General features: G+C 48.3%; 5 protein-coding genes across 9 annotated transcripts; 4 read left to right on the top strand and 1 right to left on the bottom strand.

Annotated features, from left to right (window-relative positions):
• Positions 1–25220: 25220 nt before the first annotated feature.
• On the top strand, positions 25221–40265 carry TCN2 (transcobalamin 2). Of its 5 annotated transcripts, none has more exons than XM_080822056.1 (10): positions 25221–25262; positions 25561–25757; positions 29640–29832; positions 30533–30702; positions 31727–31888; positions 32993–33165; positions 33298–33484; positions 34329–34494; positions 36851–36966; positions 39662–40265. In XM_080822056.1, exons 2-10 carry the CDS (start codon positions 25694–25696, stop codon positions 39721–39723), a joined length of 1293 nt encoding a protein of 430 aa, XP_080678182.1. In that variant the 5' UTR covers positions 25221–25262; positions 25561–25693; the 3' UTR covers positions 39724–40265. The 5 variants fall into 5 exon arrangements, 4 of the variants coding, with proteins under 4 accessions (XP_080678182.1, XP_080678181.1, XP_080678180.1 ...); XM_080822055.1 differs by having other exon boundaries at positions 25244–25262; positions 25558–25757; XR_013967873.1 differs by lacking the exon at positions 25221–25262 and having other exon boundaries at positions 25549–25757; positions 39662–40063; positions 40161–40265.
• Positions 40266–44427: 4162 nt separating this feature from the next.
• SLC35E4 (solute carrier family 35 member E4) lies at positions 44428–50968 on the top strand. Its single transcript, XM_080822063.1, has 2 exons — positions 44428–45738; positions 49987–50968. Exons 1-2 carry the CDS (start codon positions 45120–45122, stop codon positions 50418–50420), a joined length of 1053 nt encoding a protein of 350 aa, XP_080678189.1. The 5' UTR covers positions 44428–45119; the 3' UTR covers positions 50421–50968.
• A 15448-nt stretch (positions 50969–66416) lies between these two features.
• Positions 66417–72214, bottom strand: DUSP18 (dual specificity phosphatase 18). The gene is made up of 2 exons (XM_080822064.1): positions 71878–72214; positions 66417–69212 (listed from the first exon to the last, which is right to left on the bottom strand). The coding sequence occupies exon 2, from the start codon at positions 69141–69143 to the stop codon at positions 68577–68579; it is 567 nt and encodes a 188-aa protein (XP_080678190.1). The 5' UTR covers positions 69144–69212; positions 71878–72214; the 3' UTR covers positions 66417–68576.
• Positions 72215–72345: 131 nt separating this feature from the next.
• Positions 72346–78254, top strand: LOC308354556 (uncharacterized protein C5orf52). The gene is made up of 3 exons (XM_080822065.1): positions 72346–72676; positions 74716–74824; positions 77940–78254. The coding sequence occupies exons 1-3, from the start codon at positions 72456–72458 to the stop codon at positions 78135–78137; spliced, it is 528 nt and encodes a 175-aa protein (XP_080678191.1). The 5' UTR covers positions 72346–72455; the 3' UTR covers positions 78138–78254.
• A 13814-nt stretch (positions 78255–92068) lies between these two features.
• OSBP2 (oxysterol binding protein 2) lies at positions 92069–251741 on the top strand (the record flags this gene model as incomplete). Its single annotated transcript, XM_080821621.1, has 14 exons — positions 92069–92745; positions 123911–124119; positions 220315–220571; positions 234420–234612; positions 235257–235374; positions 237550–237601; positions 237852–237998; positions 239096–239341; positions 241904–242024; positions 242310–242413; positions 242486–242581; positions 242663–242847; positions 251081–251307; positions 251544–251741. The coding sequence occupies 14 exons, from the start codon at positions 92069–92071 to the stop codon at positions 251684–251686; spliced, it is 2775 nt and encodes a 924-aa protein (XP_080677747.1). The 3' UTR covers positions 251687–251741.
• Positions 251742–264979: the final 13238 nt, after the last annotated feature.

Raw genomic sequence — 264979 nt, 5'->3', positions numbered from 1 at the left:
ACTCACTTTTATCAAAGATAGTCAAATCAAGGCTAATTCATTTGAAAAACAAGTCAAATTTTAACAAACGTGGCCTAATTATTTACATAAACTCAGCAAGAATAAGTGATTGATGATACTGATCTTTTAAAACCTGCTTTGCTAGAACTTTTATAAGGAATCTCAACTGAACTTTTAGTAGCCTCTCTGGCCCAGAAGCCAAGCCAAGTGCTTGCCATCAGACATGCCTGCAATACATGTAGTTCAGTGAATTCCTCTTGAGAAGAGGCCCCCCAAATAATCTGAGGTTCCTTTATCTGCCAGGAAGTGACATTCTTTACCTATGTGGTAAGGCTGCTGGGAACTCTGTAAACAAGATCCGGTTAACATTTCCAAGGCGTTCTATTGACTTCATAAAGTCAGCCTTAAAGCTGCATGGTTATGGGGTGCCTAGGTGGCTCAGTCAGTTAGGGGTCTGACTCTTGGTTTTGGCTCAGGGTCCTGAGATCCAGCCCCGCATCACGCTTTGCCCAAGATTCTTTCCCCTCCCTCTCCCACCCTCTCTTCTCCTCCCTCTGCCCTCCCTCTCTCTTTCTCTAAAAATAAATAAAATCCTAATTTTAAAAAAGCTGTATAGTTTTATCTGAGTCTATGCATGTCTCTCAAATATGACATTCCAGTCAAAGCCTTGGTAAAATAACCAATGTTTCCAGTGATGTCCTATTACAAGAACAGAATCTTACTGTACTTACTCAAACAGTTGTAGTTGCTATGGATAAAAGAATATTCATTAAAGGTTTCCTGGATTGTGGAGGGTTCAGGTAGAGAGAAAAGTTAAACATTTTTAATTGTTCATGTTATACCCCAATAATGGGTCCATGATTAAAGGAGCGAGACTGATATAAAGCAAAGGTCAAGCAAAGCTCTATTTCGAACCCAGCATCAAGAATCTAACTGAACGTTCGGGAACGCACCTCTTACAAGAGAGGGCGACCCTTCTCTGTTTCACAGACTAGCTTTTAAAGACAAAGGCCATGTGGCTGGGCCTGGCCATGCACAGGTGGCCAATGAGATTGTAACACACACAGGAAACTCCACAGTTTCCACATTGACTAGGTGACCAATTGAATTACAATTTACCCTAGTAGACATTTGAACCAGCCTATTACACCTTGATTAGGATTGGTGCCAAAAAGGCTCCCAAAGGGCAGGGGCCCATACTCCTTGGTAGCTAGGGAGACAGTATGCAACCCCCCACTGATCGGATGTCTCCACCTGGCCTGACCCACCCTTGTATCTGGGCTTTTTTACCTGGAGCTGGTTTCCAGGACTTGTTTTTAAGTAAATCCCCTGGGGGAAGGGGAGCAGGGACAGTTGAACTTTAATGAAAGCCTCTTTGCTAAATAGGTCCTTACAGTTCACAAAGGAATATTTTATACTTCTATGAGTCATAGTTATCTTGAAAAGTTTCCTTAATCTATAAGACCAAACTCTAGAGAACCAGCAATGTTTCAAACAAGAGTCACAAAAACTATAATATCTTCTTCAGTTAATTTAGTTCCATGTTACTAATTCTTGTTCAGTGTGATTGCAGCTTTTAAAATTTAGTTCTGAGGGCACCTGGGTAGCTCGGTGGGTTAAAGCCTCTGCCTTCAGCTCAGGTCATGATCCCAGTGTCCTGGGATCGAGACCCACATCGGGCTCTCTGCTCAGCGGGGGGGCCTGCTCCCCCCCCCCCCCCGCTGGTCTCTCTGCCTGCTTGTGATCTCTGTCTGTCAAATAAATAAATAAAACCTTTTAAAAAAATAAATAAAATTTAGTTCTGGAAATTCTTACCCATTTTAGTTTTATGATTTTATTTTATTTTTTAAAAATATTTTATTTATTTATTTGACAGATCACAGGTAGGCAGAAAGGCGGGGGCGGGGGGTGGGTGGGGGAAGAGGAGTTTCCCCGCTGAGCAGAGAACCAGATGTGGGGCTGGATCCCAGGACCCTGAGACCACCACCCAAGCCAAAGGCAGAGGCTCAACCCACTGAGCCACCCAGGTGCCCCTAGTTTTATGATTTTAAAGATCTCAAAAACTTGTCTTTGTCAGAAGCCCTTTTCATGAATCTCCTTGAAGATACTTGTTTCACAAGAGATTAGAACAATAACTGTAAGTGACAAAAGACTAAAAAATGGACCTAGTTAATGATCTGAGAATTCATTATAATGTAGCGACAAGGAGGTCCAGTTATTCGTGACACATAACACTTCAATAATCAGAATATCAAGTGGTGGCCTTATACAAAAATGTATTATAAATTTTAGGAACTGCATATAATCTCCACAGTAGTTACAGCATTTATCCAAGCACTAACCTAAGGTTTATCATTTGAAAAACAAAACAAAACAAAACAAAAACTTCATTTACAATTTAAATCTTGAGGGTGTTTGTTTAAAACCCTCAGAAAAATTTTTTTTTTTTTTAAAGATTTTATTTATTTATTTGACAGAGATCACAAGTAGGCAGAGAGGCAGGCAGAGAGAGGAGGAAGCAGGCTCCCTGCAGAGCAGAGAGCCCGATGCGGGGCTCGATCCCAGGACCCTGAGATCATGACCCGAGCTGAAGGCAGAGGCCTTAACCCACTGAGCCACCCAGGCGCCCTAAAACCCTCAGAAAATTTAAAGCACATGCCTAAATAGTATTAGGGATCATTACAGAACTTAGAATTTAATTTATTTAACCAAGGTGTCAGTGAGAAATTCCCAAGGGCAAATAGGTAGGGTTATATAGTTACCAAAAATTAGTTCCTTTAATATTGAGAAGTCTTAACTATCTTAAGTAATCAAAGACCTGAAAAAGGCCAAACATAGAAACTTTGGTTTTCCCGGCAGACAAAAGAGAAAAAAAAAAAAACAACTTTTATTCGCATTTTCTTATCAAGATCAGATTGGCAGAGTTGCCTGGGTGGCTCAGTGGGTTAAGCCTCTGCCTTCCGCTCAGGTCATGATCTTAGGGTCCTGGGATTGAGCCCCACCTTGGGCTCTCTGCTCAGCGGGGAGCCTGCTTCCCTCCCTCTCTGCTACTCTGCCTACTTATGATAGCGCTGTCAAATAAATAAATAAAATAAAAAGCAGATCAACAATCCAAGACTTAGTCTCTTTAACAAAAAGAAAAGCAGAGTTGTAATCTTATACCTGTGTACTTTAAAAATCCATTCATTTCAAACTTAGTCCCAACCACTTACAAAATTCCTTTCCAGTGATTTCCCTTTGTAAACCTTTACAACCTATTCATTCAAAATTTTTAATTAATTTTTTATTTTTTATTAATGTAAGGACCTATTTAGCCAGAGCACTTCCATCCGTTAAACAATAACCTTGTTGTTTAACCCTTAAACTCCCTGCTCCCCTTCCCCCAGGGGACTTACTTAAAAACAAGTCCCTGAAACCAGCCCCAGGTAACAAAGCCCAAATACGAGGGTGGGTCAGGCCAGCTGGAGACATCCGATCAGTGGGGGGGTGCATACTGTCTCCCTAGTTACCAAGGAGTATGGGTCCCGCCCTTTGGGAGCCTTTTGGGCGCCAGTTCTGACCAAGGTGATAGGCTAATTCAAATATCTACTAGGGTAAATTGTAATTCAATTGGTCACTTATGTATGACCTAACATGACTGTGCAGCTTTCTCCGTGTGTTATAATTTCATTGGCCACCTGTGCGTGGCCAGGCCCAACCACATGGCCTTTGCTCTTAAAAGCTAGTCTGTGAAGCAGAGAAAGGTTGCCCTTTCTGTAAGAGGCGCGGCCCTGAACATTTGTTTTGATTCTTGTTGCTTGGCGTGAAATAAAGCTTTGCTTGACCTTCGCTTTGTATCAGTCTCGCTCCTTTAATCACAGACCCATTATTGGGGGGACCTAACAATTAACATATAATGCATTATTAGCCCCAGGGGTACAGGTCTGTGAATCGCCAGGTTTACACGCTTCACAACACTCACCATAGCACATACCCTCCCCAATGTCCATAATCCAACAAGGAGAGGGAGAACCAGGTTCTCTGCTGAGCAAGGAGCCTGATGCAAGGCTCAATCCCAGGACCTCCCTCCCCCCAGCAACCCTCAGTTTGTTTTGTGAGATTAAGAGTCTCTCATGGTTGGTCTCCCTCCAGATCCCATCTTATTTAATTTTACTAATTCAAATTTTGACTGAAGACTTTTTCCTTCCATCAGTCTTAATTACATTTAGCAGAAGAATTTTGACTCTTAGAAACCATAATCTCCAGTGAAAACTAAACAGTAACCTAAACAGCAGTTCACCAATTGTGAACTGCTACAACCAGAATTCTTTGAGATCTGAAATTTATGGAATTTATTTCTGATCTTTTAGATCTGAATTCTTTTTTTTTTTTAACTTTTGTCTTTTTTTTTTTTTAAGATTTTATTTATTTATTTGCCAGAGAGAGAGAGCGCGCGAGCGAGAGCACAGGCAGACAGAGTGGCAGAGGGAGAAGCAGGCTCCCTGCGGAGCAAGGAGCCCGATGTGGGACTCGATCCCAGGACGCTGGGATCATGACCTGAGCCGAAGGCAGCCGCTTAACCAACTGAGCCACCCAGGCGTCCCTGAATTCTTTTTTTTTTTTTTTTTATCTGATGAATACAGTTTACACTTTTTAAAAACATATTTTTCCACAGTACAATCTTTTTTAAAAAAGATTTTAGGGCACCTGGGTGGCTCAGTGGGTTAAAGCCTCTGCCTTGGGCTCAGGTCATGATCCCAGGGTCCTGGGATGGAGCTCCACATCAGGCTCTCTGCTCAGCAGGGAGCCTGCTTCCCTTCCTCTCTCTCTGCCTGCCTCTCTGCCTACTTGTGATCTCTGACAAATAAACAAAATCTTTAAAAAATAAATAAATAAATAAAAAGATTTTATTTATTTATTTGACAGAGAGAGAGATCACAAGTAGGCAGAGAGGCAGACAGAGAGGGGGAAGCAGGCTCCCTGCTGAGCAGAGAGCTCGACACAGGGCTCTATCCCAGGACCCTGAGATCAGGACCCTGAGATCATGACCCGAGCTGAAGGCAGAGACTTAACCCAGTGGGCCACCCAGGCGCCCCATATTACAATCTTTTAATAAAGCACAAAGCATGTTTACCAACAGACTCAAGTATCTTTAGTTTCTTTGCAGTAAGAAGTCAAAAGCAGATAAACCTTATGTTTGGTCATCAATCCTTCAGTACCCTATTTTATCTGGGAAAGATTTAGATGTCCAGTTGTTTGGAGTGGTGAAGTCTGGAGCCAACGACCAAGAAAGAATTCTTGGGACGTCTTTGGTCAAAACAGTGGTTTTAGGGCGTCTGGGTGGCTCAGTTGGTTGAGCGACTGCCTTCGGCTCAGGTCATGATCCCAGAGTCCTGGGATTGAGTCCTGCATCAGGCTTCCAACTCCATGGGGGGGTCTGCTTCTCCCTCTAACCTTCTCCCCTCTCATGCTCTGTCTCACTCTCTCAAATAAATAAATAAAATCTAAAAAAAAAAAAAAAAACTTACTTAAGAAACAAAACAAAAAAACCCCAGTGGTTTTATTAAAGCGTGGGAGAGGACCCAATGGGCAGAAAGAGCTGCTGCATGGGGTTGTGAGGGGTGGCTGTTATATACTTGGGAGTTGGGGGAAGTAAAGAAAAGCAAGGTTTCAAAAAAGGATCGTCCTATGTTAAAGAAGACCCACAGGATATCGGAGGCCTTGCCATTGTAAAGTTAAGGTTGTTTTTCCCTCTAGCAAGTCATTAACATGAAGACAGGAGCTTCCTGGAAGAATATCACCCGTGTCCCACCTGGGAAGGGGTGGGGGGAGGTTGCAGGGTGTCAGTTTGGGATTTGTCCTCAGCTAGCCTTCTGCTCCCTCATCAAGATCAGGAGCTTATTTGACCTTAGTAAACCTAGGTAGAATAAAAGTTTCGTATTTAATTTTGGTAGTTCTAAAGACATGTCTCTCTTAAACCCTACCAACTTAAATTAAATTAGGTATCTTCCACCTGAGTCCACTTAGAAGTTAATCACTTTGTTCCCCATTGTCATTTTTACCCACGACACTGGTAGGGAAAACCGAAGCGAGTGATGTAGGTCCAATTGGGTGCTCTTTGCTCCTGGATGGCGAGGGGAGGAGCTAGTTATGCCGGCGGCACCCAAGGCGGTGCAGAAACAGGAGGAGGGGGAGGGGAAGGCCGAAGAGGGGCGGGGCCTCCAGCCAAGGCTAGAGGTGGATGGATAAAAACCGCAAAGACAGAGAACTAGTTCTAAAGCTCGCTGATGAAAGGGGCAGGTTTTCTTACCACTAAAGTAGAAACAGGCAGTCCATGAAGGGGCCACAAAAGACAGAGAACTTCCGCAAAGCAAAGGGAGTTTGACAGCTGTGTGGGAATATTCCTTAAAGTCCCTTTCTTGAAATAGTCTAACCAGAGACCATTGGTTCCAGTTATCATGCCGTTAACCCAGGAGATGAATGAGGGAAGAGCTCCCACATACAAGAGAAGTAACCTGGGTCTATTAGGGGCAACAGTGAGAGAGTCAGCATCCCCTGAGTGTTTCCTCCAGCAACCTGGGTTTGTTTGGAGAAGGACTGTTTAATCAATTCTCATCCCATATAGCAGGAGGGTGTTTACTAGCCTGGTCAGGGGCCAAACACTGGACTAATAAACACGTTCTGCAAGAGGACCTTGTGTTGGGGGTCCTGATTGAGGGCCCTGAAGGCCTGGATCTAGGGTATCTCCTGTCCATTTGTCCTGTTCTCTACAGAAGAGATCTAGCTGCATTGCAGTTTAATGTCCCATTAATGAGCCGTTTTTCCTTGTCTCTGAAGGAGTACTGAGCCCATGCAGTGATTCAGAAGACTAGTCTGTCTTTCTTTTTTTTTAAGATTTTGAAATCCAAATTGTTTCCAGTGGGTTAAAAGTGATCCCAAGGGAGAGTCCTTGGAAACTGAAGATCCTATACTCCTAGAAAAGTAGCGAAGGTCCATTACCATGAAACTACCCCCAGATGCTGCCTAACTCCCTAGTGGCATCCCTACACAGGATATTTCCGAGGTTTCTGGTGTCAAAGCAACCAGAGAAGTCCCTCAAATGAAATCAATATGATCACCATCCTGCCCTGTAGGAGGGATGCTGGCGACCCCTTCTTCCACAATGCATTCTAAATTACAAATGCGTGCCTGTGGATGAACCAAAATACTGTGCCAGGCTGTGAAGGCCTGCCATTTTTAACCCATGGGAAACACTAGAAAAGTTTTACAAGGGGAAGTCACCGAATTTTATAAATTTAGGTAGTTAGTATGGGGCACCAATAGAAAACAGTTGCATCACGTGCTGGTTTCGGCCAGCTCCCCATGGAGGTCCTATAGCCAGAAGTGGCTAGACCAGGGATATGAAGGGGATTGCGTTAGATCAATCAGGAGGAAACCTCACACGGGGGTCTTAAAATTGGCAGCCGTCCTGGTGACTTCGGTGGCAGTCCTGTGCCCAAGACAGACAACTTTGCATAAGGACAGGAATAAAGGGAGGGCATCAAGTTTCCGGGTCTTATTACCATTCCGTCCAATGATGAGGGAGCAGGAGGCTGGCGGAGGACAAAGCAAAAGCTGGCACTTTGCACCCCCTCTCCACCCGCTCCGCTCCCCTCGGTAATATGTGTGACATTCCTCAGGCACCCCTGGTTGCCCTAAAAGAAGAACATAGTTAACTTGCAGAGATCACAATCCTGCAAGGCAGGAGTCTCCCTTGGTTTACACATGTCCTTGAGATTTACAACAAAGAAGTTACCTTATCAATAATCCAATTTCCAGAGACACATAACTCAGTTCCTCAAGCCCTAACATCACCCTCCCCTCCATAAAAACTGAAGGAGGCTGAGGTAGAAGGAAAAGTAAATAAAGTTAAATTTCTTCTAAACCTAAATCTTGGGGCGCCTGGGTGGCTCAGTGGGTTAAAGCCTCTGCCTTCGGCTCAGGTCATGACCCCAGAGTCCTGGGATTGAGCCCCGCATTGGGCTCTCTGCTCAGCGGGGAGCCTGCTTCCCTTCCTCTCTCTCTGCCTGCCTCTCTGCCTACTTGTGATCTCTGTCAAATAAATAAAAGCAGGCTTTCTCCTTCCTGTAGAGTAGCCACGAACTAGAGGATTGCAGCCTGAGCAATTGTCATGAAAGTGGTCTGATAAGACTACTCCTTGAAAAGGCCCTGAAATGAAAGTAAATGGAAGTAAAGGAAAAGACGAAAAAGTACTTACCAAGTCTCTACCAAGGATGGGAGTCCGGCCCCGGAGAAGACTCTGGCTGCACTTTGGGACACCGAAATGATATGAGATATTGGGGTCCAGAAGCAAACGATCAAGAAAGAATTCTTGAGACGTCTTCAGTGCAAAAAAGGTAGTTTTATTAAAGCACAGGGACGGAACCTGTGGGTAGAACAAGCTGCACCGGGGTCGTGATGAGCAATTGATTCTGTACTTTTAAGTTGGGAGGGGCAGAGAGAAAAGAAGTTTCCAAAGGGATTTTCATATGTGAAAGACATACAGGATCCTGGAGGTCTGGCTGTTGTCAAGTTAAGGTCGCTTTTTGCCGGTAGGCCATAGGATGTCACAGCATAAAGACTGAATCTTAATGTGTGCAAAGTAACAACAACAAGAAAATAATCTTCTAGGCATCTGGGGAATCCCAGGATGGAATGCAGAATGCGACAAACCAATCTTAACAGTTTTACAAATGTATGAAATAACCTTGCTAAAGAGGATGGGAGGAAAAGGTGATGAGGCAGGTAACATGTCAAAAATCAGGGGTGTCTGGGCGGGTCAGTGGGTTAAAGCTTCTGCCTTCGGCTCGGGTCATGATCCCCAAGTCATAGGATTGAGTCCCGTGTCGGGCCCTCTGCTCAGCGAGGAGCCTGCTTCCTCCTCTCTCTCTCTGCCTGCCTCTCTGGCTACTTGTGATCTCTGTCAAATAAATAAATAAAAATCTTAGGAAAAAAAAATCAATTGACCATACATGTGAGAGTTTTTTTGTGGTTTCTCGGTTCTGTCCCACTGGTCTGTATGTATAATCTTTATGCCAATTATGCCAAACTGATGAGAGAGCTGAAGGCAAGCTGAGGACAAAGCACAAGCTGACACCCAGCACACACCACACACACACACACACACACACACACACAGCCCCAGGCGGTATCTGTGTGATGTTCCTCTGGCATTCCTGGCTGCCCTTAAACTAAGAGAAGGATAAACAAATGGTTAACCTATATAGATCACAATCCCGCAAGACATTTGTAAACCGAGGGAGTCTCCCTCGGTTTACAAATGTCATAGTGATTTATAAGGTAAAAGCATCAATAACCTAACTTCCAGAGGGGAACTCCCAACTATCTATTAATATAGTTAGTGCTTTACTAGAGGGAAAAACAATCCTAACTTGACAACGGCCAGGCCTCCAGTATCTTATAGGTCCTCTTTAGCATGGGAAAGTTCTTTTGAAGACCTTCCTTTCTCCTTACCTCCCCCAACTCCCAAGGATATAATCAGTCACTCCTCACCGACTGGATGCAGCAGCTCTTTCTACCCATGGGTCCTGTCCCTGTGCTTTAATTATCATCTTTTTGCACCAAAGACGTCTCAAGAATTCTTTCTTGGTCATTGGCTCTGGACCTCACCTACATTCCAAAAACTACATTAAAACGATTTTTTAAAAACAATTCTCTATGGGGGCACCTGGGTGGCTCAGTGGGTTAAGCCTCTGCCTTTGGTGCAGGTCATGGTCTTAGGGTCCTGGCATGGAGCCCCGCATCACATCGGGCTCACTCCTCCTCGGGGAGCCTGCTTCCTCCTCTCTCTCTGCCTGCCTCTCTGCCTACTTGTGATCTCTGTCAAATAAATAAATAAAATCTTTTTTTTTTAATTTTTTTTGGAGATTTTTATTATTTATTTATTTGACAGACAGAGATCACAAGTAGGCAGAGGCAGGCAGAGAGAGAGAGAGGAGGAAGCAGGCTCCCTGCCGAGCAGAGAGCCCGATGCGGGACTCGATCCCAGGATCCCGGGATCGTGACCTGAGCCGAAGGCAGAGGCTTCAACCCACTGAGCCACCCAGGCGCCCAAATAAATAAAATCTTAAAAAAATAAAAAAGAAAGGAAAAAGCAAAATCTTTGCTTATTGGAGATTGAATGGAAAGGATCCTAGGTACTTACCCTAATCTGATGGAATGTAAATACATCCTTGCAAGAACTGGATAAACCCCAGCCCATGATGTAGAGATGTTTGGGATGTCTAGGCATTATCCCTTTTGAAATACATGGGGAGATAGTACTCTAGTTTTCCTAGAACCTTGGGAGCTTAAACCAGGGGCCTAGTTGGACTGTACCCATTTGGCCCTCTCAAGGAAATAAGAGTTTTATTTTGCTTTTGGATAAGACCAATTAACTAGACAAATGGCTACAGACTGGAGTCTTCTGGAGTCTGAAAGTTATATGTTTTTAGGGGAAGTGAAAGCAAGCATTGCCTATCTTTATATCATATACATTTCCACATCTCGGGAGACTAGGGTTTTTTCTTTCTTTCTTTTCCTTCCTTTATCCTTCCCTCCCTTCCTCCCTCCCTTCCTTCCTTTTTATTTTGTTTTTTTTTTCTTTCTTTCTCTTTTCTCTCTTTCTCTTTCTCACTTTCTTTTTTTAAAGATTTTATTTATTTGACAGGGAGAGACACAGCAAGGGAAGGAACACAAGCAGAGGGAGAGAGAAAGAGGGAGAAGCAGATTTCCCAACAAGCAGGGAGCCTGATACGGGACTTGATCCCAGGACGGTGGGATCGTGACCCCAGCCAAAGGCTGACGCTAAACCGAGTGAGCCACCCAGGAGCCCCTTTCTTTCTTTATCTTTCGGAGAGAGAGAGCTCATGGTGGGGTCTGCGAGACAGACCCCACATATCTTAAGCAGGCTCCACCCCCTGCACAGAGCCCAACATGGGGCTCAATCCCACGGTCCTGAGATGACTACCTGAGCTGAAATCAACAGTCAGATGCTTAACCAACTAAGCCACTCAGGTGCCCAAGACTAGGGTTTTCTACAGAAGCACCAAGACATCCATGGGAGTTTTATTTTCTTAAACAATGTCTTCTTTTTCTTCTGGCTTCTTTCATTCAACATTATGTTTATGAAATTCATCTTTATTTTTGTGCAAATATCCATTCTCATTGCTGTACAGAATATGCCATACTTTATCCATTTTATTTTTGGTGGAGATTAGATAGTCCAAAAAAGTTCACCAACTGTGAAGATAGGGAAGAGTGCACACTTCTGACACCAGTGACAAATTCATGGGTTGCTAAGTTCATCCTCAGGCTTAATAATTCACTAGAAGGACTTTAAGAACTCAGTGAAAGCTGTTATAACTTTTACAATTTATTAAAGATGCAGATTAAAATCAACCAAGGGAAGAAATACATAGGGCAGAGCCTGGGAAAGTACCAACTGGGGAGTTTCCAATCATCCTCTCTCTGTAGACTCAAGAGACTGTTAGTACATGGATTGTGATGGCTGGATTAAATTCTCTCCCATACTAATTCTCTTTTACTCTCTACTAGATTATATACTCTGTTTCTGTTCTTTTAATGATCACCCCCAAATTTTAGTTTACACACTTAGCAGATGCTAAAGTTAATCATTATTTTGTTTTCCTCAGGAACAACACAAGGATCTTAGTATACTCTAACTCCAATCTGAATCCTCTAGACTTATGCACAATTGTTGGACTTCATTTTTATCTTGATTTTATGCCCTTTATATTAGACATAATTGGTATTGTTCTATGCAGCCAGTACTTGTTTACATTTATCCTCAAGCTTGACATTTTCTTGGTTCCCATTCTTTCTTAGATCTTAGACTTTCCTTCTGGAATCATTTCCCTTCTTCCGGAGGTATATTAGTAAGGTTCTGTTGCAGGTAAGCTCTTGGTATTTGGTTGTCTCTCTCTCTTTTTTTTTTTTTTAAGATTTTTTTTTTTTAATTTATTTGACAGAGAGAGAGCCATCAAGAACAGGAACACAAGCAGGGGGAGTGGGAGAGGGAGACACAGGCTTCCCGCCCAGCAGGGAGCCTGATGATCCCAGGACCTTGGGATCATAACCTGAGCCTAAGGCAAACACTTAATGACTGAGCCACCCAGGCACCCCGGTTTTTGGTTGTCTTAAAATGTCTTCGTTTTACATAATTTTTGAGTGATAGATTCACTGGGTATAGAATTCTAGGTGGCTAGTATAGTCTCTTACCACAATGAGATATTAATCTAATGTGTTCTGGCTTCCATTGTTACTATTGAGAAGTTATCTGATGGTAGAATTATTGTTTCTTTGTAGAAAATGTGTCTTTTTCTAGCTTCTTTTAGGATACTCTTTTTATCTTTGATGTTTTTCTTTTTCTTTTTCTTTATCTTTGATGTTTTTCATTTCATGATAATGTATCTAAGTTTGGGCTTGTTTTTATTTATCTGGCTTGAGATTCAAGCCAGAATATATTCCTCATTCTGAGGATTTGTATCTTTCCTCAATTCTGAAAAATTCTCAGCCATTATCTTTCCAAACATTGCTTCTTCTTTATTCTCACCATTTCCTTCTCATGTAGTTTCCATTAGACTTATGTTGACCATCTTACTCTATTATCCATGTCTTTTAATTGCTCAGATTTTTTGAAACATTTTAATTTACTTAACGTGAAAAGAGAAGCATAAAATTAATATGGATGGACTCACTGAGACAATATTGAAGTCAACTAACTATAATATTTGATAAACTATCAAAAATTATACTAAAATTTTTTTAAATTTTTATTTATTTATTTGTGGAGAGAGCACAGCAGAGGGAGAACCAGACTCATTGCTGAGCAAGAAGCCCAATACAGGACTTGATCCCAGAATCCTGGGATCATGACCTGAGTCGAAAGCAGATGCTTAACCGACTGACCCACCCAGGTGTTCAAATTTTATTTTATTTTTTATTATTTTTAAAAAAGATTTTATTTATTTATTTGACAGAGAAAGAGATCACAAGTAGGCAGAGAGGCAGGTGGGGGGTGGGGGAAGGAGGCTCCCCACTGAGCAGAGAGCCTGATGTGGGGCTCAATCCCAGGACCCTGAGATCATGACCTGAGCCAAAGGCAGAGGCTTAACCCACTGAGCCACCCAGGCGCCCCCAGACGCTCAAATTTAGTTTCTAAGGACAGTTGGAGCACCTGGGTAGCTCAGTCAAATGTCTGCTTTTGGCTCAGGTCATGATCCCAGGGTCCTGGGATTGAGCCCCACATGGGGCTCCCTGCTCAGTGGGGAGTCTGTTTCTCCCTCTCCACCTCCCTCCATCCCTCCCTCCTGCTCATTTTCTCTCTCTCTCTCTCAAATAAATAAATAGAATCTTTTTTTCTTAAAAGGCTTTTATTTATTTATTTGTCAAAGAGAGAGCAGAAGCACGGAGAGCCGCAGGCAGAACAGGCAGAACAGGCAGAGGGAGAAGCAGTCTTCCTGCTGAGCAAGAAGCCCTATGTGGGACTCGTGGGACTCCTTGCCAGGACCTTGGGATCATGACCTGAGCCAAAGGCAGACATGCAACCAACTGAGCCACCCAGGCATCCCTAAATAAATAAATCTTTTCTTTTCTAAGATTTTATCTATTTATTTGACAGACAGAGATCACAAGTAGGCAGAGAGGCTGGCAGAGAGAGAGAGGGAGAAGCAGGCTCCCCACCAAGCAGAGAGCCTGATGCAGGGCTGGATCCCAGGACCCTGAGATCATGACACTGAGCCACCCAGGTGCCCCCCTAAATAAATAAATAAATTCTTAAATAAAAATAAGGCCAGTTAGGGGTTCCTGGGTGGCTCGGTGGGTTAAGGCCGCTGCCTTTGGCTCGGGTCATGATCTTGGGGTCCTGGGATCCAGCCCCGCATTGGGCTCTCTGCTGGGCAGGGAGCCTGCTTACCCCAGGGCCTCCCCCCCCCCCGCCTCTCTGCCTACTTGTGATCTCTGTCAAATAAATGAAAATCTTAAAGAAAAAAAAATACGGACAATTAAAATCACTGAGTCCTTGCTAAATTGGTCAAAATATGGATCTCCTACAACATCACTCTTTTTTTTTTTTACCCAGTCTCCCAAAAGATCCCCACCCTCCATAAGTTGCATAAAATCAGCAGACCCTCCAGAGCACAGAATTTTTGGGGACACTTGCAAAAGTACCTTCAAAGTTCACAAGAATGATGAGGTGATCATTTTAAGGAAACTCCTCCCTTTTAAAAAATATTTTTTTAGAAAGTTTTAATTTTACATAAAAATTGAGTAGATAGGGGCACCTGTGTGGCACAGTAGGTTAAGTGACCTGCTCTTGGTTCTGGCTCAGGTCATGATCTCAGGGTAGTGAGATCAAGCCCCATATTGGGCTCTGTGTTGAGTGTGGAGTCTGCTGGGGATTCTTTTTTCCTCTCTCTCTGCCACTCCTGCTGTACCTTCTCTCATTCTCTCTCTAAAATAAATAAATACATCTTTTTTAAAAAATTGAGTATCTAGGGTGCCTGGGTGGCTCAGTGGGTTAAGCCTCTGCCTTCAGCTCAGTTCGTGATCTCAGAGTCCTGGGATCGAGCCCCACATTGGGCTCTCTGCTCAGCAGACAGCCTGCTTCCCCTTCTCTCTCTCTGCCTGCCTCTCTGCCTACTTGTGATGTCTCTCTCTCTCTCGTCAAATAAATAAATAAAATCTTTGGGGCACCTGGGTGGTTCAGTGGATTAAGCCTCTGCCTTCAGCTCAGTTCGTGATCTCAGAGTCCTGGGATCGAGCCCCACATCGGGCTCTCTACTCAGCAGGGAGCCTGCTTCCCCCCCTTTCTCTCTGCCTGCCTCTCTGCCTACTTGTGATCGCTCTCTCTCTCTGTCAAATAAATAAATAAAATCTTAAAAACTAACTAACTAAATAAATAAATAAAATCTTTTAAAAAATGAGTATTTAGCACAGATACTTCCCAAATACTCCATGGTCAATTTCTCTTATCATTAACATCTAACATTAATATGGTGCATGTATGACAAGTAATGAGCCAATATCAATACTTTATTGTTAACTAAAGTCCATATATTACTCGGATTTTCTTAGTTTTTAACCTAATCTTCTTCTTCTTCCTCCTCTTCTTTCCCTTTCCCCTCACCTTCACCCCTTACCCCTCCTCCTTTTTCTTGTTCCAGGATACCCTGTTACTTGTAGTTGTCTTGTCTCCTAAGACTCCTCTCAGCTGTGGTAGTTTCTCAGACCTTCCTTGTTTTTGAAGACCTTGGCAGTGTTGAGGAGTGATGGTCAGGTATTTTATAGAATATGCCTACTTTGGAGTTTGGAATTTTTTTCATGGTTAAATTGGGGTTGTTGGGGGGAAGACCACAGAGGAAAAGAGCCATTTTTATCACATCATTTCAAGGGTATGTGCTACCAATATGATCTATCACTGTTAATGTTGACTTTGACCATTTGGCTGAGGCGGTTTTGGCTGAGGAGGTTGCTCTTCCTCCCACCCCCTTTCCATGTTGTACTCTTTGGAAGGAAGTCCCATACTTAGGGAGTGGGAAGTTATGCTTCCCCTCCATGAGGACAGAGTATCTACACACATTATTTGGAATTCTTCTGCAAAGAATATTTGACTATTTATCTTGGTCTGTTCAGGCAACTATCACAAAATAGTATAGACTAGGTGGCTTGTAAACAAGAGAAATTTATTTCCCACAATTTTGGAAGCTGAAAGGTCCCTGATCAAAGTACCAGCAGATTTGGTATCTGGTGAGGACCTGCTTTCTGGTTTATAGACAGTTGTCTTTTCACTGTGTTTTCACATGGCTGAAGGAGTAAGGGGCTCCCTGGCACCTTTTTCATAAGGGGACTAATCCCATTTATGAGGGCTGCTAATCACCCCTCAAAGGACCCACTTCCAAATACCATTTGGGGATTAAGTCTCAATACAGAATTTTGAGGAGACATAAACATTCAGTCTATGTCACCACTTTTTTTCTTATTCAATCATTTATTTACGTCAGTATGAACTTAGTAATACTGTTTTTCTTTGGGTTATATTCCTTTAAAAAAAAAGATTTTATTTATTTGACAGAGATCACAAGTAGGCAGAGAGGCAGGCAGAGAGAGGGGGGAAGTAGGCTCCCCACCCAGCAAAGAGCCCCATGCTGGGCTCAATCCCAGGACCCTGGGATCATGACCTGAGCCAAAGGCAGAGGCTCTAACCCACTGAGCTACCCAGGCGCCCCTCTTTGGGTTATATTCTAATACTTCTTTATTTTATTGCTCAAATTGTTTTAGCTTTGGCCATTGTTGGGTCGGTGGCTCCGGGAATGCAGGAGGAACAATAAAAATGGCCACCGGGTGGTCATCTTCCAGGCCGCCCTCTTCCTTAACCCATGACTCTCCCACCCGAAGGACGAAGGAGGTATGCCGAGGACACCTCACCATAAATAAACCCATACCTATGCAGGAAACAGGAACATCAGGACTGAATACCTTACCTTATATGGCTGTGAACCTATGCCCTATCTTAACCCAAATAAAAGACCCACTCGACCCCCACCCCAGCTTGACTTCCCCGACTCTCCTCTCTGGAGTCGTGGAACCTCGCCCGAGGGCACCTTTAATAAACTTTGCCTTGCACCTATCTCGCCTGGTGTCGTGTGTATCTCGCCTGTAAAACCTTACAGCCAGTAGGGGGTTCTTTTCGTTGGCTTCCATATCCCTTTGGCATACACATCAGTGTGCATGCATGTGTGTGTGTGTGTGTGTGTGTGTGTGTTTATGTGCACTCATATACACACTTTTTACTTTCTGGCACTATCAAGATGTTCCAGGCTCACCCTGTATATTTCTTGCCCCAGTCCTAGAATCAGTCATTTTTCTAGGGGGCCCTAGTCTCTCTTGCGGAGGATGGTATAAACCAAAATCTGGGCACTAGGTAATCTTATTGCTACTGTGGTGTCTTTGCTTCTAGCTGACATCAAAAAATGTGTGTACACTGTTTACCTTCAAAGTGCCTATTATCTTACTAGCAAAGGATGGGTTTATTTGATGGGGCACCTGGGTGGCTCATTAAGTTGAGCATCTGCCTTCAGCTTAGGTCTTGATCCCCAGGTCCTGGGATGAAGTCCCACATCCTGTCCTTGCTCAGCGGGGAGCCTGTTTCTCCCTCTGCCTGCCACTCCCCCGACTTGTGCGCTCTCCCTAATTCTCTCTCTGACAAATACATAAACAAAATCTTAAAAAAAAAAAAAAAGGAAAAGAAAAGAAAAGATGGTTTATTTGGGAATAGCTTAGATCTGCAATGCAGGAAAGGTAAACTACAGCAAGCCCACAGGGGAGCCGGGAGAACAAATGAGAGGGGTACTTTTTTTTAAAAAAGATTTTATTTATGTATTAGAGAGAGATCACAAGTAGGCAGAGAGGCGGGGAGAAGCAGGTTCCCTGCTGAGCAGAGAGCCCGATGCAGGGCTTGATCCCTGGGCTTGATCCTAGGGATCATGCCCATGCCCATGACCTGAGGCTAAGGCAGAAGCCTAACCCACTGAACCACCCAGGGGCCCCAAGAGCGGGATACTTTTTTTTATAAAGAAAAGGGGGCTTTGGAAGGGCTGTTGTAAACAAATAGTTCATTCAGGACGCCTGGGTGGCTCAGTTGGTTAAGCAGCTGCCTTCGGCTCAGGTCATGATCCCAGAGTCATGGAATCGAGTCCCGCATCGGGCTCCTTGCTCAGCGGGGAGCCTGCTTCTCCCTCTGCCTCTGCCTGCCTCTCTGTCTGCCTGTGCTCACTCTCTCTGACAAATAAATAAATAAAATCTTAAAAAAAAAAACAAAACAAAAAAACCACAAATAGTTCATTGGAGTAGACTGGGAGTGCTAAGTATAGTGGCTTCTCATTGGCTGAGCTGTGACTGTTTCTCATTGGCTAGGTGGTTGCCAGGGCAGGAGGAAATCTTCCTTCCAGCTGGTGGGAGAGTATAGTATCCACAGACAAGCTCTTCTTGTTGGGTCTGCAACTGAGGACAAGTGGTAGGCATGAGAGCTCCCCCTGCTGGCCTCTACACGCCATTGTAAATAAGGTTTCCTTCTACTAATTTTTACAATACTGTTCTGTTGTATACACACATTATCTGTGAATCATTCAATCATTTATTTATATCACTATGTCACCACCTTTGTCTACATTAAGCTAAACATGAGTTCATAGTGATGTCTCCAGCTCTAATCCATTATCAATGGATTATTCTAGCTTCCCCTTGCTTATCTGTAAATTCCCATTTCAGCTGTGAGAAACTTGCCTTCCATAATCTACCATCCATTTACTTAATTGTTCAATTCCAGTACACATGTCTAGTAGTATCAGTATTAACTCATACCTTCACGATATACAATTTTGAGAACAGTGTTTACGTGCAAATCCTTTTGCCATTATTCTTTTCTTTCTTTTTTTAAAGGTTTTATTTATTCGACAGAGAGAGCACACACAGGGGGAGCAGCAGGCAGAGGGAGAAGCAGGCTCCTCAGTGAGCAAGGAGCCCAACATGGGGCTCGATCCCAGGACTATGGTATTGTGACCTGAGCCGAAGGCAGATGGTTAACTGACAGCCACCCAGGCATCCTCTTTTGCCATTATTCTTCCAGATCCCACTCATTTTCAAATTTTTTAAGGTAAGCATCCTTTCCCCCACCCCTTCAGTTGTTTTATATATTAGTAATACATATTAGGTTGCTTGTCACATTCTGGATTCTATCCTGGGATTTCATCAATGATTTTTTAAAAATTTGCATGCATTAAATTCACTCTGTGTATTGTAAAGTTCTATAAGTCTCAACAAATACATAGTATTATGTATCCACCATGTAACTATAATACAGAGTAGTTTTACTATGCTAAAAAATGTCCCCTATTGGGGCACCTGGTTGGCGCAGTTGTTAAGCAACTGCCTTTGGCTCAGGTCATGATCCTGGGGTCCTGGGATTGAGCCCCACATCGGGCTCCCTGCTCTGTGGGGAGCCTAGTTCTCCCTCTCCCACTCCCACTGCTTGTGTTCCCTGTCTCATTGTATCTCTTTGTTGAATAAATAAATAAATAAAACTTAAAAAAAAATGTTCTCTGTTCTTGCTCTACTTATTCAACACTCTTACCCCAGCCACTTCCCCCCCATCTCTGGCAACTACTGATCTTACTATCTCTATCATTTTGTCTTTTCCAGAATATTGTATAATTACAATCATATAGAGGCACCTGGGTGGCTTAGTCGGTTAAGTGTCTGCCTTTGGCTCAGGTCATGATCCCGGGTCCTGGATCAAGTCCCACATCAGGCTCCCTGCTCAGTGGGAGGCCTGCTTCTCCCTCTCCCCCTCCCCCTGCTTATGTTCCCTCTCTAGCTGTGTCTGTTTCTGTCGAACAAATAAATAAAATCTTTTTTAAAAAGGACAATAGTATAGTAAGTATACTTTTCAGACTCACTTCTTTCTTCACTCATCAATATGCATTTAAGTTTCATTCATGTCTCTTTGTGGCTTGATTTCCCTTTTTTTTTTTTAAGATCTTACTTAGTTAAGAGACAGAGAGAGAGACGGAGTGGGAGAGGGAGGAGGGCAGAAGGAGAGGGAGAAGCAGACTCCCTGATAAGCAGGTAGTCACCATGGGGCTTGATCCTAGGACCCCAAAATCATGACCTGAGCTGAAGGCAGATGCTTAATTGACTGAGCCACTCAGGCACCCCATTTTCCCATTTCTTTTGATTGTTATTTTTTTTTAAAGATTTTATTTATTCATTTGTCAGAGAGAGAGAGAGGAGTGAGAGTGAGCACAAGCAGACAGAGTGGCAGGCAGAGGCAGAGGGAGAAGCAGGCTCCCTGCAGAGCAAGGAACCCGATGTGGGACTCGATCCCAGGACACTGGGATCATGACCTGAGCCGAAGGCAGCCGCCTAACCAACTGAGCCACCCAGGCGTCCCTTGATTGTTATTTTTATTTATACCACATTTCATTATATATATATATGTATCAGAATTTGTTTATCCATTCACCCATTGAAGAATATCTTGGTTACTTCCAGTTTCTGGTAATTATGAAGAATGTTGTTATAAACTTTTACATGTACGTTTTTGTGTGGACCTCCAGTTGGGTAAATAGCTAGGAGTATGACTGTGGAATCTGATAGGAAGACTATGTTTTGCTTTGTAAGAAACTGCCCAACTGTCTTCCCAAGTGACTGTCCTATATTGATTCCCACAAACAATGAATGGTCGTTGCTATTGACCCTCATATTTACCAACATTTGGTGTTGTCAGTGTTTTGAATTTTGACCATTCTTTCATTCATTTTTTGTTTATATTTTATTTATCATTATTTTCTTCGAGAGGGAGAGTGTGCACATGTGGTGGGGGGAGGAGCAGAGGGAGAGGGAGAGAGAGAATCCCAAGCAGGCTTCATGCCCAGCATAGAGCCCAGCACGGGGCTCAATCTCACAATCCTGAGATCATGACCTGAGCCAAAATCAAGAGTCTAACGCTTAACCTATTAAGCCACCCAATCACTCCTTTTTAAAATCTTCTAAAATTTTATTTATTTATTTATTCATTTATTTATTAAAGTAGGCTCCACGCTCAGTGTCGACCCAACAACACTTGAATTCACAACCCTGAGATCAAGACCTGAGCTGAGATCAAGAGTTGGGACCCCCAACCAACTGAGCCACCCACTACTCTGATTTTGACTATTCTAATAAGTGTGTAGTGGTATCATCATTGTTTTACTTTGTGATTTCCTAATGACATATGTGGAGCATCTTTTCATTATGCTTATTTACCATTTATATATCATCTTTGATCAAGTGTCTGCTGCCCATTTTTAAAATTGGGTTGGTTGTTTTCTTGTTGTTGAGTTTTAAGAGTTCTTTGTGTATTTTGGATAAGTTTTTATCATGTCTCTTGCAAATATTTTCTCCCAGTCAGTGGCTTGTCTTCTCATTTTTTTTTAAAGATTTATTTATTTATTTGACAGAGAGAGAAAGATGGAGAAAGGGAGCACACAAGCAGAGGGAGTGGCAGCAGAGGGTGAGAGAGAAGCAGGCTTCCTGCTGAGTGGGGAGCCCAATGTGGGGCTGGATCCCAGGGTCTGGAATCATGAGCTGAGCCAAAGGCGGATGCTTAGCCAACTAAGCCACCCAGGTGCCCCTTGTCTTCTCATTTATTTTATTTTATTTATTTGTCCTCTCATTTTTGACTGTGTCCTCAGCAGAGCAGAAGTTTTTAATTTTAATGAAGTACAGCTTATCAATTATTTCTTTCACAGACTATGACTTTGATGTTGTTTCTAAAAAGTCATAACCTGGGGCACCTGGGTGGCTCAGTGGGAAAGCCTCTGCCTTCGGCTCAGGTCATGATCCCAGGCTCCTGGGATAGAGCCCCACATTGGGCTCTCTGCTCGGCAGGGAGTCTGCTTCTTCCTCTCTCTCTGACTGCCTCTCTGCCTACTTGTGATCTCCGTCTATCAAATAAATAAATAAAATCTTTAAAAATTTTTAAAAATAAATAAATAAAAAGTCATAACCTCTTCCAGAAGTTTTAAATTTTATAGCTTGGTATGTTATGTTCAGTTCTCAATTTTTTATGAGAAGTATAAGGTATATGTCTAAATAGACTTTTTTTTTTTTTTTTTACATATGGATATCCAATTGTTCCAGCACATTTGCTGAAATGACTATCTTTTCTCCCTTGTCAATTTCCTTTGCTCCTTTGTCAAGATATCAGTGGACAATTTTTGTGTGGGTCTATTTCTCTTCCTATTTCTATTCTGTTCCATTGGTCCACCCGTTGATTCTTTCACTACCTCTACACCATCCTGATTACTGTAGCTTTATGTAAATCTTGAAATTAGGTAGTGTCAGTCCTCCAACTTTGTTCGTTTTCAGTATTTTGTTGATTATTCTAGGTCTTTTGCCTCTCCACAGAAGCTTTAGAATCATTTTATCAACACAAAATAGCTTACTGGGATTTTGACTGGGGTCATTTAAATCTCTAGATCATGTTGACATCTGTGTCACTGTGACATCTTAACAATACTGAGTCTTCCAGTTGATGGACACAGAATATCTTTCCATTTGTTTAGATCTTCCTTGATTTCTTTTATTTTTTAAAAGATTTTATTTATTTATTTGATAGAGAGGGAACACAAGCAGGGGGAGTGGGAGAGGGAGAAGCAGGTTCCTGCCGAGCACGGAGCCTGATGCGGGGCTCAATCCCAGGACCCTGGGATCATAACCTGATCTGAAGGCAGACGCTTAACGACTGAGCCACTCAGCCACCCCTTCCTTGATTTCTTTTATATTTTAGAGTTTTCTGCATATTGATCATACACATTTTTTTTTTTAAGTAGGCTCCACACCCAACGTGGGGCTTGATCTCACAACCCTGAGATGAGGAACTGCATGCTCCACTGACTGAGCCAGTCAGGCGCCCCAATCTTATACATGTTTTGTTCAATTTACTGCTCACATTGTTTTATTTCTCTGCCTTTTGGAATTCTTTGAGGCCTAGGTTTGAAATAGATTCTTAAAGAGCTATGGTTTCCTTCTGCCACATACCGAGATGGTTTTCCAAGCCTGTTTCTTATAAAATGGGACTGGAATACCATACTCATAGGTTTCTTATTAGGATCACATGAGGATGCTTATGAAATGCTTAGAAGTGTGGCTGTCATATGGTTCAAACTCATTCCATTTTAGCACTTGTTAATGACTAACTATCAAAATCCAGGAAAGAGGGCGCTTGGGTGGCTCAGTGGATTAGGCATCTGCCTTCAACTCAGGTCATGATCCCAGGGTTCTGGGATCAAGTCCCACATTGGGCTCCCTGCTCAGCAGGGAGTCTGCTTCTCTCTCTGACCCTACCCCTTCTGGTGTTCTCTCTTTCTCTCTCTGAAATAAATAAAATCTTAAAAAAAAAAAAAAGTAGCACATTAAAAAAAAAAATCCAGGAAAGAATGCTACAGGGAAGAGTTAAATGTCCACTTGGTGAGTTTCCAATTTCTAAAAGTCTGGATTCCAGTTTAGTAAGAGAAAAGAGCCTTGCACATGACACAAGACTATTACGCTATCTTAATCTATGCAGTGCAGGGACACCACGGACAGTCTGAGTAATCCTGTCCTGGGACAGCCTTTCCTTCTTTCCCCTGAACCTTCCTCCCTCCTCAAAGGCTGGTTGTCCTGACCAGGACCCCTGGAGGGAACACACTGGATTTCTGCTGGCGGGTCTCAAGAGAACTTCTGTGACAGATCCTTGGAGCTGTTTTGAATCTGTTTTGAATCTGCTCCTCTGTGGAGCAGAGCAACTGTGGAGCTCAGACCACACAAATGGAAAGGTTATTAAAGTATTTGGCTAGAAACTGGGGTTAGGTGAAATGTAAACCAAGGAGTGCATTGCTGTGCTCAGCACATTACAGCACTGAGTGAGAGGGGTTGACTTCAGATCTGGACAGCAAAGTGGACCCAGAGTCCTGTTCCCTTGGGAACTACAGAGACAGGTGTATAATGTTGAGTCCAGAAACTCCTGACCTCAGGCGGCTTCTCTGTGTCCAAGTGACTTAGGTCCTCTAGATGTGTTTCTTTCTTACAAGTATGATTTCCAACAGCAAATTTATGATTTTAGGGGGAAAAAAGAAATCTCAGTAAAAAAGTAATAGTCACTCAAAGAACCTGATTATCGGGACACTTACAGCTGTAACATGACCTTGGGAAAAGTAGTCTCCTGTGAACGTTGCAGCTGATTTCATCAGTACCTTTCCTGATGCATGGACCGGCAGACTTTCACTTGCTTATTCCAAGCTAATTTTCACTTTCTTGGTATAGACCCCTAAATAGAAATCCTGAACCAAACTTTTAGTCATTTTTCCTTTTTACTTTTCCTGACAATATTACCTAAAACAACCCAGCGTTGCCCCCAGTTGTTCTGTTCCTGATAGCTATGGGAAATGCACCTCTTCCCTGGTGGGTCACCACAGTACCTTTGAGTCCACGGGAATCAGAGGTGACCCTCCTGAAGGAAGCTGCTTCTCCCAGAGGCTGGGGGATAGGGAACCCCTCCACCATGGTCACCTCCTCCAGACTGCCCTCCCGGAGGCGGCAGGAACCACAATCACCACCACCTGCCACAGACAGGGTTGCAGGAGCGAAAGCAGTCCTGTCCCAGATCAAGACAGTTCCATTGCCCACAAATTGCTGGGGCTCCCCTGGAGGTCTGAACCTGAGATTCTGCAGAAATTGGGCCTCCAGCTGGCCTCCCTCATTCCCCAAAACCTCACCCTGATGGGCCACACCTTGCCTTCTCGAGCCAGACAATCTAATTGTATCTTGTAAAGTACTTCTGTAAACAGATGCGTCTATCTGTATTTGTCAGTGTGAGGAGCTTGACTTGTGGTAAGTCAGGCGCAAAACCAGATTATCTTGAAAGAATAAATCTTGGCAATTAGCCACAATATGACTGCCATAAAAGTCTCATTAGAGGAAATGATTAGGGGTGTTTTCAGATGATAACATTTTCACAGGTTGACCTGGAAGAGCGCTTAGTTAAAATGATCTTGTCCAACCCTCCCATCTCACGCAGGAGAACTATTTCAAACTCAAGAGAGTTTGGACAAGGTCACACAGACCGCCAGGCTTAACTCTTGCACATTGATTTTCCTGTGAGGTTACGCAGAGGAGGAATCCTTCCTTCTCTCTTCTGTTTACAGAAATTTTTTAAAAAACGATTTTATTTATTTATTTATTTATTTATTTGACAGAGATAGCGAGATCAGGAACACAAGCAGGGGGAGTGGGAGACTGGGGAGAAGCTGGGGAGCAGGGAGCTCGATCCTGGGATCATGACCCAAGGGGAAGGCAGATGCTTAATGACTGAGCTACCCAGGCGCCTCTCCTGAGATTTTTGTTTTGTTTTGTTTTTGTTAAGATGACTTTCCTAGTCCTAACAAGGAGCCCTGCTACCCAGGGTTTTGGTGTCTCAAATGATTAAATCCCGTTCCTCGTTTTGTTTTGTCTTTCTGGTTGGTTGAGAAAACCGGCTGATCTGGTTCGGGTCCCGCCATTCCCACCCCTAACTCAGAGGCAGGCGGGCCGAGAACCGCTGACGCCAGCAGTCGCTCACGTGACCGCCACAGCGCTCAGTTCCGCTCCCTGCCCCAGACCCGGTTGGGCCCTGCCAGGGATTCCTTTTGGGCGGGGTTGGGCACCAGGTAGGCACCCCAGCCCTGCCTGTCGGCCGCTGGAACAGTGAGGGGGGCTACCGCGCCGGCGCAGGTGGACAGACTTGGGTCGATCACATGTTAGGCCCTCTGTGCCTGCCCAGTGCTCTTAGGCAGCGGGGACAGAATGTGGGTGGCCTCAGGATGCCTCACACCATTCCTATTTGTCTGCCCCCACCCCCACTCCTTACCTCCAGGAAAACGACACTGCCCTTCCTTCCTCTGTTCTTTGGCCTTGCTTTCAGTTTAGCTACAGATCGTTTCCCCTTTCTCTCTGCTGATTTAGCAGCGTCCTGCTGGGGGCGTGAAGGGATTAATCAGTGACAGGAAGCCGCCTCTTTCTGAGCAGTGACCAGCTGTGCAAGACCAGCTCCAGGAGTCTGTGGCGCTTCCCGTCCGCTGTTCACTTATCCGCTCCTGCCATGAGGCACCTTGGGGCCCTCCTCTTCCTACTTGGGGGCCTGGGGGCTCTCGCTGATGTCTGCGGTGAGTAACCAGATCTACCCTGTGCCTCTTTCCTCCTGGGGCCTTAGGAGGGAGGACCGCCTTGTCCAAACCCCTCAGTATGTAGCTGGAGAAACTGAGGCTTGGATGTGTGGGAGGGTACAGTTTGTCTGCCCCTTTGGGCTTCCACAGCAGTTGGGACTTAGCTGGACCTCAGTGTTTGACACCCTGTATTGAGAGTAATTATGGTTGACCCTCGAACAAGGCGGGTTAGGGCTGCCGACCCTCCATGCAGCCCAAAATCCGTGTGTGTCTTTTGACTCCCCAGAAACTTAACTACTAATACCCTACTGTTGACTCGAAGCCTTACTAATAAGATAAACAACACATATTTTGTATGTTATTTGTATTATATCCTGTATTCTTGTGATAAAGTCAGCTTAAAAAAAAAAGGAAAATGTTGTTGAGGAAATCACCAGGAAAAGAGTAGATCTGGGACACCTGGGAGGCTCCGTCGGTTCAGCATCTGCCTTCTGCTCGGGTCTCGATCCCAGCATCCTGGGATGAGGCCCAGAGCCCCACGTCCAGGCTCCCTGCTCAGCAGGGTGTCTGCTTCTCCCTCTACCCCTTGCCTTGCTTCTGCTGTCTCTCTCCCTCTCTCTCAAATAAATAAAGAAAATCTTCAAAAAATACATTTAAAGTTCTGTACTATATCAAAAAAATTCACGTATGGACCCACATAGTTCAAACACACATTGTTCGAGGGTCAACTCTGTATGTCTCACAGCCCACCAGACAAAACTGCTCCCATTAACCCAGTCATTAGTTTATTTACTCATTCAACATGCATTGACTGAGACTTCTCCTAGCGAGTGCAGCGCTGGGCTTTGGGGAAAGAACAGAGCGAGACCAGTCCCATCCCTGTCCTCCTGGTGCATCTGTTCTAGTAAAGGGGATAGTTAAAAGAAGTCAAGAAGCAAATCTGTGCTGTGTTTGGGGCTGCAGGGAGTGCGAAAGGAAGTGAACCAGGCATGGAGGTGGAGAGCTGGGGGCCACTGATTCAGGAAGAGAGTTGAGGGAAGGCTCTCCAGGGACCAGGCACAACAGGGGTATTGAGACCCAGAGGAGGAAAGGAGCTGAAAAGAAAGAGTGGGGGGCATCCCAGGCAGAGGGAAGTGAGTATGCAGGCACCCTTAATGGAGACGAGTCTGAAAGAGGCATAGGGGGCAGGTCATGGCAAGGCATTTGTGTTACATTGCACACACAGGAGCCTGACTGCTTCGGCTCTGTGTCCCAGTGTACCCAAGGGCCTGTTGGGATCTGTCTAGGAGTCTGAACGCAGGCCTGGGGCTATTCGTGCACTGGAGACAGGGAGAAAGCAGAAGGTAGGCAGGGAAGCCTCTGTGCTCTGGAGCTACCCACCTCGCTTCCCTCCTTGTATCCTGCCCCCAGCCTTATGTGCAATGTGCTTTCACTCCCCGGGTCTAGGTTTCTTTGGAGAAACTGAGAGGCAGTTTCAGATGACAGATGAGTCAGTCAAAGGTCGGAGGAACCAGGTGACCTGCCAAAGGCATTCCAGCTTTCCAGGGCTTTGCTGGACTCCGTTCTCAGAACTCCAGGTCACGGTCTTCTCTGGGCACCAGAAACTTCCAACCTGTGTTCCATAAGTGCAAACAGACATCTCAGCCCTTGGCTCTTGGTTCCCGTCCAGACAGTCCCCAGGGGAGACCTGGGACCCAGACCTCACTGGGCATGAGCCACTGAAGTAGTTGGCCCATAGACCTGACAGAAGCCCTGGACCCTGGTCCTTGCACAGGTGTAGCCCCCTACAGCTGAGCCACTTAGCTGCCCAGGCCTCATTCCCTCTCCTGCAAAATGGGCAAGAATGCTTCCCTGTCTTCCTCCTTGGTGTGGTGTGGAGGATCTCACAGCTCAAACTTTACTGTTCAAAGCTCTGCCGTTGTGAAATTGACAAGAAAGCTGCACTAATGCTTGCCCAGGGTGGGCTCCTCTGCTTCGGAATGTCAAGGCTAGTCAGCTGGCAGAGCTGCATGGCCTGGTGTGCAAGAGGCTCCGTGGGAGGGAGATCGCCCTGGGCCACTTTAATGACAGACGTGAATTTTCCTTTAAGGAGGGTGAATTGTGGTTATGAGCCTCTTTTTATAGCTCTGGTTCTGCTTCTTATCACTTCTAATCCCAGGGCTGACTCACTTGCTGGAGGGCAGAGCTTGGGTTAGGGTGAGGCTCTTCTACCAGTTTGAAGAAAAGGGAGAGGGAAAGAGAGGGACAGATGACCAGAAGGACAGGCTGAAAGAGGTAGAGAATGAGACAGATCCAGACAGAGAGGGAAAAATGCCTACAGAAATGGGAGGCAGCCCCAGAAAGGTACTGAGAAAGAGAAAGGAAAGAAAAGCAACCCTTGTCTCTGACCTCTACTCCCTCTAGCCCCTTCATAGGTAGCAGCAGATACCTGTGACTTTTGGGAAAACAGGCATAAGATGGTGAGACCTGTAGGGGCGCCTGGCTGGCTCTGTCCACAGAGTATGCCGACCCTAGATCTCAGGGTCATAAGTTCGAGCCCCACATTGGACATAGAGATTACTTACAAAAAGAAAAAAAAATGATGGTGGGACCCAAGCCAAGAGGGATGGGCCAGTTATGAGAAGAACCCTGGTCCTTGCACAGGTGAAGAGCTCTGGTGGCAGTTCCAGGGCTCAGTCCCCTGGGAGGGGCAGTCTGGCCGGCATCCTGGGACACAGCACAGCACATCGGAGGCAACTGGATCTTTGCAGATAACTGGGAGGCAGTAAATGGGGAAAAGTCCAAAGTGCCTCCCAGGCTACCCACGGTGCTCAGGTTCCTTCCTGAAGGGAGGCATGCAGGGTCAGCTGGGGCTGGGAGATGCCCCTGAAGCTTCTGCTTCCCCGCGTTTTCGTGATTCAGTTTCAGGCAAACCCCAAAGCACACAGAGAAATGGTTGGCTTTCTACCGACTCACTCTTCACACTCAGGTCCTCTGCACGTACAGACATGGCAGGAAAAGCATTTTGAGATCTGCGCAGAGGAAGCTCACCAGACAGCCCCGGTTAGCCATGGGCAGCATAGAATGGATTTTTTGTTTGTTTGTTTTTTAAAGATTTATTTATTTTAGAGGGTGGGGTGAGGAGAAGAAAAGGGGGGGAGAATCCTCAAGCAGACTCCCCACTGAGTGGGGACGCCCCCCTGCCCTTGCAGGGCTCAGTCCCTGGATCCTGAGATCATGACCTGAGCTGAGATCAAGAGAACAACGCTTAACTGACTGAGCCACCCATGCGCCCCAGTCTGCGGTGTTTTGAAATTGGGTGTGTAATGTGTTCTGTGTGTGGGTTGCAGTTTTTGTAAATGGATTTGGCAGAGCACCGAAGAACAGGCTTTGCAGGAAGGTTCATCCTTGGCTCTGCAGCCTGTGTAAGACACAACATGACTCTGAATGGCTTTTTCCTCTTTTGTGCAAAGCGATGATGACAGTACGGATGCCACAGGGCTGGCATGAGGAGGACCAAGTGAGGTCGGGTGCAGGGCTTGGGACACATCACGAGGCGGATGCCACAGGGCTGGCATGAGGAGGACCAAGTGAGGTCGGGTGCAGGGCTTGGGACACATCACGAGGCTTGGGCCCCACTCTCTGTTACTCCTGGTGGCAGAGTGGTTGCCTGGTACCAGCTTTCTCTGCCCTCAGCCCACCACCTCTCCCTGGCCCATTTCAACTGCTCTTTTGGGATACCTGCTTTCCCCTATTTACCTGCCACCTTTTCCCATACAAGTAGAATGTGTGCCAGATGGAGTAGAGATGTTTATTCCCTAGAGAAGGCTCTGGTAAGGTAAAAGCAGTTCCTTCCTGGAGGCCTGGTCCTACAACCTCACTTGGCCTGTTCTCTTTCCTAAGAAGTACCAGAGGTGGACAGCAAGCTGGTGGAGAGGCTGGGCCAGCGCCTCTTGCCCTGGATGGACTGGCTCTCCCTGGAGCACCTCAACCCCAGTATCTACGTGGGCCTACGCCTCTCCAGCCTGCAGGCAGGGGCCAGGGAGGCCTTCTATCTGCACATTCTCAAGCTCAACTACCAGCAGAGGCTCCTGGGGTATCGCTGTTCACTTTCTTCTCCTTTCCCCATGCTTTGCTCTACCTACTAAGGGAGATCTGCATTCTGGTTTGGGCTCCCACTGCTTTGTTGGGAGACTTTGGGCAACTTTTGTCTCCTTTGGCCCTTTCTCCATCTGTAGAATGGGGTTGGCTTGACTAGATTGGAGACAGACATCACTGATCCATGACCACAGTCCATGCCCTCACCTCCAACCCCCACCCAAGCCCAGAAGCAGGACCTAGCAGCATCTAACTCTGTGCTCCCTTTCCAGGGAGCACTAAGGGGAGGCCTGTTCTGAGGCTCAGTGTGGGTGTTTAAACGAGAGATGAAGGATTGGGAACACCACGAAGCAGCTCCTGCTTGGACTCCCTCTCAGACAGTGTACACAGGGCAGGGAGGGGGAAGAGAGGGAAGACTGTATGGGCAAAGTGTGATCAAAACAGTGGGGGCAACCATAGGTCATTTGGACGTCAGAGCCCTCGGGGCTGGTCCTTGAGTCTAATATTTTATCTTTACGAAATATGTATGGCATGCACCTTACGACATGCAGAGCTGACTCAGCCTACTTTTGGTAGTTCTAGCAAAGCTCCTAATTGTTAGGATTCTTTTCACCTTGTGATGTTGCTGGGGTGCTCCAACCCAGGCTTACCACGGTGGCATTTTCTTACAGAAGTTTTGTTTACTGGCTTTGTCCTAGGCTTGCCGTCGATGATGACAACAGTAACAACCAGGCCAAGCCCTCCATGGGCCAGCTGGCCCTCTACCTGCTGGCTCTCAGGGCTAACTGTGAGTTCGTTGGAGGCCGCAAGGGGGACAGGCTGGTCTCCCAGCTGAAGCGGTTCCTGGAGGACGAGAAGAGGGCCATTGGTGAGAGGACATGGCCTGCCAAGTGTGGAGGGGAGCCCTCATCAGATCACATTCTCTGGGGAAGCATCTAAGTCAGAACTTTGGGTTTTTTTTCCCCCAGACCTCTTTCCTACCTTCTGCTCTGCCTGTCTCACCATCCACCTAGAGGCTTGGGCCTGCTGCAGTCGCCATCCTTGATCAAGCCTTTCCTGTACCCCACATGCACTCTGTTGGCAAGTTCTGCTCAGCCACCACGACTGGACTGACTGACTGCCTCTGGGACGACTGCGCGGCCTCCATCCTGCTTGCTCCTCAGCCTCTCTCTGCTAACTGTTCTGCCACCTAATTCAACTCAGCACGCAACAGCCAGGGCAAGCATTTGAAATATAAATTTGATCTCGTTAGCCCTGCTCAAACCCTGCACAGGCAGCTCACTGCTGTGTCCACAGCCCTTTGGGCCCATCCGCCTGCCCTTTTCTCCTCTTTAGGACCTGCCGCGGGCCCACTTCCTGACTCACCCACACACCTGCCTTTCTGGCTTTAGTCATGCTGATTTCTCAGCTTGCAGATCAGGGTCTTCGTATATGTTCTCTCTTTCCAGAATATTTCCTTCTGCTTCTAGCTTCCTGCTCCACCTTAGCTCCTCCTCCCCACCCCCAACTGGCCAGCATCATTGCCTCTTAGAGAACCCTGCCCTGATGCCCCAGCTCCTCAAAGACCTCTACTGTGTGGCCCCAGAGACCTTGGTCCACATTTCAGTTCTAATCATGCTGCCCTGGGTGCAGGTTGTTACGGTTGGAGGCCTGCCTGGTCACCGCTGACTTGGTGACCTGTCTGAGCAGCACTGCCCCGATGCAGAGTGGACCCTTAGCAGGAATGGGTTGAGGAAATGAAGAATGAAGGGTCCCGTGACCCAGAGGAGGGTGTTGGGAAGTGTGGGCAGTGGGGTCCTTTGTGCTGACTGGGCTGGTTGCTGGGAGGGGGCAGAGTGGCCACCCTTCAGGCCTGGCATGAAGCCCCTGCCCCATGGTCTCCATTCTCCCAGGGTCCAATCACAAGGGCCACCCCCACACCAGCTACTACCAGTATGGCCTGGGCATCCTGGCCCTGTGTGTCCACCAGAAGCGGCTCCATGACAGCGTGGTGGGCAAGCTCCTTTATGCCGTGGAACATGACCAGCACCTCCAACAGGACCGCCTGTCTGTGGGTGAGTGGGCGAGGCCCAGCTAAAGCCGGGCTGGCACTCTGCCATCCCCCAGCCCCGACTGAGGGCCGCCTCCCCCTGCCCTATGCTCACCTTTCCTTGGGACAAGTTGTTATGAGTCCTTTATGAGGGAGGGCTCGTGTGTGTGGTATGGTGGTCATGAGCCAGTGTTGGAACAGGCCTGGGACCCTGACCCCAGCTCTGTCACACACTTATTGTAGGCCACCCTGGGCAAGTCAGCTGGCCTTTCTGTTTGAGCTTCTCCTGTAAATAACCTCCCAGCAGTATCCTAATAGAAGATGCCTTATAGGTCAAGGGGTTGTCATGGTGCCCGGCATGGAGAAAGTTCTGGATACATAGCTATGATCTTGTCCTCATATGAGCTGGGAAGCCTGAGACCTGGATTGTGGAACTGCTACCTCAGTGTGTTACCTGGGGCCTCCAGTGCCCTTTCTTGTCATTGTGATTCAGCGTCTCTTGTAGGTCAGGCATTCTGTGAGTGTGTGTGCCTCATATAGGCTGGGGTTCGTTGGAGTAGGTGGAAAGGGTGAGGCGGTGCCACAAAGAGAAGGCCACAGAGGGCTTGCTCTGCTTCAGGCTTATTGAAAAACCACTGTGGACCCAGTAAATCACCTTGGGGTGGGGGCAGGAGTTTTGTGGCGGTGGTGTGCTTCAAACCCTCCAGGGCCCAGGCAGGTCCCTGGACCTATGAAATCAGATCACCTGGGTGTGGACCTAGCCACCAATCTGTTCCAAACTTCCCTGATGATTCCAAAGTGCAGGTAGGTTTGGGAATGAGTGGTGTAGGATAAAGTCCTCTTGAGCCTCTCTTCTCTGGGCTCTCTTCCTAACCTCTAACCCCCAAACAGTAGATGGGGGTAGGGTGAGCAACCATTCTTGTTTTCCTGGAACTAAGGGGCATCCCAGGACACTGAACTTAACAGTGGCCAAACTGGGAAAGTTCTGGACAAACTGGGCTCCGTTGGTCCCCCTCGCTGGTGAAAATTTTCTAAAACGCTGATCTGACCATGCCCCTTCTTCAGGCCTCTGATGGCAGCCCATTGCCCCAGGGCCTTGCCTAGACTGACCCCTATTGGCCCGTTGCAGACACAGTGGCCATGGCGGGCTTGGCCTTCACCTGTCTGGAGCAATCTAACCTCAATCCCAATCAGAGACACCGGATCACCCAGGCCATTAGTACAGTACGACAGAAGATCCTCAAGGCACAGACCTCTAAAGGCCACTTTGGGAATGTCTACAGTACCCCTCTGGCGCTGCAGGTAGGAAAGAGAGCTTGGGGCCAGAGTCCAGCCTGGTGTTCGGTGGGCGGTGGCGTGGTCAGGGACTGGGAGACCTGGCTCCTCCGTGCCACCTGACCTGCCTCCTCCTTCTCTTCCCCATTCTGTCACCAGTTACTGATGAACTCCTCCATGCCTGGAGAGAAACTGGGCAGGGCATGCCTCAAGGCAAGGGCTGCTCTGTTGGCCAGTATGCAGGATGGGGACTTCAAGAATGTTCTCATAATTTCCCAACTGCTGCCTGTCCTGAACGGCAAGAGCTATGTGGATCTCATCTCCCCAGACTGCGAGGCACCGAGAGGTAGCTGGGCCTTCCAACGGGAGCCCTGTTCTTTGCAGTGTGCCCGAGTGTTCCCCGAAGTGTGCAGGTCCCAGGGAAGGGAGGTTGCCTAGTCCTGGTTTGCTGAGTCAGCAGGGGTTTGATGGTCCACGTGGGACACACTTGCAGCGAAGGTGCAGTCAGAGCTTCCAGAAAGCCACAGTGTGGGGGAGAGATACCAAAGAGAGAGCTCTGGGTGGGTCATGAATCCGCAGCCCCCTGTGTGATCCCCAGGCCAGAAATGTTTGAGTGGATGAATGGGGAAAGACACATTTGGGGTAGCCCTGGTACATCCTAATGAGTCACAATTTGCAGCTGGAATCAGGGTTTCATCTGGGAGAAGGACTTGAGTTGGTGAGTGGGATTTTCCAGTGGAGAAGAGCAGTAGCAAGGGCAGGGCAGAGAGGGGACAGCAGGGACAAATGTGCCAAGGTGTAAAAGGCTGAAATTTGGGGGAAGGGTCCTACTAGTGAGTGGGCTCTGGGAGAATGAGCCGGAGTTGCAGGCAGGAGAATGAAGAGGAAGGGAGACCCTCAGAGGTAGCAGGGACAGAGGTGATAGGAACAGATGCATGTTCTAGAAAGAGCCCTCTGGGGTGCTGTGTGGCAGATAGGTGGGAAGGGGGTACTGGAGGCAAAAATACCAGTAAGGGGCCCAACCTTGGGCAGCCGGGGGACATGGAGGTTAAAGACAGGGGAGACTTGGGATGGGAACTAGCGGTGATGCTGCCTGAAATGGGCCACAGTGTCTTTGAGGGAAGAAAGGAGGACTAACACCTGGCCCCCTGCCCTCACACCAGCTACCCCTTCCTCTCTCCCTGGCATAGTCCCATTGCAGCCAGCTGTGGAGACCCCTTCACAGACCCAAGAGCTCATCAGTGTCATGCTGAAGGTCCCCCATGCCTTGCAACCATACAGTCACCGCATCTCTGTCCCTGCTGGGGCCTCCTTGGAAGATGTCCTTAAGAAGGCCCAGGAGCTCACAGGATTCACGTGAGACACCCCCCCCCCCCCCCAGTCCTCACCCCATCTGACCCCCACATCCCTGAAACAGGACGCGGATGGGATGGGGATGGAAGAGGAGGTTCCCTGGGAGAGGGGCTGGGCCAGGCTCTGCTTTCCCCTTCTCCACTCCTGAGTGGCCTGGGCTGTAGTGGAAACTGGCAGCTGTGGGCCAGCATTGTCAATGGCTTTGAGAACATTCTCTGGGGGCAGAGCATCCACACTGGAATCCCAGCTCCATCACTCTCCCACTCGGGACCTGGAACTAGTTTGTTATTGACCTGTCACCCAGTGAGAACACCAGCCATGCCTTGCTCCTCGCAGGGCCATGCGAGGAGTCTGGGAATTAGTGCACATAGAGGACGTGGCTCCCTGTGCTTAGTAAGCTCAACACAAGTTGGCTTTTGAAAAAATCAGAATTTTTCTCATCAGAGGATCTTGGCCTCATCCCTGTGATGAAGTACCCTGGGCAAGTCCTCTAATGTGTGGAGGTTGGGCAACATCCTTAAACTTGCCTCTCTCACCCTGACAAGATATGACAAGTCTGGGGCTAAGCAGTTCTGGAGTGCTGCTCTCTGCCCAGCCATGTCCGTGCCTGAATAACATGGATGGGATTCTTGTGTTACCAATGGGGAATCTGAACTAGAGGAGTTGAGTGCCTTCTACCAGATCACCCAGACTCCAGAGTTCTCTTCTAGAAAGATATGCCTAAGTTTCTGTGGGCCCCAATTTCTGTGCCCACGTGGAGTTCCCAAAGGACAACATGCTGAAGTTAGGGAGGGCCCACAGCTGGTGCCTGGTGATTGTCCGGGCCAGGGAATTTCAGGCCTGAGATATACAAAGAGCCCCCCCCCCCCGCCTTTTAAAGAACAAATATTCTTCCAGACCCTGGGTTATTTCTGTTATACTATGACTTAGATGCGTACTATCATGTTTGCTGTTAAAAGTCCCTTCTCTTTCTGGCTCCAGACATCTATAAACCGTAAATGGCTTTGCAAATTAGATATAAAGTGTACAAAGAATAACATTCAAATAAGGACTGTTCGCTGAGGAGCAGGGGTACAAAGCCAGGCATGGGAGGAGCCTGATGCTCTCAGCTGCTTGGACCCAAGTTACTGTCAAGCCTGAATTTGACCAGGCAGCTGTGACTTCATAGGCCCTTCCCTGGCCCCGAACACTCCATTCACTACTAAGCCCGCCTCAGTTCTCTTCCCAGTAACCTGCAGCACATACCACAGCCCTTATGGGGGCCCATACAGCCCCAGACGGCCGCACATACAGCACCTTGGCAGGCTGCCGTCCAGCAGACCTTGAGACAACAAGGATACCAATCAGGGACACAGTTCTGTCAGTGGAGGTGGGTGCCTTTACTGGGTGCAGAGGCCAGGCAGGAAGGTTATGTCTGGAGGCACACGAATGCCTGGCCGAGAGAGCTGGATTGCAGAAAGAGAGATCCAGGGAGAAAGAGAGGAGAGAGAGAGAAACAGACATGCTCCAAGCAGCCAGGTGGACCCACAGAGTTAGGGAATGACGCCGACGGGGACTGCTTGGCGACACCCCCTCAAACAATACTTTCCCTTGGACGAAGTCACCCTGAGTGGTTTTCTGTCTCTTAAGAATATAAAAACCCTCCATCTCTAAGACAGAACCATTGATAAGCCTTTTGGGGAGAGGAAGAACATGACCCACGGGCTTTTAAGAGGACCCCTCTGTTAGCTGTGTCCACATGGTTTGGAGAAACGCACAGCTGGAGACAAGGAGCTCAGAGGGCAGGTGGTGTGAATAAGGAGTCTCTTAGTTGCCAAGGCCAGAAACCTAACTCCAGTCCTCTCTGGTAACGGGGAGCATGAGGTGTGTGGAATTGGAGAGAAGACTGAGCCCCGCAGCCACAGGAAGAGAGGAGTGCTGCTGAGCCACAGAACCTTCCAGAAGCAGAGACCCACTGCAACCACCAGGTGTCTCCGCCCCACACCTCCCTTCTTCTCTTTGCACGCTGGCTTTGCCCTCTCTCATTGGCATTGACATATTGTATGTGGTGCCGATGGCTTCTGCTCCCTGCAATGCCATCTTCCAGAGAGGGGGCAGCTGCCGAGCCAGTCACGTAGCAGGTGTCCCTTCCTGGAGGCCATGGTCCTGGTCAGTGTGCAGGGGCGAAGTCCCCTGAGCGGGCAGTGTCAGGGGGCAGCAGAAGAGGGGCAGAGGTGAGGCCTGTGCCCCGGAAAGGATTTGGCTAGCGCCAGCCCTGAAGGAAAGACCAGGACCTCCCTGGTGGGGGTAGTTCCGCTTCTGCCCTTGGGTCAGTGGAAGCAAAAGTCACCTCTTCTCCCTCTGCCTCTCCCTTTGGTAGGTATGAAACACGGAACTCCTTGTCAGGCCCCTACCTGACCTCCGTGATGGGGAAAGAAGCTGGGGAACGCGAGTTCTGGCAGCTCCTCCGAGCCCCTGACACCCCACTGCTAGAAGGTGAGTCTGGTGGCCGGCCACCTCTGGACATTTCCCCCCATTGGCCTTGTTGCCACGAGGCTTCCCTGGCTCACCTTGGCTTTCCCCTAAGCCTTTCTGGGCCTCCGCCTCAGAGAATAACTGATGTGCGAAGTGGTTTCTAAGTCACTGAACTGAATGCTTAAGAATTTTTATGTAAGTTATTGTGGCAACTCTAGGAAACCAGGCAAAAAAGAGGAAAATTGAAACCACCTATCATTTGCTCCCCAGAAATCGCTTCTTTTAACTGTTGATATGTTTTCTTTCAGCTAATTTTTTAAATATGTAAGTTTTGGGGCACCTGGGTGGCTCAGTTGTTAAGTGTCTGTCTTCAGCTCGGGTCCTAATCCCTGGGTCCTGGAATTGAGTCCCGCACCAGGCTTCCTGCTCAGTGGGGAGTCTGCTCCCTCACCTACTCCCCCTGCTTGTGTTCCCTCTCTCGCTCTCTCTCTCTCTCTCTCAAATAAATAAATAAATAAATATTTTTTTAAAAAGTAAGTTTTTTCAGAAAAATGGAGCCACGCTCTGTAGCAATGCCATCCGACAGAAACTAAATGTGAGGCATGTGTGTAATTCCAGATTTTCTGGGTGGTGACACTAATATTAATGATACATCTCATTTAAGCAAATTATACAAGATACTATTATTCCAAGATATATAATAATGTAAAGTTATGAATGGTATTTTGCGTGCTTTTTTTGTTCTAAGACTTCAAATGCACAATAGTCATGTGCAGCTAATGTGAGCATACTGGGTTGGCAGCTCTGTATACTGTTTTGCAACTTAAAATTTTTTTTCCTGTTTTTAAACAAATAATTTATTTACTTTTTATTTTTTTTAAAGATTTTATTTATTTATTTGAGAGAGAGAAACAGAGATGGCAAGAGAGAGCAGGAGCTGGGAAGAGAGGGAGAAGCACGCTCCCCGCTGAGCAAGGACGCTTAATCCCAGAACCCTGGGATCACGACCTGACCCGAGCTGAAGGCAGATGCTTAATAACAGCCACCCAGTAGCCCCTATTTATTTATTTTTTAAAGAAAGCTCTAGGGCAACCCTGTTGGGACCCCTCTCTGTCTTAAGAGCTTTTTCTTTATTTTCACTTAATAAACTTAATAAACTTCTATCGCTTTAGTAAAAAAAAATGTAATAATAAGGTAAATTCTGTGCCCAGTGTGGGACTTGAACTCATGACCGTGAGATCAAGAGTCACCTGCTCTACTGACTGAGCTGGCCAGGTGCCTTGCAACTTATTTTTCTCATTCTTAATGTATTGTAGACATCTATGTTGTTACATGTAGATCTTCCCCGTCCTTTGGAATAGCCATGTAGAATGTATCACTCACAAGGGTGTCTGGAGCTGCGGGTAACAGGAAACCATGCAAACTAACTTCCACTCTATGATATCCGTTAGCTCAAGTGTCCGGAGTCAAGAGGGAATGAAGACTTCGGGGCTGGTGTAAACTGGGCTCCAGCCCTGTTCCCTGGGACTCCGTGCTCCTCTTTTTGTTGGCTTCCTCACCCTTCTTGCGTCTTCCCAGGGCAGCTCCCTTTTAAAACTTTGCCCCAAGCAGACAAAGGTGGAATTGGGACACGGGCACATTCCTGGACCCATCCCTGTTGTTAGGAGATGGCCCGGGCTCTGCGCTTGCCGTCAGCTGGAGAACAAGGATTGCCACATGACTGGTGTGGGCCAGGCAGGGCCTGCCTCAGCACTGGGTTCTGCAGTGGGGCGTGGAGTGAGATGGGGAGGCTGCGGCTTCTCCATTCCTGCTGGATATTTAGGGTTTTAATTCCTACAGTTCAAGCAGTCATGAGCATCCTTGTGCATTAGCCCGGTCACCAGATTCTGAAGGGTCGTCTGTCCTTGCTCTTGCTACCCGGAGCTTCTGTTGGGCACCTCCTGAGTGCCAGGCATTGGGCCAAGTGCCTTCCAGAATGTGGGCCTTTCTGAGGGAGCCCAAGAAAAGCCATTCTTTCCCTGCCTGCTTCTAAACAGATTGAGAAGTGAAGAGGGGGCAGATGGAGACCCCAGATCTGGCCTCTATTACTGATAAAGCCTGGGCTGGAGGGTGTAGCCTGGGGCAAGCCCATTTCTGAAATGACGACAGTAATGGGAATGCCAGCACTCCCAAAGGTGAAATAACTTGCCCAAAGTCACACCGCTGATGAAAGCAGAGTTGGGGCTTGTCCCCAGATGCTGGGGACAAGATCCCCTTGTCCCCAAGGCTGGGGCCTTGACTGTCTCTAGTGGGCAGAGGCTGGCTCCAGCAGACTTCACTCGTGGTCTTGGTTCTCCCTCCAGACCACTGAGCAAGTCCCCCTTCCTGATGGCCCCTCAAGGGTCCCTGAAGACAGCGACCCTGTCCATCAGGTGTTGTCAGGGTTCTTTGGTTCCTTTGGCCCCATGCTGGTTATCCAGAATGCTGTCCCAGCCCCTCTGCCTGGAGGGCTCCCCCACAGTAAAATGAACCTGGGGGCCTCAGGAGCCCTGAGGTCACAGCTGTTTTCAGTTTCCAGACTGGCTCTGGACAGCTCCCACTTTCCCACCACCACGCCCTCAGTAGATCTCATACACCCTGGCCGCAGGGCGCTTGTCCATAAAAAGAGGTGGTGGTAGGGGGTGGGATTCTCTGTCCTGTTAACCCTACCCCCCCAATGCTCAACCTGTTTCTGCAGGCATTGCTGACTATACCCCCAAGGATGGACAAACCATCGAGCTGAGGTTGGTCAGCTGGTAGTCCCTGGGCTCACCCACCCCAGCAGCCTGGCCCACCTCCCAGGGCCTCCGCCTGCCCTCCAGACGTCGCAGTAACAGGCACACGCCCAGTCCTGCTGCTACCTCACGTGTACTTGGAACAGTGTCCCCTGGATTACTCAGCCACCACCCTTGCCAAGGTCCTCAGCCACCCCCCACCCTGAATCAGGGAACCACGCACCTTCCCTGGGGGAGCTGTCTGCTGGCGTCTGGCCCCACCTGGCCCCACCGGCATCCCCCGAAGGCCTGCTCCTGGTTGGAAGGGGTCTAAAGCAGCTCAGCCTCCTCAACACAAGGAGGAGAAGTCACCGGCCACTGGTGTCGTGAGTACTGCCCCCTCTGGGACTGGGGTCCTGAGAGGAGGCCTCTCTGGCCCTGGGGGCTGCGGCCCTGATCCCGGCTCTGTACTCTGACTTTCAGGACGGTGGCTCCGGTGCTTGCCGCGGCAGAGTGGCCGCTGGGGGGCGCTGCAGAGCTGCTCAAAGCCTGCCTCTGGAATGATTAAAGTGTTGATTGTGCACCTGCCCTGGTGTCCGGATGCCTCAAGCTCACGACTGAGTATCGGGGGCTGGAGCACAGAAAGAGGGGCCCCCTTGGGGCAGCAGAGGAAGGCGGGGGAGGGGGCGCATTCTCCAGGGGGCTGGGAGGGAGCCCTGCTGGCGGTGCCAACACTGATTACTGTTGAGGGAATATCTCTTTGCTAGAAGCTTCCTCGAACAACTCTGAGGTTGTGAGTATTTTTGTTTTCATCTCTGCTTTGCGGATAAGTAAATTGGTACTCAACAAGGGCGTGTGACTCACCCACAATGTCAGGCGGGGGACATGGCTGAAGAGACGCAGGCCTGGCCTGGGGTGACTTCCTGGCTCTTGCACTCAAACACTGAAAATTGGGGGGCTTTCATGGTTTTTTTTAATTACATGGCAGAACCCAGGAGCCTAGAGCATTTTTTTCCCCCAACACAGGGTACCTCCCCAGGCCTCAGCGGCCTGGGGCCAGGGACCTTGCCTGTTAGTGGGAGGGCCCTGAACTCTGGGCTGACCTCTGGGAAGTAGGGTTCAGGCCAGGAAGACACCCCACATGCCCCACCTCACTGAGGTTAGGAAGGGGGGCCTGCCTTCATGGGGGCTCTCTGATAAGAGTGTTACATAGATACCTCTTCCTAGAGCTCCAGTTTCAAATATTTGGGGTCTGGGGAGGGAGGGGAAGTAGGTGATTTTAAAAATTCTTATGTCGAAACAATCATCAGAATATCCGAAAGCCACACGGAGATGCAGCCTGTTTTCAAGATGAAATATCTGGGCCCAGGACCCCAGAGGGCTTGTTCACTGTCCCTTCTTGATCACCATCAGGGGCGCTTCTCAGAGGATTCAGAACCTGCTCCGGGCTCTGTGGTTCTTCTACGGTCCTGTCAAAGACTGGTGGAGACTTGGAGAGGGCTGAGTGATCTTGTCCAGGTTGTGTGACCTGGAGGTGGCAGAGCCCAGATCCTCTCCCATTGACCACAGGCCCTAGGTACTTGCCACTGCAGTATCTGGCTCCCTCCTCACTGGACAAGACACCAGGTGAGGAAGCCACAGGCCCCTCCCACAGAGAGGATACTGGCAGTGGCAGGTCTCAGGCCAGGTTAGAGAGAGGGTGGACAGGAATGATAGGGACCCCCTGCACTGGGCATTTGAGGATGCATGAACAGGGTGTGATCTACCCTCCAAAGGGATTATTTTAGTTGGAGTGTGTTTGGCTCTGAGGAGCAGGAAACTGCTGAGTCCTACTCAGAGCAAAGGATATTGGCTGAAAAAACCCAGCCTACCAACTCAGGGGCAGTCAGGGGTGGTAGGGAAACAGAAGTTGGAGCTCAAATTCCATCACCTCCACTATGCTCACTAGTCTCTGTGTCTTTCCCTCATCAGCTTCTTCTGAGTGTGGCCCCAGCAGTAACTCTGTCACCTTCCAGTTCAATTCCCCAGCCCCCTCTCGCTTCTTCAGCCTATGTCCCAAAGCCTAGAGAGGGGGTCTGTCCAGCCCAGCCTGCCTACGGATTCTGGGCCCGGTGTCTAGCCTGGCACAATCTGCTGGACCCTGAGAAGGGGTGTGGGTGAGAGCACAAGCATGTCTGGTGCGGGGCCCCATAGTGAGAGTCTGATAAACAGAGGCCCTCCCTGGGGATTGAGGACCAGGTTTGTGTCTCACCGGCATTTAGATCTGTAGACCTCCAGACAGACCACTTCCCCTCACTCACAACCCTGGGATGGCACCTGGGTTTGCCTAGCATGTTCATGCCTGTGAGCGCATGTCACAGGTGGGGAAAGTGAGGCCCTAGCAGTGAAATGATTTATCTAGGGACATGCAATGATGAGAGAGATCTGTCCCACAGCCTCTGCAGCCCAGTTGCTAGAAATGGGTTCTTCTCCTGGTGCCCCCCAGAGTCCCTTCCTGAATCACCTGCTTCCAGGTGGGGGTCCAAAGGGCAGCAGTCGGATGTGAGGGATTTGGGAGTCTGTGGGCAAGAGCAGCCTGCTCTGGGGGACTCTGGGCTTTTGGATGGACCCCAAGGACCATGAAACAGCCCCATTTTTGCATAGGGGAAAATCCTATGGAGAGTCTTGGGGTCTACAAGTCAAAGCAGGTTAAAAACTGGGGCTTTAGAGGACGTCTCAGTGGCATAGTCAGTAAAGTGTCTGCCTTCCGCTCAGGATCTCAGGGTCCTGGGATTAAGCCTTGCCTCAGGCTCCCTGCTCAGTGGGGAGTCTGCTTCTCCCTGTCCCTCTGCCTCCTCCCCCTGCTCATGCTCTGTCTCTGTCTCTCTCTCAAATAAAGAGAATCTTAGAAAAACAAAAAAACAAAAAACCTGGGGCTCTGGACCCAGGCAGACCTAGTCTGAATCCCCCACCTGCACTCAGGCTGCACAGTCCCTGCTTTGAGCTGTGCCCTCAGCCTCTCCCTTGCCCCCCACCACAATGTGGGCAGCTCTGTCCAGATGCCACCATGGCCCAATCAGGCCTCATCTTGAATAATCCTCTAGCCCACCCCTTATCAGGCATGGCAGGTAGGAGCTGCTTGGAAGAGTTGTAAACACTGTGTATCACTCTCTGCTCTGAGAAGGTCAGGGTGTTTAATAGTTTTTAAAATACTATAATTTTAATTAAAGGAAACTTCCTGGAAAACTGACAAAATCTGAAAAAGAATATAACCCTTAGGGGGCACTGATTACTCTTCTTCAGGAAGTGGGGGTGGGGGGAGGTTGCCTCTTGACTCGCTCAGTTCTCTCCCACAACCCCTCCAGGAGAAACCCTGTCTAAATACCCCTTTATTTGAGTCCTTGACCTGGAAATCCCTTGTCCTAGAATGTGGGCCATTAACCAGCTATTTGCAGGCTCCAGCAGGCATCGGAATCACCAGAGGCAAATGTAAAAATGCAGATTCCTGGGCCCACCAGAGAGCGTTTCATTCACCAGGTCTCCGGTGAAAATGAGGGCGGGTGCCCGGGGTACCGGGTAGGGGAGGCGGAGGACATAGGCTGTGCAAATCCTTGTCCAGTGATTATGATGGAGCTTGGGGGACACTTGTCGTTCCGCTGTCTGACCACGAGGCGGCGCAGCGGACCGAGCTAAGTGGTTCCCCTTTGAGGTCTTGCACCTCCGGACAGACTGGTGTCCTCAGGACTTGCTGGTCAGACAATAGGACAAGGGTGAGCCGTGTTCCGGTGGGCAACTTCTGCAGGGAAGGAAGCCTGGCGTCAGAAAAGAGGCTCGCAGCTGGCAGTGGGCACCTACCTGCACCAGGCATTCCACCTTGGTTTCTGCGCCCTTGGACTCCAGAACTCAGAGTCCAGGGTCCAGCCTGGAATGCGAATCAGCTTGTTCTGCTCTGGGATGCGCGGTTTATCCAACCCTGAGCAAAGAGAGCATCCGTCGTTCAGATGGGAAAGGAGAGACCCAAACAGGGGCAAGGGCTTAGTGGCAGCTGCTCTGGCTCCCAGCCGGCCCAGGGCTCTTTGTCCTGCTAGGACTTGGGGCAGAGGGTGGACCCCAGGAAGTTTAGCTGTGAGTCAGTTCTGAGTGCCCAGGGGATGGGACAGGGCTGCTGGCAAGGGATAGATGCTGGCTGGTACCCCTCTTCCACAAATGTGGGTGGCCTTGGTGATTCAGTTTCCCTGTGCCTGCCTAGGAGGGCCGGCCCTGGACTGGGAGAGGGAGGAAGTGCTGGGAATAGGGAGGGGCTATGGAGGGGCCTTAAGGGGCCCGGTGGTCCAACTCTTCTGGATGCTGAGGTCCCACGGAATAACTGTGGCCAGAGATCGGGTGGCCCCGAGACTGGTCCTGGAATGAGGGTCCCTGGGTGGGGGTCCTTGAAGATGCAGTCCCTTGTAAGGCTGGGGGTTTTATCCGGCTCCCTCAGAAAGGCACCTCAATGTCCCCGCCCTGTGTTGGTCTCTATCCGGGGCTTGCCTTTGCGCTGGGTGTGGAGGGTCCTGATCCCTCGCTGGTAGGGGAGGGGGGGACAGGCAACCTGGCCACTCCAGCTGGGGGACTCTGCAGATGGAGGGACTACGAGGAGGATGGAGGAGGGGCTGTGAGCGGGCGGCTTGGGGGAGGAGCGAGATATCGCTCCCGGCTCCGGGGGCGGGGCCTTGCCAGGGGCGGTGCTGGGGGCTCAGCTCAACTTTCCGGGTGGGGCGCGGGCGGCGGCGGTGGAGGCGGGGCCTAGGAGCGCGGGGCCTCGCCCGCCGGGGCGGCGGGGACTGAAGCCTGGCCGGAGCTGCCGCGGGAACCGCAGCCCGAGCCTCCGGGAGCCGGAGCTGGAGCGCAGGCCCTGCCGGAACCTAGCCGAGCCGAGCGAGCTCGTCGCCTGGCACCGGCCTGAGCGCGGGCCGGTGTGTCAGCTAGCCCCTGGGCCTGGTCGCACTGTCGGAGGAAGCGAGCCGCGACCACCGGGCAGCACCGGGAGCCGGTGCCCGGATCGCCCCTGCCGGGCCTGGGCCCGGCCTGAATAAGCCGTAGGTCGCGGAGTCTGGACCGAAGAGAAAAAGGAACGAGGATTACATCTAATCGTGGAGTGGGCTTAAAAGCGCGAAGAGTGGGGGGGACTTCACCTGGGACTGGGCAGAGGTGCCTGCAGCGTACTAGGCCAGGCTTGAGCACCGGAGAGCCTGGCATGCCAGCCGCTCGGCCTGAGTTCGGCCCTGCTGGACCCAGGAGCACAGCATAGCTCCCAGACCTTAGCTGGCACAGGCCTGGGACAAGAAGCAGTGCCCTCACCTGTCTGAGACTGGGCCCAGGATCTGAGGAACCGGGATCTGGCCTGGCCCAGAGTGGGACTCTCTGGTGGCCCAGAGCTGGTCATTGGGGAGCTGTCCTCCTGCCCCATACCCACTGGTACGGATGTGTCGCTGCCTGCTGGAGCACCATGATGGCAGGATGACCTCAGCGGAGCCAGTGGCAGCAACTAGTGGTGCACGGGTGGCTGGGTCCCCCGAGTGGCCCCCCAACACCCCCCAGGCCCTTGGGCAGCCTGGCCGGGCCCGGGTGGCAGTGGCAGCGCTGGTGTGGCTGCTGGCAGGGGCCAGCATGTCGAGCCTCAACAAGTGGATCTTCACTGTGCACGGCTTCGGGCGGCCCCTGCTGCTGTCCGCACTGCACATGCTGGCAGCAGCACTGGTGTGCCGCTGGGGGGCACAGCGTCCCATGCCCCGCCGCACCCGCCGTCAAGTGCTGCTGCTCAGCCTCACCTTTGGTACCTCGATGGCCTGTGGCAACGTGGGCCTGAGCGCCGTGCCCCTGGACCTGGCACAGCTGGCCACCACCACCACACCGCTGATCACGCTGGCCCTGTCGGCACTGCTGCTGGGCCGGCGCCACCACCCGCTGCAATTTGCCGCCATGGGCCCCCTCTGCCTGGGGGCCGCCTGCAGCCTGGCTGGTGAGCTCCGGACCCCACCCGCAGGCTGTGGCTTCCTGCTGGCTGCTACCTGCCTCCGGGGCCTCAAGTCCATCCAGCAGAGTGAGTGCCTGGGCCACCAGCTGAGAAGGTGGGGCTTGGGGTGGGAGTGTGGCCTGGATGGCCCTGCGAGGGGTATGGCTATTATCCCTTTTTCCAGATGGAGAAACTGAGGTTCATGCCTTTGGAAAAGGCAGACACTGAGGCTTGGAAAGGACCGACAGCTCAGAGAATCCCAATCCCCCAACTTAGGGTCTAGACTGCAGCCGATATTTGATAACAGTTGCTGTTGATCTGTCTCATATTTTGTCAAGTCCTTTATCTCATTGGATCGCCATACTGCCCTGATGAAGGAAGTCACTATATTGTCCATTGACGGGTAGAGAATTGCCCTGGGTGTTCAAGTGCTGTCCAAGTGATGTGGTGTGAGGCCTTGGACCCTGAAGGAGATCTGACAGTGGGGACCCAGGAGAGAGAAAGAGGGCAAGACCTTGAGCTGGGATTTGGAAGTCAAGGAGTTTGGCTAAAGTCTGGAAAGGGCTATGTTTACTGGGAGCTGCAATGTAACAGGCCCCATGCCGGGTGTTGACCTTGAATTGCCATGGCAACTACTACCTTAATTCTCATTTGCTAGGCCAGGGACCAAGACCTAGAGGTTCATGATTTGTCCCAGGTCACCTCACCCCCGAAGAAAGGAGATGGGGGGCTCTGGGCAAAAGGCGAGGTGGAGGCTCCAGGCCTAGACCCTGTTAAATCCCGGTGTGTGAGGGTAATGCCTTCCTGTCTGTCTTACCAAGGGACATCTGAGTCTCAGTCCCCACAGTCTCTCTGCCTCAACCTAAGGGAGATGTGGGGGAGGGCAGGATGCCCACTCGGGGTGGGGAGGCCTGGGATCCAGCCACACCTTTGCTCATACTTGCTGGTCAACTTTGAGCAGATCTGGGTCTTATCCGGGCCTCAGTCTCCCTATCTGTTTGGAGGAAGAGGATTGGAGTTGATGGAGTCCCATGGGCGTCTTGCTGTGTCCCCCTTTCAGCCCTGAGATCTGTGACCCAGGCCTGGGAGAAGAAGGAATAGGCTTCAAGGGAGCCCTAGGCTGGGGTTGGGGGCAGCCTGCAGGCAAGAGAAGGTGGAAGCCAGAGCTCAGCCGTTCCCTGGCATCTTCAGAGTCAGAACTCGGAGGCCCTGTCCCCATCCTCTTGGGCCCTGAGGCAGGGCCAAAACTCCCTTCTATTTTTGCCTTCGGGTTACATGAGAACTGGTGACTGAGCTTGGGCCTGAGTTCTGTGCATGAGTCGGCAGCGGGAAACCTGACCTCTTGCCCTCCCACCCCCACCCCCACCCCACCCCGGGCATGGTCACAAGGCTGGGAAGGCCCCAGCCTTCAGGCCCATAGCACGCCTGCTTCTCACCTAGGCCTCAGGCGTGAAAGAGCAGGTGCCTGGCATTGGTCTGTTTCTTGGCTTCTGCCAGCTCCCTCCTTCTCTCCCGAGTGTCAATCGCCTGGCCCTCAAGGTGGGTGGGATGCTTCCTCCAGGCTCCCACAGCATCCTCTGTTTCCCTTGTCACAACTGTGATGTCCCGTATTGTAGCCACTTGGCTACCTGATTGCATCCCACCAGACAGGAGCGCTGAGAGGGCATGGACTGGCTTTGGACATCTCCATGTCCCCCAGTACCTGGCCTTGAGGTCTGGCACAGCCACGTACTCCTTCAATGGTTAGGTTATTAATGGTTCTGATAGCAGAATTGGCAGGCTGGTTAGGGTATATGGCTCAGGGTGCTAAGGAGGGTAGCTTAGGAGGCTGGAGGGCACCCCCCCAACTGAGCTGGGAGCCTGGCAGAGATGGGGGAACAGACTGGAGCCAGGAAGTGAGATGGGTTTTGGACAAGAGGAGGTTTCTACTTCCAGGGGCTTCAGATTCAGACTAGAGTACAAATGGCAGGCTGAGAGCAGACTCCGTGGAGTAGGGGTGAGAGGCCAGAAGAGGAGCACCCAGGCGGCCATGGGCAGGGCTAGACACTTCCTTCCAATCTGGGCCACTTGCAGGCCCAGGGTGGGGCTACGCTCCTAGAAAGGCTGGGAAGTGGGGTGCCAGCTTGCTGAACTTGCTTTCCGCTGTACCCACCTGCAGCAGAGAGCAGTTTGACTTGGTCCATGCTTGAGCTCTCAGGCCGGTGGGGAGATGCACTCAAGAGGCAGAGACTTCAAGGACAAGAGTTCTAGAGCCAAGGTGGGCACAGGTGTGGTCAGGGGTGGTTTCTTCTACCTGAGGAGACAAGAGGAGAGAGCATTCTGGGAGTGAGAAGCACGCCTTGCCAGGGGCCCGGGTGGCAGCCAGCAGGGGCAGTGTGGGGATCATGACAGCTCTTGTGGAGAGCAGTCGCCACTGGGCACCAGGTCCTGAGCTCAGCGCCTCGCACGCTCCCGTGAGCAGGGGTTTGTCACACACAAGGAGATGAGGCCTAGAGTGACTTGTGTGATGTCACACAGCTAGTGATGGAGCAAAGTTGGGCTAAGCCAGCAGCCAGCGGAACAGAGGGTCTAAAGAACATTTGTCTGTCTGTGGCAGAAGCCTGGGTGTGTTCAGATACTGAAACAAAATTGCCTTTAGAGAAGGAGAGGTCGAAATAGAGGGTTTGATGGGGCTAGGCGGGGAGGGGTCATCAGAAGGCAGGACCATAGGCTGGCATTTGGGGGCCCTGGGTGGGGCGAGTGGCCTGTGGCAGAGGACCACTGTTCTTTCCCTTGGCTGCAGGGAGGGCAGACAGAGGCTGGGTGGGATGCAGAATGGGCACAAGGCACTGGAGGTGGTGGGAGGTTAGGACCTTCTTGCCTGGCTACATCACGGAGGCTGAACTTCAAGGTGAAGTTCACCTCAACACCTTCCAATGATGGGACCTTTACATACAAGCCACGTGCTGCTTGCTTGTAATAGTGCTAAATTTGGAGTGAATGAGCAGGAGGCATTCCAATTATCTGTTCATTTCTAGAAATGCTTGAGCCGGAGGGACTGTTGCCTAGAGAACAAAGCCAAAACATCAAAATGAAATCAAGAGAGAAATACGGTTTTCCTCTTCTAGCCTATGAGTAAGCGCCCCTATGGCTCTTTGGAAAGTGTGTGTCAAAAAATGCACAGGAGGCTCCAAGAGCGCCAGGAGGGGGCCTCAATCAATTACTCATCTCTCTCCACTCAAGCTGGGAGAAGGCCCCAGAACATCATCGCTGGTGCGCAAATACTGTCATTTCACCCGAGCGGTGTCTGACTTTGATGATGGGCACTGCTTCCTTTGTGAACAGCTGAGTATTAACATGTATAAGCGTACACACACACACACACACACACGTGCACACTCGGGCACACATTCGCCCATATGCAAGCTGGTACGATCCTCTCTTTGCTTGCAAAACCAAAAGGTTTCCTCTTAGTCCTGGATTCACCTTGACAAGACTTAGTGTTGGTAGTAGCAAAAGATGCTGATTATGAGTTATAAACAGGGAGGGACAGCCAAGGGCAAACAATGACTTTCTTCTTGTTTGCCTGTCATCCCAGGGGTCATAAGTGAATGAAGCAATGAATGAACCCACCATCTGACTCCAATTTATTATTGCAAAACTTTTTTTTTTTGCTAGGAAGTGGCAGAGCTGGGACCTTCTGCTGGCTTGTCTGCTGCTGTGGTGGTGGGCGCTGCGGTGTGGGGTGGCGGGTGGGTGGGTAAGGACGGAGATCAAGAAAGGTGGGTCAGGGTCACTTGGTACAGGGCCTTCGGAGCTGGTTAAGAACCTAGGCTATTAAAAAAAAAAAAATAGAACCTAGGCTATTTTTCTCCAGGGTCTGGGAAGCCCCCGAAGTTTTTTTTTTTTGGAGCCACAGTTCATGTTCTTTTATCTTTTGGCTATCACAAGCGGATTATCCTTTCAGGCTGTGGAAGGCAGTTGGAAGTGGATGAAAACAGGCTTATTTATTTACCTTTTTACATTGAGTGAGCACTAAACCTACAAAGGCTTTGTGTCCTCTCTTTTAATCTTTACAACAACACCATGTGTGAGGTGTTGTCGCCTACCTTTGCAAGTGACACAGAGGTTAAGTGCCAGGTCCCAGCCGGTAAGGAGTGGGTACAGGTCACAGCAAAGGGAACGTGGGTGGATTCTTGACCGTCGTGGGAAGGAGCAGGAGCTACTACTTCTGCCTGAGGGATTGGTGCAGGCTTCCGGGGTGATGGGCCCCGGAGCCCCTGCCGGGTCATCCAGGTTGTGGGTTGAGGGGAGCTGTCTACCTCTGGGTGCTGATGGCTGTTGTCCTGGTTGCAGGTGCCCTGTTGCAGGAGGAGAGGCTGGACGCGGTGACCCTGCTGTATGCCACCTCGGTGCCCAGCTTCTGCCTGCTGGCGGGTGCGGCCCTGGTGTTGGAAGCCGGTGTGGCCCTGCCACCTGCTCCCACCAGCTCCCACCTCTGGGCCTGCGTCCTGCTCAGCTGCGCGCTGTCCGTGCTCTACAACTTGGCCAGCTTCTCCCTGCTGGCTCTCACCTCCGCCCTCACCGTCCATGTCCTGGGCAACCTCACTGTCGTGGGCAATCTCGTCCTGTCCCGACTCCTGTTTGGCAGCCGCCTCAGTGCCCTCAGCTACGTGGGCATTGCACTCACCCTTTCAGGAATGTTCCTTTACCACAACTGCGAGTTCGTGGCCTCCTGGGCTGCCCGCCGGGCCTTCTGGCAGAGGGACCGGACTGGCAAAGGTCTTTGAGACCAAGGGACCAGCTGGGCTCCCTGGGACAGCCCCAGCCTGAATCCGACCTTGGCCAATGGCCATGGGAAAAGCAGAGAGCAGGCAGCCACTGGGGCCTTGGGAGAGAGGTGGTAGGGGAGCCTTCTGAAAGGACCATCTTAGAGGCTGGAATGGGGATTCCCAGAGAGAAACCACCTCCTATCCCTTGCCTGCCTCTCATCACGGACCTCACTCACCACTGGATGGTGGGTCCAGACCTGGCACAGTCACTGTGCTTGAGGGACTGATTATCATAATGAGCACCAACTACTACTACAAAAATTGCTGGCCAAACTTTGAAAACCTCACCGTGTTCTGATGACGACGATGATGATTCTTGGCGATTGCACAATCCTTCCTCCAGGAAGTGGGGGAGGCAGCTAGGGGGCCCAGGGAAGGGCTTCTTTGTTGCCGGGATCCCCTGGGGATTGGGGTCATCTATGCCAACTCCAGGCAGCTGCTGTAGCCTCACCCCTAGGCCTCCCAATTTTGGGTCTTCCATCCTCAAATAAACTATTTTTGCTTGTAGAACTGTGTCATTCCTCAGGGTGACAGCCAAGGAAATACAGGGAGAGCTCTGGGCCTGCTGGCTGCTAGGTCCCCTACCCAGAAACGAAGACATCCCCCTTTACCCATCAGGGCCTGTCTGGGTTCCCTTCTCTTACTGGCCAGGCTGCCATTGCTCACATTCTGCATGGTGACAATGGTTTCCTCCCTGCTCTGCTCTAGCTTCTCTACTTCACCTTCTACATAGCCCCAGAAGGTTCTTCCTAAAACACACCTTCTGGGGCTCTATACTGCTCCTGGGCTAAAGTCAGAACTTCCTGCCCCAGACCACAAGACCATTAGGATCTGGCCCCCGCGGCCTCACCAGGTTCCTGTCTCACTTCCTTTCCTCAGGCTCCACCTTCCATCCTTACCAACAGGCACCTGGCCTGGGAAGGACAGGCTCAGGGTTTCCTGGCCCTGGTCTCCACCCAGGCTGGCCTTTTGGAGGGGAAGTGGGCCCAGGCTGAGTCACTCACTACCCACCCTGCCTGTGACTCAGAGATGCCGCTGGCCCAGCCCTGTCCCTGTGCAGCCTGGGCATTTCCAGCCTCCCCTCTGAGGCTTGGCCAGACAGGATGGATCAGATGTCTCTGCATGAGCAGAGCCTCACTAGTACTCTGGACCCTCTCTCTTTCCAGGGAGCTCCCTGACCAAGTAGGAGCACCTCCCTGCAGCACCCTCACCCTGGCTCCCGGACACCCATGGAATGCTTGGTGGAAGGGTGAGCCTGCCCCAGCCCCCAAACCCCATCAGATCGGAGCCAGCCCTTGGTGGCTGTGGGCGCAGGGCCAAGGTGAATTGGAGCCCTGCTTGACCTGGCAGCGGGCTCGTCACCACACTCAGGACTATCCAGCATTAAGGAGATTCCCTCAAGGTCATATTTAAAGCCCTCCCTGGGCTTTGTATCAGAAAACCTGGGCTTGTATCTTGGCCCCCTTTCTCGCTGTCTGGACCCTCTCATTTGGTCTCTCAGTGTCATTGGGAGTGGGCAGTGAGGATTGCTGGAATTATAGGTGGGAAGGGCTTAATGGGTGATTTGCATCACAGGCCACTGCCCCTCTGGGCTTGGCCTCTTACTAGTGATTGCCTCAGGCAAGTCACTCCACCTCTCCAAGCCTCAGTCTGTACGCAGTCCCTGCTGGGAGAACAGAGGTCACGTTCCTTGGGAAGCCCTTTCCTACCCCTACTGCTGTCCTGCCCCGTGCCAAGCTGAGTCAAGAGCTGCAGCTAAAGGTCACCCCAGCTCCTTGCACTCAAGTGGGGCATTGAGCCCATCCCACTGTCGAAACTAGTTTGTCACTTCTCTTCTCCACCAGACTGGGCTCTGGAAAGGCCAAGACAGCTGTCCTGCTCACCACTGTCTCCCCAGCACCAGCACAGTGCCTGGAATGGCTAGAGTAGGTGAAAGAGAATACTAGCCAAGAACAGGGGTCAGACCTGGGTCCAAACGCCAGCTCTGGTGTGTCTAAGCTGTGTGACCCCGGGCAAGGGCCTTTGCCTCTTGTGCCTCTGTGTGTTTAAGGGGGGCAGCAGTAGAACTGAACCCTGGCTAGCTGGGGGGTTGGGAGGGTTCAGAGGGGCCTGCAGTGGGCTAATGTGTAGCAAGTGTTTAGCAGTAGTGCCTGAAACTCAATAGGGCCTTAAGAAATGTTAGCAGACTGACTCACAACAGAACTAACAGAACTCCTAGTTCCTCCCCAAGGCTTTTCATAGGAGCCACTTCCCTCCGGCCCAGTCTTCCATTGCACATTGAGAGTCGCCCCCCCCCCCCCCCCCCCCCCCCCCGGTTTGCTCTTAGAGCACAGTGGGAGGGATGCCCCAGCTCCCACCCCCTTGCCCTGCTTTGGAGGAAGCCGGGGATCTGGGTCTGTGCTGGGCGTCCTGCCATTGTGGATTCAGAACAAAGCTGATGCCTTGTCTTAGCCCCAGCTGCCAGGGGGCCCCTCCCTGCCTCCCCAAGGGGCCCTGGGATTGTCATTCCAGAGGCCGGAGCAAACAAGGGCTCTTCTTGCTCTCTGGTCTGTTCCCACATCAGCTCAGGGAAGCCAGAAACTCCACCATCGCACTGCCCCTGCTACTTCCTGGAAAGAACACCCGATACATTGGAGAGCCATGGGAGAGGCCGTGAGCAGGCGAGAGCCATGATGTTCAATTTCTTGAGAGCGGCCCTTTAGTTTCCTCTGGATCCTATGCGGAGGGGAAATGGAAGGGGAAATGACAGGTTGTAGAGAGATCTGGGAAGAGGTGCTGTGGTCCAGAGGACAGTGGGGACAGTGTCCTGGGCATAGCATAGAGTACCATCAGCTGTGTAGATTTGGGGTAACAAATCATCCCCAAACATTGTGGCTTAAAGCAACACATGTGAATTATCTGACAGTTTCTGGGGCTCAGGTATTTGGGACTGGCTTAGTGGAATAGCTCTGGAAGTCGCCCAGGGCTGTGGCTCATATGAACGCTTGACTGGACCTGGAGGGTCCACTTCCAAGATGGGTCATCCACACGTCTGTTGGCAGGTGGCCTCGGTTCCTTGCCACGTGGGCCTCTCCACAGGGCATCTTGAGTGTCCTCATGACATGGTGGTTGGCTTCTCTCAGAGTGAGTGATAAAGAGAGCCAAAAGCCACAATGTCCTTTGTGACCTAATTTCAAAAGTCACACTCCTTTCTCTAGTATCTTCAATTATTATTTAACTTGAATACTGTCATTTCTCTGATATCTTAGGTCAACCCTACACAGTAGGGGCCCTCCTACCTTGGCTACCCTAAGGGCACGAATACCAAGAAGGGCTCTGTGAGGTCAGCTCAGGCTGGCTGCCATATCAGCAAATGTTCTAATGTTCATTGAGTGAGAGACCGAGAAGGACACAGCTTGGGGCCACAGGGAACGAGGCTCCAGGTGGGATTTTGTTGGCCACACCTCCATGTCCTCCCAGATATAGCACATTATGATCCTGCCCACAGTGAACATTTTGGCAAATGTCTGCTCAGTGAGGGCCGGAGGCTGCTTTCTGTGCTCCCCACTCGCAGCCGAGAGAAGGTCTGGGCTCCTTCGTCTGGTATTTGAAGCCCTGGATGCTTTGTTATCTCCAAGCCCACTCCTTGTGATTCTTCCGGCCAGATGAAGCCACCCCCTGCTGCCTGGGGCTGATGGAACCTTCCAGAATCTAGGCCTCCTTCTGCCCCCTAATCATGTGCGCTTTCCCCTTCTCCCAGCCCTGCCAGCAACCCAGCTGGGTAGATTCTTATGCAGCACTACCTGCTGCCTAGACTGGGCATTTCTCTTGGTACGTGAACTTTCTCTGGTGTTCAAACCCTGCCCGTGTGCCTTATGCCGGAGCCCAATATCAAGGAAGCCAAAGCTGAGGCTCCTTAGCTGAATGAGGAAGCCCCTCACCCCGGAAGCCCCACTGCCAAACTTCCCACAAATCTAGTCCAATCCTTGTCATATGTATGAGGAAACTGAGGAGGAGGAAGAGCCACGATGATGAGCTACGTCTGCTCAGGCTGCTGTTGACAGGTGCCCCAGGCTGGGTGGCTTATAAACGACAGGAAATTATTTCTCACAGCTCTGGAGGCTGCAAGTCTGAGGTCAGGGTGCCAACATGGCTGGGGGGCGGGACTTCTTCTGGGTCACAGTTTTGTATCCTTACACGGCAGAGGGGCTACTCGCTCTCTGGGGCCTCTTTTGTAAGGATACGGAGCCCATTCATGATGGGTACGCTCTCACGCCCTCATCACCTCCCAAAGTCCCTACCGCCTGATACCATCATCTTGGGCATTAGGTTTTGAACATGTAAATTTCAAATATTCAGACCATAGCACAAATCTGATGCAAAGGGGGAAGAGCAGGGCTTGGGCCTTATCCCCTAATTTAGGAGGATTCTGCCATTTTCCTGCTATTTTCCCTGCCATTTCTACTCAGAGCCAGTGTGTGAAGCTGGGGAGGTCTGTAGGGTCTGGCCCAGGTTCACAGGGAGTGTCTCCCACAGAAGTTCCCAGCCGGTATCCCCCAGCTGAGGCAGCAAAACATTTTTTTTTTCTTCAGGGAAAGCATTACAGATGTTTTGCCAAGGGGAATTCTAGAAACACTTGTGGAAAAAGGCTTTTACATGTGTTGAAAGCTTCCTGCTTTGGGGTGTCTTTAGGCACCTCTGAGAGGTGGGCAGGATGGTGATTTATTCTGGATCCTCTGAGAAGCAGACACCAAGATGGAGTGAAAGTGCAAGGGTATTATGAGGGCAAACATCTGCCAGAGAACATGGGAAGGGAGCTGGGAAGGCTGGGAGAGATGTCAGACCATAATGTAAGATTCTGAGTGGAGGAGAGAGTGAGGTTGGGTGGAAGTGTTCCTGACCACCCTGTGGTCTAAGGAAGGTTCAGCAAGGCCATCAGAGCCCTTGAGCCAAGGAAGGCAACCAGAAGAGCCCCACGTCTCCCAGGAATGGGTCTGCCTCAGTTATTCCTGCTGTGCTCAGGAACTGTCTAGAAGGAGCCTGAGGGAAGTCTAGCCTGAGCAAAAACATGGTGATAGATTTCACACTGGTTAGTTTTACTTGCTGTCATTGGAGGCCTGTGGGACACATCCTCAGGGCCACTACAGACGCCATTGTGACTCCCATTTTTATGGAGTCGGCAGAATTCCAGAAAAATTCCAGGGTCTGCCTGAAGTCGCAAAGCAGGATGAAAATTCACTTTTCAACTCTCTTCCAGCTTCTTAAGTGATATAGATTCTAAATCCCGATGTGAGATTGATGGGTTCTTAGTGCATTTGGATGTAACATCCCAGGATATAGGTAAGGTGGGTTTGTGTGCTGTAGGGTCAAGAGCTACGTGTCCTTGGAGTTTGTAATGAGATCGTCATCTTTTTTTTTTTTTAAAGATTTTATTTATTTATTTGTCAGAGGGAGAGAGAGAGTGAGCACAGGCAGACAGAGTGGCAGAGGGAGAAGCAGGCTCCCTGCGGAGCAAGGAGCCCGGTGTGGGACTCGATCCCAGGACGCTGGGATCATGACCTGAGCCGAAGGCAGCCGCTTAACCAACTGAGCCACCCAGGCGTCCCGAGATCGCCATCTTAACAGATGTTGTTCAGGGAAATTTCCAGGACCACGAGCATGTCACTATTTCTCTGACAGGGTATTATGAACTTCACAGAAACTTCTTCTTCTTTTTTTTTTTTTTAAAGATTTTTATTTTATTTATTTGACAGACAGAGATCACAAGTAGGCAGAGAGGCAGGCAGAGAGACAGAGGAGGAAGCAGGCTCCCTGCTGAGCAGAGAGCCTGATGCGGGGCTCGATCCCATGACCCTGAGACCATGACCTGAGCCTGTAAGGACCTATTTTATGTTTATATTTTGTCAAGAGGCTTTCATTGAGGTTAAACAAAACCTTGTTGTTTAGCCCTTGAACTGTCCTTGCTCCCCTTCCCCCAGGGGATTCACTTAAAGGCGGGTCCCGGAAACCAGCTCCGGGTAAAAAAGCCCAGATACAAGGGTGGGTCAGGCCAGGTGGAGACATCCGATCAGTAGGGGGTTGCATACTGTCTCCCTAGCTACCAAGGAGTATGGGCCCCCGCCCTTTGGGTACCCTTTTGGCGCCAATCCTAATCGAGGTGTAATAGGCTGATTCAAATGTCTACTAGGGTAAATTATAATTCAATTGGTCACCTAACATCACTGTGGAGTTTCCTGTGTGTGTTACAATTTCATTGGCCACTTGTGCGTGGCCAGGCCCGACCGCATGGTCTTTGCCCTTAAAAGCTAGACTGTGAACCAGACAAGGGTCGCCCTCTCTTGTAAGAGGTGCGGCCCTGAACGTTCGGTTAGATTCTCGATGCTTGGCGCGAAATAAAGCTTTGCTTGACCTTCGCTTTGTATCAGTCTCGCTCCTTTAATCACGGACCCGTTATTGGGGCATAATAAGCCGAAGGCAGAGGCTTTAACCCACTGAACCACCCAGGTGCCCCAGATGTGAACTCTTTTGATCCTACCACAACCAATTCAGAAAATTAAAAAGAATAATTTAGAAAGGAGGATCCAAAACTATATTTCCTCAACTATGAAAAAAAAATGCATGGAAGGAAATATACCACGATACCAAAATGTTGACTTGGTTATTGCTTCAATATAGTCTTATAGATAGACTGTATTTGTTTTTCTTTTTCCACAAATGGGCATATATCTTTAAAAATAAATTTCTTAGGGTTCCAGTTCTGAGTAAGATAGAGTAAGCATCATCTGTCCTTCCCCCAAACGCAACCAAAAACATGGGACTGAATGGAGCAGCTTTCTGAGGACTCGGAAAATGAAATGGTAGCAGGTGGTTTGGGGAAGGGAATCAGAACTTGAAGTATAAACAATCTGGCAGTGAGCTTCCTGTTTTGTTTTTTGTTCCTGTATTTCCTGGCCTGGTCTCAAAGGCAGCATGACTCCTGGAACTGTGCACTGGGCATGGAAGAAAAAACTTCAAGAAGCCCTATCTTCCTGGTCTGAGGAGTAGAAAGAAGGGCCCCTTTAGGACAAAGTAAGAGAAATCCCCCCTTTTTTTCTTTTCCCCTTTACTATTCTTTTGCCCTGCTCTCAGGCAAGCCTTGGTACTTAAGTTAAAATTCAGGGCAAGGGTGCTTGGGTGGCTCAGTGGTTAAGCGTCTGCCTTTGGCTCAGGTCATGATCCCAGGGTCCTGGGATTGAGTCCCACCACTACCCATTGCCCCCCCCCCAACTCCCCCATCCAGCTTCCTGCTCCACCGGAAGCCTATTCTCCCTCTCCCTCTCCCACTCCTGCTTGTGTTCCCTCTCTTGCTGTGTGTCAAAAAAAATTAATAAAATAAATAAACAAACAAACAAACAAACAAACTCAGGGCAGCAGCAAGGGCAGGAGCAGCTGGGAAAGCACCTAAAATCCTGAGGGGAATCCTTCCCTCGGACCAAAAGAGCCTTGGCCTGAAACGTGTGTATGGAGGGAGGGAGCGTGGGGCAGGGGAAGGAATTCCCATTGCCTTTTCTGTCTTCACCTGGCTCCAGAACAGACCCAGTCACAGAATGTCTGCAGCAGAGCAGGGAAACCAAAGGCTCTGATTCCCAGATGGAGGACCTGGGGATGGGTAGCCTTGAAGACCCCAAAATGTGGGGAAGATCCTGGAGAGGAGGGAGCTGGGGAAATGGAGCCTATAAAGCTGCATATGAACTGCCAAGCTCTAGGCATGGTTCTGAGTCTAAACAGTATTCCAATGACTTTCAGAACTAAACTAGGGAGAGCACCCAGACTGGCCCCCGGGTGGTACAGAATTAGGATAGATCTGAAGTACATTGCCTAAGTTTTGAAAATTGAACTGACACTGGAACTATGGCCCTTTGAAAGACATTTTTTTCTTTAAGATTTTATTTATTTCTTCAGGAGAGACAGAGACAGAGAGAGAGTGAGAGGCAGAGGGAGAAGCAGGGGAGTCTGATGTGGGACTTGATCCCAGGACCCCAGGATCACAACCAGAGCCGAAGGCAGATACTTAACTGACTGAGCCACCCAGGTGCCAGGAACCATGGTCTTTTTAAAACAGAAAATTCAACTGTGTAGATTTTATTTTATTTATTTTATTTTTTAAAGATGTTATTTGTTTATTTATGTGAGAGAAAGTTCAAGAGAGCACAAGCAGGGGGAGTAGCAGATGGAGAGGGAGAAGCAGGCTCCCTCCTGAACAGGGAGCTGGACACAGGGCTCAGTTCCAGGACCCTGTGATCATGACCTGAGCAGAAGGCAGATGCTTAACCGACTGAGCCACCCAGGTGCACCAGCTGTGTAGATTTGAAAGATCTTACTGGCTTTATTCAATGATTCATGGATCCGGCAGCATTCAAACTACCAGAAAGAAAGAAGCTCCAAGGGGCTGTACAAAATGAAAGACTTTTTTAGGCAGAATGGATTAGGTATGATGAGGGAGCAGGAGGCTGGTTGAGGACAAAGCAAAAGCTGGCATCTTGCACCCCCTCTCCATCCGCTCCCCTCGGTGATGTGTGTGGCATTCCTCAGGTACCCCTGACTGCCAAAACAAATAGTTAACTCACAATCCTGCAAGACAGGAGTCTCCCTTGGTTTACAAATGTCCTAGAGATCTATGAACAAAGAAGTTACATTATCAATAGCACAAATTCCAGAGGCAAATGACTCAGTTCCTCAAGCCTTAATGTCACCCTCCCCTCCATAAACAAAACTGAAGGAGGCTGGGGTAGAAGGAAATGTAAGCGAAGATAAGTTTCTCACTAACAGAGACAGCTTGATAGCAGGATTGTGACATTTCACCAGGAATCTCCCAACCCTCTTGATGTTAATGGCTCACCAAGAGACAGCATTGATCAAGCCTCCGGTATCCCTGCACCTCGGAGGCCTCCTTTAGCATATGAAAGCTCCGTTCAAACCTCCATTTCCCTCACCTTCCCCCAACCGCAGGGTACATAACCTGCCATCCCTCACAACCCGGGGCAGCAGCTCTTCCTGCCCACGGGTCCTGTCCCCGTGCTTTAATAAACCACCATTTTGCACCAAAGATGTCTCAAGAATTCTTTCTTGGTCATCGGCTCCGGACCTCAGCCCACCGAACCTCACCCAGGTTCTAGAACTTCATCAGGTATAAGGAAGTTATTTTAGGCAAAAAAGTGGGTAGATTACTGCAAGGTTATTTTTCTTTAGGGGATGGCAAGGATCTATCAGGCAGATTATCTAACTAGTGCTAATCAAGCAACTCCTTTTTTTTTTTTTTTTACGATTTTATTTATTTCTGGGCACCTGGGTGGTTCAGTCATTGAGCATCTGCCTTTGGCTCAGGTCAGGATCCCAGGGTCCCGGGTTTGAGCCCCACGTCAGGCTCCCTGCTCAGCAAGAAGACTGCTTCTCCCTCTGCCACTCTCCTTGCTTGTGTTCCCTCTCACAGTGTCTCTCTGTCTCTGTCAAATAAATAAATAAAATCTTAAAAAAAAAAACACCCTGTTTCATCTTAAAAAAAAAAAAAAGATTTTATTTTTGAGAGAGAAAAAGCACACAGGAGAGGGGGGAGGGGCAGAGGGAGAAGGAGACTCCCTGCTGAGCAGGGAGCCCAATGTGGAGCTTGATCCCAGGACCCTGGGATCATGACCTGAGCCTAATGCAGATGCTTAACTGACTGAGCCACCCAGGCATCCTGATCAGGCAACTCCTGATAGACTGGTTTGAGATTCTATTTCTGGTAGGGCCAAAACTGTAATTAATTTAAGACTCAGTTTGGTGGCATGAGGCTTAGCATAAATGACTCCATTTTGTGCTCATAGTCTTTGTAAGGACCTATTTAGCCAGAGGGCTTCCATCCGTTAAACAATAACCTTGTTGTTTAACCCTTAAACTGTCCCTGCTCCCCTTTCCCCAGGGCACTTACTTAAAAAACAAGTCCCAGAAACCAGCCCCAGGTAACAAAGCCCAAATACAAGGGTGGGTCAGGCCAGGTGGAGACATCTGATCAGTGGGGGGGTGCATACTGTCTCCCTAGTTACCAAGGAGTATGGGCCCTGCCCTCTGAGCATCTTTTGGGCGCCAATTCTGACCAAGGTGATAGGTTAATTCAAATATCTACTAGGGTAAATTGTAATTCAATTGGTCACCTAGCATGACTGTGCAGCTTTCTCTGTGTGTTACAATTTCATTGGCCACCTGTGTGTGGCCAGGCCCAACCACATGGCCTTTGCCCTTAAAAGCTAGTCTGTGAAGCAGAGAGAGGTCTCCCTCTCTTGTAAGAGGTGCGGCTCCGAACTATCGGTCTGATTCTTGATGCTTGGCGCGGAATAAAGCTTTGCTTGACCTTCCCTTTATATCAGTCTTGCTCCTTTAATCACGGACCCATTATTGGGGGACCTAACAGTCTTGTTTTTAACAGTCCACAGGAGGCAGATCAGAACTGAACCTCAGTGGGTCAACTGCCTCCTAAAACAAAACTCATCATTTTCCATAGGATTTAACTAACCTAGAGTCTCAAAACATAATATTCAAAATGTTTAGGATATAATCCAAAATTACTCTCCATACAAAGAACCAGATAAGTCTGAACACTGAGATGACCTAGATGGAATTATTGGAAAAAGACTTTACAAATGAAAAGATAAAATGATTTAGCAGAAAAATAGAAGATACAGAAAATAACGAAATAGAAAATTTAAAACTAAGAAATTATATTCATCAAAATTTGAAAATATCAGGGCACCTGGGTGGCTCAGTGGATTAAAGCCTCTGCCTTCGGCTCAGGTCATGATCCTGGGGTCCTGGAATAGAGCCCTGCATCGGGCTCTCTGCTCAGCAGGGAGCCTGCTTCCTCCTCTCTCTCTGCCTGCCTCTCTGCCTGCTTGTGATCTGTCTGTCAAATAAATAAATAAAATCCTTAAAAAAGAATTGTTTTGAAAATGTCCTGAATGGTCTTAGTAGCAGAATGGAGATAATAGAGGGAAGTCTGTGAACTTGAAGACAGATCAATAGAAATTAACTGTGACAGTCAGAATGCCTATTCCTTTCAAAGATGTCCCTGCCATATTTCCTGGAAACAGCGAGTGTTACTCTATATAACTTTGTAGATCTAATTGAGGTTATGGACTTTAAAATAAGTATTATCTGGATTATTGGGCAGGCCTAACCTAATCACACAAATCCTTAAAACCAGAGAATTTTCTCTGGCTAGATTCAGAGAGATACAACAGAAAGAAAAGTCAAAGGTATTCAAAGTGTGAGAGGGACTCAACCCCCTTGATAGCATTTGAAGGAATGTGGGCAGCTTCTAGGAGAAAAGATCAACCTCCAGCTGGTAGTAAGGAAATTGGGTCCGTTATCCTACAACTAAAAGGAACTGAATTCACTCAACAACCTCAAAAAGCTTGGAAACAGAATCCTTCCCAGAGCCTCCAGTAAGAAAAAACACACGTGATTTCAGCCTTATGAAACATCTTGACTTTGGCCTGTGAGACCCTAAGCAAAAGATTTAGTCAAGCCCAACCAGACTTCTGACTGACAGAAATTGTGAAATATTAATAGGTATTGCTTTAAGCTGCTAAGTTTATAGTAATTTGTAATAGCAGGTAGATAAAACTAATACATTATCCATTGAACATCAGAGGAAAGTGGTTAAGATATTAATTCTAAATAGATTCTAAAAAGTTAAGTATGTATATTATCTAGTGTCACTTCTAAAAAAACTATATAAAATTAAAATGGAATACTTAAAAAATATTAAATAATCCAAAAAAAAGGCAACTAAAAGGAAAGCAAAGGACAAGCAGAAAACAAAATGGCAGACCTAAATCCAAATATTGATAATTTTGGTCTAAATGCACCAATTAAAAGACAGATTAGATATGTAAAAAAAAGCCCCAACTATATGGTATCTACAAGAAAACCATTTTTTTTTAAGATTTTATTTATTTATTTGACAGATCACAAGTAGGCAGAGAGGCAAGCAGAGAGAGAAGGGAGGAAGCAGGCTCCCTGCTGAGCAGAGAGCCCGACTCGGGGCTCGATCCCAGGACACCGGAATCATGACCCGAGCCGAAGGCAGAGGCTTTAACCCACTGAGCCACCCAGGCGCCCCAAGAAAACCATTTTTAAAAAAAAGATTTATTTATTTATTTATTTGAAAGAGAGAGTATGAGAGTGAGCAATCACAAGCAGGGGGGAGGAGCAGAGAGAGAAGTAGGTTCCCTACTGAGCAGGAAGCCCCATGTGGGGCTCAATCCCAGGTCCCCCAGATCATGATCTGAGCTGAAGGCAGGTGCTCAACCAACGGAGCCACCCAGGCACCCCTCTTTTTTTTTAATTTTAATTTTTAATTAATTAATTAATTTGTTTATTTGAGAGAGAGAAAGAGAAAGAGACAGATGAGAGAGCACACAAGCAGGGGGAGTGGCAGAGGGAGAGGGAAAAGCAGGCTCTCCGCTGAGCAAGGAGCCTGATGTGGGGCTTGATCCCAGGGCCCCGGGATCACGACCCAGACCAAAGGCAGATGCTTAACTGACTGAGCCACCCAAGTGCTCCAAGAAACCCATTTTCAATCTAACAATACAGTAGATTCAAAGAAAAAGGATGTAAAAAGATGTATCATGCAAATACTACTTAAAAGAAAGCTGGAGTGGCTATAGTCATATCAGGCAAAGTAGACTTCAAAAAATTAAGAAGGGTAAAGGGACACTGCATGTTGAAAAAAGGTCAATTTACCATAAAGACATAACAGTCCTCAATACGTATGTACCTAACTACAAAACTTCAAAATACATGAAACAAAAAATTAAGAGAATTGAAAGGAGGTATAGGCAAATCCATACTTTTAAGTATTTCCAACACTCTTCTCTCAGTAATCAATAGAACAAGTAAACAGAAAAACAAAGTATAAAAGAAATGAAACCACCATCAATCATCATCAATCAATAAACTGACATTTATTGACCACGCTATCCAAAATGATGTTTTTTTCCTCAAGTGCACATGAAATGTTCACCAAGATAGACCACGTCTTACATGGTAAAGTTAACATTAACAAATTTAAAAGAAATAAAATCATACAACATATGTCCTCTGATCATGATGTAATTAAATAGAAACCAGTAACAGAGAACTGGTGGTAAAATTTACAATACTTAGAAATTAAACTATACACTTCTAAGTAATACATGGGTAAAGGAGAACATTTCAAGAGAAATTAGAAAACATTCTGAAATGAACAAAAATGAAAATGCAGGATAAAAAAATTTGTGGGAGGCAGGTCTGAAATCAATAATCTAAGTTTCTACCTTATGAAATTAGAAAAGAGAACAAGATACATTTGAAACAAGCAGAACTGTGAAAAAAATAAAAAACAGAAATCAATGAAGTAGGGAAGGGAAGAACAATAGAGAAAATTAAAAACATGGTAGGTAGTTGTTTATAAAGATTTTAAAAATTGATAAACCTGTAGACAGACTAACAAAGAAATAGAGAAGACAAATTATCATCATTAAGAATGAAAAGGTGATATTTCTGTGGACCCTGCAGATAATAAAGATAATAAGGAATACTACAAATAACTCTATCTGTATATATTTGACAACCTGGATGAAATGGTGCTATTCCTGAAAAATCACAAAGTACCAAAACTCATCCAAGATAAAATAGATAACTTAGTCATTTTAACTATCAAAAGAATTGAATTCATTGTTAAATCCTTCTGAAAAAGAAGTGTCCAGGTCCCAATGGCTTCACTGGTGAATTCTACCAAACATTTAAGGGAGAAATAACACCAATTCACACATCTCTTTCAGTAAATAGAAGGGGAGAAAATACTTTCTTACTCTTCCCTAACTGCCTTAATAAAGGGCTTCCTTAACTACAAAAAGCCTATAGTTAACCTCACAATTAATGGTAAAAGATGGAACACTTTCTAAGATCACGAATAAAGCAAGAATGTCCATTTTCATCATTCATATTCATCATCATACTGGAAGTCATAGCCAGTGTAATAAAATAATAAATCAAAGACATTCCGATTGGAAAGGAAGAAATAAAACTATTTCTATTTGCACACGACAAGATTGACTATATGTAGATTGCCAAGGATTCTACAAAAATGCTCTTAGCATGGTCACAGGATACAAAGTCAATACACAAAAATCAATTATATTTTATATAGTACCAACAACGAACAATTGGAAACCAATATTAAAATTTTTTTTCACAGTGCTCTCCCTCAACTGAAACACTTAGGAATAAATGCAGTATAATACATTAAGATTTATATGCTGAAAACCACAAAACACTGATGAAAGACATCAAAGACCTAACTCAATGAGGAGATATACTATATTCATGGATTGAAAGATTCAACAGAGTAAAGGTGGCAGTTCTCCCCCAAACTGGCCAAAAGACTTAATACACTTTGAATTGAAATCCCAGTAGGAGTTTATATTTGTTGTTGTTGTTACAGACAAGTTGGTTCTAAAATTTATATGAAAGACAAAGAAAGTAGAATAACCCAAACAATCTTTTTAAAAAGAAAATTGGAGGACTCACTATCTGACTTTAAAACTTACTATAATGGTAAGGTAATCAAGATAGTGTGGGATTGGTGAAGAGAAAGACATAATATATCACACAGAATAAAGAGTCCAAAACAGTCCTACAGAAAGAAGCAAGGCAGCTCAAAAAAGGACACTCTTCAACAAATGTAGTTGAAACCATTAGACATCTATATGAAAAAATATGAGTCTCAAACTAATATTCACACCTTATACCAAAGGATCATAAAAATAAGTGAAAAATTTAGACCCTCAAATCTTAACATTGGAGAGAATCTTTGTGATCCGGGGTTAGGCAAAGAGTTCTTAGATTATGAAGTAGAGTCCATAGATACTGTTGGGTCGGCGGTTCGCAGAATGCAGTTAGGAACAACAGAAATAACCACGGGGGCCGCCATCTCCCAGCCCCCTCCTCTCCCCTTCCTTAACCCTTGACTCTCCCACCAAAAGGGTATATGTCCAGGTCACGTCCAGGTCACATCCAGGTCACGTCTCCATAGGTAACCCGATACCTATACAGGAAAAAGGAGTATCAGGAGCCCTCACCCCATACCCTCCGATCACCAAATACCTTACCATATATGGATGTGAGCCCATGCCCTGCCTTGGCCGGTAAAAGACCCCCGCCGATTCCCTCCCAGTGCGACTTCCTCGACTTCCCCTTTCCAAGTTTCAGAACCTCATCTGAGAGTGCGACTTCCTGGCCCCCCTTCTCCTTCTCCTGAGCCCTGAAACGTCCCTGGAAAGTGCCTTTAATAAACCTTGCCTTGCGCCTACCTCGCCTGGTGTTGTGTTTATCTCACCCGCAAAACTTTACAGATATGAAGAACAGTCCATAAGAGGAAAAACTGGCAAGTAGCTCTTCATCAAAATTAAAAACTTTGCTCAGTAAAAGATAATTCTAAGAGAAATGAAAAGACAAGCTAGACTGGGAAAAAATATTTACAAATCTGTATCTGACAAAGGACTTGTATCCAGAATATATAAAGTGTTCTTAACACTCAAGAGTAAGAAAACAGCCCCATTTTAAAATGGACAGAAGAGTTGAACAGACACTTCGCCAAAGAGGGTATGTGGAAGGCAATGAACCACACAAAAGGATGCTCAACATCATTAACCATTAGGAAAATGCAAATTAAAACCACAACGAGCTGATACCACATACCTATCAGAATGGCTAAAATAAAAAATATTGGCAGTACCAAATACCAGTGAGGAAGTGGATCTTTCATAGTGGGATACAAAACATACAGGCACTCTGGAAGTCTGGTAGTTTTTCATAAAGTTAAACAGAACCTTTACCAGATAACCCACAGATCAATCCCACTTTTTAGGCATATACCCTAAATGAAAACTTATGTTCACATAAAAACCTACGTACAAATGTTTGTAGCAGTTTTATTTAAAAATTTTCCCAAACTGGACACCACCCAAATATCCTTCAATGGGTGAATATTAAAATGAACTGTGGTCATCCATACAATGGAACACTGCTTAGCTATAAAAAGAAACACGTATGATTCTCAAAGACATAGTGAAAGCCGCCAATTATATCCAGAAGTTACATCCTCTATGATGCTATGTATGTGACATTCTGGAAAAGGCAAATTTATAGGAATGGAGATCAGGTTGGTATGTGCCAGAGGCCTGGGGCAGGACAGACGTTTGAATACAAAGGGGTGGCATAAGAGCATTTTGTGGGCGATGGAACTGCCCTGTGTCCTGATTGTAGAGGTAGTTACACAAATGTGTTAAAACAGAATTGTACATACAAAAAAGTTAATTTCATGGTATGTTAATTCAAAATTTTAAAAAAATGAAGATAAAATATGTCCCAACCAATTTCTCTTTAAAAAGGCTATGAAAGAAATTTTCCATCTGGGTTTCTTCCAGAAAGGCTGCTTTGCACCAGCCCTGGTGTTTGTGGGTCTGTTTATCCACCTGTAAAACAAGAAGTCAGTCTAAAGCAGGGATTTTCCTTCTCCCCTGCACCCTAAAATTACACCCCTGGGCATGCGCTTTATGGAAGTGGGGTTGGGATAGGTTTGGAGGGAGGAGGCATTTGGCTTCCACTGGGCTCTGGACTCCCAGAGCTGTTGTGCTTTTGTCTGTCTCATATATTGTTGGTCTGTAAACCTCTGGATTAGATTAGTTGGTCTTGAGTCAGATCCTCAGGCCCCTGGGGGGTTTGAAAAATCCTGGATTTCTGCGCTTATAGGTGGGGCCCATTCATTTGTTCCCATGGACCCCAGTGGTTAGCCAGCACTGGCATTAATGGTCAGCAGTCTAAACAAGGCCTTTCGGGGGAAGCTGGAAGTGTGCTCCTCGCTTTAGGACCCCCAGTCACTCGTGGATTAAACACAATATAAACTCTGAAAACGCTAAAAAGTCCAGGCCTCTTCTAAGGTAGAGTCTGAAAAGCCTTCAAACCACATTTTTTCCCCACAGGATGACTTTTTGGAAGAGCACTTTGTAAACAAGTGAAGGGCTGTGCACAGATGGGGGAAATGCCATTGCGAGGATGACTGCGCTGACCCAGGCCAGCAGGGCCAAAGCATCATTCGTGATGAAAGTTGCTACCCTAAGCACCTACTCTGTGCCAGGCCCCATGTTAAGGGAACGTTGAACCTCCATGACAATGCTGTGATTTCCAGAAAGGGCTGTCATTGCTTGGACAGATGAGAAAGCTGAGGCACCAAGAAGTCTGAATCCCATGGGAAGGAGGTGACAAGGCCAGGTTCTGGTCCGAAGCTCCAGCCTTGCAAATCAGTACCTGGGAGAGGAATGCCTGAAGCCTGACGTCAGGCCTGCTCTCCACATGTGCCCCCCAGAAGGAAGCTAATGCCACCTTCCGTCAAGGGCTGGCAGGGGGCTGCCAAGGTACTTTGAGACCTTGCCATGTACAACAGCACTCAAAATAGAAAATATTTTTTAAAAAATTTTTATACTGTGGAATGCTTTCTTTGCAAACTATGTCATGTGTAAATCCCATCCAGAAAACCAGAGTTGGGGCCCTGTGGGTCGAAGGTGAAAGCAGGGTTGGCCTGGGCCCCCAAGACTCCTGGAGCACCACCCAAAGGCCACTTACCTAGTGGGTTGGCCCACTTACTGTGACGCCACGATGCTTAAGGCTCTGGCTTTGGGTTTAAAAGAATTTAGTGGAACTGTGGCTGACTCATTCCTGGGTTAGTCGGTCTGGGTGAGGGCAGCAGGATTCCAGGCTTGCCAAATGCTTTAGGCGCTAGTCTATCTGACCTGGGCACTTGCCTCACTCTTCCCCTCTGGCCGGCAGCCATGACCTGTCACTCACAAGGGTAGGAAACTTCTCTGCACCCCTGTATGGTTAGTGGAGTTAATCTTTGAAGATAGGGATAATAAGATTAAAAGCTACAGCACCTTTCCTTTTTTTCCTGGCCCTTATAAAAGGCCTCATCTGTTTTTTTTCTGTGTCAGCAGAAGTGAAATGTTTACGATCAGGTCTGGGTTGGAGGGTCCACAGCAGATCTGCACCCCTGACCTGAGTGTGGGGGGCTGGCAGGATGGCTCACAGGGGAATCATCAAACAGACCTCCTTCTCGTAGATGTCAGGGATCACTCCCATCGGGGAGCTGACCATGTGCACGGTGTTCTTGCCGAACAGCTGGAACTCGTATTGGACGAGCTGCTCCCAGAAGCCGTGGTTGGGCCGGATGATGGGCCGGCATGACCTGGTCCATGTGTGGGCGTCCCGCAGGGACATGGCGTGGTACTTCATGAGGTAGGCCAGGCAGAGTGCGGCGGAGCGGCTCACTCCCGCGGCACAATGCAGCAGTGTGCGGCCCTGCTTCACCTCCACGCTGTGGATGTGGTCAGCAATGGGGTCAAAGAAGTCACAAAGACGCGAGGCGGGGGTGTCTGCCACAGGCACCTGTACGTACTGGATGTCCTCGTATAAGGTATTTACCACTTCGACTGAGACGTTGATGACCGTGGTGATCTGGCTGCTGGCGAGCAGGAGCTTGTTGTTGGCAGCTGCCCCGTTGCTGATGTACAGGCTGCTGGTGATCTGGGAGAGGCCGCTGACCGAGGGCTGCCGGAACTGAACCGGAAAGGGACACGGGGGTGCTGTCATCGGGCCAGGGGGTCAGCGGCCAGAGAGGCACAAAGGCTACATCTTTCTGTTGGGCTGTGCCATGGAAAACTGCAAGGAGGGAGAGAGAATGGTTGGAGAGCAGGAGCCCAGCTGGGCTGGAGAGCCAACACCAGGGGATTTCTGGGATATGGGTGGTTGGGTCTATAACAGGATCCCCAAGGCGGTCCCCTGACCATCACAGCAGAGCTACCCCAAGAACTGATCTCCAAGTCTGGAAGTCAAGGCCGCCCTTGAGGGGCTACCCATCTCCAGCTGGGCAGGCTGACTTGTGTCAATCAGACACAAAGGCCCTGGCCTCTCTGTCTAGGTTCACACAGCCCTCTTCTCCCTTTAAGTGGGAGCCCCTTGTACAGTCTTGTTTCTGTTCTGACTTTATGCTCACATCATAAGACTCTGAAGCAGTGATATGAGGAGTCACTCGTAGTATAAGAGAGAGGAGGGTCTCAGCTTCCCAGCTCCAAGAACCCTCTGAAGAGACAGGATGTCACTTTCCCTGTGAAAGTGACCTCAAATTACAGAGTCCTATATCATTAACCAAGCTCCTGCACCTTGCCTCTAAGGAGAGTGCCTAGGGAGGAAGGCAACTGACAGCTTCCTGGAGGCCAGCATGAGGGGCACTATAGCAGCTCCCAGAGCAGCAGAGGGGTCTCAGGTAGACGAGCTGTACCAGCATGATGCTGTGTGCTGCAGGGCTGTGGCAATGCACCCCAGGGAGGGGGCACACCCCTGCTTTCTCCTAAGAAATCCCAGGCCCTTCACTCTCCCAGTCTTAAGCAAAGCTGCAAAAATAGCACAGTTTCCCCTACTCCACTGAAACAGGAGTATTCGGACTTAGAGCACAATTCTCAAGGCCAAATGGCAGTCTTCATCAGGCAGAGACAAACAAGGAGCAGAATTCTGTTCCTCTGCTTAATATATTTCAGTGGCTGTCCACAGTCAGGATGAGATAGAGCCCCTTAGCTTTATTGTCAAGGCCATTTGTGGTCTGGCTCCTGCCCATCTCTAGCCTCTTTTCCTCCATCCTAAAGGGCCTTGGCTATGCTGAGCCATTTGCAGTGCCATTTGGATACCTGGTCCTCCCTGGCCCAGGGCCTTTGCCTTTGCTGCTCTCTTGGCCCAGAACCCTCTTTCCCTATAAGCCTAGCAGACTCTGATCTGTTTCATTCAGCAGAGGACTTGGGATCCTAGCTAAGGGTCACTTTCTAAGGGAAACCTTCTGGATCCATACCCCTCCCCGAGGTTTAATCAAGTCCTTGCTCCAGGCTTTCTAAGTCCTACGTGCTCTTCTTCCTACCACTTCCTAAAGACGTAGTTTTGTCTTGATTTGGGATTCACTGGGAATTTGGGATTCTACTAGGATTTGCTATAACTATCTTTACTCCTAGTGTAACACCAATGCTAAGTTTGGTGCTTGATAAATATGTGTTGAGTGAGGAATGACTTCAATAGCCACGACTCTGCCATCTCAGGGATCTTCTGGGGAGGATGAGTTTCCTGGCCTTGTTTGTCTAGAATTTGGGGGAAGAGCTTGGTGGAGGTGAGGGTGGTTCCTTAGCTGCTGGAGAGGAAGGCCAAAGCTACAGAGGAAATCCTACCAGCCAATGCCCCGGAGTCAAATGCATCAGGCTCACCCCAGGAAGGCCAGATGGGGCTGTTTGTCTAAAGTCACGTGGGGGCAGAGAAAAGCTCCCCAAAACTCAGCTGAAAGCCTAAATACTAAGGGATGTCCCATCACCTAAAATAATGGATCCTTGCCACCCAAAAAACCCAGAGAGTAGACCGAGGGTCCCCCAAAATAGTGCCCAGTGGGCAACAGGAATAGAGGAAACTGCTATTCAACACAGTGACAACAAGTGTGCAGAGACACTTCTCTTGAAGGTGAGGGTAGTGATGTGAGAAGAGACTTTTTCATGCTAGTCAAGAGATATTTATCAGGCTCTGTATTAGGTGCTGGGGATACTGAAATGTACAAGACAGTCACAGCCCTTCTCTCACAGAGCTCAAAGTCTAGTGGGAGAGACAGACATTAAATAGGCAATTATAGGCACAACAGAGCTGGAAAATAGGGTTAACAGTGCCTGTCTCATAAGGATCGTCTGAGGATGGAAAGAAGTAACCCGAGGTAAAGTGTGTGACACAGGACCTGACACAGAATAAGCCCTCATAAACATCTAACTATTCTTGCTGGTGTTAGGGACATTGAAATGTAGGGCTTTATGGGAGTGAAGAATAAAGGGATTTTTTTCAGGCTCCGGGCGAGGGAGTTGCAAGGATTGCCTCAAGAAATGAAACAAAGATCTGAAGAACATTTAGTGTGAGGGGGAGGGTGGTGGTGATTAGTTTCACCATTTTATAGCTTACAAAGCCTTTGGCTTCCTTCATCTGGTTCGATCTTCAAGCCGACATAATAGATGTCTATGGTTAATATCTCCATTTTACACACGGGAAAGTGAAGTAGAGAAGAGACAAGGAGCTGTCTAGGGTCACAAGCAAGGTCCGAAAGCTGGTCTTTCTGGTCTCACTACGTGTGGGAAAAGTCGGCAAAGACCGCGGGGCGTTCATTAATCCCAGGTTATAAGCGTGGAACGAAGTCCACGGCTTGACAAGAGCAAAGAGCCACTCCCACGGGTGAGCCTGCCGGGTTTCCTGGGGAGTTGACGCAGGAATGGGCTCCCTCGCCTGCTGGATGTCAAGACCACCCCCACAGTCTTACCTCTCTCCCGTGGGCGGGAGGGCAGATTCGTTCAGAAATCAATCGCACCCGAAGCCTCGGGTGAGGGTCTTGGGGAGACAGAAGATCGGTCACCATCTGGGAGCCACAATCCCCCGCTGCCCCACGCACTGGTTTCCATAGCAATGGTCCCTTCTCGCGGGGAGGAATCCGCCGTGCCGGGTCTTCTGGAAACCCCGGTCTCTTCTCGGTTCCCTGGAGCTGCCCCGCCTGGTTTTACCCCGTTACCCGCCCCGCGATCACGCGGGGGCCACATGAGTCCTGGCGGAGAGGTAGAGTCAGCTCAGCGCGCGGCAGCCAGCTCCACCTCTGCCAGCCCGTCTCCACGGCAACGCGCCGGGCTGCACCACGGCGGCCGCCGAGGGACAATCCTGCCGCGTTCTCAGCCTCCTAGACTCCGCGCATATGTACCGCCCCAAGGTCCCACCTTCCGTTACGCGTCTCTCCGGCAACGCGTCTTGCTCTGCGCGCCGCGTGGGCCCAGGGATTCACTCCGCGTCCGCGCTCGCCCTCCGAGCTTGGCTCAGGCTCTGGCTCGCTTGGCCGAGTCGTTCTCTAGCATGGTAGACTCGGCTGCCCAGCAGTCCAGGCCCTCGGTCACATGGAACCTGGGCTCGCCATCAGTTTTATCGGCCTCCCTGGCGACCACCAGTTCCGGCACCATCCCGACCTGGGCCTCCCGGCACGTTAGATTCATCAGCCAACCCGAAATCCACGTAGCGACCCACCCGCAGATCTGCTTCCTGCGGCCGCGGACCGCGCAGCAGCCGGTGCTCTTCAGGTTCGGCCCGGGTGCCCAGGGCTTTACCAGACCCCCGTTCCTCCAGCGGCCCTTGGGACCTCGTCCTTGGTTCCCCCAGAGCCCCTAGCACTTCCGAGCCGGGTACTCTCTTAAACCCCGAGCGAGCCAGGCTCCTTCCCTGTCCAGCTCCTCGCATCCTCAGGAGCCTGGGAACCCAAACGCCCTCAGCTCCGACTCCCGGGAGAAGCTGGAATTCCCATCTCGTACCTGCATATCTTCGGAATCTCCCTGGAGCTTCAGTCTCCCAGGATGGACGTCGCATAGCCCGGGGGTCCCCAGTGCCCTTTGGGCCAGCCTTGAACTTCCTTAGATCCTAGCGAGGCCCAGGTCCCCTCAGGCCTGACATCTCCTCAGCTTCTATGTTACCCAGTAGTCCTGGGACAGAGCCCCTCAGCTTAGCCCGAGTCCTCATAGACCGCAACTTCCCCTCCCTCCCTTCCATTCCACAACACTGGCAGCATCCTCTAGGCTCCCACAGAGGCCTTGCGTTGGAAAACAATTTGGTTCAAAATGACCGTTTATTACTTGAAAGGGGGTATTTACAGTCACTGTCCCCCCCCCCTTTTAAACTTTTCCAGGAAGTATTGATAAACTTGGTGCATCGCTGAGTAGGTGATGAGGATTTTATGTGTCTTTAAATATTTTACATTTCTTTCTTTCTTTTTTTAAAACAGGGTATGGGAAACGTTTTTATGTGAGCATCTCCTTTTTTGTATGTCAGCCTTTTTATTTTCATGCCTTTGTTGTCAGAAAAAATGTAAATGAGAGACCGAGGATATTTGTTTATACTAGTCTATAAACATAAAAATATTCGTAAAACCATAGTTCCAAATGGGCTGAAAATGAATTAGAAAAAGATTTTTTTAATCCTTCAAAATAGTTTAACCTTTAAAAATTGTCTATTTTTTCCTATCAAAGTAGTATACACTTAATATAGGAAAATCAGACAGGGCAAGTAGGCAAAACGAATGGCCACAGACAAACACTGTTAACATTTTGGTGTATATTCTTCCAGGTCCATTCATATATATGTACTACAACATGGTGATACATCTCTTGGGGGAAAAATCTGTCACAAGAAATTTCACTGTTGTGTTACCTACTCCCCTGCCCCTCCCCCTTCTGCCCCCAACACATGGATATCTGTTCTATTCATGACTGCACAGTATTTTATTGTACGGCCTAATTATAATTTATTCCATTGCTTCCCTATTGCACATTTAATTTACAAATTTTAGGAAGAGAATATGAACAATTATTTTGAAATGGGCAAAAACATTTAAAGGTACATATTTGCGGAACCGCTTCATGGTGTAACTAAATTATCAAAAAGCAAAAACCTGGCATTATCTGTTCTTGCCCAATTCTTCATTTTGGCCAAATTTTTACCTCTCGTTTCACCTAGGGCACCTGGCTCCAGTCCATGCCTCCCCCAACCCCTCCTATCCCATCTTAGGAAGTGTCCTCAAACCTCTTTCCACCACAAACTTCCCTCACTTTTCTAGACTTCTTCCAAACCCTCTTCCCTTAGAATTCCTTCTTCCCTTAGGATTCCCCTATTAACCAGCCTAACCTCCAGCCCGCTTTTGCCCTGCTTCCTCTGATCCCTCCCCCTGCCAAGTGCCAAGCACATGCTCCCCACTTAACCCCCATCAAATTCGTCCCTCTGCACCCTACCATACAGTTTTGCTCTTCTTTGAGACCCCCACCTCCCATTTCATCATATTTTTTCTTCTTAAGCTGGCTGCTTCTGAGGACAGTTATTTTTTGTGGACTGCTGTGGGCCTTTCAGGATGACTTTTCCTCTCAGCATCCAGAAAATACCCATTTAGTGCATATTTTCTGCAAGAAGAAGCCTAGGTCTACTCCCTGCTCCTCTGACAATTATGTCAACTGTGCTTCTCCTAAGAATCCTAGGGAAGCCTCAGTCACTCCCCTCGGACCCCATCAAATCAGTCCCTGTCCTAGCTGAGGCCCTAGCCATCTCACCCTGTGCCGCTTTTCCCTCCCACTTCCAGCCTAATGAATTCTAGTGAAGCAGCGGTGAAAAAGTTTTTACCCAAGAGTAACTTATCTCGGGTGATTATTCGTGACAACCTCAGTGCACAACGAATCTATGAGATGGAGGTAAGGTCATCAAAGGTTTTGCATTAGGGGGTGTTAGTGACTTGACCCATGTTCACTTTACTCTCCCCAGTAGCCTGGGCAGGGGTGATGGGGAATCACAGATTTTAGAGGCGATAGGCAGCTATCACGGTTCTCTAAAGCAAGTCCCATTTTACAGAGGAGGCAACTGAGATTTGAGGTTACTGCTCTGCCCCAGGTGTCACAGCTATTCCTGGGCTAAGGGAGCCAGGAAGAAGGATTCCATCTTTCTTGGCACTTGTGGCATTCCCCCCCACCCCCACCCCAGCCAACCACGCTCCAGTCATGTTATTTCTTTAGGGGGTCCATGAATGGATTCCTACTATCTCCTGTAGAAAGAGATCTTGGGTCTTGGAGTTTGAAGTGGCATCAACACTCTCTGGTCTGTTTTTTCCTTCAGGGATTCCCCCCATTACCTGGAGGAGCACTGAGGCCCTTCCCCTTTCTGCTTATGGACAAGTAGGATTGGACATAAAAGCCTGTAGAAGAAGGGATGGGAAACAGTGTTGTCAGCATACAGACTCAGTTTAATTTATTAAATGCATCATTAGAGGCTGCTTAGGATAGGCACCGTGTTGGGCACTAGGAAGAGGCTGGGGAACACGATGGACTGTGAGAATGAACTCATTTCTTCAAGTGGAGCAGGAAGCCCAGATTTGAGTTGCTGCCCCCTTCTTGACTCTGTTGACCTCCCTCCATGTTCCAGGGCCAAATCTAGATGGGACTGTGAGATTCTGACATTAAAAAGAGTAGAAGAGGCTCAAGAGATGGTGCTAAATCCTCTTAAACGTCAAAGAGACCAAAAGAAGAGCAGGGGTCTGGGTGTTTCTCCCTCTGCTAAACTTCAGTGGCATGGTGTTGTGGAAGGAGAATGGACTTGGCAATGGATAAGAGAGCTTTGTGTGACCTCAGGGGATGACATTTCCTCCAGGACTCCCTTTTCTCTTTTGTAAAGTAGGATCTATTAGGATCCTCTCAGTTGTAGGTGACTCAAACTGAACTCGAACTAGTACAAGCAGAATAGAGGACAATGTGTTTACATCATCAGGGTGGGTAGGGCAAGGTCACCAACATTTGGGATGAGAGGATCCAGGGACTCCAGTACCATTGGAGGTGTCTTCCACTTTCCCTTTGCATCTTTTTTCTGTGTCTTTGTGCATGTTGGCATCATCATCAGGCTGGCTCTCCCCGGTGCGCATGGCCACAGGAAACCCTGGCCTATAGCCTAGAAAGGAAATGGAGTTCTTCCACTCTTGGCTCACACTGGACAGATCCTGGAGAAACTCCAGTTGGCCCAGGGTGTGTCACTGGCCCATCCTTGCCCCAGTCAGTGTGGCCCAGGTGGTGTGGGCTCTTCTGATTGGCCCAGGAGGGATTGGAGGCCAGTTTCTATCACCAGCAGGAGAGGGGATGTTCTATACCTGGCAAGTGGGGTGAGGATCTGTGAGATGCTATAACTGGAGACTCTCCGGAGGTGCTTTATATGAACCAGAGGGCTGTGCCCCCCTCCAGGCATCCAGACGTTCTCCTTTTTTTCTTTTTTTAAATATTTATTTATTTATTTGACAGAGAGATTATAAGTAGGCAGAGAGGCAGGCAGGGGGGTGGGGAAGCAGGCTCCCCGCTGAGCAGAGAGACCGACGCGGGGCTTGATCCCAGGACCCTGAGATCACGACCCGAGCTGAAGGCAGAGGCTCAACCCACTGAGCCACCCAGCCGCCCCCAGAAGTTCTCCTTTTAAAGCTGTATTGAGCCCTCATGTGTTTTAGTTATTTAACATCCATATGTACTATGTACTATGTATTATGTATTATTAATAGTTCAGGAAATTGAGGCTCCGAGAGACGGAGTAACTTCACTAAGGTCACACAATGCATCACTGTAGATTTGCAAACCTGGGTCTGACTGACATCTTCCCTGAAGGGTAAAGACTGTCTTCTCCTTATTTGTAGACCTGGTGACTTGCTAAGGGCCCAGCCTGTAGGAGCTCAGTGGGCGGGAGGCCTGAGTGGCAGCATGGCGGTGTTTCTGTCTCCCTCCCGAAAGTGCTCACGTGAGGAGAAGAGGCAGCTGTAGCTAGCCACTGGTTTCTCAGGACCTTGACAAGAACGCCTAAGACCCTGTGTCTTGGGAATCATCCAAGCACACTCTGAGAACACACCCACCCTCTCCCTTCACTCCTTGTTCCCAAGATCCACTTAGGTTCTTGGCTCAGGCTTTGTTCTGTTTCTCAGATAATCATGGCAACCCTGACTGACCTTCATGGAGCTCTCCTTTGTTTACATAGTGCTGGGTTTTGAGACACCGTCTGGGCTTAGAATCCCTAGGAGAGTTTATGAAAATGTCTGCTCCCAGGATCACCTCTCGCCTGGTTCTGTTTTCACATGCCCATCCTTCGAAACCCAATCCCAATTTATAAGTCAACCCTCCACGAGGCTTTTCTCCGTATCTCCCTTCTTGGAGCTCTGTACTTCCTGTCGGGATGTGTCACTCTCTGCCTCACTTAGAAGTGTTTGGCAAGTGCCCGACCTTCCTGACTATGTTGTAATTGCTCTGAAGACCCACTGCTGATTTTTTTCATGTCCATTTCACAGCTAGCTGTTTGGAATAAGCAAATGAGTGAGCAAGATGAAGGATGTGCCTTCCTAGCGCTTACAGTCTTGGAGACAGGACAGAAATTATATGCTAGACAAAATAAATGAGGTCCGTGTGATGTAGGGAATGTCAGAGACAATGCGTGGGAAGCATTAAGTGAGTCATAGGGACATGTGATAGGATCTAAGGATCCTTCCCCACCCCACAGCTCTTTCTGACCAGTTTTCCAATAGAGATGTTGAGGTCCAATGCAGGCTCCTGGGCTGCAGCCTGTCAGAGGTACCGAAAGGATTATGCAGTTCCGTGCCCACATTTTACAAAACAGGGAAGCTGAGGCTCACTAGGAGTCAATCTATTTAGGGAATATTGAGTCCACCCAGCCCATTTTCCACTGCCCCTCCCCCATCGGCAGCACAGGTGTCTCGCTTTCTGTGAAGTAGCCTCTTCATCCTCACATCAGCTCTGTTTTGTTTTGTTTTGTTTTGTTTTGTTTTGTTTTAAGATAAGAGCCTCAGACAAGACCAAGAGAAAGATGAGCCACTTGTATGACCACCTGAAGAAAAAGTTCATGACAGACCAACTCAGGAAGCTGGGGCGCTGGAGACGGGAATCCATGATCATCCAGCAGTACCTGGATAGCATCCGCCTGTACAAGGTCCACTTCAAACTCCAGCGTAACAGGAAAAGCCAGCCACCCTAGTCAAGGCGGAATGATCTGCCCCCCAGTTTCACGACGAGGAGAGGTGGTGGGCGGTGGAGGCAGAAATCGCCCGCCTACACCACCGTAGAACGACAATAAAACGAGACCGTGGAGCACAAAAGCCCCCAGCAAGTGTAATACTCTTTGCCCTGCCCCACCACTCCATTCGTTCTGGTGAAGGCGATGCTGACGGTCCTGTAGCTGCCTGATTGGGAAGAGGCTGAATGGAACCTGGGCTTCCAAGGTTAAGGCCAAGATCGACCTTTGGTACCCATGTGTCTGAAGTGAAATGCCAGGCCAACTGTCATGGAACAGGGCGTGGTACCTTAGATGGGAAGGATTCAGTAGTGCGACTGGCTAGTGGCGAGGGGTCAAGGTGAGGCATCGTACAGACCTAGGTTCAGTGCTCTATCTGCCACCCACCAGCTGTGTGACTTTGTAACCTCTCTGAGCCTCTGGTTCCTTATCTAAAAACATAGGGTGGTAGTGAGGGAACCTGCCTCCTGGAACCGGTGTGAGGATGTGGAGTGCTTGGGCCAGGGCCCGTCATTGCTGATGGCTCTCACCCTGATGGCTCCCGATGGCTTCCGGCCTTGCCAGTCCCCACTTCCTGGCCTGCCTGCTATCCCGACTACACCCCGACAGTTCCCACGTTGTCCCTTTACATGCACAGACCCCTCATCCAGCATACCCCTTCAGCCCCCCAGGGCTCTCAGGAAACTCTTCATTCTTCAAAGTTTATCTCAATGCCATTTTCTGCACAACTTTTTTTTTTTTTAAACCCTGTTATCCAGTTCTCTCTTCTCATAGTACTTTCTTCATAGACACAGTATCTTCCCTCTTTGAATTTTAAGAATAATTATATCTCCCCCCCTGCCCTGAGGTTTTCAAAAACCTCCCTACTTTCTCATTGTTTCCTTGATTTCGGTTTTTTTTTTTTTTTAAAGATTTTATTTATTTATTTAACAGACAGAGACCACAAGTAGGCAGAGAGGCAGGCAGAGAGAGAGGAGGAAGCAGGCTCCCCGCTGAGCAGAGAGCCCGATGCAGGACTCGATCCCAGGACCCTGAGACCATGATCTGAGCTGAAGGCAGAGGCTTAACCCACTGAGCCACCCAGGCGCCCCTTCTGCACAATTTTTTGGATCTCCTTCTGCTTCCTGCCTGCCCTTCCCCCCACCTCCGCTGCCTTTGTCACAGGGGTTTCCTCTCCCCTCTGAACTTGGATTTCCCAGGGTGGCTTCGTTCTGCCTTATGTGGTACCCATTTGGGCCTTTGTCCTAGCCCCTGATTAGATGGTACAGTCTTTGAGAGCAGGGACCAAGGATCCTCCAAGATCCAGTCCAGGCCTCTCCCGGGACACTTCAACCACCAGGCCTCAGTAGAAAAGGCCACTCCTTGCTGTGCCCACACTTCTGTCTGCACCGAGTTTGTGGTTCGCCATTTCTTGTTTGCTCACTGTCTCCCTGACAATGTGAATGTCTTAATGACGAGGATGCCGACTTACTCATCTGTAACCACAATGCCTAGTAAATGGAGTTGACACTGAGTGTTTTCTGAATAAATGACTATTTCCCTTTGTATTACAGCTTTAGCACAGTGCACAGAGCAAGAGCCTAGTATATATGTTTTTTAAGTGAATCACGTCCCCTCATTTTACAGATGAGGAAACTGAGGCCCGGAGAGGTGACTGGATTGGCCTAGGGTCCTGCCGCAAGTCAGTGGCAGAGAACTAGAAGCAGGCTTCCTGACTGCCATGGAGCAGTCATTTTGCATCACAGCACCTGTTAGGTAAGGACCTCTGTCCTCTTGGTGGCTTTTGGAAGGCTTCCCCACGAAGTCCTCACTCTACCTGCTCCGCATCTTGCCCCTCTCCAGGCTTGCTGACCAGCAGCAGGCCTTCCCCTAAACAGAATAGCAAGAGTCTGATCTGGTTCATGATGATTTTCTTTCCCTCCTCTATGGTCTCCGTTTGAGAACTGGAGTGTGCTACTTTTCAGTGGGGGTGAAAATAGTCTTTTTCTAAGCTCTTGTCTGTTTTCTTGGCTGATCACAGCTAAATCAATTAGATTAAATCAATTAGAATAATTGATTTTAAAGATTTACGGTTTATCATACAAGCAACGTGACCACATCTGTCAAAAACCTCTTCTGGTAGATCAACCACTGCTAGCACTTTGGTGTCTTTCCCATCTTGGTGTGTTTGTTTCCTTTCAACAGGTATTTTTCCTTGGCCATCAGCCAGTGTGCCAGGAAAGGGGAAAGGCTGTGGGGATCTTGGGAGTCTTCAGAGGGCCCGCAGAGCAGTCCCAGCTCCACTTTCTCTAAACTGTCCCTGGGAGATCTGCCCTATCTCCAGGATCTCGCTTCATGCGGCTTCCCTGAGCCTGACTCCAGTCTAGCCTCCAGCCGCATATACCCTCCTGAATGGCTGGCCTTGGTGGCAGGTCTTGGTGTCCTCATGCTGTGGCCCAAAGGACTGGGGGATCCCCTGGGAGTGAGATGTTAACCTAATGGGGAGTCACTTTTATAAGTCACCAACTCACCTCTGATTGTGCGGACTCTGTCTTCCCATTTTTGCATTAAAAACTGTGGGATGTTGCATTTAAGCAGGGGGCAAGCAGCGATGGAATTCTGGATAGGGCGCCTAATTTGTTGGGGAGGAATAAGAAGACTAATGGGAAGAAAAATCAGCAAGGGAAGAATGGAGGGGTGAAGGATGGGAAGATATTATTCGAGAAATAGAATCTTGAAGCTAAGGAGAGGTTTAGAGAGTCTTTAGTTCAGTGGCTGCTCTGACATACATGCGCATGTGCAAAACTCTCGGTTCAGATGAAGTCTCACCCGGAAGCCCATTCCAGTAGTCAAGACTATCACTGTATTAACATTTATTCAGCACTCCTGTGCCAGGCACAAGGTTCAGCTCTTTTCAAACATGATTCTTTGAACCCTCCCAACAACAAAGTAGGTAACTCTATTAGCCTAATAGGTAAGAAATTGAGACCCAGAGAGTAAGAATCCCACTTAAGGTTGGGCAGCTAGTAAATGGCAAAGGCCACCATATGCCTGTCTCGTTCTGGAGACCATCTCCTAACCCACCATGTGTTAAGTTCCCCATCTTTATTACTCTCGTTGGAAGTGGAGGGCCTGGGACCTAGAGCCTTCTGGAGTGTGATTTCACGGGTGGTGTTGCAAAGGCCTCTGCTGTAATGTCAGCTGGACAAAACCCCAAGTCTCCCTTCTACCAAGTGGCTTAGAAGACCTTGCCAGTGATCCTGGGTTGGAGATAGGCTGTTTAGGGAGAGTTAGGCTGGGTTAGGGAGATCTAGATGAGGGGGATGGAGTAAGGCACAGGAGTCCCTCCTACTGCCCATTAGCTGTGAGAAGATGTTTTCAGTTTCACCCTTGGGAAATCCCATGGAATATCCTTTGTGTCTGAAGAACATGCCAAGGGCTGGGACAGATGAATGATACTCTTAAAATTTCTTAAATTTTAAAAATTTCTTAAAATTCTTAAAATTTTTTTTAAGAATTCAATTAATTAACATATAGTGTATTGTTTGTTTCAGTGGTTGAGGTCAGTGACTCATCAGTCTTATATAACACCCAGTGCTCATTATATCACGAGCCCTCCTTAATGTCTATCACCCAATTACCCCATCCTCCCACCCACCTGCTCTCCGGCAACCTTCAGTTTGTTTCCTATGATTAAGAGTCTCTTTGGTTTGTCTCCCTCCCTGACATCGTCTGGCATTATTTTTTCCTCTCTTTTCCCATGATCCTCTGTTTTGCTTCTTAAATTCCACATATGAGTGAGATCATCTGATAATTGTCGTTCTCTGATTGACTTGCTTCGCTTGCCATAATATCCTCTAGTTCCATCTACGTCTTTTCGAACGGCAAGATTTTGTTTCTTTTGATGGTTGAGTTGTTTCCATTGTATACATATACCGTATCTTCTTTACCCATTAGATGAGTGCTACTCCCTTTTAAACGGCTCAAGTCCATTTGAGCACACCTTCAATTCTTGCTGAAAATACATTTCCACCCCTCCTGCCCTATCACCACTATCCCCTATCACACACCCCCGTCACTATTTTAGTGTACTTGGAAAAACTTCCCAGTTTAGAAGACTTGCCAGGGACACAGTGGACCGTGTTTACCTTCCCTCTCCAGAATTTCTCCATGCCCTGGAACAAAAGGAGGGAAGTTCTATTTACTGAGCACCTGTTAGATGCAAGGCACTTCATACCTTACTTCATTCAGTCCTCATGACCCTTGTCAAGTAGTGTGCCCATCCTACAGGTGAGACAACCAAGGCACAGAGGGGCTAAGGAATTTGCTCAGAGTCAGTAGGTTTGAACAGGCTGCGAGAGGCATAGGGCACTCTCTTTCCATATCATCCGGTCACTCTGGTGATCCTCAGCCCCAGTGTGAGCACCAAACTCAATTCCAGCCATTTTTGGTGGCAGAAACAGCTCTGTGAGGGATTCCCGTGTTGTGGACCTGTTCATGGCCCTGGCCCCTGACTCTCCTCCACAGAGGTCAGTGACACGGCAGGAGTCCTGGATGAGGAATCGTTCCCCTCATGGCAGGTCAGGGGCAGTGATTTCGAAACCCCAGCAGGTGAGCGTGGAGCAGGCTGCCAAGGGGCTAGGCAGCTAGAACTCTAGCCATAGCTTGTCAGGGAGCGGGGGAGGCAGCTAGCTTCTCCAGCTGCAGTGAGGAGGAAACACAGAGTTCTTACATATCCATCCCATTAGTCTATCCATCCATCCATCCATCCCTCCGTCCATCCACTCAACTCTCCATGTGGCCCTTCAGCACACAGTCCGAACACAAAGGAGGAGGAACTAGTTTTCTTGTTGCCGTGATCCTCAGTTTTCCTGATCAGTGTGGGGACATGGGGTGACCTGCTCACTGGGACTGCCTCTGCCTGGATTCACTCTGACCTTGGGCAAGTCACTTCTCCACTTGGAGAGTTTGTGGGGCTGAAAAAACCTGAGAGCTGCCTGCCTTGTTGTGCAGGTCACTTGGGCAGGTAAGGAATTCATGATGGATTGGGACTGGATCTCAGGACGATGCCACTCATTTGTAAAGTGGGAGTAGGAATCCTGTCTCTCCTTGCCTCCTGGGATCGTAGGGAGGAGCCCACAGGGTAAAAGCGGTGGGAAAGCTCTCAGAGGTGAGAATGTCCCAGAGGAGCAACCAGAGGCCCTGGCTGCTGGGCCCAGACAGATCCCACAGTGACCACAAGGGGTCAGCAGACACTTGTGTGTTCAGCTACGATCTGCAGGAAGGTACAGGCTTGTGCTCTGGGGTCTGGGAGGGTGGCCAAGTCATTTCATTCCTGGGGACCCATAACACAAAGAGGTGGGGACATAGCCCAGTCCGGCTCCTTGTGGAATCCAGAAGTGTTACTCCAGGTGTTACAGTACAGAGCCTGGTCCGGCTGCTGACTTTGGAACTCTGCCGGGCTCTGAGAGCTGAGGGGGCAGAGCCAGGAGCTGGCCTGGGACTCCCTACACCCCCAAGTAAACTTCCTTTGGGCTTTAGCTTTCCCACCTGCAATCTGGTAGCTGATATGGGCACTTACTTCCAGTTCTCAGATCCTGAGATGTGGCAAAGGGCTTGGCACGCAATAGTGCACCCTAAACACCAGCATTTGAATGGATGGGAGAGACTCCCGCTCTGAGCAAAGCCAGCCTTACACAAAATGATAATTTAGGGTGAGTTTTGCTTTACTCATGTATTTATCACTTGGCAGAATGATTCCTGATGAGATCATTTCAGCCAGTGTGCTCCTCTTGGGAGCACTTTCAAGGTTCCACCGCTGGAGTGACCCCCAGTGAGAAGCTTTGTGTGACGGTCTTTCTCAGTTCTTCCTGTGGCTCACCAGCATTCACCTTCTGCTTCGTTCAGCATGTGTTTCTTGAGCTCCTTGTGTGGCACTCTTGAAAGTGCTAGAACAAAACTGACTCAAATTCCCCGCCCTCATGGAGCTTACATTTGAACGTCTCTGGGAGGGGGGAAATGAATCAGATGAAAACCTGGTTGTGGCTGGTGCCTCCTTTGGCTCTACAGAGAGAATTATATGGGCTGTATCTGCCCTGTTCAACCCCTCGGCTACTGGAAATGCTGCCCACAAGCCTGGAAGGCTGCCTGTGTCTTCATTCCTCACTGCCGCAGAAAGGTCTCGTTCATCTGATGGATGTGTGCTCTGTAGCTGGATGACTCTGAGTCAGAATCTTAGCTCTGTCTCTCAGGAGAAAGTTATTTTACCCTCCCCCTGACCTTGGAGCTTTACTTTCTCATCTGAAAATGGGAATAATTGTGGTACCTACCTTCGTAGTGAGTTCACTGAGCTCACACTCAGTGAGCGAATGCTCATTATCAGCAACCTGGCACGAGGCCTGGCCCCTTGCTGGGTAAATGTAAAGGGGGTTGGGGTGTAATTGTAACTGTTGTGATGTACTTGGAGTTGACATGTAAACCTCGAGAGGCAGCCAGGTACAGGGGAGTGAGCCCCCCTCCTTTTGCTCTGAGACCTTGGGTGGCATACATCCTGTCTCTGGGTTTTGGCGGACTTCTCTCTTCCCTCGGATTTCAGTTGATCCCTCAGGAGGAAGAGGTTGGACTGAGATATACCCATAACCCTTTAGTCAGTGAGTGCCTGGTGGGAACGTGGTCACGGAGCAGTGGTCAGTCATTGGGGCCCCAATCAGGCCTCCTTCTGGTAGTTCTACTGGGCGAGTACACAGGCTCTGCAGGATAAAATGGTCACAGGGAAAGATGGTTCCTTGGCTTTGTTTAAAAAGCAAATTAGAGGGCCAGGAGCATCTGAGCCTGTGGAACCTAGCTTTCCAAACTTATTTCCTGTACTTCTTCCCAAGAGCCAAACCTCATGAATTCTCTCTCTTCTCCAAAGAAGCCTCTTGATTTTCTAGCTGGAACCTCTGCTCCTACTGTTTACCCTGTGAGGGATACAGCCCTCCCTCCTCTACACTTGAAATTCAGCTCAGACGCTTTAAGGGCCGGGTTTCCGGTCCACCCTCATGAAGCCCGCCCTGGTGTGAGCTTTCCCTTCCTGGATGAGATGCGCCCCGCCCGTCTCTCATACCTGGTGTTACCGTCCTTTACCATATTCCCTTCATTCTCTAATGGGACCCGGAGCTCCCACTGGGAGGGCCTGCACAAAGGGAGGCTTGGCTGCCCCTTTCTTTGTGAAATTTGCATTATGTACCACTGACCATATTCTTTGGAACTCCCGGCGCATTTCCAAGATGTTTTCTGTTTTCTTTTTCCTTCTACTGCCTCAGAGATTCATGTGCTATGTCACTGAAGAATCAGAAAGATTTTCTTTTTTTTTTCCAAAGATTTTATTTATTTATCTGACAGAGATCACAAGCAGGCAGAGAGGCAGGCAGAGAGAGAGAGGAGGAAGCAGGCTCCCCACTAGGCAGAGAGTTGACTCGGGGCTCGATCCCAAGACCCTGAGATCATGACCTGAGCCCAAGGCAGATGCCCAACGACTGAGCCACCCAGGCGTTCCCCAGAAAGATTTTCAAACACAGCCTATGATTTCTATCACTCTAGGCAGAGGGCAAATCAGAGGTTGCTCACCAATAGTCCTCTTGGGGCTGACAGTGTGGGTGTTGAATTTGGTCTATGTTTTCCACTCTTGAGGTTAAGCACTTTGGGTGCAGTATTCAAGCTCTGATTAGCAACAGCTCCTACCGTGATTTTTGACCTAAAGCAAAGTGCACTTACTCCCTGGCCCCTGAAGACAAGCGAGTTTGTGATCACCCCAGAGTGCGAGAACATGGGTTCCTTTAAAAATATTTAACTAGTTTCTACAACTTTAAACTTGCTCCTTATACAAAAATGAAATGTACAGTCTATATTAACGAAATGGGAACTGCCCTCTTGCTCCTCTCTGGGACCACCAAGTTAACAGTTTTCTCTGCATCTTTCCGGAAATGTTCTAAGATCACAGGTCCTTAAGATGACGTTCATGATCTTCATAAACTGTACGTAAAATATTAGATGTAAATGCTGATTTGCATATTTTCTAGGTTCCATCATCTTATGGGCGTCCATGATCCCCTCCCACTTCCCCACCGACATTAAGACCACTGACTTTGAGACTTCTAGTTCAGTATGTGTGACTAGCACCCATGTTGACCTCTCCTCTTTCTTGAGACCCCACTGAAATAGAAGTATAGAAAATTCAAAAAGTACTAAACACTCAACAGCAAAGAGAACTAGGAAGAAGACCTCACTCCACAAATATTCCTTGAATTCCTATTATATGCCAAGTCTGCTTCTAGGCCCTGATGGTAGAGCAATGAAAGAAAAAATTCCTGCCATCCTGGAGCTTACATCCTAATAAGAGGAGACAAATAAACCAAATAAATCGTTTAGAAGGTGACAAATTCTGTGGGAGAAAGAGAAAATAACCATGGGGGCTTGGGAAGGCCATGTTGGGGGGTGTTTCCATTTCAAAGAAAGGTGGATCATTGGTGCATGAGAGATTTCAACAAGTGCTTGGAATATGGAAGAAGAGGAGAGCTCTTTATGAATGAAACAGGTGAAAGTAGCAGCCAAGAACATTCTCTTAGCCAACTAAGGAGGAGATGGGAGTCAGCTGGCTTGAAAGAACCCAGGGAGGCTTTGGACTCAAAGTCAACAGGTTATAGAAGAAGGGAGGAAGGAGGAAAGAGAATGAAAATAGGAGATTTTATTCCTTAAGCTAGTTGTAAGAGTCACCTCTATTGTCACCTCTGTTGTTATTTGTAGGCCTTAAACATATTTTTACGATATTCTTTTGTATCTACTTAGTATAAAATAAACTCACACACAGCCTGGGGAGATGGGCCTGTGGGGTGGTTGATACCTGCCCCTAACCACTGTCCTACCCTTCTCTACACTCAAGTTTCCAAGGTGCAGGTAACATTTCTCCCAGGCAGAAAACAGGATGGCTTTTCTCTAAAGAAATTGAATTCAGTTTGTCAGGTCAGCTAGAACTTGCAGTGTGGATGTTGGTACCATAGTCAGGCCTCCTGACTCTGCTATTTATGATTCTGCCACATGGGGCTTCTAGCTGGGTATTCTCATTTAGCGAAAGGACCAGAGGGAAACCAGACCTAATTGTATAAAAGCAGAAGAAACCTACATCAACTCATTTTACAAGGTATTTATTAAGGGGCATACAACCAGAAAGTGGCCAGCCTGGGATTTGAACAGAGGCCTTCCCTCCATACTTGTGCTCTTAGCTCATATATATCCTATCCTGGGTAAAAAAATTAAAAAGACATGAACTACTATGAATATTTCTATCTGTGCCCACAAGCTGGTAAGGGAATCTGTCTGAATTTCAAAGGAAGACCAATGGGAAGAGAAAGGCCTGGGTTTGTTGTGATTGATTGATTGATTGAAATAGGTTCCACATCCAACCTGGGACTTGAACTCACAACCCTGAGATCAAGAGTTGCATGATTTACCAACTTAGCCAGCCAGGTGCCCTGAAAGGGCTGCGTTGTTACCCAGTTAGCAAGGTGACGTTGGGCTTGACCGCAGGTGTAAGTGGTGGCTGTGACCAGCTCTGTGGCATGAGGTTGGATCCAGCTACCCTGGAGTCTTCCCACCCACAAGGGCCTTCTCTGATTGTCCCTCTTTAGCTTTTCCTACTCCTAAGGTCCTCAGGGGCAGCCTGGCAAGGCTTCTTTTGGGGATAGGAGGCAGGTTTCTGGGGGCAGGTATGTCTGGTGTCTCTATTCTCTTATGACACAGGTGGACAGGCTTTGGGGCTAGAGAAACTTCTGTTTGAACCTGGCTCCCCATTTGTCCTTGGTGTGACTCCGGGCAGGCCTTTAGCTCTGTGAACCTTGATTCCCTCTTATAGAAACATGGGGGAACTTACAGGTTGTTGGAAAGGTAGGAGGTGAGGTTTGAAAAAGGCCCAACATTTGTAAAACAAAGGCATTTCCTGGTAATTTTCAAATGTACACAAAAGCAAAAGCCAAGGAAACAATATAATGTATGCATGTGTACCCATCACCTGGCTGGGACACTGTCAACCCCTGACCATTCGTTTCTCATCTGCTCCCCACCCACCTCATTTTTTTTTTTTTTTTTTAAGATTTTATTTATTTGCCAGAGAGAGAGAGAGAGTACACACAAGCAGGCAGAGAGGCAGGCAGAGGCAGTGAGAGAAGCAGGCTCCCCGCCAAGCAAGGAGCCCGATGCGGGACTCGATCCCAGGACCCCGGGACCACGACCCGAGCCGAAGGCAGCGGCTCAACCAACTGAGCCACCCAGGTGTCCCCACCCACCTCATTTTTTAAAAAGCTGTATTATTTGAAAGCAAATCCAAGTATCATATAATTTCACCCAGAGGGAAATCAGAATGTATCTCTATAGATAAATCCTTTAGAAAACACAATACCATTCTAACACATAACAAAATAAACAATTTCTTAATATTTCCTAAAACCCAGTCTTGGTTCAATATTACCCAATTGTCCCTGATACACATTTTTTGCAACAGGTTTGAATCAGGATCTAAAGAAGGTTCACATACTGCATCGGTTGATACGTCTCTTAAGTCTTTTTAAAATGGATAACATTTTCCTTTTCCCACCTTTTTTTTTCATAGGCCATGTATTTATTGAATACATGGTCATTTGGATATGGGTGTTCCTATTTTATGAATTTGATTGACTTACTTCTTGGGTCACTCAGCATGTTCCTCTGTCTCTTCCATTTCTTTTATACCGATCAGGCTACAAGCCGGATACAATTCAGGTTTAGGGTTTTTTTCAGAGGTAAGAGGAGGGGAAAAGTACAAATGCTTCGTATGTGTTTCCTATTGGGTTACATCCAGAGACACATAATGTCTTGTCATTGCATTTTTGGCGGTGGAAGATTCATCTGTAGATTCAGCTGACATCAGTCTGCTAAGTCCTTTTTGAAGTTCCCCATTGACCCCATCACTTAGAAGCTTTGATGATCATTGTCTGGACCCATTATTTCATTTGGGGTTGCCAAAAGATGACATTTCCTTCTAATTTTGTTATTCCTTCTCATTTATTAGCCAATTCTTTTATAAAAAATTTCTCCCTCATAAACTCCTTAGTTATAGAGGGTTTGTATAAGAAAGGAAGGATACAGACTTAATATCAGTTTTCAGAATAATGAATTGGTGTTGGTCATCAAAGGCAACCAATGAAGTTTCGTTTCTCTTTATGTAACTTTAAGAATTTGTGGGTCTAACTTATGGATCTTCATATATTTGATGTTTAGCCCGTTGTAATAATTCTTTTGGATGCTCGTTGGCCTGTCCTCGGCCTGTGGGAGTCCCTTTCAAGTTGGCTTCTAAGTCCTTAATGGCCTCTTTACTTTCTGGGGGTGACAAGATGTCTCAGGCAGGCTCATCTTGCATATTTTCTGCCCCAGACTTGGAGATAGCCATTTCTCCAGCAGGTGGAATCTGGCACTTAAAATTTAAAAAATCTCCCAGGAGATCCCAGTGCCCAGGAGACCCACTTTCTGTAGGTTATAGGGTATTCTTGATTGTGTGGTGTCCACCTAGCTCCCTGTTTCATCTCCTGCTCTGGTCTTTCAGATATGCTGAGCTCTTTGTTGTTTCTCCTGTTTGAGGCTTTGTGCATGTTGATTTCTTTGCCTTGAATGTCCCTCCACTCCCTGCCCTCTGACTCAGTGCAAACCTTGCCCTTTCTGTGATACCTTCTTCACTCGCTCTGGCAGCTGCCTTAGAGCCTATTATCCATTTATTGCAGAAGTCAAAACATATAATTAAACTTTTAATAGTTGGCTTCCTTCCTTGGGGTTGCACACACATCTGGCACATACTGAGCCAGCGCTGAGCTTTTCCACTGCTGTGGCTGTTTTCCAAGCCTATTAACCTTGGTCTCATCTCTCTGCTCTGGCCTCTGTTTAATTCATTTCATGAAACATTTCACAGAGCACCCCTCTAGTTAGATAACTAGAGAATACTTACTGAGCATTTACTATGCCAAATGTGCTTTACATACATGATTTTATTACTCTCAACTGGTGAGGTAGGGATTATTATCCTCATTTTACAGATGAGCAAGAGGAAGCTCAATGAGGTGGCTGAAGGTTCTATAGGTAGGGAGTGGCTGGGCTGGGATTTCCGTAGTGGATCTGATGCCCAGAGCCCAGGATTTTCTCTTTACATCACCATCCATCAAAGTGCGGTCAATGATCCACCCACATCAGAAACCCCTGGGGAGCTCATTAAAATGCATGCTCCGGGATTCCACCCCAGACCTACTGACTTAGAATCCCAGGAAGATGCAGATGGAAAACTAAATTTCCAATAAGCTTTCTTGGGACGAACCGAAACATTATTTTTTGAATAGGTGAAGCACACAGTTAAAACATTCAAAAGGTTCAAAGGGTAGAAGTGAAAAGCGAACACTCCAACTCCATCCCCTAGTTGTCCAGTTCTCAGAGGTAACCACTTTTCCTTGACTCAAACCAAGACCATCTTTGTATTTACATGATATACCAAGATAGGTAGGTTTCTGCATTCCCAAGCTCACAAAAATCTGCAGGTAGGACCGCTATTCAGGGCTAAGTGTCCCAGTAAGGGGTCCCAGAGTCACCAGAAAAGATAGCAAGAAATTCTGTTTGGGGAGTGTCTGCACCACCTGCACCTTCCAGCCTGCTTAGCTCAGGCTATCACTTTGTGTAGGAGTCTGGTCCCTGCATAGGCAGTCTTGTCACAAGTAAAGAGCAGGAAAGAACAGTGGGCAAAAGGAGAGTAAGACACATTAGGATGGGTAGAGGGCAGCCGGCACAGAATTCTAGAAAAGGAAGGATCTGGGTGGGAGGACCAAAGTCAACATTTCCACTTGTATACCCCCGTTATTTGTGGTAATCATCGACCTTTCCCTTTAGGACAGTCTTTAAAACATTTAACCTTTCTGGGATCACAGACTTCTTTGGGAATCTCATGAAAACCGTGGACTTTCTCCCTAGAAAAATGCACAGACACATAAAACTCTGCAGGCGACTGCAGAAGCCTCATAGACTGCCAGGCAGGATTACCCAGGGATATCAGGAGGTCCAAGAGGTCCAGGAGGTCCAAGAACTCCGCTTTTAGATGTCCTTGTTACACCTAAAAAGCCCAGTTTACAAAAATTCTTTCTGTATTTGTTTAGAGAGCCTGACTATGCCGCGACTTGCAGCCAAGTGCCAGGGCATGAACTCGAGGCCAGCTTGCTCAGGAGATGGAGGCGTTGGTGACTTCAGCCATTGCACCTCCTCTTCGGGGTAAGGACCCACAGACCCCCATGGGGGGCGGTGGGCGTCCTCCACAGCTTTTAGCGTCATCCGCCTGGGCCCCCGTGCTTCGGACGCATTTCGTGGTTTCTGAGCGCGGCACCTGCTCCCCCACACCGCGATCTCCCGGGTTTCGGGGAACGAACCCACCCCGGACGGGGGAGCGCCGGCACCGAGCCCGGCAGGCAGAGTCGCGCTGGGAGCCGGCGGGCTCCGCATTCATCATTGTTCCCCCAGCGCCTGGCACGGGTTGGAGCGCAGGCGGCGAGGGTGGCCTAAAGCGCGCCGTCCCTTCCGCGTCGCCGGCCCGCGAAGCTCTAGCGCCACAGGTGTTTCCAGGGCGCCTTCCAAGGGCCAGACCTGAGCCCAGCACTGGCGACGCAAGAGAGGGACAACTGGACCAACTCCGGCCCGCTGCGCGCGGGGAGGACAACAGTCGGCCGGCGCTGGCTGCTCGGGGCGCACGGGGCCGCGAGGGGACCTGCGCGCGCCCCCGCCCCGCGCCACGCGCTCGTGACGGCGCCCCCGGCCCCGCCCCCGGCCCCCGCCTCCCGCTTCCCCCTCCCCGCGACTCGGCCGCGCTCCGGTCGGCGGGCTCTATGGGGAAAGCGGCCGCTCTGTGCCGAGGCAGCGGCTGTGGCGGCCGCTCCCGCGGACTCTCGTCGCTGTTCACGGTTGTCCCCTGCCTGTCCTGCCACACGGCGGCGCCGACCATGAGCGTTTCCACGCCTGGCCCCGGGCCGGAGCCCAAGCCTCAGCCCAAGCCTCCGCCCCAGCCTGTGCCGAAGCCCGAGCGGCCGCCGGGGTCAGAACAGGCGCCGGAGCCACTTTCTGAGCCGGTGCCAAGATTGGAGCCTGTGTCTGAGAAGACATCTGAGCCAAGGCCAGAGTCCAGACAGGGAACGGAACTGCTGCTGGGTTTGGGGCGGGGGTCAGGGCCCCGGCAAGAGTTGGGCTCAAGTGTAAGGGCTGGGACCTGCCCCAAGGCCTTATCAGAGCAGCTGCCCGCACTGGGGCCAGTAGTGGGGAGCGCGCCCTGGACCAAACCCGAGCTGGGGTCGCAGGCGGTGTCAAAGCCCCCGCCCCTGCTGCGACCCGGACAGGCCAAGGCGTCTCTTGGGGTTCCAATGTCAGGGACTGGCACGACCTCCACGGCACCCAAGGTCTTACTGCCTCTGGACAGCTTCAAGGGCTGGCTGCTGAAATGGACCAACTACCTGAAAGGGTACCAGCGCCGTTGGTTCGTGCTCAGCAATGGTCTGCTGTCTTACTACAGGTACGCGGGTGCCACTTTGGGGCATCTGAGGTTGGAGGGTGGTGATGCTGCCCTGATGGTGACAGAGGTTGTCTAGGGGTGGAGGACACTGCCACTAGCCGAGGGATGTTTGGGAACATGGACTCTAGCAGGATAAATAATATCTCTGACCAGCCTCCGAGGGCTGGGGGTGCTGACCACCACCCCTCCCCCACCAGCTTGGGTTTAAGGAGTGAGTGGGGAGGTGGAGTGAGAGTGACCTGGGGCCTCAGGGCCCCTCTGGTCTTGGTGGTAGTGGAGCCTCAGGCAGCCAAACGGTGTCAGTTCCCCAAAATCTTTGATTCTGGTTCAGGATCTAAGGTCATTGTGTTAGGGATTGAGGGGAACAATCACCTTGTTCGGTCCTTGGGACCCACTGTGGAAGGATCCTACAACAAGCCTTCCAGGGAATTCTAATGCTGGCTCAGGTTTGAACAAATGGCATTAGAATTCCCTGGAAGGCTTGTTGAAACACTGAGTACTTGCCTCTCTGCCGAGTTTCTGATGCAGTCTAAGGGTCTAGGAGGATCCAAACTTTGGCACTTCTCATAAGTTCCCAGATGCTGCTGCTCCAGACCACAGTCTGAGAAGGACTGCTCCATTGTCTTTGCAAACAGGAGGGCCCTGCCTTGATGTCTGGTGCAACCCAGGTCACTTCCGTGACTTCACTTGGTCAGGCCGTATCCCTTCAGGTCACTCACTATAGGGTTTGTAGGATCCTTACTAGCCCTTTTGGAACATAGCTTCTGGAGGATTGTTGAGTCTATGATGCCCTTGATAATTGGGGAGCTCCACTGAATTTAAGCGATGGTTCCCACTCCAAAACAGGGATCACTGTCATTAATTCCTGGCAGGGGAGAAAAGCGACAAATATTTCTCCTTTGCCTTTCTCATGTGGTATCTTGGTGCCCCTCAGCTGCTCCCTCCAGATCACACAGAACATAGCGTTCTTATAGTTAGGCAACCAAACAAGAAATGATTCTTTTCCAAAGGGTGTTTTTATCCCACTTACCATTCTCTGTTAGATGTGTAAACATTTCACCAAGACATGCAGTGGTAGGGATCATCAGTGATTTGCTATAAATGTGTCACTGTCAGTTGTGGACTGGCCACACTAGCAATGGAGAGAGAGTCTGACCTGGGCCTGTTGTACTCCAGGCTCTGTGCCTGTCCCAGATCTGTGTCCTAATGCCCACTCACGCTTGAGTTCGCATTGTTGAGTTATCTGTGTTTACCAGGTACTACTAACCTAGAGGGGTCAAGGTAATGTTTATAAGGGTCCTACATTTCTAGTGGAAGTAAAATCTGACCCCATGCAATTTTGTTTTGTTTTATTCTAATTGAAAGAGCAAAGAGATCCCATTTTCTTTTCTCTAAAATAACTGTGTAGACAGTTGGCATTTCAAGGTTATCTCAAAGGTGCAGATTCTCTGGGCAACAAGAAAAATTCTTACTGCTTGCTGATAAGGTTGTGGGGACAGATACTGGTTTGGGGGGGCGGAGGTGGGTGAGAGTAAGTTTCTGGTGTGTGTGCTTGCACAGTCCAGCTCTATAGCTTTGTTTTTGGACATTTCTAGACTCCAGGGCGGGCAGAACTGTGGCTTTACTTGTCTGGGTAAAATGAATGATTCCCGACATTAGGACAGCCCTGTGCCATCATAGTCCTACGTGTGTCTTTCCACAAAAATGTCTTCATTCCCATTTTAGAGGAAAGGAAACCGAGGTCGAAGGAACAAACCTTCTGTGGCTTGTCCAGAAGGGCCTCCCTCGTGGGAGGTGCCCAAATGCCCAGGGAGATGAGTGAGTCTCCAAGTGCAGAAGAAGCCCTTCCAAGGTGGAGCCCAAACTTCTGCTTCTTCCTTGCACTCTTGTTGCACCTTCTGGAAAACCCTCTTTGCTGCCCTCTGTGCTGGGGACAGAGCACCCTCCAGGCCTGTGGCTCATAGCCCTGATGGCAGCAATGTGGGTTATGTGGGCTCTGTCTGTGCACGGTGCTGTATATGTGTGTTCTCTTCTTACCCTGCCTGGAATCCCAGCTCTCAGTGGTTCTTTTTTTTTTTTTTTTAAGATTTCTTTTTTATTTATTTGACAGAGAGTGAGTGAGCACAAGTAGGGAGAGTGGCAGGCAGAAGGAGAGGGAGAAGCAGGCTCTCCACTGAGCAGGGAGCCTGATGCTGGGCTTGATTCCAGACCCCGGGATCATGATCTGAGCCAAAGGCAGACCTTAACCAACTGAGTCACCCAGGGGTCCCTGGGTGGTTCTCCAAATGTGTGTGGCTAGAAGAGAGGCAAGATTGAAGTGCTTGTGAGCTGAAGACAGAGTGAATTTTTATTCGTGAGCTCTCTCCCGTAGGGGCAGGGAGAGCCGGGTTTAACCTGTGAGGGTGATGAGCCTGGTGGAGAAGGAATCAGAGCCATTTCCCTTGCAAGCTTCCCTTTTGGAAAGACCACTCTAATTTTGTTTTATTACTCTTTTTTTTTTTTTCCTAACTACGCAAAGCCTGGTGTTCAGAGAAATATCTTCAGAGAAAATGTGGACCCCTATATCTTGTGCTCCCTACCCTCTTCCATCCTCCAGCCTGTCCCACTCCGGGGTAACCACCACCCCAAATTTGCATCACTGTCCTCTTTCTTTCCTTTTTGTTCAGTTTTATCTCATCTATATGCAGTTCTAAAAGCCTCATACTTTTCATTTCAGCCATTTTTACTTTATAAAATAGGGTATTGCACAATATGTGATTTGGGGGGACTTATTCTGACAGCTTTGTAACAATCCAGGACGTGAGTGTGTCACTTTTTATTTCTCTATTTAGTTCTCTTCTTGATGGCTGACCACGACAGTTCTTTTTTTTTTTTTTTTTAAGATTTTATTTATTTATTTGACAGAGGAGAGAGAGAGAGAATAAGCAGGGGAGCAGCAGGCAGACGGAGAGGGAGAAGCAAGCTCCCTGCTGAGCAGGGGGCCTGATGCAGGGCTTGACCCCAGGACTCCGGGATCATGACCCGAGCCACCCAGGGGCCCCGACCGTGACAGTTCTTGTACATGTCCAGGAGTTTCTCTTGGGTGAAATCGCTGGGTTGTAGGAACGTGAAGGCTCACCTTACATAATGCCAAACTATTTTCCAAAGCAGTCGTTCCAATGTTTATACTCCCACTGGAAGTTAGGAGGTTTTGTGGACCTGTATCCTTTGCAACACTTGGTATTGTCTGCATTGATTTTACCAATCAAGTGGGTATACTATGGTATCTCATAATCTTGACCCGAGTTTCTGTCCCCACTATTTGTACCTTAGTGGAAAATCAGTGGAGTTTTGGATTAGAATTTCTCTGTGAAGTGTGGCTTTTTCAGGTACTTCTGCCCCAGATTTTGCTTGAGAAACTCATTTGATCACTTAAGCTTATTCTAAGGGAGGAAGTACCTCGTGCCAACAGCTGGACTTGGTTACAGTACTATAATCAGGATTAAAAGACCCTCTTCATAAATATTGTCACATATAGAAACAATTTCCAGGAAGTATCAGCAATTGTTGGCAGGTTTTTACTTCTTTCCAGCAATGTGCTAGGAATCTCAATAACTGAAGATGAGGTTCTTATTCTATCGCTGGCACGATTAAGGCACGATTGATCACATATCTGTTTGGACACAAAGAGAATATGGTCTTTGGGTTATTAGTTCCCATTTAACAAATTTTATCCCCAGTTCTCCTCTCAGAGAGAACACGTTATTACATGAAGTTAGGGAAGAATTCACAAGTGCTGTGGAATTTTCCAAGGTATCAGTTAAGCAAGTCCTTAGGGCAAGAGTGTTCCACGCATGAACTTTCTCCATATTAATGACAAAATTGATTGGGTTAAGCAAAATTCTGGTTTGTTTATACCAGTTGCCTCTGTGGTAGCACTATAAATGACATTTGTTTCCTAGGAAACGATTTCAAACAGAAGCGTTTGTTTTGATTTATTTGTTGTTTTGACTGATCTGCATGGGTAGGCATGGCTAGGCCAGTCAGCAAGGAAGACCTCAAAGAAATAGCCTGGGTCTGTACGAAAGAAGGCTGCGGTCAAGTAAGAATAAATTTTGAGTCTTCTGGCTGGGGAAGACTGTTGAGTGTTTGCTGAGCTGGGCCCACTGTAGGTCAGGTAAGGTAAGAGAAGGTCAGGTAAGAGAAGACCAAGACATCTTTGACTCTAGGAGGGATCATGTACTCATTCTTCCAGTGAGACCATCTCTGAAAGGCAAACCCTCATGGAGACGGGGTGCCAGGAAATAGTAGTGTTCTCAACGTCACTCTAGGGAATCCTTGAAGGACGGGGATGGGAAAGACTCTGCAGCCACAAAGTGGCCCCGAGAGGGCAAATCTGCAGGTTAAGCCACTGGGGTCTCTGCACTAGAAGATGGTGGCCTTATCATTTTGGATTCAGCTTTCCTTTAAAATATCATCCAGTATTTCATACTGTAAGACCACTGGGAGGCTGAAAAGGAAAGCACAGGCTGATAACACGTCCACATTTGCTTGAAGTGTATTTTCTTAACATTTAGCCAAGAGGTCATGAGCGGACTGGCAGCATATTTTGAAAGAGCACTGTACACACCAATGTTCTTAGCAAAGTCTAGTGACATGAATTGTAATTTTCCCCACCAAGCCTGCTCCTCCTGCTAACTTTTCTCTTTCTATGAATAGCTGAAAACCTCTGAGTCATGCTTGCTGCCTCCTCCTCCTCTATTCTGACATCAGATGGAATCGCGAGCCCTGCCTTTCTCCTCTAGTCCCTCTGCTCCATTCCTAGGGCCAAATTGTGGGTCAGGTCTGCCTTCTGCTGCACTAATGGCCCAGCTTCCAGCCTCTGCCCTGGACAGCGCCCCGCCACTGTGGTGCTAACTCCCCATCCAACAGGGCCCCGGACTTGCCTTGTCTTCTCTAATCTTCGTTTTCAACAGTTAAACCCCTTATGTTCATACATCCCTGCATGGGTTTTCTCCTGTTTGAAATACCCACAGTGGCCCATGACTGATCCAAGGGCCATGTCTTCCTTCTCTGGGAGACACACACACACACACACACACACACACACACACACTGTGTGAGCATCTCTGCAGACAGCTTTTGTGCCAAAGGAACACCATGGCCAAGTTCGACATCTTCTTTGTCCTCCCCACAGAGCCTCGCAGGTGCTTTGCCGCGGATATGTTCTCAGTGGTTTGGCTAATTTGAATGGAAGCATGAGTGAATGAATGAGAATTGCCTGCAGTTTTATGAGATTTCAGAAAGCCAAGGATGTTAGTGACAAACTTGGGTTTTTCTTAATTTGTTTTCAGTTTCAAAAAGTTGTTTGCTGGAAAGAGATTGGGAGGATAAGTGGGAGATTGCCGGCTGAAGCCCGGACTGCCAGATACAGTTATGAAATGCAGATTATCTGGATATATTATGTTGACAGATTCAACTGTGTTGAAAGAGGCTCTTCAGTGAAACAGTAGCCTCTTTCTGTGGTCCCAGTTCTATTTCCATAGGGTTGCAAGTGTCTATGTACATGATCTGTGTATACCTAGGATGACTTGTCACTTTGTAAAGTGTGGCAGTGGTTGGAGGAACAGGGAGCAAAGGTGAAGCTATTAAAAGGGCTTGTGTCAACCTTATAGCGCCTTCAACTAGTTTCCTGCGCACCGGAAGGTTTGCTTTGCACGCCCTCCATGTGCAAGACCCTGTGGGAAGCAGGTCATGGGTCAGAGGTGACGCCTCCACCCTAAATCCGATCGAATAACAGGCCCTCACATCTGTGGGGTTCTCTGAGGTGTCAGAGCGATGTCTAGTTCACGGTTTCAGGGAGGAGCGCAGGCCAGGAGCATGGTTCGGATATATGGAGGGAGAAGTGGGAGTTCACGGATGGCCCCAGGGGATAGCTCACAGACTCCACCCATCTCATGGGGCAGAGCCTCTGGCGGGGGCCCTGTGTTGGGATCTCCAAGACGAACCCTCCAGGTTCCCTAAAGAGCCAGGAGGACTACTAGGACTCGGCATCTATTTGTGTTTATAGCTGTGCTTTATTACAGTGAAAGGGGGCAAAGCCCCATCAGCAAAAGGGGGAAGGACATAGGGGTGAAGTCTGGGGAGACCATGGGCGAGCCTCTGAGGGTCCTCACCCCTTGGAGTCACACAGGTCACGCTTGATCTCTCTAGCAATGAGTTGCGACAACACGCAGGAAAGGTTGGCAGCCAGAGAAGCTCATCAGAGACTCAGTGGCCATGGTTTTTGCTGCAGGGGGTGGAGGGGGCTGACCACGTGGGCACCGTCTGCCTGGCTCACACCCACCGTCCAGACTGCCAGAATGAAAGCAGGTATTCCGCATAGACCGCTAGTTTGTGCAAGTAGTTTAGGCACAGTGAGCCACCGGTAGCAGTGAGTGAGTGGGGGGGCCCTCCCCAAATCCAGACTCTCAGATGCCAGCCCAGGGCAAATCTCTCAAAGGATAAGTGGTCTCAGGCCAGCTGTGTTCATTCTTTTCTGCATAGCTCTGACCTCTTCTTCCTTGCAGACTTCAGTAACACCAGGCCTGGGTAAGGGCCAACACTCACTCTGGTTCAGGGAGCGTGAGGGCTCACACTTGGCGTTGAGTGGCAGAGTGGCTTCTTACCACCCGTCAGAGAAAACATGCCAGTCTTGCAGAGTATGGGCGTGGCCCACTGCTCTGTGTGCCTGAGGGACTTCTCTATGGAGCTTCTGGCCACACTGCTTGTCCCTTTATTGTTTCATAGATGCTTTTGTCATCTAGACCTTCCCTGGGAGACCCTTTGGTGACTTGATTTTGCATATGACTGGGGCAGTTGCCACATGTTCTTCCTTCCTCTGCAAGTACTTCTGTGCCTTTGATGGAATGTGTGGTGTGAGTTCTTCAGCTGCTACTGACCCTGGTGTCTCCTTTGGGGAGGGTCTGTTAATCCAAGACTGGGGCCTGATGAGCAGTCTGGAATATTTGTGACAGTAAGCATATACCAGCTCTGGTTGTATCATTTATCGAGTGCCAACAATCTGTAAGGCAGTGTGGGAGACAGACATGCATACCATCATGAAACCACTGCATGGAGGAGGAAGGGGAGGAGGGAAATCCATACCCATCCTGACCGTTTGGTAAAAAGCCAGCAGGTTTGGACCCAGTGCCGTGGGGGAGCTCCCAGGGAGCTGGGTGTTCAAGCAAGCAGCTCCCATGCCTCCTGTCGTCTTCTGGGGTATAGCTGGCAAACTGCATCAGCAAAGAAAGACAGGTCTGTGCAAAGGATGTGGGGTTCCTTAAACCCGGATCAATGTCTGCTTATCCTAGGTGGAGAGAAATATACTCCCCTGTATACTGCCATACAGGGAGCAGGAGATGGTAAGAAACACCCTGAACAGAATTGAAATCGCCAGCTTTGATGTGTGGTGAATCACACATTCCAAGTGTCGCCACACAGAGATGTGGCTTTAAGAGGCTCCTTTCATAACCAGACCCATGAAGCAAACTGTTGATGCATTTCAGGGTCATGCTGGGTGCTCTGTGTGTGTGTTTTCTTTTACATGGGACTCTTTCCCGCATCTGTTTCTGTTTTTAAGAGTCCTGATCACTGAGTTCCACTTGTCTTGACACCTCATCAGACGCTCGGTCGCAGCGCTGTGCATTGAAGGCCAATTTAACAATCTTGACTCACACCATTTGATCTGCATTGCTGGGCCATTGACTAACCAAGAAGAGGGCATATGGCACTGCTGAGCTTGCCGCATAGGACACCGCCAGATCATGTTGTCCTTTGAAGCTGCAGTAGGTCCCGTCTTCCCAAAATACAGCGTGTGTTCTTCCTGGTCTCACCCCTCCCCGCCCTGCCCAGCTGAGTGCCCCTTCCCTCTCTCCCTCTCTCTTGGTCCCTTGGCCTTGACCCATCTTCTGCCCGACTTGCCTTTTTCCTCCCTCTGCACACCACATGCCCTTCAGACTCCCCTTCTGTTGTCTGCACCAGCCATCCTTTCAGCCAGGAGATCTCCTCTTCATTGCTACTGACATCCTAGCTGACAGTCTTAATTCCAAGTCATCTCAGGATGAACCTGCCTGCATTCCCCTGCAATGAGCTGAGCTGGCAGAGCCATCCTTCCTTAGACGCTCCTTTTGTGTATTATGTCATTTGGCTGTGTACCCTATTAGAATGATGTTGGTTTGTCTCTCTCCTTTAGATTAACACCTGGCTCCTCCCCTCTAGAGCCTGGAGCTGTGTCTTCCTGCTGTAACTTCCCTTTGGGTGCTGGACATAGTGCCTTCTACTTAGTAGATTTTCAAATTCCAGTGAAGTCCTTTTTTTTAAAAAAAAAAATAGAAGACACTTTGTCATTTTAATCTTTTCCCATTTATAAAGACCCAGCACACAGCCTGGACTATTGCAGTAGACCATGGGGAGTAACTGAATTGCCAGGAGAATCAAGTGAACACAGAAGATACACATTGCTCAGATTTTCAGCTCCTTCTCTGAGGCTCAGCATGAGCCAAGAATGTGTGACAGTACTGACAACTCATTGTACTCATTTGTATTTAAAATGCTTCGGTATGAAGAATTTTAAACATATATGAGAGTAGACAGTTGTATAACAAACCCCTGTACACCCATTACCCAGTTTCAGCAATTATTAACTTTCTGGCCAATCTTCTTTCATCTCAGTCCCCCACCTGCCAATACCATTTCAAGTGAATCCCACATATCACATTTCACCTGTAAATGTTTCAGTATGTATCTCTCAAGGATAAGGATTTTTTTTTTAAAGATTTTATTTATTTATTTGACAGACAGAGATCACAAGTAGGCATAGAGGCAGGCAGAGAGAGAGAGGGGAAAGCAGGCTCCCCGCCGAGCAGAGAGCCTGACGAGGGGCTTGATCCCAGGACCCCTGGATCATGACCTGAGCTGAAGGCAGAGGCTTTAACCCACTGAGCCACCCAGAGGATAAGGACTTTTAAGAACATATCCACGATACCATTGTGACACTAAAATTAATAATATTTCCTTATTATCATCAAATATCCGGTGTTCGCAGTTTCAGTTGTCTCAAATGTCATAAAATGTTTTTTTGATTCATTTGTATCAGGACCCAAGTAAGTTCTACCCACAGAATTTCACACAGTCTGGGTTTTGCTGATTGCATTCTCTTCGTGTAGGTTAACATGTCCTCCGCAGTTCTTTAATTTGACAGATGGATCTAGAAACTTGATCAAGTGATGATGTGTTCTTCCATCAGGAGCTCATAATATCTGGTGGCTTCTTGGTTTGTGATGTTAGCTGCTAGTGATAACCAGTCTTCGATTAGTGTAATTCTATGATTTCTTCCTTATTTATGAGCAGGAATACCTCTAGGAAGAGAAACCTTCCCTCATCTACTACTCTGGTTACTCACAGGCTACAGTTCTCACAGGAAAGGCAGAATAAATTCTTGATTCTTTCCTTTTAATCACAAGCTCTCAAAATCACAAATTGGTTCTTATCTTCCAATGGTGACCAATCCATTTCATTTGTTTTCTCTAAAATGCTATCATCTCGGGTGCCTGGGTGGCTCAGTGGGTTAAGCTGCTGCCTTCGGCTCAGGTCATGATCTCAGGGTCCTGGGATCGAGTCCTGCATAGGGCTTTCTGCTCAGCAGGGAGCCTGCTCCCCTCTCTTTCTCTCTGCCTACTTGTGATCTCTCTCTGTCAAATAAATAAATAAAATCTTTAAAAATAAAACAAAACAAAAAACCCCCACTATCATCTCATATCCCCTTCTCTCTCTACTGCCTCTCTGCCTACTTGTGATCTCTCTCTCTGTCAAATAAATAATTTTTTAAAAAATCTTATGAAAAAAAGAGGGGGTGCCTGGGTGGCTCAGTGGGTTAAGCCTCTGTCTTTGGCTCAGGTCATGATCTCAGGGTCCTGGGATGGAGCCCTGCATCAGGCTTTCTGCTCAGCAGGGAGCCTGCTTCCCTCTCTTTCTCTGCCTGCCCCTCTGCCTACTTGTGATTGCTCTCTCTGTCAAATAAATAAAAAATCTTTAAGAAAAAAAAACTTAAAACACTATCATCTCATGGATACAAACATGTTTGCTGTGTTTCAGCCCCCTATTCTATTGCCCTTAATGACGTTCGTATTGTCCTACCTTGTCTTTGCCAGCATGGGGGCCTCTTCAGTTGGCTCTGGAGTCTTTTGGGTAGGAGCCCGATGGTGTTTCCTGGTTCTAGCTTGAAAACATGTTCCAGGCTCTTCTTATACTTGTCTTAACCCAACCCTGGAGTCAGTTAAGGCTCCAATTTCCTCCTTTTGCTTGTAAGCATTCAGTTTTCCCAGGACCATTTGTTGAAGAGACTGTCCTTTCCCCGCTGACTGGTCTTGGCGTTCTGGCACCATATATGCAGTCATGAAAATCAAACCCATTTGAACAGCATCTATACTGACTGTCTAGGGCACTGTGCCATTTTCCAGGTCCACCTGCAGCTCCGTCATCTGGGACTGTGGGAAGTTAATCCAAGGAGACAGACCTCTAAGTTCCCTCCCCACATCTCGAGGCTTCTGTAACTGGCTAGTAAGCCGTCTACTTGCAAAAGGAATGACAGCAAAAGCCTAAGAGAAGGCAGGGGGAAATCAAAAGCAGACAGTTAGGTTGCTGACAAAGATTGCTGACATGTACCTTGCATTTTGGCATGAGTCACTCCTTTTCATTGTCCATCCCAAACACATACAACCGTGCTTACCCTCAGGACCAGCTTCATCTCTGCCTTTCTGGGATCATCTTCTGGTTTCTTTCTCTACTGTCACACCCCAGTGACAGTGGGCTCTGTGTACATCTTAATAGGGGAGGGGGTAGATGAGAGTTAGAAATGGGTCCTCAGCTCACTTGTGCTCCTGGATCAGGCAGCCCCCAAATAAATCACCCAAAACTCAGAGGTTTAAAGCAAGGGTGATTTATTCGTGTTTGCATGTCTGCAGATGGCTGGAGCAGATCTGCCTCCAGCAGTGGCCCCTGGGACATGCCTCTGCCTTAAACAAGTGGGTTAGCAGAGTCTGTCTTCTTGCCATGATGGTAGAAGAATAGGAGGGTGAGTGGGAAAGGGAGCGCCTGGCTCAAGCCTGCATGCCTTCACTCTGGTCCATATTCCATCAGCTGAATCAAGGCACACGGCCCCATCTCATATCAGTGGGGTCAGAGGGTACCCACTCCCCTCTGTAGTGGGTGACCCTCCAAAGTCCCATGATGAAGGGTGTGGACATGTAATTGTAATTCAGGGAGCACATTAGGAATTGGGAAAAAATAATTCAGTCTATCCCAGCCTCTACCCTTCCTTCCAGTGATCACACTCTTTATAAAATAAGGGGGCTAGACTGGGTGATCCGTGGGATTCCTTTAAGCCCCAACTTCCTTGAGAATTTGATGAGGAAGCAATTAGAAGAAGCTGGGAGAGAGATGAGCTATCAAAGATGATCTCTGCCTGGCAGTGGGCATGGCACAGAAATGTCTGTTGGCTTGGAGATCAGAGTTCAGGCAGCAGGGAGGCTGGTGGCTGATCTGGGTGATGCTTTTGAGGAGCCACAGATGGGCGAGTGGTGTGTTCCTATTTCTGGTTTGGGGAGACCTGCAAGCAGACTAAGTGGCTGCGTTGTTTACATGCTGTGTTGTTTATATGCTATGACAAGAAAGACACCTTCCTTGGATTTTCCATTTTGAGAAAATGAAATTATTTTGCCAGTTGTGGGCACAAAAGTGATTTTCTTCTTCCGAGTCTTGCAGTTGTCCTAAGTTTGCATTTATTTTGCTTGCCAGTTTACTGAGTCATTGCCTTCTGGAGATGAGGGTACTCTTAACCCCCTAGCAGATTCCCAGAGTGCTTTCTCACTCAATTGCATTTACCTGGGTGCCTCATAGCACTCACTGCTTTTGTGGACTTCTAGACGTTAATGGCTTTGGGCTGCAGGTCCCTTGCCTCCTTTCCCCTGTCAGCCCTGGTTTGTACTTGGTGTCAGTATGTCCGTGTACATGTGCAGCTGGTTTGAGGGTAGGACCAGTAGCTCATGTGTTGTTTCATGTGTTTCCTCCTGGAACAAATCAATTTTCAGTAACTGTTAGCCAGACACACACTGCCCAAGCAGGTCATTGGAGCCTGGGAAGCTGGGGAGGAAGATTTTGCAGGTCCCTGGGTAAGTTGCATGGTATGGAAGATTCTCTGGTAGGAAAGGAACTTAAAAGTCGTCTGGTCCAACCATTAACTTGAAGTTCATTGACTTCTCCTTATGGCATCTTTGTCCTATTAGCACTAGCCTTTGAGCAAACTTCTCTGGTGACAGAGAGCAGATCTTTATCTTCCAAGACAAGCTGGTATTCCTTAGATAACTCTGTTAGAAAGTTCTTCCTCTGTTGAGCTGAGATGGGTTTCCAGGCAACCTCTGTCTTCATTGTGGTGTTTCTCTGCCCCACACTGCTGGACTTATTCTTTCCTCACAGCCATACTCTCCATCCTCAGAGAGGCTGGTTCGGTGTCCCTGTGTGTTTTCTCTTCTTGCATAACAAATCATCCTAAAATTTAGTGGCTTAAAACAATAAATATTATCTCATGGTTTTGGTGGGGCCAGAATGCATGAATGTATAGTTGGTTGGGAGTGATTCTGCCTCGGGATTTCTCATGAGGGCTGCGGTTCCCTGAAGGCTGGACCGGGCTAGAGGCTTCACTCTGAGCATGGCTCTCTTACGTGCCTGGCAAGGTTGTGCTGGCTGTTGGTAGGAGGCCTCAGTGCCTCTCTCCATGGGCCTCTCCAAAGGGCTGCTTGAACGTCATCGCAACATGGACGAGAGGGTGATCCAAGAGAGAGCAAGCAGAAACCACAATGGTTAGTTGGTTGTTTTTGTTTGTTTGTTTGTTTTGTTTTGTCTTTTTTTTTTCACCTTTTCAACTTTTTTGACTCTGTCATTTCCACAATATCTTGTTACTTACATAATCAGCCCTGTCAATGTGGGAGAAAGTCTCCAAACCTCTGTGGCCCCCAATTTTATCATCTGTAACAGCCCTACTTGGCTATTGAAACAAACCATGAGGAGTACCTGGTAAACCCTTTCATAACTGAGAGGGATGTTTTGAATGTAAGGATTTGCTAGTCTAAGTGTTTAACTAGTGAAAAGCTTCCATTTAACCTCTCACTCCTGTTTAACATGTACAATCAAGGAAAGCAGGGCTGGATTTGCCACAGGGTAAGGAAGACATGTTTGAGAGCTCTTTTGGGTATAGCCAAGCTGTGGTCTATCCTTCTGGAGTTTAGGAACCTTTTCATAGGGAGACCCCCTCCATGCTGACAGGACCCTTCCCTTGTTCAGTCCAAATGGTGGAGGAGAGACAGAAGGTCTTACACTCTTTTTGGATTCTGTGGGGGCCCAGGAGAGCTACCAACCCATGGCGGAAGCCTGAATCTCATCTGTTCTCTTCACTGGTTTGAACCTAGTGCCTGGCCTGTCACATTGACTGAACAAAACAGCAAATGTGACAAGCAGGGGCAACAGTTGTTTTAAACACAGTCTCTGCTGGGGAAGTCTGTGACTGCCTGTGCTGTGAGGTCTTCAGCTTTGCACGCTGCTGTCATGTTTTGGTAGGAGTTCAACTGCCATTTCTCCTTCATTTGAAACTTGGTGGGAGTCACTTCTAGCTAAGAATATTCCATCTAATATTAATATCAATGTGCATACAACCGGAGGCCACAAAAGGAAGTAGAATTCCTGAACAAATGACTTGTCTCCCCATCAGATCTGTGAGCTTGCATTGTAATCTGTGCATTTAAATTTGTAATTGGCCTCGGTGTGTTAAAATTCCATCCAAGTGTTTCCTTAATTGACTTCTAATTTGTGGTGTTTCAGTCTTTCGCTTGGCTTGCTAACTGGTTTTCTTTTTTAGAACTTCCTTTGCTTAGTGTAATATTTTTGGGGGGTTTGTTTTAGTGCTGCTGAAATTTTAAGCTAACAGGTCACTTGTAAAAGGAAGAATCTAGGTTGCTGGAACATTCTGTAGATTGTAGCTGCAGCTACAGAGACTATGTGATGACTTAAAAAAAACCAAGTCTGTTCAACTACCTTGAATTGGTCTGTGCCCATGACTAGGTCTTGAAATAGATCCAGTCCTGTGCCCTGCGGACCTGTCATCTTTTATCTCCTTCTGAGACACTCAGTGCACAGCCTCATTCCTGTGCCTGGCTCACTGGGATTCAAGAGGACCCCTTCACCATCAAAGTAGTTCAGCACAGGGGCACCTGGTAGTCTTAGTAGGTAGAGCATGTGACTCCTGACCTCAGGGTCGAGAGTTCAAGCTCCACATTGGGTGTAGCATTTACTTTAAAATAAATAAATAAGATCTTAAAAAAAAACATAGTTCGTGGGGTGCCTGGGTGGCTTAGTCAGTTGAGAGTCTACTTTTGGCTCAGGCCATGATCCCCAGAGTCCTGGGATCAAGTCCTGTGTTGGGTTCCCTGCTCAGTGGGGAGCCTACTTCTTCTCCCTCTCCCTCTGCCCCTCCCCCTGGCTTGTGTGCTCTCTCTCTCTCTGTCTCAAATGGATAATAAATAAAATCTTAAAAAAAAAATCAGTTCAGCACTGCTGTTGGTCATCCCTACACACAGGAAAGAACTTAAAATGCAATGGATTTCAAATGGATTTTATTTTTTATTATGGGAAATTTCAAACATATGAAAGTAGAGATATTGATATAATGAACCCCATGTTCCCCTCACTCAGTGTGAGCAAGTCTTACTTTTGGGTCAGTCTATGGTCTTCTCACCCTTCCTTAATTTGAAGCAAGCCCCAGACATCTCTAACCTAATTTTAATAATTAAGTTTAAAAATAATTTTAATAATAATTAATGTTTATAAATATTTCAGTATGTAGAGATGAAGGTTTTTTAAAAAAAAATCAAAATGGCATTAACATGCCTAAAAGTTTAATACTGATTCTTTAATATTATCAAATATCTAGTCAATATTAAAATTTTCCCATTGATTTAAAATTGTTTTTACAGTTTCTAGAAATCAGGATCCAAATAAGGTCCATTTATTGCAATCGTTGATATTTCTCCCCAAGTTTTTTTTTTTTTTTAATAATATTTTATTTACTTATTTATTTGAGAGAGAGATCACAAGCAGGTAGAGGCAGGCAGGGAGGGGGGGAAGCAGGCTCCCCACCGAGCAGAGAGCCCAATGCAGGGCTCAATCCTAGGACCCTGAGATCATGACCTGAGCCGAAGGCAGAGGCCCAACCCACTGAGCCACCCAGGCACCCCTCCCCAGTTTTTTTTTTTTTAAGATTTTATTTATTGTCTCAGAGAGAGAGAGAGAGTGAGAGTGAGAGAGAGAGAGAGAGAGAGCACAAGTAGAGGGAGAAGCAGGCTTCCCACTGAGCAAGGACCCCAGTGCAGACTCGATCCCAGGACCCTGGGATCATGACCTAAGCTACAGGCAGACGCTTAACCCACTGAGCCACCCAGAAGTCCCCTCCCCAGATTTTTTAGATAATCTTTTTATTTTGAAATAATTTCAAACTTAGAGGAAAATTTCAAGAAATGTGCAGATAGTTCCTATGTACCCATCTCTCATACAGCCAATTTTTACTATGCTCCATTTACCTTATCATTCTCTATGTTATATTTATCCATTATATTTCTTAAGATTTTAAGAGTAAGTTTCAGACATGATGCTTATTACCACTTAATACTTCGGTGTGTGTTCCTTAAAACAAGGGCATTCTCCTATATCCACAGTGTAAACATTGATACGATGCTGTCATCTAATCCATGGACCCCATTCAGATTTTGCCAGTTGTCTCAGTGATGTCCTTTAGAGGTACAAGAGCCAATCCAGGGTCACTGATTACATTTGGTTATCTTGTCACTTGAGTTTCAGTCTGGAGCGGTCCTTCCATTTCTTCTTGTTTTTCATGACCTGGACATTTTTTATTACATACCAGTGCCTCAATTTGGGATTACCTAGTGTTCCCTTATGTCTAGATTTGAGGACCTGTGCTTGTGGCACATGTTGCACTGCTGTGTCCTTCATAGTGCATCATATCAGGAGGCACATGACGTTGATTTGTTCTGCTACTAGTGATGTAATTTTCATCATTTCATTAAGATGGTGTTTGCCGAATTTCTCCACTATAAAGTTAACTTATAATTATTAGTTAATAAGTAATTGATCAGAACCAACTAATTAATAAGTAATTAATTAATCAGAATCAACAATTTATTGGAAACATAAGCAATTAATTAGAATCAGTAAGTAATTGATTAGAATCTAATTATAATTTAGTTACTTAGAGTAATTAATTAGGATAAAACTAGAATATAATTAATATAATCATTAATTAATGTGTAATTAATTAGAATTAAATTAGAATGTAGTTTTATGTGGAGACACTTTGAGGCTAGGCAAAACACAGTTCTTGAACAAATCCCACTGGTTTTTAGTACCCTTTGTTTTTCTTGGCTGAATCAAATAAGTTTTTACTTTGATGGCTGCCAGTTGGTGGTTTTTCTTATAACACTATTCTTTGCACGTTTATTAGAATGCATTGTACTATAAGGAGGAGCTTTTTATTTACTTACCTGTTCATCTATTCATATCAGTATGACATCATGGATTTTTGTCTCATCCAGTGGGTTATTATAAGTAACTCTCATTTATATTGATACTCAAGTTTTCCCAGCTTTGGGTAGGAGGAATCTTTTTTTTTTTAGATTTAATTAATTAATTAATTAATTAATTTGATGGAGAGAGAGAGAGAGAACACAAGTAGGCAGAGTGGCAGGCAGAAGGAGAGGGAGAAGAAGGCTCTCCGCTGAGCACGGAGCCCAATGCCGGGCTTGGTCCCAGGACCCTGGGATCATGACCCGAGCCGAAGGCAGCCACTTAACCAACTGTGCCACGAAGGTGCCCCAGGAGGAATCTTTTTAAACTGCCTCCTGTGTCCCTTTGATGTTACCCATCAGTCTGAACATTTCCTTACTTTAGAAACAACAACATGTTCCTGGTTTATCTTGTAGTCGAATGTGCATTTCTCAGATGAACCCCAGTCGCTTTTATTAGAAAATTTAGAAGCCAAATTCTGGATGCTGGGTGTGCTCATTGCCATTAGGACATCATTGCTTCTAGGCTCTCTCTGTGGATAGAGACAGTTCCTTCTCATCTTCCCCTTCCATATTTCCAACTTCAGACTCTGACAATAAGAGCTCTGGCTCCCCCTATCCTCAATATATTTACATATTTGCTCAATTTCCTGTATGAAACTACTCTCTCAGCCATGCTGACCAAATCCTGTTTGTTCCCCCACACCCAGTCATATTTGCTGAATTTTCTTTAATGATTTTATTTATTTATTTGTAGAAAAGAGAGAGAAGGAGAGAGGGAGAGTGAGCACACAGCAGGGAATTGACGGGCAGAGGGAGAAGTAGGCTCCCAACTGAGCAAGGAGTCCTTTGCGGGACTCGATCCCAGGACCCATGCATCCCAACTCAGTGAATTTTCTTGACCTTAGTGTTGCTAATCCTGCCGGTGATACCAGCCAAACCTCTCTGCCTCAGGGCTCAGCTGCTCTGATGTTGCTGGTTGTGCTGTCTGAATCTCCATGGCAGAGAACAGCCTGGGAAAGGGGAAGGAGCCCCTCAATCTCTTTTGGTTTATAGGTTCTCCTTCTCTCTTTTTTTCCCTTTGTAATTAATTGACTGAAGAAACTAGGTCAGGGACACCTGGGTGACTCAGTGGGTTAAGCATCTGCCTTTGGCTCGGTCAATGATCCCAGGGTCCTGGGATTGAGTTCTGCATTGGGCTCCTTGCTCAGCAGGGAGCCTGCTTCTTTCTCCCTCTGCCTGCCACTCCCCCTGCTTGTGCTCTCTCTCTCTCTCTCTGACAAATAAATAAATAGATAAAATCTTAAAAAAAAAAAAAAAAGGAAACTAGGTCATTTGTTCTGTAGTTTGCCTCAGACAGGATTTTGCTGATTGCATCTCCATAATGTTGCTTATGGTACTCTTCTGTCTCCTTCATTTCCTGTAAACTGATAGCTAGGGATTCAGAGTAAGAGTCAATTATATTGGCAGAATGATTCACAGGTATATTGAAAGGACACATATGTTGTCTGGTTCTCTCTCTCTCTCTCTTTCACACACACACACCCCAGCAGCCATCGTGGACAATTTCCTAGACCCATTGGTTCAATATAGGTAGCAAAATGATGATATTCTATCATTCCTTTTGTAGTTATTAGTAGAAATAATTCTATATTTCCTTTTTTTAAAGATTTTATTTTTATTTATTTGACAGAGATCACAAATAGGCAGAGAGGCAGGAAGAGAGAGAGAGAGAGGAAGGGAAGCAGGCTCCCCGCTGAGCAGAGAACCCAACGTGGGGCTCGATCCCAGGACCCAGGGATCATGACCCCAGCCGAAGGCAGAGGCTTTAACCCACTGAGCCACCCAGGCGCCCCGTAGAAATAATTCTATAAAGAGAAACTTCTCCTCATCTAACCATTTGCTTACCCAATAGTTTTCCTAATATGGAAATGGTAGGAAAAATATTCCATGCTTTCCTTTATTCACCGGTTACCAGACAAATGAAATGAACTTCTAGCATCTCTCCAGGGTTAGTAATGACTTAATTTTTGGTATCATTATGTACTTCTTGACTTGATGCCTTTCAATGTATTGCAGTTGTTATTCTTCTTCTAAATTTTGGGGTATGATTAATATACTGTGGAAGTCATCCACTTAAAGTATACAACTTTTTAATGTATTCGTGGGTATGTGTAATCATCATGGTCAATTTTAGAACATTTGCATGACCTCCAAAAGAAACCCCATACCCTTTAGCTATCACTACTCTGCCATCCTTACCCCCAAATCTTCCCCAGCCCTAAGTGACCACTCATATAACTTCTGCCTCTATATATTTCCCTATCATGGACTTTCACATGGATGAAATCATACAATGTTTGGAATTTTGTGACTGGCTTCTTTCACTTAGCATAGTGTTCAAGGTTCATCCAAGTTGTAGCATAGACCAGTACTTTGTTCCTTTTAATGGCTAAATAATATTCCATTGTATGAATATGATTCCACTATATAATACACCAATTTTTGTTGTAGTTATTCATTCATCTACTGGTGGATATCTGGGCTATTTCTACCTGTTATGCGTAATGCTGTTGTAAAAGTTTGTGTACAAGTTTTTGTGTGGACATACGTTTTCATTTCTCTTGGCTCTATATCTGGGAGTGGAATTGCTGGGTCATCTGGTAACTGTATTTAATTCTACAGTGTTTTTGAGTGTATCTCTTTGGTTAACTTTTTTAGTGGTCTCTCCATATATTACATTATGTATACATGACTTATCATATCTGCTGGTGTCATTTAACCAGTTTCAATGAAGTATAGAACATTTACTTCCCTGGAAGTTCCTTTACCTGCCCCCATTTATAGGATGATATAGTCTTAAATTTCCCTCTGTATACATGTAGAACCATATCTAAATTTTCACTTCAACCATCAAACATAAATCAGAAAACCCAAGTGAAGAAACATCTATTGTCTTAACCCATATTTTCGTTTATCATGTTCTTTCTCCTTCCTGATGTTCTAAGATTCTTTCTTTTTATCATTTCCTTTCTTTTTAGAGAAGCTGTCTTTCGCCATTCTTTTAGAGTAGGTCTTCTGGTGACAAATTCTCTTTGTTTTCCTTCATTTCAGAATGTCCTTAATATTTCCATCATTCCTAGGGGATATTTGCACTGGATTCTGGGTTGACGATTCTTTGCTTTCAGCCCTTGAAAAATGTTGTACCACCTTATATATAAAACTTCATTCAAACTTGACATTTAAAAGAGCAGGGGTTGGGGGATTCTTTCATGGCAGTGGAGGCAGCAATGACTAGCAGAGCCAAGGAGCATCACCACCCTGTGCCCAGGCAGCAATGTCCTCTCCAGAACATGACTTTGGGTCATGGATCTGGCCGCCCAGCCTGCCTTGTTCTCTCCCCACTCTGTGAGCTCTGTCCTCCTGCCTTTCCACGAATCCTATGAGCTCCTGAAGATCCTTCCAGTAAATACCTTCTTTTTTGGTTAAAGTATCAGGAGCTGGGTTTCTGTTGTTTTTGTCTAAGAACCTGCCAGCACAGGTGGACAGCAGTCACAGAAGGAATATCAGAGGGCAGAGAGGATAGTGAAGATAGTCGTACAAGAGACACAGGCAGGAGAAACAGGAGATTTCTATTCAGGAAGAGCTGGTAAGTCTTATCCAGGAGCAAGGACTTTTTCCTGCAGAAAATGAAGAGTGGTCGAAGGGGTTTCGTGCAGCATATTGACAGATTCAGAATGAAGTTTTAGAAAAAGAGAAAGAGAGAAAGAGGCCAGTTCTGTGACTCGCGGAACTTTCGCTCTCACTTACAAGCGCCAAATAGAAGCAATGACCAGATAAAGCATTTTCTGGAGGGAGGCACCAGTATTCTCCAGGGAAAGAGCCCTGTGCTGGTGGCAGAGAAACCCAGCTCCAGCCTGGCTTTATTGTTTATCAGTCTTATGGACAGGGGTGCATGATTTACCTTTTCCTGGGCTCCTCCACTTTCTTGGCTGCAAAATGAGGCTAATTCCCTCCTGCAGGTGCCTGCCGTTTGCAATATACTGAATATTTGCTGAACAAATCAATGTCTGCTTTGCCCACTTTTCTTGGTTCTTGGGAGGAGTAAAGGAATCATGTTTGTGACAGTCTCCCATGGAGAGTGAAGCACTGTCTGGGTGTGAGTTGTATGGGTAAGTGTGCTGGCCTTTGTCAATTACTGTGTGTCATCCTCCATCTGCGTAAACTCAGAGTGACGTGAATTTCAGTAACTGGAGAACGGCTCCCAAGTCTCCGCTTTTATTTAAAAAATTACATTAGAAATGTCCTTCCCGTAGAGTGTGTAACAGCATTTATTTAACATTTCTCAAGGGAAGCTTTAAATGGAAAAGAGGCCAGAAGCAAAGCGAAACGGTGTCAGGTCTCAGGGTGACAGTCTCATCTGCCCAGGAGATGTTTCTGTTTGGCCATTTCTGACAGCTGCCGTATGGAGCATTTTCTGGATGGCGCTATCTAACCATCTTTGGTCCATGCACCCCTGGGGGTAAGAGGCAGGGCTGCAGGTGGGTGGGTGGGCCTGGCTCTAGTGGCCTGGTCCCCTTTGGGACCTGCTGTGAGCTGCCTACAGAGCCAAGCCTCTCGGCCTCTGCATCTGGAACAGGGAGGTAACATTCCTGCCTTTCCCACCACATCTCAAGTGGCTCATCCATGTGTGATGAGGCAGCCCTCAGCTGAATGAATCAGCTGAACTTTATTACTTAGACCTGAAAGAGTCCTAACTGCATCCCTGTGGCCTGAGAGGTAGAAGATCCGATTTCTCCTGCCTGTGTCTCTTGTACGACCTTCTTCACTGTCCTGTCTGCCCTCTCACATCCCTTCTGTGGCCGCCATCCACCTGTGCTAGCAGGTTCTTAGTCAAGAACAACAGAACCCCAGTTCTGCATATCTTAAGCAAAAAAAAAAAAGAGGTAGTTTTAATGAAGTTTGATACGCACAGACAAGTGGCAAATAAGTGTACAGCTCAGAGAATGTTCCCCAAATGAACACAGTGACAAGCCGTTGCTCCTGCTGAAGAAATAAAACAGGACCAGCGCCCCCCCCGCACCCCCCCAGAAGCCTCCCCACTGTGTCCCCTCCAGTCATCGCTCCCCAAGGGGACCTGCTGCCTTGACTCCTTGCCCCGGTGCTTAGTTTTGCCTGTTAACTTGCTTTGTCTAAGTAGACTCACACAATATGTTTTCTTTGTGTCCGGCTTCTTCTGCTCAGCATTGTATGTGAGAGGTGTTTCCAGGCTGTTTGTGTAGTTGTCACGCATTTATTCTCAGGGCTTTGTAATACTCCACCGTCTGGATGAGCCACCGCACGGATAAACCAAATCACCGTTGTTTATCCATTCTGGCGTGAATGGACACGCCTGGTGGTGCAGTTTGGGGCTTTTAGGAAGAGTACTGCAGACATTCCAGTACGTGTCTTTTGATAAACCGTACATATACATACATCCCTAACAGGGAAGCCTAGAGGAGTGGAATGGTGGGATCGTATGTTTACTGATCACTGGTTTACTGCTGAATCACATGTATGCTTACTGACGACTTCAATGAGATTGAGCACGTTTTCATACGTTCTTTAGCCATTTGGAGACCCTCTTTTTTGAAGTATCTGCTCACATTTTTTGCTTATTTCTAACTGGGTTGTTAGCTATACATTTTGCATCTCTAGATCCAGATTCTAAAAACTTTGCAAAACAAAACAGAACAAAACAAAACAAAAAAAAGCCGTCTGCAAACGCGTGAGATTGGCCTGTGCGTGCCTCGGTAGCCACAGATCCCAAAGAGCACACGTCAAAGCTTGTTTTGCGGTCACAGGTATTCATTCTGAGATGATGTAGGCTCTGGGAAGGTGCCTTGACCAGGACTCAGCTGTGCATACCAGAAACGCCCCTGGCTAGGGTTAGCTGAAAGGTTGTGCTGTCTGGGGTGAGGTAGCTTCCTAGTCCCCGGGAGGGCTAGAGGAACAGCTGTGAGCTGAAGGTCATGAGCATCGCGGGACCCCAGACTCTCACTAGTTCACCTGGGAGGCGGCTGATGCTGCTGTAGGGAGCCACGGAATCAGGAAGCTGATGGCGATGAAAGCCCGCTTCCTCTGTCACAGCTCCTGCCACCCCAGTGGATCACTTTTCTTCTGCTCATTTCCCTCCTAACCTGCTTCCACATTTAAGTCTTAATGCACGTCCTTGGTGGAACCTGAATCCTGGAATCTTTGCTCAAGAACATGCTGGGTGCTCTCCCCCTGGTGGAATAGGACAAAGAGAGAGCTCTGAGCTGTGATGGGTAGTTCTGAGGCAGGGCTGCTCCAGAAACAAGAGGAGCCATATGGGCTCCTGAATGTTCTAGGTGGGGCCTGTGTGGAAGGCTGAAATCCACCCCCAAGGTTGATGCATAGAAAGAAACCAGCTCAGCTGCATGGAAGCTTCTAAAAGGCCGTTCCTGCGCTCACTTGTTCAAACATCATGTTAGTGTCCTAGGAATTCTGTAAGAAAACCCCATCAGCTAGGTGGCTTCAAACAGTAGAAATTAATTTTCTCACAGTTCTGGAGGCTAGAAGTCCAAAAAGAAGGGCTTAACAGGGCCATGCTCTCTCTGAATCTTCTAGGGGAGGTGTGGTTCCAGGCCTGGCTCACTTCTGATGTTTGCCAGGGACCCTAGGTGTTCCTTGGTTTGTAGATGTATCACGTCCCTCCCTACTGCCCTGTGTCTCTGTGTCTTTCTTCCTCCCCTTAGAAGGACACCAGTCCAGTACTGGATTATGGCCTGCCCTAAGGACCTCATCTTAACCTGATTGTATCTTTAAAGACCATATTTCCAAAGAAGTTTACATTTGCTGGTAACGGGGGTGAGGACTTCAACGTATCTTCCTGGGGGACACAGTTTAACTTTTAACACCCATCATCAAGCCAGGCCATGTCTGGACCTTCTCTTCTGGGCTTTCCCAGAGCCACACATGCCCACACCACTGCTCTGGGTTGGTTTAGTTCTCCTTCTAGCCTTTGCCTGGGCAGAGTTCCCTCACCGTTTGAAATTCTGCACCTGTGTACCTCCTTGATCCCTCTAGGACAGAGAGGGTCATTCTGTCTCCTGAGCTCCTACCACTGGCAACCTATTCTTCCATTTTGAGGTTTTTTTTTTTTTTAAGACTTTATTTATTTATTCAACAGAGACACAGCGAGAGAAGGAACACAAGCAGGTGGAGTGGGAGAGGGAGAAGCAGGCTTCTGGCTGAGCAGGGAGCCTGATGTGGGGCTCGATCCCAGGACTCTGGAATCATGACCTGAGCTGATGGTAGACCCTTAACGACTGAGCCACCAGGCACCCCTTGAGTTTGTTTTTAAAGCAAACTTTTTATTGACAATATACACACAATATACTGCATGTGTGTAACATACATGCAGAAAAGTAGGTAAATTATAAGGCTGCAACTCATTGAATTTTCATAACGTGAATACTCCATTTTGAATTTATTTTCCTCTGCCTATTAAATAGTAGCTTGCCATTTACAGGCCTGTCTCTCTCACAAGACAGAATGTTCTTTGAGGCCAGAAAATGTGTTTTATTTATCTTTATATTTACCCCCTCTCCAGTTTCTAGCACAATTCCTATATATAGTGACCGATAGGAAGTACTTGCTGAATTTGGATTTGGAAGATTGGAGTGGAATTTGCCAATGAATCAGACTCAGCTTGAGCTAGCATTGAATGAAAGTCACACACAAGGCTAAGTGCTTTGCTCCAGATCAGTATCTTTTGTCTTTCAATGGGTTTGGATTCAAATATGTGGCTTGTCAATTTTTTTTTGCCTATGGACATTTTTTTTTATGAAGGTCCTCTAGAAAACATAGCCCAAGGCAAGGATTAAAGAGCTGATACTTTAAAAAAAAAAAAAAGATTGATTTATTTACCTTAGAGAGAGAGAGAGAGAAGGGGGAGAACCCGCCTGAGCCTGCACATGAGTGGGGGAAGGGGCAGAGGGAGAAGCAGGCTCCTTGCTGAGCAGGGAGCCAGCCCAATGTGGGGCTCAATCCCAGGACCCCAGGATAGCTATTAAAGCCAAAGGCAGATGCTTAATCAACTGAGCCACCCAAGCGCCCCAAGAGGGGACACTTTGTGTGAGAGATGCAATCCCAGGGCAGAGAGGCGGAAACAGAAAGTGGGAGGATGGGTGTCACACCATAGTGAGCTGCAGAGAGACACAGCAGGTCTGGCACATGGACTTCTCCGGAAGATATGCAAGGAGAAAACATACCCCTGAGAAGTCTGCAGAAGGAAGAGTGGAGGGGGACTTTATCTGCCCCCTCTGCTTTCACCTCCCATTCCCCACTGTGGCATTTCACGAAAGACAGAGGTGAAGGGACAATTGGGCAAAGATGAGGTACCGACAGAGAGAGACAGAGAAGGAGGTGGTCGAGGGAATCTGAGAAGGTGCACAAGGTTTGTGTCCAATATGCTCCACACCTTGCGCTACTCAGGTCCACTCATGCCCTCCCATGGTGTCAGCTCTCCTCCTACGATGTGGGGACCTCCATTCTCCTGAGAGAACGAAGACATCTTTACCCCTTCCCTGGGAGGGGAGGTGCAAGTCCAGCCAGAGACAGCGTCCCCTTCCGGGTGGCCAGCTGGGATTCCCCAGAAGACGGAAGCAAGAAGGCTGTGAGACAAGCCCATTTGCTGCTGCTGAGTCTGTCCTGACACTATAACTGATATTCGTGATCTTCCTCCTCCACCACCTGTTCTAGAAACTCTTCACTCTCTGCTAGCACTTTGGCTGGTCTGTGGCGTTTGTCCTGAGGGCTCTGAGTTCCTTGTTGCTTTGCCCGTTCATAACCATTAGCAGACATGGTAATACTGAGAGAGTCCCCAGGGAATCCTCCCAACGTGATTCCAGACATTCCCCTCCTATCCCCATATGTGCCACTAACCTCACTCTCCACAGCAGTTAGCATCAGTAACCCTAGCAGTACTGTCACTCCCTTTTTGGTCTGTTGGTCACTGTCCCGAGGAGCAGAAAGTGGCCGGGGAGTAGCGTCAGCTTCCAATTGAATGGAAGCCTTATTGTGTTGTGTTTCCCCTTTCCCTGGAAGGAGAACCTCTGACCCAGCTGAGCCCAGCTGATGGGAAGCACAAACTCTGCCAGAGGTCATCGTGTGCAATGGTGAGCAGGGCCACTCCCGGACCCACCTTCTGTAATCATACAGGATATGGCCCCAGATATCAGTTGTCAGTTCAAGACATACGCTTCATCCTGGAGGATAGACACTCAAACACATAATACATCTCCTCAGTAGATGCCCCAGCTGACCCTTCCAACAAGCCATTCCATTCTTCTGTCAGGCTGGTGGCTCCTGAGTGACAACAGGGTTTCCCAGGGAGATCAGCAAACTCCAGTCTGGAGTCATTGGTTCACTGCCTTGGTTGAAATAGGTGACTCGGTCTGAGGTTGTGTCATATGAGAATCCAGGCCAGCAAGTGAGGATTCGATAACTGTGGACTGTAGTGCTGCCGAAGGCAACCCTATTACCAGAAAACACGTTGATTCCATTAAGGAAAAATATCTCAACCGCCTGCACCCCCGCCAAGGTGAAAGTGGTCTAATCTGGTTGGTGGCTTCTTGTGGTTCCCAAGGAGTGGGTCATGCCATGGAGGTTTAGTGTCAGTCCCTCCTACTGGTAGGTTGGGGACTCAGCAAGATGAGCCTTGGTGATGTGGAGGCAAAAAGGTGAAGAAAGACCAGGGGAAGATGCAATGTGATGTGAGACTTTAATGGGATGGCCCCCACTTCATAGCAAACTGTAGTCACAGAGACTACTCATGTTCTCTGAGCTCACCAACTTTTCCAGAAGGTTTGCAAGGATAAAATATACTTTGGAAAGGTCCCCTGAGGGGCAAAAATCAGGAGAATTTACCTTCCCATCTATTTCCCGTTTTCCACTGGTCATTGTTTAGCCTGTGGGGTGCTAACCTCTTCTCCTTAGTGGGTTGCAAAAATCCAGTCTCTTGATGGCCAGTCAGGAAGCCAGATCCCATACTCTGACACTCAGCATCCCTTCCAAGCCCAGAAATGGAGTGGTGACTCAAGCCAAATGAGGTACCAAGAGCGATGAGAGAAGTGGTTTAGGGACTCTGAGTTGGTGCATAAGGTTTGTACTCAATATAGGTGGGTTGGGTTAGCCACTAGCCAAAGTGCTAACATTAACTATTAGAGGCTTCCAAGTTCTGATAGCTGCTGTCATATTCTCATCTCTGCTGAGGATATTGGCCCTAAGAACTGGATGAATATTATTTGGTTGAGAGTCAGTGTGACTTACTTAGAATGATGTTAGTTGTAGTTAACCTCTCTTACAGTTAAGTTTATTGCAGGTGTTCCATAGTTTGTCTCTACTTGTTCTAAGTGCTTGAAATGTCCACCAAATGTAAAGTAATGCCACAGAACGAGTTTCTTTTAAAAACTGGCAGAAGAGAAATGATCACGTGCTCTGGATATGGGCTCTGACATAAATGGCAGGCCCTAGAACACGGCCTAGTTTGTCTTGAGGCACTGAAGATGCCCAGGGCTCAATGACAATAGATGGTTTGGGGTTTTTGCACACCTCCAAAGCTCCCCTCCCAGGGTGGGTAGGACAGGAGTTGCCAGTGCAGCTGGCAAACCCAAGTTCACAGTGTGCCATGAGTGGGGCTTAACTTTTCTACCATCTGGGCTGCTGGGTGGCCCTAGAAGGTCAACTCTCATAGAGGGGGTTGCCTCAGCCAGAACTCACAGTGGGAGAAACAAAAACTTTTACAGGCAACATGGGTAGGTGCACTACTCCCAGAAAATAGCATGAATTTTAAGAAATGTCCCTGAATTTTAGACCCTTTGGGACCTACTTTGAAATTAAAACTGAAAATTTCCCAAAGTGAAATTTTAAAAAACTGAGTAACAGGACAAAAAACAGGCTACTGGTGGAGAATGGATTGACCACAAAACATTTAAAGAAAAAAGAACAGAGTTAAATTCCAAGACAAGCAAATGTATTGGACCTTGATGGTTTTAATGCACCTTTAATTCCTAAATTCACATGTGTAGAGACAATAACGCAGAAAACTAAAACTGAAGAATTAATCTCCTTAAGTCTTTTAATGAAAATTAACTCTAGTTACAAAGAGTTAAGGCTAAATTTCGATGTGGATGCTGGGTGACTGGTAAAGTTTATCTGCTATATTTTCATTTGCTGAAATCTCCTGTTACTTTTTCAGGTCTACCTGTTGTTTTGTTTTTCCAGCTTTTGTTTCACAAAGTATTGCTCTTTATTGATGTTACACATTTATCTTTGAGAATATTAAGCCTATTTATATTCATTTAAAAATATCTTTCTGATAGATCCATTTTTGTGTGAAGTGATTTATCTGCTTAGCATTTGACTTTGTTGTTTTCTTTGTTAGCATTGATTTTCTTCATGGGTTTTGAATTTAGATTTTCAGTTTGTCCTGATTGGGAGATTCTCCCTCCTTCCCTGAGACTTACCTACCACTCTACTGTTCTTTTTCTAGTGATTTTTATTGTATTTTATTTTTTATTAACATACAATGTATTATTTGCTTCAGGGGTCCAAGTCTGTGAATCATCAGTCTTACACAATTCACTCACCATAGCACATACTCTCCCCACTGTCCATCGCCCAGCCACCCTATCCTTCTCTAGTGATTTTTGGAGGGCCTCCACCTCACTCTGTGAGGAGCCTGGTCCAGAACCAGACATTATGGGGGTGGTTTAGGGCTTCTGTCCTTCAGTGACCTTGGGAATATCTCCATCACTGAGCCTGAGGGCGAGTGAATTCAAGTTTCAGATACAAGATTTCATATTAGCTATGGTCCTGGGAAGAGTGCAATGGCACCATTAAAAATTTTTATTTTTAATTTTGAAGTCACAGAGTTTCCAGGTTGTTAACATGTGGACATCTGGGGACGTGATATGTTCAGAAAACATGGAAACCCCGTAGCATTTCCCCTACCTTATCCTATGTATCTTCCATTTGTCTGTTCCTGAGTTGTGTACTTTTATAATAAACTGGTGATCTACTACTAACAAGAGGAAAAAGAAAAGAAAAAAAAAAAAACCCGGTCTTACAGAAGAGTTGCAAGTACAAAGAGTTCTCATATACCAGTCACCTAGCTTCCCCTAACGTTAACATCTTATCTCAGCAAAGTACAATTGTCAAAAGTGGAAAATTAACATTGTATGATACTATCAACTAAAGCTCTGACTTTATTCATATTTCACAAGTTTTTCTTTAATGTCTTTTTTGAAAATTTTATAATGCAATCCAGAATCCCACATTGCATTCAGTGATTTTCTATTTCTATGATCACATCTGCTTTTATTAAGGAAGATCTGTCCCTTCTTGCCCATTCATCTATCCCTTCAACTATATACTTACCTCAGCATGGACTCAGGGTATTTATTTTGGTCAGTGGGTTGTAATCCAATACAATAGCCACCGGATAACTTCCAGCCCAGCCCTCATACCACACAGTGGCCAGGCTTCCATATCTATCTCACTCCAGGTACTTCTATTCCCCCATTTTCTTTTCTTTCTTTCTTTCTTTTTTTTTTTTTTTTAAAGATTTTATTTATTTATTTGACAGACAGAGATCACAAGTAGGCAGAGAGGCAGGCAGAGAGAGAGAGAGAAGGAAGCAGGCTCCCTGCTGAGCAGAAAGCCCGATGTGGGGCTTGATCCCAGGACCCTAGGATCATGACCTGAGCTGAAGGCAGCAGCTTAACCCACTGAGCCACCCAGGTGTCCCTCCCCCATTTTCTATAGGAATTTCTGTGACTCTTGAACACACCTGCTTCTTTCTTGATGTGAGGCCCAGCAGTCCCACTGTTTTAGTTTTGAGATAAAAGTCTAAATCCTTAGCACAATCTGCAAGGCTTTATTTACATTTGGTTCCTACAAAATTTACCAGCGTCATCTTTTTCTCATTCACTCTGCTGTTCTCAGTGCTCCAGCCACACGGAACTTTTTCCTGTTCTCTGAAAGCTGTAAACTCCACTTGGCCTCGTGGTGTTTGCCTCTTCGGTTCCCTCTGTCTGGAATATTCACGTCCCTCTCCTTTTTGAGCTGAGCCACAGTGGCATTTTTGGTTAATTACTAGACTGTTTAATACGTAAATAGGTCTAACCTAAAAGTCCTTGAACCCAAAAGGGCAAGCTTCCAACAGGCATGCCCAGTTTTCTAGTTTTGTAAATTAGAAGGGGTCTCCTTCAAGTGGAAGATGTCGGCACCTTTAAACTGGACCTCTCCTCAGATATAAACTATGTCCTCTTTAGGGAACGTAACCAAAGCGGGAGGGAATTGGAAAAGGCGACCGCTATTCACATGAAAGCCAAATGTCTTACTGAGTGTCACGTCATTTGACTTTAAAATTGGTAGAAGAGGGGCGCCTCAGTGGGTTAAGCAGCTGACTCTTGATTTTGGCTCAGGTCATGATCTCAGAGTTGTGAGATGGAGCCTGGCATCGAGGGCAGCCCATGGGCAGCCCCTTTGTTGGGCTCCATGCTCAGCAGGAAGCCGGCTGGAGGTTCTCTTCTCCCTCTCCCCCTGCCCCATCTGCAACTCAGCTGTGCGCATGCTCTCACTCTCTAAAAATGAATAAGTAAATCTTTAAGAAAATAGGACTGGTAGAAGAACCAAGAAAGTGACAGATGAGGAATGGCCAGGGGGAATGAAGGAGCATGAAGGAGAATGAAGGGCCACAGAATTACCGAATGAGCTCCTGTTGTTGGCAGTGTTACGTGCTGACCAATGGCTCCTCCTTTTCCAACCCTCTCTGTGGAAGGAGATTTGGGATGTCGTGAGGGTGCTGAATTTCCATTGAGTGTGTGAAGGGGTGAGTTAAGCAGATCCAGTCATGATGGTTGCTCTCCGTTTTCAGACACTGATCACAGCTGGAAATGTCCCACACTTTGGTCACCTCTGCTTCCCCTTAATTTGGTACCATTAGCTCCACAATCTTATAACCAAGAAAGGCTCAGTCCCCGTCATGAGGTCACACTGCATTAGGCCAGCCATTGCTGTTTCCAGCTCACTCCTGCTAGGGGGTGCCTCCAAGTTCATTTCCTGAGATTCCAGGTCCCTAATCTCATTTTCGGTGGCAGAGTGTCCCCTGCTCCAACTCTGGTTCTGAGACTACAGGTGGGAGGAGGCTGGAGTGGAGTTAGAGGACTACACTGCCTCGAAGGACCCTAGAGGGTCACCCTTCTCCATTTCCTGGTGTCTGCAAGGGCTCAGCGCACCGCAGGTGTCCCCTGCAGTTGGCCTGATGCAGGCCTTTCCTCCCTCTGCCATCTCCACCCAGCTGAGCCTCTTCCAGTCAGTCCCATCCAGCTCCAACTCCAGGGTCTCCCCAGTGACAAAGGTTTGAGAGTCTGAGGATTTGCCCTGAGGCTTTCTTCAGTCTAGAGCTATTTAGTTTGGGAGCCTCACTCCATTCCTTCTCTTGCATCCTACAGAAATCAGGGGGAAATGGCCCACACCTGCCGCGGCACCATCAACCTGTCCACCGCGCACTTTGACACGGAGGACTCTTGCGGTATCGTGCTGACCAGTGGGGCAAGGACCTACCACCTCAAGGCCAGCTCGGAGGTGGAGCGGCAGCAGTGGATCACCGCCCTGGAGCTGGCCAAGGCCAAGGCTGTCCGCATGATGAGCAGCCACTCAGGTAGTGAGCACTTGGTGAGCGGGTATACACGCAGGGCCGTGGGTCTGGAGAGAGTGGGCATTGAAAGCGTTTGGGGGTGGTGGCGACCAGGAGACCCAGGCCAGTCCAGACCAACCCTGGAAGGCGGAGCTATGCGTTCACCCTTCCCCTTTAGTTCCACATATCCTCAGCAAGGAGAGGCTCAGGTGGTCAAGGTTGGCTGGCGGTTCTTGGGACAGAAATATTTGTGGGGAGCAGGGCTGTGTGTGTCTTTCTTTGGACAAGTCTGGTTCCTGGACTTGAGCGGACCCTTCAGATGCCGTGGTGCGTGAGAGCCAGAGGCAGAGCAGGGGTGGGAGTGTGGGATCGTGCACCTGGGTCTGGGGCCAGACTTTTCCCCAGGCCCGTTACAGAGATTGAAAAACCATTTAGCCAGAGCTGCTGCCTGTGCTTGGGTGGAAGGCCAGCTCAGATATCCGGGGCAAGACATGTAACTGTTTACTTTCATATGGTCACTTTCTTCATATGCAATGTCTTTATATGATTTGTAAGTCAACAGTTTCAAAAGTCCATGCAATAAAGCCTGCCCTTGACCTCCCACCCTGTGATCCCCCCGGGAGGCAACCAGAGCTACCTTGTGTCTTTTACATATATATTAAAATTGGTACTTATTTTATTTTTTTTAAAGATTTTATTTATTTGAGAGAGAGAGAGAGAGAATGAAAGAGAGAGAGCATAAGAGCAGGGAGCCTGATGTGGGACTCAATCCTGGGATCCAGGATCATGACCTGAGCTGAAGGCAGTCGTTTAACCAACTGACCCACCCAGGCGCCCCAAAATTGGTACTTATTTTAAACTAAATGCAGTCTTCCACCTTGCTTTCTTTCCATTTAGCAATAGATCTTGGATTTTTTTTTCCCTATCAGCACATAAGAAGCTTCCTCCTTGTTTTTACAATAGTCTAACCCTTGGTTACATGGATTTATCATAGTTTACTGAATCCAAAGCCTGTTGTTGAACACTTAAGTTGTTTATTTTGTTATGACGCACTGTGCTGCAGTGAGTAACCTTGCATTTCCATTTCACATTTGCAGAAGTATAAATGAAGTATTCGTTCCAGGGGGTGGGGTTGCCGGGCCAACAGTGTGTCTTTGTAATTCTGAGAGATTGTCAAGCTGCCTTTCATAGGGGTTGTGCTATCAGATCCCTGTAGCAGGTGCGGGAACTTCTGCCTTCCACAGCCTTGTCCACCGAGAGTGACAGCACATGTTTCAGATGAGTGAAAGCTAGGTCTACACACACGACGAGGAGAGATTGGGAAGCTGTGATTCTTCTGAAGTTAACACAAAGTGGTGTGTGTTTCCTTAGATGTGTCTGGGCTTCTTTTAGGAAGGCAGGGCTCCAGGTGAGAACGTGTCACAGCCTCTGTTCTATCACACAGGCTGGTTAGGGAGACAGTGAGTTGTGGGGAAGGAGCTCTAGCATAAAGCAGGGTGAGAGGGGCTGTGATTATCAGTCACCATGCCCCATCCCTAGGCTCATTATGGTGGGGTCTCTCCCAGTACTAGCTTCTCAGTGTACATGGAAGGTCATTGAAAATGAGTCTGATCTTCTCTTTTGGTCTCACACATTTGGAGCATGGATTCCATCCCCCACCCCCCAGGTCCCCGGTGATTGTTCCTTGGGGTCAGCATTCGTGTGACTCTGGTGTGTCAACAGTGATGGTGAGCTTGGCAAGGGGTCCCCAGGGTACCACTCCGTTTCCCAGTGAGGGAGGATGCTGGGGCCATCTCAAGCAAGGGCTATGCTGAGACCCCCAGTAGCACTCATGCTTTCTGTTCAGTGGTCTTTGGAAAGCCACTGTGGTGACTGCTTGTTAACTCAGCTGGGAGTGCTAGGAATTGTGAAGCCTGGACTTCTTCTAGGAGAGGTTGGGACCCCAGAGGGAGTTACCTCAGGCTCAACTTCCTTCATTTCATACCCCTTGGCATAGTCAGGGGCTGACAACACAGTATACATCTTTTGTTCCCCAGGGGTTAGCCTCCCAGCTAAGGACAAAGGAGTTTAAGATAGCACTTGCTATATGTTGATGAGAAATGGTAGGATTCCTCTCCTTTGGGTATTTTGAAACGTAAATGAACTAATGTATGTGAAAGAGAAGTCTTCAGGAGGGTACTGTGCTTTTTATAGAAAGGTCGATTATTTCCTAAAAAATAAGTCTTGTGGTAACATTCTCTGCAAGGCAACACCCTTCTCCCACCGTTCTCAGGCTGATGTTGGAGAGTTGTGGTTTGCGACTTTCACACGGAGTCAGTTTCAGGTAATCCTGAAGGAGGGAAGGCAGTCTGGTGTGGTTCTCCTTGACTCTGGCTGGTAGTGACCAAGCTAGGTCAAGGGCACTCCAGGTAGATCCCCTGCAGGTCATCCCAGGACCCATCTATTCCTTTTACACTGTGGACCATCTCTCATTTAGCTGGAAGCCTACTTCCTGCCTCTACCTGCTTGAAAACATCTGCTACTCTCTAGCTTTTCTGCCACCCCCTACTCCAGGCACCATCCCTTCTCACCTGGAGGTCGGCAACAATCTCTTCCTGTTTCCAGTCAGTTCTTCAAACCGCAGGCAGAATGACATAGTAAAAAATGGGAATTTAATCATATAACTGCACTGCTTACAACTCTTGGATGCTACAAACCGACTAGACTTAACAGCCATGCACAGAACACTCACCCAACAAAGCAGAACACATATGTTCTTCTCAAGTGCATGCAAAAAATTCTCCACAATACACTAAACGTCAGGCCACAAAACAAGTCTCAATAGATTTAAGAAGATTGAAATCATAGAAGTGTCTTTTCAAACTATAGTAAAATGAAGCTAGAGATCAATTACAGAAGAAACACAAGAAAATTCACAAATATGTAGAAATTAAACAAAACACTCTTGAACAACCTATGATTCAAAGATGAAATCACAAGGGAAATTAGAAAACACTTATTAGAGACGAATGAAAATGAAAACAAAACATACCAAAATTTAGGGGATACAGCAAAAGCAGTGCTCAGAGAGAAATTTATAGCTATCAAATATACATTTTAGTGTATGTGCTGCTGAACTGAGCACTGAGATATACATTTTTAAAAGACAGAAAATCTCAAATCAATAACCAAACCTTCCATCTTAAGGAACTGGATTAAGAACAAACTAAACCAAATCTAGGAGAAGGAAGGAAATAAATATCAGAGTTGAGATAAATGAAATAGAGAATAGAAAAACAATAGAGAAAAATCAGTGAAACTGAAAGTTGATTTTTAAAAATTTTTTATTAACATAAAATGTATTATTAGCCCCAGGGGTACAGGTCTGTGAATCGCCAATTTTACACACTTCACAGCACTCACCATAGCACATACCCTCCCCAATGTCCATAACCCAACCACCCTCTCCCTAACCACTCCCCCCAGCAACCCTCAGTTTGTCTTGTGAGATTAAGAGTCTCTTATGGTATGTTTTCCTCCTGATCCCATCTTGTTTCATTTTTTCCTTCCCTACTCCCCAGACCCCCCACTCTGCCTCTCAAATTCTTCATATCAGGGAGATCGTATGATAATTGTCTTTCTCTGATTGACTTATTTCGCTCAGCATAATACCCTCTAGTTCCATCCATGTCGTTGCAAATGCAAGATTTCATTTCTTTTGATGGCTGCATAGTATTCCATTGTATGTATATACCACATCTTCTTTATCCATTTATCTGTTGATGGTCATCTAGGTTCTTTCCATAGATTGGCTATTGTGGACATTCCTGCTATAAACATTCTGGTGCATGTGCCCCTTCAGATCACTACATTTGTATCTTTAGGGTAAATACCCAGTAGTGTGATTGCTGGGTCGTAGGGTAGCTCTACTTTCAACTTTTTGAGGAACCTCCATGCTGTTTTCCAGAGTGGCTGCACCAGCTTGCATTCCCACCAACAGTTTAGGAGGGTTCCCCCGAAAGTTGGTTTTTGAAACAATCAGCAAAATTTGCATACCTTTCACTAGACTGATTAGGAAAAAAAGAGCAAAAACTCAAATAACTAAAATCAGAAATGAAAATGAGGACATTTCCATTATAAGGACATACTGACCTCACAGAAACAGAAGGATTATAAAACAGTACTATGAGCAATTGTATGCCAACAAATTAGACAAAATAGATGAAATGGACAAATTCTTAAAAACACACAGGTTACCAAAACCAACTAAAGAAGAAATAGAAAATAGTAAGTAAAGAGATTGAATCAGTCCTCAAAATTTTTCCAACAAAGAAAAGTCCAGGACCAGATGGTTTCACTGGTGAATTCTACTAAATATTTAAAGAAGAATTAATACCAATCCTTCTCAAACTTCCAAAAAATGAAGAGGAGGGAAACACTTTCTAACTTACTCTGTGAGCCTGGCCCTATACCAAAGCCAAACAAAGACATCACAAGAGAAGAAAACTATAAACCATTACCTCTTATGAATAATAGATGTAAAACCCCTCAACACAATATGAGCAAACAAAATCCAACAGCGTATCAAAAGGATTATACACCTCGACCAAGTGGGATTTATTCCAGGAATGCAAGGGCAGTTCAATGTAAGAAACCAAGCAGTACAATACATTACATTGACTGATGGAAAAAAACCCTCACATGATCATCTCAATTGTTGCAGAAAAAGGATTTGACAAAATCCAACACCCTTTCATGATAATAATATCAGCAAAGTCAGACTAGGAGGTAACTTCCTCAACATGATAAAGGGCATTTATGAAAAATCCACAGCTAACATCATATTCAATGGTAAAAAACTGAATGTTTTCCCCTAAGATCAGGGACAAGACAAGGATACCTATTTTTCACCATGGCTCTTCTCCATTGTACTGGAAGTTCTAGACAAGAAAAGGAAAGAAAAGTTGGAAAGGAAGCAGTAAAACTTCCTATTAGCAGATGACACAGTCCTATGTATAGAAAATCCTCAAGAACACACACACACACACAAAACTGTTAAAGCTAATACACAAATTCAGCAAAGCTGCAGGGCACAAGATCAACGAACTTACAGATCATAAAATACTGAGGAATAAATTTAACCAAAAAGATGAGATGTTCACTGAAAACTAAATAAAAAAAATTGCAGAAGAAATTAAAGAAGACCTAAATAAATGGAATGATGTGTTCATGGATTGGAAGAATTAATATTATTAAGATGGCAATACTGCCCAAAGCAATGTATAGATTCAGTACAATCCATATCAAAATTCCAAAGGCCTTTTTTCTTAGAAATAGAAAAAACCATCCCAGAGAACCTAAAATAGTCAAAACAATCTTGAAAAAGAAGACAAAGTTAGAGAACTCTTTCCAATTCAAAACTTACTATAAAGCTACAACAATCAAAGGGGGCATCTCGGTGGCACAGTCAGTTAAGCGTCCAACTCTTGGTTTTGGCTCTGGTGGTCATCTCAGCATCACAAGTTCTCAGAATTGTGAGATTGAGCCCCACATCAGGCTCCACACTCAGCACAGAGTCTGCTTGAGTTTCTCTCTCCCTTTCCCTCTGCCCCCTCCCTCAGCATGCTCTCTCTCTAAAATAAATAAATAAATATTTAAGGAAAAAGCTACAACAGTCAAAACAGTATGGTACTGACCTAAGGATAGACTTGAAGATCAGTGAAATAAAATTGAGAGTCTAGAAATATGCGCAATGTATTTTCAACAAGGGTACCAAGGTCATTAAATGGGGAAAGGATAGTCTCTTCCACAAATGGTGCTGAGATGACTGAGTGTCCACATGTAAAATAATGAAGTTGGACCTCTACCTCACACCATATACAAAAACTTACTCAAATGCATCAAAGAGGGGTGCCTGGGTGGCTCAGTGGGTTAAGCCTCTACCTTCAGCTCAGGTCATGATCCTGGGGTCCTGGGATGGAGCCCTGCATCAGGCTCTCTGCTCAGCAGAGAGATAAATGAGATAAATGACATAGAGAATAGAAAAACAGGCTCTCTTCTCTCTGCTCTCTCTGCTCTCTGCTCAGCAGGGAGCCTGCTTCCTCCCCTCTCTCTGCCTGCCTTTGATGACCTTGAGTTCGGCAATGGCGTTTTAGATATGACACCAAAAGCACAAGCAGCCAAAGACAAAAAAATACATGAATTAGACTTTATCAAAATTTAAAACTTTTGCACATCTAAGGACACTTACCAAGAAAGAGAAAAGACAATCCACAGAATGGGAGAGAATATTTGCAAGACACGTTTTAGATGAGTCTAGAATCCAGGATATAAGTGGACAGAATACTTGGATTGATATTTCTTCAAAGAATATATCCGAATGGCTAATAAACATGTGAATAGATAATCAGCATTGTTAGTCATTAAGAAAATGACAATCAGAACCACAAGACACCACTTCACACCCATTAGGATGGCGACTATCAAAACAAAAATCAAGATACGACAACAAAGGAAAGTAAGTGTTGATAGGGATGTGGAAGATCAGACTCCGCAAACATTGCCAGTAGGAAGGTAAAATGGTGCAGCTGCTGTGGAAAATGTTTTAGGGCTTTCTCACTAAATTAAACATATAATCACTCATAGGACCCTAGCAAATCCACTCTGGGGTATACACCCCAAAGAATTGAAAGCAGGTGTTCAAACAAAAACTTGTACAGGAATGTTCATAGCATCCATTATCCACAGGAGCCAAAAGGTGAATCCAGCCCTAATGTCCACCGTGAGATGAATGGATGAACGGATGTGGTACATCCACACAATGGAATATTACTGAGTAACAAAAAGGAATGAAGTACCAATACACGTTATTCCATGGATGAACCTTGAAAACATTTCGTAAAAGAGGCCAGATGCAGAAGGCCACATGTTATATGATTCTATGTATATGAAATGTCCAGACTAGGCAAATCCAGAGAGACTGAAAGCAAAGGAGTGGTTGCCTGAAGCTGAGGAGAGAGAGGATGAGAAGTGTCTGCTTAGTGGGTACAGGGTTTCTTTTTGGGTCATGAAAGTGTTGTGGAGGTAGAGGTGATGGCTGCGCATTGTGAATGTACTGAATAGCACTGAATTATACACTTAAAATGGTTAATATGTTAAATTTTATGACTATTTTAACACACACACACACACACACCCCATCACACCATCACACCATCTCAGGTGGCTCGCCAGTGCTCTCAGGGTAAAATCCAAGCTCCTTAACTTGCACAACAATCTATGGCCTTCTTCCCTCACTCTTGCCCTGCTCACCATCTTCAGCTTCTGCCTCAGGACCTTTGTACTTGCTGGCATCACCTCTCTGCCTAGAACACACCTGCTCCTACTCTTGGCTTGTCTGGTGCTTCTCCTAAAACAGCTCCATGGTAGCATCCTTATTTTCTTCCCTGTAATCGGCCCTCATTAGTGGACTGGCTTGTTTAGTTACTTACTGCCATCTCTTTCATAAAACCTTAGTTCCTCCAGGGCAGAGAGATCCTGTGTTGTCTTATTTCCATGGTGACCTCTGGGCCCAGCCCTGGACTTGGCATTGGGGTCGGTGTAGTGAGGGTTTGTTGTGGGGTTAGCATGCACAGCCACCAGGACACCCTTGTCTGTGCTTGGATTGTCCTTGGAGAGGAGGCTTGGGGTGTCGTGGTTTATATCTGTCACCACTGGAGCAGATGAGGGAAATCATGACATTTAATGTGGAGAAAGGAAGACCAGGCAGAACTGGCTCATATTGAAAGTTTGAAGGGTCAGAGCATGTGAATGAGAATGCAGACCTGTTATTTGTTTTGGGCTTTTCTTCTTTTTTTGTGGCATTGGGAGACAGAGCAGAACCAGCAATGGAAGAGATGAGACTGATTTCTGCTGAGGCTAAGAAACAAACCAACATACTCCAAGAGGGAGGGAGATGGTAGGGACCTGATGGAAGGTTCCAGCAGAGAGCTGGGCTGGGGTGGAGGTCCCAAGCATCCTTCAAGAATCTATGGTTGTCCTTCTGAGCTAACTGTGTTTCTTTTGCCATTCACTTTCCAAATTGGTAGAATGTTCTGTGGTACTATGGGCCAGGTGCTGAGCTGAAGAGGGTCAGATCTGACCTTGGACAAGTCACTGTGTCTCTTGGGATCTCTGTCTCTTTACCTACAAAATGGATGGTTATCGAGGCTTCTCACTGAGCTCTGGACCGCTCTGGGGCCTCAGTCGAACGAGTGAATATTTCCCGAGCTCCAGATTCCTCATCTTCAGCACCCCTGCTCAAGAACCAGGAGCATTACAGGATAATATATGGGAAGTGTGTAGTGCTGTGGGCACGACCAATTCCATTCATCCCAGCACTGTGGTTGGGGAGTGCGGCCCGGCATTCATAAATCATCCTGCCCACAGCTCATAGCAGATGATAGGACAGAATCATCCGCAGAAGGTCAAGCACCCAGGGTGTTTGAACAGCGAAGGGAAGAAATGCTTTCACTCTTAAAACGACCTACCTCCACTGACACGTATTTCCCTGAAATGCAGCACAGCAGCTGTGGAGGGCCGCATCCCCGGGAAGGCAGCTGCTCTCCCCTCGGCTGCGGACATGCCACTGGTGGGTGGAGAGAGACGAGTCATGGTCATCTTGGGGGAGGGTCTGTGTCAATCAGGACTCTAGGTGCTGGGGCAGTGGCTCTGCCCCAGCGGTGGGCCTTCTGCCAAGCCCAGGACCTGGACACGTTCTTGGAGCCCAGCCCTCAGCAGCCTTTGTCTGTCCCTGCTCTCTTGCCCCCTGGACACCTGAAACTTGGCCTTTTGAGCTTTCCAGTTTTTTATTTGTGACCTTAACTTGCTCGTTGTCTGAAATGGGCCAAAAGAAGGAACCACCTATTTCCAGGCCACCGTAGTTTTTATTAGATAAAAATCACCCCCAATAGACCTCTGCACAGTATGTGCTCTTGTAAATTAACTTTTCAGAGGGAACGAACGTCATTCAAATGGCATAGTCCTACATGAACTCAAACTTCACGAACGAGGCGTGACAGTTCCCATGGAGGTTAGAGTGACTTGCAGGTGAATTAGCGCAGTGTAAGGTAGGAGGCTGTCACCATTGGGGTGGGTGGGAGAGGGGAACGATGTCAGGGAAGGCTACTTATAGGAGCTGAGAGCTGAGGTGGGTTTTTGAGGGACAGGAAGGGTTTGAAATATGGAGATGGAGGTGGGGGGGGTGCAGGGAAGAAGGAAGACTGTCCAGGCGGTGGGGATGGGAATGGCTGGAGCAAAGGAACGGATGTATTCAGGGACCCTGGGGGTTCTCTGTGGCTGGGGATGCTGCGTGCATTCGGGCTGTGTCCTCCCTCAGCCCAATGGGGTCCCCAAGGGGTGGTTGGAGATCAGTCTGGTAGGGGTGGCCTTGGCAAGATCTGGGGCTCGGGCCTCCATCTGGCTGGGGGCACAGGGCTCCTGGAGGGAGGACAGTAGTCCAAAGGGCTGACTGGTTCAGCAGCCAGAGCACAGAATCCCTCTGCCTGTCCCAGGAGGCCCAAGCCCCTTTGGTCAGCAGCAGAAGCCCCCACACAGCAGAAGGACCTACTTTTGGCCCAAGGATCTTGTATCTAATGGTTTGAGCACTTTAGTTATTTCGACCCCTTTGAGAAGGGGTTTGCTTAATAGCTGCCATTGGGCTCATCCCTGGGAAGGGCTGATTTGCCTGCACCCCTTCAGAGGGAAGCGAATTGCTTACACATTATTTCAAATTATAAGGATTTGAAAGCAGTGAGGCACCATGTCCTGTCAAATCCCTATAACCCAATGGCCTTTTCTCCAGTCAATTTGTGGCCCCTCTGTTTTGCTTAGTGAAGACCCCCAGATTTCCTCCTGCCTATGTGTTTGGGGTTCCTTGTTTGAGTTTACTTATCCTTATTCATTACACTGAATTATTATGTCACGTTGAATAGGCCTCGAGAGATCAGAAGCACAGAGTCCTTACAAAAATGACACTGATATAGTTGTCGACTCTTTCTTTCTGCTACATGGGGGAAAAAAGATTTTTCTTTTAACCTCTTTGTAAATAATCACTAAAGAAAATGGACTTCAGCCAAAAATTGGTCGGGCTTCTCCAAGTGCACACGGGAGCTCAGACTCCCTAGATGATGTTTGTTCAGTTAATGCTCCCTCTGTTTATGGTGCTTTTCATTGTTGACACCAGGCTCCTTTTCTGTCTGTGAAAGCAAGCAAGCAGTCCAGCAATGTGAGGTTGCTTGAAGCCGAAATGTTCCTTAAAAGAGTAAAGTGCATGCATTTGTCACCAAGGGCTCTTGATTGGTATCCTTCTGTGTCCCGGGGACTGAGCCGTGTGTGGGGAACTCAGAGATGAACAGGCCCAGGCCTGGACCCAGCCTTGGAGGAGCTCTCTGGTAGGGATTGAGAGTAGGCTGCTGGGTGCCCCTGACCCTTCGGAGGGAGAGATGAGCTATGCCTGAGGTGTCCTTGAGGCCAAGGACACAGGGACACCTACCCAGAACCCAATGCAGGAAAAGGGACCTGGCAGCGGACCCAGCAGCCACCCACCTCAGGCTAGTACTCCCACAAGGAGGGGGCAGAGGACATGGGATGAGGGGGGCAGGCTGAGCACCCCCATAGACGGGGCAGGTTGAGGGCCTTCCGCAACAGAACAGTAGAAGGTGGGATTATGGGACAGGGCCATTCAAGAACATTCTCGCTGGAACTGAGAGCAACAGCGGGCATGGATGTGGGGTCCACCATGATGGTGTGCTTTGACCCCTGCCCCTCGTGGACTCTAGGCCACGTGGCTCCTCCCTTCCTAGCCTTTTCCCCCTGCTCCTCACTCACACCCTGCCCTGTTTTGTGGCCAGCCCTGCTCCCCTACCCCTGTCCTTAGTTCTTTCTTGGAAGCTCTCTTTCAGCCTACCTCGTGGAAGCCTGCCTCTGGTGCTGACCGGCCCCAGGTGTGGCTGACTCTTTTACCTGGAGCTGTTCTGCAGGGCTCCCGCTGCTCACCTCCGACCTCCTGCCACTTCACTGGAGGAGGGGTGGGGGGAGGGTCTAGAAGACCTGTCCAGCCCAGAGCAAGTTCTGGCATCGTCTTTGGTCATCTCCTAAGGCTGTCCCCCTCCCGCTTCCCGCCTCTGGGAAGCCTTCCACTGATGTATTGCCATTGCTGACCACATCTTGTTCCCCCCATCACTGATCGTCCCCACATCTGTCTTCAAGCTCCTGAAGGCCCTTCTCCTCTGGTTTTTTCTGTCCATCCAGCCTCCCACTGTGCAGCCTTCCCCGTGGGTCTCCTGTGTGGCCCCTACCTTGCCAGGCCCTTCTTGGCTTCTTGCTTTTAGCACAGCTGACCTGCCAAACCCAAGCTGTGATCATCCTGCTTGTGTCCTCCCGTGGGCCTCTGCCCAGCAGCCGTGGAACATTGGAGACAACTTCTATACCTGTGTAAGCCACAACCAATGAATGGTCATGCTTTCTGCTCCAGGCAGCGTGCCAGGCCCGGGGAGCCCGAGAGCAGCCAGTGTGCAGAGCTCTAGGAGGCTGGTCGCTGGGGCCTCAGGTGAAGTCTGGGGAAGCTAATCAGGGGAACTTCCAGCGGAGTTGAGACGGGCAGGGACTCATGTCACCAGAGAGAGCAGAGCTCACCAGCCTTTCAGGACAGTCTTTCCTTCATCTCAGATTTACAAGATTTCCTCGTGTGTTATTAGACGAATCTGTGTGAGGAAGTACATGGAGTCTTCTGATATTCCGGTAAGGAGACAAGTGACCCCCGAACTGGGTGATTTACTCTTTCAGCAGCTTCTGAAATGGGTGCCTGTTTGACAGTGGAAGGCTTTCTCTGATGTCTGCAGCTGCCATCTGGTGGCTGGATGAAAGCCCTTCTGAGGTTGTGTTGGGCGTGCTGGGGCTGGCTGGCATGTGTGCCTTTGCTCACTCGCTTGTCTTTTTAATTAATTAACTAATTAATTAATTAAGATTTTATTTCTTTATTTGACAGAGAGAGACACAGTGAGAGAAGGAAAACAAGCAGGGGACTGGGAGAGGGAGAAGCAAATTTCCCGCAGAGCAGGGAGCCTGATGTGGGACTCGATCCCAGGACCCTGGCCAGGATTATGATCTGAGCGAAGGCAGACACCCAAAGACTGAGCCACCGAGGTGCCCCTCACTTGTCTTTTTAAAAAGGTCCCTGTGGGGTCATCAGGATGTGGTACCTTTGGGGAGAAGAACACAATCAGGAGAATGAATTTACATCTAGGTAGCCCCCTGAGAGGGGCAAGTGACCAGGCCAGGGTCATGCCCACCTTCAGCATTTGCCTCCTCCCCACTCATTCATCCAAATCTTGGCATCTTGGTGCCCCTGCTGGGATTCCTCCCCATCATCTCAGCCCTCAGGTTCACCAGGGCCCTCGGCCATGGAGCTTGTCCTCAGGTTCCAGGGTCTTGTCCTCTGGTTGGCACACCCTTGCATCTTCAGCTGTGCCTTGGTATCACAGATCCCATCTGCCTCCCCCACAGAGCTCCCTCTGGACCCTGGGGCTCTGGCTCAGTAATTTGAAGTCAGGGTCTGACCTCTTTTTGGCTGCCACAGTAGCTACCCTCTCAGTACCCTTCTAGACCTCTGGCTCCTCCTCTAGCAGCTGCCTTCCCTTTTCTTACTCTCCCTTGCTTGGCCTGTCCTAGTATCTGTCCCCCAGTTGCTACTGAGAGGGGTCTTCCTCCCTTCCCTGATTGCCCAGCTTCCATCACACCCACATGTCCTCTGCCAACCCATGGGGCAGCCTGGGAACCAGACAGCCCTGGGCTTGAATCCCAGCTGTGCCATTTACTAGCTGGGTTACTTCGGCTAAGTCACTTGACCACTCTGTGCCTCTGTTTCCTTACTCTGAAAGTGTGTTTATTGATAAAGACCTCTTAAGGTTGTCGAGAGGAATAAATTAAATCATATTACAAATTGCTCAGCTCAGCAACTGGAGTGTGATGGCTGCTCAGTTGACAGTAGGGAGGCTGTCGCTCTTTTGGAAATGACCCTTCAGTTCCACACATTCTGCCTTCAGGCAGGAGGTAGGACCCCTTCGCTGAGCCAAGGTATGTATGCCACACAGTCAAGCTCTGGGGGCCACCTCTCTCAACCACATAGATCAGTACACCCTCAAACCTAGGGCTTCTGCTGGGCCTTTATCAGTGTCTGTCCCCCCAGTGTGGGTCCCCTGACAGCTTACTTTCCCATCTTCCAGTGGCTCTTGAAATCCTTCAACTCCACATACCCTCACTACCCCAGCAAAGCACCTTGGCTCCTTCTCATTCCATAGAACAAAAAACTCCACCTTCTGGACCACCTCAGAGTTAGCCACCTCTGGGCATCCACCCCTGTGTGACTCCAGTGGGACCTGGTTCCACTGCTATTCTCCTGTCTCTCCTGTGACCTCAGCTTCTCTCCTGTCTTCTTTCCACTGTTCCACCTGACCCACTGCCCACTGCCTTGAAATCTCCCTCATCATAGTCTTAGGTGACCTTCCAGATGTGGAAGTGGGACCAGTTGTAAACCCAAGTGTCCTGCCCTCCTTCACCTCTTACGTTCAGCTAACACGCAATCCTGTGAGTCCCAGACCCGAGCAGTCTTCCGTCTGCCTGCTGCCCTTCATCTGTATGGCCTCCCAGATTCAGAACTCCAAAGTCTTCCATTAGAGACTCCTCAGCAGCCAGAGTGAGTCTTCTAAATGGCAATTCAGCTTGATTCTAGTCCTCGGGAGGATGAAGTGAGAGCACTTCACTTTGTGCATCTAGAAAACCTGGACAGAATGCGTGGGGGCAGCTATGTAAGCACCCTGGAAATTAAATAGCCACAAGCAGATTGGAGAAGACCATAATCTGAAGTAACAATGAACAGGTGGTAAGTTTACAACTTATTTCCTTCCAGTCTGGACTTGGGGGAGACCCATGAGAGAGCAGGCAGAGAGAGCTCCAGGACAAGCCTTCTTGTTCAGGCCCAAGGAGCAGGAAGTTCTCCTGGCAATGATAGTAGTCGTGAGGGGCTGCAGGTGCTTAAAGCTTTGAGGGAAACCCTTCCCTCCAGGAGAAAGAGCTGTGGTCCCAAGAGGGTGAGTGAGAACCCCTGTTGCATTCTTCTCTTTCTCTTCCCACCCACTTGGCCCCAAATGTGTGTGCAATGATGGGAAATGGGCAGTGGTGATAAGTAAATAAAGTCCCAGTCTTGGGCCAGAGGACAGAAAGAAGGAGCCCTTGGGAACTGGAAAATACCAAGATATTGCAGAGAGGAGCTTGGGAAAGTGACCCTGTAAAGTTGTTTATGAACTTCTAGGTTCACTTCCAAGCTGCACGTGCATGAATCAGATCCTAAACTGCATACTTGGAGAACTGAACTAAAAGCCACATGAACTTCAAGGTCCAAATGGCCACTGACTGGCACATACGAGGGAGAGATTCAAGTAGCACTGCAAAGGCATTGGAAAGGGAACTGGTAATGAAACCATCACCAAGAGAAGGTGGGTCAGAACTTGTGGCTGGAACCCAACTAGGTCAATTGCCTGCTAAAATGAAAATATGAAAGTACCCACTTCAGGAATGAGATGAAGGAATGAAAGAAGCAATTAGCAGTATAAATTCCATGGACATAAAATAATAATAAGGGAATACTAGAAGTAACTCTACCCACAATTCTGACAACTTAGATGAAATAAACGGATTCTTCAAAAGTCATAAACTCCAAAATGCACCCAAGATCAAGTATATAACCTGAGTAATCCTATATCATTAAAGAAATTGCATTCATTCTTTAAAACCCTTCAAAAAAAAAAAAAAAAGAGAGAGAAGAGGAAGAAGAAATATTCAGGCTCAGGTGATTTCATTGGTGAATCCTACCAAACATTTAAAGAAGTAATAACACCATTTGCACACAACCTCTTCCAGAAAATAAAAATTGAAGAAACAGGGGCGCCTGGGTGGCTCAGTGGGTTAAGCCTCTGCCTTCCACTTAGGTCATGATCCCAGGGTCCTGGGATCGAGCCCCGAATCGGGCTTTCTGCTCAGTAGGGAGCCTGCTTCCCCCTGTCTCTTCCTGCCTCTCTGCCTACTTGTCTGTCTGTCTATCAAATAAATAAATAAAATCTTTAACCATTTTTTTTAAAGATTTTATTTATTTATTTGACAGACAGAGATCACAAGTAGGCAGAGAGGCAGGCAGAGAGAGAGGGAGAAGCAGGCTCCCTGCTGAGCAGAGAGCCCGATGCGGGGCTCGATCCCAGGACCCTGAGATCATGACCTGAGCCGAAGGCAGAGGCTTTAACCCACTGAGCCACCCAGGCGCCCCATAAATAAAATCTTGAAAAAAAAAATTGAAGAAACACTTCCCAGTACATTCCCCTGATATCAAATGGGACAAAGCTAGTACAAGAAAAGAAAACTTCAGACCAATATTTCTCATGAGCATAGATGAAAAAGTCCTCAACTAACTATTAGTAGTTTGAATACGGCAATATATAATTAGAATAATACACCATGATTGAATGAGATTCATATTAGCTGTGCGATGTAGGTTCAGTATTTGAAAAGCAATCAGTGGAATCACCATATTAATGTTCTAAATAAAAACTATATGATCATGTCAATTGGTGCAGGAAAAACACTTGAAAAAATTCAGCATTATTCATGGTAAAAATGTTCAGCAGACACGCCTGGGTGGTTCAGTTGGTTAAGTATCTGCCTTTGGCTCTGTTCACGATCCCAGGGTCCTGGGATCAAGGCCACATTGAGCCCCACATCGAGCCCCACATTGGTCTGGGGAGCCTGCTTCTCCCTCTGCTGCTCCCCCTGCTTGTGCTCTCTCTCTCAGTCAAATAAGTAAATCTTAAAAAAAATAAAAAATATATAAACAAATACAAATGTTCAGAAAACTGGGAATTCTTCCAAGTGAAGGAATTTTTCCACTTGATTAAGAGCAACTTTAGTGGTGAGAGACACCTAGGATCATCGACAAGGCAAGGAAGTCCATTCTCACAACTCATATTCATCCTCATACTGGAAGTCCTAGACAGCATAATAACACAAGAAAAAGAAACCAAAGGCATTCAGATTAGAAAGGAAGAAACAAAAACTTATCCCTATTTGCAAATGACATGATGGCTATGTAGAAGACCCTAAGAAATTGACTCTCAGAATAAGTGAGTTTAGCAAAGTTACAGGATACAAGATCAGTACACAAAGACCAGTCATATTTCTTTAAAAATATATATTTGAGAGAGAGTGAGTGAGTATGAGTGGGAGGGGGGCAGAGGGAGAGCAGACTTCCTACTGAGTGGGGATCCCAACGAGGTACTCCATCCCAGAACCCGAGGACCATGACCTGAGCTGAAGGCAGACACTCAACCAACTGAGCTACCCAGGCGTCCCAAAGACCATTCGTATTTCTATGTGCTAGCAGTGAGCCTTTAGAAACCAAAATTTTAAAAAAAATTTGTAAAGTAAGCCCATGAAATCTTAAGTATAAATATCACAAAACTTTTTTAGTATCTGTATACTGAAAACTATAAAATTCAGATAAAAAACCATGGATCAGAAGACTCAACAGAGTAAGGATGTCTGTTCTTTCAAATAGATCAATGGATTTAATGCAATTCCAATAAAAATCCTGTAGCAAGACATTTTTTTTCAATGTATACAAGCTTATTATAAATTTATATGGAAAGACAAATGAACTGGAATAGTTAAAACAATTTTGAAAAAAAGGGATAAAGTTGGAGTAATTATCCAATATTAAGACATTATAAAGAAGCTGTAATGAAGATAGTGCTGTGTTGGCAAAAGTTAACTCAAAATATAAAACACAAAACTATAACACCTTTAGAAGAAAACATAGAATACTTTTGTGACCCAAGGTTAAGCAAAGAGTTCTTAAATATGACATCAAAAGCATAATCTATTAATGAAGAAAATTGATAAATTGAATTTCATAAAAAATGTGAAACGTTTACTCTGCTTCCTCAAAATGAAATATTTCAATATAAATCTAACAAATTTCATACAGGATCTGTATGCTAAAAATTACAGAATGTTGATGAAAAGGAATTCAGTATCTGGAGAAATGGAGAGACATACCATGTCCATGGACCGAGAGACTCAACATAGTAAAGATGTCAGTTTTCCCAGAATTTATCTACATGTTTAATCAAAATCTTAGCAAGATATTTTATAGCTTACTCTAAATTTTATATGGAAACTCAAAGGAACTTGAACGGCTAAAGCAGTTTTGAAAAAGAATAAAGTGGAAGAAATCACTTTACCTGATGCTAAGACTTACTGTATAGCTGGAGTAATCAAGGCAACATGATGTTGGTGGAGGAACAGAGGCCTATAAATCAATTTAACAGAATAACCTAGAAATAAACACAGATACACCAAACTGACTTTTTGACAAAGTACTTTGATGCTGGAGTCTTTGAATGTCCATAGACAAACAAACAAACAAACAAACAAAAAAGCCACTTCAACCTAAGCATCCAATGGTATGCAAAAATTAATTCAAAATGGAGCACGGATCTAAATGTAAAACTATAAAACTTTTAGAAGAAAATATAGGATACTTTTGGGACCTAGGGCTAGATGAAGAATTCTAAGACATGTCTAAGATATGAGAAACACACTCCATAAGAGAAAAGATTAATAAATTGGGACTTAAAATTTGAAGACTTTGGCATTGCAAAAGACCCTATCAAAAGGATGAAAAGGCAAAGTACAGGCCAGGAGAACATATTTGCAAATTATATAATGAAATGTAAAAACTCAACAATAAAAAGACAATCTAAATATAAATGGGGAAAGAAACACAAACAGATAATTCACTGAAGGGAAGATACAGGCTGCAAATAAGTACATGAAAAGGTGATCATTATCATTAGCTATTAGAGAAATGCAAATTAAGATCATTATGAGATATTACTACACACTTATTAGAACAGCTGAAATAAAAAATAGTGATGATACCAAATGCCGGCAAATATCTGTCCTATACATGGCTGGTGGGAACATAAAATGGCACAGCTACCCTGGAAATAGTTTGGCAGTTTCTGACAATACTCAACATGCAAGGACCACAAGACCCAGCAATCACACCCATGCACATTTATCCCAGAGAAATAGAAACAAGTTCACACAACAGCCTGCACCCAAATGTTCAGAGCAGCATTGGTCTTTTTTTTTTTTTTAAGATTTTATTTATTTATTTGACAGAGACAGAGGGAGAACACAAGTAGTGAGGAGCAGCAGAAGGAGAGGGAGAAGCAGGCTTCCTGAGGATCAGGGAGCCTGATGCGGGGCTCGATCCCAGGACTCCGGGATCATGACCTAAGCTGAAGGCAGAGGCTTAACCAACTGAGCCACCCAGGCGCCCCTGCAGCATTGGTCTAAATGGCAAAGTACTGGAAACTAACCAAGTGTCACCAACTGAGCAAACTGGTCCACAACACAATGGAGAACCACTCAGCAATGACAATGAATGAGTGACCCATACATACAACAACTTGGATGAACCTCAAAGGGATTATGCCAAGTGAAAGAAGCCGTTCTCGAAAAGTCTTATGACTCCATTTATCTAACATTCTGGAAAAGGCAAAAACTGTAGAGATGAAGGCCAGATCAGTGATTGCCAGGCGTGAGGGGTGGAGGGAGGGTGTGATACAAAATTATAGCATGAGGGAGTGTTTTGAGGGTGATGAAGCTGCTCTATGTCCCAGTGGAGGTGTGCTATGAAGCTATACATGTGTTAAAATGCATAGGACTGTACAACAAGAAAGTAAAATTTGCTGTAAGTTAATTTGAAAACAAAAGGCAATTTTGACTCACATTCCTTCTTGGGCTTTCCCCTGCCCTCCAGATCTACCCGGCTTCCCCTCTCATCAGCACACTGTCCTTCTGCCAGGCACGCTGAACCTCTTAGCTGCAACCCCTCTTCCCAAGCACCCAGCCCTTTCCCACACCCTGTTTCCCCTTAGGTCTGCTTCTCCTTCCAGGAGGGAGCCATTCTGGAAACTTCCCTGAGCCAGTTCCTTGCCGGGGCTAAATGCTTGCTCTCTGCATCTTGGCTTAGCTCCTTGTGCCCAGTAGCTAGTGCTTAGTGTGAATATGGACTTCCCAGAGCCTCAGATTTCCCATTTGTCAGGGTCCTTGCAGTTCAAAGATTTCTAGGCCAGTGGAAGCAAGCTTCCCTGGGTTCAAACCATGGCTCCCTTACTTACCTGCTGTGTGACCTTGGGCAAGTTGCTTGCTGTCTTTTGCCTCATTCTCTCCTCTGTAACGTGGGCTTAATAACAGACCCACCTCTTAGAGGTACTAACCTCTAAGATTAACTTAGAGAATGCATGAGAAATAATTTAGCACTCGGCTTGACAAACGCTCAAGAACAATTAGCTGTAATTATTGATAATAGCCATCTTTAGCTTTATAGCAGCTTTAAAGTAATACAGGTTCCCAGGTCTCCCTGCCCTGATAAATCTGAATGAATGGGAGCAGTACTGGGTGGGGTGGGGTGGGGTGGGGTGGGGAGGAGGGCACCTGCATTAAAAAACAACAACAACAACAAAAACCTCCTTAGGTACAAGTGCCAGATTTTGCAAATAGAAATACAGGTCACCCAGTTTAATGTGAACTTCAAGTATATAGCAAATAATGTTTTAATAATAGTATGTCCCATGTAATAGTGCAGACATATACCAAAATTTATTTATTATGTATCTGGAGTTCAAATGTAAAGATTGTCCTGCATTTTATCTCTCTGTATTTGACTGTATCCTGGGGGATCTTGACCATCAGCCCGCTTGGGAGCTATCCTCCTGACTCCCTGGGTAGGGCCCAAGTTTGAACCTCCCAGTCAGAAAATAGAGCATATTTTTTCACTTGACACAGGGGGGAGCTAGAGGATGGTTGTTCATTTTCTTTGCTCCCAAAATCTTAAGGAAGCAGAGGCAAGTTGGCGGGCCTGCAACTTACCTCTCAGTACTAGTCAATCATTTTCAGAAGCTCTGCGGGTCTACATCCTGTGGGGCTCCGAGAGGCTATAAGAAGTGAACGCAGTGCCAGCCACCTCTCTCCCTCTTGGTCTTACTTGCAGGGGGACTGATCCAGGCCTTTAGGGGCTCCCTATCTTCTGCCCTGCTTCCCCAGACAGGCCTACTCTCATATTGATGTCATAGCCCTATTCTGACATCACAACCCTGTGCTCCGAATTATCCCAGGCAGCCCAGATTCTGTCCTTAAAACAACCAAGGCTGGCATTTGAGCAGGGGGTCAGGGGGTTTTGGGTGGCCGGTGGCCCTAGGGGTTGACCCTACAGAACATCTGGGCAGCCTGCCATCCAATTGCTCCAAAATGAAAATCCTCTAAAAGGTAGGACTTCAAAGGCTTTCCCTCTGTCCCTGTTGGCTGTGGTCCCCAGAGCTGGAAATAAATTCCTGGGGAAGGTGGATTTGTTCTAGTTCTGTAAACAGCTCCTGGAATACCTGCTGCCTTTGTGCCTTGAGATGCAAGGGCCCTGGAGAAATGCGGGTCTCTCCTTGGTCCACTCAATGCTCTTCTCTTCCCATTTGAAGGCATGGCTTCCAGAAATGTGGAGTTCCTTACGCGGTGCGGGGGAATTGTCCCTTAGCGCTCGGAGAATGCCTGCGTGTACTGAATCCGTAGTGGGTTCTTCTGTGGCCACCTCCTCTGTCTTCAGTCCCTAGAGGCTAGGTGGGGACAGGGCTGTGCCCTTCTCAGCACAAAGGGAAAAGGCAGCCCGCTCAAGCTATTAGCTCTCAGATCCCTCAGTCCCAAAGAGGAAGATCCCATCTGCCTAGCTGGCCAGAAGGTGTAATGAGGTCTCTTGTGAGCTTATTAAGTTAGTAAAATATTGACTGGCATTGGTTCAACAATACACACACAAAAGAAAACCCTGAATAACTTCTCTTTAACTCTGGTAGGTGGGCATGAAGTCCCCTGGGATGAGCACATTAAAAAGTCTTAGGGGAGGACCACCAAGATTCTGACGTGATGGTCATGTGGTGCCCGGGGACCCCACTTTTAATAGGTGTTCCATACAGCGTTCATGCTGGCCCCCCATGGATCTCAGCTTAAGAAATGTCATCTGTTCAGACTCCCTGGATTCCTTGTCACAGCGGGCTGGCTTCCCCCATTTCTAAATTTCATGGTTTCCATTGAATGGGGATTTCATTCTAATTTACTCCCGTGTAATTATTTCATGCACTGGATATAGAGAGACAAAAGAGGCCGTTAGGGTGAGCACCAGGTGCATTCGTATCCGAGTTCTTGGCCCCTGTCTTCCAGGTGTAGGCGCAGCCTTTTTTCTACCTGACAAGAGGCCTTGTGTCTGCATTGGGAGTGATATACCCTTTACTAATCAGACTCTCGTCGTCGTGGTCCTCACCTGAACTGTCAGAGTCGGGATATGGGTGTGAATTATTGGCTGTTGACCTTGACAGTGGTGAAGCGTATTGCTGACTGCAGGGATTGCCTTCGGTTTCTATGGCCGCCCCAGGATGAACATTTCATGGTACCCAGGAAGGTAGCCGTTGCTCGTCAATAGGCGAGCAGCTCAAGGTGGGTATTCCTTCCCCACTTTGGCTGTGAATTCAGGCTTCCTTGAGAATGCCACACAGACTTCTGACCGAATCAACACATCTGTGCCTCGTTTGGAAAGGAGGTCATTTTCTGGCTTGGAGCTCTCTGGGTGAGGCAGTCTCCCATGTCCAGGTATCCAGGCCTGGAGCCCCTCGTGGTCTCAGTGCTTTTGTTTATGCTTCTTATCCCGATGGGAAGCGGGACGTGTCCTGGCCCTTGGTCCTTTGTCAGCAAGTTGTGGGACAGAGGGGTCGGCCTCACCCAAATCCACCAACAAGTGGATGTATCGGCCTCTCTTTCTCTGAAACTCTCGTCCGCCCTGACCCACACCTGGGCCACCTTGCCCACTAGGGGTGACGGAAGAACAGAGGGAGCTGGTACCCCATCAGGGATGCCAGGACAGGAAGCTGGGCTCACTCCATCGCATGTGGCCAAGGAAGGGGAGGCCCCGACTGCCCACCCTGCTGTGGGGGAGAGAAAACCCAGTGCCAAATTTGAGAAACGAAGCTTTGGGGACTTCATTAAAATAAAGGACAGGACCATGCAGGCCAGGACAGCCTCCTGAGGGCTCCTCACAGGTGGAGCCGGTCACTTTGACTCTGCAGCTTTTAGCAACACCTCGAGTGTAGTAGTTGCTTAGTAAACAAGTGCCAGTTGAAAAGGATGCAGGTAAAGCTCAGGTGGGACAGGTGGACTCAAGGATGCCCCAAAACCCTGGGGATGGGACTTTTGTAAAGCCTTTTTGTTGTGGAAAATTCAAGACCTAAAGAGAAGTGGACAGAAGAGTCTCAGGAACCCACACACACACCTGTCACTCAGTTATCACCCTTCCTTGTCTCTGCACCTCTGGTCTCTTCCTCCACCATTTTGAAGCCAATTGCAGACCTTAAGTCATTCCATTTGTTAATATTTCAGGATGTGCCTTTAAAAGAGTAGGGATTCGTTCTTAAAAATTTAACATAACCTAAGTACCATTATCACACCTGAGAAATGAACAGTGGTTCGGAATGCGGTTTATTTAAGGGAGCTCTCTCCAGCGTCCAGGAAGGTATAAAGGAATTAGAAATAGGGATGCAGTGGCCAAGAAAGGGGGGGGGAACGCCCGTGCTTCCAGCCGAGCACAAAGCACTTCAGTCAGAGTTTGAAGAAACCAAAGAGGAAGTTAACATCCCTCAGCTAGGAGAAGATTCTGGCCCTTCACAAAGAAGCAGGGCGTGGCGTGGCTTGGGAGGTCGTGGAAGGATGGAGACTCCCATTGCTTTGGCCTTGCCAGGAGGCCCTGCAGGGTAGAGAGCGGGGCATGAACCGGAGTTAGCTCTCAATTAGCAAAAGCAAGAGCCAGCACAGGGGAACTTAGCAAAGCGACGGTATCCATTCTGTAGGGGATGGTGGCGATTTGGATTTAGATGTGACCCTGTGACCCATACAGATGGCAGCAGCTTTGTCCCCAGGGGACTCCTGTAAATCGGTGCTGGCTGAAAGAGGCTCAGGGTAAATGGGTCACTGGCGAGTTGGAATGTACGTGCAGAATAGGAAGAGACTGATGCTCAGTTCTCAGAGAAATTGAGTTGAATTTTCACAGTGAGGACGACAGGCTGCGTCTATCCTGACTCCAGCTCTTTCTTTACGACCCTCTGCCCGCCCGCTAAGCCTAGGAGCCAGCCAAAAGATGGACCCCTTATTTCAGTAGAAAACAGGCTTTCTAAGATGTGTTTGCATTGGGAGGTGGTCATTATAAGAGGATTAGTAGGTCAGAGTCATTGACTAAAAAGGTAGACAAAAGGTCACTGTCTGCATTTGATATAATCTTACCATTAATATGGTTTAAGTCTCATTTTCCTGCCAGGGCAAGTACCTTGACTACTAATTGCTTTCTTGGCAACTAACAGACATAGTAGCACTTCCCTTAGTAATGATCAGATTCATAAGGCTTATGCTTTGTTACCATTTAGATGTTAACCTGCTTGTGTGCCTGGGGGTGTGAGCGCCAGACTCTGACACAGGCGAGGCTGTCGGCTCATCACGTCACGAGCTCCACGGCAGAGGGCCCTGGAGGCCAGGACAGAATGTGTGACCCAAACCCAAGGCGCGCTGGGCTGGGTCCCCTTCCTGGATCCCTCTTGTTCCTCACTCTGCCAGTTTGAGCTTTGACTTGGAGATAAACTCTGAAAGGTCAAGGCTAGGTATTCTGAGATATAGACCTGGAAGCCTGGGCTCTGCGGAGTCTCAGTTGCAGGGCAGGGTGAAGGAGTGTGGCTCAGGAAAAGGGCTGCAACATTTGGGATCCTGGCTTTGCTCCGAGTCACTTTGTAACTTTGGATGAGCCCTTCAAAGCCTTAGTTTCTCTGCCCATCAAAGGGAAGAATAATGGCCATATCACACGACAGTTATGAGGATAAGTAACAAGAACAACAGTAATAGAAGAATACAAAACACCTGTAGGCGACAGGGAACCAGGTGGCTCAGGTGACAGATGCCGGTCATTACCACCACCCCACTGTCCTTGACTCTTCAGTCCGTATCCTACTGGACAACAGAGCTCGTGCACGTGGGGATGTCTCCTCACTGCACTGGAAACACTGTTATAGACAGGGACCTGTTTACTAATTTTTTTTTTAATTATTGTTTTGTCATGGTTTCCTATTTGGGGTCAGTTAGTGGCAAGGAATGAAAACCCACTCAAACTGCTTTTAGTGAAAGTTATGCTTTCATTAAAGTGAAAGTTTAAAGTTATTTAAGTTTGATGTTATGCTTTTTTTTTTTAAATTTTATGTATTTATTTGACAGGGATCACAAATAGGCAGAGAGAGGGGGGGGGAAGCAGGCTCCCCGCTGAGCAGAGAGCCTGATGTGGGGCTTGATCCCAGGACTCCGAGATCATGACCCGAGCCGAAGGCAGAGGCTTCAACCACTGAGCCACCCAGATGCCCCTGATGTTATGCTTTAAAGGAATTATGCTTGGGTTGTGTTCTGGAGGGACAGAATGTGTTGTCAGCTGTTCTTGGTTTTCCCATTTCTGGTTCTCCCTGGTATCCCCTCCTGTTTTCCTTCCCTTTGCCAGTGGACCTCTGTGTTCTTCTATAACCCTGTTCTGCTGGTGGGGCTGACCTGCTCTGGTTGTGCCCACCTTTGGCTGCTGTCTCTGGGCCCCAGTTACAAATTCTTGGGCGAGAGGCCCCAGAGAAGGTTGGAGCAGGTACCCAGCCCTGGTCCTGTCAGGTGCAGACAGGAGAGTCAGGGTCATACCTGAGGGCCACCTGAATGTGTTTAGTAAGGGAGAAATCCTGCCCCCTCTTGGGTCCTCCTGAGATGTGACCTCTTCTGCAGACCCTACCCTGAGCACCTCCAGACTCCATCCAGTGGTCCCTTACTGTTCCCTCCAGGAACAGGAGCAGGAAAAAGAATAGGAGGGCAGACAGCAGGTGCCCCTTGCCCACATCCAGTCCAGACCTCGAAACCAAGGTGAGCTCACACCCAACTCTGGAAGGAGGCCAGACCAGCAGGTGGGTGTAATAACCATGAATTGTGGAAGAGAATCATTGGGGGAGAAGACAAGTCCCCTGGGGGCAGGGGCAGGAGTCATGGAAGCTTCTTGAGGCCCCTCACAAGTGGGCCGTGCTGTCAGGGTGGCCCTAGTGAGCACAGGAAGAGCTGGGCCCAGCGGAGGCTGGCTCGCCGCAGCATGGTACACATTTGGCACACAGCTGGTCACAGGAGGAATTCCTGCACCTTGGTCCAGTGTATGCGGCTGTGGTTTGGCCTCCTCTCACTCTGTCAGCCTAAGTAGCTTCCCTTGTTCTGTGTCTGGGGGTCTCTGGTAAAGGACATCTGTTTGATAAGTGGATTCCACTACAAAAGGTTGAAGAACCACTGGTGCAGAGCTGTCACCTCTGAGGTCCGCATTAGCTTTGAAACCAAGGCTGACCCGGAGGGTGGCAAGGGCTAGGGCGAGGGGCGGGGCTGGCCGTTTTCATGATCCCCCAAAGGAGGCCTGTGGGGGCAGCCTCCTGGGGGGCTTCACAGATCTTGGCTCGTGTTGGCCCTTGCCCATTCAGCTGGCCTTGCTCTCCCAGTGCTCCCGCATCAGGGGTCCTTTCTCCTCCCATGGAAAGGACAAAGGCGTTTAGTGCCTGGATGCAGAAAGAATGTTCCGTCCAGCACTCTCATGTTTGGTGTGCACAGTGCCGCATGCCTGTAGGCTGTCTTAGTCTAGGTGGGAGCAGGGAAGCACGCAGCTGGCCCAGCAGGCAGCCACGAGGCCAGAGAGCCAGGCTGAATGCCGGTCTCCTCTGGCTGCCCAGGCAGGAGTTGTAGCTCCTGAAGCCTGGGGCACGGCCCTCTGTAGAGAGAGGAGAAATCGCCCTAGTGGGTTCGTGCGGGGCCAGGATGGAGACGGCAAACTGGGATTCTGGTGGGTGAGTTCTGCTTTTAGATGACTGGGTGGTGGATTTTCCTCTCCTGCCAGCATTGCCTTACATTGTTCCGTAGAAGGCAGCCAGAAACACTCGACTGCTCAGAGAGGGGCTGGACTGCTCGGAGAGGGAGGCGGTGGCCTCTCCTGAGGAATGGGATTTTCATTTTAATTAGGTTCTTGAGTCACCGTGCGGGGCCTGCTTTGGAAGAGTGGCAGCTAATCCGGGGCCGTCTTTTCCTCATCTCTGTTCACTGCTAGAAGTGGGGAGGCCAGACTGGTCCAAGGGACATCTTGTCATTGATGGAGCAGCTCTGCGTCTGCGGGGAGCTCCTATTCACAGCTGTTCTGTGAACTCTGCCAGGAGAGTCCCTTTCAGGGCCTGGCCCCAGAAGCCCAGAGCCCCCGCTGCTCTGCCCACTCCAGGCAGGCCTGTGACTGCTTCAGCCTGGCTTGGAGGCCGTGGTGAGGTCTGGCTGTCCCTCTCCACAGCTGAGAACTGTCCTCTGTTGCCTTTGTCTCTCTGGACCTCAGGCTGCTGTCTGTAGAAGGAAAACAATGAGAGCCCCTGGGCCGTTAGACAGCTGGTGTGAGCCCCACACACTGTGCAGTGTCGCGCACACACAGGATGGCTGTTATGTCACGAGTGTTCTTCTGCAGGACACCTACCAGCCCATCCAGGCCCAGCTCAGCCCAGTTGTGGCCCACCCCCAGGGGGTGCTGTCCCAGCTCCTGGTGCCTCTCCCTCAGAGCCCTTACCACAGTCACGGTTGTTACTGACTTGGGAACGTACCTGTTTGACGTCTGACTTCCCTGATATTCCCGGTGTCTAGGCCTTGCTCCTCTCAGAGGAGACATTCAGCAACGTGGATAAAGGAAGGGATGGGAGGAGGGGGAGCGAATGAACTAACGTAGAAGGTGCCTTTTTCCTTTCATTCATACCTTCTGGTTGCCGAGCCTTCAGGCCTTTCAGATCATTTGCATGGGCAGCATCACAGAGCTGGGTTTGAAGAGCGTGTCCTTCTGAAGGGCATTGCCCGGAGTGTGGGAGATCGGGAAGGACCCTCGGCCGCTGATCTAGAGAGACTGCAGGGAGGTTCTGTGTCCTTGGCAATGGGCAGCTGAGCCCTCCAGCTGCTGCTGCTCACAGGACAAGCAGTGGGAGCTGGAAACACCTGGCTGTGAGCAATAATCCGGGGGCTAAGGTTTTGCTCCTTTATGCAAGATCAACATGTAGTGGTCTTTGCCTCCTGAGTGGAAGACTGGCCTCAGCCTGCAGCAGCGGGGTCCTAACCACCAATGAGGACTCTCCCTGAAGGGAGAGTCCATGTCGGGTGGGTCCTGCCTGGGCTGCTCGGCTGGGGTATGTGGGCACTGGCTTTAGCGTCGTCCTCTCTGAAATAGGGACAGCCTCAGCGCTGGTCCCGCCGACTCCACAGGGTGACTGACTACGACGCTGGATGAAGGCGCGTGGGAGAAAGAGTTGCCAGGGGTCTCTGTTGGGGTTGTCCTTAGCCGAAGTGCCCAACAATAAAGTTGGACCCTCCGCAGCCCCTCCTTGGGGTGGTGGTCATCACAGACAGTCGTGGTCATTGGAGTAAGTGCCAGGTGCCCGGTGGCTTTTGTGAGGCATGCCATTACATAGGGCCATTCAGTCAGAAGGCTGGAGTTGAAAAGGGTGTTTCCAAACATGTCTGCCTTTTAAGAGAAAAGCTTTATCATTTTATAAAACTACGCTCCATGGAAAAAGAGAAGAGTAAACCATCCTGGAAAATGGAGAACAGGGAGAAAAATCTCAAACCTACCAACCCAGAAATGATCACTGTGAGATCTCGTACTGAGCAGCTTTACAAACGTTTTAATTTATGCAGAAAAGTGCAGGTAGATTTATACTTTTCACATCGTTGGTGGGTGGAGGGATTCCCAGTATCCAGTTTTGCAACTGACTCATCAGACCCAGCATGTTGTGGGCATCCCATGCTGACAGATACACATCTGTGCCACGGCTTGTTATGACAACTTGGTAGCAAGTCACGTACACACACACACACACACACACACAGAGTCCCCTGTTGCAATCCCTCATTTTTGAGCAGTTCTCAGTTACGGCCAATCTTATTTCATCTCACCCAGCTTCTGTGCCCCTATTATTTTTTTTTTAAATCGTGGTAAGCACACATAACACAAAATTCACCATTAATGGTACTGAGCACATTTATAATGTCATGCCCCCCTCATCTAGTTCCAGAATATTTTCATCACCCCTGAAGGAAACCCCATATCCATTAAGCAGTCACTTCCTATTTCCCCCTTCCCTCCGCCCCTGGCACCCACTAATCTGCTTTCCCCCCTATTATTTATTTATTTGTTTGTTATTATTTAATTAATTAATTATTAAATTATTATTTGAATTCCATTTCAGATACAGTGTTCAGTAACTTATCAGTTGCATATAATACCCAGTGCTCATCACATCACATCCCCTCCTTAATGCCCATCACCTAATTACCCCATCCCCCCACCCACCCCCCTATTATTTTCCAAAAAGCCCCACCTGCAAACATTTTACTGTGTATCTCTAAAAAACAAGGACTCTTATAAAAGCATAAATTTAGGACGACTTACACATCTGAAATAACAGTTCTTTAATATTACCTGTTTGAATATCTAATTTTAATGTCGTTTTTAATGGTGGATGGATATAGCATCCACTGGATGGATATAGCATAAGTAAATTAATACTTTTTAACCATTTAGGCTGTTTGTAATGTTTCCCTATTATCAAAAAAAGTACCGGCACAAGCATTTCTGTGTTGTTTTTTTTTCTTCCCTTGGCAGTAATGTGATTTCCAGAAGGGTAAATTCTTAGGAAAGAATTTTGATACTGTTGCCAAGGTTATAAACCTTCCAGTTTATACTCTCCTTAGCAGAAAACGGATGGCTTGGTTTAGAGAAGGTGCTCCCCGGAAACTTTGTGTGTTAATTCTTTGCCATAGCTCAAGTAAAAGTACCACTAATTTCCCATTTGTATAGAAATGCTCTGTCGCACCCCACGAAGGGCCTCTCAGATGCCACCGTAGCTCAAGGCCATCAGTTAATAACCAAATGCAGGAGAAAAATGCCATGTGTGGCATCCACAGTGACAGCGCACAGGACCTTCAGCCAAGGAAGGGCTCAGAGCTGTTGGGGAGAGTGATGGCCGCAGCCTGGGAAGGCAGAGGCCCCATTCGTAGAGCCAGGGGCTATTCTCAGATATGCCCATCAGTTTGAAAGCTGAGGGGTGGGGGCCTGGGGTGGCTGGTGGTAGGAAATCAATACTCTTTTGGAAGAGAGGGAGGAAGAGAGAACTGGTGAGAATAATCGTCCTTTGCCATTCACCTAAGCTTGATTTCCTATGTTATTAAAGACATTATAGTGGCATTAAAGGACACTGAAAAGAAGAATTAAAAACATGGCTATGACGCCTTTGAGGCCCCACTTGTATTTCCCCGTTCCCACCCCCCTGCACATGCAGCTGAAGTTGTAACGAACACCACACGTTCTCATTTCCTTCGGCTTCCCAGCATCCGTATTTGCCATCACTGGGGCCTCAGTGGTTGCTCTTGATGCTTGCTTCTAGCCCTAGTTTTTGTACGGTGCTGTCCTTCGGCTGGACATGAGCAGCTTCCGGTTGTGGCCTGTTACAAATACAGTGTCCATACATGCTGCTGTCCTCTCTTCTGTGATGCTTTCCTAGGAAAAGTTGTGTCTTTGGGGGAGAAAGAGGGGATGTGCAGGTGGTATGGTGGCTCTTGATTCCACTGTCCTCCAGCCCAGTTGCTTTAAGAAGGTGATGAGTGCCCTGCAGGAGGGTTAAGTCAAGTAGTACAACACATATATAATCAGGAAATAATAGTTCATCTATTGGGGACAAATGATCAAACTTTTTTTATTTTTTTGGATGGGGTGCGTACTCCTAACAGCTTGGACTTGAATCTTGGACTTGGCTTGAGTTCTTTGAGGACCAGCACCCCCTTCTCCTCACTCTCTGTGCCCACCGCTCAGCACAGAGTGGCATTCCCCAGACATTTGGCAAAACTTCCAGAAGGGGGTCCCGGGCAGCACTGCCACCTGGCCTGCTCCTGAATGACTGGACTTCAGCTTATCAGGAAACGGACGCCTTCCTGCCTTACCTGCCTTGGCCTCCCTGCACTTCCTGGGTATACGTGCTCCTGCAGTAGCTGGACAGAGCAACATATATCCTGCCCTTCCCTGGGAAAGCTCCAGAAAGGAAGTGCCCCCCCCCTTCTTTTTAAAGTATCCCCAGTTCCTTTCCAGAATGAAGCTGAACTGGAGCTAAGGAAATAAACGAGGGATTCAGTCTTGTGCTTGAGTGACAGGGACCAGACTCGAGGCAGACGGACCTTGACCCCTTTGATGGCTGGGTCTTCTTTCCCTGGTCCTCACTACCCACCTTGCTACCACCTACCCACCTGGATGGCCCAGACCTTTGCTTGTCCTTTCTCCCTCCCGTTCGCTCCCAGCTCCTCTGTTACACAGAAATCCAGCTCATCCCCACTCCTCAGGCTCTCCTCTTACTCTTCAGTATTTCTTTGCTCATCATTTTTCCTTTTAGATGTGCATTTCGGGCGTGCCAGTCAGATTCATGCTCAATGTGAAGCAAAAACTTTCATCTGTTTGTAGTCAATTTAAAATCAGACGGAGGTGCCTGAATTGGAGGATTATTCAGGCTGAGCTTTCAGTCCCTCAGGGGCTCCCAGCCCTGGGGGAGCAGAAAGGCACAGTTCCTGGGTGTTATTTGCAAAGCGTGAGTCACCCAGTTTTGTCTTCCGGATGCCAGTGCCAAGGCTCTTGCCGTAAATATGCCACAGTGATCTGTCTCTTCTCAAACCAACGAAGTGATTATCCTGTAGCAGGTCCTGGGGACACATTCAGGCACCAGTGAGTGGAAAAGCAGCTGGAAATCTCATCAGGGAGCTTTACTAAGCCCCTACTCTGTGTAGCAAACCAAAGCTTGTGAAATGCCAGTGGGCTGTGACTCTGGCACTTTCCATTCCCTGGCACTTTCCATTCTCTGGCCGCTAAGATGCTGTTACACCATTTTCATGAATCCCTTTGGCATTTGTGGATCTAACTTCTGTCAAGTCAACTTCCCATTCCTTGGGCTTTGTGCACTCATTTCAAGCAACCCAAAAGTAAATGCCATGCACTTCTTTTATTTTAATATTAAAACCCATCCTCCTCAAAAGGTGGCCGTTCCTGCATTTTTAACTCCGTGGTTCCCGCCACTCACTGAGTCACCTGTCCTGTGGCTCAGGCCTCAGCTCCGAGTTGTGGGTGTGGAAAGGCCAGTGAGAAGCAAGGAGGGTCTCTTGGCCAGGACATCCACCATCTGCCTCTCCACTTCTCCTGTGGAGCCTGCACTCCCCAGAGACCCACTGATGCTTTGTTTCCCTGTGTAAAATACCCCTGAAGTGGGCTGAAGCATACTGACCTTGGGCTGTTTGGAGGGAAGGAGACATGAAGAGATGTCCTTTCCCCGCACCCAGGCACTGAGACTTGGCCGTAGGTGGTACCGGGTCCTGTGCAGGGTGTGTCTGGGGCACTGTCTCAGGGAGTCACACAGATAGAGCTGCCATAAATGTTCCTGTCCACGCCTTTGTACAGACACATTGTTTATTTTCTCTTGGGTAAATTACCTAGGAGTGCAAGGGCTGGGTTATAGGGTAGTAGACCCGTGCTTCACTTTTTAAAGAAATGGCCAAACTGTCTTCCAAAGTGGGTGTACGATTTAAATGCCCACCAGCAATGTGAAAGGGGCCAGGCTGGGGAACACTGGGTCAGCCATCCCAAAAAAACCTGAGGAAATGTTGAGCACAGGTTTTCTTGATGAATAATCATTTTGCCTTCAAAGAATATGATTGTATGTTTTCTCAGGCATTGCAGTGTCTTATATGTTTTCCTTGCTTGAAGGAGTAGGGGACCTGTGCGCATATGCTCCTAGTCACTGGTACGCCCGGGGGAATCAGTGAAGGCAGTTTACTGAAGACACAGGTTCCTTCTGTTTTCATCCCCCTGGGACATGAAATACCACATCTCAGAGGCGGGGAGACTTGTTCAGAGAGCATGTTTCTGTCTAAAGGTAAACGAATAACTCCGTTAACACTTCTACCTCGCCAACATTACCCATGAGCCCCGGAAGTGTCCCAGAGCCACGCCTACTTGGGTCAGGCAGGCCGGTGACAGACAGGAGAGTGTGGGTCTCAGAAACGGCCGCTATAATCACTCAGACTATGTTCATTGAAAGTTGTCTTCGGTGTGTATCTGTAGAGTGACGATTTCCTCCCACAGAGGGGCTTCAGAAACAGGGACGGCATTTTCAGAGGTGGGCGTAAGTGTCCAGAGCTGAGTCTGCGGTTGCTTATTAAAATGCCATAGGTAGAAATCCTTCTTTTCATTCTTAAAACCAGACTGGGATCTCCAGAAATAGATTTATACTTTTTGGGAGTTCACTTAGTGATAAAGGTGCCGTTCACACCACTTGGGAAGGGAGGGACCATTAACAAATGTGCTTTAAGTTATATCCTTCTGGAATTTGTTTTCATGCAAGATATGGGGTAGGCATCTAATTTTATGTTTTCCAAAAATATACCTCATTTTCCGCAGCAGAATTTATTCTGTTCTTGAACACTACTCTCCATTGATCTCTTTATCATTCTCTCTGCCTGTATCCCACAGTTAAGTCACTGTAGCTTTATGGTAGAGTTTGACAGCTAGTCGGATAAATCCTCCCTCACTGTTCTTTAATTTCAAAAATATATTGGGATTTCCCCCTTCTATGTAAACTTCAGAATCAGCTCAAGTTTTACTTGATATCCCATTGGGGTTTTGTTTGGGGTTGCAGTTTAATTGTAAATTAATTTTTCCTTTCCAACCCTGTCATATGTGGACCGTGTTTTGTTCTTTGAAAATTTTTAATTGTATATCTAAAGCAGTGTTTAATATTTCTGAATTGGGAAACTTGCTTCCTGGCTAAATTTTATAGAGTTTAGTATATTTTAAGTCTGTATACAGTAAATATTTGCTGCATACCTCTCTGTGCCAGACAATGCTAGGAGATGAGGATTTAATGGAAACTTAATGGGAAACAAAACCAGTTACTGTTTCCAGGGACCTCACTGCCTGCTGTGAGGAGACCAAACAGCAGAAAAATCACAGTGGAGGGTGTATGATGCTACACCCCGGCAAAGGAAACATAAGGAGAGGTACCTTGCCCAGTTTGGAGGGTCAGGGAAGGCTGCCTGGAGGAGGTGATGTGTAAGCTGAGGCCTGAAGGTCAAGGAGGAATCTGCCTGATGAAGTGTGGTGAGGGCAACGAGGCCAGAGGTGGGGAGGAGTATGACCATGTGGAGAGCTCCAAATAGTTCAAGAGTGACCCAAAACCCAAACAGAGAGGTCTGGGATGGGGTGGGCATGTCCCAGTGTGAGGCTGGAGGAGCCACATCATGGATCATGAAAGGCCTTCCCGGCCACATTCCCCTCTGGATCCCAAGAAGGGCTGAGTCTCTCAGAAAGGTGCTACCCTGGAGCCTGGCCCTCTCAGCTCTGTGCCTCTGGCTGCAGGGTAAAGAGCATGTCAGAGGGAGGCAGGGCTGGTGACAGGATGTGCTGGCAGCGGGGAAGGAGAGAAGCCCTTCTCAAAGCCCTGGGATTTGAGAGCTTCAGGGGGCAGAGCCGAGCTCTGTGTCCTGTTTGTTCCTTATGGTGTCTGAAGAACCAGAAGCCAGCCAACCTAGGATCTCAGCTGTGTGACTTTCCAGCCATGTGACCTGGGACATGTGATCTAATCCTTCACCCCCCAGTCTTCCTGAGCTCTGGTTCCATTATTTGAAGAATCAGGCCGTTGTGAGGATGTGTAAAATGTCAGCGCCCTGCCCAACCTTATGGCACCAATACAATTGACAGTAACAATGGTGGTGATGGGGACAGTCTGATCAGCTGAGGAATGTCCCCTTTTGTCCATGGTTTCCCCGATGCCATGTCGATCACTGAAAATGCAGAATCCCACGCAGAGCCCATGGGAGATCTGCCTCCAAGGAGAAGACTTCAGTAGAGAGAGCCCAGCTCTCTGCAGCCTGGAGAGCTGGTGGTGGATGGTGTGCTCAGAGCTGGGCCCTGGCCTTCTAGCCACATTATTCCCTTTTCACTCGGGGAGCCCTTGGTATGATTTAATCTGATGGATTCAAAGAGGAGCATAAAATGATGTTGCTGTGGCTCGGATTTGCAGGGCTCTTGCAACTACCTATCTCCTTTCATGTAAAATTAGATTAGTACCGCAGCTCCCGTGTAATGAGTCTCTAATGCCAGGGACCGTGTTAATGAATATGTTGTAAATGTTGACTTTTGATTCAGGCCTTCTTCAGGGGTGAATAATTAATTTTTAATAGCTTTGGGCAAATCTACCTGCAGTACCGTGAAAGGGAAAAAATGGCTTGGCATGAGGCCGTTGACGTGGATGGCCATCTCAGAGACAGTGCCCTACAGGAAAAATGAACGTGAAATATTTGCTCCTGGCCTTGACCAGTGAAACATCAGCTTTCGATTGTTGTACCCTCTTGGAAAGAACTGTACTATTTCTGAGCTTAAATGGAGGATCTTGGAAGGTTTACTGTTCCATCTCTGAGATGCATGCTCTGGGTTGTGGGGAGGGGCTCTGGAAGGAAGTCCGATCCTGACCAGAGAGGGAGGGTCTGAGTCTGGCCAGCAGATGGGGAATGCATCCTCTGTGCATTCAAACACTAGGATTTCATGGCAATGAAATCTGCTTCCTCTTAGAAATGATCTGGCCCATCTACTTTCCAAATTGTTCATCTTCTAACCAGTTCCAGGAGCCAGTAGCTAACATAGGTGAATAAGGTCTCCCTTCCATTGACCCACCCATTCAGCTCAGATGCTTGCAGAGAGAAAAACCAACTTACAGGACACTCAAAAATCAGAAAAAAGGGGCGCCTGGGTGGCTCAGTTGTTAAGCGGCTACCTTCGGCTTAGGTCATGATCCCAGGGTCCTGAGATCGAGCCCTGCATTGGGCTCCCTGCTCAGTGGGGAGTCTGCTTCTCCCTCTCCCACTCCCCCTGCTTGTGTTCCCTCTCTTGCTGTCTCTCTCTCTCTCTGTCAAATAAATAAATAGAATATTTTTTTTTAATCAGAAGAAAAAAGGCAAACCAAAACCCAAAAGAACCCCAGGAGAACCCAGTGCCTCTCTTTGGGGTTCACCACATAGAAGAAGCATTGGCTGAGGCTCCCAAGTCCACTGGAGGCCCCCAAGTCCAAGTCTCCCTAAGGAGAAATAAATGGTTTGATTGGATGTGGTTTGGGTGCAGCCTTTCGGAAGGCAGCACCAATGGCCAGAAGGTGGACAGACTTTAGCTCTAACCTCAAGCTCACAGGCAGGATGAACTTTTCTCTAAGAACAGGGTCTGCTTTTGAGATTCTCTGTGACAGCTTTGCCTCCTCTTCTAGTGGGAACTCTGTTTCCGTTTTAGAGCACAGCTTCATTCTATTTTGTGCCATGTTATCTGGGGGTAGGAGGGATGTGAATCTCAGTGAGAACACATGTTGTTTCTTGTGCAGGGTGGTGGTGGCGGTGGGGAGTGACGCTCTCTCCATGCTCCAAGGTGACGGAGCTTCAGAAGAAGGACATGGGCCCTTGAGGTTGGTAGACGCGTAGTTTGTTGCAGTGGCTGACGAGTGTGCGTTTCTGGAGCTGGAGGCAGTGATTGGCCAGATGACCCACAGGGGTTTACTGTCTCTGTCCTCTCAAGTGTCACCCTCTGCCTCCACATATTCCCCACCTTAGGAAAGACTCTGGATATGTAGCCCCATGAAAATACATAGCACTGGTGTTTGACCCCCTTTTCAGGGAGAGAAGGGAAAGAAAAGATTGGACAACTTGAAACTGCATCACCCATTCGTAGGTGCTCTAGTCGCACATCTGATTTACATATTCATACACACGATTTGGAGGGAGGTGGGAAAGAGGACGAAGTTGGAGGCTCCACATTGGTCTTGAACTATCAAAGAGATCTCAGTTTGGGGGCTGGATTGAGAGAGAGAGAGAGAGAGAAAGTGTGTGTGTGTGTGTGTGTGTGTGTGTCTCTGTGTGTGTGTGTGTGTGTGTGTGTGTGTGTTCCAGTTTCTATGGCTTTCAGGCACTATTTCAGAAATATTCTTAAGACATGCAAAAAGTAATCCTAAGGGATGTAGCAACTGTATTTAAGAGAGGCGGGAGGGGAGGGAGGAAGAGAGAAGGAAAGAAAGTTGCAGGGAGTACTTCCCAGGTTAAGTTGTTTGAGATGTGGTAACTGGCTGAGAATCCACTGGCAAATGTGGTTAAGGGTCATTTCAAGACTGATAAGCTCTTGGATCAACAATTTAAAAATCAGTTAAGGGATGTTTCTTCTGTTATCTCTATGCTTGCCCCACTTATCAAGTGGTTGCCCTGAAACCAAGGGGGATAGGATCTGTTTCATTGGTTTTTAAGTTCCATTACATGGAAGATCTTTGACAGTCGACAGCAACATGATCCCTGTTGCCAACACTCCCTTTTTTTCAGATTCCAAGAGCTTACATGTATTAGGGAATTTTAGATATGACCAATCCTATCGCTTTACCATATCTGTGCCACGGTCTTGTGAAAAATGTTGTCAACTGTAATTTCACTTTGTCGATAGAGAAAGATAAATTGTGGACTGGCAGAGTACCTTAGCTAGCACAGAGCAGCAAGACCGAGAGGGTCATAGTCATGTCCCAGGGCTGGGTTCAGGCCAGTGGGGATTTCAGGAGACTTTGCAGTAAATAGTTTTATTAAGAACCCAGCTAGCCTCCTAGCCTGTCCCCAGATCAATGGATACATAGATAGACATCACCAAAGTATAGAAATAGAGTCAAAAGGCTCATGGCTAAAAAGCCCATAAGCATGTATCAAAACAGCAAAAAACTAAGGATTTAGGAACCATGCATAGGAGCTTCGATCACCCTGGTTTGCATGATAAGAAATAGTTTATGAATGCAAGCATTTTTTTCATCTACCATCTGCAGTGTTTACTGAGAAAGCTGAGGTTATAAACCTTCCTCAAATGCTTCCTGCAGACATTTACTTGCAAGCCCTTGGGTAAAAGTTTACATTTCTATTTTTTAATGAATAGTCTCTATTGGGTTTAATTAGTCATTGTGTCTATTCATGAGTCATTCATAATCTGGGTTTGCCACCAGCATGTGGCATTTAAAGTCAGATGAACGGAAACAGTATTTTTAAGCAAAATGTAAAGTACACTTTGGCCAATTATCATTGGTTGACAACGTGTTTTATAGAGTTGATTGGCAGCTGTTATAAGTTCTGTTTTGTCTTCTTGCCGGTTGTGGGGGAAAGTGACTTTATGAAAAGCATAAGCCTCAGGCATGTTCTCCACCGACACTTTAAGGGCCCAGAGTCTAGAACACTTCCCAGCCCACACGACATCAGAGAGGTGCTCTGACCTGGTGAGAATAACATGCTATGCCTGGCATTTTTATGTGTGTTATGTGTAACCTTCCAAGAAACTTGCCCACAGCCGCTGAGCTAGTAAGTAGCAGAGATTGACTTGGAATCCAGGTCTATCTGACTTCAGGTTCTCTACTTCATTGTCTGCCCACTGTCCACTACATTGTCTACATACTGGAAGTACAAGTAATCAAGGTCATCCTTCAGCCAAAAGGTTGATTTCAAACACAATTTAGGTTGTACAAATATTCATATTCTCAGAAGCGTTATTCACAATACCCCAAAGGGGGAAGCAACCCAAGTGTCCGTTGATGATAAATGGATAAACAGAAAGTGGTCTATCTATGCGATTGAATATTATGCAGCCTTAAAAAGAGAGGAAATTCTGATACGTGCTACCACTTGGCTGTTCCTTCTCTTTCATTTTTTTATTATAAATTAGGCATTTTAAAATGATTTTATTCTCTCTTTTATTCATTCTTAATTGTACTTTCTCTCATCTTTATTTTAAAGTAAGATTTACTTACTTATTTTAGAGAAAGAGAGAGGATGAGTCAGGGGGAGAGGGAGAGAGAATCCTCATGCAGACTCCCTGCTGAGCCTGGAGCCCAACATAGGGCTCGATTTCACAGCCCCTGAGATCATGACCTGAGCTGAAACCAAGAGTTGGGTGCTTAACTGACTGTGTCACCCAGGCGCCCCTCTCGTTCTTTTAATAAAAGAGATTATAACGTGACTCTTTCATATATTATAGTCTACTTTAAATTAGTACTTTTACCACTTCCCAAATAATTTAAGAATCCACAAGTTAAATTCTTCTTAATGCTCTTATATGTTATAAATTCCACAGAGCATTATAATGGTGTTTTAAGCAATATTTATATTTAACTACATTTAAAAAATAATTCTAATGCTCTTTATTCCTTTCTGAATTTCTTTTCTTCTGTCTGGGACCATTTTCCTTCAGTATAAAGAACTTGAGTATTTCTTGTGAGGAATATCTACTGGCAGTGAATTCTTTGCTTTTTGTTTTTTATTTTGCCTTAAAATTTCTTTATTTCACCTTAAGTTTTGGAGGATCTTTTCCCAGGGTATAAAATTCTAGATTAGTAGCCCACCCTGTCTCCCTTCCTTCCTTCCTCCTTCCCTTCCCTCCTTTTTTAAGCTTTAAAATCCTATTATCTTCTTTTTCTCTATTTTATATTGAAAAGACAACAATCCGAATCAGTCTTACTGCTCCTTTGAAAAGAGCATATCCTTGTATTTTTCCCTCCAGCTGCCTTTAAGGTTTTTCCTCAGTATTTGATTTTTAAAGACTGACTGTAATGTACCTAGGTAAGATTTGATTTATAGTTCTCCTTCTTGGGGCTCACTGAGCATCTTGAATCTGTGGGCTAATGTCTTTCACCAGATTTGGGAAAATTCATAGTCATTATTTCTGCCATAACTGCTTCTGGCTTATTCTTTCTTTCTCTTTCTGTCTTTCTCCATGGGACTCAAATTACATGTATGTATGTTAGACCTCTTAGAGATCACCCAAGTGAACTTTACGCTCTGTTCTGTCTTTACCATCTTTTTTTCCTCTGGATATTTTGATTAACCAGACTTTGAGTTCATTAATCCTGCTTTCTACTTTACCCATTCTGCCGTGAAGCCAATTCAATGAATTATTTTACTAATTTCTTTTCTTTTCTTTCTTTTTTTTTTTTTTAAGATTTTATTTATTTGTTTGTCAGAGAGAGTGAGCACAGGCAGACAGAGAGGCAGGCAGAGGCAGAGGGAGAAGCAGGCTCCCTGCTGAGCAAGGAGCCCGATGTGGGACTTGATCCCAGGACACCGGGATCATGACCTGAGCCGAAGGCAGCCGCTTAACCAACTGAGCCACCCAGGCGTCCCCAATTCAATGAATTCTTAATTTCAGATACTGTGTTTTTAAATCATGGAATGTCCATGTGATTACTTTTATAGATTTCCAGTTCTGTTGAAATTCTACATCTATGTATCCATTTTGTTGTTTTTTTCCTTTAAAATTATTAATTATAGCTATTTTGAAGTTAGCTTCTTGCCAATCAAGCTGCTTAGGACACTCTGGATATGCCAAGTATTTCTTCTCACGGCTCTTGACATTTCAGCCATCTGTGTTTTTGAAGGTTACGTTTCTCTCTTGTGGTGTTTTCTTAGGTTTCCCTAAATGCCCGTGGGCTTCATGAAGGGAGAACATTAAGTCTTTGAGAACTTACTAGGAGATATGAGGACTCAAGGCCCCCAGTTTATGTAGATGTGGCTGCTTGGTGACTGCTGAGGGAAATCTGGTCTCCTGGACTGGGATCCACCTAAGTGAGAGCTCCTTAGTCAGTCAAAGCTACAAACATAGTATTAAGGGTTGAACTTATTTGTTTTTCCTGCTTTTAGTCCTTTGTATATCATAAGTTTCTAAGCATTAAAAATATATTTACAAGGGAGGGGCGCCTGGGTGGCTCAGTGGGTTAAAGTCTCTGCCTTCAGCTCAGGTCATGGTCCCAGGGTCCTGGTATCAAGCCCCTTGTAGGGCTCTCTGCTCGGCGGGGAGCCTGTTTCCTCCTCTCTCTCTCTCTCTCTCTGTCTGCCTCTCTGCCTACTTGTGATCTCTGTCTGTCAAATAAATTAATTAATTAATTAATTAAAATATATATATATTTACAAGGGAAATACCTGATATTAAGCTTAACTAACTACTTAATGTTTCAAAAAATTCTCTTCCAATCTGTTAATATATATACTTCAGAATAGAATTTTTTATTTTTTTAACTTCTTATTAATATTAATCATATTATTATAATATATACTTGAAATTTTAACTACTTTTAAGTGTATGGTTCAGTGGTATTAAATACAGTCATATTGTTCAACAGTCACCACCATTCATCTCAGAATGCTTTATCTTGCAAAACTGAAATGCTATAGCCAAGAAACAATAAACCCATCTCCCCATTCCCTCAGCCCCCATTCCATCCCCCATGACAACATTCTACTTTCTGTCTCTATGAACTTCACGACTCTGGGTACCTCATATAAGTGGAATCATAAAGTTTTTTTCTTTTTGTTACTGGCTTATTTCACTTAGCAGAATTTCTTCAAGGTTCATTCAAGTTGTAGCACATGTCATAATTTCCTTTCTTTTCAAGTTTGATTAATATTACGCTGAATGTATATATCCCATTTTACTTTTCCTTTCGTCCATCAATGGACACTTGTGTTGCTTCCATCTTTCGGCTATTGTAAATAATGCTGCTGTGTATGAATGTGAGTGTAGAAATAGCTCTTTAAGACCCTGCTCTCAATTCTTTGGGGTAAATACCCAGAAGTAGGATAGCTTAACCATTATAATTCTATTTTTAAAATTTTGAAGAATCCACCATATTGTTTCTCATAGCAGCTGCACCATTTTATATTCCCACCAACAGCACACATGGTTCCCAATTTCTCCACATCCTCACCAATACTTATTTTGTTTATTTTTAAAATATTAGCCATTCAAATAGATGTGAGGTGATATCCCATATGTTTTAGATTTGCATTTCCCTAATGATTGGTGATGTTGAACATCTTTTCATGTGCTTATTGACCATTTGTAGATCTTCTTTGGAGAAATGTCTATTCAAGTCTTTTGCCCATTTTTGAATAAGGTTGATTTTTGTTGCCCAGTTTTAGGAGTTCTTTATTCTAGCTATTATATATTCTAGCTATTAATCCTATCTCAGACACAATTTGCAAATATTTTCTCCCAATTTGCAAATATTTTCAGCTTTTGACTCTGCCGATAGTGTCTTTAGATGCACAAAAGTTATTAATTTTTACAAAGCCCAATTTATCTGTTTATTCTTTCACTTCCTTTGTCTTTGGTGTCGTAGTTAAGAAGTCATTGGTAATCCAGTGTTGTGAAACTTTTGTCCTATGTTTTCTTATTGTTTTAAGTCTTACATTTAGGGCTTTGATCCATTTTGAGTTAATTTTTGTATCTTTTGCATGTGGGCATCCAGTTTTCCCAGTACCATTTGTTGAAAAGACTGTCCTTTCCCAATTGCATGATCTTAGCACCTTTGTCAAAGAACTTTTGATTACATATATGAGGGTTTATTTCTGAAGAGCCACTGAATTTTTGTAGGTAAAGAAGACTGCCAGAATTAGTTAATCCAGTGCCTACTTGTTACAGATAAGGCAACTGAGCCCCAAAGTGAGAAAGCGACTTGCCCTGGGTTTCATTGCAAGTATATGACAGAGCTAGGAGTCCATCCCTGGCCTGATTTCTTCACACAGGATGCTTTTTAAAGCTGGTTATTTTGTTTGCTTTGTTCCTAGAGTAGATTTATGTCAGTTACTACTTTGGTGGAAGCAGCAAATAGTCTCCAGTCTGCAGAAAATCGACAGTGGCTTATCCGGCCCCTCACCACTCCTGTGGAGGAGTCAATGCCAATAACTGTGTTTCTGAAGCATTGCTATGTGGGAATAGGTTACTCAGCCTGTCACTGGGTTCCAATTTGCCCTGTCATTTGGTTTGTCAAGTTACTTGAAGGGTCTGGAATACAACTATATAATAACATATCACATAATGCTTATCAGTCTTTATCACCCACTGGCAAGGAATTTGTTCTGTGAATTCTCTGGCAGCCTAGAACCTCTTTCTCCCCTGCCTGCCATCCCAAGCCTAGCTTGGCAGGATGTGTCCTGGGGATGAGGAGAGAGAGAAAAAAATACGAATTAGATAAAATTCAAAAGCAGATTTAAAAGGATCCCTTTCTTGCTATTGCCCATGCTGAGTTTGCTCATTCAAGAACTATTGAGCACCTCTCAATTGCCCTATTAACCCTTTTCTAGAAACTGACAGACCCCTACAAAAACAGAAGACAAGGGCTCATGTAGACTTTCTGGAGAAGTAGGCTGCCTGGGCATGGACAGGTAGGTAGTGGTGTAGGTGGTTGGAAAGATGAATTGTCTGGTGCATGGTACTGGCAGGAAGTGCTCTAAGAGCTCATGGAAGTGGAAGTGAAGGCCAAGGTGAGGAGCCATGCCCCAGAAGGGTAAGCATGCACTGCCTGACAGCAGACCCAGCACTGGCCACAACTGCACTTGGGATCACTTCTCGATTAAGAGCTTTGCAGCACCAATGGATGGACAGGGAACTTGGCAGCCAGGTGAGGGATAGTGGAGCAGATACTCAGCGCTGACAAAGGACAGTCTAGGTCACGAGGCAAAGACTTGAGACATCGTGGCCAGAGGTTAGAGTTGTCACTAGGAGGCCCTGGGAAATAGGATAGAGAGGGCATGTCTGCCTAGGACTCAGAGTGTTAGGCTTGAAGTTGAACCTTGCTTGGTTAGCAGCATGCTAATGGCATTTTAGACTGGTAACGGAAGTAGTGACAGGCTATACCAGAAGGGACATATGGCTAGAGAGGAGGTTAAGAGAGGGGGCAGGGTCCCAGGGAGGAGGCTGCCATGGTGGACCAGGGAGAGAGAAAGACAGCTGGGTCCAGGTCCCCAGTTGGGTGAGCAGGAAAGAGTGGGCTAAGGAAGGCACTGGTGGACCCTGATATGTTGGTTATAAGGGAGGAAGAGGGGATAAGCCAAGGACATGTTCAGGTTTTCAGCGCATAACAGAGGGAGCAAAGTACAGCTGGACTGGGGAGGGAAGGATGGATTTGGTTGGGATTTACCAGGTGTATTGGTAGAAAGGTGGCATTCCGGGCAGGTTGAGGTGGTTTACTAGCTTTCGTAGGAGTGGTAGTCATAGTCTGCCCACTAGGAAGAGATTGTGTAGTGAGGACAAAGAGCAGGGTCTTAGCCCTGGGGCAGAGGGAGGAATGGGGCCTGGGGCAGAAGTGTCTTCCTGCCTTTGTGGTTGGGAATCATTGGAATGTGTTCCAGTTTTTAGGCTTTTCCAGAACCTATAGAATAACTGAATAACTGCACTGGAATTTAAAATCTTGCCGTGTGGCTTGGATCACTTCTGTTGTTCCAAATCCTGAATCTCTTGTGATCTTTAGTGAATATGTGAGTATGTCATGTCAGTAGAAAATGTGTGCTTTCTGCTAGTAGGGTGTGTGTGTGTGTGTGTGTGTGTGTGTAGAAATGGGCTTCACTGGGTCCCTCACGGATCTCCTGAAAGGTGAGGATGCAGACATGCTGGTAATTGCTGAATGTGCCTTACACTGTGTGAATGTAAGTTAGACAACTAAAAGAGTTAAATTGAAGGAATCCTCTGTCACAAAATCCTCAAGAAATTCCATTACAAATGAGGAAATACACACACAAAAAGACTTTCCTCACAAGTGTCAACGTGTCCACTTGGCAATTGTTGAATGTTTGGGCAATTGTTGGATGTTGGGAAGACAGATAGGCACCCCATCCCCCATCTGATGCTTGTGACCAGTGCAGCAGGAAGCCCACATAACCTGGTGTCCCTGGAACCTGACTTGTTTCTTATCTTTGGATTTTGATGGTATGCTACTTAAAAAAAAAAAAAGAAAGAAAGCTCTTGGAAGTAATTTTCAAAGGAGGGGGAAAAAAAAGATGTTAAGTTAAAAGACTGTAGAAGTAATGGTTTTTCTTTTTTTTTTTTTTTAAGATCTTATTTATTTATTTGACACAGAGAGAGAGATCACAAATAGGCAGAGAGGCAGGCAGAGGGGGAGGGAAGCAGGATCCCCGCTGAACCCAATGATACGGGCCTCAATCCCAGGACCCTGAGATCATGACCTGAGCTGAAAGCAGAGGCTTAATCCACTGAGCCACCCAGGTGCCCAGTTTTGTTTCTTTTTAAAGGCACCACATGTGGATTGTGATTTTTCTTCCTTGATGTGGAAACTGAAGGAGTTCCCCCCCCCCCAACTTGCTGCATTTCCTGGATGGCAGATTCTCACTCCTGTTCCTGTGGTACCCTTCCTGAATGTTTCAGCTCTGGGCTCTGTGTAACAGCCTTGACCTGTGAATGTTTGAGCAGAGTGCCTCATGCCTGCTCAGATAGCATTTATTAATCTTGACTTGAACTCATTCCATTTGGTCTTCTCCCTTCAGACCAGGGGCTCAACCTAATGGTAAAAAATCAACATATCTTTGGATTTGAATTAATGAGGCATAAAAGTTGTGGTTTGTTTAGAAAGAATTATGCAAGATTGGCCAGTTTTGGCAGTGGGAAGAAGGGTCTCCTCATCTTGTACTCAGAAAGGCCATGAAGGGAGCTGGGCTGCGGGTGGCTGTCCAGACTTGGATTCTTCTGATTGGCCAGAGAGGCTGAGTTAGTTCAGACTTGGAGCCAGAGGTAGCTCTACCCCACCCCCACATCCCAGAGGAGAAGCTGAGGCTCACTGAAGGCAGAGGAAAGGGTGGCCCAGGTCATGTTTCTGGTCTGTGGCAGAGGCTCTTAAAACCGGCGCCCCTCATCTCCGTGGCAGGTTTCCTGGCAGGGGATGAGGAACTGTGGAACGGATTTTAACAGAAATGGAAAACGTGGAAGCGTTCTGAGTGATGTCACCAGGCTCCCAGTAGTCCCATCCCTTGGTTGATTGATGCTCTGGCACCAAGGATGTGGAGGCGGGAATTGGATTCCAGGTGGGGATGGAACCCAAAAGGCTCTCCCTCCCCTAGTTCCCAAGACACTCTGGTTAACTCCTTACAACACCCGGGGTATATCACAGAGGAGAAATGAGGGCTTGAGCCACCGGCCCCTCCCACGCGGGACCCAGGCAAAGGGCCAGCCCTCTTTGGCCTCGATTGAGCCACGATAGCGCCCTTAGGGCCGGGTCGGGTTCCGGCCCATGCTCCCGCATTTTAAGAGGCTGAGCTGAGCTTTCCGCTGCCCTCCGGCCTTCCGACACCGAGAGCTTGCCTTTGTCTAGCCGGCTGGGCGGGAGGAGAGCGCTAATCCCTGCTCTGACCCGGCTGGAGGAGGCGCGTCCGGTCCTCTGGGCACTGTCTGGTGGCCTCACGAGGCGCCCTTCGCTCTTGGAGCGGGGCCCTGAGGAGGCGGCCTCCTCGGGCGGGTGGGGAGGAGGTTGGAGGAATGAGGACGCGGTGCGCCGCGCCCCTGCCGCGCACCGTCTGACTGGCGGGCGGGTAGAGCCGCCGCACGGCTCCTCTCGGCTTGGCTGCTCTCGGAGCGCCCGGGCTGGCCGCTGTCCGCGGTGCTGAAGGGGCGGCCGCGGCGGGGAGGCGGGCCCGGGGCCGCCGGGTAGCACACACCCAATCCGGGGACCGCCCTCCTTCTCCCGGGCTTGGCACGGCGGTGGCAGCCGGCACTGCACGGAGATGGACTGAGAGCGCGGCGGCGGGAAGGCGGCGGCGGCAGCGGCTGCAAGAGCCCCCGCAGCCTCGGGGCCAGACCCACTTCCACACCCGGGAGCCCCTTCCTGGGGTGAGTTGGGGCAGGTGGAGCAGGCATGGGGCGGGCGGGTCCCGGGGCATGGGATCTCTTGGGCTTTTAAATTTTCCCTTACCTGTTGTAAATTTTGAGGAGCCTACTGGACTGAGGGTTCAGATCTCTGCCCTGGTTCTGACCCAGTCCTGGGATAGAGGGCAAGCCCCTCTGCCCTCACAAGCCAGGGGACAAAGGGTTTAGCTAGAAGTCTAAGGGCAGTCGCTAAGCATGTTTTCTTCACTACCCTGGGTGCTGCCCACCATATGACACTGAGAAGGGATGTTCACCTGGATTGGTGTCACAAGGACAATACTCTCCCCTCTCTGTGCAGGGGACTGGCCCGTGTAGACCAGCCACTGGAATTCAGCCCAGACAGAGGCCAGCCATCTTTTAGCAGGGAAGGTAGGCTGGAGCCTTCCCCAGGGGCTGCAAGCAAGAGGTAAAGCCCTCTCTCTGCCTTCCTCCAGTCTCCTTGGGCACCTGAGCTGCCATTACCAGGGCTTCAAGGGCAAGGGTCACTTGAGTGCCCCTGACTGTTAGGAGTGAGCTGGACAGAGGCAGAAGAGCTTTGGAGTGGATACTGAGCAGGCACTCCCTGCTAGTGTGTGTGTGTGTGTGTGTGTGTGTGTGTGTGTTTTCCCAGCACGCAAAGGGGATTTTAAACTCCAGTGGTGCCTGTCACAGGAAAAGCCCTTCTCCAGCTGGCCTGTGCCTCTGAGTAAGCAGTTTGGGGTCACGCTGGGCAACTACCCAGCCAGGAGCCTTGGGCTTCCTCGGTCCTTAAAGCTGCCCCCCTCCTGCCTTGAGCCATCCACTGAAGGGGGAGATGTGTTTAAACTTGATGGGTCACCTCTGCCTTCGATCCCACCAGCATTCGGTTCCCATCTCCATCACCTGGCAAGGTCAGACAGATAGACCTCTTGACTCCCTAGAACCTGATGGGTGGGCTATTGGGGGGCTCTACTGCCTCGACAAAGGACTTTCGGTATGTTGGGGAGGTGAAGGGGTGGAAAGAAGGGGGGCGGAGTTGGAAGGACCATCCTCCAGGGCCCTGGAGAGGTGTAGATTCCGAGCCTTGTAAATTGCCTGCTGTAACCAGGTGGATGTAACGATGCTTCTGAATCTCGACAGGCTCCTGCTGGAGGACTGGGGTCTGTGTTTTGTTCGGACTGCCTAGCCTAAGCTATGTGCATCAGAAATGTCTCTGGTGGGCAGCTTCCTTGGATCATTGGATGCCTGGCGGTGGTGCCGATGAGATGAAAGAGAGGTGGAAAAGCTGAGTGAGATGATGTGCTAGTTTTAGGGTCAGTGTGAGCTGCAATGGTGCTGCAGTGCTGATGGAAATGTGTGCCAAGAGTGTTGTGGCGTTCCTGGGTACCATTCGGTACCAGGTACCATTTATCTCTGGCCAGTGTTCTGTAGAGAGGAAAGGTCAGACTGGGGAAGGTATAATAACGGCATATCTAACCTATACTTGATTGACATTATCCTTGACCACTTATTTTTCCACCCCAGAGCATTTTTGTTTTGAGTAGGTAAGTTTTGACCCACCATGTAAACACTTTGTATTTTGGCCAGACGAATAAATCTCTTTAGAGAGTGGTTGTCTGGAAGGATGGCTGACTCATAACTGTACTTTGACATCCTCGCTGACTTGGTTCATAAAAATATGAAGTCCAAATGCATGAAAGACAGGCTGGCTGAGCAGCAGGCTATTGCTTTTGCTTCGGAAAAACAATGAATTTGAGCTTTGCATGTTGATTGTTTTGAAAATACATTTATGGGCCCAAAGTCTTCTGTAGCTAGATCAAGGTGGGGTATCTATATATTTTTAGCCTGCTCTACACCTGTAATGCAATCAGGCTACCTATTTTTATTCACAAACTGAGCAACTTAAAACCTCCTCAATAATTAAAGTGGGCTCAAGTTCTCCTCTGTAACCGAGCAAGATAACATTGAGGTCTGTCTAGGTGATACACAGTTGTAGATCCAGCTCACAGTTTCTGTTCAGAAGTCTTGCACTGATTATATCACACGCAAGCTTTCATCTATGTACAATCCTAAAATGTGCATGAAAAATATGAACAGAGCCTTTCTGACTGGATTTCTCAAGTCCACGGCAGAAAATAAAGGTATAGTGACGAATATATGGCAATGGAGCAAGTTTCATTTTGGTGAAAGTAATTCATCTTGGGTTCCCGGTAGAGTGCTGCTAGGGATGGTGGTGATCGCTGTGGCATGTAAAGTAATGAAGAAAGGCCTTGCTTTGTAGACTGAGAGACCCCAGTTAAAATTCCCATTTCATCTCTTATTAACTGTATGCCATGATTTAGCCTCTCTGAGCCTCAGGGTTTTGTTTTTTTTTTTATTAGATGTATTTGTTTGAGAAAGAGGAAGCAGGGGGAGGGGCAGAGGGAGAGAAACAGACTCCTGCCTGAACGCAGAGCCCTTTGCTGAGCTCGATCTCACCACCCTGAGATCATGATCCAAAATCATGACGTGATCCAAAATCAGGAATTGGACGCTTAACTGACTGAGCCACCCAGGTGTCCCCTGACCTCAGTTTTACCATTTGTAAGATAGAGAAAGTAACAGCTGCCTGAGATGTAAACTTAGCACAGGATTGAAAGGGGTTCAGTGTTATCCTTGATATCTCTTGCCATAGTCTACTGTCACTGATTATTAGAAGAATCTGAGCATAGTGGGACTAAAATCCCCACACATTAGTGTTTATGCTAAAACCATGACAGTCGTGAAAGGACTCAGTGGTTTGCTTTGGGTAGCCCAGTCCTGCTGGAGGTAGTGTTCCCAAGGTGGAGGCTATCTTTGGGTCTGCTGTCATCCAGGGACCTTGGATGGCTAGCTGCGGAACTCCGGCAAAAGGACAAGGGGAGTGTTCCCTCCAGGAAGAAGGGAGTCTCAATACCAAAGGTCATGGGGTGTGGGTCTCTTTTCAGAGAAACCCCTTCCAGGAAAGGCTACGTGGCAGGGGATGGTTTTCTTGTGGGGAGAGTCTGCTGCTGTCCCTCCTGAGGCTCCATCTCTCTGATACTATGTTGTCCTTCAACAATGTGTGTCTTCTATTCCTGCTCATGTCCCCATACCCTGCGGTAATAGCAGCTAACACTGGCTGGGCTTTCCTGTAGTAACTCAGCCCTCATAACAATCCCAGGAAATGGAACCATTACCACATCCTATGGGGAGCATGAGGAAACTGAGGCTCAGAGGTTAGATCACAGGTGCCCAAGGTCTGACTGTGACACCTGCCTGGCTGGGTAGGGAGAGGGCCTCACAGATGAGCTGATGGCATAGCAAGGGGGAGCAACACACCTGCAGTCACCTGGATCTCCAGGTTCACAATCCAGTGCTCCCTTCTCCGACTGAGGTGCTAGCACCCGTTGCCGGGCGGCCGGCTGGAGGAGGAAGAATAAGCAGAGGCTCGGATCAGCTATACAGAATCATGACCTGGAGGTGTTAGTGTTTGAGACCTTCCCTTTCAGGATTGCTGGGTCTTCCCATCCTCACCTAGGGATGGCGCTTGTTTGTGATCAGGCAGCCAGGACAGCAGCCGCAGCGGTAAGCAGAGCTTTGGAAGGTAGAATGGCCCTTTGGAAATCAATGAGGCCAGCTTTTCCTGATATGAAGAGCCTGAGGCCCTCATGAAGATAGGGGGAGTGGAGGGAAGTTATTCCATCGCCCAAGGCAAGAGCTTCTCCTAAGGCTGTGTCTCCTCGGAGCCTCTCTGGGATGTCTGGGATGGTTGGAAGTTGGTGGCTCCATCAGAAAGGGCAGCCTAAGTCCCCGGACCTCTGCTGATCCCAGAGATGCCCTGAGGCAGACAGCTCCCTCTGCCCCTGGCTCCCCTGCCCAGGAACCAGTTCCATCTGGCCTATGCTGGCACACGGTAGGGTAGGTAGCCTTTTGCAGACTGCATTGATTTCCATTTCCCCGAGGTGATGAGGTAATTTAAAGGTGATTCCGTTGAGTTTCCAGTTCCCTTGCCTTGAGACCTTTCTTCCAAAACGCCTGCTGCTAACGGCTTGGGTACCAGGCGTTGATAGAAAAAGACGTGTTTGTTGCCCATAAACTTGAATTATTTACGAAGCGCGTGGACTCTTTTTTTTTTTTTTTAAAGATTTTTATTTATTTATTCGACAGACAGAGGTCACAAGCAGGCAGAGAAGCAGGCAGAGAGAGAGGAGGAAGCAGGCTCCCTGCGGAGCAGAGAGCCCGATGTGGGGCTCGATCCCAGGACCCTGGGATCATGACCCGAGCTGAAGGCAGAGGCTTTAACCCACTGAGCCACCCAGGCGCCCCGCGCGTGGACTCTTATAGCTGCTTTGCACACATGCCCCTCCTCAGTGGTTACTTAATGAGTGCACGCGTGAGCTGGCTTTTTAAATTGAACAGCATTTCATGAGGCTAAACTGATCGCCGCTCCTGCAGGCACGCTGCTCTCCCTGGGCTGCCATTTTCAATCACTGGCCCCTGAACCCCAAGCCCCTGCAGGCTTCAACTCCTTCCTCTCCTTGCTGCCTGAGGTTGTGCCCCGTCCATTCTGTCACATTTTCTCTGGATTCTCTCCTTGCCCTGCTGCCACTGCCCTCATTACTGGGGCTCCCTGCACTGGGAGGCTCCTTTTAGACTCGCCCCTCTATGCCTTGGGCAGTTTCATCTTTCAGGAACACTGGTTCTGCTCTTGTCACTGCTTTCCTGATGAACCTTCCCTGGCTCCCTACTGCTCTGGCCCCCTACTGCCTCCACAGAACCAGGGCAGATGCCTCAGCCCGGCCTGAAAAGCCTTTCTGCAGGCTTACCCAGCTCCCTGCAGTGTAAAGCACAGAGCCAAGGCCTGCCAAGGCCTCTCGTGCAGCCCGCCTCTCCCTCCTCTCTCATGCAGTCTTCCTCCTTTCTCATGGTCATGTCCCTTCCCTCTCCCACCTCCTGAGGCCTGGCTTCAGAGCCATTTCCTTCGAGATGCCTTCCTCCTCTGACTGTTCCTCTGCTGCCTAGACCCAGAGCACCCTGGCTCATTCATCCATGAGCAGTTCTGGGCAATAATGATGCCAAAGTGAGGGCTATGGGTTGTATTGTATCTCCCCAAAAGCTACATTAAAGACCCAACCCCTTAGTACCCATGAATATGACTGGAAATAGGGTCTTTACAGATGTCATCAAGTTAAGATAGGGTCACGAGTGTGGTCCCTAATCCAATATGACGGATGTCCTTCTAAAATGAGGGAAATCCGGACTCAGACACAGACATGAAGGGGAGGGCCATGTGAAGATGGAGGCGGAGACCCCACTTATGCTGCCCCAAACCAAAGAACACCTGGGACCACCAGAAACTAAAAGAGGCAAGGAAAGATCCTTCCCTCAGACTTCAGAGGGAGCATGGCCCTACCAACACCTAGCTTCCAGAATTGTGAGAGAATAAATTATTGCTATTGGAAGCCATCCAGTTTGTGTGGCCCTAGGAAACTGATACAGCGAGTGCACCCCCTTCCCAGCCCCAAGGCACTGACCATTTAGTGGTCAGGGGGACAGACAAGAGCCATATGAGTCATTGTGATGACTGCAGCAAGCAATGGGTAAGGGTGGAAGGGCCCTTCTCCAAATAGTCTTCCATCCCCTCTCTGGGGTGGCAGCTGCCAAGTAAGGCTCGAGCAGGGAGGGGCCCACATGCGGTATCCAGAGATGATAGGAGCCAGCTGAGGGAAGGAAGGACAGGGGATCTCAGCCAGGTGAACAAAGGCAGGGGCAGGAGGAGCAAAGGTGAAGCTAAGGAGTAAGAAGTGGGGAATTGCTGAGGCCCACGAGGCTTAGCTCCTGGTGGGCTGTGGTTTGCCAAGGAGTTTGAACTTGAACTTGCTGCTGTGGGTATCAGGGAGCCATGGAAGGGAAGTGACAGAGAGCAGATGGTGTATTTTCAGTAAATTGTCCCCATGGCAGCTTGAAGGAAGGATCAGAAGGGATAAATGTGGAAGCTAAGACCTTGAAAGTGAGCGGGTGGGTGGCTTACTCCCCCAGGTGGAGAATAGGGTATGGGTTTGCAAACTATTTTGAAGTTAGCATCCTTACGACTTGGGGATGTGACTTGGGGATGCGTTGCATGTAGGGGCCCAAGGGGCAGGAGAAACCATAAAAGCTGACCCTCAGGTCTCCAGCCTGGTGCCTGTGGGCAGAAAGAATTGTCTGGATGGGAAAAAGGGGTCATGAGGGAGCAGAGGAGGGATACTGGTCTCAGTGGGGGGCAGGTTGATGTGGGGGACTTCTGGTGGCCTTGGAGATCTGGAGCTTGAAGGGGAGGGCCACAGCAATGGTACAGATGGGGAAACATGAACAGGGAGACTGGACAATGAGCCATGGGCAAGGGCACCATCACTTGTGCCCCACCCAGCAGGGAGTGGGAAGAACATGGGAGTGAGGACTGACTTGGGCCTGGGAGCCATGAGAGAGGAGGTCGGAGGACAGCGGGGGTGTGGCTACAGGGCCGGGAAGCAGGGAGTTTCAGGAAGAGGCCATTGGCTTGACTCATGCCTGCCACAGTTCGGGCACCAGAGAGGGCATCCAATGGAGCTGCTGCGTTTTGGGATGACTTTAGAGCAGCCGCATATCTGTCACTTTTTCCCTTTGTCTTTGGTTGACACTTGCCTCTAACATCCTCTCTCCTTTTCTGGCACTTCTCCTGACACCTCTCTGGACCCTGCCACCCAGAGCAGCCCTGGTGAGCTGAGCACAGGTGGATGCCTGGACATCCACGTGGTGACCTGTCGTGAGCCTCGCCCCTGAGCCACCTCCACTACTCTCAAGGTCGCTGGTGTCCCCGGCCTTGGGCATCTGCCAACAGCCTGGTGGCTGAGGGTGGGGTGAGGCCGCTGCCTGGCCGAGTGACAGGTGCCTAAGCCTTTCGCCTCCCGCACCTGGTTGCAGCTGTGTCCGTTCTTTGCAGGGCCCGTCACCATGGGCGGCTCTGCTCCTCCGCCTCATGGGGATTGTGCCACGGGTGCGTCAAATGATCCAGCCCCTCTCTGATTGCTGCCTGCCAGGTTGGTCTGTGTGCCCTGATGTGTGGTGGCTTCTCTGATGTGACCTCTGGCCTCTCCTGCCCTCCAGCTCCCTCATTATTCACCCGCCTTCATGCCTGACCTTCCACCATTAGAGAGCCTTTGGTAGGGTCTCAGGTTTCAACATAAGCAGGAGCTGATCCCAGCACACTCTTACCAACTATAATTTGTTGAGAGATGGCATTTGTTGGGAAATGTACACCTATAAAGTATTTTAAAGACTCTAAAATATAGGACGTAAGATTCAGTCATCTTTCATTGCCTCCCTCCTAGGAAACGTACACACCTATTGGTTAGCAGTGATACTTTTCCAGATCTTTCCCCATGCTTTTACAAAGCCATGTAAGTACACACACACCCCCACACGCACTTACATATATGGAAATGAGATCGTATTGTGGATATTGATAAGCAGCTTGCTTTTTCCCTTACGAATATATTTTAGAGATCTTTACATGTCGACACAAATAGACTTAGCTCATTTTAAAAATAACGGTATAGAATTCTAAAGTGTATCATAATTTATTTAATCATTTCCCTCTCGAGGGATGGTTAGGTTCTTCACATTTTTATTTAACGGAGTGCTGTAGAGGTCCTGCTTGTGCACTCAAAGTAATGCACGTGTGTATAGATTCCTAGGAGGATAATTGCTAGACTAGAGGAGAATACCCATGATGGATAGCCACAGACACTATCAAGTCGTTAGCCAAAAACAGGGCATAAATTTATATCTCCCAGTAGTGTGGAATGTCAATGGAAGCTACCCCATCATTCTTGTTACGCTTTGTTGCTCTGATGGGTGAATGACAAGGCATTTCTTTGCTCTGTTTTGCCTTTCCTTTATTACCAGTAGAGACTGAGTATACTTCTGTTTGTTGACCGATCATGCACATTTTGTGACTTGTATGTTCGTATTTATTGCCATTTTACCATTTAGATATCTGCACTTTTATGCTGATTTGTAGGAGCTCATTGTGAGCTGCGGTTATCTCTCCTTTGTCCGTTGTTTATTTTCCAAGCATTTTCTGTGTTGCTTATCTTTTAACTCGATTTATGGTAGCTGTGGTACTATGGACTTTCTAAACATTCACGTTGTAGGATCAATCAATTGGAGCCTTATTTCTTAGTGGGGAGAAGTGGAGGTTGGAGGCTTAAGATGTTGCAGTAGTGACCCTTCTTGGTCTGTGCTTGCTCTTTGACTTTGCAAAAAACCCCTCAACTTCACTAAAATCTCATTTTGCCAGCTATGTACAGCGCTGTCTGTCCTTCCCAACCTCATCCCAGCTGCCATGGGAACCACAGGAGAGGCTGTCTTGCAGGACTTCACAGTGAAACTAACTCATTGATGGACACTGAGACCCAGTCTCCCAGCACAGGCCTTGTCTGGCGCAGTGGTTTTCAGGGTGCCAAGCCCCTGCCTCTGACCTGGTTCACTTTTCCCAGATGTCTTTTGGGTGCCTTCCCTGTGCCAGTGATGTTGTCTTTGGGGCTCTGCAAAGGGAGGGATATTTGCTTGCTGGAGCTGCCCCAAAATACTGGAGACTGGGTGGCTTAAGCAACAGAAATGCATCTTTCTTCTTCTTCTTCTTCTTCTTCTCTTTTTTTTTTTTTAAGATTTTATTTATTTATTCATGAGAGACTGAGAGAGAGAGGCAGAGGCAGAAGGAGAAGCAGGCTTTCCGTAGAGCAGGGAGCCCGATGCCGGTCTCGATCTCAGGACCCCAGGATCAATGACCTGAGCTGAAGGCAGCCGCTTAACTGACTGAGCCACCCAGGTGCCCCAGAAATGTGCTTTCTCACAGTTCTGAGATCGCGGTGTCTCAAGTTTGGTTTCTTCTGAGGCCTCTCTCCTTGGCTTTATACATGGTTGCCTTCTCATGGTTTCCTCAGTGGTCATCCCTTGATCTGCGTGTGTCTGTGTCCTGCCCTCCTCCTCTTGAAAAGACACCAGTCATATGGAACAGGGGCCTCATTTTACCTTAGTCCCCTCTTCAAAGGCTCTGTCTCCAAATATTCTCATATTCTGTGTCACTGGGGGGTTTGAACCTCCACCTATGAATTTGGAGGCAGGGAGGGGACACAATTCAGCCCCTAAGGGAGCCAGTCCTGTGCCTGGATGAGAATCAGGGCTCAGAGAGGCTCCTGGACTTGCTTCCTATCCACCCAGGGAGCGGGTTGCAGCTCTGCGCTCAGACCCACACATCTGATGCTGCTTTGGCTCCACTGCCCTGACCTCCCATTCACTGGTCCACTCCTGTTCTCCTGCCATCCCATTGCCTCACACCTGACGCTCCCTGAGCAGGGCCCCTACTCCTAGCTGGCTCTTCTGTACTTCCTTGGGCCCCTTGGGAATGGGTCTGAAATAATCCGTTTGACTGAATGTATCTTGCTCAATTTTTGTTGCTGTTGTGGAAAAAATGTGGAATATATATGTGGACGAAGTGGGAAATATGTGGGAAAGTATACTGAAAAAGAAAGATAAAGAGCATTTGGAATATACGTAACTCCCCAGTAATCCCACAGCTTCGCAAAACTGTTTTTTTTTTTTTAATTTTGCTCGTTACCTTCTCTTCCCCACCCTGCACATATGCCCGTGTCTCACATCTTTGGCCATATTACACCTGGCCTTCGGGCTCTGTCTTTTTCATCCCACATTATAACTAACAGTCTATCTTTATAATGATCATTTTAATGACTGTGTACTATTCCACCAAGCTGATGCACTCTAATGTTTTGAATTATCCTCTGATTTTTGTGCATCTGAGGTTCCCCTTTATGCCATTACCGATAATGATGCAATGAGTGTCCTTGGACTGAATGCTCTTCGCGTCTTTTGAATTATTTCCTGAGGGAAAATTTCCAGGAGTCAGATTACTGAGTTAAGGGAAGCAACATCATCACAGCACCTCGATGAGCTGTAAAATCTCTTTCTGGAATGAGTGTACTGATGTTCTGTGCCACCAACAATGAATGAGTATGCCAGCTTCGCTGTCATCTCACTTGCATTTGGTGTTAATAATTAAATGCATTTGGGGCCATTTTAATATATTTAAAAGGGTACCTACCTCAAGGCTTTAATTTGTATTTTTTTAATGGCCAAGAAAGGAGGAGGACCATTCTGCGGTAGATCTGTGTTTTCAATGGTTTCTGTTGTCACTTTCTTTAAATGGAATTTTTTTTAAAAAAGGAATACTTGAAGACCAGACAAATAAATGGGTAGTAATCCCTTGGGAATCCCAGCTCTCTCACTTTGTGATGGATTTGTTAGTCAAAGTGATATTTAGACCCTCAACCAGCAAAAGGCCTTTTGGTCAATAACTAGTAGAAGTGATTGAATGGGCCAGCTGGGTCAGCCACTTCTGGGAATAGAAAGGGCTAAGAAGAGGCCAGCATCTTCAGAGCTGCCTGGTGGGACCTGACCCCAGTTCTCCATGGGGTCCTCTAGGCGACCTGGTCCTCAGGCAGGCCTCTCCTTCCAAACACATGTGCAGGGCTACAGTGTAGCCCCTGGCTCACTCTAGAACAAAGCCCACCAGACTCAGCTCCCAGGGAGGGGACCTCTGGGGCTGCTCCCAGTAGCAGAAGGCACATGCAGGCAGAGTCAGGCCAGGCACCATCCCCAGTGAAATCTGTCTCGTGTTTGCCGTTTTTCGAACTCCCCTATTCCATTATCTGATCTGAAATAATCAACAATAAATTGAAAATTTTTCCCCCTCGGAAGTTTATTTTAATTGCCTAGCAACATATTATCATAAATTGCTCTCAAATTAATTCTTTGGCTTTGGTGCACACTGATTTATTAATGATGATAGCAGTCAGCATCTATGCGTGGCTATTCTTAGAACGCTGCTGTTTTAAAGGGCTTCATTCTTAAGATAACTGCGCAAGGAACTTGTATGTCCTGCAGACATCCAGACAACACAGAGGTCAGTACCTTTTTTGCTGTGGTCCTGAGCCCCTCATTAGTGATGAGCCTGAGGTCCAGAGGGTCCGCCAAATGTGACTCAGTCCCACAGCAGTGGAAGGCTGTGGCCAACTCAGGTCAGGAAGCCACCATTAGATCTTGCCCTTGTGGACCTCCCCAGTCTGTGCTCACCTCTGTGTAGTCCAGTGAAAGTCTGGTCAAGGGCAGAGGTGCAGAGGGGAAGGGGCCGCGTGGTGGTGTGCACAAGAAATGCCATCTGTGAGGGGTTATGGGGTGGGAGGAGAAGGGTGGTGATGGGAAGCTTGGGAATGTAAGAAGGTGGTGTGGATTTTGTAGGTTGGGCCAAATAGGGCTCCTGATAAACTGGCTTTCATTGATCAGTTTATCAATGAATTAATTTGTCTGTTTATTCCTGTGCTCATTCATTGATTCTGCGCCTACGATACGCTGGGCCACCCGAGAGACTGGGAACAGTAAGAAAAGAACACACTCTCTGCCTTTGAGGAGTGTGCTGTCTGTGCAGGAGATGGACAAGTTAATAGGAGCTCCCACCAGAGGGCAAGTTAGGTTCCAGGAAAGAAAGAAGCCCGAGGCATTCTGGGAGCCCAGACTGGAAGAAATTCACCTGTGATTCTAGTATTTTAACATTTCCGGGTGTGGATAGTTTCCCCACAATTATAAATATATTACATGTTTTGCCTTCTTCCTCAGCATTTTCTTTTTAAGCACAGTTTCTTATTTCTGCAGAGTCATCACATACATAAGTCTGATGGCTCCGTGCTATTCCGTGAAGTTGATGAAATAAGCATTTGCCTGCTGTTAGGGTCTTAGGTTGCGTCCTGGTTTTTGCAACAAATGGCACCGGATGCAGAGTTTTGTGTTCCTTTCCCATCGTTCATTTGTGATGAATCCCCGGGGGCCCACCGTCTGGGCTGGAAGGTGTGGACATGTGTTTGTGGTTCTGAGCTACCACATGTTCCCCCACTCCACCTGATGCCTCATACCAGTTTCCCGGGACCTGTTTCTCTGGTTGCCTCCAGGACTGGGATGGGCAGCCATACACCCAGCTACCCCACACACACATGCCTGTGTGAATCTTAGTTGAGTACCAGTGCATACCATATTAATGAGCAAAACAGGGAACATACTGGGAACAGAGCCTGCATAACAATGTTTTGGTAGCAAGTGGAAGTGGGGAGGCCAGCCTCTAGGGAGGCTGTTGCAGCAGCAGCAGCAGCAGCAGCAGCAGCAGCAGCAGCAGCCCAGAGGGGATGTGACAAGGAAAATGTCACCATAGACCTGAGGGGAAGCCAAAAACTCAGAAGTGACCAAAGCAAGTGGCCTTGATGTAGGGTCAGCTACAGCCTAGAGGGAGGGTTGCAGTTACCTCCAGGATTGTCACTGCAGGGTATTTGGGGTGAGTGGATCTCAGGAAGGTCACAGAGTTCATTTGATTTTAGGACATCATGCGTAGGGTGTTGGTGGCTGTCCACTTGGAGCTGTTCAGGATGGGGGACAGGAGCAGGCTGGGGTTCAGCCTCACTGTCACACACATGGACAGGAAGGAAACTTTGGCAGGCCTCAGGGTAGCCAGGAGAGCTGCTGGAACTACCTGTCAGTCATCTGATGCTCTCTCTCTTGGCGATCCCGCTGCTGGGTCAACTAAGACATTTCAGGTAATGTGTCCTCTCCTTTAAGGACAAATCGGCACTCTTCGGCTGCCTGCGAAGCTAGATGGTAGATTTTTGAAGTATTCCACGTGAGCAGAGTCTCATAATTGTTTGATATGAGTTATAGCATGAAACAATTATGGAGAAAAGGAGAAAACGTGTGTTTGCCTTAGTAATACCGCATGACTTTCCTATTTCTCTTCACTATTTTCGTTTCCTCCCTGGGTGTGTGTTGTTCCCAGCTCTTCCTCTTTGCAGCTGTAGGTGAGGGGAAGGGGACAAAGGAAGCAGGGGCAGAGAGTCCAGCATCCACTCACTGTGAGGATGGGCCTGAGGTTCTCAGCCGCTCTGCCCTCCCCTCCTCCGCTGTGAGATGGAGGGCACAGCTCTGCATTCAAAAGATGCTTCCAGCTTCCAGAGTCCATGATGTTCAGAGTGGCTGGTTAAATATCCTGGGTTGGATTATTCTTCCATGTGCAAATCCTTTAAAAATTGCCTGTGTGTTTATGAACATTTCCCAAAGCACTCAGGTCACCGTTCTGGTCTCACCCCACTTTTCCTTATGAGGCCTCTGGGAGCTTGGGGAGCTGTATTGTGCTTAAGGGGCCCCACAGGACGTGGCTGAGAGTCTGTCTCCAAGGTAAGACAGAAGAGGCTGGGTCCAAGCCAGGTGACCCTAGGCAAATCCGTTTACCTCAGAGCCTTAGTTTGCTCATCTGTAAAAGAGGATGTTGGTGGGGGCACCTGGGTGGCTCAGTGGGTTAAGCCTCTGCCTTTGGCTCAGGTCATGATCTCAGGGCTCTGGGATCGAGCCCCGCATCGGGCTCTCTGCTCAGCAGGGAGCCTGTTTCCCCCTCTCTCTCTGCCTGCCTCTCTGCCTACTTGTGATCTCTCTCTGTGTCAATTACATAAATAAAATCTTAAAAAAAAGAAAAAAAGAGGATGTTGGTGGAACCCACCAGAGGCTATTCAGTGGGGATTAAATGAGGCACTGCAAGAAATGTGGGTAAAGCTTTAAGTCCAGCACTTGGCATTGAGTCAGCACTCCACTGGTTGCCATTTGCATTATTATTATGCTCTTCATTTTGTAGTTAAAAAATCAAGGCCCAGAGTGGCTAAATGCCTTACATCCCCTGGGCCAGTAAATCTAACCCAATTGCTCTAGATTAATTCCCTAGGTGGAGGAAATACTCAGTCGCTTCAAAGGCCTAGAGGGAATTATTGACCCAGCAGCACCTTCCCTGAGTTTATTTTAACAGGAGCTTCATGGTATATTTGAAAACCTTTAAACTGGTGAAACTTGATTCAGTTTCGATAGATCACATTTGATAAATTCCCTTGACTGAACTCCTGTGAAGAGGTGGTGTTGGGGAGGGCTTTGTCAGGGGTGGAGCAGGGCCCAAAGCCTAGTCCCAGGGCCCAGGGTTTGTCAGCCAGTGGGGAAAACAAGACCTGAACAGGGCGGAGGAAGGTGGGGGCCCGGGCCAAGAAGCAGGGCCAGCCTGGGTTTGGACTGTCTTCCAGCAGCTGTGTGTGCAAGCCAAGTTGTGAGTGTGGCTGGAGCCGAGGGAGAGAGGGGAACAGGATGGGTATGCCCGTGGGGGCTTAGAGACCACTGAGTGGATGTATGACAGAGTCTGAGAGCAGGATCTCTTGGCTGTTGTATGAAGTGTAAGCCATGGGGCCGGGGGGTGGGGTGGGGGGGCTGGGTAGCAGCCGGAGACCTGCTGGGAGGTTCTAGCAGAGTCCACAGGGAAGATGATGTGGGGTCTGGCCTGGGTGGCAGCATGGGGGTGGTGGGAAGAGATGGGATCCTGGCTGTATTCTAGTAGAACTTGTCATGGTGTGCTGACCAGCAGGAGGTGGGTCTAAGAGACCTGGGAGTAAGGGTCTCCAGGTTTCTGTCCTGAGCAACTGGAAGGTCCGTCCTGCCCCATAGCTGAAGTGGGGAGGACTGGGGGAAGGGTAAGGACACAGGTCTAGGGGGCCATTGGGAGCTCAGATTTGGACAGCTGAGACTGTGATGCCCATCACACATACCGAGGAGAACTCCTGCAGGCAGCTGGACAGGTAAACTTTGTTCAGAGAGGTCTGGCAGAGACGTTGGTCCCCAGGTGCCAGCAGTCCTGTGGTAGCAGTGGTAGCTGGACTCTCTGGGGCGCTGCTCCTTGCCTCCTTCCAGGACGGTGGACAGGTGTCAGCAGGAGCTCAGACACAGGTGCACCGGGCACACCAGGCGCCACAGGGGAATCAGAGGGTGACCAGGGCTCCGAGGTGACCCCGATTTCCTGGAATCATCGTCAGGCTCTGGGCCAACCCCATTTCCCACGTGCTACTTAGCTCTCAAGGGCATCTTTCCGTTTGAAATAAAGCACCGCCAATCCCACTACTGTAGGAGGCGACACCTTCGCTCTCATTTTGTCGTTAACATGTGACGTTTAACTGAGGAGCCCGCCGGACACCTGGGTCCCACCTGGGTCCCCTGGACGGACGAGCAAGGAGCGTGCGGGTGAGGGCAGCGCTCCTGAGAGAAGAGAGGGAGCGGCCGCAGCTCGAGCTCCGCTAGGCTCCGGTGGCGCCGACGGGGTTAACGGGCTCGTGCACCGGGCGGGCGGGCAGCAGTGGTGCATTGTGGTAACGCGGCGCCGGGACCGCTAACACCCGCCGCCTCCGCCGGGAGGCCCGCCGAGCTGTGCGCGCGACCGTGGGAGACCCTGGGCCCGGCGCCATGTAGCGTCCGGCTGCTCGGAGGCCGCCCCGCCGCGGGAATGAAGGGACGCGGCTGCTGGGAGTCGGCCTCCGTGCGCTCCTTCTGCAGCTCCGGCTGCCTGAATAAATTTAAGAAGGGTTAGTGCTGCCCGGCTTCTGCCCAGAGGCCGAGCTCCCCTGCGCACGTCCGCTGGGAGCCGGGCTTGCTGCATGATCAGACCACGCGAACCTCTGATGTCACTCCCTCGCGGCGTGGGGAGCGCGGGGAGCCTCGGGAAACCCCTGTCCCGGTACCCTGCCAGCGTGTGCTCTCTGGACTCGCATCTGGCGCGGGGCATTTTGGAGAGCGGGCTGTGGCTAGAGACCCATCCGTCTGATTAACCCCTGCAAAAAAGGAAACAAAATATAATCCAGAGCTTTCTGGAAAGAAGGGGCGGGAAGAGGAGGTACCTGTTTAATCCACCCACCTACCCTTCCTTCCCGAGAGTTGGCTTGGGACACTGGCAGAATTGCTGCTCTGTCCACAAGAACCTCGTCCTGCTCCCCACCCCCACCACCGTGGGGGCAGCCGTGCTCAGTGCATGACCCAACCAACTACTCTTTGCCCTTTGAGCAAGCTGTGACAGATCAGGAGATTCAGTGTAAGTGGCCCCCTGGGTTTAAGCAAGGACCTGCCTTGAGGGTGCACCCCCAAGCGGTGGTCTCGACAAGGGGGCTGGGCAGGCATGCGCCTGAGAGCCCTTCCTTCCTCAGCAGCTGTTGTTAAGGTTGAAATCTTGCAAACCGGTTAAGTTTCTGCCTGCAATTCCTGATGCTTGAAACTTGCATTATTGGAGATTTTGCACGAGTGAAACTTGCAGTTTACCTTATTGTTTCTGTTAGAGTTTGAGACTCTGGGGAACAAATAGCATTCTTCAACTCTGTAGACCTAGAAGATACAGACGCAGTTAAATTTGCTTAACATGAATTCATTAGAAAGAGCTCCTTTTAGGAATTAACTCCCTCTGATCTGTAATAAGCCTTGTAATTAATTTTGCTGACTGGTCACACTAACGGCTTCACGACACCCTGGTGTAGAGCAGACATTTTCCAAGTTGTGGACTCCAGGCCTCAGCTGTGGATTCAGGTTTAATCATGCATGTCCTCCTGAAAACACCATCTGAAGTCTCAGGGTGTTCGTAATTACAAACATTTGAGATTTCTTTTCATGGGAGCTGATGCTGTGGTCCCGTCTTGAGAATGCTTTACAGAAACCAACAGTGAATTTTGTATAAAGTAGATCTTGTGGTTTTATATTGGTTATGATTTCCAAATTTAATTTTAGATGGAGTGTCCTTTCTAATGCAGTTATGCTCTTAATGAAAAGTCTAAATGTTCCTGTTATTGTTTTGGCCGAATTTATTCTGAGGGTGAATTTTGGAGTTAATCTAAAAGAAAAAAAGAATGTATGGTTAGGTGTTAATTTTTCTTCTATTAGCCTGCCTGATGATTTTCTTGGTTGCCATTCTCTAGAACATTTGCTGCTGGCAGGGAGCATTGGGCCTGGTATCCACTTCCTTTCTGCTTGGTTGTGAGAGGATGCTCATTTTGGGGGGCAAGGTTTTATTTATTTATTTGAGAGAGAGAGAGAGAGAGAGAGAGAGAGCGCGTGTGTGCCGGAGCAGGGCAGGGGCAGAGGGAGAGGGAGAAAGAATCTGAAGCAGCCTCCCCACTGAGCGCAGAGCCTGTCACAGGGCTTGATTCCACAACCATGAAATCATGACCTGAGCCAAAACCAAGAGTCAGATGCCTAACTGACTGAGCCATCCAGGCGCCCCAAGGGTGTTCATTTTTGTCCGGAAGTTCAAACCTCTGCACCTCGGGGCTGATGACATAGTAACCTCTTTGATTCCTAGACCTCCCCAGGTGAGGTCTTCTGTCTTACCCTTCTTGTGACTGTTCCACTCTCCACAATGGGTCTGGGGATGAGGAGCTGAGGATATTGTGAGGGGTGGTGGGCACAGTGCTTAGTACAGGGCCTGGAGCAGTGGGTGCCTCCTCCCACAGCCCAGGAGCCAGCACTGCGGTCAAGAGCAGCCAGGGTTCAGCCCCAATGTCAGATGTCCCAGAGGCAGACTGCAGAGGGTGTCCCCTCCGGTGCCCCGCGAGGCCAAACAGAACATGTCTGCGGGCACGATGATTCTGGCCAGCTAAAAAGAGCAGAGTGAGGAAAGCCGAGATGAGGCCTTGGGGAGGCCTGGTGGCAGGCTGTTCTGGGAGGGGGGTGCCTCGCGTAGGCCCTCACATTATGGGTGTGGCAGGAACGGCCACGGGGCTCTCCTCCCCAACTTGCAGACGAGGTGAGACCGACCGTCTAGTTTCTGACACATTGAAAGGTATTGCAATGAGAGCCCACTTCAGACCCATTTCCCCTTAGAAAAGGGTCCTAGTGAAATCATGCAAGTCGAAGAGCCAGCCGGGCGCGCAACCTGCCCTGGGGACTGGGGGCCGAGGTCCAGGCGGTGATCATGTAGGTGACAGGACAACATCCGAACTGCGGAGGTTCATCACACAGGCTGTTTCTCCACAGGGGGTGAGCTTCCCCCAGTGGATCCAGGGTGTTGGGGGGCCTGAGTACCTATCCTGCCTTTGCTGCTGGGTTGTGTCACCATGGGCAAGTCCCTGTCCCTCTGTGGGCCTCGGTGGCTCCCACCTTGGTACATGACAGAGGAGGAGTGAGTTGCCAAGGGCTGGTGTCTGTCTTGCTCTCAGGCCCGGGCATGTGAAGAGGAGCCCTGGGGAGTCCTTGACAGGAGGCTGCTCCTCCTTGGGGAATGGCCTGTTCAAACCACATCCCCAATGCTTGCCTGAACTTCAGCTAGCTTCTTTACCTTTGTGATGGGCAATTTTCTTGTCTAAAAGATGCTGCGAAACCTACTTACCTGGCAAGGAGGCTGAGAGGTCAAAATGAAATAATATGTCTCCATGCCTACTAATCAATCAGTCCGTGTGTCTCTGTGCTTCAAACAGGGCTGGACCCCACAGATGGGGAAATGCACATTCAGGGTTGCTCATAAGCTCTACCGAACCAGCTGTTGGTTTGTGCATATGCACGCGTGTACACAGTTGTATATAGGACTTGGACATGTTTTCAGAATGTAAAGTTCTGAGAGAGCACAAAATAGGGACCCCCTGCCCTGGCAAGGTAGACTCACTAGAGGTCCGAGCCAGGTGACCCTGCCCACGGCACTGCTGAAGTCACTGCTTTCCCATTTGCTGCTCCCCTGTGTACCCATGAGCCAGCTTCCGTGTCTTGAGACCGGCTCTGATGGGCTGTGTTTGCACAGTGGAGATGGAGGTTGTGTCACGGAAACAGGAGGGGATCGGGAACACGAGCCATCAAGGTCAGGTGTGTGGGGCCAAGCAGGTTAGGTGTCTCTGCTCAGGCTCCCAGCAGACTTGGTGGCACACACGCTCCAGCTTCTGTGTGGCTATGATATGAACGCCTGGGTCTCTGGTTTTGTGGAGGGGTGTTTGTTGGTTTGTTTGTTTTTACATCTTTGAGGCCTAGGACAGGTACCATTCTCAGAGAAGGGGCTTCATGGAACATCAGCTGAGAATTGTTGTCGGATATGGTGTCCTTCAGAAAGTCACAGGTGGGGTTCTTTTGTGTTCATTTTGGGGCTTGTAACGTGTCCGATCTTGTGTTCCCCTGCGTTGTGTTCCCAGGTGTCTGCTGGGGTCCTTGGGAAGAAGGACTGAGGCATGAAGCAAGGGACCAGCTCTCCATTCTGATCACTTTCTGTGTGGGTACAGGATGGCCCCCCAGTGCAGTGCCCCAAGATTAGCATCCGTGACCTCACTGGGCATGGCCTCACTGCCCACCCAGTCCAGCCTCACACTCTGCTCTGCCTACTCAGCTGAATGTCCTCACATGTTAATCAAAATCATCCTTTGAGGTCCCGTGCCCATCCCAGTTCCTCTTGAAGTTTCCCCAAACCCCTCAAGGCTTGAGGTAACTTCTCCCCTCAGACCTCTCCTGGGCCTCCCTTCTGCAGTGGACCTGGATTGTCGAGTGCAAGTCTTGCCCTCCTCAGAGGCTGTAAGCTCCCAGAGGTGAAGCCTGGGTTTGTGTGTGATGTGCCCCCGACTCCCCAGCACACAGCACTTTTGACAATTGCTGTTCCATAAGCAACAAACTCTCTCAACTCAAGACTGAAGCAGCGGGTGGAATCAGTCCTTCTCTGTCCCTTCTAGTGCCACTATGTATGGCAGGTGGCTCCCCTGAAAAAACTGGGAAGCTCAGAGGTGTGAGCAAGGGGAACATGAGAGATCATAAAGAACTTCCTGGAGGAGGTGATGCCCAGATGGGTGTTGGAGGATGGGTGGACAGGAGGAGGCTGGGGAAAGGCAGGTGCTCACTTAGGTTTGAGTGAGGAGAGATAGGCGAGAGGTAGAGGAAGTCCTCACTGGTGGGTTGGCTCTCAAAGGACAGGTGGGCAGGAAAGGCCGTGAGCTCTGCTCGCTCTGGAGGTGGAGTATGTCTTCTAGAAAGGAGGTTTTAGGGCAGCACTGACCCCATTTCTGTCCTCTCTAGGAAGGACATCTGGCCTCATGAGTGGTCACCATTACTTGGTGCGATGCATGGGAGCAAGACATTCTCTCATTGATGTTACTTTGGGGGAGCCTCTGTCTGCATGCCCGTGGGATGGGGGCAGTGAGCAATTTGTATGAGAGCCCCCCACCCCAGCTGCCCCTTCCTGGTACATGGTAGCTACTCATCATTATTATTATTACTTTTGGGGGCTTAAAGTCAGGGGGAATGTGAAGCTCTCAGTACACACAAGGGGGCTTAATCAGTGGTAGCAAATAAGACGATTATTGTATCATTGTACTGGATCATTCTACAGGTGGGGAAACTGAGGCTAAAGGACTTTCCCCAGATCACAGGCTTAAGCGGGACTCAGAGCCTGCACAGTCTGAGTGCCGGCACATACCAACGTGTCTGTGGGATGGAGGGTTAAGGGGCAGGGGAAGGCCAGCAAGGGAGCGGTATAGACTGAGAATCTGTGGGACTCTGAACAAGGCTGGCCTGAGGAGAAGCCACAGTGGGTGAGGCTGGGGGCTCAAGCAGTAAATGGTTAAGACAAGACAGAAGAATTTGTCTTTTCTATGGAGCAGAAAATCTGGCTGACCATTCACTCTGTGCTAAGGACTGCCTCAGTAGCTGTGTGGGGCACACCGTGTCCACAGCCAGGTGACAGAAATCCAGCCCGCAGGGACTAGGCATGTGGAGCCTGGCCCGCATCTTTCTGATCTGCCACACCCGTTCCTGCCCCCTGGAGGGAATTGACAAGGGACATGGCCCTGATTGGCCAGACTCAGAACACAGGAGGTCATACCCTGTAGAGAATATCTGAGAATATTCACACAGCCTGAGGCTCTCAGGAGCCCATGAGCTCTGAGGAAAGAGGATGCTAGGGGACAGTGAGGTGAGAGGTAGGTAGGCTGGGAGCCCTGCATGGAGGGCCCGCTGTGGGCAGGCAGCTAAGGCGTGGGTTTTAGATGGGCTGCAGGCAGGGACACCCCAGGTGGAGAGAGCAACACGTTGGGGGCACTGAGGAGGGCTGCACATGGGGGAACGTGTGGGTGTCATTGTGCGCGTGTTTGGGGAAGCAGGCCATCGGGTCGGGTCGGGAGAGTGGAAAGCTGAAGGCAGGAGGTGGGCGGGAGAGAGGAGGAAGGTGGGCGGAGCAGGCTTTTCGCAGTGGTTCTGATTGGCTGTGCGGAAGCCCGTGTCCACCAATGGGCTTCCTGCCTGTGCCAACTCTGAGCCCCCGGGTGGCAAGTGGACCGCTGTACTGGATTTGAGGACTGAGAGAGGACAAGGAGTCATGAACAGAAGTGACCTCTACTTGGAGGACAGGAGAGACTAGAAGCTGCCTGGCGCTCATGGCTGCACCCTCGAATAGCAGCATATTGGCAGCATGGAGGTGACAAGGCTGTGACAGGCCCTCGGCTGCCTCAGCCAGGGTTCTGGTGCCATTGGTGGCCCCAGGGGGCCTGGAGAATGTAGTGGGCTCTCTAGGGAGCTAGTTCACTGATTGTTCACAGGTTGGTGTGCAGAGCTGCAGTGAGCCCGCTTTAGAAAAGGGCACCCCTTCCTCAAGACCTTTTACTTCCACTGATCCTGAACCTGCTGTAAATAGTAAGTTTGTTAGAGCAACACTCTTTGCTTTCATCTGCTGTTTTAATAAAAACAAATTTACAGTATCCCTTGCAAAAGGTGCTGCCTGTGCTTGTGCAGTGAGTAACCTGCCCAACCGGATGCAACAGCCCTGTTAATATAAACACATACTAGGAGCAACAATTGGCTGGCCATGAGGATTATACGGTGATCTCTGTTGCCTCTAGGCAAAGAGAGAAAGAGGGCTACCTGGGTGCCACGCCAAGAGAGGTGACTGCTGGGGGCAGTCCTACAGCAGGTGGCACTGCCCTCTGCAGAAACAAGTTTTTCCTCCGCTGCCCGGTTTTCCTGTAAAGTGCCAATCAGCTCAGACCGGCAGCACCAACTGATCAAATAGATGAACATTATGAATAAAGATGAAGTCATGGGCTTCAGGCTGCCAAAGATAAAATCTCCTTTTATGATCTGCTTGCCTCTGACGTGTGTGTGGAACAACTTCATTAATCAGAGCTGCGCAGGCTCTATGAGTGGTGAGGTCAAAGAAGGCCACAGACGGGGTGGGGGGGGGATTTCCCACATGGGCAGCTCTTTGGTGTGTCTCATGTCCTCGAGGCCATAGGCAGGAGCTGGTTAATGGACAAATGTTTTCCCTGAGAGGCTAGAACGGACAGTCATCAAAGCCCCCTGGGTCCCACCTTCTGCCCAGGGTATTTTTATGTCAGAAGCAGTGCAGTTTGGCCAGAGTGGGGGCCGTCTGGAGAGTGTGACTCTCGGCTCATTGACCATTTGGCAGCTGCCCTTCTGCCTGATGAAGTCCTGCCCCCACAAACCTACTCCTCACCTCCCCCTAAAACACACACCCACACGCACACACCCACACGCGTACACTTTGTTCTTGGCCAAACAGCTTCATCTCGGCCAACCTCTGCACCCTGCCTGTTCATTATTTTTAAGGGTTGCTTACCATTTAAGGTAGCAGTTCCAGATGTTCAGGATCCTGGTGTTTCCATAACTCCGTTACCCCTCACGCCCCTATTTTCAGGTCTCTATTTTTAGCCAGTGTTTTTCCTTTATGTGAACATCCGTTTTACATCACTGAGAGACCAAAAAAAAAGTACCATTTTCACGTGGCTGTTACATCATAAACACTTTCCCACGTTACCACAGGCTTAATATGCATCTGTTGAATGGCTGTGGAACGCCTTTTCCTTCTGTTAGGCATTTCGCTTTTTCCCAGATTGTCACTGGAGCCAAACTGCTGCCTGAGCATCTTTGGCATGTAAAATTTTTCTTTGGTGTCTCTTTCCCGGGACAAATTCCCAGGAGTGTGATAGCTGAGCTAGAGAACATGAAGGCTTCCCTTTGGCGCTCCATGGCCCTCAGCTGAAGTGTTCTGGTCCGTGACGCTCACAGGGCTGAGTGCGGGCATCTGCTTCTCTCCCACCTGCCCTACACTAGCCTTCCATCATTCTGAGGAGTATTTTTTCTTTTTTCTTTTTTTATTATTTGACAGAGAGAGAGATATCACAAGTAGGCCTAGAGGCAGGCAGAGAGAGGGCAGGGGAAGCAGGCTCCCTCCTGAGCAGAGAGCCCGATGCAGGGCTCGATCCCAGGACCCCGGGATCATGACCTGAGCGGAAGGCAGAGGCTTAACCCACTGAGCCACCCAGGCGCCCTCTGAGGAGTATTTTTTTAACCAGGCATAAAACTGGGCCTCGTTAGTGTTTTCAGTTGCACTTGACTAACCAGAAACGATGAACCCCCCACCCCCGGCCCCGGCCACTTTGGTTATTATTTGGTGACCCTTCTGTGGGTCATCTGCTACATCTTTTCCTGCCCTCGTGTGGAAACCCAAAGGGAAGCATGATGAATGTTGTTGTTTATGTTGGACGTGGCTGGAACCCAAGCCAGACAGGACTTCCTAGGACCCTGGCACTGCCCTCCTTTGCTCGGTGGACGAGGTTCTGAGAAATGGTCCTTGGAACTGTCCTCCCCCAGCATGATCTGCTGCATAAGCTGTAGGGACCCCTTGTTTAAAAATTATTAAGAGTTTCAAGAGGCAGACAGCTGAACATCAAACAAGCCTGGGGTCCTTCTGACTTAGGGGCCTGTGGACTGCACAGGTCGCATGCCTGTGACACCTCTCCCCCGGGGAAGTGGCTTTCCCGACTGTGCTGAATCCACCCTTCAGCTTCCCCAGGGCTCGCTCCAGATGCAGAGGTTCCAGATCCAGATGTGGATGGGCTTCTGAATGGAACCCCATTCCCGCTGCCCTTGACTGACAGTAGCCAATAGCCGTGCGCCCTCCCAGAGAGCTGCTGAAAATCAGTAGCTAGTTGCACCTGCCAGGCTGCCTCCCTGATCCCAGTCCCAGTAGTTCCCCACCAAACAGCAGAGGTTCTAGAGGTGAAGGGGCCGAGGGGAGGGAGTGTTAACGTCACAGGGGGCTCTGAAACATGGTGGCATTCTGAGTGGAACAAATGGATTGCCACAGAAAGAGGGTGTGTGAGCCCTGGTGTGTGTTCTGAGTAGTGGCATTCTGCAGGGGACTTGGGGGGCAACTTCTGCATTTTCCCCACGAATTACATAGAGTTTGGAGCTTGTGGGGGATTTACCCAACCCCTATGGTACAGACGAGGAAACTGAGGCCTGGAGACACACAGTTGTCACAGTTGGGAATCCACGGAGCCAGCCATCCACTGCTTGATAGAGATCAGAGGATGCAGTACCAAACCATTGCCATTTGGCTGTTAAAATAATTTTTGACATATTTTCCAGATTATGAAGATAATTCATGCCCTGTGTAGAAAATTTAGGAAAGAAAAGGCACTTAGAAGAAAATAAAAAGTATCTTTAATTCTATTGCACAGAGATAATCACAAATAAGTTTAATCAGATTGTGTGCGTCTTTAGGACTTGTTTTTTCTCCTTCAACATTATGTTTCTAAGATTTAACTACATTGTTGGGTATTGTGATGTGTATTCTTGCAATTCTGATGACCCTAAAATGGTATTTCTGTGTGATCTTAACTGGCATTATCTTGATACCAAAATAGTGTGAGGGTTTTATTGGGGAGTATATATTTCTTCTTATGTGAAACGCACTTTTCTGTTGATGGTTTGTCCTTATGAATTGGTAGGAGCTCCTTTTATGACCTGGATGCTGTCAGTGATAAGCTTTTAGTCTATATTTTTATATCATCTTGTTTATGATGTCTTTGAATGAATACATTTTAAAATAGCTTTATTGAAATATTCTTATACCATACAAGTCACTCATAGAAAGTGTATAATTCAAGTTTTTAGTATAGTCACGAGTATGCAACCATCATCATAATCTAATTATAGAATATTTTTGTCCCTCCTATAGGAAATCATAGCAGTCATTCCCTATCCTTCCTCCCTCTGCCAAACCCTAAGCAACCACTGACCTACTTTTCGTCTCTCTAGATTTGCTTATCCTGGATATGTCAGATAGATGTCATATATTTTGGGTCTGCACTTAGCATAATGTTGTAAGATTAATCCATGTTGCACGTATCAGTACTTTATTCCTTTTTATCACCATATAATATTTCATTGTGTGGTTATACCACATTTTATTTTATCTGTTCATCAAAGTACAGATGATGGGCATTTGTACTAGTTCTCCTTTTTTGACTCTCATGAATGATCCTGCTGTGATGTCAGTGTATAAGTTTCTGTGTAGATGTAAATTTCCATTTCTACAAGTGGGATTGCTGGGGCACGTGGTCATATTGCTGGGTTATACAGTTTAATGTTTAAAGGCACTGCCAAACTATGTTGCATAGCAACTGTATCATTTTACGTTACCATGGGCAACAGTGTCTTGGGGTTGCAATTTCTCCATATCTTTGCCCACACTTGTTACTTTCTGATTATTATTATTGCCATCTTAGTGGGTGTGAAGTGGTATCTCGTTATGGCTTTGATTTTCATTTTCCTAATGACCAAGAATGTTGGGCATTTTCCCCCGTACTTACTGGCTGTTTGTGTATCTTCTTTGGAGAAATGTCTATTTTAATCTTTTGTCCATGTTTTATTTAAGTTATTTGCTTCTTATTGCTTTGTATGTTCTGGATGACTTTTATCAGATAAATCATTTGCAGATGTTTCCTCCCTTTCTGGGGGTTGTCTTCTCCCTCTCTTAATGGTATCATTTGTAGCACAAAAGTTTTTGATTTTGTTAGTGTCTGGTTTATCTATTTTTTTTTCTTTTGTCACTTGTGCTTTTGGTGTCATATCTAGGAATCCACTGCCTAAGCCAAACTCATGAGGATGAATTTCTATCTTTTCTTCTAAAAATTTTATACTTTTAGCTCTTAACGTTTAGGGGTATGATCCATTTTGAGTTAGTTTTTGTGGATGTGAGGAAGGGGTCTGACTTCATTCTTTTAGATGTTTTCCAGCATCGTCTATTGAAAACACTATTCTTTTCTCTCTCTTTTAAAAAAGATTTTACTTATTCATTTGAAAGAGAGAGCAGGCACAAGCAGAGGGAATGGCAGAGGGAGAGGGAGAAGCAGGCTCCCTGCTGAGCAGGGAGTCCCCTGCGGGGCTCGATCCCAAGACCCTGAGATCTTGACCTGAGCCAAAAGCAGATGGTCACTTAACCAACTGAGCCACCCAGACACCCCGAAAACACTATTCTTTTCTCTGTTTAATTGTCTTAGCATCCCTTGTTAAAAATCATCTGGCCCTAAATGTAAGGGCTTGTTTTTGGATTCTCAGTTGTGTCCCACTGATCTATATGTATATCATTATGCCATTACCACACTGTCAATAGACACTCTTCAGTTTAATTTAATTTAATTTTTTAAGATACTCCTTAATTTTAATGTGGTTGAATTTACCAGTCTTATGATAAATTCAGTCTTAGGTTTCTGTCTAGAGATAACATATTTTTCTATATTTTCTTCTTAAAAGTTTAAAATTTTCACAATGAAGTGTTTAATACATCCAGAACTGATTTCTGGATAGGATGTGAAATATGTGGTTAATTTCATTTTTCTCCATATAGTCAATTCTTTGGTCTAGTACTGTTTATTGAGCAGTCCCTTTTTTACCCACTGATCTGCTCTACTACCTTTAGCATATGCCTGGGTCTTTTTGGGATGCTCTCTTCTTTCACAGAACAATTTTTCCCTCTTACCAGTACCACGCTGCCTTAAGTACCTTGTGATACATTTTGATACCTTGTTGATCAAGTCTGGCAGCTTATCAAGGTGATGTTATAATTATTCCCATTTTGCATATGAGAAAACTGAATCTCGAGAGGTTACACCCTGGGCCACACTGCTAACAACTGGCAGAGCCAGGCTTGTTAGAACTCAGACAGTTAGGATCACAGCACACATCAACAACCATCGCATACAAATCACACTTGCTCCACCAACTGAAAGTTTAAGTCTTTATCCCCTTTCTCTTTCTTTGCCTGGCAAAGGGAAAGTAATTAAAATTTAAATATAACAAGATCTGGTTTGTTTGAGGTTTTAATCCTCCCCTGCTTCCCTACTTGAGATATTTCAGGGAAAGCTTTCCAAAGATATTCACCACCGTTTTTATACTTTGGGGCAATTTTCTAGGCAAAGATGCAGGTGTGGTCAAGAGAAGAGTTGTCTGGAATGCAGGTAAGACACAGCAGGACAGGTGACTGGCAGTTAGGACGGAGTGGGCAGCTGAGACAGGAGAGAAACTAGGAACCCCGAGAAGTGGTGCTGACTGGAGTTCTGGGTTGATGTTGGCTGGAGAATGAGGCTCGGGGACATAGTGACCCTTACAGACTGCTGCTTATGTCCCCAGCACCCCACATGGTAGCTGGCACACACAGTCAGCACGTTAAGTGAATAATGTGATTAAGGAACCGATTCAGCAGATATAAGATGCCATGAGCCGCTGTGTCTCCAAGCTGTCATGTCAGTCCTTTTGAGCAGTTCGGTGTGCTGGGGATCAGGGGGCAGCGTTCTCACCCCGGGCCCACTGTAGACAGTTTGCCCTTAGCCCCAGTGGACTGCGGCTTCCTTAACTGTTCCATGGTGGGGGGTAGGGCGGAGATGTGGTCAGGGTGCTGACATTGTCCTCGGTCCTTCCTCTGTAGTCCTCATCCGCTGATGGACATTTAGGCTGTTTTCACTTTTTGGCTACCACGAGTAACGGTACCATGCAATAAACATTCATACACATATTTTCATGTAGACACGTGCTTTCATTTTTCTTGGGCGTATACCTAGGGTGGGATTGCTGAGTTCTGTAATAACCGCCAAACTTTTTTTTTTTTTAACAGCAGCTGTGCTATTTTATATTCCCACTAGGATGAAGGGTCCAGTTTTTCTGCATCCTTACCCACACTTACTCTTTTCTTCTTCTGACAACAAATGATACTGAGCATTTTTTCATGTGGTTATTGGGCATTTTCTTCAGAACCTTGTCTGTTCAAAGCCCATTTTTAAAATTTTATTTTCCTTTATTATTTATTTACTTACTTATTTTCAAATCCCTTGTTTCCTTTTTTTTTTTTTTTTTTTTCTTAAAGTAGGCTCCACGCCCACCATGGAGCCTGATGCTGGGCTCAAGCTCCTGACCATGAGATTAAGACCTGAGCCAGGTCAAGAGTCAGACACTTAACTGAGCTACCCAGGTGCCCCTCAAATCCTAATTTTTTAATTAGATTGTCTTTCATTGGTGGATATTTGAATGTTAAGCCAACCTTGCGTTTCTGGAATAAACTTCAGTTATTCAAGATGCCTTACCCTTTTTATGTACTGTTGGATTATATTTGTTTGATACTTCTTTTTGAGGATTTTTGTGTCTTTGTTCACGAGGAATATCGGTCTATAGGATTTTTCTTTGTCATTTGTTTTGTAATGTCTTTTCCTGGTTCTGGTATCAGGTAATTCTGGCCTTATAAAATAAACTGGGAAATATTCCCTCCTCTTTAATTTTCTGGCAGAGTCTGGGTAGAATTGATAGCGTTTCTTCCTTAAGTGTTTGGTAGAATTTGTCAGCAGATCCTTCTGAGCTCTAAGTTTTCTTAAATACGTTTAACTATAAAATCAATTTCCCTAATACACTATTCGGAGTTTTTATTTATTTTTTACTAACTTGCAGTGGCTTTGTATCTCAAGGATTTATTTCATCTCTAAGTCATTGAATCTGTGGACACAGTTGTTTACAATATTTCCTTCTTATCCTTTAATGTCCGCAGTGATGACCCTCTTTCATTGCTGATATTGCTACTTGGTTATGCCTTTTTTTTTTCTTCCTTGGTTTGGCTGGAAGTGTATAGATTTTACTGATATTTTAAAAGAATCAGATTTTGGCTTTATCTTAGCGACTGTTTCTCTTATATGCTCTTTAAAAACACATACATTATAGATACCCTTTACATTTTTTTTAAAGATTTTATTTATTTATTTGTCAGAGAGAGAGAGGGAGAGAGAGTGAGCGAGCACAGGCAGAGGCAGAGAGAGAAGCAGGCTCCCTGCCAAGCAAGGAGCCCGATGTGGGACTCGATCCCAGGACGCTGGGATCATGACCTGAGCCGAGGCAGTCGCCTAACCAACTGAGCCACCCAGGCATCCCTATAGATACCCTTTAAAAAGTGAACTGAATCAACTGTAATGCCGCTCTGCACCTTGATCTTCTTCATTGACTGTGTCTTCAAGTTTTTTTTTCATATCACACAGAAGCTCATGGATTCTTTAAACACCGACATAATACTCTGTTATATGCATGTATCATAGTTTAATAACCAGTCCCGTCTGAAGGGCATTTAGGATGTTTATAGACTTATTACTCTTGCAAACATCCTGAAATGTACATTTATCTTTTTTTTTTTAAGTTTTATTTAAGTACTCTCTATACCCAACCTGGGGCTTGGGCTCACAACCCTGAGATCAACAGTCGCATGCTCCTCCAACTGAGCCAGCCAGGTGCCCCTGAAATGTACATTTATCACACATCAGTCTTTGGTCACATATCTACATGCATATCTGCATATCTGTAGGATATATTACTACACCGGGATCAGTAGGTGGTTATCCTTTATTTTCTTTTTAAATCAACTTTATTGATGTATAATTTAAGTACAATCGAATGTACTGATTTTAACCATCCTGTGAATTTTAACAAATGTATACACGTGTATAAACACTACTTCAAGTAAGATATAAAACATTTTTATCATCCCAAAAAGTTCCCTCATGCTCCTTGGCGGTCAATGCCCTTCACACCTAGCCCCAGACAACCACTGATCTTCCTGTTTTATTTGTCTGGCAATTTTTAAAAAAAGATTTTATTTATTTATTTGACAGAGAGAGATCACAAGTAGGCTGAGCGACAGGCAGTGAGAGAGAGAGGAGGAAGCAGGCTCCCCAGCAAGCAGAGAGCCTGATGCGGAGCTCGATCCCAGGACCCTGGGATCATGACCTGAGCTGAAGGCAGAGGTTTTAACCCACTGAGCCACCCAGGTGCCCCTATTTGTCTAGCATTTTATATAATGGAATCAAATGGTAGTATTCTTCTTTCATCCAGCACAAAGTTTCTGAGGTTCATTTCTTGTGTGAATGCATAATTTGTTCCTTTTTATTGCTGACTAGTTTTCCATAATGTGAATATACTACAATTATCCATTCACCTGCTGATGGACATTCAGGTTGTTTCCTGTTTGGGGTTTCTGTGAGCCAGAAAGCAGCTATGACTATGTAAATTGCATGTATTTTTGTGGACATAAATTTTTATTTCTCTTGGGTATACATAGAAGAAGAATTGTGGGTAATACTCTAAGTGTATGTTTCTTTCTTTCTTTCTTTCTTTTTTAAGATTTTATTTATTTATTTATTTGTCAGAGAGAGAGAGGGAGAGGGAGAACACAAGCAGGCAGAGCTGCAGGCAGAGGCAGAGAGAGAAGCAGGCTCCCCGCTGAGCAAGGAGCCCGATGCAGGACTCAATCCCAGGACCCTGGGATCATGACCTGAGCCAAAGGCAGCGGCTTAACCAACTGAGCCACCCAGGCGTCCCAGTGTATGTTTCTTTATAAGAAATTGCCTATTTTCCCACGTGCTTGTACCACTAGCAATGTTCTGTTGCCCTATATCTTGCTAACTTGCTATTCTTAGTTTTTTTTTTAATTCACCTATTCTAATGGGCATGTAGTGGTATCTCATTATAATTTTATTTTTCACTAATTACTAATGATGTTGAGCATCTTTTCATGTACTTATCAGTCATTTGTATATATTCTTTCAAAAAGTGCCTTTTCAAAGCTTTTGCCTATTGGTGGGGAGCTGTTTCCCTTATTATTGAGTTTTGGGAGTTCTTTATGTGTTCTGAATACAAGTTCATTTTCAGGAATATGTATTAAGAAAAAGTTCTAATCTCTGGCTTGCCTTCTCATTTTTAATGGTATCTTTCTGAGAGCACAAGGTTTTAGTTTTGATTAGATTTGTTTGTTCTAAGAATTTTTTTGACTCTCCCAAGATAGTCCTGTTTCCTTCTAGATGCTTTGTAGTTTCAGCTTTTACATTTAGGTGTAAGATCCACTTTCAGTTCATTTTTTTTAACGTTTTTATTTATTTATTTGACAGAGACACAGTGAGAAAGGGAACACAAGCAAGGGGAGTGGGAGAGGGAGAAGCATATTCCCTGCTGAGCAGGGAGCCCGATGCAGGGCTGATCCCAGGACCCTGGGATCATGACCTGAGCCAAAAGCAGATGTTTAATGACTGAGACACCCAGGTGCTCCTACTTTCAGTTAATTTTGTGTATGGTGTGTTGTCAAGGTTATTTTCTTCCTTCATGTGAATATTCAGTGAATCCTCAAGCGCAATTTTCTTTTAAAAATGAAGCATTTTGGGGAGCCTGGGTGGCTCAGTGGGTTAAGCCTCTGCCTTTGGCTCAGGTCATGATCTCACAGTCCTGGGATCAAGCCCCGCATCAGGCTCTCTGCTCAGCAGGGATCCTGCTTCCCCCTCTCTCTCTGCCTGCCTCTCTGCCTACTTGTGATCTCTCTCTCTGTCAAATAAATAAATATTTTTTTAAAATGAAGCATTTCCCTCATTGACTTACCTTGACAATTTTGTTGAAAATCAGTTGATCATACATATATGTGTCTACTTCTGAACTCTATTATATTCCATTATAAATGGAGTAAATGTCTAGTAAGTCATGATGTCAGGTAGTATAAGTCCGCCAGCTTTGTATTCTTCCCAAATGGTTTTGGCTATTTCTTGTTCTTGTGTTTCTCTATAAGTTTTAGAATTGGCCTGTCAGTTCCTACAAAAAAAGATCTGCTGGGATGTTGATTGGAATTGCATTCAATTTATAGGTTAATCTGTGGAGAATTGATATCTTAATGATATTGAAGTTTTAAATTCATGAATGTGATATTTATTTTTGTTTTCTTTAATTTCTCTAGGCTATGTGTTTTCTTGTACAGATTTTGTTAAATTTGTTGGCAGTATTTACTGGTTTTGATGCTATTACAAATAGTGTTTTTTAAAATGTTATTTTTCCAGCTATTTGTGCTCGTATTGTAGAAATACAAGTGTTGTATATATAACCTTTTATTCTGCAACCTTGTTAAGTTCACCTGTTAGTTCTAGTGGCTATTCTTTACATGCCTCAGGATTTCCTGTATATGTGATTATGTTGTCTGTACTTAAAGGCTTTTTACTTCTTTCTTTCTAACTTGTATGCTTTTGATTTCTTTTTATTTCCTTATTGCACTGGCAAGGATCACTGGTATAATATTGAATGAGAGTGGTGAGAGCAGACTTGCCTTGTTCCTGATCTTAGGGAAAGAAGTTCAACTTTTCATCATCAAGTATGATGATAACTGTAGGATTTTTATAGATGTCTTATGTAATGATGAGAAAGTTCCTTATTCTTCCAAGTGTCTGGGTTTTTGTCTTGAATAGGTGTTGAGTTTTGTCAAATGCTTATTTTAGTATTTGTTGAGGTGATTATTTTTTCTCTTTATGCTGTTAATATTAATTTAAAATGTTAAACCTCACATTCCTGAGACAAACCCCACTTGTTCATGATATAGTATCATGTAGCTGAATTTTATTGACTAATATTTTTGTCAGGGAATTTTGCTTCCATATTCAGGAGGGACCTTGGGCTGTAGTTTTCTTGTAATGTCTTTGTCTGCTTTTGGTATGTGTAATACTGGTACCTTATAAGATGAGGTAATAGTGCCTCGTAAAATAATCGAGACTCCCTCTTCTATTTTTTGACAGAGTTTGTATGCTAATTGTTTTATTTCTTCCCTAAATATTTGGTGGAATTCACCAGTGCAGCCATTTGTACCTCAGTTTTCTTTGAGGAAAAGGTTTTTAATTTTAAATTCAGTTTCCTCATAATGGCCTTTTTTTTTTCTTTTTCTTATGTCATTTCTGGTAACTTGTTCTTTCAAAAAATAATCTGTTTCATCAAAGGTGTCAAACTAACTGGCATAATATTTTACATAATATTCTTTTACTATCCCTTTAATACCAAAAGGAGCTATAGTGATTTTTTTTCATTCCTGTTATTGGTAATTTGCATTTTCCTTCTTTCTTGATTGTTCTAGCTAGAGGCATATCAATTTCTATATCATTTCAAAGAAAATCTTTCCAAAACTTTTAATATAATCTTTCCATTGTTATTCTGTTTTCTGTTTCATTGGTTTCTGCTCTTATCTTTACCATTGTATCCCTTCTACTCATTGTGAGTGTAAGTTGCTTTTCTTTTTCTAGTTTCTTAAGGTGGAAGCTTAGATCATCCATGAATAAATCATCATAAAAAGATTTTTTAGATCTATCATCATAAATAGTTCTTTAAAGCCTTTCTTCTTTTGTATAATTAGCATTTAAAGCTATGCATTTCCCTCCAAGCACTGCTTTAGCTACATCCCTCAAATTTGATATGGTGCATTTTCTTCATTACCCATTTCAGAATATTTTCTAATTTCCTGTGTGTTTTTTCTTTAAAGATTATTTATTCATTTGTCGGAGAGAGAGAGAGAGAGAGGGAGAGCAAGCGCACAAGTGGAGGCAGAGAAAGAGGGAGAAGCAGGCTTCCTGCCTAGCAGGAGACCCATGTGGGGCTCAATCCCAGGACTCTGGAATAATGACCTGAGCGGAAGGCAGGCACTCAACCAACTGAGCCACCCAGGGGCCCCTCCTGTGTGGTTTTTTAAATTTGACTCACCAGTTATTTAGAAGTGTGTGATTTGATTCCTGTGTAGTTGGGTATTTTCCAGATACTTTTTTGTTATTGCTTTTTAATTCTGTAGCAGTGAGAGAACATACATTTTCTAATTTACATTTAAGACTTGATTTGTGGCCCAGCATATGTACCAATACAGTAAATGTTTCATGTATTGTTGAAAAGAATATGTATCCTGCCATTGTAGTGTGGATGTTCTATAAATATCCATTAGGTCAAGTTGACTGATAAAGGATACTTAGAAGATTCACAACCTCTAAATCCTTATTCACTTTTACCTACTTCTATCAATTCCTAAGACAGTAGTACTGAAATATCTAGCTATAATTGTAGGTTTGTCTCTTTCTCATTTCATTTCTGTTTCTGCTTCACGTACTTTCAAACTTGCCATAAGCTGAATGCACATTCAGAAGTTTGTAACATCTTGATGAGCTAATGTCTTGAATTTTCCTCTTTATCTCTGTCCTCAAGCCTCCTTTGGTATGTTGATCTTGTAATTGCTGTTTGCCTGGTGTTTCTTTGTCCAATATCTTTTAACCCGTTGGCATCATATATTTAAAGTTGTGTTTCTTATAGAAAGCATAGGGTTGGTTAGTTTATCTATGTTTTTATATTTAAGGGGGTTCTTTGTAGATATATCATGAGTCTTGTTTTTTTTTTTTTCCAGTCCAATAAAGTCTCTGACATTTAATCAGAGTGTCAAGACCATTTTAACTTGTATAATTATTGATATGGTTGGGTTTAAATCTACCATTTTGCTATTTGTTTTGGTCTCATCTATTTTCATGCACCTTTTTTTCTCCTTGCCTGCCATCTGTGGTATAGTTTTCAGTATTTAGTATTCCCATTTTTCCCCTTTATTAACCCATAGCTCTCCATCTCTCTTCTTGGTAGGTTCCTCTAGGATTTACATTACACATCTGGAACACATCACAGTCTTCCTTCAAATCCTCACTGATTCAGCTCTAAGAGCATCTAATGATGCTCTTCCATTGTCCCCATCCCCTCTGCTGTATCCTGTTTTACTTTTAAAGATGATATAAACCCTACAATATACTTTTCTTCCTTGCTCAATGCAGTCAGTTATCTCTAAATGAAATTTAAGTGAGAAAACCAACATCTTTTGCATTTAATCACCTATTTATCTCTCTTAGCACCCCTTTGTCGGGATCTGAGTTTCCATTTGGTATCATTTTCTCTCAGGTTGAAGAACTTTAATGTTTCTTACAGGGCAAGTTGGCCAGGCACCGGTTCTCTTAGGTTTTATTTATCTTTCTTTCAACTTTATTTTTGAAAGACATTTTTATGAGCTATACAATTCTAGGGTTGTTTTCTTTTTTTTCTTTCAGGCTGTAAAGAAGCTGTTTCTTCTTTGTCTTTGGGCACCTCCCTTCTCAGGGCCCCAGTAGCTAAGTCCCAGGGTCAAAGGTACCCACAGATGACCCAGGGCAAGCATCTGGCCTCATGGCTCCTCAGCACCCCTGACATTAACGGCCAGTGGAGCCCATGGCACAGCGACGTGGTGTGGCGGGCCCAGGGAGCACTGTCTGGCAGAGTGTTTTATGACCTTAAAGTAACCTATGTTGTCAGCCAGCAGTGACCACTGCTGTTGTTGCCTAGCTCTCTGCCTCTGGCTCACCTGCTGTAGAAAAGGGACTCTTTGCAGGACTTGGCCATTCCAAGGCCCCAAGGCCCTCTGTCTAAAATGGCCTTGGATATTCCTCAGCACAGCCCCCAAAGGTCTCGCAGCCCCCTACTACACGCTCTGTCATTCTCTCCCCCTTCTAGCTTGGGTAGGCATAGGGCAAGAACTGCAGAAAGTTCTCAGCCACAGAATGACCTAGTGAAGGGAACACCACCAGGCCACTGTGGAGCCAATCTGAAATGGGTCTTGGGTGGAAACTTGGCCCAAAGATGTTGGACCTCTGCAGGCTGGCTGGAATTTGAGCCCACCTGGTTGTGGGGTGTTGGATTTTGCCGGATCATATTCTGACCCCCTCACAGCCCGAGTGCTGTGAGCCTCTTTAGATGTGTTCAGGTCTCTCTCTCAGCCCACAGCCTATGTGAGAAGTCCCCGGGCACAAAGCAGTTCCACAGTTGAGGGGAAGGTCCCAGCCTGGGGTCACTCATGCTGTGAGGAGCCCCCCTGCAGGCTCAGGGAGCAGCTGCTGAGTAATGGGGTCCCCAGAACCAGGGTGTGGGCAATGGCCCTCCTCTCAGGCTCTGCTCTGACATAAGATTTTTCCTTTCCCATTCCTGCCCACCCCCACCCCCACCTCCTCCACAGGCTTTTCCTTCCCCTGGCCTCACAGTAGCTCCCACTTCTACCACGTCACCCCTGCCCCCTGCAAGGCTCCCCAAGGTGTTATTTCCTGCCTGGAGCCAACTCCTAGTCACCAGGACTTGGCAATTGGAAACAGCCCTCCCTCAGTTTTTAGGAACAGTCACCTTTATTTTCTTGACCATCCATATCGGAATTTCTAATTTCCGTTTCTTCTAGAAAATGAGAAACCAATTTATTACCTTACAGTAAGAAGTGTAACTGCCAGGAACCTGATCCCATAGATAGCAGTTTTCCCCTGATGGAGGCTAGGCAGGCAGGGGGTGGGGGGTCAGAGCCGGAGGCTGCAGGGAGGCTGGGACCACAACCTTCACCCTGGGCTTCTTGAGGAAAGGCCAGCTAAATCCCACCACGCTTGTCTTTGGCCAAGTTCCTGTTAAGTAGCTTCCTTCCCAAATATGGGCTTAGTGCTGAGACCTCATTATTTTCAGATTGATTTTCCTCTTTAGCAACAACAACTTAGGTAGCTTTCCCCAAAGCCAATCCTTGGAACTAGAGGTTACACCCTCAGCGGTGTGTAAGCTGGTCCTGCTGGTAGGGTCCCCCTAAACTGTGGGCGGTGACTGCCCCCGCCCTGAGTTCAACAGATGTGGGTGCAGGGGAGACAGGGCAGGGAGGTGATGGTGGACCTAGGCTGGGACTTAGCCTCTGTGGGAGCTGTTCCACACTAACTGGTGGGGGAAGGACCCTTGCAGAGGGGAGAGGGTGCTGCTGAATGATTCCCTCGAGTCTTTTCTGCTGCAGACCTATGCTCGGCCCCTTTGCCTCCTCCCCACTCTGGATCTGAGCCCTGGAGCCGAATCTCCAGGTGGCAGACATGGGCTCAGCCTACCTGGCCGGATGCAGTTACCCTGAGTTGGCTTTCTGCTCCATCTCACAGTGGTGGGGGCACCCATGGATCCTGGCCTCTGGCCTGGCTCCCAGGGCTTCTTCAGAAGTGAGTAGTTCTGCTGAATTGTCAAACCCAGAGGAAGTGGTTGTTTACACAGTCCTGTCCTCCTCTTCCCACTCCCAGAGCGCAGCAACCTGAGGGGCCCTGGGGCCTGGGACCCCAGGATCGAGGACATGCCTGTGTGAGCCTAACTCTAGCTGGCAGGCCTTCTCTGCAGAGGGCCTTCCTCTTACAGGAGCAAGCACGGAGGCCCAGGGAAGGAATGAGATCTGCTCAAAGTCACATGGCCTGTCGGTGTCCAAACTAACACTTAAACTGAGGGCCTGTCCTGTGGTCTTCCGTAATGACCTGGGAACATAGGAAACAGAAAACAAAGAACTACATTGGCAATCAGCCAGGCCTTAAATTCTTCCAGGTGCAGGAATACCTTCCTCAGCCTCACTGACCCTCACGTTGGCCTCTCTCCATCAGTTCTGGGTCAGGGCTCACGGCCCCTAGCAGCCTGAGGCCGCGCCTTTGGCTTCGCAAGAGCCCCCACAAGGGAGAGCTGTCTAGTGCCCTTGGTGTCCTCCAGGAAAAATGCTCAGATGCCGACAAATACAGAGAGTTGGCAGGCTCCTGGGTGCATGGGCTGTGACCCAGAACTGGGAGAGGAATAAAAGGAGCTTTGGAGGAGCCAAAATAGCCTCCACAAAAATCATCCCCACTGCACCCCACCCCCCTTCTCACAGCCTCACTCTGTGCCTGTTTTCTGTGCCCGTTTTCTTTCTGTGTCTGCCAAGTGTGCTCTTCTGGTGTTGCCATTAGAGACAAGCCTTTCCTAGGGGGCACTTCTGCCACCTGGTCCTCAGGTTCTGCATGCCTGGCTGGGCCGGGCTCGGGGACGCCTCCAGAGATGCAGACTGACGGGGCGCGGGTGTGCCTGGACCCAGGGGCACAAGCTTTTCCAATGACGAGCTTTCCTACCTGCTCCCCTGGCCCCAGACAGGTCTCTTCTGTGGGTGTTCTTGGCCACCCGGCAGGCAGGGCACTGGGGACAAGGGAGGGCAGCCCCCCCATCTGTGTGGCACGTTTGAGTGGGCAGGGAGAAGCTGCCACAGGCATCGGACAGATGGATGAGGTCATCTTGAGGGGAACTGCTGGTGATCGTTTCTTTGCTACTTTACGCTTTTTTCTACTGAGCTTTTCAGTTTTTCTACCTCAAGTGGGGATCATTTTTATAGCCTGGGAATAATGGCCGCTATTTGTGGCCTCATTGTGGGCCAGGCACTGGGCCGAACACTTCAGAGGCATGAACCCATTTTACAGATGAAGAACTAGAGGTTAAGGGGTTACCCAACTGTGCAAGGCCACAGGGGTGATGCGTTCCTGGCCTGTTTGACTCATGAAAGGGGAAAGCGGCTCTTACTTGGGCAATTCAGTGAGAGAGGCTCCTTTATCCCCTTGTTTGTATAAGACATGGGTTGTCTTGGCTGCCTCCGATGGAACGCAGTCTGGGACTCCACCTCCACAGGACTGTGGGTCTCTCCCCGCCCTCCCCGCACAGCTCAGCCAGGGCCGGGCCCCCTCCATCGCCACCCTGCAGCCAGAAGAGGAGGGAGGGCACCCAAAGAAGGTGTGCAGGGTGGGAAAGAGGATCTTTACAGGGACCTTGCAGTGAGGTCTGACCAAGGGGGGTAGGTCAGCTGGGTTGTGAGTCACTTCACTTTGGATTCCTGTGGTAGCTCGAGAGCCAGGGATGGCGTACAGGAAAGCCCTGAACCTGGGCTCGTCTCCTCATCCCAAAGCACCGTGGTCCTCCCCACCACTCACACCCACACACCACAGCAGTTCGCAAAACTCTTTTCCACCCATTGTCTCTGGTGTCGTCCATTCATTCAATGGGTTCCTAGTTCCTGCGTACCTGGTTTGGGCACGGGAGGACCAGCCGGGCAGACATGGCTCCTGGGTGATGGGACCCTTCCCCCCACCCCGGGCCCCCTGCCTCGACTCACTCCTTGTGGACGCCCAGAGGCAGCTGCACGTGGAAAGTTCTTTAGGGTGATTACATGGACATCAGATTTTTTCCAAGGATAAGCAGCCGTGGCTGTCCTCAGGCCAGGAAAATGTAAACTAGTAGTTTCCAATGACCTGCTCAACAGCGCTGGCGCCGTCTGGGACAGATCAGTGGGTTCTCATGTGGGGGCTGCCAAACCTTGGTTTAGAATTGAGTCCCCTTTGCTTTGGCCTTGAGATGCATGTGTGCACTGAGCGAAATGAAACAGAGAGGTGGGATTTCTTGTTGTCCATTTTGACCCTTCTTGCTGGTCCCATGCCCATTAACCAAGGGCTCAAGTAAAAGCTGCAGCTCCTGGGGCGCCCGGGTGGCTCAGTGGGTTAAAGCCTCTGCCTTCGGCTCAGGTCATGATCCCAGGGTCCTGGGATCCAGCCCCGCATCGGGCTCTCTGCTTGGCAGGGAGCCTGCTTCCTCCTCTCTCTCTGCCTACTTGTGATCTGTCAAATAAAATCTTAAAAAAAAAAGAAAGAAAGAAAGAAAGAAAGAAAGAAAGAAAGCTGCAGCTCCTTGCCCCAGACAGCTCACTCTAGGGGAGCGGGCTGCAATAGCCTGGGGCCCAGCCCTTATGCACCTGCCTCTGGGTGGCTGGCGAACAGCCCACTTCGGCACCTTGTGGTCCTGGGGTGAGTCTCCCACCAAGACAAGGCAGCCAGGTGAACCAGAGGCCCCGGGAGGGCATCAGCTCCCTGCAGGGTTTGACCCTGAATGATTCCCTTACTCCCTCAGAGAGACTCCCCCCACCAGAAACCCCAGGTTAGAGTGGAAGCTAACGTAGGCTGGGCACTCTGCCGGGTGGAGGTGGCTGTGGGCGGCAGGTTGTCCTCAGCATCACAGCAGCTGCCGTAATTGGAGCACACACCTCTATTTTTACGTTCCATCTCTGTACCAGTGTTTATTTCCCTGGTGGAGGTGGGCCCTGCTTCCATAGCTCTTCTTCATCCTGAGAATACCGTGTGGCTCCTGGTCCCAGGTTTCTGCCCAGTCGGGGAGGCACCCGGTTCTGTGGGGATCCCGTCACTCATGTGAACTTAATTTTCACCCTTCACTGTGGCTCATGGCTTTGACCCCAGCCGCCTCCAGTAAGAGGAAAGGAGATGGGTTTCTTCGCCCTTGGGAAATTTTGCCCGCCTTCCACTTGCTGGAGTCTGTAGCCAGTCAGGGGATCCCAGGGGGTATTTTTCCCTGGGAAGATGGGAGATTTGGCAGCCACGGATGTGTCTGTGGGCTGAGGGTTCTGCCTGCCCCTTGCAGCTCTGGTAGGTGGAAGCAAAGCCCAGTTTCTGTATCAGCTCCTGCGCATGCATCCCACAGGCCCCACCCCTTGGCCTTGCTGATCATTGCCCCTAGTTAGGGTGTCACCCCTGGACCCCTCTCCGGGGAAAGTTGCGGGAGAGCCCAGATACGGTCTCAGCAGGTACCCGATGCCCTCAACATGCCCTGTGCTGGTCACCAGAGAAAGAGGAGGGGAGGTGAGCCACAGACCAAAGGCCAAGACAACGGTGGTGCTCTGGCTTATGTTTCCCATCTGCTTGCCAGGGTCTCACAATTTATTATTTATTGTCACTGGATTTTTCCATCCACGTGGATCCTGACACGCCTTCCAGGGCCCTTGAGTCCAAGCTTCTCTGAGTATTCAGTCCCCTGCCCCCTTTGGGGAGGGATGGCATTCATCCTATTTTCCAAAGCTGCTTTTCTATTTTTACTTATTTTATTTTAAATCATCACCGATTCCCTTTTTGCAGAGCTCTCTACAAGACTAGTGTCCCACAGGACCTACTCTGGGGAAGGCAGCCTTGCTTTCCTTCCAGGTTCCCCAGTCAGGAAGGACCATCCATGCCTTGGCAGCCACTCCCATTCCCACAAGCCCTCAGTGGCTCCCTGTCACAGCTGACCCAGTCCACGTGCTTCGCTCCCCAGACCAAGCCCTCTGACCTCATGCATTGCACTTTAGGGGTGCTTATATTCAGTGCTCTTGGAGGGTGTCCCTGCTCCCTCCGTGCCCTGCAGTGTCACCATCCCGCGGTGCATGCACCTCCTCCCAGAGGCCCCTGGGGGACACAGCCCAGCCTTGAAGTCCCCCATCCAACACTGTCACCCAGGAGCTCCCGAGCTGGGTACAGCAAGCTGCCCCGGTCCCTCGTCCCTCAGACTCCGGGACTATGGAGCAGCAGGTGCCCCCAGGCTCTCTGTAAGACCACACCGCCAATTCCAGCTCCCCCTCCTAGGAGCCTTGGGGTCTTGCGCATGATCCTTAACTTCCGTGTCACCCTTCCCTCTTTGGGGTATGATTCTTGCCGCACACCGTGTTGCACGTAGGAATGACACAGCTATGGAAGCGCAGAGTAGAGCGCTGCTGAGCGCCCGGGCTGGTCATACTCAGACTCACCGAAGTCCCTTGACATCCCATCCACCTGCCTCGGGGCCTGTTTCTCTCTCTTCTCAGCAGCTGCCTAATTGGATTCTACCATCCAATTCCGGCAGCCTAACAAAGCTCCCAAAAACTAAATAAAAGTCACCAAACCTGCTGTAATTGAATTTTTGAGGGGCTAACGCTGCAGATTGGAAATGGCTATTTTCTGCGGGAAGTGCAGCGCCCCCCGCGGTTCCCACTTGAAACTGATGCCCTCTGCATCTGTGTCTTCCCAGAGGCCTTTGCACAGCCTGACCTGCTCCCTGTGCGGAGTCCTTCTGGCTCAGGGTGGACTGAAAGCCCTGCGGAGGGGGCATCAGGGACCCCCGAGGAGCTGTGTCCACAAGGGGGAAGGGAGCAGTGTCCTTCCCCATTAACCGTGCTGCTGGCCTCGAGGGGGCTATGCTGTGCCAGGATTAGTCCGGCTGGTGAGGGAAGGGCCGTCAGGGCCGCAGGATGGGTGGGTGGCAGGCCACAGGTGTGGAGCCCCTGCCACCCTAAGGCAGGCTCTCCCTGCTGTGGCAGGGGCGGGCTCCTTCACCACTCCCCTCGTGGAAGGCCAGGACAGGGCCTGCGGTGAGAAAGGACACACAGACATTAAGACAACGTGTGTCTGGGGCCTTGGGGTGGAGGAGCCATCTGGCAGACGGAGTAGAGGAGGAAAGAAATCTAGGGAATAGGGCTGAAGTGGAAAATCACTGAGGCCCTGAGGTCTCTACAGGGCATGGGGGCAGCTGAGGAGCCAGGAAGGGGGAAGAAGTTGGGTCAATGACAGGTGGCTTGCTGGGCATGGAGCATGGGCCCTGGGGTGGGGGAGTTCCTGCTCAAGACCCTGCTGGCGCCTGTGTGCTTGTCCCTCTACTCCCATAGGCCTGTCCCCTTCCTCTGCAGTCAGGACCCATCTCAGCATCATGCCCCGCCACACACACACACACACACACACACACACACACACACACACACCTCGTATAGCCTAGTACTGGGTTCAGGTGCAGAGAGCGGGGTGAGAGCTGGGCTTCCCTGGGCTTTGACCTTGCCTGTCCTGAGGCCTCCACACAGCCACAGCTGCTCTCACTCTTCTCCAGCACAGTGGGTGAGGAGAGAGGACCCGTGGCCACCCTGTGCCCAAGGAACTCATGGGTAGATGAGGGCAAAGCCAGGCTTCCCAGAGAAACGAGCAAGAGACAGTACAAAATGGAGTGGCCCCAGGGCCTCCGACTCCCACATCCCCACCATGTCTCCCTGCTCCCTCCAAACCAGTCTGTGCCGCCTTTTGCTTTCTTGGTTCCAAGGCTGTGTTTGCTGCCCGCCCCACTCTCCACCTCGCACAGGGCTTCCCCACTCAGAAACCTGATCCATTTTCCTCCACAGATGAGAAAATAAAAAAAGCTCTACTTCTAAAAATAGCTTACCTGGCTCCACTGTTGTGTTTCCATGGCAACCCCCTCCTTCCTGGAGTCCCCTGGTAAAAGAGGGTAAAACAGGGTCCCAGCCCTGTTGGGGGTCCCTAGAGGGCTCCTCAGTCTGAGCTGGCCATCAAGGGCATTGAGGAGAGCCCCGAGTGGGGAGCAGGGGCAGGGGGCACGGCCAACACCCTGGGACTCCCTGTAGCTCCAGGCCCCTGTGGTTTGAAGTAAGCTGAAGACTGGTAACGATGACCAGGATCTGGAGGGGTCGGGGGTCCAGTAAGTCCTGGCTGCATGCTGGGCACTTAAGTCCTTTTTCAGAGGAGCTGTGGATATCCCCACGCCTGGAGATGAGTGCACGTAACCCCCGGCCACGTGGGGTCAAGGCAGGACTGCTTGGCCAGACCTCAGCTCCTCTCTGAGCAGAAAGACCTATGTGCCAGGCTTTGGGGGGTGGGGGTACACAGGGATCTGTGAGGACTCTCTGTCCAGGGAGGGGTCTCCCTGTTTAACGGGAGAGCATCCAGGGACCATACCACCCCAGGGCAGTAGGTCAAATGTGATGATCCACGGCAGGTGACAGGATGGCCCAGTGTTGAACTCAGCCACAGCTCCCTGGTGTTGGAGCTGAATAACAGCCCCCAAAGATGTCCATGTCCTAATTCCCAGAACCTGTGCACATGTTACCATACATGACGGAGGGATCCTGCAGATGTGGTTAAAGACGCTGACATGGGGAGACTTTCCTGGACTAGCCAGGTGGGCCCAATGTCATTACAAGTGTCCTTCTAGGAGGGAGGCAGGAGGGTCAGAGTCCAGGGGACCCTACTCTATTGACTTTGAAGATGGGGTCGGGGCTGCAGGCCAGGGAATGTGGGAAGCCTCCACTCGCCCAGAGAAGGCACAGAAACAAGAAACACATTCTCCCCTGGAGCCTCCGGGAGGAACGCAGCCCTGACTTTAGGGCTGATTTCAGGGCCCTAGAACACCTTGATTGTACAACTTATGATCTCCACAACTGTCAGGAACAAATGAGGGTTGTTTTAAGCCACTGTTTTTGTTCCTTAGGGTTGCCATAGCAAAACAACCACAAACCGGAGGCAGAGAACCACAGACGTTCATCCTCTTACAGTTCTGGAGGCCAGAAATCTGGAATCAAGGTGTTGGCCAGGCTGTGCCCTCTGAGGGCCTAAGGAGAATCTGTTCCAGGCCTTTCTCAGCTTCCGGTGTTGCCAACAATCCTTGGCATTCTTTGGCTTGTGGACACATCTGTCCCTCCAGCCTCTCTGTCTCTGCATCACGTATATTTCAGTGTCTTTTCTTCTCTTAAGGACATCAATCATATTAAGGAGCCACCCTATTCTAGTATGACGTCATCTTGACCAATTATACCTGTAACAACCCTTCTAAATAGCCACTGCCAGGCTCTGCGGGCCTGGCCAAGATGGACAGGTGACTGCTGAGTTTTATGGATTTATTCTCTTCATGTTGTTGTTGTTGTTGTCTTTTTGGACAGAGCAGGTGGGGGAAGGGGAGAGGTGGAGAGCGAGAACCCTAAGCAGGATTCATGCCCAGCAAGGAGCCCAACGTGGGGCTCGATCTCATGACCCTGAGATCATGACCTGAGCCGGCATCAAGAGTCGGACGCTCAACTGACTGAGCCACCCAACGCCCTGGGATACATTCTCTTCTCACAGAAAGAACTCATTCCTGCGTGTAGCTGGTGAAAACTGATGGGCATTTTAGGAATCAGTGCCTTTCTAGAAATGGTGGTGACTGAGAATAGGCTGGCCCATTTGTTTCACATGGTCCCACGGTCCCAAAAGCTGCCTACACCTCATCTCGAGCTCTGAGTCTGGCTCAGGGGCCAAATCAATTTGTTCTTTAGCGTTCTGTAGTCTGGAGCTTGGGAGTGCCACCGGCTAAGGAATGTCAGGCTGAGTTCCCCCGCAGTTACTGAGAATTCATTTTCATTAGAAGGTGCAAGTCCTCTGGCTCTGTGTGGTCCCTGGGGAAGATCAAGAGCAGCGTCGCCTTCTCCGTCTTCCAGGCCCAGTGTCCTTGTTTCGGAAACCACAGCCTCCGCAGATGGAGAGCCACTCAACAGGCTCCTGCTTAGCCGCTTTGCTGGGGAGGTTTGATCTAAGTGTTAGAAGCACGCCAGGAGCAGCAGTGCACAGAGCAAGGCCTGAGGAAGCATGGTGGGGGTTCAGAAAGGTGGCCTTGGCAGCCCTGCTGGGAAGCACAGCAGGACAGCAGCTGGTCTTTTGCAAAGCAGGCATGAGCTTTGTGGGAGGATGAGCCCATGAGCCCATGACGGGGCCGGGGGATGGGACACCCCAGCTCCGCCCCTCATACCCGTTGGACCCTTCCTGCTCTGAGCCTCAGTTTCCTCAACTGTGAAATGGGGGTGCTAAGGGTGCAAGGTTAGGACGCTGCCCTCTCATCCAGCTGCTTCCTCGCTGGGCAGTTGGGAAGCTGCCTCTTCCAGAGTTTGTTTTGTGAGCTGCTGAGACCCGATTGAGTCTGAGTGCAATCCATGTGGCATTTCCAGAGGGCCCCAGCCCGGTGCAGAGCCAGCCGGAAGCCAGATGGGGGAAGCAGAGCAGGTGGCTGCAGGGAGCTCAGCGGAGGCAGGTAGTGAGGGGCACTGCAGGACCAGGGTGACAGGGCCTGTCGTGGAGGGAAGGGGAAAGACTCGCCCAGTGAAGGGACCAAGATTCCTGGTGAAGGGATAGAGGGAAGGATGGGCAGAAAGGTCCTCACCAAGCAAACGACAGGTGCCACGTGTACTTTGGGGTGCTTTCACTGGCCCCTTTGCTCACACCTGCTGCCCAGTAAAGGCAGCCCCCTGCCTGTCCTCTCCTGCCTGCCCCCTGGCTGTGCTGAGAGAGGAAGTGAGCCCCACCACTGTGCCCCTGCAGACCTAAGTGCCCCCCAGCGCTGTGGGCCCTTGATGGCAGCAGCTGGTACGTGGCCTGTGATCAGAGGCTGGCATCCCACCACCTGGGGAGGAGGCTCTGATAGCAGGTGCATAAAGCAGCCTCCCCCTCCCCCCCACCATGGACTCCTCTCCTGGGAAAGGTATCTGGGTCATCTGTCCCGGGTCCCAGGGTCTGAGCCCTTAGCAAATGCATCTTAGCCATTTGGAAAGGTCTGGGCCCTGTCTGACAGAGGAGGGACTCAGTAAAAGCTAATTACAGCTGCAGTTGCTGTGGCTCCAGTGTCTGACCTTGACCAAGCCCCTCTCCTCTGTCTGGGCCTCAGTTTTTCCATCTCAAAGCAAAGGTGTGGGCCTGGGTGCATTGGGCATGACCTAAAGGCGCCCGTGCTCTGGAGGGAGTTCAGGGGCCAGTCTGTCCTCTTGGGCTCAGCCTAGCCATTCCACAAGCGGTGTCACCTGAGGGCCCAAGAGGCTGAGCCCGAACGCTCTTGCTACCCCTATATCAGCTGACCGCAGCTGAAGAAAATGGGAGAAATGAGTGCAGCAGAAGATGGGGAGGACCGGGAGCACCCTTACAGTCAGACACTTATCCTTTATCTTAGGGCCAGAGTCTGCCTCCCCCAAAGCTCTACCAGTTGTGAACAGAGATAAAGCAGTGGCTAAGAAGGAGGCACCTGGGAAAGTAGAACATTTTCTGGTGCTCTCTACAGCCGCCCTGGGGTACAGGCAGCAGGGACTAAGGGCCCACTAGGGCTCTGGGCACTTCATCAACAACGCTTTCCCAGCCCCACCCCCACTCCTAGCTTAACCCCTGGGCCTTATGCTGAGCAGCAGAGTTCAAGGTGTACCCGGAACTCAGGCATTCAGGCCTATTCTCTCTGACGCCCTTATGTTTATGCCGCCCTAGGACAGCCTGACCACCCCCCCCCCCAGAGCTGCTCAGGGCACTAAGCTGTGGCCTTCACGTGGGCTTTGAGGCAGGCCAGGGCAGGAGCTCCTGTGGCCCATGAGCCTGGCTTTGACCTCGCCCTAGATTGCAGTTGCTGCTATTCTTGCATTCATAGCGTTGCAGAATTTCTGTAGGATTCCACGTTTGTGGATATGTTCGTGTTGGCTGTTTTGTGGAGATGCGGATTAAACGGAGGGAACAGGCAGCGTCATAAAAGGGTCATAAAAGCTTGAGAACCCCCAAGGCCATAAGCTTGAGAGCCACAGGCTTGAACAACTTTGTGCATACAAGTGTTTGCCTTCCTTTGGACCAAATTCCGCTACATCCCCTCCCCCCGTGGTGGAGTTCCCCGATCAAAGGAAGAGGCAGGCCATGGAAGCCTAAGAGCCATTTTTCCGCCCTCGAGGGGTAGCTGCTGGTTTATCCTTCAGAAAGCCAAGGCTAATTCAATGCCGTTCACTATTTTTTCTAGTTCGAGCAGCGTCACAGTAATAGTTTTATTTATGCCTCTAATAACGAGTTTCATCTCTCTTTCTAATGTGAGTCTGCTCCTTGCAAGGACCCCTGACCACACACTGAGACCTGGAGACTCAGCATGGTCAGAGGTCATCGTGTCAGAGGCAGAGTCCCTTTCCACAGTTTAGCTCTGCTTCCGCCCAGGCCTGAGTGGGGGGTTGTTCACAGCACTGTGCTCAGCCGAACAGCCCCTGACACTGTGGGGGAAGTGAGCAGCTAGGCCACATGTCAGGCCCCATGTCTGCTAGGCCCCACCCTCGAGGACTAGCCAGGGACTGGGACTGCCTGGGAGCATGGCTGTCACTAGACAGTCATAGCCTTGCAGCTCGGTGGGTGTGGCCATCAGCCCTTTTCTGCTGGGTTCAGAGGTCCTGTTCTTTCCAGCCCCTGGCCTCCTGTGGCTACTCTGACCTCTCTGTCCCTTCAGTCTGTTCATCTTGCCACTTGCCACCAGTCTCGTCTTTCGCATGGATCTCTGCTCAAGTGCCCCTACTCTCCCTCTTGCCAAGGAATGAAGGTTCAGTCTTCTCAGCGGAGCCAGAAGCCCATTACCATCCCTCCTCTCCAAATAGCTCCTTCCCCCCTACTGCTTTTGCTCTTGTCCAGACACTGCCCTCTTGTGTGTGACCGCCATCCCTGTGCATACCACCGAGAACCCCTGCAAAGGCCTCCTGTGAAACGCCCAAGATCCTTCATCCCTTCACTCACCCACTCCCTCCCTCTCCTCCACCCTGCACCTGCCCTCCCTCCCTCATTCTCCCAATCCCACTGTCCTTCTGGGACACCCCCATAGAACACACTGTGCTGGTCAGTAACCGCTGACCCAAGAATCTTCCCATCCTTCCTCCAATGACACAGCCCATGATTTGGGAACAGAACAAGTATGTCCCCACGTCCCTGGCTGCTGGACCTGGACCCTAAGAGCTGCTTATTAACAAGTTAACCAGAAATGCGGTTACCCATATCTGCCCACCACACAGGCAGAGGCTCCAAGTTAGCCTGGTTGTGCTTCTTGCTTAGAGAACGGTGTGTGTGTGTGTGTGCGGGGGCGGGGGGGTTCCCATTCAGGCTGACCTGCAGCTGGCATGTCCCCACACAGCCCTCCCAGTGTACAGCGGCCCTTGCTCTGACCGGTCTGTGGCTGGCCATTGTGGGCCATTCTGGGTGTTACACATGTTGAACCTGGAAAGGTGACAGGAGCTTATATCGTAACTGAGTGCCCAGGCTCTGATGCTCCACAGAACTGGATTCGGATCCCGCTCTGCCCCTTAACCACAGCACCCGAAATGGGTGGCTTGGTGTCCAAGAACGTGCCTTTCCTCCCTTCTCACTGTCTGCTGACAGTGCGTGAGGCTGTGAGTGAGACTCAGTGCATGAGGCTCAGCGTTCACACCGCTCGAGTGGGTGGCCCAGAGGCTGGCACCACACATGTGTCTCCAGACCCTGGGTCATTTCTGAGCCGTCGCTGGGCTAGCTACGGTGGGGAGAGGGAGAGCCCCTGCCCCAGCCTGGATGATGCTGGCCCACTGCACCCCCAGCCTCCAACCCATGCGGGTCCCATGCTACCGGCTGGCCTGGCACCACCACCTGCTCAGGGCAGGCTCAGAGTCATAACTCAGCCACAGCCACCCCCACGCGCCCTGTCTGTCATGGGAAGAAAACTGTTCCCTCACAGTATGTGCCTTTGTAAAAAATTTTGTATCTTGGGTTACAGATTTCCTACCCCCCCCCAAAAAAAGTTTTGTGCTAATTGTTTCTGAAACAAGACATTTCAGAAACCCCTGGCAGTTACAGGCTTGGACACTCATGTGCCAGCGACAGCCTCTCTATGGTGGCATGGAGCAGAGCCCAGGCCAGCTGCCCACCTACCCCACCCACAGCAGTGCGCCCCCCACCACGAGGTCCCCACCACCCTGCAAGCCTTGGAACACAGGCAGGGCTGGCAGCAGGCTGGGCTCCAAGGCACCCCAGACTCCCCAGAATGACCCCATGAGGGCGCCCGGGCAGCTTTTTGATAAGTGAGCGGGATCGGCTCGTGGAGAGGGGGCGCCCGCCTGACCCTGGTGTGAAGAGGGTGGCTGCGGAGGCAGACAGACTAGCCGGGGGGACCCCAGCTACCTGTCTGTTCCTGGGAGATGGCATCGTCCCTACCCTGACAAGGCCACAGAGATGCCATGGCCCATGTCTGGACTAAAGGGATTTGATAAATGAGAATGGCCTTGTTCGTGCAGGGGAGGTAGGTGGGGACCTACAGGGGGAAGGCTGGGGGGCAGAAGCAGGACTTTGATGACTTTGATGACTTTGGCCTGGTGGTCTTTAGGCAGGCTCTGAAGATAGGGGGCATGGGGCTGGGGCTGGGAAGGGGTGAGGCCTGTAAGGAGGTGGGGGAACTAGGAGGCGGTTGCAAGCAGTGAGGGCCCTGTGGGAGAGGCCCCAAGCCTGAGCACTCATTCAGGTGTTGCACAGAACAGGGCAGTTTGGCGTGGCCGGGTGTTGGGCATGCCCAACAGAGTAGAGTGAGGCCGGTGGGAAAGTATGGGTCGGCTTCGGCTGGGACCATGATGTGGGGAGAGGAGCTGGCCTTCATCCGGTGTCCCTGGTCTGTGATGGGAGCTGCTCCTCACGGCGATCTCCACCTCCCCACCCAGCACGGGCCACCCTGGCCTGTGTGGCACAGCTTAGGGGGCTAGTGCCCCCCACACAGGTGGGTGTTTGCAGGCCTGCCCTTTCACAGTGTGGGGCAGGCACTGTCTGTCAAGCTGGTCCCCCTTTCCGTCCCCTCCCATGGACTTAGGAGGGCCCACGCCCACCCTGGAGGGCTGGTCAGGAGCAGGAGCTGGAACCAGTTAGGGCACTCTGGTGGGGGGGGGGCTCTATCTGCTCCCTCCTCCTGGGCCCAGGCCACGTGGGCTTCTCAGTGCTGTGTTGGCCAGTTAACAACCATGGCAACCCTTTTGCCTTCCTCAGATGACTCTGGGGACGACGACGACGAGACTGCCTCTCCAGCTGACAAGAGCGAGCTACACTGCACCATCCAGAGCCTCTCCTTGAAGTTGGACGACCTCAGCACGTGCAATGACCTCATCGCCAAGCATGGCGCTGCGCTCCAGCGCTCCCTGAATGAGCTGGATGGCCTCAAAATCCCCTATGAGAGCAGTGAGAAGCTGAAGGCCGTGAACGAGCGGGCCACCCTCTTTCGCATCACCTCAAATGCTATGATCAATGTAAGTACCCACCTGCACTGCTGGCCCCCACGCAGCTGGGGACAGGGCTCCCAGAAGGGGCCACTCCCTGTCACCAGCACCTCAGTCCCCAAGTAGGTGGTGGCCAGGGTGCTTGACAAACCAGGGCTCCATTTCTTGGTGGCCTCAGGTCAATTCCCAAAGCCTCCTGCCATGTCTGTAGCTGCCTGCTAGGGACCCCAGTGAAGTGTGAATCCTGATGGGGGCTTGGGGCCTAGGTGAGGAGGGCCAGGGCCCCAGGTAGAGCAGGTGGCTCCGCCCACACACTGGGGACAAGGCGGCCATGCTGATCCACAATGGCTGCTACTGCTCATTCCCCGAGTATGCCGCTCAGAAGCAACAGGATCAGGGCCCAGTAACCCCTGGAGCAGGTGTGCAGCTGGAGGCCCAGTGCCGTGGGTTCCCTTAGCCAGGAGAGCTTGAAGGTGCACCTGCCAGGGGTCATGCCAACCTGACAGTAGCCAAATGAGTAGCCACAGTCCATAAACTGAGAGGCACGGCCTTGGGGATCGCCACTTTCTGGGTTCTGGAAGCCACATTGCTGTGACTGGGAGCTGGGAAGGTCTGTCTGTGGAGGCAGAGAATATAATGCTTACCTGGGCTTCTGGACCCTTTTTCCTACTGCCCCATGAGTCTTTCCCCAAGATGTGGATGCTCTTTTAGGCCTCCATCCTGTAGATATAGGTCTGACTGCAACAGCTTCCTCCCGTGAACAGCCCCCAGGAGGAGCATATCGGGACAAGGAGACCAGAGAGGGGGAAGTGTGGGGAAATGGAGGCCACCTCAGAGGAGGTGGCCACATCCAGAGGTGGCGGCTCAGGCAGGCCATCAAGCTGGCCAGAGACAATGGGCAGTACTAGTGCCCAGCCTCCAAATCAAGGCAATTCAACCAGAGCCGAGCCAGTAGTCGGAACGAGGCCAGAGGCCAAGAGAAGAGTGGGAAGGTGGACGCTGGAGCCCACGGCGGGGCCAAGACCTTGGAGTAGGACTGTGGCCATCAGAGACTTGCCCCAGGTCTGACTCACTGGGACTGTGGGCAGTCCCTGTGGGGAGAGTAGACCATGCCCACCCCCCCACACCATCCCCGCCCCCTCCCTGCCCCTGGAGCTGCCACTGGTACAGGAGGAGGCTGAGGAATCTGTACCCTGGGGCCTGAAGCAAGCGCAGACTTTTGTCCACACACGCAGGGGTGAATCTGGGGGTGCATTGGGCGTGTCCGCCCAGAGGCTGCCCTGTGAGTCGGTCCCATCATCGGTTTGTACTCGCTATGTCCTGTGCTCTCTCTCTTGGGCCAGCCAGCTTCTTTACAGTCCCCAGACTCTCGGGGTCTGGGTCACCGCCCTTCTTGCAGTGACAGGCACAGATATGAGGCACTTGATGACAGAATGACACACTTGTGTTTCCCCACCGGGCCCGGAAGCCGTCGCCCACTTGCAGCTTCCCCAGCACGGCCTCCCCGCCTGCCAGGACCGAAGAGGCTTTGTCTCAGTAAGCAGCTCTGACTTTTCCCAGATAATGAGCTTCTCAGCTGGTATCTTTAGCAGAAATCTTTTATCAGGCTTCAGAGTCTCGTCTGTGTTAGGAAGCCATAGAAACCGCGCACCATCTAAGTGTGTAATGAATTGTTTGATGGGAAGTAAGCCCCTGGGGTGAGTTACAGAACCCTGTTTGCAGTTCCAGCACTGGGACAGTCCACCTGAGTGAAGGAGAGCTGCACCCTGGGCTGGGCTCCGCCCACCCGCTGCCATGAACCTGATGTGAGGGCCCCTCCCACCTACCTCCCCTGTGGGGGGGCACACCCAGAAGTGAGGGACTGGCCCCAGCAGGCTGTGCTGGCAGCCCAGACCTGTGCGGAGGCCCACCTTTCTCCTGGGACCCATTCCTGACACTGTTCCTCACAGGGCGGGAACCAAGTCAGTTCTGGGCAGGGAGTTCACTTACACAGTTGTCAGACCCCAAATGTCTAAACTCACACTTTCTGCAGAGGCCCCCTGGACAAAGCATCCCCACCCTGGCCAGGCCTTGACTTCTACCCCTATTACAAGGAAGGGGTTGAGCCAGGGATCTGTAACTAAGGAAGCCATGTGCATTCACACCCAAGACCACTCACGCCTTGCTACAACCTCGTTAGTACCACTAGTTAGTGCAAAGTGGAAACCGAGGCTCAGAGAAATCACCTGAGCTGCCCAGGGCCACCCAGCTGGTAGGTATCCGAGCCAAAATGCAAGGTCGGGTCTGTGAGGCTCATGGGGGCAGTGATGCCCCCACACGCTCAGAGGCAGTGAGGATGAGACCTCCAAGGGTGGCAAAGGCCTCCTCCTCTCTGTGGTCAGTACACGGACTAGGGGGCCTTGCATCACCAGGGTAAAGCCCCCCAGTCTCAGGACCTGAGTCCCTGCTTTGTGTCTTACCTTTAGGCTGCAGCCGCACCAGGGCGCTTCCTGGGAAGCTGGGGACCCAGGATGAGTGGAAGCCACCCCCGTTGTCCCCAGAAGGCACAAACCGTGGTTCCCCAGGTCATTCCAGTTCTTGCTATGAGAGGAGGAACCTGTTTCTCCCCACTGTTGAGATCCCTTTGCAACGCCCCCTCCCGCACCCTGACTGATACTCTTGCCCTCTGGAGGGAAGCTTCCAGCATCCCCCATGCCTGAGTTTGGGGAATCTATTCCCACTGCCACTAGAGGGCAGGCCCCCCTCCTGTGAACTGTGAATGGCTGTAGTTTTCCACCTCGTCATGGGCTCTGACTGATATTGAGTCCTACAAGTGGAGAAGAAAATGAGGGATGGCTAGCCAGAGCCTATGGAGGAGCACATCTTATAGAGGGTCCTGGGCAAGCAGCACTCTTCACACACAGACAGGGACCAGCTGTGTCACCTTCACTTTTACCCAAGATGGCCAAGAGTCTGGGATTGTTGAGCCTTCAGGAGAAAAGTCAGAGGGACAATCAAATCTCCTTCAGATTTGGGAAAGGGCGCTCTGCGAACCTTCACAAGCCTGTAGATCCCTAGCTCCCGGCAGGACAGGGAGGCCGCCCTCTGGACAATTCCTTAGACCTTAGGAACGATGGTTAGTGACACAGCCCATTCCTGTGCCACTGCCCCCAGGGGCCCAGTGCAGTGAGACTCACCTCGAGTGGAGCACAGCCCCTTCCCTTCCGTAAGTGTTGGAGGAATCAAGAGGCTCAGAACAAGTTTCTGGATCAGGAATGTTGAACAGTGCCACAGTGTTCCACCTCTTTGTGTCTTTGCCTGTGCTGTACCTTCTAGAATTTTCCGCACCCTTTAGATACCTGGCAGATCCCTTTACATCCTCTAGAATCCCACATGGATGTCACCAGGGCTGGGAGGCTGTCCAAGCTCCTTCTCAGGAAGCCGTTCCTTCTGGCTAGAACCCTCTGGAACCATCGGGCACTGCTGTGCCTCACTGAGCCCACTGTGCACTTTCCCCAATTACTGAGACATCTGCCTCCGCCAGTCTTTGTGCCCCCAAAGTGAGACTCGGATTTTAACTCACCTGTGTCCCCAACAGCAGTTGGGAGTACCCAGTGGGAGTGCCTAATATGTGATGTTGGAACCCAAATGGGTGTCATATCTCAGAAAAGAAAATTCTAAGTAGCCCACATCTCATGTTTGCCTGCTGTTACCATTTACAGAGCCATGCTCCTTCCGTTTCCTCACCTGAACAAGGTCAGTGAGAAAGTGGGTCTGGCATGCAACCCTCAGCCAGAGCCACTTGTCACTCCGTCTTGCAGAGAAATGACTCAGCCTGGACACGGAGAAATAGGAAGTGTGACTTATGAAGTTAAGTCATAAATTGCGTTTTTCACAGGAGGGCTGTACTGAGTCCTGGCCTTCTGCCCTCCGCTCGTGGTTTTGGTTGGTGAAGCCGTGACCACATGGCTCCTGCAGTTAGGAAAGGCCTGGCTGTTGGAACTTGAACCCAGACCTGAGCAGCTTCCCATTGAGCCTTCGCTGGGTTTGTGCCAGGCAGGGACTCAGCGTTGCCCCTGGAGCTCATGATCCAGAGGACCCACCCGGTGATACCCTGTCACTCCTCAAGGTGGCTGTGCAGCCTTCTCAAGGAGCAGCATGGACAGTAGCTCAGAGGCCCACTTTTGAAGATCAAGTGTGTAGAGAGCCTAGGGAAGGGCTGGGGAGGTTCACATTTGTCTGGGAGAGAGGCTCAAGCCTGGATGACCACCACCCACCAGGAGAGTTACCCGTGCTGGGGGGGATAACTGGACATCCTGGGAGCCAAGGCAGGACCTGCAGAGGGCACAGAGTGGGGCCCAGACCAGTGAGGAGAGTCACTCACAGGCAGGGCGGAAAGGTATGAATAGGGACCACATCTGTCCACGCGGCCTCCGTGTCTGAGGGGCTTTGCTGCAGCGTCTTGTCCATCTCCCCCGCTGGCCTGGGCAGCCCACAGGGAAACCCCGAAGCTTCCGCGGGCAGCACAGCTCCCAGCATCCAGAGCCTTGGCCTCAAGTGAGAACGAGAAGGTAGGGAATACAGGGCCGGGGTGGTGGTGTGCTCCCTGGTGGGGGAATTTTACAAGTCTGATCCGAAGCAGCCCCATGGGCCCCTGCATCAATTGCTGTTTGCATAGCTGTGAACTAGCCCACCATTGGAGGAGGGACCTCACGGCACCATGAAACAACTTTGGTTCATAGATGGAGCCTTGAACCTCAGTGCCCCGGCGTGGCTCGTCCTTCCTGGGACCCAGGACGCACCTGGTGTGCGGGCGCATTGGGCTGGTCCCAGGTTTAAGGTGGAGCGCGATCGAATTAACATGTCTTCCCAGCTCCTGCTTTGGGTATTCGTTTTCATAAAGGAAAAGAGTCAATTCCAGTTTTCATTCTCTTTTCCTGTAAGTTCATCTTTGGGGTAAAGCAGGTTTGAAGGACAGCCACTGGGAAGGTGACCAGTAACAACAGCAGTCCGCCAGCATTCTTCCTGTGCCTTTGTTTGCGCCTCACAACAGCCACATGAGGTTGGGGTCATTGTGGCTTCCTTGTCATCAACATCGTTTGTGTTAGTCAGGTGTCACCCTGAGGCCCAGAGCAGTCATCTTGCCTACGGGGTGCAGGCCTGGCTATTCGACGAGCACTTGGGTTTACAGCCACTGGGCCCTGGGCCACCCACAATGCTGGCTGTGGGGTCTGTGCCAAAGGGCTGAGGCACACCACCCGTCATTAGGCCCAGCACACCTGCGCTTTGCCAGGTGACCCCAGCTTCCTAAGGGTGGCCCGTGAGGCCTGCATGCCAGCCTCATGGCCACTGCTCTCCGCAGAAGAAACCCTTGGTGTCGCCATGGACGTTCAGGGGGTGAGATGTGAGAGGTTCCTCAGAGTTCGTGACTTATGTTGGGACCCAGGACTCAGGTCCTCCAGCCACAGGGACACCCCAGGGCCCTTAGGTGCAGTGTGTTTGGGCCGGCCTGGCTCACACGCACTGAGCACTTTGTGGGGGGCGGGGGGACTGTACAGGCGTAGGAGGCCCTCTGGAATGCCTCCCTAATCCAGTCAGGCACTGGTCTAGGCCCCGGTCACACAGGGAACGAAGACCCCTCGGAGAAACGTAACCACACAGACGATGAGGCACGCTCGAGGCCAGAAGACCCTCAGAGGGAAAAAAGCAGGCTGATGAGGTGGGGCAGGAGGCGCCCCCTTGCACACTGGCGGGAGGGGAGGGCACCTGGAGGGAGGTGGGGAGAAAAGCCAGCACTAGATTCTCAGGCCAGCCTAGAGCAGTGGGATGCCGGAGGAGGGGGGAGTGTGGCAATGGTGGAGGGGAGGCCTGGGGAGATAGAGCTGCTCACAGGACACACTGGGTGTTTACGCTCATGGAGAACACCACACTTTCCACTCTGAATAAGGCTCCAGCAGCCGAGGACAGTGGTCCAACCCAAGTTTCCACAATAGCCTCCTGCTGCTTGGAGCATGGACCACAGGTGAGGTAGGGACAGGCACTTGGAACCCCTTGAGAAGCGCACTCCCCTCCCCAATGCCTATGAAGGGCTGGTGGCTCGGACTGCTGGGAGGAGCTGGGTGGCTAGCCCATTGCTGGGTTTGTTGACAGTGGGGCCCACAGAGTGGCTGTGCAGGCAGAGATCTGGTCTTGGGGTCGGGGGCACTGCAAGGAGCAAGAAGGAGTCACTAGTGGAATGGGGGGCCCTTACTGTCTGATCCCTACCTCTGCCCTCACAGTGCCGGACAGGGGTCCAGAGGTCAGTCCCACAGATGCAGGTAGGATGCAGGAGGGCCTTTCCCCAAAACAGGTCTTGATCAGCCAGTGAGCAAGCAGAGCCGGGTCGGGGGGAGCCCCTCAGTAAATGAGAGATGGCCGAGGTGCCCAGTGGAGGCAGGAAGTGGCACTGGCCCACAGAGGGTGGATGCCCACCAGGCCTACTTCCAAGGGCCTGAGGGGACAGACAGCGCACTCGGGGGCTCTCAGTTTACCCAGGAAGGTAGCGGCTTGCAAGACACACCGTTTGGTGCCTGCAGTAGAGCTGGTGGGGCAGGATGAGGGTGTGGATTCCGAAGGCAGGGACGCTATGGGGAGAGGCACTGGCGCAGCCTGTCTCAGAGGGGGTTGGCCCCCAGACCAGCTGAAGGGAGCTGGAAGAGAAAAGTGCAGGCGGGCGTGGATAGGGTGGGGGCAAGTAGGGCCAGCTGAGAGATGTGTGCAGATGCAGACAAAGCCTCATAATTGGGGCATCATAGAAATAAAGCCCCAGACCAGAGCTCTTTTGCTGCTGGAAATACTCTGAGGCTTCTCTCAGCCCCATTTGGAGATCACGAAGGGGTTCTCGCACCCACCCAAGCAGAGCAGGGGAGAGCGGCCCCGGAGCTGCCCTCCCCGGTCCTTCTGGGGCTCGTGGGCAGGTTCCCGTCCAGCTGACCGCTGTTCCGCTCTTGACAGCTTGCTCATTTGGGGCCTGGGGAGAGGAATAAAAATAGATTCTGTAACTGTTTAAAATCAGTTGGCAAACTGGCAGCCAGATGGTGCTGGTTCCTGTGCGCAAGGGGTAAACTATTTTGAATGTGGAAAGGGCTATTTTAAAGTTTGAACTGAAGTGAAAAGCTGCCTCTCCAGCGCCACAAGTGAGTCACATCGGGGAGAAGCCATGACCATCCCCCTGCCCGGTGTTTGCGAAGGGCTGGCCCCCATGAGCGTGGAGTCTGTTCTGGGCATTGGGCGAGGTGGGGCCACAGGCAGGTGGCTGGCCCAGCCTGGCCTGGGAGCTGCGTGGTCTCTAGGGGCCAGGAGGGTGCTGAAGACACAGCGTGGCAGTTTGGCTGGGCCTGACCTCCCCCACAACCCTCCTCCCCAGCCCCCAGGTTAGCCCAGCGCTACTGTCGTCACTCCACAGGTCCCCACTCTTGGTCTTGGAGGCCTGGATGGCTGGGCATCTCCTGCTGCGGCCGCCTCTGAGCCTTGCAAGCGTGGCCTACATCTCAGCACTGCCCCTTCCTGCCACTGGGAGGCATGCACTGAGGGCAGCCTGCTGCTCCTAGGCGAGGGGGAGAAGGAAAGACCCTGTTGACCCCAATGTGTTCCCAGGTGTGAGCTTCTGGCCAGGCACAATGGCTTGGGGAGAGGAGCACTCTGAATGACTTTGTCCTCTTGGCTCCTTTTATGATAGAAGGCCAGTGAGAGGCAGGTCTGCAGTCATGCTGGCCATGTGAGGACCAGTGTGGGGGGTTAGGTGGTGGATGGGCAGCCCCCCCATGACTCTGAGAGCCAAAGGGTCCAGCTGCCCACCCACCTGGGAGCCCTAAAGCCTGAGGGTCCCTGCAGGCCAGACATATGGCAGTCAGACATCCGGTGGGTTCTGTCTGACCGCAGGTGGAAGCACAGCCCTTTCTCCCATCCCCCCTGCATCCACGGTTACCAGAACTTGCTGTGCACTGGTGGCTAGAGACAGAACCCGTCGCCAAGCTGGCCCTCTCAGTTGGCACTCACCCAACCTGCAACCTCTGGGCATTTGGCTCATCTCTCCATCTCCTCCATGAGTCCCAACGGTCACCCACCCTAACATCCCATAGTCTTCTGGCATCTTCCTCATGCTCCCATCTAGAGGGGAGAACAGCACAGGAGATGGTGCTTCCCAAGTGGTCCCTGAAGGCCAGGCTTAACCAGGGTCTTGGCTCTGAAGACCCTCCCGAGAGCTTGAGAGGCTCCCTGGGACACACACAGGATGGTCATCGGGCCCAGGCTGGCTGACCTCACAGCCTGCTCACCTGCCCGTGTTTGGGGACAGCGAGGTCGTTGTCTGGATTAGGATTAGGAACAAAAAAGCGATTAGAGTTTGTCCTCCTTCCTCCTGGGCACAGCTGCGCAAAGGTTTCCAGCTCAGAGACACTTGGTCCGTCCCAAAGGATCCCCTCAGGATGACCCGCAGCGGCTCCCTTCGGAGCTCACACAGCTTGGGTGAGCAGGCCTCACAGCCCCCTTCACCGGGTGGGGCTTCTGAGAAGGGAGAGCCCCTGGTGGACAGGCAGGGCCTCCCAGCCCCCCAGCCTGTTGCTGAGCAGAGCCAGCCCCAGTACGGGGTGGGGGGAGAGCTGTCTTTTCTGTCCCAGGCTTTTGGGTTCCCACTCTGCTCTGGAGCAGCTTGGCAGGCTCCCCATCCTCCACATGGGGGCAAAACCACACTGCCCACAGGACCCCACATCTCTTCATCTTGGGGATCCTCTCCACAGCCATGGGAGTGGGAGGAAAGGACAGGGCTAGGAAACTGGAAACTTGTTCCCACCCAGAGGGCAATCCCTTAATGGGTCATGGAATCAGGGACTCTGCAGGAGTCCTGGGGTTCGGCTGTCTGTTCTTCCCATGAGGACACCAAGGCCCAGGAGGCTATAGGCCTGGCCCAGGGTAGGCAGCAGGCAATGCCCTTGAGGGGTCCAGAGGCTGGGCTCCTTTGTTCTGCCCATTCCTGGTGCCTTGCATCATTTAAGAGCTAATAGGGTAGGGGGCTTAGGTGGCGTAGGAAACCGCTCTTGCTCAGGGAAGGGCACGAGCCCTCTGAGAAATGTGGCAGAGCCTCAGGGGAAACGTGACAGTGTTCAGGGCACGGGTCCGCCCGGCCCCTCCCTAGGGCCCCCAGCCGGCCCCCCGGCTGGCCCCTGGCCTAATCCAGCTTAGTGAGCACACAGGGCACAGCCCAGCTCAGCATTCCTGGGCAATAGGATGGGGCCTGGAGAAGGCCGGCAGCAGTGGAGGAAGCCTTAGGAGTTGAGGAGGGACACCAGGTAGGCATATGGGGTGAAAGGGGTGGGGGAGCTCGCCACAGCCCATGCGGTGACCAAGGCAGTTTCTCCGCTGCAGATGACCCCCCTCCTCTAGGAGCAGCAGTAAAGGCCTTCGTCCAGCCCCAGGAGCCCCTCCATACTGGGGTGTAGCAGCCTCTGCCCTGCCCTTATCTCTAGGTGACTATGACATTCTACGACCTTCATGTACCAAACCCAGATACGTGAGGCCCCTGTCCTGCCCCCTGTTGCCCCACACCCTTGGTCCTTCAGGGGCAGCGAGCTGGAGGTCACCCCCAACCAGGTTGTCAGCCGGCAGCCCTGGCCGCTTGGGCCCCATCCTCCACCGCAAGGACGGGTGCTGGTAACAGGCTTCGTGGAGGCACCGCTGAGTCCTGGTGCTTGAACAGGGTTATTCCTTGACATCCTTGCTAGTGAGCATCTCCGGGAGCCCAGCTCCCCTCCAGGAAGGCCATGGCATCCCTCAAGGGGCATCCGGGCCATGATGCTCAGCTGTACAAAGTGGTTCCATGCTCTGAGAAACTGCAGGTGGCATCCACAGGGCCTGGGATTTGGGTCCTACACAAGCCGCCCGGGGCCTTGAGCAAATTCCTTGGCCTCCCTGAGCCTCCGTTAAAACAGGGAGCTCCGCGCTCACAAGAATGCCCCAGACAGCTCTGGCCCACGGCAGGGGTGCGGCGTGCGGGTGGCAGGCCAGGCATCAGAATAAGCAGGTGTGTTTGGGACGGAGCCAGAGGGAGGGTGACACATGCCTGGTGGGCCACATGCAGGTGGCATGGGGATGACGGGGCCCCGGGAGATGAGGCTGGAGAGGATGTGGGGCCAGGTCTGTGAGAGGCTGTCAGCTCTTCCTCGAAATACGATGAACATTCCATTTTCCCTTGGGGGAGAAAATGGCGTTTCTAAGGCAGTGAGAGCCCGAGGCCATCAGAACCTCAGGGGTGGGAGAGAGGGAGCCTAATTCATCTTCACATTGCGTTTGTCTTTCCCCCTTTGCTCTTGTGACCAGAAAGCCCAGAGGCCACACCAAGTCCTCTGGCATGGATTTGTGGGGCATATTTACTGCGACCTCTGGCTCCTATTTTATACTGTTGTTTGGGGCTCTCTGACCAGTCTTGTTTTAAAGGCCATGGGTTCTGTGAAAGCAGAGCGCCCATGGACGTTAAAACCCAGTGACAGGGAGAGGATGGCAGGAGCTGTAGAGGGTCCCCAGGGAGCTGTGGAAGGCGTGTGTGGGGGAGCAGAGCTGGAGGAGGGCAAGCGGGGAGGTGAGTGGCTGGGTGCTGCTGCCAGACCTTCCTGGGGGTTGGGGGGAGGGCAGGCAGCAGGCACAGACTGAAAGCAGAGCAGAGCACCCACAGACTGAGAACCCGGACAGCCATGAGGCACCCATTGTGCATCTTGTCTATAAAAAGGCTATGTGCACGGGCCAACCTAGGCCCCTGCACACTCACCTTAGGGCAGGCAGGCCTGGCTCTGTGGGGGAAGCCTGGCTCTCGGGCCTGGCCTGCTCGTCCCCTTGGGCAGCCCCTTCTCCCTAGGCCTCGGGCTCACAGAGGGGCAGGGGCAGGGAGACCTGGCAAGGGGCTTCCCTATGGCAGTGTGCCCGGCACCCATGTCCACCCAGAGAAGTGAGGGCGTTCCTCCTCCACCCGCACTGGGCCCCCTTCCGACTTGCACCACACACCCAGCTCAATAACGCCTGGCAGGCTGCCTGGGCCAGCAGCGGGTTGACCAGCACTCTTGCGGTACTGGGACTCCTTCCTGGGTCAGCAAACAGATGGCAGGATCCAAGACTGACTTGACTGGGCATGGTGGCTGAGCTCGGGGCTGTGGGAAATCACGGAGGCCGTGGGCCAGGGCTCTCAAGGGAGGGGCGGCTCAGAGTGGACAGAGCCCCGGGATAAGGAGCTGGGGTCCCGCTCTGTGTCTGCTGCCTCTGGCCGTGTGACCTCAGAGCCTGTTTCACAATCTGTGGAAGGGGGTGGGGAGCCCCTCCCCACCCATTTCACAGGACTCCTAGAAGCATCTGGAACATTTCTGAGGTGCCCAGAGGGGTCCTCTGCCTACCACGCTCCACCGCTGCTACTTTCTATACCCACTGGTGCAGACCCAGCAAAGAGGAGCCTTCTAGTCTGGCCTTTGGAGTCAGTGGTCGTGTGTCTGCTGTCAAGGCCCCCTACCCTGAGGCCTGCAATGGTGAGGGGGGAGCAGAGACCAGGGACAAGGCCACTGCAGGACCCTGGGTGGTTAAGGCTTGGCTCCCAAGTCAAAAGCTAGGGAGTGGCAATCAGGCATGTCCTCGTCCCCAAACTGCATGATGGTCCGTGACTGTAGCCTCACACCAGCAGCTGAGCCTCACAGATCCATAATTTGCTAACTCTAGAAAGCCCCAGACTTGGCGGCTGCCCCGGGTGCAGCCTCTATTGTCCCCAGAGCCTGTTAAATGCATAAGGAGATTTCTCTACTCTCATCCCAACCTGTGCTGGGTTACCTGGTATAAATCCCTGCCCCCTTCTGGAGAAGCTGGTTACGGTGGCTTAGGTGTGACCAGGCAGGGACCTTTCGAGGAGAGTGGGGATGCTCCTGAATCTGAGGTGGAGTGAATACACTTCCTCCCCAGAGCCTCGCAAGGGAGCTGCAGGAACCTGAGCCCCAGTTTCCTCATATGTCAATTGGGGATGACCCCACTCCTCTGCCTTGAGGATTTTGCCAGGCCGGGGTGGACAGCGAAGCTGGGAGCCTGGGCTCTGTCAGATATTACTGTTGTCTCTCAGGACATGGGCTCAGAGGGGCTGAGTGGCTTGTGCAGGAGCCCGGGCCTTCCCACTCCTGATAGCAAGCCTTATTACTCTACTTTGCTGGTTTCCTTGGGTCCCCATCCCATGTTTAGAATGGTGTGTGGGGGTGAGGGGGTGTCAGGGAGGAAGACTTGCCCAGCCCACTCCGCACGGGTGCTGAGAGGTGAGATGCCAGGGAAGGCACGATGGGGAAGGCTTGAGGAGAGAGAGATATGCCGGCCGGGGCCTGCCGCTGGCGAGGTGCTGTCCGTCCCTGCTCTCCTGAGAGGCCCCCACAGCCACTCCTCAGCAGGGTGTTTGCTCATCCAGTGGATGCTCAGCGTAGCCGCTGAGTTTGGGGATCCATGGGATGAAGAGAAACAGGTAGAGTCAGCAGAGAAGCTGATCTGTAGGCATGAGATCGCGGGGGGTTGGGGTGAGTGAGTATCTCAGGGGACCTGACTGAGCCGGCTCAGGAGCCTTCCCTGGGGGAGACGTGAGAGAAGTCTGAGCAGTGAGGGTGGAGGGTCGGGAGCTTCCCTTGCCTCTGGTGCCTCCCAGGGAGTGTCTATGAGGGCTGCTTGGCCCAGCACTCCACATCACCTCCCTGGTTCCTCCCGACAGCCGTCAGGATAGAGCTGCATTGTCCCTGTGTCACCGATGAGGGGCTGTGTGCTTGTCTCCCTCCAGGAAAGCATGACTCCAACCCTCAGGGTCAGATAGCATGTGACGTGTGTGGAAAGGGAGGGCTAGGGAGGGGTGGCCAGAGACCACCGGTGCGCATTGGGCCGAGGAAACGTGTCCCTTCCTACTGCATTCAGTCCAGAAGAGGCAAACCCAGAGGTCCCCGGCTTGGCCCTCCCTGCCCTCCAGGAACTGCCGAGCCCGGGCCCTCCTCTCCACTGGGATCGCAGGGACAGAACGACAAACCCCTGCCTCATAAGAGTGTAGTGGGAGGGGCACCTGGGTGGCTCAGTGGGTTGGGGCCTCTGCCTTTGGCTCGGGTCGTGGTCCCGGGGTCCTGGGATCGAGCCCCGCATCAGGCTCTCTGCTCAGCGGGGAGCCTGCTTCCCTCTCTCCCTCTTTGCCTGCCTCTCTGCCTACTTGTGATCTCTGTCTGTCAAATAAGTAAATAAAATCTTTAAAAAAAAAAAAAAAAAGAGTGTAGTGGGACCACCTACGGACCTGGGAAGCTGGAAAGAATCTGAATGTCAGAGTAGGCCCCAAGTCTGAAGGGGGAACCTTACTTAAAAAGCAGAGTTATGTGATATAGACTTTGAAGTAACTTTGTGGGAAGGTCCGGTCTCAGTTCCTGTGTCAGATGAGACCCTTTACCTCTCTAAGCCAGGAAGTTATGGCAGAATGTGGCTTTCCTTCCTCCCACGCCATGGGCAGGGACTGGCCTGAGCACCACATAGGCCTCGGGTTCTCATACGGACAGAGGTCGTGCTTAGGTCTGGCACACGGCAAGGATGTGGCAGCTGAACTTGGGCCCCAGCCATGTGGAAACCCAGCCTCCACCAGCCACAGCCCGGGTTTGGTGCTCTCAGATGACATCCTGACTATGGGATGCCCGCCATGGCGGACGCCTGTCCCCGGGGCTGGCTCTGAGAGAAAAGTCAGAGTCCCCATATCCCCACAGAAACCAAGGGGGTAGCAAAGGTGAAACACCTGAACACCCCAGGACTGACTGGCAGGTGGGGTGTGGGGTATGGGGCAGACAGGCCCCTGCCCCGGGCCCTATGCTCACCGGCCACTCCGTCCCCCCTCCCCAGGCCTGCAGAGACTTCTTGGAACTAGCAGAGACACACAGCCGGAAATGGCAGCGCGCCCTACAGTATGAGCAAGAACAGCGCATCCACCTGGAGGAGACCATCGAGCAGCTAGCCAAGCAGCACAACAGCCTCGAACGGGCCTTCCGTAGCGCCCCGGGCCGGGCCACCAACCCCACCAAGAGCTTCAGCGAAGGTGAGTGGGTGAGGGCCACCCAGCCTGGCTGGGTCCCTTGCTCAGGGCTGCTCAGCCTCTGTTCCTTCCAACCTGTGCTCTGTCTCCGCCTCCTCCTGCCAGCTGGCTCTGCTTACACGCCCCCACCCCCAGTACACATGCCCCTTAACATGCCCACATTCGGGCCTGCCTCGGTGGCTTTGTATTTCCCACACCCACTACCGAAGGGTAATTATCTCCCTGCATTTAGGTTCCAGTTCTTATGAGAAAAGTCCAGTGAGCCCAACTGTCCCTCTGTGGCAGGGCTGCCCTGGTGCCAGGTGGCAGTCCACCTGGCCTTGGGCTGGGAGTGACGGGTCCATCAGGAAGGGTAGCTAGGCCCCAGACAGACTGACCAGCATGTTGAGCAATCTGGGGAGGCTTCCAGAAGGAGAGAGGCCTTTGAGCCAAAGCACTGAGCGGGAAGCTCATTCCAGGAAGGGGACCTAGGGCAGCCACAGCCTCGTTAATGCGGCCCAGGTGACTGAAGTGGGAAAGGAATGAGGGGCTGGTGGGGGGGACAGGGTCCAAAGTGGGGGGCACCCTTTGGGCTCTGGACTTCCTCAGGCAGGTGAGTGAGTTTTCAGAGTTGCAAACTGAGGCGGCGGTTTTGCGTATATCTGCAGGAAGCCTCTTAACTCCCAAAGGAGAGGACAGTGAGGAAGATGAAGATACCGAGTACTTCGACGCCATGGAAGACTCTACATCCTTCATCACTGTGATCACCGAGGCCAAGGAGGACAGGTGTGTTCTCCAGGCAGGACCAGCGGCCCTGGAAGGAGCCTCTCCCAGGCTTAGCCTTTCCCGCCTTGTTCTTCTTAAGCTGCACCTGTTCTTCGTACTTGGGGTTTTCTTTCAAGTCTTGCTTCACACTGTATTTTGATTATTATTATGATTGTTCTGTTCCTCAGATTCAAATGCCCACACAGAGTTTGAATCAGGGTTTCATTTTAACGGAGGTGGAGAACAGAGCCTGTGCAGGATCCAGTTCCAGCCGGAGAGGGTGGGGGTGGGGCCTGGGACCCCAGGGCCGGGGTGGAAGGCGTCTGCTGCGCTTTCTTCCCTCGGAACTACGCGCAGTCCCAACCACTCCCTCCACCACGCCCTCGTTCCAGAACAGACAGGCCATGCAGGAAGTCCCTTTTATTTTCTATTTCCAAGCCTCCTTTCATAAAAGTGTCCTCTTTCAGGATGTTTCTAAATACACACTAGAGCACAGCGGTAACCCGGACACTGTTGTCAGATTCTGGATCCCCAGGAAGCGCCCCTGGGTGGGACAGTGCTGGTGCAGGACCCGCAAAAGGGAGGGGCAGGAGCTCTGTGTGGGCAGGCTGGGTCAGAGGGCAGCACCCTGGCGCATGAATAGGGATTTGCTACAATTCAGAGTTGCCTCATTAGGACATCGCTTCAGGCCCTAGTACTGGAAGGGTCGTGAGTATGGCAGCTCTGGGGGACATGGAGGTGGCTGATGAGCTCCACCCATGTCTGTGGCTCCTCTGCGATGGCCTGGGGAGGAGCTACCGCTCCAAGTCCTGTGGACAGCGACATAACCGACCGCTGCCTGTGCTGCCCCCTGCCCCCTCCATCCCTGGGGCACGGCGGAGTCACAGAGCCTCCCATGCTCCCCCGAAGGCCGTGCCCTCAGGCAGGACACTCAGGCCCTCATGGATGAGGACCAGCAGGCTTCCTGGCAGCCTTATTCCCTGCATCTGATCTGCAGCCCACACCCCACACTGCCTTCCATGGACTCCCTGGAGCCCAGTTCACAGAGGGGGAGGCCAGTAAAAACCCCCAGCCCCTCCTTTTTTGCCTCTGTGTACCAACATGGGTCACCACCCCATGTCCTGGTTTCTCTCAGGGCAAGGGCCTTTGGGATCTCTCTAACCCCACAGTGTGTTTCTAGTCCTATCAACAGAGTATTTCCAACTCAATCACCGTTCATTTCCCAATAATATTTTAAAATTTGCTTGCTTATATTGCTCTCACAATGAGCTTGGCTTGGCTGTTCTGAATTTCCTTTCACTTTCCCACCCAGCAGTGTCACCCTCCTGCACCCCTCCGGCTTCCCACCCACCCCTCCCATACCTGGAGTCCCCAGGAGCCTGGCTCTGCCCCCTCCTTCACGCCCCCAACCCAGCCACCTTCCACACCTCAGCTGACAGCCCCAGGCCTCTCTGTTGCCACCCAACCAGCAAGCAGGTGACCCCTGTGCTCGATACTCTTCATTGGCTCTCTAGGCTCCTGACACAACCCCAAGGCCCAAACTACCACCTTCCCTGGTAGTGTAGCTCCTCTGGGCTGCAGGTGGGTCCCTTATGAGCAATGACCCAGTGAGTCCTTCCCATTCCCTGAGTCCCTGACTGCCAATGCCTGCCCCTCACCCCAGCTGGCCCAGGTCACCTGTCCTCGAGGATCCCCCAGAGCTTAGGTCCTTCAACCATACCACCCCCTGCTGCCTAGCCAATCATCTCACCACAAGTATTCATAGGCACAGGCATGCATCTGACCCACTTCCTGCCCTTCTGGAACCCCAGTCTAGTGCGAGAGTCAGACCAGCAGACAGTGAGGACACAGTGGGGCCCCACAGGGCTCTAGGGGGCTCTGCCAGAGGAAATGGCCACCCCCAGCTTCATCCAGGTCCTGGGTCTGCCAGTCCCAGGAGGGGCTGTGTGCAGGGACCTCAGGTGACTTTGCTCCAGTGTCTGCTCTTATGGGACATCAGTGGGTGGGAGCCCCTTCACTGCCCTGGGCCCCCCAGCCCAGCTGAATGTCCCAAACTGGGCATGTCCCATTGGAGAAGCAGCCTTGGGGTGAGCTGTCCCTTGCACCTCACTGATGGGTCTGGGTAGAAGGTGCCCAGGTCCCCAGGAGGCCTCAGGATTTGTAAATAACTTGCCTCCCCTTTTGTGTTTCTTGCAGAAAAGTGGAGGGTGGGACCACAGGCCCAGTGGACTGGACCTCATCAGATAATGTAAGTGAGAAGGAAGACCTCAAAGGTGGTTAGAAGGCAGGCTGCCACTTTGGGCTCCGGGCCTCTGGGGCGGGCTCAGTGCCCTGGCTCCCTTCCACCTGGTCTGACCTGTCTGCCAGCCTGCCCCTGTGCCAGCACCGTGCCAGTGGCTAGCTCAGTGCTTGGACTGCATTGGATAGAGGTGAGGGCCAGGGCTGGAAGGCCGAAGGGGCACCCTGGCCTCTGCTCACAGGCACATTCTCTCTGGCAGGTGCTAGATGGCGCCTCACTTGTGCCCAAGGGGCCCCCCAAGGTCAAGAGGCGTGTCCGCATCCCTGACAAACCCAACTACAGCCTTAATCTCTGGAGCATCATGAAGAACTGCATCGGCCGGGAGCTCTCCAAGATCCCCATGCCGGTAGGGGCTGGTGTGGAGCAGCTGCAGTGGGTCCCAGGGGGGCCCTGTTTTGTGCATGGATAAGGAATGGCCTCTAAGTACCAGCAGCCTGGGTGTCATTCTTAACAACACCTGAGGAGCATGTAACAAATTATCAAATCGTGTTCAACAACATTGCCAAAATCCCGAGAGCAGAGGTCTCAGGCTCTGAGGGAAGAAGCTAAGGAGGGGCTCTGCATTGATCAGAGATGTGGGGACCCCCAGAGCACCTCTGTACCTGACAGGGCTTCCCGATGTCCCGGCTCTCCTGACCTCGTAGATGGGGAGTGGCAGGACTGGGCCCTCCTGGGCCAGGAGCTGTCTCTTGCACCCACTCCAGTGAGGTCACACATCCCGCTGAGGATGGAGCTAGCATTCTCGTGTCGCCAGGCTCTGATGGCATCTCCAGGGGGGAAATGTTTGGGGTTCAGGCCAGACTTGGTTTCACTGTGTGCCCCAGGACAAACCCGTTCACATCTCCTGCCTCTGTGCCCACACCTGCAAAGTGGGGCAAGGAACAATGCCCAGATAACAGTGTCTGGGAGGATGAAAGGGGAGAACTCAGGGCAGTCCCTGCGTGATGGCTGGCCCAGGGTCATAGCCGAGCACCACAAGTGGGGAGTGACCCTGCTCTGCCCCAAGACCAGGATGGAGGGGGGGCCACCTATAGGAGCTTTCACCCAAAAACAGCACAAAAGCTCAGAATAGGTGGAAAACTCATTCATCCAGCCACCCACCCCTCCTGTCACTCTCTAATTCTGCCTCTGTGCTAAACAAGTCAGAAACTCTGGCCTTGGTGGCCTTCACATCCTAGGAAGGGAGAGTGACAGTGACCATAGTGACAGGGTATGAGTTACAGCGGGTCCAAAAGCCACGAGGCTGTAGAGAAAACTGAGGGTGGAGGGGAGCACAGGGAGCTGCGCATGTTTGGACAGGGCATTAGGAGGGGTAGGCAGAGGAACTTGAATGTGGAGGCACCATCTGAACCACAGTGCCCAGGACCGTCTGAGGAGAACAGGTGGGCTGGGAGGGCCCCGGGGCGGTGCCCGGAGCAGCGCCTGACCACCCCCTGTCCGCAGGTCAACTTTAACGAGCCCCTGTCCATGCTCCAGCGGCTGACGGAGGACCTGGAGTACCACCACCTGCTGGACAAGGCGGTGCACTGCACCAGCTCAGTGGAGCAGATGTGCCTGGTGGCCGCCTTCTCCGTGTCCTCCTACTCCACCACTGTGCACCGCATCGCCAAGCCCTTCAACCCCATGCTAGGGGAGACCTTTGAGCTGGATCGCCTTGATGATATGGGCCTGCGCTCCCTCTGTGAGCAGGTGAGGCCCACGCACACTCCGGCCAAGGCGCTCCTGCCAGGCCCGGGGGTCCCAGGGAGACAAATGGGACACGGCCTCTGACCCTGCCGTGCCCAAGCCCATGAGGCAAAGGCAAGGTCCAGAGGCTGGGCCTCCTGCAGCAGGGGCAGACCTCCTGGAGATAGTTGGGTGAGGACAGAGTCAGGGCTGGTGTGTGGGGAAGGGGAGGGCCCCTCCCCCTGCCAGGAACCGCACAGCGGCCCTCAAGGGACGAGTGTGCGGTGCTCGCTGGGAGTCTGGGTAGACCAGAGTGGGGGAGGTGGCAGGCAGAGGGGATCCTGCACGGTGTGGGAACCCTGAGTCTGTGACAGTGCAGGCCTAGAATGTGAGGAGCTTCTGGGGCCCAGCGGTCCTGCCCTGGGGGTTGGTGAGGTCAGCTTGCCCCCATCATTTCTCAATGCCTTCCCCACAGAGATGCATATTCTCCCCACAGAGCAGAGCCAAACCCAGGCCCTGGGGTCTAGGAGCCTCGGCAGCAGCATCTTAGCCTGAGCTTGTCTGAGGAGGGGTGAATCTGTCAGTGCCTCCCTGGGTGCTGGGAGGACCTGGGCAGGTGCTGCGTGAAGGCACCCAACATAGAGCTTCCCGGCTGGGCTGCTGGATATCAGCTGCGGGCCAGGCACTGTTCAGGGCCCGGGGAGAGCTCCAAAAGCAGACATTTCACTGCTTTTGGTGGCTAGTTGAAAAGGCGTGCTGTGGTGGCAGTGTAGCCCTACACAAAGCCAGTTACGGGTAGAGCACAGGCTGCTTCGAAAGTAGAGCCTGGGTATTTGCAGATGCTTTGGATGTAGGGAGAGGGCCAGGGAGGAGGAAGGGAGGAAGGGAGGCAAGGGAAGGCAGCAAGGATGACCCTCGCATTCTTGGCCTGAACTACTGAGTGAATTCCCTTCTTCATTCAGTAGAGTTGTAGAGTTGACCAAGTGCCCCCAAAGCGCCAGGTGCTATACAGGCAGCAGGGAAGTGAGCGGATGGGGTGCCTGTTCTCCTGAAGGGGGCAGTGCGGGACAGGTGCTGTGTAAGTGGATGGTTCTTGCACCTTTAGAAAGCTGGCTGGAGCCAAAAGTGAGGGAGAAAGGAGCACAGGTCAGCGAGGAAGTGGGCGGGCAGCCTGAGGCTTCGGGTTTCAGTCTGTGTGGCAGGTAGAGAGGGTCCTGACACCTGTCTTTGTTTATGTGCCCCCTGCAGGGGAGAGTAAAGTTATAGATGCTTTGCGCCACCCACTGTGGGCTGGTGAGGGGGAGGAGCAGATTCAAGACGCATTTTGAAGAAAGAACAGCCAGGATTTGCTAAGGGTTAGAGAAGGAACACAAGAAAGAGGGCCAGGGATGACTCTGAAGCATTTGGTGTGAGCAGCTGTTAAGACTAGATCATTGGCCTGAGCAGGAAGCCAGGACACAGAGTGCCAGGGCCAGCCCCTCGGGGTCACATCCTGGGTGTGCCAGTATGGTGGGCTCTAGGACATGTGGGGCCCCGGCCGGCCGTGGGTGACAAAGAATGGGGGGTGGGTTTGACCTGTGATGCTGAGACCAGAAAGGCCTTGAGGTGCCACTTACGGGGACAGGAGACAATGAGAGATGCAGGAGGGCGCGGCAGGAACTCTGGGCAGTCCAAACAGACACCCGTGTGGGAGCGTCCAGGGCGCGGCAGGAACTCTGGGCAGTCCAAACAGACACCCGTGTGGGAGCGTCCAGTGGGCAGCTGGGTCGCAGGGCTGCAGTCCCTTATGCAGTTCCAGCGCAAGGCTGGGGCTGGAGACTGACTGAGGTCGTGACCCAGCAAGGAGGTGCCTTAGAGAGGGAGGAAGCTGGGGAGAGGCTGAGCCCCAGGACCCTGCCACCACAGGGCCACAGAAATGAGGAAGAATAAACAAGGGGAAATTGACAGGGGCTTGCTGGCAGGTGAGACAGCAGTTGGGTCGCCCAGGGCTGTGAGAGGAGGGGGGAGGTGTGGGGGCTCCCGAGGGCTGTGCAGAGCTTGCTGTGCCACCCCCTGTGGCCGGGGCAGGACACTGATATGGCCTCCTGCTCTAGAGCCATGCTGGCCAGGAGGGAGGCAGAGCCCAGCTCTGCCCCTCAGTGCAAGTGGCTGCCCCAGCCTGAGCCCCCCGTGCAACATGGCACAGTAGGGGGCAGCCCTTTGCAGATGAGTTGTGGGGCTAACTGGGGAGTTGGCAGATAAGCCCTAGCTAGAGTGTCACACTTCACTTCCTAGCCATCAGCACAGCTTGTCACAGGGGCCCCCTTGAGGCCAAGCTCTGTCATCACCCCATTTCGGAGCCCAAGCCTGGCATAGAGATGCCTTGGTCCTCTTCTCCTGACCACAGCAAGCCCAGGACAGCCGCCCAGGCCGGTCCCACGGCCAGCCCTTGTTTTTCCATCAGAGCACCGTCCTTCCTGGGGGCCTGTTCCCAGGGCCGTGGAGCCGGTCATGCTGAGCACAGGGCCGGTGGTCCCCACAGCTGGTTGGGGAGCAGGCCTGGGCCCATGTCCAGCAGATACTCATGTCCTGTGGGTCTGGTCTCAGGTGAGCCACCACCCACCATCAGCCGCGCACTACGTGTTTTCCAAGCATGGCTGGAGCCTCTGGCAGGAGATCACCATCTCTAGCAAGTTCCGGGGAAAATACCTCTCCATCATGCCGCTAGGTGAGCTGCAGCCCTGTGCTTTCCCAGGACAGAAAGCCTTTCTGGAGAAGTGGGAGGGTTTTACCAACCCAGAAGCCAGCTTGGGGCCTCTAGGAGGACATTAGTCTCTCTGCAAATCTGCTCCCCACCTCCCCAGGCTTCCTGGATGCCTCCCTGGCCTATGCCCTGTCCCCAGTCTACATGAATACTGCTTCCAGTTGTCAGGACCCTGGGACCATGGGCAGACAGGATGGCTGGGGTCTAGCATGGCAAGCCATGACTTCTGACCCTATATCTGGCCTCCAGGTGCCATCCACTTAGAATTCCAGGCCAGTGGGAATCACTACGTGTGGAGGAAGAGCACCTCGACTGTGCATAACATCATTGTGGGCAAGCTCTGGATTGACCAGGTCAGGTGGTGCCCTCAGGGAGGGGGCGTGTGGCCTAGAGGTGGGGCACTGACCACTAACCTTCCTCACCAGACCGGGGACATCGAGATTGTGAACCATAAGACCCAGGACCGGTGCCAGCTGAAGTTCTTGCCCTATAGCTACTTCTCCAAAGAGGTAGCCCGGAAGGTAAGCAAGGCTATCTCTCAGAGTCATGGGAGGGGCCTGGAGTGGGGCGTGTGCCTGTGCTGATCCTGCCCATGTCCACAGGTGACAGGAGTGGTAAGTGACAGCCAGGGCAAAGCCCACTACGTGCTGTCAGGTTCATGGGATGAACAGATGGAGTGCGCCAAGATCGTGCAAAGCAGCCCCAGCAGCCCCAGCTCAGATGGGAAGCAGAAGACCGTGTACCAGACGCTGCCAGCCAAGCTGCTGTGGAAGAAGTACCCGTTGCCGTGAGTGGGGCTGAGGGCGGGTAAAGAGCAGGCAGGGAGGAGGAGGCAGAGGCAGTGGGGCCTAGGGCAGGCAGGGGAGCCTGGCCAGCCAGGCAAGAAGTGAGCGGCAGACACTGGGGTCAGGATGGTTCTGTCCGCACGTAGGCAGAGACCGTGTTCTGCAGCTGACATCCCAATGTGGCTGTATCAGGTGGTAGCCGATTCTATGCAGACTTTAAACAGGCTGATGAAGTCCATAGTCCAAGGAAGGAAAACCAATGTGAAAATCTGGGCAAGGAACAGAAAAGTATAAAAAGTGGCACAGCAGGTTCCAGAGAGAGCAAAACAAAGGAAAAATTAAGCAACTGAACTTGAGAACTCCAGTTGGGAAGGTTTAATAAACTCCATCAACAGAATATAGGTCAGAAGGAATAAACCCTTCAAATAGAGAGACAAAACCTGGAAAAGACAAAAAGCCAACAGAGAGAAAGCTTACCACCTAGTGACCCAGAATGACTCCTGGAGCAGCATCGCCAGCAGCCCTGGGAGCCCATAAAGACCCCAAGGGTAGCTGTGCGCACGTCAGGTTTGAGGGCAGGGTCTAGCGCACTTCTAGTCGGGAGTCTAGAAGGAAAGAGAACATATCTGAAGAGCAAACAGCAGAGAATCTTCCACACCAAATCTGTACAGTGGAACTGTTGAAACTAAATCAAAGAGAAAATATTAAGCACCCAGTTGTGAAAAAGACATGTATGAGTTTCTGAGGAATAGCAGACAGACAGCGGTCTCTTCCTCAGCAATGATGGAAGCTTGAAGATGGTCAAATGAGATCTTCCATGTGCAGAAAGACTCACTGCCGGCCGACAATAATACACCCAGCGAGAACACATTTACAGAGTGTTGAAATGTTTTATTTTCAGACTATTAAAAACTCATTTTGCCACCAGCAGACCCACATTAAAGGATATACCTCCTGCAGAAGGGAAGTGATCCCAGATGGAAGATCTGAGATGTATGAGTGAATGAAGAACAAAAACTACATGAACCTAAGTGAACAGTAAATAAACAAGAATAGTGATGTCTTGCAGGTTTTAGAATCTAAACATAAAATACAACTGTGTGATCATAAAGGTCAGAAGGATAAATGGAAGGAAACTTCTCAAAGACCATTGTGCTACCCAAGAAGGTGGTCAAGATGTATGTTAACTTTTGGCTGTGTGAAGTCTGCATTCCTAGAACCACCACTAAAATAATGTTTAACTGGAATCCCAGAAGGAAAAGAAAGAAAGAAAAATGGAAAGGAGAGAGAAATAGTTAAATAATGGAAATAAATTTCCCAGAACAAAAACAAGGAGATGGGAGACCTTGGGCTGAAGGGTCTGTAGAATTCCAGAGAGAAGAGATTAAAGAAAAGCTTTCACCTAGATCATACTATAGAGAAAATTAAAAATGCCAAGGAGAAAATTCTAGTAGCTTCCAGAGAGGAGTATAAGAAGATTACAATTAAGGATAAAGAATCATATTGACAATCAGAAAGATTGACATCTTTCAATAGCCAGTGTTTGGAGTAATATTTTCAAGGTAATGAAGAAAACAAAATTAGAAGACTAAGATTTTTATACAGCCAAGCTATCATTTAATAATGATGACAACAAAATGTCATCAGGCAAAGAGCCTCAGAAGGTTTGCCACACAAAACCCACAATGAAAATGGTATTAGACATAGTAGTTTATTTATTTATTTATTTATTTGAGAGAGAGAGAATGCAGGAGAGCACAAGCGGTGGGGGCAGGGGAGGGTCGGGGGTGGGGGGAGACAATCTTAACCAGGCTCCACACACCCAGTGCTTGGCTGACATGGGGCTTGATCTTACAACCCTAAGATCATGTGAGATCATGACCTGAGCTGAAATCAAGAGTTGAATGCTTAACCAACTGAGCCACCCAGGCGCCCCTAGACATAGTACTTTAAAAGGGGAGAAAAAAATCCAGAAGTTGCTGTAAAAGACATACTATGACGTAAACGTTGTGTTTTTGGAGTTTTTTTTTTTAAACAATGACTAAGACCAAAGGCAAAGAGAAAATAGTCCTAAATAATGCAGAATTTAAGGTGTAAATAATGTTAGCACGTCAGGATATGAGGAGAGTTGTAAAGGACACCAAGGGATGAGAAGGATTGTTAAGTTCTTATTAGAAGGAAGAGACAAATATAAGATGTTAGAATAGTAAGAAAAGACTAAGAAGAAAAAGGACAAATAAAAACAATAAATCAACATAGTAGGAATAGGTCCAAACATAACAAACAAAAGTAGATGAAACTCACCAGTCAAAAAACAAAATACTGACTGGATTTTTTAAAAATCCAGATATATACACCTTCTAAGAGATGTAAAAAACAAAGACATGCAGAGGTTGAAAGTGAAAGACATACCATGGGAATACTAACTGGAAAAGCTACAATAGCTATATTAATATCAGATAAAATAGACTTTAATAAGACAAAAGCATTATTAGGGATGAAAGAGTTGCTATATGATAAAAGCTCTTCAAGAAGATAAGGAGTTTCACTCTGCATGTAATGAAACAGCCTCAAAAATAAACAAAGCTTATATTGATGTAAAGGGAGAAACTGGTAAATCCATCACCATGTGGGAGATTGAGAGACTTCAGCATACCTTTCTCACTTGGTGATCAGTCAAGGGTGGCGGGGAGAGGATCAACAAGGATCTGAGGAGATCAGACAACATAGGATGTCCACACACTTGAAGTTGCAACAATCAAAGAACATACTTTTTACCCAGTGGACATGAAATGTATGCAAAGATCTATCATGTACTGAACCTTAGAGAAAACTCAACAAATTTAGAGGGCAGCATACAGACCACATCCATGATAAGACAATTAAGTCAGAAGTTATGAACAAGATGACAAAAAATCCCCACGTGTTTGGAAAAAATTGTTAAGTTGCTAAATAACTCATGGGTAAAATAATAAATGAGGATGAAAATTTAAAAATACCTAAAATTGGGGCACATGGGGGCTCAGTCAGTTAAGCATCTGCTTTTGGCTCAGGTCATAATCCCAGGGTCCTGGGATTGAGCTTTGCATCTGGCTCCCTGCTCAGTGGGGAGCCTACTTCTCCCTCTACCCCCTCCTCTGTTCTCTCTCTCTCAAATAAATAAATAAAATCTTAAAATAAAATACCTAAAATTGAGTGAGAATGGATGTAACAAAGTTAGTGCTTTAAAGGAAACAGATTGTCTTAAATAGGCACATAAATAAGCTCATTCATTTTGAGACTATTTCTTTTCTGAGTTTCTAATCTAAGAAATTAGAGAAAGGTCAACATATGCACCTGGGTGGCTCAGTGGGTTAAAGCCTCTGCCTTCAGCTCAGGTCATGATCCCAGGGTCCTGGGATGGAGTCCCACATCGGGCTCTCTGCTCAGCAGCGAGCCTGCTTCCCTTCCTCTCTCTCTGCCTGCCTCTCTGCCTACCTGTAATCTCTGTCAAATTAAACAAAATCTTTAAAAAAAAAATTAGAGCAGAGATTAGTAAAATAGAAAAAAGTAAAATAGAGAAGTTTAAAAAGCCAAAAGTTGATTCTTTGAGGGAAAAAAAACCTGACAGAAAGCTACTGGCAAGACTTATCAAGAGAGAATATAGAAATAAATATCATTAATGAAGAGTTTAATATGACATGCAAAGTACTAAGAATTAAAATTCAGATGAGAACAAATTCTTAGAAAAATATAACAAGAACTGAGTCTAAAAGAAATGAAAAGCATGACTAGTCCTATAATCAAAGAAACTGAAGTAGTTTAAAAATTCCCAAAGGAAAACACAAAGCCCAGATAATTTTGTAGGTGAATTCTACCAAATTTTCAAGAAATATATTATCCCAATAGTATATAAAATCTTTTAGATCAAAGGAAAAGAAAAAATGCTCTCCTTTCCTATGCGTGAGGCCAGGATAACCCTGATGTCAAACCAAGCTAAAAGAGCCGTAGGAAAATTAAAGTTCTGCCCTATTTCACTCATGAATATATAACCCAAATTTCAAAACAAGACATTAGAAAATCAAACAGTGTATAAAAAAGAAAACATTCATCATCAATCCTCTTGCATTTATCATGGGCATGCAAAGATGATTTTATAGGGCACCTGGGTGGCTCAGTTGGTTAAGCGACTGCCTTCGGCTCAGGTCATGATCCTGGAGTCCCAGGATCGAGTCCCACATCGGGCTCCCAGCTTGGCAGGGAGTCTGCTTCTCCCACTGACCTCTCTCCTCTCATGCTCTCTCTCTCTCTCATGCTCTCTCTCTCTCTCAAATAAATAAATAAAATCTTTAAAAAAAAAAAAAAAAGATGATTTTATATTAGAAAATACACAAATTAACTCATCACATTAATAAATCTCAGTAGATTCAGAAAAAGCATTTTAGGTGTCTTAGTACAAGGTTAATGTGCAAAAGTCAGTTACATTTCTACACACTAAAAAAAAACAACTAGAAAATACAATTTAAGAGAAAACAATTATTGTATCAGAGAATATCAAGGACCTTGTAATGAATCTTATATTCAGGACCTCTATAGAGAAAATTATAAAACTTTACTGAGATATTAAAGAAGAGCTAAATCAATGGAGAAAGACACAATGTTCATAAATAGAAAGATTTATTATTACAAAGATGTTATCATCTAAAGAGGAGTTCAAACAAAATCCCAATAGCGATTTTCATTGCTTGATAATAGTGATTTTTAAATTTTTAAAAGGGCCAGAATTTTCTTATAAAGATTTTATTTATTTATTTATTAGAGAAAGAGAGTGCATGAGGGAGAGAGAAGGGGCACAGGGAGAGGGAGAAACAGACTCCCTGCTGAGCAGGGAACCTGATGTGGGGCTCAGTTCCATGACTCTGGGATCATGACCTGAGCCGAAGACAGATGCTTAACCAACTGAGCCACCCAGGGGCCCCAGGGCCAGACGATTTCTGAAGAACAACAGAGAAATAAGGATTAGCCCTACTAGATATTGGGACTTATTTTGAAGCTCCAGTAAAACAATGAGCCTTGAAACAGACCCAAGGATGTATATATCTTTGGCATATAACAAAGGTGACATGAGATCATGTGGAAAGATGGCACTGTTCACTAAAAGGACTTGGTAAAATGGTTATCCATATGGGAAAAGATTAACTGAATCTCTCCCTTACATTAAAACAGAAATTGACTTCAAGCAAAGCTCTTAGAAAAGTATTAAGCTTGATTTGCTGTTAAACAACAAGTTAAACTCTAAGAAGAAAATGCTGATGAGTATCTTTTAGACCTTAAGAAAAGAGATCTTAAGACACAGATGCATGCAACTATATTAAAATATTTTTTCCTTATTTTTTTTAAGATTTTATTTATTTGACAGAGAAAGACACAGCGAGAGAAGAAACACAAGCAGGGGGAATGGGAAAGGGAGAAACAGGGAGCCCTATGCGGGGCTCGATCCCAGGACCCTGGGATCATGACCTGAGTCGAAAGCAGATGGTTAATGACTAAGCCATCCAGGCGCCCCTCTTTTTTTCCTTAGAAGAAGTTTTGCTCTTTAAGAGACAATCTAAAGAAAGTGTACATACACATTTAAAGAAAAGGCAATATATAAACTTGCAGAAGATAATCACAATACTTAATACCTGACAACAGATCAGTATTGAGAATTTGGCCACAGTTAAAAATAATAACTAAAAAAAAAAAAATCAAGAATACCTCATCCATGAATAAAGCAAAACAGTCTGGCAGAAAAAGTGCAAGAGTCACAAGCAAGAATTTCACATGAGAGCAAATACACATAACCAGTCATCATATAAAATGATCAACATCATTGGTAATCAGGGAAATGCAAATCAAAATCACAATGAGACCATTTTGCCTTCATTTAATTAAGAAAAAATGAAAAAGTCTGACAGTACCAAGTGTTGAAGAAGATACAGATCCATAATATTTCTTATGCATCACTGGTGTGAATGTGAATTGGTGCCACCATGTTGAAAAGCAGGTTGGCCTTACCTCCTAAAGAAGAATATCACAGAGTCTATGGCCCAGCAGTTCCACTTCTAGGTATATACGCAAGAGAAATTCCTGCAAATGTACAATGAGAAACATGCATAAGATTACTCCAAAGCAAAAACTTGCAAACAGCACAGATTTATTGAATGAATAACTGTGGTATTATTTCACAGGAGGGAATATTACACAGTAGTTGAAACTAATGAACCACAGAAACATGCAACAATATAAATTTTGGCAGCATAATATTAAGAAAAAAAAGCAAGTCCTAGAAGGTTAAATATATCATGATTCTTTTTATACAGTTAAAAACAAATATGTAAATATATGTATATGAATACACACACATACATACACATTTAAGACTATGTAAAGATGCAATAAAATTAGATTAAAAGGTAAGCAAGGGACTGATGAACCCAGGAGTCTTGCTGACAGCTACCTGAGAAGGAGATAGATTGGTGAGTTTTCCATATGGTTAGATGTAGGTTTTGTCAGGATTCTACATTTTGCTTAGAGGTTCTTCTGGTGGTCAGTTTGCATTAATACAAGCAGATCATGCAAGGACCAATAAAAAGAGGGTGTCGTGTAGTAAGGATCATGACTAATCCAAAGCTGTGTACCTGAGATCCAAAAAAGGAGAACAAAAAGAAAAAACAAAATAAGATAGATTTAAATCCAACATATCAGTAATTACATTAATTGCTCCCATTACAGGTATAAGATTTCAGATAAGGCTTAAAAATCCAACTATATGTGGTATATAAGAGCTATATCTAAGTAAGAAAGTAAAGAAAGATTGGAATAACAGGATGGAAAAAGATATGTCCACAGAAATAACAAAAGCTGCTATAGCTATAGTAATGTCACAAAACAGACTTTTAAAACAAAAAGATGGGAGGTAAGAGGGACATAATGATAAAGGTTCAATTCATTAAGATGAGTTCTAAATTTGAACGTATCCTATACCTAAAGAACACAGCCTCAAAGTATTTACCACAAAAGCTGGCAGAAATACAAGGAGAAATGGATTAACTGACAACCAAAGTAGGATATTTTAACAAAGCTCTCTTAGTAATGGCTAGAAACAAGGGGAAAAAAATAGTTTGAACCATAGAATCTACTGGACAATTATAGAACACTGCACTGAACAACTGCAGGAAACACATTCTCTTCAGGAACACATGGAACATCTGCAAAAACTGACCAAATACTGGGTCTTTGAGCAAATTTCAAAGAACTGAAATTATACCGGTATACTGTCTCCAAAGCAATGTTAGAAATAAAGATGACTAGAAAAAAATCCCCAGATGTTTATAAATTCAAGAAATGTACTTCCAACTAATCCATAGATCAAAGAAGATACAGTGGACATCAGAAAATGTAATTGCATAAAGGGGTGCCGGGGTGGCTCAGTCCCTTGAGTATCTGACTCTTGATTTCCGCTCCCTTCATGATCTCAGGTGAGATGAAGCCCCCCAAGCCCCCCTTCCACCTCATGCTCAGTGTGGAGTCTGCCCATCCCTCTCCTTCCATTCCCCCCCCCCAAAATTGCTCGCTCTCCCTCAAATAAATAAATAAATAAATAATCTTAAAGAAAATGTAACTGCATGATAATTAAAGTAATACATATGAAAGCTGTGAGATTCAGTTAATGCAATACTTGGAGGGCAATGCCTAACCTAAAACGCACATATTAGAAAAGAAAAGCTGCAAAATCATGAGCTCAGCAACCATCTCATGAAGTTAGAAAAAGGACAGCAAAATAAATCCTAACAAAGTGGGAGAATATAAAAGTAAACTCAGTAAAGCAGAAAAATCTAAAATAGGATCAACAAAGTTTCACCTTCAACCAACGAAGAGAGTGGAGAAATCGGTGAGACGGTTTAAAATGGGGGGAAGGTACATATAACCCACATCACAGATGTGAAAAGAGGACAGCACCGTGTCCTAGTCATTAAAGCAGTAGTAATGAGATTGTGAAACATCACGCTGATCTAGTTTTAAAACGGGTGGAAATTGGCAAATTCCCAGAGAAGTGGAATGTAGCAAATCAGATGCAGGTCGGTGGAGGGAGTGTGCAAGGTGCGGGCAGGAAAAGAAGGAGCCAGCTGCTCCTGTGCGGCTGAGCGAGTTCTGGGAGTGGACAGGTGGCCCGGGGGCCGTGCGGGCCAGCTCACGCCACCCGTGCCGCCGCAGGGAGAACGCCGAGAACATGTATTACTTCTCGGAGCTGGCTCTGACCCTCAACGAGCACGAGGAGGGCGTGGCACCCACGGACAGCCGCTTGCGGCCGGACCAGCGGTTGATGGAGAAGGGGCACTGGGACGAGGCCAACACAGAGAAGCAGCGGCTGGAGGAGAAGCAGCGCCTGTCCCGGCGCCGGCGGCTGGAGGCCTGCTCGCGGGGCTGTGGCACCGAGGAAGGTAAGGCTGGGCTGAGAGGCAGGGAGAGAGGGTACCCTGGGGCTGGGGAACAGGTTCCCAGAAGGAAGTGATGCCCTGGGGGTGGGAAGGGAAAGGGGAGGAAGGGAGACCCCAGAGACTGGGAGGGTACGGGGGGGGGGGCATGTCCTGGGGGCAGGGATTGGGGAAACCGGGAAGGGGGCGGGGCTGGGAAGAGGCCACCGTCCACCAGCCCACCCACTGTGCCTGCCCAGCAGAGAAGGAGGCAGATGTGTACATGCCGCTGTGGTTCGAGAAGAGGCTGGACCCACTGACCGGGGAGACGGCCTGCATGTACAAGGGCGGCTACTGGGAGGCCAAGGAGAGGCAGGACTGGCACATGTGCCCCAACATCTTCTGAGCGCCACCCCTCCTGCAAATACAGGCGCCTGCACAGCCTGGTCCACCTCTTCTTTAATGCACTCAATTTAGTATTCAACTGCCCTCCTCCCACACCTTCCCTGCCCCATCCCCGCCCTTTGTTTTACACTTTTTGGGGGCTCCCACCTTGGAAGGAGGAAGTGCTGACCTGCATTCTTTTCAGCTCCCAGGTGCCCCGGGTCACCCGAGCCCCTTCATTATGGACTTGGTTCCCACTGGGACCCCAGCTCCCAGTTACTACAACTCAGGCAGGCTGGCCCAGGCCCTGGGCTGCCCCAGTCACCAGCCCCACCCAGGGAGGCACTGGCCCTTCCTGAGGAGCCACTTTTGACTTTTTTAGAAAAAACTATCTCCATTTCTTTCCAGCCAAGACGTTTAGTAAATATTTTTAGTACAGCACTTAGCAGACAACTTTCTAAGTGTGCTTTCTTGCCATAAACATGTCCTGGCAAGAGCCCCTTCTTTTTAAGACATCAGGAAGCCAGACCCCTTCGAGCAGGGAGCATTTTGTCGCTCAACATAGCAAGGCCATGTTTGTATGGGAGCTGCCCAGTCACCAGGAGCACAGGACTCTGCAGAGAAGAGAACTGGAGGGGCCACCTGGCCCAGGAGAGCACAAGTCAGTTGTCTCCGGAGCTACAGCCGCACCCACTGTGGGGGAGGGGACGCCAAGCAGCCCCCATGTAGATTTGAGAGCAACAGCCCCTTGCCTAGCTTTGGCCATGCCAGGGCTGTTCCCCAGCGGTAGAGAGGCCAGAAAGGGCTGGGGGGCAGGGCCTGCAGGTGCTCCCCACCCCAGAACCAGGCCCCAAATCAGCAATAAGAACAAACACTCGACTCAGCCTGGGCTGGTGCCCTCAGGCACCAGAGACCCAGTGTCCCACCTCAGCCTCAGGCACCTCTGGGGTGCCCATCTCCACACCCCCTGAACTCTTTATTTGCCTGATTTATATATATATATATATATATATATGATATATAAATATATAAAAATAGCTATTTTGCTTAAATTTCTATGGTATGTGGAAGTTAAAAAATGATGAAGACAGGGCATTCCTGTCTGAGTTTAGCCCTCCTGTCAGCTGTGCCCCGCCCTCTCCTCAGACCCCCTTCCAAAGGCTTCTGCCAATGGTGGGGGGACTGGGCCACTGTGGCCCTGTCCCAGCCCCTCAGAACCCCCACTCCAACCCCTCCCACTTAAGTTTAGTCCTGAAAATTCATCACAGGATTTTTTTCTGTATACTCCAGGACTGATTTTGTTTTTATAAAAAAACAAAAGTGAAAACACCAACATATGAGATGCCTTAGGGTGCCCACTCAAGAGGCAGGGTGGGCTGGGTGAGCTGGGTGGCCCCAGCAGGCCTGCAGCAGAACTGTGCAATGTACCTCTTCTCAACACTGTTTGTGAGGGAGTACCTTCTGACTGGTAATAAAAACCTTGGATTTGGAGTTTTCCAAGGCCCTGTCCCTGAGTGTGTCTGTGACTGGGTGGATCAGGGCTGATGCAGGACAGGTGACACCCTATAAAGCAGCATGGGTGCAGAGCCTGGGACTGTCTTCTGCTCTGCACTGAGGAAAGCAAAGGAAAACTGGTCTAAATGGGGAGGGGAGAGAGCAGGGTGGAAGACCAGGGTCTGGGCCAGGAAGCCTGCAGAAGGCAAAGACAGAACCTCAGGGAGGATTCACAGCTTTTCCTGGGGCTTTCTGGGGCCAAGCCAAGGCACTCACCCCACTCTTCTCTTAGAGGGAAGCCCACCTGGGTGAGTTCCAAGGTTACTCTGTAACCATAACCTGGACTGCTTCTGTTGTGTTGTCCCAGGTTGCTAAACAACTCAGGTCACTAGCTCCCAGGACTGGCCTGGAGCAGCTTGGTCTGGCTCATGCGGTGGGGGTGGGGGTTCTCACTGTCAGTGCTTCCAGGTGAGAGGATGGGGTGGGCTGTGGCACCACTGGAGTATCAGAGCCAGGCTCCAGTCACCTGCCCTGGGATGTGCTGTGGGATCCCGGGCTGGCCCTGTACAGCTCCTTCGTTACCAGGGCCTTGCTTTCCCACCTGTGGGGAGGCAGGCACTGGTTAGTCCTGCAGCTCTCACCACTGGCTAGAAGGGGCAGGGCAGGTGAGGCAGCCCTAGCATAAACCTGAACCCCAGCCCCGGGGAGGTGGGGGCAGTGGAAAGCGGTTTCCCAAGGGAGAAGTAGGGCTACATGGGCAAAGCCCAGAGGTAACAAAAGCCAGTCCACCGCAACAAAGTGAGGAAAGAGCCTGGAGTGGAACCAGACAGAGCTCTGAACAGGGAATGACATCAGGTTGACATTCTAGAACCTACTCTAACCAGATCACAGAAGATCAGCCTACTCTCAGCCATCTATCCACCAGCCATCACTGAGTAGAAAAGCTCATAGAAAAAAAGATTCTGCAACAAAAAAAGATTCTGAGACCCTAAGGGGCCTCAAAGTACATCTGACAATAAGATGCAAAAGACCTTTACAGATACAACTTTAAAATTTTACTGAATGATAGAGAAAACCTGAATTAAAAGGAAAAACACCATCTTCACAGATGGCCAGCTCAATTATATGGGTTCTTCCCAAATCTACAAATCCAACATGATCCAAATCAAAATACTATGAATGTTTTTTAAACACCTGACAAGTGGATTGTGAGATCTACATGGGACAACTGAGCAATCCTTAAGCAAAAAATAATAGAGACTAGAGCAATTCTTAAAAAGGTGGGGGACATGGACTTGACCTGCTTGTACCCAAATGTGCTAGAAAGCTACCAAAAAATTGCTTCTTTTTTCTCCACTGCACTCTGGCATGATGTGTCATACCATATATTTCATTCATTTGCTGATTATCTCCCCCACCTCACAATGGTCTGTGAGTTTCACTAGAGTAGAAATCATGTCTGTCTTACACACTATAGCATTCCCAGTGCTTGGCATATAGGAGATGCTCAGTAAATAGGTGCTGAAGTAATTCTAGGCCAGATGTCCCAGCCAGAGTAAAGCCTCAGAGGGATACTCTCAGAGCCACTGAGAAGTGTGGCTGCAGTGACAAACTGTGAGGGGACCTCAGGGATGCAACTGGGAAGAGCTGAACCTAGTGACCCAGGGAACTCCTGCTCCCACAAACTGTAGAGTCCAAGTCTTTGCTCCTGACGGATTGTGGGGGAGAAGGCCTGAAGTTCCCTTATCCCCACGGCTGGGGCTCAGCATGAAATGGGTAAAGGACACCAGATAGAAAAATGTCAAAGTGTAGCACAGAGACACCCCCAATGCAGTTTCTTATTATGAAACTGGCCAACATAATTTCAATAACAAACCTGGTAAGGATAGCACAGAAGAAATATGTATTTCAATCTCACTTTAAGAAGATTTTCAGGGGTGCCTGGTGGCTAGTTGGGTAAGCTCTTGACTTCAGCCAAGGTCATGATCCTGGGGTTCTAGGATTGAGCCCTGTATTGGACTACCCAGCGGGAAGTCTGCTTTTCCCTTTCCCTTTGCCCCTCCCCCACTTATGCACACATGTGTGCGCGCGCGCTCTCTCTCTCTCTCTCTCTCTCTCAAGTAAATACATCTTTTAAAAAAAAAACAATTTTGGGGGCACCTGGGTGGCTCAGTTGGTTAAGGACCTGCCTTCAGCTCAGATCATGATTCCAGGGTCCTGGGATCAAGCCCTGTATCTGGGTCCCTGCTCAGTGGGGAGTTTGTTTCTCCTTCTGCTGCTCCCCCTGCCTGTGTGTGTGCTCTGTCTCAAATAAATAAAATCTTTAAAAAAAAAAACACAGAATTTTCAAAAATTCAAATAGCAAACAGAATCCAGTCATATACCGAAGACTAATACCTCAAGTTGGTAAACCCATGCCCAAGTTAGGTTAACCACAGAAATGCAAGAATAGGTCAGTGTTGGGAAGCTTTTCATCATAAATCATTATATCAACCACCCTTTGTGTAAAACTAGGCATGCTAGATAAAATTTTACTTTTTTTTTTTAATTTGCCATGGTTTTATTTATTTTTTTTTAAAGATTTATTTATTTATTTATTTGACAGAGAGATCACAAGTAGGTAGAGAGGCAGGCAGAGAGAGAGAAAGGAGGAAGCAGGCTCCCTGCCGAGCAGAGAGCCCGATGTGGGACTCGATCCCAGGATCCTGAGATCATGACCTGAGTCGAAGGCAGAGGCTTAACCCACTGAGCCATCCAGGAACCCCTAGATAAAATTTTAAAACATCTTAAAAGCGTCTATGAGTTGGAAAGAATATAAGGAATATTTGGGCCAGATATTGAGTGTAGAAACATGGAAAGGTAAGAAGAGTCTGAAGTCTGCTTTTCCCTCAGAGCCACTTATTGTACCAGTGAGCTTAAGTTTTCACTGCCTTAAATGACATTTTCAAGGTAGGGTATTTAACAGGAGATGTCAACCATAAATGTGGACTCCCAAAGGTCTAGACCTTTGATATAACAAATCCAAAATCAAATACAGGAAAATTGTTTGTCTTAAAGATTAGTCCTAAGCAGAGCAGAAAAGAATCTCCTAAGAATTTATAATCAGGAGCAGACCCTCACCTGGTTTGGTTTAATAGCCAAATACATAACACTTGGATGGTCCAATAAAACCTTCAGCAGAGAATATAACATGTTCTCAAATTGGCAATGTCCCCAGTCACATGAGAAGCAAAGAAATACTCTCTGGAGGCTCTCTCCATTCCAGGCCTTATGGAATCCCAGATGTGACGTTGCAAGGAAAATGAATAGCTTAAAGTGTGATATCTCTAAACATACAAGGAAATAAAAGCACATGTTGGCCCCATGAGCATAGGCCAACAGAAATAACAATAGCAGAATCAGACATAAAACTCCACGTAGTGAAATTATCAGACACAGAATATAAAATAAGCATGTGTAATATATTTCTAGAAATAGGTTTTTAAGATTTTCATTACTGAAAATGAGTAACAGTATATTAAAAAATTAAAGAATTTCCAGAAATTGGCAAAAAAATCACTAAAAATAATTTTATAACATTGTACTACTGAAGAGCATAATAGTAACTTAGAAGTAAGATCTGAAGAAAGAATCTGGATACAACACAAAGATGTGAAAAATACGAAAGAAAAGATGGAGAATAAAGTGAGAAGGTCCCATATGTGTCTAATTGAAATGAAAAACTTTTTTTTTTTTAAGATTTTGTCAGAGAGAAACAGTGCACAAGCAGGGGGAGTGGCAGTCAGAGGGAGAAGCAGGATCCCCACTGAGCAAGGAGACTGATGTGGGATTCAAACCCAGGACCCTGGGATCATGACCTGAGCTGAAGGCAGATACTTAACTCACTGAGCCACTGAGGCATCTGGAAGCAGAACTATTTAGTTGATAATTTAAAAATTTCCAAGAAACCATGAGAAAGACCAATATACAGAGTAAATCTCAACAAATCCTAGTCAGGAAAATAAATTAAAAGATATCCACAGCAAAATACAATATAGTGAAACTGCAAGACTCTTATGTCTTAAAAGCATTCAGATTTGGGGTGCGTGGTGGGAATTACCTTCTAATAGCATTGATCAGACTGGGAGTTGACCTCCTATGAAAGAAGAAAAAAGTGATTAGAAGATGTTAGTATTCTCAGGGAAAATATCTTTCAGGACCCAAAGGAAAATAAAAGTATGAATAAAAACTTACTAAAACAATATTAAGAGTTTTGTGGAGTTAGACTTTAGTGGGTTAAGTATTAGGTAAAATACACAGAGTAATCACTAAAGAAAGAACAACAGATTTCCAAAACAAGGGAAAACATTGAAGGGGGGCGTGGGGAGGCTGGATTTCAGTCAATCTAAAAGAAGGCATGAAAGAGGAAAAAGGAATGCAGATAAGGTGGAATAAAAATTACAGAGTAAGACAGAAATAAGTCAGTAATGCATCAATAATGCACAAAATTTAAGTAAGTTAAATCTTTGGGCAATAATGAAAATCTGGATTTTAAAAATCTTGCTATATGCTGTTTACAAGAATACACTGAAAACATAAATGTACAGACAAGGTAAGACTTTAAGGCAAATATGTATTTCTATATATCAACTCCTATAAATAAAAAAGTCATTTTATAGTGATAAAAGATAAAATTCACAAAGTTCTAAAACTCCTATGCATCTAATAACATCTCAAAATAAAATGGACACAATAGTAAAGAGAAACAGATAAACCCACAATCATAATACCCATAAACCCACAATCTCCCTGTATTGAGAGCTCAGAGAGGCAAAAAAAATCAGCATTATTTCCAACACCTTTAATAAACTTGATGTAATGCGCACATAACTGCAGAATATATATTTTTGAAAAGTACATGGAACATTTTTTAGTATTAGTCATAAAGCCTCAGCAAATTTCAAAAAACTAATATACAGACTACATTCTCAGGCTGAAATGAAGATAGTTCAAAATCAATAACAAAAAGGAAATTAGGGGGAAAACCCATTCTTGCAAGCTGGTGCAGCCACTCTGGAAAACAGTCTGGAAGTTCCTCAAAAAGTTGAAAATGGAGCTACCCTACAAACCAGCAATTGTACTACTGGAGTTTTTACCCCAAAGATAAAAATATAGTGATTTAAAGGGGTACCTGCATCCCAACATTTATAGCAGCAATGTCCACAATAGCCAAACTATGGAACGAGCCCATATGTCCATTGACAGATGAATGGATAAAGAAGATGTGGTATATATACACAATGGAATATTATGCAGCCATCAAAAAATGAACTCTTGGCAATGGTGTGGATAGAACTAGAGGGTATTATGCTAAGCAAAATAAGTCAATCAGCGAAAGACAATTATCATATGATCTCACTCATAAGTGGAATTTGAGAAACAAGGCATAGGGTCATAAGGGATGAGAGGAAAAAATGAAACAAGAAACCAGAGAGGGAGACAATCCATAAGAGACTCTTAATCTCAGGAAACAAACTAAGGGTTGCTGGAGTGGAGGGTGGGTGGGAGGGATGGGGTGGCTGGGTGAAGGACACTGGGGAGAGTATGTGCTGTTGTGAGTGCTGTGTATTGTGTAAGACTGATGAATCACAGACCTGTACTTCTGAAACAAGTAATATATGTCAATAATAATAAAAATTAATTAAAAAAATAAAGAACACTACACATGGTCATCTCCATTGACGCAGAACACTTTAGATAGAATTCAACATGCATCCATGATATTTAAAAGGAAAAAAATGCTTAAAAACAGGAATGGAAACTTCCTCAATCTGCTGAATGGTATCTACAGAAGAAAGAAGGAAATAAGAAGTAGTAAGAAAGAAGAAGGTGGGGGGGGGAGAGAGTGAGAGAAGGAGGAGGAGAGAGAGAGAGAAAGAGAGAGGAGGAAGAGAAGGAAAAGGTGGGGGAGGGGGAGAAAGCTTTGCCAACGAGATAAGAAAAAAAAAAAACCTGCTTTTACCCTTTACACTCAACATTGAACTGGGAGTCCTAGCCAATGCAATGAGGCAAGAAAAATAAATATGAATGAATAATAAGTATGAGAATTGGCAAAATTATCATTGCTTACAGATATATAAAAGAAAACTCAAAAGAATCTAAAGATAAATTAGAATAACATGAAAGTCAATTACATGTTTAGATATCAACAAACTGTCAGAAAATGAAGTTTTTAAAATATCATTTACACCAGCATCAAAAAACATCAGGCACCTATGATACATCTAATCAAGAAAATATAAAACCTCTGGGGCATCTGGGTGGCTCAGTCATTTAAGTATCTGTCTTTGGCTCAGGTCATGAACCCAGTGTCCTGGGCTTGAGCCCAGCATCAGGCTCCCTACTCAGCTGGGGAGCCTGCTTCTCCCTCTGCTTCTCCCTCTCCCTCTCCCTCTCCCTTCCATTCCCCTGCTTGTGCTCTCTGTCAAATAAATAAATAAAATCTTTTTAAAAAAGAAAATATAAGAGGGAAAATTAAAATGCCTTCTTGAGAGACACTAAAGAAAGATCTAAAGTAATGGATAGTTATACTATCTTCGTGGCTTAGAAGACTTATAAATATCAATTTTTCTCAAACTGTTGACATATAATCAATTCCAATGAAACCCCTACAGGTTTTCTCCTGGAGCTTGATTAAATTATTCTAAAATGTATATGGAAATGCAAAGGACCAAAAATAGTCAAGACACCCTTGAAGCATAAAAAGTGGTTAAACTAGTTCTACTAGATATTAAAAACTTACTGTAAAATGATAATAATTAAATCAGTGTGGTATTGGCATAGAGAAAGAGACAATAGCCAAATGTAACTGAATAAAAATCCAGAAACAGATGTACACATATATGAACATTTGATATGAGAGTTATCATTGCAAATGAATGAAGAAAGGTAAGACTTTTCATTAAAGGGTGTGGGGACAATCAGGAAGAAGGAATTGGAGCTCTATCTCATATCATACACAGAAGTCACTTCCAGGTGGATTTAAGATTTATATGTAAAGGACAAAACTATAAAAGCTCTATAAGGTAATATAAAATAGTATCTTCATGACTTCAGGATAGGAAAGAATTTCTTGAAACAAGCTACAAAAATGCAAACAATAAAAAGATTGGTAAATTAGTCTACACTAAAATTAAGAACTTATACTCCTCAAGACTCTATAAAAAGGGTTTTTTTTTAAAGGATCCTAAAAAGTGGAAGAAATCTGCAACATAGATAACATATGAAGAACTTGTTATCCAGAATATACAAAAATACAAATCAATAAAAAGACAAAAGAACAGAAAAAAATGGTCAAAAGTCATGAACAAATACCTTATCAAAAAAGAAATCCAGGGGTGCCTGGGTGGCTCAGTGGGTTAAAGCCTCTGTCTTCAGCTTGGGTCATGATCCCAGGGTCCTGGGATGGAGCCCTGCATCGGGCTCTCTGCTCAGCAGGAAGCCTGCTTCCCTCCCCCTGCCGCCTGCTTCTCTGCCTACTTGTGATCTCTGCCAAATAAATAAAACCTTAAAAAAAAAAAGAAATCCAAAGGTCAATAGATAAGAAAAGGTGCTCAACCACATGAGAAATCGGGGAAGTGCAAATTAAACCACAATGACAAAAATAAATAAAACCGCAATGACCTACAACTATACACCTACCAGCCTGGCAAAAAAAATCCAAGTCTAGAAATATCAAGTGTAGGCGAGGAAGTAGAGAATTGAAGAACTTAGTACTAATGAGCATGTAAACATATACAAGTGTTTCTGAAAATAATCTGACATTACCTTGTAAGATTGAAAGTGGTATGACCTATATGATTCAGCAAGGATGATGCATGTAACAGAGGATGTAAACGAGAATGTCCACAGCTGTATTGTAATAGCAAAAAAACCCAAAAACAAAAAACCCTAGAAACAATCCAAATGACAGTCACAGAGACATGGATAAAAAATTGTACATTCTATTGTAGGTAGCGGTGATTCATTTTTCACTACTGTATTATATCCAGCAATGATAGAATAGTATATGGTAGTGAAGATTAATAAATCACAGCTACATCTAACAACATGGATGAATTTCTGGAACACAATATTGAAAAGAAATAAATTAAAAATAGTTAATGTTATGTCTACTCAAGTTCAAAAACAGGCAATTATTTAGGAACAGAAACAGAGGTGGTGAAAGTTTTTAAAAGAGCAAAAACAAATAAACACATCAAATTCAGGATGGTGGTTATTGTTGGGCAAGGAGGAAAGGGGAGAGGCACCAGGAGAGGCACACAGATTTATAAGGTAAGAAAAATGTTTTTTAAAAAACAAGATCATAGGTGTACACTGCATATTCTTATCATATATTTTATAAACACACTATTCTTTTGCAACAACACAATGTCTAATAAAAATAATTGTTAAAACAGCAGCTTAAAGGAAAAAAATCTCACATGGTTTGACAGTCAGGGTTGTGTGCCTGACAACTGTGTGCCCCCCAACCCACACTTCAGTCTATGTAACTAGTGCCCCGGGGCACTCCACTCAGGTAAGAATGGCAGCCATGGCTCCATTTCTGAAGCTCCAAGTTTAAACAAGATAGAAACTCTTTCCACACTTTAAAGGCCATTCACCAAAACCAACAATCAATATTCTGCTCAACTCTAACCTCTGGATTTCCAACCCATCAGAAACAAGACCCAGATAATTATTCAATATTGTTTCATCATTTCTAGCTAAAGCAAAAGAGCAGGACACCTGGATGGCTCTGTTGGTTAAGCTTCAGACTCTTGATTTTGGCTTATCAGGGTATGAGACTAAGCCCAGCCAAGGGCTCCAGATGGAGCCAGCTTAAGATTCTTTCTCTCCTTCCTCTGCCCCACCCCACTTGCACGCTCTTTAAAAAAAAAAAAGCATTAAAAATTTTTAAAGTTTTTTTTTTAAAGATTTTATTTGTTTATTTGAGAGAGAGAGAGAGATCACAAGTAGGCAGAGCAGCCTGCAGAGAGAGGAGGGGAAGCAGGCTCCCCGCTGAGCAGAGAACCCGATGTGGGTTCCCAGGACCCCGAGATCATGACCCCGATCCCAGGACCCCGAGATCATGACCTGGGCTGAAGGCAGAGGCTTAACCACTGAGCCACCCAGGTGCCCCAGCATTAAAATGTTTTTAAAAAATAATATAAAATGGCAATTAAATCGGTGTACTGACAAATTTATGCCTTGCATCTATTAAAAAAATAGATTTATTTTTAAAACTACCAGAGTTCACAACATAGAAAATATTTTAGGTGTTTGCTTTTCTCTGTATTAATTACCAGGAACAGAGATGGGAAAAATATCCCATTCACAATACTGACAAAAACCATAACACAGAAATAAATGAGAAAGCTATAGGACTTTATGAAGAAATTATAAAATCTTATTGTAGGACTAAAAGGAGTCAAACAAATGAAAAACCATTTCGTATTCTCTGGGGAGATTTAAGGTTATAAAAATGTTAACCCACCCATAACTTATATCTAAATTTAATGCAATTATAATTTAAATCACAATGAAACTTTTTTCTTTGGCAAGGATGGGAAAAAATTTGGTAACATGATCTTAAATTTCACTTAATAAGGGTGCCTGGGTGGTTCAGTCAGTCAAGAGTCTGCCTTCAGCTCAGGTCCTCAGGCTCCTGGATATGGAGCTCCACGCTGGGCTCCCCATTTGGTGGGGAGTCTGCTTCTCCCTCCCGCTTTACCCCCGCGTTCCTGTTCTCTCTCTCTCTCTCCCCCTCAAATAAATAAAAATAAAATCTTTAAAAAAATAAATTTCACTTAACAGAATAAATTCTATGAATAGGCTGGGAAAGTATTAAAAAAAAAAACCAAAACAGTGAGGGAGATTGATCCATCTAGATGCTCCTGATCCCCAAAATTCTAGTTTCAGCTGGGGCTCCACCTCTCACATCAGAATCACCTCTCCAACTGATAACAGGATGTCTTCACTGACATGTCCAAGGGTCATAGCAAGCCCACCAAACAGAATGGAATATAAATAATGACCATGGTTGTTCACTTAATAAATGGGTGAACATAGGGAATTTCCATCTGAAAGAAGAATCAGAGCTTGACTCTTGTCGTATCGCTTAAACTAAAATGTATTCCGCAGGGAGTGCACACTGACTTTTTTTTTTTTTCAATATTGCAACAAAACGTAAGAGAATGTTTGGAGGGAAGGCAATGAAGAGAAAGGGAAAGATTTTCCTAAACATGATTAAGAATCTCCAAATCCTAAAAGGGTTTACCTTTCAAGTAACAACATACACCAAGCTAAGGACAAACCAGCAGAAAATGGGCCAAGGTTGTGAGACACAAGATGCCTCAGGTCCAAGGAAAGGCCGACAGGCTGGCAAGCAGGCCAGACCTTCAAGGAAAACTACCTGAAGATGGCTATTTTAAGACGTAAAACATGCAGCTTCCTTTCCAGGTCCTATGTCTTGCAGATATAAAAGCACCATACCACGAAGTCATCTATACAAAATGCTTTCTGCAGTGGCCAAAAAAAAAAAAAGGTTGAAAAACAACTTGGGCTTAATACACAGACGCCAGAAGAAAAAAACAAAACAACAAAAAACACCAGCCACTTTTCTGCTTGGGGTGTGGGGAGGTCATTGGATGCCCAAGGCCTTTCGCTCGCCCTAGGATGTGAAGACCATGGGGCCGCCGCCCCCCAGCTTGCCCCCAATCTGGCCCTGTTTGGTGGTGCCGCCAGCCCTTCACTGCCGGACCGTGTAGCCAGCGGGCCTCGAGAACCTGAGTTTGGTCTCGGTGGCTTCCTCCCCATCCTCTGCTCTCATGTCCCACCGCCCCATTGGCGGACTTGTTGTGTTCTCAGGCTCTTGCGCAGGGCGCAGCCGCACGTGCCAGATAGCAGCACGGTGCCACGCAGCTGCACTGTGCAGGTGCTGTTACGTTCCTGCCTCGAGGGTCTGGAGAGCTGGCGTAGGGGGCGCCCTGGGCCGACCGCAACGGTCGGCGGGTTGGGAGAAGCCGGCGCCTGGATGGGACTGCGGCTGAATCCTGGCCGCGCGCGTCTTCTGGGCCAGGTAAAAATTTGCAGCTAGTTTTCCAGCGCATGTTTTGTGATAGTTGGTTTAGAGTAAGGAACTGAAAACTCTTACTCTTCTAACAAATAGTTCTCCTCCCACCATAGTGTCCCACACCCGGTGACAGATTGGCCTAAATGGTAGGGGCATTGAGGAGATTGGAGAGCCCCCAGACCTTCACTAAAGTGTAAAGGGAGGGACAGTACAAAATGGTGAATTACAGCTGGCCACAGCTTCACAAACAACAGGTGGTTGCTGGAGCAGGAAGTGGCCCCAGCGAATCCCATGGAAGCCTCCCACTCAAGTCCAGAGGGGAAAGGGGTAAAAGAGATGTCTATGTCCATCAGATCCTTCTTTTTGTGGTCCAAGTGTGCCCCAGTGGTATGAGCTCCCCCACTCTCTAGACCTTGGCTGCCAGCTGCTGGCAATGCCAGAATGTACCATAGGCAACCTGCAGGACAGCCCCGGAGGAGGTTGGGGAGGAGAATGGATGGAAGCCCCACCACTCCTCGCCCTTAGGGGATGCTGAAACAGGCCAAATGGCTAGAAGGCTATGGGGATGGCTATGGAGTAACACCCCAGGAGGGCCACTGAGTAAGCAGTGAAATGCCTACAGGTAGCTTGCAGGGACCAGTGAATCTTGGACACAAAAATTCAGGGTCAGGACAAGGGCTTTGGACTCCATTCCAACTTCAGTCAGACCAGCCCTAGATTAATGGCTAT

The sequence above is a fragment of the Martes martes genome (genome assembly GCF_963455335.1).
Source record: "Martes martes genome assembly, chromosome: 13".
NCBI lineage: Eukaryota > Metazoa > Chordata > Mammalia > Carnivora > Mustelidae > Martes > Martes martes.
This window is presented reverse-complemented; position numbering and strand designations above follow the sequence as displayed.

Excerpts from the sequence above, each read along its gene's own strand:
- LOC308354556 (XM_080822065.1), top strand. The coding sequence starts at position 72,456 with ATGGTAGACTCGGCTGCCCAGCAGTCCAGGCCCTCGGTCACATGGAAC. Across the intron at positions 72,677-74,715 it reads CAGCAGCCGGTGCTCTTCAG|CCTAATGAATTCTAGTGAAG; the intron begins GTTCGGCCCGGG and ends TCCCACTTCCAG. Across the intron at positions 74,825-77,939 it reads AACGAATCTATGAGATGGAG|ATAAGAGCCTCAGACAAGAC; the intron begins GTAAGGTCATCA and ends TTTTGTTTTAAG.
- TCN2 (XM_080822056.1), top strand. The coding sequence starts at position 25,694 with ATGAGGCACCTTGGGGCCCTCCTCTTCCTACTTGGGGGCCTGGGGGCT. Across the intron at positions 25,758-29,639 it reads GGCTCTCGCTGATGTCTGCG|AAGTACCAGAGGTGGACAGC; the intron begins GTGAGTAACCAG and ends CTCTTTCCTAAG. Across the intron at positions 31,889-32,992 it reads ACAGGACCGCCTGTCTGTGG|ACACAGTGGCCATGGCGGGC; the intron begins GTGAGTGGGCGA and ends GGCCCGTTGCAG.
- DUSP18 (XM_080822064.1), bottom strand. The coding sequence starts at position 69,143 with ATGACAGCACCCCCGTGTCCCTTTCCGGTTCAGTTCCGGCAGCCCTCG.
- SLC35E4 (XM_080822063.1), top strand. The coding sequence starts at position 45,120 with ATGTGTCGCTGCCTGCTGGAGCACCATGATGGCAGGATGACCTCAGCG. Across the intron at positions 45,739-49,986 it reads CCTCAAGTCCATCCAGCAGA|GTGCCCTGTTGCAGGAGGAG; the intron begins GTGAGTGCCTGG and ends TCCTGGTTGCAG.